Source organism: Ammospiza caudacuta, chromosome 2, assembly GCF_027887145.1.
Source record: "Ammospiza caudacuta isolate bAmmCau1 chromosome 2, bAmmCau1.pri, whole genome shotgun sequence".
NCBI classification, from domain to species: domain Eukaryota; kingdom Metazoa; phylum Chordata; class Aves; order Passeriformes; family Passerellidae; genus Ammospiza; species Ammospiza caudacuta.
This window is the reverse complement of record NC_080594.1, coordinates 121,392,492-121,650,041: the sequence shown is the minus strand read 5'-3', so window position 1 is coordinate 121,650,041 and position 257,550 is coordinate 121,392,492. Positions and strand designations below refer to the sequence as shown.

Here is a 257,550-nt window from a genome sequence, read left to right as displayed (position 1 = left end):
TAGAATCCCAGGCCAGTTTGGGTTTGGAAGGACCTTAAAGCCCACCCTGTTCCACCACCTTCCACCAGACCAGGTTGCTCCAAAGCCTCTCCGGCCTGGCCTGGAACACTTCCAGGGATATAATTCTGAAAAGGTTTAGAAGAGTCCGTGTTTTGATCTCCTCAACAGATCTTATGTTCTGCAGATTGAAGTAGTTTCATTCTCATAAGGCCAAGTGTGTCCATTCTCCTTTATCACTCTGTTTTAATGGGATTTTTGGAAAATATTGCAGCAAGCATCTCACTAACAACGCGAGGAAATGAGGGCAGAGCTGTGAGGAGAGGCAGTAACAACATTATGCTGCAATTCCGCAATGATTTCTCCAAAACAAATCACTGGGATGTCATCAAACTGGTCAAAATCCAATCTGGCAAACCATTATCAGATGATTCTGCTTCCAGAAGGGACGGGAGAAAGATGCAGGGGACTTTATAACAGTACATGGGCACTGTGATGCTGAGTGATCTCAGAGCCTGTGCTGCTCATGGAGAGCTGCTTTGGGGCTGGTGTCACAGATCAGCTCAGAGGGGCCCTTATGGCTCTGCACAGGTCTGGGACACCAGCGTGGAAATTTGCCCATGGAAAGGATTGTCCAGCCCTGGGAAATCTGAGGGTTTATCTCTGCATGGCCTGAAAAGCTGTAAACACTTCCCATGGTCCCACCCTGCAGGGAACAAAGTGTTTGGGATCTGGGATGGGGGTTTGGGGCTGGGATTTGGTTTGAGGTTTCCCTGTTTGAACTGACAGAGCATCTCAGCTCACCTCAGAGCAGCTGAGCTCCACACCAAGCCATCCCCCCTGCCCTGGCACCTTGGTCTTCACAGGCAGCCCCAAACCTGCGACACCCAGTGCAGGTCTGGCGAGACTCAAGCTGCATTTTGGGAGGTGTCAGACCTTAGCACATTTTTTGGCGTGTTTAGAGTTGCTGGGTCCCTTGCTGAGGGGTTTGGAGACTCTGGCACACAGCTTAGAACACTTGAGGGTTTGATTATGCCCTGTGGAGCAAATTACCAGCTTTGTATGAGGATTTGAAAGTCACAGAAGTTTAAATACTATAATAGTAAAATTATCACAGGGTGAAAATGTAGATTTTAGGATTTTTGGAATAGGGATTTTGGAGACAAGATGGAGGAACTTGGGAACTTGTCTAGTTTTTTTTTTTCTTTTTTTTTGGTAGTATAAAAAGACAGCACTGCCCTGAGGGTGGTCAGAGTGCTGCTGGCTGCCCTGCTGAGCAGATCTCAGCTGGGCAGAAAGAAAAATTTATAGATAAGAATTAATAAACAACCTCAAGACCAAAAACTGAAGAGCTCTGCCTCGTTCTTCGGACATACGGGCTGAAACAGAGACATCCTGCACATCTCGGGGCTGCAATAAACAGCTAAACTCCGAGAGGGAGGTTTCTCTCATCATGTGCAAAGCCCCGTATCCCTTTGTGTGTCCCATGTCAAACATGCAGGCCATGTGGCCTCACTGATGCTCTGCTGCGTTCTCAGGCTGGGGTTAATGTGTGGAACGTGCTCACCCAGAGCCAGGGCTGCTCTGGCTGCTGGTGCCTGATGCAAACAGAGGATTCTGTGTGCTCACACAGCTCAGAGCATCAGCCCATGCCCGGTTCCCAGGTACAGCACGCTCTCCCAATGAAGGTGTGACCACCCTCAGGCTCACACTGTTCGTGTTGGGTTACAAGGAGGTGCCCTGGGCCTTCACAGGATGGTGAAATCCCAAAGTACAGAAGCAGAGGAGGTCAGAAGCTGATCCTAAAACAACGAAGAGGACAAATATCTCAGTGGAATGCATCAGAGTATCCCAGATGAGACTCTGGGTCAGAGCTGGTTTCCTTAACTCCTTTAACTCCTTAGGACCCATTTTTTTCTTTTACAGAGCAGATGAGGTATGAAAGTTTTGATTTTACTGATAAGAAAGTTGTGCTGCAGAGACAATTCGTCCTTCCTGTGAATAAAATCTCTTTCATATCCATCACCACAAGCCCAGCTGAATCTCTGGTGGGGCAGTGTGGGGTCAGCTGATACCAAAGGAATGTCAGACACGGGGCTAAAATGTGAGATTGGTACAGAACACAAATGTTGGTCAGAATAAGAATGAAGTGAGGCAGTGTCACTTATTCATCATCTTCAAGCGCTTTGGGTTGGGAGGGACCCCAAATCCCACCCAGTGCCACCCCTGCCATGGCAGGGACATCTCCCACTGTCCCAGTGTCCAGCCTGGCCTTGGGCACTGCCAGGGATGCAGGGGCAGCCCCAGCTGCTCTGGGCACCCTGTGCCAGGGCCTGCCCACCCTGCCAGGGAACAATTCCTCATTGCCAATGTCCCACCCAGCCCTGCCCTCTGGCACTGGCAGCCATTCCCTGGGTGCTGTCCCTGCAGGCCTTGTCCCCAGTCCCTCTGCAGCTCTGCTGGAGCCCTTCAGGCCCTGCCAGGGGCTCTGAGCTCTCCCTGCAGCTTCTCCTCTCCAGGCTGGTTCAGAGCAGAAATTTCCCATCCATGAGAGCATCCTGCAGCTCCTGCCCGCCCTAACCCCTGTGCTGGTGCTGCTGTGAAGGGGATGTTGACACTCAGACTGTTTGCTGGACAAATGGAATTCTGGCGTGGCAAATACAGTGTGCAGGCCCAGGGCTGGGGGAATGCAGGTGGGGAAAGGCAGCGACAGCTGGGAGGCACTTGCAGAAAAATTGTCCTGTCCATTATTGCTGTGGGTGCTGCTGTGGAAAGTCAAACAGAGCAGAGCAAACAGGCCCTGCTGGGAAGGCTGGAGGTGCTGTCAATGATTAAAGGGAGGCAGAGAATGGCTGTCAGTGGGAACAGCTGGGGAGCAGCAGGGTTTGGGAGCGAGGGGAGCCCCGAGGGGGCACAGGCCATGGCTCAGCTCTGGGCCATGGCTCAGGCCTGCGCCATCCCACAGCAAGGGCAGCAGAACCAGAGACCCCAGCTCGAGAGAGTCTGGGACCCCAAAACAGGGACATGGGGCTACTGGAACCAGGCCAGAGGAGCCATGGAGATGCTCCAAGAGCTGCTCTGAGCCAGGCTGGGAGAGCTGGGGGTGCTCACCTGGGGAGGAGAAGCTGCAGGGAGAGCTCAGAGCCCCTGGCAGGGCCTGCAGGGGCTCCAGCAGAGCTGCAGAGGGACTGGGGACAAGGCCTGCAGGGACAGCACCCAGGGAATGGCTGCCAGTGCCAGAGGGCAGGGCTGGGTGGGACATTGGCAATGAGGAATTGTTCCCTGGCAGGGTGGGCAGGCCCTGGCACAGGGTGCCCAGAGCAGCTGGGGCTGCCCCTGCATCCCTGGCAGTGCCCGAGGCCAGGCTGGACACTGGGGACAGTGGGAGGTGTCCCTGCCATGGCAGGGGTGGCACTGGGTGGGATTTAGGGTCCCTCCAGCCCAAACCAGTGTGGCATTCTGTGGTTTCCCTTTCTCTTTCTCCTCCTTGCCCACTCAGCTCCTGGGATAAGGAGCAGGCTGGGCTGAGATGTCCCAGAGGAGGAGCCCAGCCCCACCAGGAAAGGGCCTTGCAGGAGCCTGCAGGCAGCACAAAGCCAGCAGGAATCTCCTTGCAGGGAGGATTATTTTACACCATTCCAGGCTGGTTAACCAGGAGGGATTGCTCTGGGATGGGCTGAGCTCCTCAGTGAGCCCTGGATACTCTGAGAGGAGCAGCCCAGCAGCCCAGGTATGAATCATGTCACTTGTCACAGACACATTTTATGAAAAATCCTTTCCTTAGGATTTTTCCTCCTGAGAAGCTGAGAGGCCTCAGGAACAAAATGCAAACAATGATTATCTGCTGCTGTGGAATGCAACAGGTGCATCTGGGATTGGTCTCATGTGGTTGTTTCTGATTAATGGCCAATCACAGTCAGCTGGCTTGGACTCTCTGTCCAAGACACAAACCTTTGTTATTCATTCTTTCTTTTTCTACTCTTAGCTAGCCTTCTGATGAAATCCTTTCTTCTATTCTTTTAGTACAGTTTTAATATAATATATATATAATAAAATAATAAATCAGCCTTCTGAAACATGAAGTCAGATCCCCCTCTCTTCCCTCATCCTGGGACCCCTGTGAACACCAGCACAGTCACTTATGCACCTCGGTGTGCCTGAGGACTGGCCATGCCCTGCAGCCCCACACATCCCAGGCTGATTGGGGCGGCCCTGCACACCCAGGGCTCCCTGGAGCTCCCTCCAGAGCAGCCTGTCCTCACTGGGAGCAGAGCCTGAGCACTTGGACGGATTTTCCTGGTGTTCCCAAAAGGTTTATGGGCTGAGCAGATGGTGTCATGGGACAGGAAATCCCACACACTCCCCTGCAGACCCTCCAAGGACACGGCAGTCACATTGCTGGGTTTGTGCCCACCAGTTCTTGTCTCCATCACTGCAGAGATGTGACTCACTCTGGCTGTGCAGTGAAAGCTGAGGAGCCCAGAGGGTCACACAGCTCTGGGAACTGACACTTTCACAGCCTGCACTGAACGGGGACGTTGCAAACAAAAACACAGCTCTGGGAACACTGTGTATTTCTGCAGAGACCAAATCCCCTCTCGGCAGTGAATTCCAGTGAAATCCTGTCCCAGCAGCCCTGTCTCTGCTGTGCCTGCAGGGAGGGCAGCTCTGCCACAGGGCCCTGCAGAGAGTGGGCATCCCAACATGGGAGAGGGGTAATGTGGATTGTCACAACCCATCCCTCGGTGGAGGGGAGCTGTGCCATGGAGAGGTGACAGGGATGGGAGGGAACGCAGGGAATTTCTGCCAGGAGGGGATATTGCCCATGAGCAGCCAGGCTGGAGAGGAAAGCAGGAGGTTGTGAAAAATGGACATTTTATTATTGGCTTTTCGCAAATATTGAAATGAATATTAGATGTGTTATGTTAGATAGTTATGCTGTATTAATTTTTTTAAGTAGTGTCTTAAATATAGTTTAGGTTATAACATAATGTTAAAATGGAAACCATGTGTGTGAGATGTCTTTTTGAGAAAGGAATGAGGTGCTTGTACCAGATAGCGGCAACAGGACACCTGAATCTTTCAGAGAAAGAGAATTTATTGCCCCATTATCAGAAGAAATGAACTTCTTCCTGCCTCGAAGGTGCTGTTAGGACTCAGAGGAAGAGGCTGACACTGCCCAGGCAGAATCCTGTGTTTGAATGGAATTTATGCATCATGGATGAGCTGTGTGAATATGCAAGAGGTTATTGCTTTTAAGGGTTAATCCTCTGTTAACGTGGGGCCTTTTTTGGGCTTATTTTGCCCAGAAAAGGTACCCAGACTGTCCATAACTTTTTGTTTCTGTTGTCTCATATTGTCCTAATCCAAATTGTCCAAATTATTATTACTCTAATTGTATTACTAATTTTATAACCATTTTATTATCATTAAACTTTTAAAATTTTAAAACCAAGTGATCGGCATTTTTCACAAGGTGACTGGCATGAGGGAATGGGCACCCTGGGCTCCAGGCTGGAGGGGATGGAAGGAGGATTCTGGCTTTGGGCACCATGCTGGCCCTGCAGCTGGGTCCCTCGGGTGGATCACTGGGGCTGTTTTCTAGCTCTGCACCAGGGGTTCAGGGCAGGGACCACCAGGAGACGGGCGCTGTAATATATGTTATAGAGTAATTCATGCTTAAGGAGAAAATGTATATTATAAAAATTGTAAAATCCAACAAGTCTCTGATCACAAGCAGCCCAAGGACAGAGAACTCCTTTGGAGATGGCATTTGTGAACAGAGGGAGATCTGATGCAGTAGAGGTCGGATCCAGGTTCACCCAGCACCAATCCTGGGCTGGACGCTGCCTCTTTGGCTGTAGCTTTTTGAGGACTGTATTTCGCGAAAATAAATGCGAAAATAAAATCTTTCACATTTTTTAATTTGGATTTTTCTGGGTGATCATTTATAACAGTGTGGGTCTCTGATCAGCTGGGAGTTAGCACTTGTTGCATAAATTTTCACATAGTCATAGATTGATTTAAATTTGTCTCAGGCTCCTCATAGAATCCCAGACTGGTTTGGGTGGGGAGGGACGTCAGAGCCCACCCAGTGCCACCCCTGCCATGGCAGGGACACCTTCACTGTCCCAGGCTGCTCCAGCCCCAGTGTCCAACCTGGCCCTGGAAACTTCCAGGTATCCAGGGGCAGCCAACACCTACTCATGAACCACTTGAGAGGATGAGGGGAATTTATAATTATTATTTGTAATTATTGCCCCAGCTGGACTTTCAGGGTCCCTTTTCATCAGCACAGAATCGACACGGAAAGGTTTGAAGTATTAGGAAAATGAATCCACAAACATCAGAGGTTTATGTCCAAAAAGGAGACAGAGGAGTCCTTTTACTTTATTCCGATAAAGGGAGGGGCCATGGGGCATTCCCCTGGGATCTCTCCAGGTTTTGGAGGACTCAGCCTCCTTTTTATCCCAATCTTCCAGCCGCATTTCCCTTTCTCTTTCCCCATTTCTGAGGTACTTGAGCGGTTCAGACTTCCCAAAACACCTGATACCAGAGATTCCCCTCTAGTGTATAAAACCCTCCCTTTTCACTTTTAATTCTTATGGAATTTAGGGGGGTTTTCCCCATTTCTGAGGTACTTGAGCGGTTCAGACTTCCCAAAACACCTGATACCAGAGATTCCCCTCTAGTGTATAAAACCCTCCCTTTTCACTTTTAATTCTTATGGAATTTAAGGTTTTTTCTTCCCCACTGATTCTTTCATCTTTCAATGTCTAATTTCATTTATCAGCAAACCTAAAGTCTATTTGTAAAAGCAAATATCTTTTTCCATTCACCACTCAGTGGAATCCTCCCCACTGTTTGTTTTCTCTTTTTTTGCATTTGGGAAAGTGGAGTGATCCAGCCCTGGTGCCTTCCTCCCCTGGCTGCCCAATGTATGGCAAGGGAGATCTTATAGATTTTATATCTGTGCATTTTATAGATTTTATATCTGTGTAGTTGCACGTGGGTCTATAGCATATTTAGAGAGAGATACAGACAGAGAGAGGGACTTCACACCAGGAAACAAGGATGGGAGCAAAATCCACAAAAGGTTTCTAAAAAAAGAGCAGAGACCAAGAAAGCAGCCACAGGATTGACAGAACCATCACAGAATCAAAGAATGGGTTGAAAGGACTTTAAAGCTCATTTCCTTCCTCCCCACCCACCATGGTTCACACCTACTGATTCATAATCAGAAATGGTATTTGGAGGGGTTTTTGATAATGTGATGAGTTTCACACACAGGTGGTGAGTGATGGGTGCAGAGCTGGACCATGGTGTGGTGCTGCCATTGTCTGGGGGGTGCCCCCAGCTCCTGCGTCACACCTTTGGCAGGGCACAGCCAGGGCTGGGGGTGTGCCAGGGCCTGCAGGGGCTCCAGCAGAGCTGCAGAGGGACTGGGGACAAGGCCTGCAGGGACAGCACCCAGGGAATGGCTGCCAGTGCCAGAGGGCAGGGCTGGGTGGGATCTTGGCAATGAGGAATTGTTCCCTGGCAGGGTGGGCAGGCCCTGGCACAGGGTGCCCAGAGCAGCTGGGGCTGCCCCTGCACCCCTGGCAGTGCCCAAGGCCAGGCTGGACACTGGGGACAGTGGGAGGTGTCCCTGCCATGGCAGGGTGGGCTGGCGGGGCTTTGAGGTTCCAAACCATTTTGTGATTCCATGATAAAACCAGGACAAAAGCAGACAGCCTCAGGCTGGGCCAGGGCAGGCTCAGCTGGGACAGCAGCAGCAATTTGCCCATGGAAAGGGAGCTCAGGCCCTGGCAGGGGCTGCCCAGGGAGCTTTGCAGTGCCCATCCCTGCAGGTGTCCCCTGGAGGTGGCACTGAGTGCTCTGGGCTGGGCACAAGGTGCCCATGGGGCACAGCTGGCACTCCATGGGCTGTTCCAGCCTTTCTGGTTCCAGAACCTGGCATTCTGTACAGGTTTGGGAAGGTCCCGGCTCCCCTTGCCCACCTCCCCATGGGCACCATCTCCATCCTGGTGCCCCCTGTGCCCACCCCCACCCTCTGTGGGTGAGCACCAAGCAGACACACAGAAGGTTCCTTACTCCAATTTCAATTTTCAAGGCAGAAGCTCCCATTGGGACCCCACGGGAAGGTTTGAGGTGGGAAGGGGTGTAGGAGCATCGAGGGTAGGACGGTAGGGATGGATGGAGATGAGAGATCTCTGCATCCAGGTCAGGAACTTGGGGGTCATTGCACAGGGCCTGGGTGCAGGGCCCCGCTGGGATTTGGGGTTCATTGCACAGGGCCTGGGTGCAGGGCCCTGCTGGGATTTGGGGTTCATTGCAAAGGGCCTGGGTGCAGGGCCCCGCTGGGATTTGGGGTTCATTGCACAGGGCCTGGGTGCAGGGCCCTGCTGGGATTTGGGGTTCATTGCAAAGGGCCTGGGTGCAGGGCCCTGCTGGGATTTGGGGTTCATTGCACAGGGCCTGGGTGCAGGGCCCCGCTGGGATTTGGGGTTTATTGCAAAGGGCCTGGGTGCAGGGCCCTGCTGGGATTTGGGGTTTATTGCACAGGGCCTGGGTGCAGGGCCCCGCTGGGATTTGGGGTTTATTGCAAAGGGCCTGGGTGCAGGGCCCTGCTGGGAGCTGCCAAACACAGCCCAGAGCAGGCCCGAGAGAAGAGAGGGGGAGAGAGGATGAGAGGGTAATTGAGTAAAAGCATAAGAGAGTAAAAGTGGTAAGAGCATAAAAGGCAAGAACTAAGAGACAAGAGGTAAGAGTAAGAGCTAGGAGCTAAGAGCGTGCGGTTCCCATTACAATACAATAAATCTTCTTCTGTGTTGAATATTCTAATTCTCACTTAACCAATCCAGTACAATATACAAATCCTATAGCATTTCCATACAGCCTATAAGAATCATTACATTACCATACTGTGTTACATTTTAAACCCTACAAACTCCTCTTTGGGCCCTTCTGCCAAGCTGTAGGGTCTGCTCTGACCCTTGGGCCTGCCTGCAAGCAGAGGGTGTTGTTCCATCAAAAGGGGATCACCTTCAGCTGGCCACACCATTGTTTTCCAGTTGTTCAGTAACTGAGGGATCTCACAGCTTGCTTTCATTTCAATCTCACTGATAGTTTCCATATTCTCAAAATCTTATGCCAGGCAATCATATTGATAAGGCTTTCCTGTTTCATCTTCCCCAGCCAAGGGGCTCCTCAGCAGTGCCAGGCTGGCTCCCAGCACACAGAACTGTGGTTTATGCTGCTCCTCCTGCAACAGCCATGCGTGGGGCTACAGTGAGGGCTGAGCAGGTTTATGGGGCTCTCAGAGCCTGCCAGGAGCTGCCCTTGGCTGGGACTGCTCCTTCCCTTGCAACACAGCCCTCAGTGACATCCAGGCAGACAGCACACAGCATCATCCACAATTTACCATGGTGTCATCTCCCTCTGGCATTCAACCACTGCCCATAATTTGGAAATTTATTTTTGGAAGAAGAAAATCAATAACACTTTGTGGAAGCAGAAAGTTCTAGCACAAACCCAATTAAGATCTTCATTTCCTGAATTAGGCATGAATTAACTCATTATCCACACAGCAAAATCATATTTGCAAACAGTAGCTCCAGATGTGTTTTGGGGTGGGTTTTGGCAATGGGGGGGTGCAGGGTGCCCAGAAAGGAGCTCTGGGCTGTCCTATGCCAGGCACAGGTGGTTCCACATAGATCAGGAACTGACCCATCACAAAATCCTGGAACCACGGAATTCTAGAGGGATTTGGCATGGGAGGGACCCTAAATCCCACCCAGTGCCACCCTTGCCATGGCAGGGACACCTCCCACTGTCCCAGGCTGCTCCAATGCCCAGCCTGGCCTTGGGCACTGCCAGGGGTGGGGAATTGTGGTGCCTTTGTGTTATATATTATATATTATATATTATATATTATATATTATATATTATATATTATATATTATATATTATATATTATATATTATATAGTATATAGTATATAGTATATAGTATATAGTATGTAGTATATAGTATATATACTATATACTGTATACTATATACTATATACTATATACTATATACTATATACTATATATGTTTATGTTATATGTTTATATTATGTATTTATTATAAAGGGCATAAAACATCAAGCAGAGCAGGTACAGCCCTGAGGGGTCTGCAGGGCCCCACCTGAGCAGGTACACCCCAAAGGAATGAGCCCACACTGGATTTGATTGTGCAGTTTATCACTTCATCTCTCAGCATCCCAAATTCCCCCATGACCCCCCATATCCAGTGCTCTGGGTAGAGGGAGGTTCCTAAACAGCTTCAAAACAACCCAATTCCATCCTTTCCTCTATGTGCAAAGCTCAGTTCCTGCACAACTAAATTGAGAACCTCCCACAGGTGTGAAAAGGGACTATTTATATACTTTATTTATGTATTATATATATATATTTAAATATGATATTTGTATTTTTTCCCTTCTCCTTGGCCGGGGTCTCTGTGCTGGAGGAAGAGCTGCTGAGGACACCTTGGGGGAAGCAAACACAGATCCCACAAGCGCTGTGACCCTCAGGGCAGCAGGGCCCACCTGGGTGAGGGGATTTCTTACCCGCTGGGCTGCCATGGCAGGAGCTGGATCAGGGATTGAGCAGTGAAATAGGCCAGGTTTGCTCTTGTGCCTTGTGAGGAACCTCCTTTTGTATCAGCACAGATTTATAAATATTCCAGCTCTGCAGCTCCGTATTCTAAGACTTGGGGGAAATAAAGGATGTAGGTATATTAAATCAGTGGAAATATTATGGATTTCATTATCTTCAGCACGTCTCAGAGCTGCTGATTTGTGTTTGATCTGTGAATCAGCTCTGCAGCAGCCCCACACATCAATAACTAATTCAGGCAACAGAAATTAGTCGGAGTCAAAGGAGGACAAACACACTGAAAAGACAGATTAAAAATAACCAGTGTTCTTCTCATGTTTTTGTTCTTGCCCATGAGCTGGAGCTGCTCTCCCTCAGGATCTCCAAATCCCCGGGGCTGGCACAGCCCTGCCAGCCCATGCAGTGCCAGCTGTGCCCCACGGGCACCTTGTGCCCAGCCCAGAGCACTCAGTGCCACCTCCAGGGCACACCTGCAGGGATGGGCACTGCAGAGCTCCCTGGGCAGCCCCTGCCAAGGCCTGAGCTCCCTTTCCATGGGCAAATTGCTGCTGCTGTCCCAGCTGAGCCTGCCCTGGCCCAGCCTGAGGCCGCTCCCTCTGCTCCTGTCCCTGTTCCCTGGAGCAGAGCCCGACCCCCCCGGCTGTGCCCTCCTGGCCGGGACTTGTGCAGAGCCACGAGGGCCCCTGAGCCTCCTTTGCTCCAGCCCCAGCCCCTTCCAGCTCCTCAGGGATTCTGCAGCCCCTTCCCAGCTTCATTCCCTGCCCTGGACACGCTCCAGCCCCTCGGTGTCCTTGTCATGAGCACTCAGAACTGGACATTTGAGGAAGGTGGGAGTTCTTCCATGCTCTGAGCCAAGCTCAAACTTTAGCCAGGTCAAGGTGGAATAGGAAAGAATCCGGCCCGAAAATCCAGAGGATCCACCCAGAGGATCCACCCACTGCCAGTACATCTGAGTGGGCTTTGGCTCTGATGGAGGTCATGAGCTGCTGCATCACCTCCAGACACCCCAGATTTAGTGAATTTGGTGGTCAAAACTCACTAAATGCGAATTTATGTGCCTGTCACACGCCTGCAACCACCACTGGCTGCCTCACTGAGGTTAATTACAGCAGTGCTAATTACCTGGCTCTTCCTGGGCCAAACCCACCTCAAACAAGCTGCAGGCACGCAGGGGTGACATCTGCCAGCCCTGGCACCTGGGCTGAGCTGCAATTCCCTGCCCCAGCTCCAGCCTGTGCCTGGTGCTTGCACACACCTGGGAACAGCAAACACCGCTGGGAGCAGGATGGAGCTGGGGAAAACCCCGAGCTCTGGGAGACACCGGCTTGGAGCAAGGAAAGAACACCGGGATGGGTGATTTGGGGGCAGTTACAGCAGGGGGGAGCCCAAACCCAGCTGGCTGCACCCTCCTGCAGGGAGCTGTGGGAAGCCAGAAGGGCCCCCTGAGCCTGAAGGAGCAGCTGCTCCAGGTGGGATGCTGGGACCTGGCACTGGACACCTCTGTGTGTGTGTGGCCCTGAGGAGATGGGATTAGATGGGATATTGGGAATTGGGAATTGTTCCCTGGGAGGGGGCTGAGGGTGCCCCTGGATCCCTGGCAGTGCCCAAGGCCAGGCTGGAGCAGCCTGGCACAGTGGGAGGTGTCCCTGCCATGGCAGGGGTGGCACTGGGTGGCTTTTAAGGTCCCTCCAGGCCAAACCAGTCTGGGATTCTGCAATAAGGAAATCAGGCTGGAGCAGCACTGTGAACCAGAAGGAGCCAGTAAAGCTGAGCCTGGCTGAGCAGCACTATTTAATAACCTGGAGGGCTTTGTTACACAGGATGGAGTGCAGAAACTGCTGCCCAGAGGATCAAGCACCTCAGAGAGGGAGGAGGGAGGGAGGAGCTGGTTTTTCCCAGGCTCAGGATTACAGGATTCAGACTTGTTTACCCTTTCCAAACAAACAATTCCAGCATGAGACGTGGTTCCTGCTGGAGTGGTCTGTGCCAGCTACCACTGGGTCACAGCTGCCAGGCTGGAAACAGAGTCCCCAGAGCAATAAACCAGCATCAAACCATCATCTGGGCAGGGATGGCACAATACTGGCTTTGCAGGGCTCGGCCTCACATGGCCAGTGACTGTGGCTGAGCCAGGCTGGAAACCTCTTGGTTTGTGTTCCTGACTGGAGCCAAGCTGGAAACCTCTTGGTTTGTGTTCCTGACTGGAGCCAGGCTGGAAACCTCTTGGTTTGTGTTCCTGACTGGAATTAGCCTAAAAAACCTCTTGGTTTGTGTGCCTGACTGGGGTCAGCCTAAAAAACCTCTTGGTTTGTGTTCCTGACTGCAGCCAGGCAGAAAAACCTCTTGGTTTGTGTCGTGGGGAGGACTCCAAGTGGCTTAGAGGGGAAATTAAGCTGTTTTGGGGTCAAGGAAGTCAAATGCCTGGAAAGCCAAGGGGGTGAGGTCCGGCCCTTTGGAATTTTCCCTAAAGCAGAGGATACAAGTGCCTGAGAAAACTGCATGCCATTCCCAAACTGCCAGCAGCCCGGTTTAACCCTTCCACGTCTGCGTTCCCTGTAAAACAGGACCAGTCACAGCATTTCCTGTTGTGCCAAGGCTGGAGGGGCTGGAGGGGACACAGCACTGGTTTTCCTCTCACACAGGGACCCCGTGGGTGGGATGCCACCCAGAGAGGGGCTCCAGCAGCTCCAGCCCTGTCGGAGCTCAGTGCATCCCTCTGTCAGTCCTGAGCAGCCAGGACCCTGCTGGGGGGCTCACAGACCCTGGCACACAGCTCAGAACACCTGGGGATTTGATTGTGACCCCTGCAGCAAGTTACCAACTTGGTATGAGGACCTGAAAGTCACACAGGTTTGAACGGTGTAATAACAAAATGATCACAGGGTGAAAATGTAGGTTTTAGGATTTTTGGTATGGGGGTTATGGGGACAAGATGGAGGAATCTGGGTGTGTCCAGCCTTTCTCCTTCTTGTTCTCCATTTCCTGCAGTGATGTTGGCACTTTGGGATTGGGTTAGAGTAGAAGTGCACTGTCTAACATGGGCGATGGGTATTGGGAATTAAGTGTAAATATGTTATACGTAGTTTGTAGTGTAAAAGGACAACACAGAGTGCCTGTGGCTGCCCTGCTGAGCAGATCTCGGCTGGGCAGAGAGAAAATTTTATAGACAAGAATTAATAAACAACCTCAGGACCGAACAGTGAAGAGTCCAGACTCGTTCTTCAGCTGCGTGAGCCGAAGCAGAGACACCCTGCACATCTGGGGCTGCAATTATCAACCAAAAACCTGAGACAGCCCCACAGGTGACAGAGCTGTTCCACCCAGGGCTGCAGGCCAGGGAAAGCCTCAGCCCCTGTGCAGGAGCTCCAGCTCTCCCAGAAAAATCCTCTGGGCAGCACAGGCAGAGGTGCAGAGGCACAGCCCATTGCCCAGGGTGGGGTCAGAGGGGACACCCAGCCCAGGACACCCAGCCCCGGACACGGTGTGGCTCCCACCTGCACAGGTGTGCGGGTGAGCAGAGTCCTGCTGAGCCCATCCTCCAGGTGCTCTGGGTCTCCCTCTCCCTCCTTGGGTTCTTATCCTGATGGAAAAGAAATGTGCTCAACCCTGAGTGTGTGATGGGATGGGATGGGATGGGATGGGATGGGATGGGATGGGATGGGATGGGATGGGATGGGATGGGATGGGATAATTGGGATGGGATGGGATTGTGGGATTAAGAGTTGGGTTTTTTTATTTAGGAATGGGGCAACTGAGAGGTGTTTTTAAAACTTTTATTCCATTTTCAGTCTCATGTGATACTGAAGGGTGAGACAATACAGATGTTAAAATTCACACCATCTCAATCAGATGCCAATTATTTCCTAATTACAAAACACTGTAAATGTTTCTTGGCCTGTCAGCTTTAGCCACACCATGCTCTAAATGTCCCAAATCCAGTTATCTAAAATTACCCCTCATGGCTCCTACTACAATGCATCTTTCATAGTTCTATTTTTCTAAAATATTTAGTCTTTTTTGTAAAGCCACATTTTGAAACTTGTTTCTAGCTCCATTTCTCTCTCAGCAATGTCTGTCCTCTTCCATGGCATTTCTAAATCAGCATTTCTTGTCTCAAGGTTTGCACACAGATGCTCACTGGGTGAGCCTTGTGCCAGGCTTGGGGAATTTTCTATAAATCCATTTTCCACATACATGGGATGGGATGGGATGGGATGGCATGGCATGGCATGGCATGGCATGGCATGGCATGGCATGGCATGGCATGGCATGGCATGGCATGGCATGGCATGGCATGGCACGGATGGCAGGGGAGGTGAGATAACTCCCACGAGTTCGGGCTGAGAGCGTTTGTGAGTTTGTGCCTTGCCAGGGCCAGCCTGCTCTGCACTGGAAAGCCTCTGGTGGACGATCCTCCAGGCGATGTCTCCAGTGAGTCTGGTGTGCCAGCAGGGTCTGGTGTGTCAGCACTGCCTGGTCTGTGCTACTTCCTGGGGAGTAAAGAGCAGCAGGAAAATGTTCAGCACAAACAAAGGTGTGGAACCTGCCCGCCACACTCAGACTCTTCTTGGCCCTCCAGAACTGTTCTCTGGAGTTTCTGTGTCCTCCAGACTTCTCCCATCTGAATAAATGCTCAGAAACTGGTGTTTTCTTCTGCCTGCCTGCCTTTGCAGGCTTCTGTCATGGGCGGATGACAGAAGGCAGAGCAGCAAAAGGGAACTTCATGGTCACATTTAATGTCCCAGAGCACTGTTTTGCTCTTCAAATTTGGAAGAATTTCCTGTGCTGGCCCCATTGAGGGCAGCCAGGGCTGGAAGCTGACCTTGCTCTCCTTGTTCTCTCCTCTTGCAGCTCATTTCAGGATGTCAGCTGAGCCCTGGCAAGCAACCAACAAAAGAATAAACTCTTCACAAGCAACAGACTAAAAGTCCCTTGGGTATCCTTGATGGCACAACCTGAAGCATTTAACTTCTTCTCCTCATAGGAACTCCTAGCCACAACACCCCCATTTATTCTGCATTTCTGACCCATTCTCCCTAGTTGGTGACCCCAGAACCCCAAATCCCCGGGGCTGGCACAGCCCTGCCAGCCCATGCAGTGCCAGCTGTGCCCACCTTGTGCCCAGCCCAGAGCACTCAGTGCCACCTCCAGGGCACACCTGCAGGGATGGGCACTGCAAAGCTCCCTGGGCAGCCCCTGCCAAGGCCCGAGCTCCCATTCCATGGAGAAAGGATGATATGCTGTTTCACACATCATCATAAATATCTGGATTCCTGGTCTGGCTCTTGTGCTGGTGCAGACTACATGATGAAGAATGGAGACTCAAACGCCAGGAGGACACTGGCTCCAGGGAGGGATATTTCAAGGAATTTCTTTCCATCTAACAAGACCCCAGCTGGAGGCATTTGATAGGCATCATCAGAAGTTTATGCCAGAAAGTTTTCACCTGACAGGATTCCAGCAATTATCCATAGGTTCTGGGAAACACAGCAGCAAGAAAGAAAAAACTATGATAATATGCTAAGAAATGTTTAAGAAGAGCCCCTTCCAGAGCCCAAAAGACTGTATAAAATGGACCCCTTCAAAATGACATTTTGGAGACCCACAGGGACTTTGGTGTGACAGATGCCAAATCCTGAGTGTCCCCGACCCCGATGACCTGGCTCAGAGTCAAAATCACTTGTGGCTTTTTCCAAATTTATACTTTGATAATGTAATAAATTTCCTTAATTATTAAATTGGAGTATTCATTTATAGCACAGGGGTGCTCATCCCTGCAAAGGCAGCCCCAGCTGCTGTCCCACAGAGAGCCCCAGGTGAGCAGGAGCAGGCAGGAGGGAGGAGAGCCCCAGGTGAGCCCCAGGTGAGCCCCAGGTGAGCAGGAACACACAGGAGGGAGGCAGGGAGAGCCCCAGGTGAACCCCAGGTGAGCAGGAGCAGGCAGGAGGGAGGCAGGGAGAGCCCCAGGTGAGCCCCAGGTGAGCAGGAACACACAGGAGGGAGGCAGGGAGAGCCCCAGGTGAGCCCCAGGTGAGCAGGAACACACAGGAGGGAGGCAGGGAGAGCCCCAGGTGAGCCCCAGGTGAGCAGGAGCAGGCAGGAGGGAGGACTGTCGGCTCTAATGAGCCCCTGCTCCGTGATGAGGGTATTTTGGGACTGGGAGCAGGAGCACACACCAGGCCCTCCTTCCCTTCCTCCTCTCCAGGTGTTTTGGAGCAGCAAGAACCCACCTGTTAGTTCAGAGATGTTCCCAGGGCCAGAAACTGGGACAATCTCAGGACTCCAGGTGCGCTTGTGTAAACACACAGATCCTGGTCCAAATGGAGAGATTTCTTCTGTCTTGTCCTCTTCAGTCCCCCTGGACCGTCCCAGGGGTTCTCCTCTCTTGCACAAGAGGCTGAGAGGGTCATGGATGGTGGCTGAGCCCTGCCCAGCTTTCCCAGGTTTCTGGGTGTGGATGGAAACTGAGCACACCCAAACCTGAGCTCCCCAAAGTTCAGGACTCTGTCCCTGCAGGGTCACAGAGCCACCGAGGGTGGGAGAGGAGCAGAGGGGTGAGGCTGGGGCTGCACCCACAGGCAGCTTTGGCACTGGCACAGGCTGCCCAGGGAAGTGGTGGAATCACCGTTCCTGGAAGGTCAAATGGTGTGTGGACATGGCACGTGTCAGTGGTGGCCTTGGCAGTGCTGGGGTAATGGCTGTGTTTGATGGCCTGAGAGGGCTTTTCCAAACCTAATGACTGTGATTAATGCAAGGGTTCTGAAGGAAATCATCAGGTACGGGGAGTTTCTTCTGCAGCAAGGCAGTCGGACAAGTCCCACCCTGCCCAGACACAGCGGGGGCAGAGCTCCACGGGGTCACCCTCAAAGTGATGGCAATGGAAGAGCTGGGTGCAGCAAAATTCATCCCTCTGACCTCCTCTGGGTGTCTTGGAGCAGCCTGGTGATGTCCCAGAGCTAGCACAAGGCAACGACCCTGCCCAGAGCAGCTGTGGCTGCCCCTGGACCCAAGGCCAGGCTGGACACTGGGGCTGGAGCAGCCTGAGACAGTGATGGGAGGTGTCCCTGCCATGGCAGGGGTGGCACTGGGTGGGCTCTGAGGTCCCTCCCATTCTGTTCTGTGATTTTATGGTGGTTCTGACAGCTTCATTTTGAGGTCTCTGGATCACCTGGTCCTGGTACTTCCCAGGAGTGTCCCTGTGGCAGCTCCTCAGCTCTGAGTGAGGAACATTTCCGTGGGCAGAAATGGAATCAGGCTTCTTCTTTGGCAGCAGCTGCTTCCTGAAGCCCGCGTTGATTGCCCTAATTTAATTCGATTCAAGTCCTTTCGTTCTCTATTGACCAAATCACCTGGTAAATTCCTGGGCTTTCCGCTGAGCTCTCCCATCAGGGTGACAATTGCAGCCCATCCCATCAGTGTCCCTGCTCCCCAGGGATCATCCTGTCACGGTGACAACTGCAGCCCATGCCATCAGTGCTCCAAGCTCCCTCCTGGGGACACTGGACAGGGATGGATGATGGATGGATGATGGATGGATGGATTAGGGATGGATGGATGGATGGATGGATGGATGGATGGATGGATGGATGATGGATGGATGGATTAGGGATGGATGAATGGATGGATGGATGGATGATGGATGGATGGATGGATGGATGGATGGATGATGAATGGATGATGGATGGATGGATGGATGGATGGATGGATGATGGATGGATGGATGGATGGATGGATGGATGGATGGATGATGGATGGATGGATGGATGGATGGATGATGGATGGATGGATGGATGGATGGATGGATGGATGGATGATGGATGGATGGATGGATGGATGGATGGATGGATGGATGATGGATGAATGGATGATGGATGGATGGATGGATGGATGGATGGATGGATGGATGGATGGGGATGGATGAATGGATGAGGATGGATGGATGAATGAAGCACCCCTGGCAGAGGGATGGGCCAGGGGACCCCCAGGACACTCCCGGGATGGTCCCTGCCTGGCCACAAAGGGCACCAAGGGACAGCGAGGCCCAATCGTGCCTCCCTCTGCAGAGGGGACGGGCAGAGAAGGGAACAGAGCTGTAAGGGAACAGAGCTGTCTTGTGCAGAGCTGGGGCTGGGAGGGAGTGAATTACCGGGAGAGTTTTTCCAGGATCAGGGAGCAGGGTCCCGAGCCGCGTCTCTGAGATGGCCATGGGGACAGTGCCCCCAGTGTGATGGCTCAGAGTGATGGAAACTCCCCCAGTGACAAGCAAGCATCCCCGGTGACAAGCCAGGCTGTGACAACGCCGGTAATTGGCCCCTGGGCAGCGGTGGGGGGGCCGAGCCACCCGGCCAGCAGCGCTCAATGCTCCTGGGACCTGAGCTGTAATTACCAGCCCGCTCGTTAGCGCTAATTGGACTCTCCCGGGAAGGGAACCTGATGGAAAAAACACAATAAACAAAGTTCAATTGCTTTTATTTTGGACTTCTTGGAAAGCACAGGGAGGGCAGTGACTCAGAGGGATGGTGGTGAGAGGAGACGACACTGCTGCCACCATCATCCATCCACCCATCATCCACCCATCACCCATCCATCCATCCATCCATCCACCCATCACCCATCCATCCATCCACCCATCCATCAATCCATCATCCATCCATCCATCATCCATCCATCCATCATCCATCCATCATCCATCCATCCATCCATCCATCCATCCATCCATCCATCCATCCATCATCCATCCATCCATCCATCATCCATCCATCCATCTATCCATCACCCATCCACCCATCCATCCCATCATACATCATCCATCCATCCGTCCATCCATCCATCCATCCATCATCCATCCATCCATCCATCCACCCATTATCCATCCATCCACCCATCATCCATCCATCCATCCATCCGTCAATCATCCATCCATCCATCCATCATCCATCCATCTATCCATCACCCATCCACCCATCCATCCCATCATACATCATCCATCCATCATCCATCCATCCATCCACCCATCATCCATCCATCCATCCATCCATCCATCCATCAATCATCCATCCATCCATCCATCCATCCATCTATCATCCATCCATCATCCATCCATCCATCCATCCATCCATCCATCCATCTATCATCCATCCATCATCCATCCATCCATCCATCCACCCATCATCCATCCATCCATCCATCCATCCATCAATCATCCATCCATCCATCATCCATCCATCCATCTATCATCCACCCATCATCCATCCATCCATCCATCCATCCATCATCCATCCATCATCCATCCATCCATCCATCCATCCATCCATCATCCATCCATCCATCCATCATACATCCATCCCTCCATCCATCCATCCATCCATCCATCCATCCATCATCCATCCATCCATCCATCATCCATCCATCCATCCATTCATCCATCCATTCATCCATCCATCATCCATCCATCCATCCATCCATCCATCCATCCATCATCCATCCATCCATCCATCATCCATCCATCCATCATCCATCCATCCATCCATCCATCATCCATCCATCCATCCATCATCCATCCATCCATCCATCATCCATCCATCCATCATCCATCCATCCATCCATCCATCCATCCATCCATCCATCATCCATCCATCATCCATCCATCCATCCATCCATCCATCCATCATCCATCCCCCTCTGCAAGGTGACTTGGGGTTATCACTCTGCTGATGAGTGACCACAGCACCCAGGAGGTCGCCCTGCCCCGCTGCTGCTGCTGCTGCTGGTGATGGTGATGATGGTGATGCTGCTACTGATGATGATGGTGGTGATGATGGTGATGGTGATGATGATGCCGCTCGCCCTGCCAGGCTCTCGGCAAGGAACACAATAAATGGACGCCACTGCCAGCCTGGTCCCTGTGCCAGGGCCAGCAGCAGCCGGGCCGGGGGCACCGGGAGCACGGCAGTGACAGTGACACCGGGCATGGCACTCAGTGTGGAGCGCAGGAGGCCCCTCCTGGCCAGAAGGCAGCACTGCCACCACTCCGCTGTCACCTCCCTGCCGCCCTCTGCCACCTGCTGTCACCTCCCCGCACTGTCACCCCCTCGCTGTCACCCCCTGCACCTCCCGGCATTGCCATCTCCTGTCACCCTGTGCCAGGCAGAGCCACTACCCTGAACTGCCCCCTGTGCCCCCTCCCATGGCAAGGAGCAGCACAGGGGCTTCAGGCTGGACTCTACATCCAGGACTTGCCTGAGGACAGCTCTGGGAACAGCCCTGAGCATGGCACTGACCTTTTCTGACCCGAGTCAGAGCCATGGAATCACAGAATGGCTTGGGAGGGACCCTAAATCCCACCCAGTGCCACCCTGCCATGGCAGGGACACCTCCCACTGTCCCCAGTGTCCAGCCTGGCCTTGGGCACTGCCAGGGGTGCAGGGGCAGCCCCAGCTGCTCTGGGCACCCTGTGCCAGGGCCTGCCCACCCTGCCAGGGAACAATTCCTCATTGCCAATGTCCCACCCAGCCCTGCCCTCTGGCACTGGCAGCCATTCCCTGGGTGCTGTCCCTGCAGGCCTTGTCCCCAGTCCCTCTGCAGCTCTGCTGGAGCCCCTGCAGGCCCTGCCAGGGGCTCTGAGCTCTCCCTGGTCAGCACCCCCAGGTGTCCCAGCCCCAGCTGATGCTCTGATCTCTCCTGGCCTTCAGTCAGGTGGTCTCACCTGTGACTCACCTGTGCCAGGTCCCTGTGCCCAGCTGGGCCTGGCTCAGGGACACTCCTGGCATGGGAACAGGCAGGGGCAGTGTCCAGGAGCCTCCTGGTGCTGTTTGGCTCCCTCTGCTCCCAGCTGCTCTCAGGCCTGGCCAGGATGAGCCCCAGGACACCCTGCCGGTGTGGCAGCTCCTCCAGAGCCTCCCAGACCCTGGTGACAACCCCAGGGAGCCCAGGACGAGAGCCAAACATGATAAATGCTGTGCTTTTCTGTCAGGAGCCAGGACATCCCTCTGTCTGTCCTGAGCAGCCCAGACCCTGCCAGGGGCTCAGAGACCCTGGCACAGAGCCCAGAATGCCCCTGTGGGTTTGATTGTGACCCGTGGAGCAAGTTACCAACCTTATGTGAAGATCAGCAGGCCATGACAGTTTAAGTACAATGACAGTGAAGTTATCACGGGGTGGAAGGGTGGATTTTGGGGTTTTTGCTATGGGGGTTATGGGGGCAAGATGGAGGGATCTGGGTGTGCCCAGCCTTTCTCCTTCTTCTTCTTGGCCTCCATCTTCTGCTGTGATGCTGGCTCTTACAGATTGGTTTAGAGTAGAAGCTCACTGTCTAACACAGGTGATAGGGATTGGGAAGGAATTGTAAATATGGTACACGTAGATTTTAGTATAAAGTTTTTAGTATAAAGACATAACACTGCCCCGGGGGAGGCAGAGTGCCTCTTGGACTGTCCTCCTGAACGGACCTCAGCTGGACAGGAGAAACTATTGTATAGATAAGGAACAATAAACAACCTCGAGAATGAGAAATGAAGAGCTCTGACTCCTTCAAGCACCAGGCTGGGGACAGAGACTTTGTGACACATCTGGGGTCACTGTGAGCAGCAGAGACCCCGACACTGCTCCCACCTGCCCGCTTGCTGAGGCTCCCTGTGTGCTCCACACGGAGCAGAGGAGGCTGTGGAGCAGCCTCAGCTTCCATGGAAACCCAGAGGGAGCTCACAGGAATGCAGATCGCTGTGATTCAGATCCCTTCCCTGGAGCGTCACGGGGCGGGAGCCGGGGGGGCCCAGCCTGCGCCGAGGTGCTGGGGCAGCAGGGACACAGACTGGGGGGAAAAGCACCGGGGCTGTGCAGGAAAAGCACACGGATTGTGCAGGAAAAGCACACGGATTGTGCAGGAAAAGCACACGGATTGTGCAGGAAAAGCACCCTTTGGTGGGGCCGACAGGGGTAACAAAGCACCGAGCCTGGCACCCAGAATGGGAGACGCTGTCAAACCCAGCATGAAGCCACAGCAGAGACCTTTGGGGCAGGGAAACCTCAGCTGAGCATCCCCGGGTGTGGCAGAGCTCTCCAGGAGCATCCAGCCAGAGCACACAGCCTCTGCTGGCTTTCCATTTCCATGTTTGCTCTCAGGGGCTCAGGCTGCAGCACTTGGAGTGCAAAGCAAAGGGACAAAGTGCCAGAGCTGGGGCTGTGAATGGAGTTTGTGACTCTCCCTGTGCAGCCCCCAGGGATCCTGCCCTGGGCTGACCATGCAGCTCCAGACATCCCCTGTCCCAAAGTGCCTCATTTGGGGCTGCTTGGCCACTCTTGGGGTCTCTGCTGCTCACAGTGACCCCAGGTGGGTCACAAAGTCTCTGTTCCCAGCCCGGCGCTCGAAGAAGGAGTCAGAGCTCTTCAATTCTCGGTCTCAAGGTTTTTCATTGTTCCTTGTCTATAAAATTCTTTCTCCTGCCCTGCCAAGGTCCATCCAGCAGGACAGTTCCAGGCACTCTGCCTGCCCTGGGCAGTGTTATCTTTTTATACTAAAAACTACCTGCACAATATCTACAATTCCTTCCCAATCCCTATCACCCGTGTTAGACAGTGAGTTTCTACTCTAAACCAACCCAAAAGTGCCACCATCACAGCAGAAGATGGAGGCCAAGAAGAAGAAGGAGAAAGGCTGGGCACACCCAGATCCCTCCATCTTGCCCCCATAACCCCCATACCAAAACCCCCAAAAATCTATTTTTCACCCCGTGATAAATTCACTATCATTCTACTTAAACTTGGCTTGTAATTCTTCATATAAAGGTTGACAATTGTTTTTTCCAAGGGCTCAGTCAAAGGCACAGGGGGGTCCTGGGCTCTGTGCCAGGGTCTCTGAGCCCCCTGGCAGGGGTTTGACTCCTCCAGGGCACCCAGAGGGGTGTCCTGGGTTCCCAAAGGCCACCACGTGCCCTCTGCATGGCCACAGACTGGCACCCGTGTCCCTCTGCCCTCGGCAGGGCGGCCCTGGTGGCTTGCCAGGGAGGGAGCCCCACTCAGCCAGGGCTGGTGCCACACTGCCCCATCCCAGTTTCCAGATTTTGTGCCAGCTCAATACTGAGAAAATGGACAGTGGGTCCAAAGCCAAGTGACAGGGCTGGTCACTCAGTCCCCAAGGGCTCTAAAGGTGATGCTGATGTCCAACCTCCCAGCCCAGACCCCTCCCTTTCTCTGCAGCAGTTTCACCTCTTCCATCCCTTAATCAGAGCATTTGCTTTGGTTTGTGTCAATTTGGAATATTTAATTATTTCCACAATATCTTTGATTGGGTTATCTCACTCGAGCCCTCCCCCTGCAGCCAGGAATTTTCCCTGGGGACTCTGGCTCTTCTGTTCTAATTATATTAATGTCATAATTAGCTCTCAGCCTGACTAACCCTGAACACCCTCCGTGTGTGATGTGTGTCTGTGCCACAAACCCCTGCCAAACCTGGATTCCTCCCAGGCCCTGCTCCTCTGTGACTCAGTTGGTAAATCACAGAATGGCAGAGGGTTTGGGCAGGGAGGGGAGCGCTGGGTGTGTCTCCAGGTGCCATCCTGATTGCTGATCACTGATTGCTGATTGCTGATTGCTGATTGCTGATTGCTGATTGTTGATTGCTGATTGCTGATTTCTGATTGCTGATTGCTGATTGATGTTTCTGATTGCTGATTGCTGTTTCTGATTGCTGATCGCTGATTTCTGCTTGCTGATTGCTGATTGCTGATTGCTGATCGCTGATCACTGATTTCTGATTGCTGATTACTGATTGCTGATTGCTGATTGCTGATCGCTGATTGCTGATTGCTGATTGCTGATCGCAGATTGCTGTTTCTGATTACTGATTGCTGATCGCTGATTTCTGATTGCTGATTGCTGCTTCTGATTGCTGATTGCTGTTGCTGATCGCTGATCACTGATTTCTGATTGCTGATTGCTGTTTCTGATTGCTGATCGCTGATTGCTGTTTCTGATTGCTGATTGCTGATCGCTGATTGCTGATTGCTGATTGCTGTTTCTGATTGCTGATTGCTGATCGCTGATTTCTAATTGCTGATTGCTGATTGCTGTTTCTGATGTCTGATTTCTGATTTCTGGTTTCTGATTGTTGATTGCTGGTTTCTGGTTTCTGGTTTCTGATTGCTGATTTCTGATTGCTGATTGCTGATCGCTGATCGCTGATTGCTGATCGCTGATTGCTGTTTCTGATGTCTGATTTCTGATGTCTGATTTCTGATTGCTGATTTCTGATTGCTGATTTCTGATTGCTGATTTCTGCAGGGGCAGGATTCAAGCCTGGCAGTTCCCCCATCCTCTCCCTGCAGCAGGGACCCAGCGAGGGGCTCTGCTCCCCCTCCTCAGACCCCTGGAGCCAAACTCTCTTCCCAAACCTTCCCAAACCATCCCAAACTCTGGGTTCCCTGGAGCCTGGGGAGCCCTTGGCTATCTCAGCTCTGAGAATGGGGACTCTGCTGCCCCTCCTCAGACCCCTGGAGTCAAACTTTGGGCTCCCTGGAGCCTGGGGAGCCCTTGGCTGCCTCTCCCAGGGGCTGAAGCACTCAGCTCCCAAAACTGCACCATTTGGAGTCAGTGGGAATTCTTCATGAAGGACTTTGCACACTCAGGCTCTGTGTGATACAGCTAAAAAAAACATGATAAGATTAGCAGGAAAATAGACTTGTATGCCATAGCAGAAACCAAAGAATGGAGGATCCTTTTTGCTGCAGGGGATAGCAGACCTTTGGAAATGGTTGTCAGAATGATTGTTGCTGCCTTCACAGCAGCCAGGATTGCAGGGATGTCCATGGGAGCAGCCCCCTGCCCACTGCCTCAGCCTCACCAACACCATTCCAAGCCTCCAGCCCTTCCTTCCTGCCAGGCTTCTGATGCCAGGCCCAAATTAACGAGCAGCTCCACGTCTCCACCCTCCACGGTGCTGCTGTGCGTGGGGACGAGGTTTGGAGGGAGGCAGGAGGGAGCAGGAGCTGCCAGATGAATATTAAACCCAAAGAGATGCTCGGCAATGTTTAATGCTTTTACTGAGCTTGACTTCTATGCTTGTGGGAAAAGAAAATTAAAAAGGAAATCCTGGGCAATGCAAGGACTCCAGGGAATTAATATCTTCCCCAGCATAAAAGCCTCATTTTTTATGGAACACAAATGAGTTCTGTGCAGACAGGGAGGTCTGGGAGCACCTTGCTCTATTTGCCAGCTGATATTTCTAAGTGTCTACAGAAAGCTGGGAGGACCGTGGAGTGATGCATTAAAAATTGCAATTTTTAAAATAGGAAAATAGCTGGGAAAGGGCCTGGGAGGGGGGGGAGAGCTCCTTGTTTGCCTGCTGCATTGCAGATGCAGAGTTAAGGATCTCCATTAGGGTTTGCTGCCATAAATTAAGAAGCATCAAACACACAGAGACAGAGAGGCAAGGAAAGAGGTCAGAGCTCTCACAGCTCCAGGTCAGGGCTCTGAGGGGATTGCTGGGCAGATCCCACAGCCTCAGTGCAGGGGTGAAACCTGGGGCCAAGGGCCAGCCAAGGGCTGCCCTCACCACGGAGCAGGAGGGGTTTCCTTTGAAATCCAAAATCCACCGTGAGAAACCCAGCCAAAAGCGGGGGGAGTCCCAAACATCGTGGGGGAAAGCGCAGAATCCAAAGGGGGAATCGCAGCGAGCATCCCTGCCCGAGGCAATGAGGAGCAGGGAACGTGCCCGGGGTCCTGAGCGCACATTGCCGGGCTGAGCCAGGGCTCCTGCCCGTGCCGGGTGTCCCTGGGGCTGCAGGGACGGGGTCCCCTCTCCCTGGCAGCCCCTGAGCAGCTCCCCCTGCCCCGGGCTCCCGCCGCGCCCCGGCTCCCTCTGCCTGCCCAGCGCCCCGAGCAGCAGAGCATCCCCGGGGCTGTGGGGGCATCCCGACAGACAGACTGACAGACAGATTGACTGACGGACAGACTGACTGACAGACTGACTGACAGACTGACGGACAGACTGACGGACAGACTGACAGACTGACAGACTGACTGACTGACTGACTGACTGACTGACAGACTGACTGACTGACAGACTGACAGACTGACTGACTGACTGACTGACAGACTGACTGACAGACTGACTGACTGACTGACAGACTGACTGACTGACTGACAGACTGACTGACAGACAGACTGACTGACTGACTGACAGACTGACTGACAGACTGACTGACTGACTGACAGACTGACTGACAGACAGACTGACTGACTGACTGACTGACAGAATGACTGACAGACTGACTGACTGACAGACAGACTGACAGACAGACAGGGTCATGCCCTGGGCAGCTTTCAGCTCTGGGATGATTTCCCCTGGAATGAGTTGGAGCTAGCAGAGAGGAGAGATGCAGCTTTGGGAGCATCAGGAGAACACAAAGGTGCCCAGAGCTGGAGAGAAAAGCCTGGAAAGGCTTGGAAAGGCTGTGCTGGGAGAGGCTGTGGGACCTGGGGGCTGCTGCCACTGAGTGGGGACAGGGGACACTGACAGCAGCTGCCCTGGGGGCGGCAGGTCCTGGTGTGACCACTCACCCACCCAGGTGTGACGAAGTTCAAGGCTCCCATGGACATGTCCCACACAGCTGGGGATGGAAGAACTCCCACCTTCCTCAAATGTCCAGTTCTGAGTGCTCATGACAAGGACACCGAGGGGCTGGAGTGTGTCCAGGGCAGGGAATGAAGCTGGGAAGGGGCTGCAGAATCCCTGAGGAGCTGGAAGGGGCTGCAGAATCCCTGAGGAGCTGGAAGGGGCTGGGGCTGGAGCAAAGGAGGCTCAGGGGCCCTCGTGGCTCTGCACAAGTCCCTGCCAGGAGGGCACAGCCGGGGGGGTCGGGCTCTGCTCCAGGGAACAGGGACAGGAGCAGAGGGAGCGGCCTCAGGCTGGGCCAGGGCAGGCTCAGCTGGGACAGCAGCAGCAATTTGCCCATGGAAAGGGAGCTCAGGCCTTGGCAGGGGCTGCCCAGGGAGCTCTGCAGTGCCCATCCCTGCAGGTGTGCCCTGGAGGTGGCACTGTGACACCCCGATGTGCCCGATGCCCTGCTCGGGCCGGGAGGCTCGGGCCGGGCTGGCTCAGGTTCGGGGAGCTCAGGGAAGGTTCGGGCAGGTTCGGGGCCATTCGGGGACGGTCGGGGCCATTCGGGGCCGTTCGGGGCCGTTCGGGACCGGGACACCCGGGGGGGGCGGGGCGCGCTCCCAACGGCCCCGCGGCGGCCGCGCCACCAGCGCCCCCCGGCGGCGCCGCGCGGAACTGCAGGAGCCGCGGAACCACCGGGAGCGGGAACTGAACCGGGACCGAGAACAGAACCGGGAGCGGGGAACAGAACCGGGAGCGGGAACAGAACCGGGACCGAGAACAGAACCGGGAGCGGGGAACAGAACCGGGAGCGGGAACAGAACCGGGAGCGGGAACAGAACCGGGAGCGGGGAACAGAACCGGGAGCGGGAACAGAACCGGGAGCGGGAACAGAACCGGGAGCGGGAACTGAACCGAGACTGGGGAACAGAACCGGGAGCGGGAACAGAACCGGGAGCGGGAACAGAACCGGGACCGGGAACAGAACCGGGAGCGGGAACAGAACCGGGAGCGGGGAACAGAACCGGGACCGGGAACAGAACCGAGACTGGGGAACAGAACCGGGAGCGGGGAACAGAACCGGGAGCGGGAACAGAACCGGGAGCGGGGAACAGAACCGGGAGCGGGAACAGAACCGGGAGCGGGAACTGAACCGGGAGCGGGAACAGAACCGGGAGCGGGGAACAGAACCGGGAGCGGGAACAGAACCGGGAGCGGGGAACAGAACCGGGAGCGGGGACAGAACCGGGAGCGGGAACTGAACCGAGACTGGGGAACAGAACCGGGAGCGGGAACAGAACCGGGAGCGGGGAACAGAACCGGGAGCGGGAACAGAACCGGGAGCGGGGACAGAACCGGGAGCGGGAACAGAACCGAGACTGGGGAACAGAACCGGGAGCGGCAACAGAACCGGGAGCGGGAACAGAATAGGGAGTGGGGAACAGAACCGGGTCCGGGGAACAGAACCGGGAGCGGGGAACAGAACCGGGAGCGGGAACAGAACCGAGACTGGGGAATAGAACCAGGAGCGGGAACAGAAGCGGGAACGGGAACAGAACCGGGAGCGGGGCTCGAGTACTGGGAACAGAACCGGGACCGGGAAACAGAACTGGGAACAGGAACAGAAGCGGGACTGGAGAACAGAACCGGGAATGGGAACAGAATCGGGACCAGGTAACAGAACCGGGACTGGGGAACAGAAATGGCACTGGGAACAGAATCAGGACCAGGGAACAGAATCGGGACTGGGAACAGAACCGGGACCAGGGTTCAAGTGCTGGGAATAGAACTGGCACCAGGAAACAGAACCAGGACCGGGGTTCGAGTGCTCGGACAGAACCAGCACCCAGGAACAGAACCGGGACCAGGGAACAGAACTGGGACCAGCACCGGGGTTCGAGTGCTGGGACAGAACTGGCACCAGCACTGGGGCTCCAGTGCTAGGAGCAGAACCAGCACCGGCACTGGGGTTTGAGTGCTGGGACAGAACCGGCCCTGGGGTGGGACCAGCTCCCCCCAACAGGACAGCCATGGCATGGAGCTGCCAGGAAAAGCAGGGTGGCATCACTGTGTAGTCATGGAGTGCTTTGGGTTTGGGGGGACCTTAAATCATCTCATTCCAGTTCCCCTGCCATGGGCAGGATCACCTCCCTGCATCCCTGTAGGGATGGGGGGCAGAACTGAAATGGTAGCAGTAAGAAGCCCATGTTTTTGATAATTTATTAATTAGAAATGAGTTGTAAGGCTCTCGGAGGGCAGTCACAGCCCCCCTAGTCAATGTACCTCACTGTCACCAGCGGGCTGGCGAAGCGGACGTGGCGGCTGCGGCGGCGGCGCTGCACGTGCCGTGCCCACCAGTCGGCCAGCAGCCCCCCGAGCGAGGAGCAGAGCTCCAGGAGGCCGCAGCCTGTGCCCCTGCCCCTCTCCTCGGGCTCCTGCTGGGCCGGGGGCACCGACAGGCACTCCCTGCCCGAAGCGGCGCTGCCGGGCCTGCCCAGCCCCAGCGAGCTGATGCTGCTCCTCGCCGAGCTGATGCTGCTCCTCGGGGCCGTGGGGCTGAGGCTCCGCGCTTCTGCCGGGGGCATGAACCATTCCACGGCTGCGGAGCTGCTGCCCTCTCCCATCTCCAGGAATATGGCATTGCCTCGTTTCCTGCCCTTGACTCTGTCCCTTTTGGCCGTGCTCTCCATGCCTGCCTTGAGGCCCTGCGGTGGCTCCTTGCCCCCCAGCAGCCCCAGCTCCACGGGCACCTCAGGCTGGGCCAGCCTGCAGCCCCTGTGCATCCTCGGCCACCAGGGCAGCTGTGCCTCCAGCCCCTTGTGCTGCTGCTCCGAGAGCGCCGGCGAGGTTTGGGAGAGCCTTGGCTGAAAGGCTTGGGGCACCCCATGGCACCATCCCTGGAGCTCCAGGTCACCAGCACAGGCTGGTGGAGAGGCTCCCCAGAGACCTGCAGGATCCCAGTGAGGGCAATCCAACCCTGCTGGGGTGGCAGAGGCTGAGGCTGCTGTGTGCCAGGACTGTGGTGCCCAGCACGGTCTGCTCCTCTGGGGCCCTTTTATAGCCTGGCAGAGTCCCTGTGTGACATCATGGGGCAGCCAGAGCCCTCTTTGTGACAGTGTGGGGCAGCCAGAGTCCCCTGTGTGACAGTGTGGGGTGGCCAGAGCCCTCTTTGTGACAGTGTGGGGCAGTCAGAGTCCCCTGTGTGACAGTGTGGGGCAGCCAGAAATCCCTGTGTGACAGTGTGGGGCAGCCAGAAATCCCTGTGTGACAGTGTGGGGCAGCCAGAGCCCTGTTTGTGACAGTGTGGGGCAGCCAGAGCCCTCTGTGTGACAGTGTGGGGCAGCCAGAAATCCCTTTTTGACACCCAGGAGCCCAGGGGAGAGCCCTCACCTCCTTGGGCACGGGGCTGTGAGAAAGAAACTCGTGAGATAATAGAAACAAATTACAAAAAAATTGACAGGCAAAATACAAACAAGAAAAAAGAACAAGTGATGTGATGGAGGTGGCTCCCCTGGGCACAGCCAGCACCAAAGGAGGAGTTTTGGATTCTCAGGGAAGCAAGGACAGAGGCAGCAGGAATGGATGGAGAGAGATGGCCTTTGGGAGAAGGGGCAGAAAGCAGGAGGTGACAAGGATGTCCTGAAGTCCTGCAGGGGGAAGACGAGAAGGGCCAAAGCCCTGCTAGAATTTAATGTGGCTACTGCTGTGATGGACACTAAAACTTACTTGTACAAACAATACCTTCGCTTTGGTTTGGTTTGCTTGCGGTAATTTTTTGTTTGGTTTTTTCACTGCTGAGAGGAAACATTGAGACAAAGAGTGAGGAACAGTCCGAGGTACCCAGGGGTCAGGCCTGGAGAGTGTGGGTTTGGGGCAGTCAGCTCCTGCCTGGGCAAGCTGCTCCCCTCCAGGCTGGGTGCCCGCCGGGCTGGGCAGGGGGCAGTGCCGGGCCAGCCACGGCTGCTTCACATGGGCACGGGCATGGAGACGGGCACGGACATGGGCACGGGCACGAACACCGACATGGGGACAGACACGTGCACGGAGTTGGGCACAGAGACAGAGACAGGTATGGACATGGGCAGGGACATGGACACGGGCACAGGCATCGACATGGACATGAACATGGGCATGGGCACAGAGATGGGCATGGTCACGGGCACTTCAGGGACATGGGCACGGGCACAGACACGGGCACGATCATGGACACGGACACGGGCACAGACACGGGCACAGACACGGGCACGGACACGGGCAGGGACACGGACACGGGCACGGACACGGGCACAGACACGGGCGCGGCATGGACACGGGCACAGACACGGGCACGGACACGGACACGGGCACGGACACGGGCACGGACACGGACACGGGCACAGACACGGGCACGGACACGGGCACGGACACGGGCGTGTTCCGTTCCCGCGGCTCTTTAGCCGGGGGCAGCGGGGCTCAGCGGCGGCGGCGGCAGCAACAGGCGGGGAGGCGGCGGCTGCACCAGGCCGCCAGGCTCTCGCCGAGCCGGGCCCGGAGCTTGCCCAGGGCCCAGCCCGGCTCCCGGCCCGCGGGCGGCGGCAGCGGCTGCGGCGGCGGCGGCGGCGTCGGGCCCCACCACGGGTCCGAGCTCAGCATGCCGAACGTCAGCCCCAGGGAGCTGCAGCTGCTGCTGCTGCTGCTGCTGCCGCTGCCCTCCGAGCCCGTCTCGGCCACCTGCACGTCCTTGGGGATGAACCAGGCCAGGGCATTGCAGCCGCTGCAGCGATTGCGCTCCGGGACGGGGCCGCTGCCGCTGCCGCTGCCGCTGCCTCGCCCCGCGGGCCCGGCTCGGTCCTGCCCGTTCGCGCCGTCCGCGCCCGCCTTGGGCTGCTCCTCTGCCGGGCCCTGCGGCGACTCCTTGCCCCCCAGCAGCCCCAGCTCCGCGGGCACCTCGGGCTGGGCCGCCCTGCAGCCCCTCTGCGCCCTCGGCCACTGGGACAGCTGCGCCTCCAGCTCCTTGCGGTGCTCCTCGAAGAGCGCCAGCGAGTCCTGGCAGCTCCGGATGAACCTCGGGAAGCGCCTCCTGCAGCTCACGGAGCCGCGCGGGGAGCTGCCGTGGGGCAGCCCCATCTGCGCTGAGCTCCGCGCCCTGCCCGCGCTGCTCTGCCCCTCCAGCCGGCCTCTGGCTGCGCTCGGATGCTCTGAGCTCCGACGGATCCTCTGCAAGAGCCACGCCTGGGTGAGACAGGAGCGGCTCCCCAGAACGCTCCACACTGTCCTGCCACGCATGGCACACCGCCATGGCTCCCCAAACCCACACGGCCCAGCCCAGCCCGGCCTGGCCCAGCCCAGCCCAGCCCGGCCCAGCCCAGCCCAGCCCGGCCCAGCCCAGCCCAGCCCGGCCCAGCCCAGCCCAGCCCAGCCCAGCCCGGCCCAGCCCAGCCCGGCCCAGCCCAGCCCAGCCCAGCCCAGCCCGGCCCAGCCCAGCCCAGCCCGGCCCAGCCCAGCCCAGCCCGGCCCAGCCCAGCTCGGCCCAGCCCAGCCCGGCCCAGCCCAGCTCAGCCCACACAGATCAGAGGCCACGCACCCATAGCCGCTCGTCCCGTAGCATGACAATGGCCAGGATGAGCTGCAGCAGCACCATGGAGATTGCCACCAGCTCCCCCATGGTGAAGACGTTGAGGACCCCCATGGTGAGGATGTTGAGGACCCCCATGGCACGGTCCCTGTCACTGTCACAGGCTGCTGGGGAGGTTCCCCAGTGACCTGCGGGGCCACTGGGGATGTGGTGGCAGAGACCCTGGTGGTGCCGGTCTGCAGTGTCACCGTGTCCCATGGTCCCTTTTATACCTCAGCCAGTGGGCCCCTTTGTGACAGTGTGAGGCAGCGAGAGCTCCTGTGTGACATCACAGGACAGGCAGAGGCCCCTGTGTGACATCTGAGTGCCACTTGACAAAGGGGACATGCCCACGTGCCAGGCTATCAAAGTGGGGCCATGGGGCCACCCAGGTGCAGGCAGGCGGTGCTGGGCAGGTGCAGCCTCATGGCAGCTCCCCATGCAGTTCCAGGAGCTCCAGAAGTGTTCCCGAGGTTCATCTGGAGCTGCTGGGACATCCCGTTTTCTCCTGCAGGACTTCAGGACATCCTTGTCACCTTCTGCTTTGCTGCCTCTTCTTCCAAAGGCCGTCCCTCTCCATTCCTGCTGCCCCTGTCCTTGTTTCTCTGAGAATCCAAAACTCCACTGGTGGTCACTGTGCCCAGGAAGAGCCTCCCCCATCACAACACCCACCAGTCCTGGAGAGTTTATCACCTTCCCTTCCCTTCCCTTCCCTTCCCTTCCCTTCCCTTCCCTTCCCTTCCCTTCCCTTCCCTTCCCTTCCCTTCCCCACCCCTGCCCTGGACACAGGGAATGGCTCCCAGTGCCAGAGGGCAGGGCTGGATGGGATCTTGGCAATGCGGAATTGCCATGGGACAGTGGCTGCCACGGGCTGGGCTGGCTGGGCACAGAGGGACCCCAGCACCAGCCTGCCCTGGCCAGGGTGGGCAGCAGCTCCAGAGGTGGGAAGCTTCTCCTTCTCGTGGGAAGCCCCCCACCCCTTTCATGGGGAGCCCCATCCCTCCCAGGGCCACCCCGTCCCAGGCAGCAGGGGCAGGACACACGTTCCACGGTTTGAGTTTGGTGCATTTCCATGATTTATTTCCAGTTTGGTGCATTTCCACGGTTTATTTCCAGTTTGGTGCATTTCCCAGGTGCAGGATGCCACGGGGGGTGTGGGTGCCCACTCTGGTGCAGTGGGACAGGGGCTGGCACCCCCCAGCCCTGCAGCAGGGGCTCCCACTCTCGGGCACCCGTTCCCCAGGGATGGAGCAGCTCCTCCCTGCAGCCATGGGGGCACCAGGGACGTTTGTGTCACCCTCATGAGACACCCGCAGCCCCCGCCGTCCCTGGGGGCCGCAGCGCTGGGCCCGCACAGCCGTCAGGCAGCGTTGCCCAGGACCAGCACGCTCATGAGGAAGACCATGAGGAAGAAGACCCACATGAAGAAGCGGTCCATCACCTTGGCCACCTTCTTCCACTCGCCGGTGCGGCGCTGGTTGGCGCGGTGGCGGCGGAAGCAGCCGGCGATGTACCCCACGTTGCTCAGCAGGGCATCGTGGTGGCACAGGCAGTGGTCCCAGGGGCAGCCCCGCACCTCCGTGCCCGCCCGCCGCTCCCCGGGGCTCTCCCCCGCCGCCCTGGCATCCCCCGGCGCTGCCCGCCCGCCCGGTGCCCGCCTGGGGCTCTTGCAGCTCTCGCCCACCTCGTAGACGCAGCAGAGGCGGGCCAGGTGGTGCAGGATGAGGCGGCGCGCCCAGGGCGGCACGGGCCGGGCCCCCGGGCCGCAGTGGTGCACGTTCATGATGAAGATGGTGAGCGCCGTGGAGGCCGTGATCATGGTCATGGTGGCGATGTAGTACTTCCCTGCGGGGGCAGCGGCGCTGGCAGGGGGCACGGGGGTCCCACAGCCCTCAGGGGGTCCCGCTGCCCCCCGTGCCCGGCCCCGAGCCCGGCCCCGGGCTCACCGATGAGCGGGACGCTCTCCGAGGGCGGCATGCTCTCGGCCACCAGCAGCTGGAACACGGTGAGGGCCAGCAGCACCGTCACCCCCAGCGACACCTTCTCCCCCGAGTCGGCGGGCAGGTAGAAGCCCAGCGGCGCCAGGAAGGAGACCATGATGCAGGGCAGGAGCAGGTTGAAGATGTAGAAGGAGGCCCGGCGGCGCAGGAGCAGGGTGTAGGTGACGTCGGGGTAGGGCTCGGAGCAGCAGCCGTAGGTGATGACATTCCTGGTGGCCGGCATGCCCAGCACCTCCCACTCCACGTTCTCCACGAAGTCCGTCAGGTCGCCGCTGTCCAGCTGGTTGCGGAGGTCGATCTGGTTCCCGTTGTAGGTCCAGGAGCCGAAGGTGAGGCGGCACTGCTGCCCGTCGAAGGGGAAGTAGGACACGTCCACCTTGCAGGAGCTCTTGGTGATGGCGGGCGAGTCCCAGGTGATGTGCCCGTCGGAGCGCAGCACCACGTTGGTCTCCATGGAGCCGCCGAAGTGCTCGTCGGCGCTGGGCAGGGAGGGGTCCCCGTGGATCCCCTCCCTGTGCCCCTTGCAGCCCCGGGCTGTCCCCTCGCTGCTGGGGTCAGTCCCAGGCACAGCTGGCTGCTGCCAGCACCCCCGGCCCCATCTCCCTGCATGTCCCCCTCCAGGACCCTCCTGCTCTCCCCGAGGATGGCAGCACCCCCAGCCATGTCCCCCTCCAGGACCCTCCTGTTCCCCCACGAGGCTGGCAGCACCCCCGCAGCCCCCAGCCCCAGGCGGGCCCCCCAGCCCCGGGAGCAGCCGGGGTACCAAGCACAACGCACTTGTTGTAGAGGATGATGTCCGGCCGCCACACGTAGCTGCTGGGGATGCGGATGCTGTCGATGCCGCCGTACTCGTCCTTGTCCCAGGTGAGGTGCGCGTCCAGCCAGGTCTGGCGGACCCACAGGTAGGAGGTGAGCACCTGGTTCCTCTCGTCCTGCCGAGGGGAGAGGGTGGGCGTGGGGGAATGGCCCCGGCGGCCGCCCCGCTCCCCTCGGCCCGCACCCAGCCCCGCGGCCTCTCCGAGTGCCCCGCGGAGCTGGGCTGGGTTCGGGGGCCCCGTGCTGGTTTTGGGGGTAACCGGGCTGTCTGCAAAGTGCTCTGAGCTGGCTCGAGGCCACCCGAGCGGGGCGGATCCGGGCTGGGTCCAGGGCTGAGCGTCGGCGCGGGGCCGAGCGGGACCCGGTGCGGGGCGCAGGGCCGGGGCCGGGGCCGTGCCCGGCGCTCACCATGTCGATGATCTGGGCCAAGGTGACCTTGAGGGTGACGTTGAGAGCCCGGTCCGTGTCCTCCACGGGGCGCAGGGCGCTGGAGTAGTTGGCGAAGAGGTCGTGGAGCAGTTTGTAGGCGAACCTTCCCGGGGCCGCCCGGCAGCCTGGGGACAGCCGGAGCGGGGCTCGGAGCGGCCGGGCTGCAGCCGGAGCCCTCCCGAGGGATCCCCGGGACCCGGCCGCGGGACCCTCCGGCAGCTGGCGGGGACGGGGAGCCCGACGGGACCCCCGGGATCCCCCGAGCGCCCAGCCCGAGCCCCCAGCCCCGGGATTCCCCGTGCGCGGGACGATGCTGCCCCAGGCACCGGGGGAGGACCGGGGGAGGGGGTCCGCGCCCCTGGAGCCCCCCCGCTCACCCGGGGCCGGCAGGAGGCCGGCGAGGCACAGGGCGAGGCACAGGCGAGCTCCGGGCTCCATCCCGCCGCAGGTGCGGGACACGGGGGGGCGGCTGACGTCAGGGCGGGGACAGGGACAGGGACAGGGACAGGGCGGGGGGACACGCACGGGCTCCGGGTGCAGCCGAGTCCCCTCGGGGATGGGTTTGGGGGCGCTGGTGGCATCCACGAGGTGCCTGTCGGTGCTGTGTCCCCAGGCGAGGACACCGCACCCGCGACACCGGGACACCGCGGAGCCGAGGGCGGCTGGTGCAGCCCCGGAGCGGAGCGACCGCCCTGCACAGCAAGGGACATCCCGCTCTCCGGGGTTGGGAAAGAGCGAGGGAAGGGAAGGGGCAGAACGTTCCCGTTAGGTGGGAGGAAATGCCGGGAGGTTGAGGAGCCAGGAGATGAAGCAGCGAGGGGCAGCGGCGCCGGGCTCGGGGGTGCCGGAGCATCCCCAGCTACAGCCCCGGGGGAATCCGCCGGCTCCGCTCCCCCGGCGCCTCCTGGCACCTTTCCCACGCCGAGCCCCGGCGGCAGATGCCGAGCGGTTTTGAGGCCGCAGGTTTTGTTTCCAGCGGTGAATTATTCATCCCAGCCCGTGCCGCCCGGGCCGGGCCGCTCAGGCCCAATTACAGTAATGGAAGGAGGCGAAGCCGCAGTGACCCGGCCCCTGCACACAGCCAGTGTCACCTGAACGTGCCACCGGCCAGGGACAGGGACAGCTCCCACTGTCCCAGGTGCTCCCAGCCCCAGTGTCCAGCCTGGCCTCGGGCACTGCCAGGGGTGCAGGGGCAGCCCCAGCTGCTCTGGGCACCCTGTGCCAGGGCCTGCCCACCCTGCCAGGGAACAATTCCTCATTGCCAAGATCCCACCCAGCCCTGCCCTCTGGCATTGGCAGCCATTCCCTGGGTGCTGTCCCTGCAGGCCTTGTCCCCAGTCCCTCTCCAGCTTTTAGAGGAACCCCTTCAGCACCAAAAGGCCACAATCTGGTTTATCTGGGTTCCCACACTCTGTCCCAGAGATGAGTGATGTTTCCTCCCAAGATTCTGAAGGAGCCTATCCTGATGACCACCGAAGGCAAGGTGGGATTGTATCAGACATTCCTGGGCTGTCCTTACCCTCCACCCACCCATCCCGGGGTGGCACAGCAAAGGACACAAGCCTCCAAACTCAAACCCAAATCCTTAAAAACCACAGGTACCCATGGGAGTACTATAAACATTTTATTTGTGGTTTTCAAAAAGACAGGAAAATAATCTAGAGCATTTATTTATATTTTTTTCGATAAAAACCTTTCGATACTCCTCATGCATGAAGACCTTCGGCACGCCCCCCGGGGCGGGTGCCGGGCGCTGGGGCAGGGCCCGGGGCGGGCATGGGGCCGTTCCCCAGCGGGCACGGCTCTGCCTCGGCCGCCCGTGCTGGGGTGAGTCGTGCCGGGCGAGGCCCGCGGGGCGCTCAGTGCGCGGCCAGGGCCAGCTCGCGCAGGTAGGCCTGCGTGAGGCCGCGCAGCTCCTCCAGCGCGTAGTCCTCGGGCATGGGCAGGCGGCCGATGTGCGGGGCCAGCAGGCGCAGGGGCACGCGCGGCTCCGCGGGCTCGGGGCCCGCCTCGGGGCCCTGCTGCAGGCTCAGCACCGCCCGCAGCACGTTGGCCACGCGCTTCGCCATGTCTGCAAGAGCGGGACACAGCGCTGCTGTCACGCATCAATCTTAGGAGAAATACCTTTGCTAGGGTTTTGCTCCAGAGAAGCTGAGAGGCCTCAGAAATGAAGTGTAAACAATGGTTATCTGCTGCTGTGGAATGCAACAGGTGCATCTGTGATTGGTCTCATGTGCTTGTTTCTAATTAATGGCCAATCGCAGTCCAGCTGTCTTGGAGTCTCTGGTCACTCACAAGATTTTATTATAATTCCTTCCTTTCCTTTGCTAGCCTTCTGATGAAATCCTTTATTCTATTCTTTTAGTATAGTGTTAGTGTATAATTTTCTTTTAATATAATATGTATCATAAAATAATAAGTCAGTCTTCTGAAACACGGAGTCAAGATTCTCATCTCTCCCCTCAGCCTGGGATCCCTGTGAACACCAGCACACCCTGCATGTGCTCCGCCCCAGAAGTGCTGCAGAGCAAACCCAGCCAGGACTTTGGGGCGGGGGCAGCTCAGGAGGGAAGGCACTGGATGTGCTGTCCTCTCCCTGTTCCCTCCCTCAGCACAGGCAGTGCAGCCACAGGGGGAGAGCAAACAGCCTGTGCCAGGGATGTTTAGGTTGGACACTGGGGAAAGATTCTTCCCCAAGAGGGCTGAGGAGGCTCAGCCTGTAGAAAAGGAGCCCAAGTAGGGACCTTCTCACGCTCAACTCCTTGGCAGGAGGGGGGAATCAGGCTCTGCTCCCAGGGAACAGGGACAGGAGCAGAGGGAACAGCCTCAGGCTGGGCCACGCAGGCTGAGGTTGGATACTGGGACAATTCCTTCCCACATAGGGCTGTGCAGCCCTGGCACAGCTGCCCAGGGAGGTGGTGGAGCCCCCATCCCTGGAGCGATTTCACAGCTGTGTGCATGTGACACTTGGGGACACAGGTCAGTGGTGGCCTTGGCAGTGCTAGGGAATGGCTGGGCTCAATCTGAAAGGTCTTTTCCAACCTAAATGGTTCTGTGAGCTGGGGATACAGCTGCTGCCCAGGTGTCCCAGGGAGCTGCAGGACAGGGTGTCAGCATACCTGACTGAGCCAGGCGGTCCTTGGCCGTGTGGCACTGCAGCTGCTCTATCCTGTTGCACAGGGACGTCACTTTGGTGTGTAACCGCTCCAGCTCGTAGGTGGACACATCCAGCTGGAAGCAAACACGGGTCAGCTCCAAGGCCAAACACACACACGCCAAAACCTGCCTCAGTTCACACCAGCACAGGCTAAGGGGAAGCCTGGACAGGAATTTGGGGGAATGGACATGGAGATTGCTGGGTTTGTCCCGTCCCTTCCACTTGTCACTGTCACACACCCACAGGGCACAGCCCACCCCTTGCTGTGACAGCAGATAGCAAAGCCTGGTTTTAGAGATGCCCCACGTTCTATTTGAAGTGCCTGCCAAAGAGAAGCACCAACCTCCCCTGTAGCCATGATATTTTCTGAAAAATCTTTTCCTTAAGATTTTTCCTCCTGAGAAGCTGGGAAGCCTCAGGAACAAAATATAAACAATAGTTATCTGTTGCAGTGGAATGCAACAGGTGCATCTGGGATTGGTCTCATGTGGTTGTTTCTATTTAATGGCCAATCACAGTCAGCTGGCTCGGACTCTCGGTCCAAGACACAAGCTTTTGTTATCATTCCATCTTTTCTATTCTTAGCTAGCCTTCCGATGAAATCCTTTCTTCTATTCTTTTATTATAGTTTTAATATATATCATAAAATAATAAATCAGCTTTCTGAACCATGGAGTCAGATCCTCATCTCTTCCCTCCTCCTAAGACCCATGAGAACACCATCACACTCCCCCTCAGCAGCCAGTGAGAGCTCCAGTGCAGCCCCCGTGGGAGCTGTGAATCCCCACCTGCTGAATCCTGTCCAGCATCTCGTTGACACGGATGTAGTCGAGGTAGACCAGCCCCGCCAGCTCCCAGTCCTGGATGAGCGCGCTGCGCTCCGGCGGCGCCAGGTCCTCCAGGAACCCCTTCAGGTACTTGTAGTCCTCGTTGATAATTGCATCTGCAGAGAACTGCGGTTAGGAACAGAGCCCATCCTGTCTCCCACAGAGCAGGGAACAGAAGGCCACTGCTGCCCTTGTCCCCAGAGGCCCCTGTGCCCCAGGAAGGTGGGGCTGTGCGGCAGGGAAAGCACTGCCCTGCTTCCCTGTTTGCCCAGGAAAAGCACCATGCCAGGTATGCAGGGAGAGCTGGTTCGGAACTGCCAGGCCCTCTGTGCTGACTCTGCTGCTCCAAACCCAGCCTGGTCCCTTCACTGGCCACCCCATGGCTTGGAAGCATGGTGTCACTGGTTTGGGTTGGGAGGGACCTTAAATATCATCCAGTCCCACCCCGTCCCACTTGTCCCCAGTCCCTCTGCAGCTCTCCTGGAGCCCCTCCAGGCCCTGCCAGGGGCTCTGAGCTCTCCCTGCAGCTTCTCCTGTCCAGGTGAGCACCCCCAGCTCTCCCAGCCTGGCTGCAGAGCAGAGGGGATCCCACTCCCACCATGCCTTTGTGTGCTGCTCTAAGTTCAGGACATAGGAGGAGCAGCAAGACCCACCTGAGGCCAAGTGCCTGACAACCAGCTTGTGGCACTGGTTCCAGTGGCCAGCCTTGAAGAGGAACAGGGCCTCCTTGTGCTTGTCTCCCTCCATCCTGGCGCGGACAGCCTTGGCCTCGTGGATCCAGTGCGGGGGCACGCACAGGCGCTGCGTCAGGAAGGTCTCCTTGGCCCAGCCCTCGGGGCCCTCGGCCAGCGCGCAGTGCCGGCCCAGCAGCTCGCGCACGGCCTTCTCACGGGCACTGCGGGCACAGGGCAGTGTCAGTGCTCCTGCCACCCACCCACGCTGCGGGCACAGGGCAGTGTCACTGCTCCTGCCACCCACCCACGCTGCGGGCACAGGGCAGTGTCACTGCTCCTGCCACCCACCCACACTGCGGGCACAGGGCAGTGTCACTGCTCCTGCCACCCACCCACGCTGCAGGCACAGGGCAGTGTCACTGCTCTGCTCCTGCCATCCACACAGGAGCAGGACACTGCGGGCACAGGGCAGCTGTCACTGCTCGTGCCCCCACACAGTGGGCATATGGGGCAGCTGTCACTGCTCCTGCCACCCGCACAGGAGCAGACACTGCAGGACAACATGGCCTTCAGGACCCTCCCACCTCACACCAGTCCGGGATTCTGGGATTTTCCCAGGTGGCATAAAGCCCTCCGAGTGCACAGCTCCATGTGGGAGAAACCACTGCAACCACAGGTCTTTAGGACTGACCCCAAGTTATTGCAAGGCCTGGAACAGTCACCCAGGGTCTGTCATTGTGTGTCCAAGCCCAGGACAGTCACCCAGGGTCACACTCACAGCCTGTCCAGCCCAGGACAGTCACACAGGGTCACTGTCCCTGTGTGTCCAGCCCAGCACAGTCACCCAGGGTCACTCAGGATGTGACCAAGCCCAGCACAGCCACCCAGGGTCACTCACTGTGTGTCAGGCTCGTGCAGCATCACGAACACGGCCCACTCCCAGAGCCCCTCGCTCTCCAGCTGGGCAGCATAGCTGGTGTTGAGCACTCCCCAGCTCTGCTGGGACAGGTGGCAGTAGTTGAGGGCCCTGAGCACCTCCCACAGGTGCCAGCTGAGGCGGAAATCCAGCGGGTCAGAGGTGACACTCCTGGGGTCCAGCAGCTGGTCAAGCTCGTAGGACCTGCAGAGGAGAGCTGGTTGTGCCCACAGAATCACATCCAGTCCCCTCCCTTCACCCACCTCCACATGTGTGATTTACATCAGTTATGGGGGTTTGGTTTTCTTTTTAAGAAGAAAATTAACAGTGTTCACTGCTAAAATCTAATGAGTCTGCACCCAGACTGTCACCCCTTTTCCTTTGTGTGTGCTCCCCTGCAGATTTCTCACTGCCTTCAATAAAGACAGCTACAGAGAAGCCTTCCTGTACTCTTCAGACACAGAAAGCAGCCAAAACCCCACAAATGTGCCCCAAAACTTAAGGTTCCCAACTCTACCATCCCCAAGTGGCACCACCTTCTGTCGGGGTACATGTGGGGCTGATTTTGGACTGCTCCAAGAGGTTCAGGCTGATTTCATCCCCCTGCTTGGTGAACTCAGGCAGTCACTGACTGATCATGACTTTTATAATACTTACTGAACTCTTACCTGTCACTGTAGAGCTTTAATAAATGGAAGCAGACGTCTCTCAGGGGCCTTCCTCCATTGTCATCTTCCTCAATGACATATCCAGAATCCTCCAGGTAAGGAGGCAGAGGACAGCAGGCATATTTTTCACACTCTGAGGTGTTCTAGGGAGATAGTTTCAACGGTAAGTTTGAAGACCATACTCTGAACAAAACTGAATTCCACAGCTCAGCAGGCTCAGGAGACTCTTTCTGCACCTGCAGGTGGAACCTCCCCAGAACTATGGACCAACATGAAAAACCTGAACCCAAAATGCTCAGGCGGGTTCATGTCTCACACTGAGCTCTTAAAAACCACTGCCTGGAGGTACAGCCAGCTCTCACACACAGCCTGGATTCCCAAAGGCTTTTGTAGCTGGAAAACCACGTGGGCCTTGGTGGAATGAGGTGGGTACATCCCAGGGAGCCTTCTCTCTGTAGCTAAGGAGGGTCTGGGCAGCCACAACAGGACAGGACACACTGAGTCAGTCAGAACAATCAGCTCAGAACTTGCACTACAGCTGGGTATTCAGAAGTGCCCAACACTGGATATTGAAGCAAACATCAGTGACACGTTTCCAGACTTGCTGCTGTGCTTAGGCTGCCTTGAGGATGGAGGGCTGAGCTGGCTTTAGTTAAATGATTAAACATGTTTTTCAGCAGAACCCTCTGTCCTGCTGCACACAGAGCTGAGAGCTCTGCAGCAAGACACAGGGCTCTGCACAATGCATGGAGCCACAGGGGGGTGGGACAGGGGCTGGGGGGCCACACAGGCGTGGGACAGGGGCTGGGGGGGCACACATGGGCTGTGGAGCACCATGGGCTGCTGGACAAGGCAGCTAAGGATTAATGACCCCAGTAGGAGAACAGGCTGCCTGGCTCAAAAGGGTTTTCCTGCTGTTGGCCACTATCCCTCTTCCTAATTTTTTCCAGTTGTCAAACAGCTAGACATAAACCTGGGAACACTCCATAAATGGGTTTTCTCCACAGAACTTGTGATGCTATAGAATCACAGAATGGTTTGGGCTGGAAAGGACCTTAAAGATCATCCAGTTCCACTCCCTACCACAGGGACACCTTCCACTGTCCCAGGCTGCTCCAAGCCCTGTCCACCCTGGCCTGGGATGCTTTTAGGGATGCAGGGGCAGCCCCAGCTGCTCTGGGCACCCTGTGCCAGGGCCTGTCCACCCTCCCAGGGAGGAATTCCTTCCCAGTATCCCACCTAACACTGCCCTCTGGCAGTGGGAAGCCATTCCCCCCATATCCTACACTCAATCCCAGGTTCAGCAATTCCTGGCTGCTCCTGGAGCCTCTGTGCAGCAGCAGCAGGCAGGAGCACCCTGAAGGGCTGCTTTAGGGCAGGAGGCAGTGACCCACCTGAAAGGCTGACTCATACATGGCCAGAGCCCTGGAGATGGAGGCCGTGGGGGGCAGCAGGTACCAGAGGTGCACGGCCACGCAGCGCTTCCAGTCCAGCAGCGAGCACACGTTGACACTGATCCTCTCGGAGAGCTGCCACACCTGGAGCCACAAAACCTGATCAGACAGCCCTGGAGCACAAACCCTGATCAGACACAGCTGGAGCACAAACCCTGATCAGACAGCCCTGGAGCACAAACCCTGCTCAGCCACAGCTGGAGCCACACACCCTGCTCAGCCACAAACCCTGCTCAGCCACACCTGGAGCACAAACCCTGCTCAGTCACACCTGGAGCACAAACCCTGCTCAGCCACACCTGGAGCCACACACCCTGCTCAGCCACAAACCCTGCTCAGACACTCCTGGAGCACAAACCCTGCTCAGCCACAAACCCTGCTCAGCCACAGCTGGAGCACAAACCCTGCTCAGTCACACCTGGAGCACAAACCCTGCTCAGCCACAAACCCTGCTCAGCCACAGCTGGAGCACAGACCCTGCTCAGACACTCCTGGAGCACAAACCCTGCTCAGACACTCCTGGAGCCACAAAACCTGATCAGTCACACCTGAGCACAAAACCCGATCAGACAGCCCTGGAACACAAACCCTGCTCAGCCACACCTGGAGCCAGCTGTGCAGCAGCAGGAGGTGGCTCAGGGAGAGGAGCCCCTCCCTGCAGTGCCCATGGCTGAGTGGCTCACCAGAGGGGGGGTAACTGGGAAGGAAAGAAAGGAGGCTGTCCTTAGTGGGGCTGTCCTTAGTGGGGTTGTCGCCAGGGGGGATGTCCTTACCAGGGCTGTGCCCAGTGGTTCTGTCCCTAGTGTGGCTGTGGGGCTGTCCCCAGCGGGGCTGTCCCCAGCGGGTCTGTCCCCAGTGTGGCTGTGGGGCTGTCCCCAGCGGGGCTGTCCCCAGTGTGGCTGTGGGGCTGTCCCCAGCGGGGCTGTCCCCAGTGGTCTGTCCCCAGTGAGGCTGTGGGGCTGTCCCCAGTGGGTCTGTCCCCAGGGGGGCTGTGGGGCTGCCCCCAGTGGGTCTGTCCCCAGCAGGGCTGTCCCCAGGGGTCTGTCCCCAGTGAGGCTGTGGGGCTGTCCCCAGCGGGGCTGTCCCCAGGGGGGCTGTGGGGCTGTCCCCAGCGGGGCTGTCCCCAGCAGGGCTGTCCCCAGGGGTCTGTCCCCAGTGAGGCTGTGGGGCTGTCCCCAGCAGGGCTGTCCCCAGGGGTCTGTCCTTACCGGCTTGCCCGCCAGCAGGGCGAAGAGGCGCAGCCGCTCCTCCTGGATGAAGCGGTCGCTGTGCAGGCGGTGCCAGTCCACCAGCTGCAGGGTCAGCAGGTCCCTCACGGGCTGGCTGCCAGCCAGCTGTGACAGCAGCAGCGCCAGGCGGTGGTCACCTGCAGGGACACCCCTCAGCTGCACACCTTAGAGCCCCCCAACAAGGCTTTGGGTGGGAGGGAGCCTAAAACTCATCCCCTTCCAGCCCCTGCCCATGGCAGGGACACCTTCCACTAGGTCAGCTGCTCCAAGCCCCATCCACTGGGGGATGGAATGGGGAGGACACAACTCCAGTATTTCTTACAAAATAAACCACTCCATAAACACCTGGTATAACAGACAGGGATAAAACCTGCCATAAGGCTCTGAAAATACATGTTTTTAACCCAAATATAAAATGTCTGAACAGAAGCTCAATTAAAAAGATCATCAAATATTCAAAGGAGTGACTATGAAAACTCCCAGATCCAAATGCACCCCAGCAGCCCTTTCTGACTGGGGGTTGTGGACAGAGCCACAGGGAAGGGGACCAGGGAATCCAGCAGCAGCCCCTACCCAATCTTCAAGGACAGGCTGGACAGGGCTTGGAGCAACCAGGGATAAAGGAAGGAGTCCCTGACCGTGGCGGGGGTGGGACTGGATGGGCTTTTAAGTCCCTTCCAGTCCAGCCCATTCCATGATTTTGTGGCCACTGACAAGGGAACATTTCACATGCAAAGCAGCCAGTGACTATGAGCTCTCTAAGTTTAATCTCTCTTTGTGCATGTCCTTTCTCCTCTACACAAAAGCTGTGATTTAGGAACCTTACAGAATCCCAGAATATCCTGAGTGGGACTGACCCCCAGGGATCCCCAGTGCCAGCCCTGCCCTGCCCAGAGCCCACCAAGCCCAGCCTGGGCATCCCTGGCGGCACTGGCCAAAGGCTTCTGGAGCTGTGGCAGCCTCGGGGCCGTGCCCATTCCCTGGGCAGTGCCCAGCAGCCCGGGGTGCTCACCTGCCTGCTGTGCCAGCCTGCAGGCCTCGCCGATCCTCTTGCCCGTGAGGCAGCTGAACACGGCCTCGACGTGGCTGCCGTGCCGGGCCAGCGCCACCTCCTCCTCGATGCGCGCGGCCGCCGTCTCCGAGAGCCACCGCGAGAAGGCGCGGCGCCGCTCCAGCGCCAGCACGTACTCGCTGGGCTCCTCCAGGCTGGCCTCCAGCTCCTTCAGCTTGCCCCAGATGGCCTCACACAACGTCCAGGCCAGGCACCAGTGCTTCACAACGCCTGTGGGGACACACACCAGTGTCAGCAGTGCGAGCACAGAACTCAGAGGGGCTCACGTGAGGGTAACTCTGGAGGGTTCCCTGTCCCCCACCCTGGAGGGGTTCACTGTCCCCACTCCAGAGGGTTCACTGTCCCCACCCTGGAGGGGTTCACTGTCCCCACTCCAGAGGGTTCACTGTCTCCCACCCTGGAGGGCTCACTGTCCCCACCCCGGAGGGTTCCCTCTCCCCACTGTGTTTGGCAGGGGCTGCCCAGGAGCTCTGCAGTGCCCATCCCTGCAGGTGTCCCCTGGAGGTGGCACTGAGTGCTCTGGGCTGGGGACAAGGTGCCCATGGGGCACAGCTGGCACTGCATGGGCTGGGAGGGCTGCGCCAGCCCAAACCATTCAGTGAGAAAGATCACTCTGTACTCACTCTCTGCCACAGTGGGATCCTCGGATGCTTTCCTGGCCCAGTCAGCATAGTCATGGATAGCAGAGACTCCAGGGTTGGGGGCCAGGAGAGGACAGGGCTCATCCATATGGACAGTGGTGTGCTTCAGCTTTATCTCCAGAGGGGTGAGATACAGCTCCTTGTCTCTGTCCAATCTCCACTGTTCCAGGCTCAACTTTTCCACGTGAACTTTGAAAGGGGATTCTGTGAGTCTGGAGAAAAAGAGGAGATAGACCCAGTAGCAAAAGTTCTGCATGTTCTCCATGCAAGTGGAGCAGCTCATCCTGCAGCTTGTCCTAATTAACCCGACAGTAAAACATGACCCAAGGCATGAAGATCCTGGTGAGAGTCTGGGATTTGGAGCCAGGCTTTGAGACCCTGAACAACCTGGGGTAGTGGAAGGTGTCCCTGGCCACAGCAGAGGGTTCGAACAGGATGGTCTTTAAGTGTCTGAACCCAAACCTTCTGTGATTTGGTAAGTAAACTGTGACTCACTGAACTCTGCAGAGGCAGCAAGCACACCTTCACCCCAGCTCATTCCTCAGCACTTCACATATGCTGGAGAACATCCAGACAAGCTTTCTGGAGCACTTCAATGGTGGGACTGGGCTATATTCCAGTCTGGTTCAGGTATGGAGACCCCTAAAGGCCCACGTGCTGCTGGATGCACAGGCAGTATGAAGGTGTCTGGGAGCTGAGAAGCTGAACTAGAACTTCCTTAGGTAGGGCAGACATCCTCAGGGGGAACCAAGAGATTGGAAGCTTTCTGGACAAGAACTTTAACCCTTCTCTTTAACCTTGTGCTGGGTAACAGTGCTATTTGTTTGATAAAAAAGAAAAACCAAATCCTCTTACTATGTTATTCCAGGATTTGACAGAGATATTTTTGTGGAGAAGGGCCATGAAGGAGATCTCCATGGCTAACCCCATCTTACATCACTCCTGCACGTCAGAAGGAACAGTGATCTGCAACCAGGATTCTGCCAGCCATGCAGAGCGAGCCTGTCCCATCCATCCTGAAGGGAAGCACTACTCACAGGCTTTGGGACCCTGAACAACCTGGGGTGGTTATTCCAGGATTTGACAGAGATATTTTTGTGGAGAAAGGCCGTGAAGGAGATCTCCATGACTAACCCCATCTTGCACCACTCCTGCATGCCAGAAGGAACAGTGGATTCTGCCAGCCATGGAGAGCAAGCCTGTCCCATCCATCCTGAAGGGAAGCACTACTCACGATTTGGGAGCCACGGGGGCGGGCAGGAATCCGTATTCCACGGGCTCCAGCTGAGCATCCTCTGTTTCACTGGAGCCGCTCAGCTGATCTCCACAATTGGCCAGCGTCCAGTTGGGGCCCCAGCCCACGCGGAAGGAGCGGCCCATGAAGAGTCCCATGTCCATCAGGAGCTTCCCCTTCCCGTAGGTGATGGATCTCTCCAGGGGGACGAGCCCGCGCTGCCTGCGCGCCCCCACGGTCTTCACCTGCACCTCGGGCACGGCCGCGGGCACCGCGAAGGCCGAGGCCAGCGGCGACCACAGGGCGGCAGAGGGGGCACTGTCCAAAGTCCTGGGGCCCTTGGCATCTGCCACGGCAGCACTCGGTGCCTGGGAAAGGACGCTGGCAAACTTGGATTGCAGCAGCCCAGCAGCTGGTGGGGAGAAGCAGCAAGAACGGTCAGTGGAAGGGCAGCCGTGTTTCAGAGGGCATTGCTGGGCTTTGAAGGGATTTCAGGAATTCCCAGAACAGCCAGTGACAAAGGCCTGGATGGTGTGATGGGAACATGGAGCCAAGTGTGAGTGTGTGCAGTGCTGAGCCCCACTGACCCTCCAGCCCTGCCCACAGGAACACAAGGGGTGCTCCCAGCAGCACAGGCCCAGCCCAAACTGGGCCATTCCCAAGGGAGTCCCTGATTTAATGTCAGAATCAGGACATCAGGACAGAAGTGGGGTTGCACACGGACCAGCAGGGCTCACACACACCTCAGGGCTGTGCCTGCCAGTCATGTGGGCTTTGAATTGACTAACAGATCTGAATTAATGGGTTTCCTCCATCAGGGAGCACCTTCCTGCTTGTTCCCAGACGTATTCCTCGTTATCCCTATGGAAAGCACCACTTAGTGGGTGCACTGGGTGCAAGGGGCAAGGTTTGGGCAGTGGGGGAATCTGGTAGGGGCTGCCCTGTGCAGGGCACAGCTGGTGCCCACCACAGCAGAGCCACCACAGGCCACCTCCAAACCACGCTGCAAAGTTGGTGCCTCTGGGAGATCTTAAAAGGGGGGAAAAATCCAGACAAGCAGGAAAAAAAAAGAAAAGAAAAAAAGAAGTTAAAAGATCAGTGCAAGCATCAGAAGAGGTGAGGAGGTGCTCCAGGCACTGGAGCATTCAGGGCAGGGCTTGTGCTGGAGCACGGAATGAGCAGAGGAGGGAGGAGTGGCAGGAAAGAACTGCTGCAGACCCCATGGTTTTGCCTGTTCATGTTAAATTCACCCTTCTTCGCACAACCTGTGGTTTCTCACCATACCTGAGTGTCTTTTCTGTCCTTGTGATTTTGAAATGGGAAGCCTTGGGGAGCAGATATCTTGGGAAGTGTCCATCTTGACAGGTTGCTTCCCAGGATAATCCAGGATCAAATCCAGGTCGTCATCATCAGCAAGCAAGGAAGCTTTCATGATCTGAGGATGTGGGAAGCCAAGCCAGAACATCAGCAATCCCTCCCACAGCTGCAGCTCACTAAGCTCATCAAAATAGCTCTTCCCACCCAAAAAACTCCTACATGCAGCACATGACCAAACACCACAGCCATGATGCAAACATTCCAAGGAACAGTGCAGGCACAGCTCAGGCTTGCTGCCTGATGGATGGGGTTAAAACTACTTGTTACATCAGCGCACAGGACTCAATGGGGATAGGATGACATCCCACAATAATCCTCATTTCTTAGATCTCAGCTCTGTCTGCTGTTTGTCAGCTTAAGGAGTAACTTCTGGTCTATTTGTCATTACAGGGAGAAGCCCAGAAGTGCTCAAGGTTCTGTCCTTCCACAAAAATTACAAAGCTGGAGAGGGACAGGAGCCAGGGAATGGCTGCCAGTGCCAGAGGGCAGGGCTGGATGGGATCTTGGCCATGAGGAATTGTTCCCTGGCAGGGTGGGCAGGCCCTGGCACAGCGTGCCCAGAGCAGCTGGGGCTGCCCCTGCACCCCTGGCAGTGCCCAAGGCCAGGCTGGACACTGGGGACAGTGGGACGTGTCCCTGCCATGGCAGGGGTGGGATGGGCTTTATGATTACTCTCAACCCAAATCTTCTGTGGTATTGTGAAATAAAAGCACCAACACCAAGCCCCAAATCAAGACCCATTACCCCAAAATGTTTTTATCTACCAAGGCAGAAGGGGACCAAGGCAGCTCTTCTGGTATCAGTCCAGCTTATCCCAGTGCCCGCAAGGCAGAGTTCTGGAAACTGAGCTCTGGCTTTAAGGTGTTCCATGTCTCCACGTGTGGGGTTTCCCCAGAACAGAGGTATGGTGTGAGCTCAGTCCCACTCCATGGGATGCCCTGATCATTGCAGGCTGGTGTGTGACCACCCTCGGGAGGCAAAAGCATCCTTGAGGAGTGCTCCCCTCATTTCCCAGCAAGGAGCAGGGCAGGACACTGACCTGCCTCCCCTGGGGACACAAAAGCATCCTTGAGGAGTGCTCCCCTCACTTCCCAGAGAGCAGGGCAGGACACTGACCTGCAGCACGTAGGGGTTGATGCCCTGGGTGGACGCGATGTGCGTGGACGCTGGCACTGCCTCCTGCTCCTCGGCCAGGGCATCCTCTGCCAAGGGCTCCTGGGCTGGCTCCTGGGTGACGTCTGCCATGTCACTGTCCAGCTCCACCAGCCTGCCCAGCTGCTCCAGCTCCAGGGGCTGCGGATACAGAGGCCAGGTCACACCCACAGAGCACAGCTCAGCCAGCACAGCCACGGCTCCCAGGAGGGCTCTGCCAAGGCTGCACACCAAGGGCAGGGATGGACACACAGAACCTTCAGGGTGTGCCATGCCAGGGAAGGAGCAGTCCCACAGCAGCGGTGCCCTCCTGGAGTTTTCCCAGTTCTGCCATTCAGTTCAGAGAACTGTTCTTCAGCAGTGGTTCTCACGTGCCCAGCGAGGGAGAGCTCTGTGTGCCCTGCCTGCCTCCCTCCCCTCCTCCCAGATCCATCCCATGTGGTACAAACTCCAGCCACAGAGCCTACATTCCACCAAGATCTGCATTTCTCATGGATACTGTAATGGGCAGGGCCTGGCACAGGGTGCCCAGAGCAGCTGGGGCTGCCCCTGCCTCCCTGGCAGTGCCCAAGGCCAGGCTGGACACTGGGGACGGTGGGAGGTGGCCCTGAGTGGGCTGTGAGGTCCCTCTAACCCAAACCCTTCCATGATTCCATGGCTAACTGCTCACATGGGCTGTACTTTTGCCCAGCTGGCTCTGTGGGACCTGAGCTCCCTTGTACTGGTTCAGCTCTAGTTTAACCATCCCGATAATTAACATTCAGCTTTGTGTCCTGTGAAAGCCTCATGCTTCCAGCTTCCCAGAAAAAACAGTACAGAGCAGTGAAGTGATGCAAAAACAGGAGCGAGGAGGCCTAGGCAGGGAGTGTCCTGGGAATCCTGCTCAGGAATTAAGGAGCACGTTCACAAGGCTGTGCTTAGCTCTGTAGAACCAGCCAGGATGGGGTGAAGGGTCTCAGCTGAGATAAAATCACCTGTGGGGGGCTGTAAGGATAGAACTGAGTGGCAGATGCAGAATCTGAGCCTGGCCCCACGTGTGGAACAGATTTACAAGTCAAAATATGGTTACAAACACACAAGTTTCACTGCTCCCTTCATTGGGCTTTAATGCAGCAAGCTCCCTTGCAATATTAATAAAGTCATTAATATTTAACTTAGTGAGGGAGGACAAAGCAAAAACCAAGTCTAGATACTAAATGCTTCTTACAGCCCAAACAACAGTATTACCAGATGTGTTCTACACCAAGTGTTTGGGACGTTTTAAGTGATGCTATGATGCTCCTTAGGGCTTTGGGAAACTGATGTTTTTCCTAATTTCAGAAATTAAAACCTAAGTCAATGTTATGCAAGTCAGAGAGGTTAATGAACCTGGAGGAGTTTTTGCTAAGTACACTGATATATTTGAATATATCAGTGATATTTCCAGTGTTCCTGAGTGTTTAAAAGCTCAGCTCTGGTCCCCCATTCTGAACATGAAGCAGGGAGGGGAGCTGAAGTGATGCTGTTGGGCAGCCACGTGTGCAGCTCAAAATGCAAATAATTAAGGAGCCATTCGAGCAGAGGGATGGATGAGTGGGTGTTAATTAGCTGTGAGAGCTGGAGCAGCAGCTGGCCACTGCTCTGGGATTCTCCATGCAGAACCCAGCAGAGGTGGCAGCCTCAGCCTGCCCCAGCAGCAGGATGCTCTGCCCGGGGAGCAGATGGCGCTTTGGAATTGCTAACAGGGATCAGGGTCCTGAGGGCTCTCTCACCTGCCCGGAGAGCTCTGACCACACAAATGGTCAGCAGAGACTCGCACTGGGTACCAGGGAGGAGTTCTGTGTTACAAGCACAGAACTGCTGAGGTGGGAAAAGCCTCTGAGCCCCCAAGTCCAACCATGCCCCAGCACTGCCAGGGCCACCACTGACTCCATCCCAAGTGCCACATCCACAGGCTGTGGAACCCCTCAGGGAAGTGACTTCACCACTGCCCTGGGCAACCTGTGCCAGGGCTGGACAGCCCTTTTCAGGAGGAAATTTTCCCAATATCCAACCTAAACCTCCCCAGGCACAACCCAAGGCCATTTCCTGCTCCACCCTCCTGTCAGGAGCTGTGCAGAGCCACAAGATCCCCCTGAGCCCCCTTTGAAGCTGAGCCCCTTCCGCAGCTCCCTCAACCCCTCCTGGGGCTCCAGCCCCTTCCCAGCTCCGTTCCCTGCCCTGGACACGCTCCAGCCCCTCCAGGGCTCTCTTTCCAGAACTGGACACTCTCTTTTGAGGTGTCACACAGTGCTCAGCACGGGGGACAATCCCTGCCCTGGGGCACCATCCCTGCCCTGGGGCTGTGCCCACACCATGGCTGTGCCATTCCAGGGGCAGGGGCCATTGGCCTCTTGCCCACCTGAGCTCCTGCTATTCCCAGTGAACTAGATCAAACAGTGCCTGTGGATCAAACATTGCTGTGTAAGATGGGCCCAGCACTGAGGATGTTTTGCAAAGGTTTAAAGCAGTCACATCCAACACAAATATGTTTACGAAGCCAGCATATAGCCAGCCTTACAAAAAGTATTATTTTAATAAAAATAGAGCACATTCTTAAAATGGAAAGCAGACAGTCTTGCACACTAATGGTGGTAAAGGCAACTGAGTGCACAGCATCACTGTCCAGGCAGGCAGCACACGGCGGTGGCATTACGGGCGTGCATTTAATAGTCACAAAAACAAGGGTTCTTCCAGAAGAGGTGCAAATCTGCCAAACTCAGACTAGAATTCAAACAAGAAACAAGGGTTGAAAGCCTCCCCGCCCCATCCTTAGTCTGCAATGTCAAGTGTCTCAAAGGAAAACAACACGCAGCCACTCAGGCAGAGCTCAGAAGAGTTTCTGTGAGGCTTCACTCTCCAGATTGCACGTTACTCCAACCACCCCCTTCCCAGGCACAGCTATTCTCCAAATTCCGTGTCATCAACCCCCTTTAGGCACTGCTCTCCTTCTACCTGAGCCGGGGGCGCTGGTTTGCCGTTCAGGGCCATCTGCTGGGGTGGCAGGTGCCCTGGGGGTGGCACAGGGGTGGTCTTTAACTTCTTGGTGTCCACTTTTAAAGGACGATCTTCCTCCTCCTCGTCAGAATCCTGCAAGCCATACTTGGAAAAGTGTGCTACCTGTGTTAAGGAGAAGGACAAACGTGTCACAGCCTGGCAGTGAAATCTCTGGAAGGCCTCAACACCAGGCAGGTGTAATTGTGCCCTATACAGGCGTCCTAACACACAACTCTTGGGACACCTGCAACAAATTCTGCCTCTATACAGAGGCTGCTGTTTTAAAATTTATCAGCTGTCGTGGACTCTGGGATGACAGTTCAGTGCTGTAGTGCTTGGGAATTGTATGATTTCATATGTGTTACTGATTACATGTATTACAAAACCACCTGCTCTAGGCAGGGCTGGGGCCATAGCTTTCACCACAGAACTGCAGACTGGTTTGGACTGGGAGAGACCTTAAAGCTTATTCATTCCATGGGCAGGGGTATGTTCCACTAGTGCAGGCTGGTCTGTTTGTTCAAGCCCCATCCATTTTGCATGTGTTATTGATTATGTGTAGTACAAAACCACCTGCTCTAGGCAGGTCTGGGGCCACAGCTTTCACCACAGAACTGCAGACTGGTTTGGAGTGGGAGAGACCTTAAAGATCACTCATTCCATGGGCAGGAGCATGTTCCACTAGTGCAGGTTGGTCTGTTGGTCCAAGCCACATCCAACCTTGAACGCTCCCAGGAACGAGGAGCTGCTTCGGTGAGGACGCTTCTCACCAGAGCCCAGGGACTCCAGACAGCTGTCCAAAGCCAGAAATGAGCCAGAAATGCCTTGATCTGGGGATGCTGAGGGCTCACCTTGAAGACCCAGGAGCCGGTCTCGGGGCGGTACTCCTTGAAGCGCGCGCCCTGCCTGCGGGACACGGCCTCCAGCCGGCCCTCGTAGTCCATCTCTGCCAGCCGCTCGGGGCTCTTGATCAGGCACCGCGACGTCTTGTCCGTGGGCCACACCCCGTCCAGGGTCACCTCAGCCCGCCTGCCAAAGGACAACGGGCTCACAACCAGGGGCTGGGAGCCTGCCCAGGGAGCAGAGCACAGCCCCACGCAGGGAAACTTGTATCGGCTCTCAAACCCAATCTGGGGCTCAGAAATCTGAAGGAACTCAATGACACTCTAAACCAAATGCACCATTTGGATTTGTCTCCTGGTTGCAGCCTGCAAGCACAGCAGACTGTAAGGGCTCTAAAATTCATCCTTACTTACCTATTTAACCCTTCCCCAATGGGAGGTTTCTTTTCATCGTCAGGGTAAACAATAACTTCTTTTCTCCGGATATGTACAATCTCATCCAGGTTTAAGTTTGTTAGATTTACTTCTCCTTCAAAGTATATCGATCCATAACCTGCACAACAACCCAAAAGGTCACAATTAAAATTGTGAAAAGGTCAATTCCATTGTGAAAAGTCACAATTAAAACTGTGAAAAGTAATATGCCAGAGAGCTCACATTCCTGCTGTGCTCCCTCTGTCCCCACCTAGCCCTGTGTGTCTCCCAGACAAAGTGACACATCCTTCCCCCTGAGAAAACTCTGGAGGAGCATTATCAACTTTGACACCAATATCAAATGGCTGGGAGAGCTGGGAATGTTCAACCTGGAGAAGGGCAGGCTCCTGCCAGGGCCTAAAGGGGCTCAGGAGAGCTGCAGAGGGACTGGGGACAAGGCCTGCAGGGACAGCACCCAGGGAATGGCTGCCAGTGCCAGAGGGCAGCGCTGGGTGGGATCTTGGCAGTGAGGAATTGTTCCCTGGCAGGGTGGGCAGGCCCCAGAGCAGCTGGGGCTGCTCCTGGATCCCTAGAAATGTCCAAGGCCAGGTTGAAAAGGGTTTGGAGCACCCTGGGATGGTGGAAGGTGTCCCTGCCCATGGAATGGGATGAGCTTTAATGACCTTTCCAAACCAAATCAATCTGTGATACTGGGATTTATTTTATCCTAAAATCCTACAAAACATTGATACCAACTGCTGCCAAAGCAAGGGCACTGGTGGCAGTCAGACTGAGGGTTGGGAACTGAGGCTCTGCAGCTTCAGGATCCCTGTCAGGGTGAAGGCCCAGGGAGGCCCAGGGAGGCTGGGGCTCTCACCCGTGCGGCCAATGGTGAAGTCTGTCACGATACATTCCTTCCTGTCGTTGGTCAGCCGGGCCAGCTCCTCCAGGGTCGGGATGGTGTAGTAGCCAGCTCGTGTCAGCACAATCCCTGCAACACAACATTCCCTGAGAACAGGGCTGGCAGCAAGGCATCAATATTGCCAGACTGTTATCCCATTTCTTTTGCCAGCCTGAACAGCTGTAAGCCTCAGAGGAACTGAGAATCAGGGCAAGCAAAGCCAACAGACACCACAACACCTTCATTCCACAGCCTCCAGAGCACATTTAAACCAAGCGCCCTGGCAGGTTCTGCCTAGGCACCTGCCAGGCAGCAGCAGGTGTGCAAACAGAAAGGGAAGAAGGAGCGCAGGGAGAAGAAAAACTGCAAATGTATCAACACCTGAAGGAAACACTCTCCCAGCTTTAGTAGCCTGGGGCCTCAGGCACTGCTGACCAAACTGCAGCTTCTTCTACATTTAACAGGCTCCAATTCTTCTTCATCTAATAATTTGTCTAATGATCTTCCTACTTCCCAAAAGCATTTTGCATCTACAAAATGTCTAGAGACATTTCTTTTGCACACATCACCTGCCGGTTTCATTACATGCCACGTAAGTGTCAGCTGGGAGTATTAACAAATCTTTTCCCTTTACCTTCTCAAGTTTAAAAAACTCTGACACACGTGATATAAAATTGGAGGATAAAATTTAAATGCCCACTGACTCAGCAGATAAAATTTCTGCACTAGGTAAGAAAAGCAGCATTTGTATTCTGGCGGAAGGAGGAGGGAAAAGAGCAAAAGCCAAGGGTGTCCAAGAGCAGCAAACCCCGCACGCAATGCTGCCCCCGGCAGCCTCACCTGCAGGATGCTGCTGGAGACCAGGCTCGATCTCCTTGTCCCACTCCTCCTGCAGGGAATCCTCCTGGAAGGAGGCGTCCTCGCTGCTGCCCTCCAGGCCGTTGCGCAGCGCCGCGCGCATGTTCAGCGCCACGATGGTGTCGTCCACGCCCGAGTGGGGCTTGTGCCCGCTGCCCTCCAGGCTCTGGGGAATGGGCTTGGCAATGGGGTTGGTGTAAAACCTGGTCACCTCGTGGGCCTCCTCCTCCTCCTCCCGCTCCCCGTCCTGCCTGTGGTTCTCCTCGGGAGGCACCGACAGGAAGAACCTGGGCAGAGGAAGGATAATGTGAATTATTTCATTCCCAGGGACTTACACCAGCATTTCTGGCCAGGCCAGGAGCTGGACTTGGTGACCCCTGTGGGTCCCTCCCTGCTCAGGACACTCTGTGATTCTATGATAAAAATTCTGCTCTTTCTACACAAAGAGCAAACAGGACCACACCAACTGCAGTGTTGGTGATTATTCCCCTTCCCTCTGCTGCTGCTTGAGTGCCACTGAGGCTCCCACTACAGCAAGGACAGTGGTGAGACTGGGACAGGCCCCACAGGCTGGGGACTAAGGCACGTGCCCTGAGCAGAGCTGAGTGGAACAGGAGCTCAGGATGGAGAGAAGCCTCAAAAGGCAGTGTAACAGCAACCCCACAGCTCCAAACCCTTTGCCCACAGGGCCAGGGTGACCTCACTCCCACAGCAGCTCCTATTTTATAGCTTTCAATAAAATCAACATGGTGGGTTGAGCAGGTTTTTTCCAGACTCTGAGTAAAAGAAAACCAAGGCAAAAATCAGAGTTCAACTGAAATATGGCCACAGGTTTTTTAGAGGAGGTTAGAATTTCTGGATTTTGGTGGGGGAGGATACAGCATTAGAGACTCCTCACTGTAATCTGTACAAAAGACATATATAGAAAAGAGAAACATGAGACACGAGGATCAGTGTAGCTCCCTTGCAATTCCCACATCACTGAGGACTGACCAGCAGAGGTTTCTCTCCCCTCAGAGTCATATTTAGCACTTCCCTCAAGGAATATCCTGGTTTCTTGCTACAGGCAAGGAAGAGAGACTCATCCACAACCTAAGTTCCTGCTCCCTGACCTGGATTTTGGGTGGGGTGACCTGGCACTGCCCACACAGCAAGAACACATGGTTAGTGCGGGAGGAAATGCATCTCCCAGCAGGTCAACTGCTTCCAATGAACAGTGAAGTGACATCCCTGGGAAGAAGGGGCTGCTGTCCAGCAGTAATTCAGGACAGGCAGAACCAGTCTGCATGTCTGAGGACAAGCCCTGCAGGGCGACTCACTCACCTGTCCCCATTCTCCGGGTACTCCGATGGCGACGCCAGGTCCTCATTCTCTCGGCTCACGGGAGAGAACAGGTTGCTGCTGTTGAGGTTCTTCAGAACCAGCTTCTTGATGCTCTTCCTAAACACAGGATACACCAAGGAAGGGAAATGTGGATCTATCCACTGCATACATGGGTACTTTGTACTTAATTCAGATGCTCCAGGGACCAGGAACCAGCTCTAAGACCTGTTCCCAGACCCAGGACATATCAAGTCTCCCATAAGAGATCCTAAAATTTTTTGGGGAATTCCATTCGAGGCTCTGGTTTATATAGAGGTGTAAAAAGCACAGGCCAGTGAAAGGCTCAAAGCCCAAGTTCAAACCACAGTGTTCCCTGTTTCCCAAACCAGCCTTTCTAGAAACACAGAAGGTTTGGCCCACAGGTGCAGGTTCATTTTACAGCAGGGTCACTTTAATCTTTTAGCCCTTTGTTTCTACTCAACTCCAAACACTTCAAAACCCCTCTTCTGTTCGACTGCCACTGACGTACCTAAAAACTGAACCCAAAGCTTTACTTGGGCAGATCCATGATTTATTTCTCACAGAAACATCTGTGGATTTGAAACAGAACTAGGGCTGGGATAAAAGCACCAGAAATCTGCCTCCATACTTAGGGCATGAGCAAACTGTTGACACTCCCAGTTCAGGAGCAGGAAGTACCTACACTGTGCAAGCTTTTCTTGTTAGAATTCCTCAGTGACTTTATAGGAGCTTTGCTCCCATCATGGACTGACCTCATTTTACAGCTTATTTGGCCTTCAGAATTAAGCTGACCCTTTTCCCCTCCTCTACAGAAAACAGTTCTAGTGAAGCCTTACAGACAACTTGTTATTGTTTTTCCAATATGAACCAGAGCACAAAATCATGAGATTCAAGGTAATACACAGGAGTTTCCAGAAGATTGTCACACAGAGACAAAAGAGCAGCTCACTTTGGCATGAAGGCTCCATTGCACAGGGAGGGCTCATCATCATCCAGCCCATCAAAGAGCTGGGACTTGGCCGAGCCCGCGGACTGCAGGGCCTTGGGCCGCACTCTGGTGGCGGGGCGGGGGGTCAGCTTGTAGTGGGTGGGGGTCGTCAGGGCCTTCTGGGCTGCTGGATTCGTTGGCTTCAGCCTCTGGAACAGAGAGAGGGACAGGTGGAAACCTCAGGCATGGGGACAGAGCTTTAGGGTGCTCCAGGCCTAAAAAGGGCCCTGAAAGGCAAAGGGGGTGGTAAGCACAAGGAAGCAATAATTGCACCCAGGTTAGGGGGCTCCCTGCACAGCCCCTGCCATGGGCAGCCTGGGTCCGTGGGCAGCCTTGGATCCATGTACAGCTCCAGCCATCAGCCAGGATCCATGGGCTCCATGGGCAGCCCCAGCCATCAGCCTGGATCCATGGGTACCCTGGATCCACGGGCAGCCCCAGCCATCAGCCTGGACCCATGGATACCCTGGATCCATGTACAGCCCCAGCCATCAACCTGGGCTCCATGGGTACCCTGGATCCATGGGCAGCCCCAGCCATCAGCCTGGGCTCCATGGGCAGCCTGGATCCATGGGCAGCCCCAGCCATCAGCCTGGACCCATGGGTACCCTGGATCCATGTACAGTCCCAGCCATCAGCCTGGACCCATGGGTACCCTGGATCCATGGGCAGCCCCAGCCATCAGCCTGGACCCATGGGTACCCTGGATCCACGGGCAGCCCCAGCCATCAACCTGGGCTCCATGGGTACCCTGGATGCATGCACAGCCCCAGCCATCAGCCTGGGCTCCATGGGCAGCCCCAGCCATCAGCCTGGGCTCCATGGGCAGCCTGGATCCATGTACAACCCCAGCCATCAGCCTGGACCCATGGGTACCCTGGATGCATGCACAGCCCCAGCCATCAGCCTGGACCCATGGGTACCCTGGATCCATGCACAGCCCCAGCCATCAGCCTGGACCCATGGGCAGCCCCAGCCATCAGCCTGGACCCATGGGTACCCTGGATCCATGTACAGCCCCAGCCATCAGCCTGGACCCATGGGCAGCCTGGATCCACGGGCAGCCCCAGCCATCAGCCTGGACCCATGGGTACCCTGGATGCATGCACAGCCCCAGCCATCAGCCTGGATCCATGGGCAGCCTGGGCTCCAGCTGCCAGGCTGGACTCACCTCCAGCCCCTGGAATCTGCTCAGGGGCAGCAGACACTCAGAACCTCCCCTACCCTCTCAAAAGCCTGGAAAGTGTTTGTTTCATCATCTCTTGAACAAAGCAACAGGGAAAGGTTTCTCAAAGACTGTCAGGGATGTCCTAAGCAAAGCACTACAATTATTTTCCAAGCATTAACAATGATCCATCTTTATTCCCACTCAGCAGCAGGGAGCCCAGGAACTCCATAGCCAAGGCTGTGATGCAGGCAAAAGGAGGAAATCATGGAATGGTTTGCGTTGGAAAGTACCTTGAAGATCATATACTTCCAACACCCCTGCCATGGACAGGGCACTTTCCACTGGATAAAATCAAGCACTTTGTGCCCTGGAGGGTAAAAAGCCACTGCACCACTGGGAGAGCACAGAGGGCAACTTCCTTGGCTGCTCAGTGTGCACTGAAGTGATGAGGACTGCACACAGGCCAAGCAATTCCAACTGTCACCCATAAAATGAGTCCAGTGCTGATGGGCACTCACCTCCTCCTTCTTCTTCGGGTCTGACATGGGGTTTCTGAAGAGTGGGGAGTCCCCAAAGGGGGAGTAGGTCAGGCTGTTGAGGTGCTGCTGGAGGACAGCTTGCTGGGCTGCAGAGGCGTTGGGGTCTGTCAGAGCTACAAAAGGAGCAGCATTGCAGTTTTAGAGCTCTGGGAACAGAACCAGGGCAGGCAGCACACAGCAGTGCCCAGAACATCTCCTTCCTCCATCACAGTGTCCAACCATATTCACTGAGGTCTCATGGGTGAAAAGCTGAGGGCACAGAGAGCTACAGAGCAGTGGCAAGAGCCTGGCTTGCCAGAACATTCAACTAATCCAGCTGGCTTCTGAAGGGGCGTGCGGGGAAAATACTTCATGCAGAATTTTGACATTACTGCTACTACAATCATACAGGTCTAGAGTCCCCTCTACAAGGGATTCTAAATCTTGTCTCTGTCTTAAAGCATTTTATTTTGATTCCTATTGAAATGCTCTAAGACTTCACCCACCCCATGAAACATTCAAGCCACTAAAAGCAGCTTAATCCTAATTCCCAGAAAATCAGGATGGATGTGGGCACTCCCAAAGAACAAAACCACTCTCAGAACAACAGCTTATTATTGTCAGGGTCTGCTGGAAGTCAGGAGGAGAGTTGGAGACAACTGGGTCTGATTTTTGTCCCAAAGCCACCGCATTCCTGTTATTAAAGGCCCTCTAGGCCTCCCCTATCTGGAAGTACTGAAAAATCCAATACTGCCCTTCCCTTACTTTTCATTGTGTACATCTATTCTTGCTGCCCTAAATTCAATTTGGGAAATTTACTAATCTTCAAGACAATGCTCTAAAATAGGTGCAATTATTGGGCATGTAAGGCAACTTGGAATTCCTTTTAAAATACACCTTTAACTAGCAAAACAAGGGTCATTAACCGTCTGCACTGTGACTGAGAACAGAAGTGGCGCCAAGGAGATGTTTTGTCATTCCAAACCCTTTGGGAAGGGAGTGCTCCTGTGTTCAGGCACATGGGCAGCAGGCTCATGGCACTCACCTACAGCAGGCTGAGGGGCCCCAAAGCCCAGGGTGGCTGTGGATGTGTTGAATCCTGGGGCTCCAAAGGCTCCTGTTCCCAGGGTTCCCCCCAGCTTTGGCTGCGTGTTCCCGAACAGGGACGTCTGTCCTGCCCCCAGAGCTGTGACAGAGAGGGCACAGTTACCACAGACTCTGACAAGTTCACAGGCACAACACAGAACTCCTTGCTGGACTGCAGGAAACACTCTCCATGCCCATGGATGCTGCAGGCAGCAGAGGCTCTGGGCACAGAGGACCTCACCAGTGATGCCCAGTTTCTGCCAGGCCACTTGGCACTGTGCTGAGGAGCTCCCCTTGGAGCTGCCCTGAGCCATCCTGGCTTGAAGCTCAAACACACCCAGCCTTTCCTAACTCAGCTACAGGCAATGCCCAGGCTGGACTGCACTGCAGCCTGAGGGCTGGAGCTGCCCAGGAATGACCTGGGAAACTGCTTACCTGTTCCAAACCCTGTTCCAAGTCCAGTGCCCAGAGTCCCAGTCGCAGGCTTATTTCCAAACAAGCTATTTCCAGCAGTGTTGGCACCAAAACCTTCAACAACAGAATGAGCAGCTCATTAGAGATGAAATTAAAAGCATGTATTTAAATAAATAAGCCTCACAGGGTCCAAGAGCCCTGCCAAAGCCAAATTTCTCACTATTTCCAGCAGTGCAGGTTAAACTGGCAATCAGCTAGAAGGGACTTCACTGGTAATAAACACATTTTAGTTATAAATATAGCATTAAAGCAGCACAGAAAAATGTGGGTCTGCCTTCTTAGGCTTTTCAGCTTGTTACAAACTTCAGAGTTTCCCAGAAAGGCAGAGCTGACATGAAGCTGCTCTAGCTGGCAATGGAGTAAAACATGCTGGGGTGGTTTGAGTGCCTGGAGGGAACAAACCTCAATCCATCCTGTTTATATCACACACCCATTTCTCTGACCCTCACCACAGAGCAGGTGGGAACTCAGATCTGCACAGTTCAAGGGCACAGCTGTAGCTGCAACAAGGCCACCCCAAATCTACCAGATGGAGCCCAAATCAGCTCAGTTCTACTGCAGATGCTGACCCCATCCCATGCTTGGTTAGTATACAAAGCCAGGATTAAACTGAAAAAGTGCAGGTGTGCACCAACCCCTTGGAATCCAGCTCCACTACTCCTATAAACTTCTACACAGGCAAGCCAAAACCACACACTGCAAAGGCTGATCTCCACCAAACAGTGCCAACACTCTGTGGGGCCATGGAGTTCCTGAGCAGCAGAACAAGAACTCAAAAGCACCTTTCATAGCCCTGGGAGGTTTGCCCAGGACTGCTCACCACAGTCCAACCCTGCTTGCCAAGGGGCTGCCCTGGTTCAGAGCACGGAGAACTACAAAGAGCCTGATTTGGAAAGGACCTAAAAGATCAGCCTTGAGTTCTTCCCCGTCTAAATGGGCAGGCTGGCACAGCAGCTAAAGGCATGGCAGGCCCCACTGCCTTTAAATAACCAACACAAAACAGCACTGCAGGACAGGGATGGCAGGGTCCAGCCCCCTCCTACTCACTCTCAGAGACACTGTTCTGTTGCTCTGAAATCCAGAATTTAAAAGGCAGGAGAGATTTCAGAGTCCCCTGACAGAAGGTGCCACTCCCTTCAGCCATCCCTACACATTCCTCCTGCTCAGTCACACCCAGCCAACATCAGCTCTCACATCAGAGCCACCAAGAACACACCAGCAGCTCCTCAGGACTTTGGTCCTTCACACCACCCAGGACAACAACAGCCACCAGCTGAACTGGAGCTGACTCAGTTCACCTTCACTGCAGTGCAGGATCCCCTGACACCTGCCCAAGCCCAGGTCTTACCCCAATTCTCCCAGTGCTGCTGTGCCAACTATGTCACAGCCTCCTAACAAACTGTGTTACTTACTGTGTCACAGCCTCCTAACAAACCCCTCTACTCCCTGAATCCTCAATTTCAAGAGTTTTCAACCAGAGAATTACAGATGGTTGAAGCTGGAAGGGTCCACCCAGCCCAGCCCTGCCCAGGCAGGGTCACTGCAGCAGTGACACAGGAACGTGCCCAGGGGGTTTGGGATGTCTCCAGAGACTCCAGCCCCTCCCTGGGCAGCTGTTTCAGGGCTCTGCCCCTCCAGGGAAGGAAGTTCTGCCTCAGGCTGGCTGCAATTGTTGTGTTTTACTTCCTGGCCATTGCTCCTTGTCCTGCCACTGGCACCACTGAGCAGAGTCTGGAACCCCTGGAGAGATGTGTGTGGATGGATGGGGTATTTGAGTGAATGGATGGGGTATTTGGGTGGATGGATAGATCCACTCTCAGCCTACCCCTCTCCAGACTGACCAGGCTCAGCTCCCACAGCCTCTCCTCACCAGAGATGCTCCAGATCCCAAATCATCTCTGTGGCCTTCCCCGGACCCTCTCCAGTAGCTCCTGGTCTTCCTTGAGCTGTGGAGCCCAGAACTGAACAGGACACTCCAGATGAGCCTCCCTGGAGCTCAGCAGAGGAGCAGGATCTCCTGCCTCACCTGCTGGGAATGCCCTTCCCAATGCTCCCCTGGCCAACCCAGGGGCCAACCCAGGGGATCCAGGGGCTCTCCTGGCCAACCCAGGCTGAAAATTCCCTTAAGGACTCACCAAAACAGTGGCATTTGACCATCTACTTCCTGAGTCAGGGAGCCCCACCAAGAGAGAGGCACAACCCAGCACCCAGCACTGTGCCAGGGCATCGTTCACCTGACAATTCCAAAACTACCGTACCCAGCATGTGCCCTCTGCAGCGTGTGGTGCACACAGCACAGATTTAAATGACTGAAACCACACTTTCCCCCGTCTCCAGACTGGAAGGGTGTGCAGGGCTCCTAAACTCAGAGCAGGTTTGTTACCGAAGAGGCCCCCGCCCGTGGTGGTACCGAACGAGGGAGCGCTGGTCGTGGTGGCTCCAAATCCAGCAGGCTTGTTCCCAAACAGGGTCTGAAAGGAAAACAACAGCAATGTGGAAACCTGGAAGCTGACACCACAGGAATTGTATCGGTGTCTGGCTGCAGGCAGGGAAGCAGAACTAAAGCCAAGCACAGCTGAGCCCCCAGCCCACCCTCCCATGAGTGGGGTTATCCCAAGCCACCTGAAAGATCCCCAAAAGCAGCTGCTAGGGTCAGACTCAAGGGGCTAAAGGGACTTTTCCAATCTCAGTGATCCTGTGATTTTTGCTCCACCAGAACCAAAATGACTGAGTATCAAAAACCAAGGTTGGTTCTGGTCCATCACAACTTACAACCCTATGCTGAGGCACTCCAGTCACTGAGAGCCTCAGTATCTCCTGCTGCTTTTATCACTCCACACATCACTTGTTAAAAAAATGGCTCTACTACACCTGTTTATCCTCCAGTTTCCAGCAAACCACCTGACTTTTGTATCTCAGACATCCTAACTCCTAAGCTGACACAACTTCTGTGCAGTCAGCACCCCAGAACAGGGCTCTGCTTGGTTTTCTCTCTTTGTTACAGAGGCACAGACATACCGAACCACCAACACCAAATCCCGTGTTGGCTTGTCCAAAAAGGCCAGTTCCCGTTCCAAATCCAGTCCCAGCATTTGTATTGGCAGCTGTCCCAAAAAGGCCTCCAGGCTGCGAGGGCTGGGTGACCCCAAAGAGACCCTACAAAAAGGAACCAGGTTAAGGTAACGCTCCCAGGCTTTTCCAAGTCCAGCACTGACAACGACAGATTCAACACACAGAACCAGGAAATAAAACAATGCTGCGTTTGCCCTCATGCTGGGGGAAGAGGACAAGTGAAGAGCATTCCAGAAGCTTTAGTCCTCCTCCAAAAAATTAGTTACTAAAAGGAAATTGAAAAACCCCAAAAATTTATGCTACAAGATTTAAAGGATATTGGAATTTCCTCATCGCTTTGAGCAAGGGAGATGGAAAAGAAACATTTCACAGGGTTTTCTATGAGAAGTCACAACAAATTCACAAAGAACACAGGATATCTGGAGCCAAAGCCTCTAGTCATACAAGTTACAACTATGTAGAATCTTTCTGTCACAAAAGCCCCCAAGTGTTGCTCATTTATCACCATAAAGCCCAAGATTGAATTCCCAAAGAAGGTTGACAATGGAATGGCACTGTCTGTGTGAAAATGATCAGAAGCACAGGAGTTGCTAGAGGGCAGCTGCTCGAGGAGGTGAGTGGGTACAGGATTTGTGAACAGCTGGCTGTTCTCCAATTGTCAGAACAAAGCTGACTGCCAGGAGGTTCCTCATTGCCCCACAGCCTCCAGAGCTCAGCACGCTGCTTCAACCCCATGGCAGTGGAATGTGAGGCACACCCCAATGCTGCGGCCCCCGTGCCCAGCAGGAGCAGCTGCAGCCCCTCTTACCATGGTGTTGGTGTTGGGCTGGCCCAGGGTGCTGGTGCCCCCGAAGGAGAAGCCGGTGTTCTGCGTGGTGGTGGCCTGGCCAAAGGGTTTGTTGAACAGGCTCGTGGTCTGGGACTGCTGCCCAAAGAGCCCCCCGGTGGTGCCCGTGCCAAAGCCGGTTGTACCTGGGACAGCAAGGGCAGTTAGAGAGCCAGCCCAGGACATCCACACACAGCAAAAAGGGTCACAGAATACCCTGAGCTGTAGGGACCCCCAGGGATCCCCCAGTGCCACCCCTGCCCTGCCCAGACCCCTCAAATCCCACCCTGGGCATCCCTGGTGGTGCCCATGTCAAAGCCGGTCATACCTGGGACACCAAGGGCAGTTACAGAGCCAACCCAGCACATCCACACCCCAGCAAAAAGGGTCACAGAATACCCTGAGCTACAGGGACCCCCACCAACCCCACCCTCGGCATCCCTGGTGGTGCCCATGCCAAAGCCGGTCGTACCTGGGACAGCAAGGGCAGTTAGAGAGCCAGCCCAGGACATCCACACACAGCAAAAAGGGTCACAGAATACCCTGAGCTGTAGGGACCCCCAGGGATCCCCCAGTGCCACCCCTGCCCTGCCCAGACCCCTCAAATCCCACCCTGGGCATCCCTGGTGGTGCCCATGTCAAAGCCGGTCATACCTGGGACACCAAGGGCAGTTACAGAGCCAACCCAGCACATCCACACCCCAGCAAAAAGGGTCACAGAATACCCTGAGCTACAGGGACCCCCACCAACCCCACCCTGGGCATCCCTGGTGGTGCCCATGCCAAAGCCGGTCGTACCTGGAACAGCAAGGGCAGTTAGAGAGCCAGCCCAGCACACCCACACCCCAGCATGCACACAGCAAAAAGGGTCACAGAATATCCTGAGCGGAAAGGGACCCCCCAGGGATCACCCAGTGCCACCCCTGCCCTGCCCAGATCCCCCAAATCCCACCCTGGGCATCCCTGGCAGTGCCAGCACCCTCTGGGCAAGAACCCGTCCCTAAAGTCCAACCTAAATCCCTCCCCTGGGCCAGCTCCAGCTGTTCCCTGGGTCCTGTCTCTGCTCATCCAACAACCACCTCCATTCCTACAGCCTGGAGGATTTGGATCTGTTTACACTCAAATTCCACAAACACAAATATCCAGTATTAGGAAAAAACTCTTCCCTTTGAGAGTGGGCAGACCCTGGCACAGGGTGCCCAGAGCAGCTGGGGCTGCCCCTGCACCCCTGGCAGTGCCCAAGGCCAGGCTGGACACTGGGGACAGTGGGAGGTGTCCCTGCCATGGCGGGCTGAGACTGGGTGAGCTTCAAGATCCCCTCCCAACCCAAATCATTCTGGAATTCTATGATCTATTTACTTTTCAATTTGCACCAAAACCTAGTAAAAATCCAACAGCTGTTTCAATTTTTCCAAGAGAAAGTAAGAAAACAGATTCTTATGGCAAGGAGCTAAACCAGTGAATGCTGGCAATACAACCAGCACAACTCTGAGCTCACAGTAGTGTTTCAGCATTCTGCATGACAGAATTCCAAATGGTTTAACAGAATATTTGCACATGCACTCACAGGAACACCAGGGCCAGGCAGTACTTACTGGTTCCAAAAGCAGTTTTATTCTGCCCATAGGAGAAGCCTGTATTGGTAGTGGAAGAGCCAAAAAGTCCTGTGGCAGTGCTGGACGTGGCAGTGGAAGAGCCAAACAAGCCAGCAGTTGCTCCTGCTCCTACAGGATTCGTGGGCCCTTTCCTATTTGCCTGGTAGTCTTCCAAACGGAGTTCCTAGAAGAAAATCCAGCTCTTTTTACCCAAGACAAGGGCAGACAAATGTCCTTACCACACTCACACAGCACCCCATCTTCACCAGGGTGAAGGCTCAAGAAAAACTGCAACACCCACATTTTTAAAAATAAGAACAATAAAAACGGGACCTGAACTTAGATCCATGTTTTTACTTCAACTTGACATCCCAGAGCCTTTTCAGATATTTTATAAATTATCTGTTTTGAAGGGTCAAACAAACCAGCCCAAATGGGAAGGCCTCAGGTTAAATCCTTGGGAATATTAGTTTATATCAAACAACTGAGCTCTGCCTGGGATCCTGCTGCTATCTCAGCAGAGCAGGGCTGTTCCCAACAGGACCTCATGTCCTTCTAACAAGATGGAATTTCAGTTCCTCCAGACCTGCATCAAACACCTAAAGCCAACTGCAATTAACGTGGCGTTGCATTAATTGTTTTACTTGACAACACCACTGGTGTGTGATGCAGATATTGCAGGTTCATTAATGAGCACAGACAATAGCTGAGGCCCAGAAAGGCCCGAGTAGGGCTGTGTGCCCCTGCACTGACCTCCAGGGACTTGCTCTCGTACTCCTTCATGGCAGTGATGCACTGGTGCTTGGTGTTGATGTTGGTGCTGACGCCGGATTTCACCATGGTGTCCGTGCCGGTCGGGGGCTGAGGGAAGGGAGGAAGGGACAGGTTAAAATCCAGCCACACCTGGGGGAACACAGCCACAACTCCCTGCAGATCCTGGGAAATCCTACACCCAGCACAGACCTGAGGCTCTGTGTGACTGCTCTGCTCGGGCAAGACCCCACCTGCAGAGCCTCCAGCCCTGGGGCCCAAGAGCAGGAGGATGTGGAGCTCCAGGAGCCAGTCCAGAGGAGCCATGGGGCTGCTCCAGGGCTGGAGCCCCTCTGCAGCCAGGCTGGGAGAGCTAGGGGTGCTCACCTGGAGAGGAGAAGCTGCAGGGAGAGCTCAAGAGCCCCTGGCAGGGCCTGAAGGGGCTCCAGGAGAGCTGCAGAGGGACTGGGGACAAGGCCTGCAGGGACAGCACCCAGGGAATGGCTGCCAGTGCCAGAGGGCAGGGCTGGGTGGGATCTTGGCCATGAGGAATTGTTCCCTGGCAGGGTGGGCAGGCCCTGGCACAGGGTGCCCAGAGCAGCTGGGGCTGCCCCTGCATCCCTGGCAGTGCCCAAGGCCAGGCTGGACACTGGGGACAGTGGGAGGTGTCCCTGCCATGGAAGGGGGGCACTTGCTAGGATTTAAGGTCCCTCCCAGCCCAAACCTTGTGTGATTGCACAGTTTTATGATTCCTTCATTATTTGTACAGCTGAGGCCTCACCCAGGTGTGTTTAATGATGATCAACAGTGGAATTAGTCACAGGACACTCAAAACAACTCCCAGCAATTCTGCTTTCAGTTTCACTTTTAAAGCAGTTTACCTCAGCCTCTGACTCAAGCCCTGGAGCTCTGCATGAATTCCAGTATCCCCCCTCTTTTTAACAGTGCTATGGAAGTACAAATCAGCAGCGCTGCAAGAGCCCAGGCAGCAGCACAGCTCTGCCCCCAAAGCCTCATTCTTACATCAGCTCAGTCAGGAAATGAAGAGGGCTGGGATCTGCACGAGCCAAGTTTTTGGGGAACAGAGTCCCTGCTGCAGCAGGCCCCAGGGAGCCCAGTTCCTCCAGGCCTCTGTGCTGGGCCCCCTCCAGGCCCAACTGCCACGGAACTTTGTAGCAGTTACTGAATCCTGTCTTAAAGGGGACTCGTCCAGAGGAGGCGGAACAGCACTCCTCGCCTTCCAGGTCCCATTCCCAGAGCCAGGCTGGCTCAGCAGAGCTGTGCTGATTCTCACCCATCCCAAGATGCCTCTAATCCTTACTGCTGCCAGCATTTGCCATGCATCACCTTGAATTGCACGGCACTTGCTGGGAAGGCTCAGCTTTAGGAGCTCCTTCACTCCTTCAGTGTTGGCTCTAAACCCAGCAAGCCTGGAATTCTACAGTGTTTGAGAAGGGATGTTTCCAAATCAGTTCAGAACACTTGCACATGAACTCATTTTTTCACTCAGTGACCAAGACATCACACAACCTACTGCAAAACTGAAAACTTCCCACAGTAAATGGGCTGGAGCAAGAAGACAGAGCAGAACTTACATTAAATTTAATAGTGGTGCCAGTTGGAGCAGCAGTGAAGCTGGTTGGGCCAAAGAGAGAGCCAGATGTGCTCCCAAAGGGGTTGGAAGTGGTGTTGGTGGTCCCAAAGAGCCCCCCACTGCTGGTGCTCGTACCAAAGTCTGAATAAAGCATAAAAAATAACAACATCAGTATTACAACAAACCCAAAGTTTAAAATTTAAACCATAATACTTTATTCAAATTAAAAACTGGTTTGAAAATGCAAAAATCTGCTGGGAAAAAGAATCTGACAGCAAAGCTGGAAGCTGATGGTGCTGCTAATGCAGTTCCCTGCTGCAGAAGTGTCCTTAACTCAGCACCCAGAAACACCAGACACACCACAGCAGTTTCCTTCTACAGCAGTCAGTTTCCTTTCTTCCAAGTAGGAAGAAAACAACACAGTAACTTTATAATAAAGAAAATCAGCAAGGCTCCTTTTCTTTTTTCAGAAGGGGCTGCAAGCAGTTGCTTTTGCTTCGTAAAATTACAGAAGAGTTTAACAGCATTCCCTGTCTTCTCCTGCCAGACAAACCCAATTGTAACTGCTCTGCCACAGGATAAAAACCTAAAACCAAAACAGCACCAAAACAGTATTCAGGATAAACAATTCCAACCAACAACGTTTGGTAATTTATTTTAAAATGCAGGGCTGGAATCACAGCTAGATTCAGGAGCACGTGGGCTCCTCCCTGGCTGCTGTGGGAAGAAAGATGTCCTTGTATCCTGCAGGAGAAACCCCCCAGCCCCACCCTGACCCTGTCCCAGCTCCCACTGCTCTCCCACCCATCAGCAGAGGGGTGCCAGTCTCACTCACTTCCAAAACCAGCTGGTTTGTTCTGTGCAAAGGCATTATTCTGGGATGAGAAGAGGCTCCCACCAGTGCTAGTGGTTCCAAAGAGGCTGTTTGATGTGCCAGTGGATGTCCCAAAGCCAAAGCCAGTGCTGGTGGAGGAGGTGGCTGGTTGGTTGAACGTGGTGGACCCAAACAACCCTCCTGCAGACAGAAACAGGCTGTTAATCCTTCACAACCTCCTCAGCTTGGGAGCTTGGACAGTTCCTGCTGTCCTGGGCTTGGGAGGGCACCTTTTAGGTATTTTTGTCGACGATTCCTCGGTTTAGGCTGCTCCCTTTCTCCCCTCCCCAGCCCCTGGGGCAGTACCTGGCTTGCTCTGCGTGCTCCCGAACAGGCTGCCCGTGTTGTTGCTGGAGCCAAAGGCCGAGGTCCCGAAGGCTCCTCCGCTGGTGGTACCAAAGCCAGCATCTGCAAGCACAGCCCCGAGAGCCCCTCAGGCTGCAGCTCCACAGACAGCCCCAGAACACACACAGCTCTTCCTTCTAGGCCTCCCCAACAACCCCACCATGGATTTGTTCCAGCCCCAAACACCCCAGTGACACCACCTTCCCCAAGCACTGCGTTTTCCACTCCTCCTTCCCACAGAAGGAATTCCCACAGCAGACACGGAGCCCTGGTTGTCTGCCCAAACTGAAAGCTTGCTTAGGGGTGAAGCCTCAGGGTGAACCCCTTCCAAGGCAGCTGGAGCACCCAGCAGCTCCCTAATTCCATCCCACGAGGGATCACCACCTCCCTGGCATTCTCTGAGCTGCACTCCAGGAAAAGACTCCTCGTTAAAGCCACCCTGGATATTTCACTTACTTTGCCCAAAAGTTGAAGTTGTCCCAAAGCCGGTGCTGCCTCCGAACGGAGTTCCAAAGGATTTGTTGAACATTTTCAGGATGTATCAGGTTTTCTTCCTAGACCTGGAAAGCAGAATTCAGGTTTGATTGAAAGCTCACCCTACGAACTCATTTTCCATCTCCCTCACTGCCGAGGGCAGCAATCCCACCAGACTCCTTCAGCACCAACCCCACGGCACTGTGTGATTCCAAACCCTGCCATAACCCCAGGAGGGTCAAGGGCACCAACATTCCAGTGACACTAAACATCAGTGTCCCTAAAATTAAGGTGTGACCTTTAATTACAGCTGGAGTTCCCGCCCATCTCGGCCTGTGTCCTGGGCTGCAGCGATCCCACAGCAATCCTGGGGCTTTCCAGGAATGATTTTCCTGTCCCACCCTCTTTGCCAGTTGCCTCAAGCCCAGCAGAGGGGAATGCACTGCACAGGGATTACAGGAACCCAGCCTCCCTCTGCTCCCACTTCCCAGCAGTTGCTGTTCCAGGGGAGTTTTGCTGGGCCCGGTTCCCTCTCCAGCCGCCACGGTTTCTTTACAGCATTCCCTGCTGCCTCTCCCAGCCTCCTCCCCCAGCTCAAACAGATACAAACTCTGCTCCAGCTCTCTGAGTTTGTCAACAAACCCAGCACAATAATCCCCACAGCTCCTCGGGCACACTGTGGGGAACTGTGGGGTGTTTTCCTGCAGCTTCACCACTGAAAGCTCCAGATTAGCCAAAAACATGCCAGATTAACAAAAAAAGCCAGTGCTACCCCAAATAATGTTCATATTGTCCCCAAAACAGTACTAGCAACGGAAAAAAAAAAAGCTAGAACTAGAAATACAAAATGCCATGTTAACCCAAAAAAAGCCATATTAGCAAAAGTTAAAAAGTCAGCATTACCCCAAAAATGCCATGCTGACCAAAAATAATGGGTGTAATGACCCATCAAAAGCCATATTAGCCAGAAGAAAACAACAATACTAACCAGAAAAAATACACATTACTAAAATAATGTCCAATAACAAACAAAAATAAATGCTAGTACTACGTCACCCCCTCCAGATTCAGCAGGAAATGAGGAATTCCCCACACTCCCAAGTACTCCGGGCAGCAGCAGCCACACACAGCACTGCAGACCATCAGCAGTGCAAGGATGGGCAACACCAGGAATACTCCCAAGGCAAACAATTCCAGTAAAGCCCAAGCTGCCCTGTCCCTGTGCCCAAGGCAAGCACAGAGGGACTGGGCACTGCTCAGCACAGCCTCCCCCAGGGAAACTGCTACATCCACGTGCCCATCCTTGAAACTGAAGTGCTTGTTTCCCTAACACCAGCAGCACTTCCTGGGAATGGCCAAATCCAGACTGGGAGCAGCCACAGGCTCCCCCCATCCCTGAGCAGCTGGACACCAAACCAGCCCAGAGCAACCAGCCCAATCCCACTGCCCTGGCAGGAGAAATAGAAGGATGATTTGTAGTGTCACCCCCAACTACTCCAACAGACACACCACACAATTCTGGAGTGTCAAGGGTCTCCACACATCCACAGGCAAATCCTTACAGGCTTCATTTGTCCCAGGAAGAGGAATTTCAGTGAAATGATCCTGTTAAAAGCCAGGAAAAGCTGCTCTGACAAACTCTCAGAGCTCCCCAAGCTGAGAGGAGCTCCTGGGAGAGGGTAACACTGCACCCTGAGCCCTCCCCACCTTCTTCCATGGGATCCCTGGGGCTGGCACAGCCCTGCCAGCCCATGCAGTGCCAGCTGTGCCCCATGGGCACCTTGTGCCCAGCCCAGAGCACTCAGTGCCACCTCCAGGGCACACCTGCAGGGATGGGCACTGCAAAGCTCCCTGGGCAGCCCCTGCCAAGGCCTGAGCTCCCTTTCCATGGGCAAACTCCTGCTGCTGTCCAAGCTGAGCCCCCTATCAGGGAGAGATGAGAGTGGAAAAGTCCACCCTGCACATCCTTTTCTCCAGGCTGACCCCCCCAAGTCCTTCTCCACCAGAATCTGCTCCATTCCTATGGAACATTTTCAGGCACCTCCCCTTGGGCCAGTGCAAGTTTCCCTTTCAGGCCAGATAAAAATCACCTGCACTTTCCTGCTGTCCGATGTTGTGACTCTCAGCCTTATCTGCAAACTCACAAGTCACTCATTTTCTGTGGCTCTTCTAAGTCACTGCTCTCACATTGTCCTGAGATCACTAAACACCAAACTCTACCTAAGAAGAAAACTAAAAAATCATATTTTAAGAGAAAATGTGTTAGGGTTGTTATGGAAAGATTTCCCCCTCCCACAGCAAGCATTTTGTTCTACCTCAAACCCAACCGTCCTCCCCTGCACCTCGAGGGCTGTGTCCAGTTCTGGGCTCCTGAGAGAAAGAGAGTCCTGGAGGGGCTGGAGCATGTCCAGGGCAGGGAATGGAGCTGGGAAGGGGCTGCAGAATCCCTGAGGAGCTGGAAGGGGCTGCAGAATCCCTGAGGAGCTGGAAGGGGCTGCAGAATCCCTGAGGAGCTGGAAGGGGCTGCAGAATCCCTGAGGAGCTGGGAAGGGGCTGCAGAATCCCTGAGGAGCTGGAAGGGGCTGCAGAATCCCTGAGGAGCTGGAAGGGGCTGCAGAATCCCTGAGGAGCTGGAAGGGGCTGGGGCTGGAGCAAAGGAGGCTCAGGGGCCCTCGTGGCTCTGCACAAGTCCCTGCCAGGAGGGCACAGCCGGGGGGGTCGGGCTCTGCTCCAGGGAACAGGGACAGGAGCAGAGGGAGCGGCCTCAGGCCGGGCCAGGGCAGGCTCAGCTGGGACAGCAGCAGCAATTTGCCCATGGAAAGGGAGCTCAGGCCTTGGCAGGGGCTGCCCAGGGAGCTTTGCAGTGCCCATCCCTGCAGGTGTGCCCTGGAGGTGGCACTGAGTGCTCTGGGCTGGGCACAAGGTGGGCACAGCTGGCACTGCATGGGCTGGCAGGGCTGTGCCAGCCCCAGGGATTTGGGGATTCAGTGAACCCAAGAGCTGGAGCAGAATTAGTAAGACTCGAGGGTTTTACACAGGATCCCCCTCCCACTCGCTGCAGCCCCAGCTGAGGAGGGACCCCACGCCCCAAAAAGCTCTAATTGAAGTTTAACTGCAACAGCAGAAAATCCCCCAGAACCACCCAAACAAACCCACATCACCAACATAACTTTAAGTCACATGTAACCAACGCAACTTTAAAGTACGACTATTTAACACGATAGCAAATAACTCCCGGCCCCGGGGAGCGCCGGGCCGTTACCCGCATCCAGAGCCGCGTATGCCCCGCGGAAAACACCCGGAATCTCCCACCGGACCCGCACCGGGACAACCAAAAGGGCCTAAAAATCCCCCAAAGCGGCCAGGTACTGCGGAGAGAGCCGCGGCACGGCTGCCGGGAAATCCCAGCCGCTCACGACCTTCCCGCCTCCCTCCGGCCCTCCCTCCGTCCCGGGGCCTCCCCGCGCCCCCCCCGCTCCGGGACCGCCCGGTCTCCCGGCACAAAAGGCCTGGCGGCGGCGCCACGGCCACGCCGGGAGGGCAGGGCGGCCGGGCCGCGTCGCTCGGCGCGGGGGGCGGGCGGGGCAGCCCCCGCAGGCCCCGGTGCTCACCGCGGGTGCCGGGAAGCGCCGCTCGGAGCGGCCGGGCCGGGTCGGGCCCGCGGTGCCGCCGCCGCCGCCTCACGGGGCCGCAGCTGCGTCACAGCCCGCGCGCGCACTCCCGGCCTCCCCCGCGCGCCGCCTCGGCCCCGCCCCGCTTCCGCCTCCCATTGGCCGCGCCCCCCCCGCTCTCTCCCCGAGCTCAACGCTGATTGGGCGAAGCTGCGCCGCGCACTGAGCGCCCATTGGTCGAGCGGGCGGCGGAGAGGGCGGGGCTCGGCGCCGCGGAAGGGTCCAGAACGGCCCGCGTCGCGGCGCCACCCTGACATCCGGGGCGTTTAGAGAGGGCGGGGCTTCTGCCGCGAGGACCAATCGTGCGTGGCGGCGCGCGGGAGCTGGGCCCCGCCTCTTAAAGGGGCCGCAGCGGGTTTTTGGGGCGGGGGAAGGAGAGGAAGAGGTGGGAGAAAGGGAGGAAGAGGAGGAGGCGGAAAAGGCGGAGGAGGCGTGGTGGGGCTGCCGGGCCGGGCCGGGCCATGGGGCAGCGCCGCGGGGGCTGAGCGGTGAGCGAGGGCATGGGGGTGCTGGGGAGGGGTCCCAGGGAGGGTCTCTGGGGCAATGTGGGGTGCCCTGAGGGGTCACTCACTGCGGAGCCTGGGGGTCTTGGGGCGGGGGGCGCCTGCGGGGACCCCGGGGGAACGGGGGGTGCCCGGAGAGGGGTCTAAGAGGGTGTGCCGTACCCGGGACAGCTCTCGGGGTGCTGCAGCCCCTCTCCTGCAGGACAGGTCCGGCCATTCAACACGCGGTACAAAAGCTTTGCCTTTTATTTGCCCTCTTTGGGCGAGACCCCCGCGCGGAAGGAGGGCAGGGGCTGCGGGGCTCCTGCCGTGGGGTCGCCGGGGTGTTCCACGGCACGGGGAGCTGTGGCTCCGAGGGACGAGCACGGTTTGGGAGGCTCCATCCGCCGCCCCGGGCTGTGGGGAGCCCTCGGGGGGTCCCGGGGAGGGGAGCCTGGGCCGGCCGGGGACCCCCTTCCACACCCGGCCCTTTGGAGCTCCCCTTTCTCTTTGCTTTTATCCTCACTAATTCTCAGTCCGTGCCCGGCAGCGCGGGTGTGGCTGAGCTCTGCGTTCATTCTGTGGCCCCTCGGTGCTTGGGGTCGGTGCCTTCCCTGGGGCTCGGTTCCCCGTTGTGGGGGGCTTTTGGTGCGGGTGCAGTGGCCGTGCTGCCCTGGGACACTGCCCAGACGGCTCGGGGATTGTCTATAAATCCGATTTGTCCAGCAGCCGAGCTGTGGGATCCATCCCAGCCTGATCCCTTGGGGCTGAGGGGATCCCTTGGGGCTGGGGACCACTGTGCCTGTCCCCGCGTTCCCGACCTGACAGCCCGGTTTTGTTGTGTGGGGCCTGTGCTGCCCTGACCCTGCAGCCGGGGGTGTGCGGAGCCATGGAATGTCCTGAGCTGCAAGGACCCCCAGGGATCCCCCAGTGCCAGCCCTGCCCTGCCCAGAGCCCACCAAGCCCAGCCTGGGCATCCCTGGCAGCGCCGGCCAAAGGCTTCTGGAGCTGTGGCAGCCTCGGGGCCGTGCCCATTCCCTGGGCAGCCTGGGCAGTGCCAGGAAGATAGGAAGAACCTTTCACAATATCCAGCCTAACCCTGCCCCGGCCCAGCTCCAGGCAGCGCTGCCCATGCAGGGCCGGGTGCGGCAGGATGAGCACGGGTTGTGGAGCCGGGGCTGAGGCAGCCGGGGCTGTGGGAGCTGGAGCCGGGGAAGCCGGGCTGTGGAGCCGGGGCTGAGGGAGCCGGGGCTGTGCTGGAGGAGCTGCGGCTCCCGGCGGGACTGACAGCGGTGGCCCGGCTGTGTCAGCGCTGCATCGAGCACAGGGAATGGTCTGGATGGATGCCACGGGACAGGGTTCACGTGCCCTTCCTGCCAGATCCCTCTGGAGGCTTGCAGAAAAGGGCCCTGCTCTGCCCTGCTCTTCCCTGCTCTGCCCTGCTCCCTGTTCTCCGTGAGTCTCGAGGTGCCTGTGTCCACACAATGGGATTTCTTTGGCTACCCATCCTGCGGGTGTGGGGTCACTCAGGGTGTGAGGGGCTGAGCCGTGTGTGTGTGTGGGGTCACTCAGGGTGTGAGGGGCTGAGCTGTGTGTGTGTGTGGGGTCACTCAGGGTGTGAGGGGCTGAGCTGTGTCTGTGGGGTCACTCAGGGTGTGAGGGGCTGAGCCGTGTGTGTGTGTGGGGTCACTCAGGGTGTGAGGGGCTGAGCCGTGTGTGTGTGTGGGGTCACTCAGGGTGTGAGGGGCTGAGCCGTGTGTGTCTGTGGGGTCACTCAGGGTGTGAGGGGCTGAGCCGTGTGTGTGTGGGGTCACTCAGGGTGTGAGGGGCTGAGCTGTGTGTGTGTGGGGTCACTCAGGGTGTGAGGGGCTGAGCCGTGTGTGTGTGTGGGGTCACTCAGGGTGTGAGGGGCTGAGCCGTGTGTGTGGGGTCACTCAGGGTGTGAGGGGCTGAGCTGTGTCTGTGGGGTCACTCAGGCTGTGAGGGGCTGAGCCGTGTGTGTGTGTGGGGTCACTCAGGGTGTGAGGGGCTGAGCCGTGTGTGTGTGTGGGGTCACTCAGGGTGTGAGGGGCTGAGCCGTGTGTGTGTGGGGTCACTCAGGGTGTGAGGGGCTGAGCTGTGTGTGTGTGGGGTCACTCAGGGTGTGAGGGGCTGAGCCGTGTGTGTGTGTGGGGTCACTCAGGGTGTGAGGGGCTGAGCCGTGTGTGTGGGGTCACTCAGGGTGTGAGGGGCTGAGCTGTGTCTGTGGGGTCACTCAGGGTGTGAGGGGCTGAGCTGTGTCTGTGGGGTCACTCAGGGTGTGAGGGGCTGAGCCGTGTGTGTGTGTGGGGTCACTCAGGGTGTGAGGGGCTGAGCCGTGTGTGTGGGGTCACTCAGGGTGTGAGGGGCTGAGCTGTGTGTGTGTGGGGTCACTCAGGGTGTGAGGGGCTGAGCCGTGTGTGTGTGTGGGGTCACAACCCTGCCTGTGACTGATCCCCACCTTGTCACCTTGCCCAGAGCAGGACAGAGCGCCCCAGTCAGACATTGGTTTGTTGATTTCCAGGTTTCCAAGATGCTGCAGGTCCCGCTGCCGCTGGATCGGGACGGGATCCTGTTCCGGCTGCGTTTCACCACGCTGGCCCTTGGCACTGTGTTCTGCCCCCTCTTTGGGTTCCTCTTCTGTGTCATCTGGTCTCTGCTCTTCAACTTCCGTGAGACGACTGCGACCCACTGTGGGGTGAGAGACTACCTGGGGGAAATCCGTGTTCCTGGGGGGTGACAGAGCTCCTGTGTCCTCCTGGACTCCGCTCCCTCCTCCTGGGCTCTTCTCTCTCCTCTCCTGGCCTCCTCTCCCTCCCTCTGGGCTCCCTTCTCCTCCTGGGTTTGTATCAACCTTCTGGATTCCTCTCTCCTCCTCTCCCTCCTTCTGGGCTCCTCTCTTGGGCTTTCCCACCAAAGTTTTCCAGAATCCAGAGCAAGCTGCATTGTTTCATTGTCCTTGTGGTGCCTCAGGACTGGCAGCAGCAGGCTTGGCTTTGTGCTGGGACTGAAGGCAGCACAGACTGGTCAGGCTGGTGTCTGGACTGGGCACGCTGGGGGTTATTGCAGTGAGGAATAAAGGTGGGGAAGCTGAAGGGAAATACATCATCCTGGGGAGGGGTTGGTGCAGAGCTGCTGCCCCAGGTCTGCTGGAGTTCAGAGGAGCCACAGGTGTCAGGCAGGGAGGGCCTGGAGCTCCATGTGGGATGGGATTGGGCTCAGGGCTTTCAGGCTGCTTGATGAGCAGCTGGACACGAGCTGCGGATGGAGAGCAGGAGACATCTCACTCCAGCAGGGGAACTTCAGCAGGGCCTGGAGTGCCAGGAAAGGGGGAATGGCTTCCCAGTGCCAGAGGGCATGGCTGGATGGGATCTTGGGAATGGCAGGATGGGCAGGCCCTGGCACAGGGTGCCCAGAGCAGCTGGGGCTGCCCCTGCATCCCTGGCAGTGCCCAAGGCCAGGCTGGACACTGGGGCTGGGAGCACCTGGGACAGTGGGAAGTGTCCCTGGACCTTAAGGTCCTTCCAACCGAAGCCATTTTGGGATTCTCTGGACAATCGGGAGAGTAAAAGTGAGAAACCTGAGCAGGTACCTGGGCAGGGCCCCCCAGCACCCCAGGACTGCCCCAGCAGGGCTGCGGGATCCACAACCCCATGGGATGGACTGGTACGCTGCCATGATACATCCCCTGGCTTTGGGGCTAGGAATTACCTCGCTGAGCATTACAGAAAGGACAGTTTCCGTGCGTGTGCCTGTCCCCACGAGCCCGTGTCCCCGCAGGTGCCCAACTACCTGCCGTCCATCAGCGCGGCCATCGGGGGCGAGACCCCGCAGCGCTACGTGTGGCGCCTGTGCATCGGCCTGCACTCGGCGCCGCGCCTGCTCGTGGCCGTGGCCTACTGGAACCACTACCAGAGCTGCCACTGCCCCCACCCCCGCTACCTGCGCCTGTGCCACGTCACCCTGCTGCTCAACCTCGTCGAGAACTTCGCCCTCCTCATCCTCACCTACGTGTCCTCCACCGAAAACTATGGTAGGTGTCACCCCCTGCCCACCCCTCTCCCTGCAGCTGGGAGAGAAAACAGTTCAAAGCCCCCAGGGAGTCCATTGGAGTTAGTGGTTATAGAGGAATGAAGGGTGCATGGCACGCAAATAGCTCTGCTTTTCCTACAATTCTTGGTTGCTGATGCTTGGTTGAAGCCCTGGGTTCAGGCTGGGGATGGAGCCTGGACCAGGCCTTGGCACCTGGTTCCACCCATGTGCCCAGGCCTGATCCAGCGCTGAGGTGGGTCAGAGCTCATCCTGCTTCCCCTCCATCCCCACAGCAGGGCTGGGCTCTGAGCTGGCTCTGCTCCAGCTGCCTTCACATACCCTCACCAGGAGTTTCTGGGCAAAATTTCATAGAGTCATAGAATGCCAGACTGGTTTGCATTGGGAAGGGACCTCAGAGCCCACCCAGTGCCACCCCTTCCATGGCAGGGACACCTCCCACTGTCCCCAGTGTCCAGCCTGGCCTTGGGCACTGCCAGGGGTGCAGGGGCAGCCCCAGCTGCTCTGGGCACCCTGTGCCAGGGCCTGCCCACCCTGCCAGGGAACAATTCCTCATGGCGAAGATCCCACCCAGCCCTGCCCTCTGGCACTGGCAGCCATTCCCTGGGTGCTGTCCCTGCAGGCCTTGTCCCCAGTTCCTTTGCAGCTCTCCTGGAGCCCCTTCAGGCCCTGCCAGGGGCTCTGAGCTCTCCCTGCAGCTTCTCCTCTCCAGGTGAGCACCCCCAGCTCTCCCAGCCTGGCTCCAGAGCAGAGCGGCTCCAGCCCTCTGATAGCTCCTGGAAACAGAATCAGAGTTGTTCAGGATAAATCCATGTATCCAGAACCTGGCCATGACAGACTGGGAAATTCTCTTCCCCCACATGGTCTCATCTCAGAAGAACACAAGTGCCAGTGCTGGTCTGCAGCTGCTGTTTCATCCTAAGATCTGGAGGAGGCACCAGGGGTTAAGTGGGAAGCACTGAAATGCAGGAGCCAGCAAGGTGGTGCTGTTGCAGTGGGAACACACCCTGTGCTGGGCTGTATCAGCAGGGCTGTAATGTGTTGGCTTTTCCTGCACAGCAGGGTGGTGAAGATGGATATTGTGTCCAGCTGTGGGCTGCAGAGGGACTGGGGACAAAGAATGGAGTGCCAGGACAAGGCGAATGGCTTCCCAGTGCCAGAGGGCAGGGCTGGGCAGGATCCTGGCAATGAGGAATTGTTCCCTGGCAGGGTGGGCAGGCCCTGGCACAGGGTGCCCAGAGCAGCTGGGGCTGCCCCTGCACCCCTGGCAGTGCCCAAGGCCAGGCTGGACACTGGGGCTGGAGCAGCCTGGGACAGTGGAGGATGTCCCTGCCATGGCAGGGAGTGGGATGAAAAGGTTTTTAAGGTCCCTCTCAACCCAAACTGTTCTGGGATTCAGGGCTGTGGTGCTTTGAGCAGAGTCCCAGGATCTCCCACAGCCTTTGGGGTGAGGGTGCTCTGTGGTGGATCCCAGTGACTGGGATGGCAGGGCAGGAACCTCCTGCTGATGGAGGTCTGTCAGTGATGGAGAGAGACAGGGAGACTGACTCTGTGATCAGAATCCAATTTTATTGTGGGATACAAACACTTATATACTATTTCAGGGAGATTAGTAATGTGTACTGCAATAGTTTGGCTAAAATCGCACGCACAAACTTATGCATATAACAGCATCTCTTGCTTGCAGAGTTTAATGGGATTTTCTTTTTCTGGTAAACCAGTCTGATTTAATCTTCTTACAATCTAGGTCTAATTTTCAAAGTTCCGTTTGCTTTTGCCAAGGCATCCTGTTATCAAATCTCTTATGTTAACCAGGTCCAAAGTGCAGCATCTGTCTTGTGTCCCCCAACATTCCAACAGAGGTCTGTGCTCTGGGACCTGTCCCTGTCCCGCTCACCCTCCTTGTCTCCTGCCAGCCTTCCCTGTCCCCATGGTGAGCACAGTGCCCCTCTCATGGCAGGGTCTGCAGCCTGACCTGCCCCAGGGGCTTCTCCAGCTTGTCCAGGCCAGGGCCCTGCCCTTGGAAATGCAGGTGCTGCTCTGAGGTTTGGCCAGCGGGGCCAGCCTGGTGCAGAGCCCTGGGAGCTGAGGCTGACCCACTTCCTGGGATCCTCACCCCAGACTAATCCCCGGCTCTGGGGAAAGTTGCAGCCCTGAGCTGCCGTGCTCAGGTTAATCATCCCTGCAGGACACCCCGGTCTGACCTCTCCCCATCCCTGCAGGGCACTGCTCTGACCTCTCCCCATCCCTGCAGGACACCCCGGTCTGACCTCTCCCCATCCCTGCAGGGCACTCTGCCCTGACCTCTCCCCATCCCTGCAGGGCACCCTGCTCTGACCTCTCCCACCTGCTGGCACCTCACTCCTCGCGTGCTTCCCTTCCCCTGGCATGGAGAGGGCAGACAGGGATGGGCATTCCTGGTGTTCACGTGATTGGGAGTTCAGCCTGAGGTTCAGCTTCTGGGGAAGGGAAGTTCTTTTCAGAGCAGCACTTGTGAAAATCTCTCACTTGAAGGTGCAGGGGTTGTGTGGGGCCTTGGGAGCAGCTCTGCCTTAGCCTTGCTCCAGCTGCTTTCCCAGCCTGATCCTGTACCTGGGCTAGTCCAGCTATGCACAAGGCAACCTCAGGCTGCACGTGAGGCTGCTGATGCTGCTAATGAGCAGTAGGTAATACAGGGGGACAGAAGATGGACTTTGGACTGACTCACTCTGTACCCCCTCCCCATTCCTCAGTTTCTCTGTCCCTAGAACAAGTGGCAATGCTGAGCTGCTCCCAAGTGTCGCTTTACAGCTGTGTGAAGCTGTGGTTCCAAAGCACAGAAACACCCTCCAGGCACTTTGGGATAAGTCTTCCAGGCACTTTTATCCCCTTCCAGGCACTTTTATCCCCTTCCAGGGGGCCCTGAGGCAGCAGGAGAAGGTTATGGAGCCGTGCTGTGCCCGTCTCCTGCCAAGACCCCACTGGAGTCCCAGCATCACCAGGGGTGCTGGGGCTCCCAGCAGAGCACAAAGCCTTCCCAAATCCTGCCCCACCTTCCCCTTGTGCTCCTGGCTTGGATTGAACAGGAAACCTGTTGTTTGTCAATCCAGCAATCCACGAAAATGCCTTCATCGTGTTCATCACGTCGGCCCTGGGCCACATGCTGCTCACCTGCATCCTCTGGAGAATGACTAAGAAACACACAGTAAGTCCCGAGGTACAGACACTTTCCTTTCTTCTCTCTGTGCTGGGAGCTGGGAGGGGGCTCTGGGGCCATGCTGGGAGCTGGGAGGGGGCTTTGGGCTGGCACTGAAGGGCTTTGGCTGTCCTTGCTTGTGAAAGTGCTAGAGGAGCCAATGGCAGCAGGTGAAATGGAAGAAGTCACCAAAATCCATTTACCAAAGCAAAACGGGAAGGAAGCTTTTTATTTCCTATTTTCTTGTTTTATCATAGAACCACAGAATGGTTTGGGTGGGAAGGGACCTTAAAGCCCACCCAGTGCCACCCCTGCCATGGGACATGGGACACCTCCCACTGTCCCAGGTGCTCCCAGCCCCAGTGTCCAGCCTGGCCTTGGGCACTGCCAGGGATGCAGGGGCAGTACCAGCTGCTCTGGGCAGGGAAGGATTTCCTCCCAGTATCTGATTAAGTTTTCATTGAGAGATCATACTGGAAACCCCTCAGCATCCCTGTGGGTTGGGATTGCTCATCCCTTCTCCATGCCTGTTTCTAAACTGAATTTGGCTTCCCTGTGCTGGGCATTGCTGGTCCTGCAAGCTGGGAGCAGTGGGCAGCAGGAGTTGTTCTCCCTTTGCTCCAGAATGACTGTGAGCAGGCTGGCTCTGGCTCCTTTCCTGGGGAAGGGTCAGGGGGTGCAGGGGCTGCCTGTGGGGGCAGCGGGTCTGGGGGAGGATCCAGACAGGGACTCCTGGCCCCATTGCCTGGGTGCAGCCTCTGTGGTGTAAGTCCTGGGCCTTCGGCAGTACATCCAGCTTGGTCCTGGATTATGGGGCAGGCATGCATGACATCCAGGTTTGTCCTGGTTTATGGGGCAGGTGGGCAGGGCATCCAAATTTGTCCTGGATTTTGGGGCAGGCGGGCAGGACATCCAGCTTGGTCCCGACCTGTGGGCACTGGCAGCCATGGGCAGGGCAGGACATCCAGGACACGTGAGGAGTGAGGTGCCAGGACCTGCTTCTGTACGCTTTCCTTCACCTATGGATCTGGACTGCCTGGAATTGTCTGTCCTTTCCCCTCAGGATACTTCTCCCCAGCTGATCCCAGTCTCGCAGCACTCATGGTCCCAGTGTTAAATGGGGAGGGGTCCTGGATTTGTGGTGCCCAGGAAGATGTCACTTTGCAGAGCAGAGCCCGTTGGGGGTGTGTGCCTGTGTCCCAGGCTGGGAGGATGCCAAGGGCTGGAGAAGCCTCTCCCAAGGGACTCTGAGCAGGACTGCAGGGCAGGTGCTGTGCCTGGGGATTGTGTCCCTGCAGGATGAGAGCTGTGGGGCTGAGCTCTGCAGTCCCAGCAGGATGAGAGCTGTGGGGCTGAGCTCTGCAGTCCTGTCAGGATGAGAGCTGTGGGGCTGAGCTCTGCAGTGCCAGCAGGATGAGAGCTGTGGGGCTGAGCTCTGCAGTCCTGTCAGGATGAGAGCTGTGGGGCTGAGCTCTGCAGTCCTGTCAGGATGAGAGCTGTGGGGCTGAGCTCTGCAGCCCTGTCAGGATGAGAGCTGTGGGGCTGAGCTCTGCAGCCCTGTCAGGATGAGAGCTGTGGGGCTGAGCTCTGCAGTGCCAGCAGGATGAGAGCTGTGGGGCTGAGCTCTGCAGCCCTGTCAGGATGAGAGCTGTGGGGCTGAGCTCTGCGGCCCTGTCAGGATGAGAGCTGTGGGGCTGAGCTCTGCAGTCCTGTCAGGATGAGAGCTGTGGGGCTGAGCTCTGCAGCCCTGTCAGGATGAGAGCTGTGGGGCTGAGCTCTGCAGCCCTGTCAGGATGAGAGCTGTGGGGCTGAGCTCTGCAGTCCCAGCAGGATGAGAGCTGTGGGGCTCAGCTCTGCAGCCCTGTCAGGATGAGAGCTGTGGGGCTGAGCTCTGCAGTCCCAGCAGGATGGGTGCTGTGGGGCTGAGCTCTGCAGTCCCAGCAGGATGAGAGCTGTGGGGCTGAGCTCTGCAGCCCTGTCAGGATGAGAGCTGTGGGGCTCAGCTCTGCAGTGCCAGCAGGATGAGAGCTGTGGGGCTGAGCTCTGCAGTCCCAGCAGGATGAGAGCTGTGGGGCTGAGCTCTGCAGCCCTGTCAGGATGAGAGCTGTGGGGCTGAGCTCTGCAGTCCCAGCAGGATGAGAGCTGTGGGGCTGAGCTCTGCAGTCCTGTCAGGATGAGAGCTGTGGGGCTGAGCTCTGCAGTCCTGTCAGGATGAGAGCTGTGGGGCTGAGCTCTGCAGTCCCAGCAGGATGAGAGCTGTGGGGCTGAGCTCTGCAGTCCTGTCAGGATGAGAGCTGTGGGGCTGAGCTCTGCAGTCCTGTCAGGATGAGAGCTGTGGGGCTGAGCTCTGCAGTCCTGTCAGGATGAGAGCTGTGGGGCTGAGCTCTGCAGTCCTGTCAGGATGAGAGCTGTGGGGCTGAGCTCTGCAGTCCTGTCAGGATGAGAGCTGTGGGGCTGAGCTCTGCAGTGCCAGCAGGATGAGAGCTGTGGGGCTGAGCTCTGCAGTCCTGTCAGGATGAGAGCTGTGGGGCTGAGCTCTGCAGTCCTGTCAGGATGAGAGCTGTGGGGCTGAGCTCTGCAGTCCCAGCAGGATGAGAGCTGTGGGGCTGAGCTCTGCAGCCCTGTCAGGATGAGAGCTGTGGGGCTGAGCTCTGCAGTGCCAGCAGGATGAGAGCTGTGGGGCTGAGCTCTGCGGCCCTGTCAGGATGAGAGCTGTGGGGCTGAGCTCTGCGGCCCTGTCAGGATGAGAGCTGTGGGGCTGAGCTCTGCAGTCCTGTCAGGATGAGAGCTGTGGGGCTGAGCTCTGCAGCCCTGTCAGGATGAGAGCTGTGGGGCTGAGCTCTGCAGCCCTGTCAGGATGAGAGCTGTGGGGCTGAGCTCTGCAGTCCCAGCAGGATGAGAGCTGTGGGGCTCAGCTCTGCAGCCCTGTCAGGATGAGAGCTGTGGGGCTGAGCTCTGCAGTCCCAGCAGGATGAGAGCTGTGGGGCTGAGCTCTGCAGCCCTGTCAGGATGAGAGCTGTGGGGCTGAGCTCTGCAGTCCCAGCAGGATGAGAGCTGTGGGGCTCAGCTCTGCAGCCCTGTCAGGATGAGAGCTGTGGGGCTGAGCTCTGCAGTCCCAGCAGGATGAGAGCTGTGGGGCTGAGCTCTGCAGTCCTGTCAGGATGAGAGCTGTGGGGCTGAGCTCTGCAGTCCCAGCAGGATGAGAGCTGTGGGGCTGAGCTCTGCAGTGCCAGCAGGATGAGAGCTGTGGGGCTGAGCTCTGCAGTCCTGTCAGGATGAGAGCTGTGGGGCTGAGCTCTGCAGCCCTGTCAGGATGAGAGCTGTGGGGCTGAGCTCTGCAGTGCCAGCAGGATGAGAGCTGTGGGGCTGAGCTCTGCAGTCCTGTCAGGATGAGAGCTGTGGGGCTGAGCTCTGCAGCCCTGTCAGGATGAGAGCTGTGGGGCTGAGCTCTGCAGTCCCGTCAGCATGAGAGCTGTGGGGCTGAGCTCTGCAGTGCCAGCAGGATGAGAGCTGTGGGGCTGAGCTCTGCAGTCCCAGCAGGATGAGAGCTGTGGGGCTGAGCTCTGCAGTCCCAGCAGGATGAGAGCTGTGGGCCCCAGATCTACAATCCCGAGCAGCTCCTGCTCTGTCACCACTGCTTATCCTGCCCTTCCGCCAATTCGGCGAGCCTGTCCCCGCTGCCTGACTCCAGAGACCTGGGAAAGAAGTTTCCAGCAGCTGTTTGGCTGCAAGTCTCCTAAGGAAAGGGACTTGTGGAGATTCTGAGATTCTCCTCTCTCCCTGGGAAGTGATCTGTTCTTCCTGCTGATATGGGAATAGAGGGAGTTCACAGTCATTCCCTGGCAGCTTTCCCACAGCTTCCTTTATTTCTGTCATATTGTTTTGGCTTGCCTTTTTTCTGGGTGAGACCTCCCAGGCCCCAGATCTCCTCCCCTGCCACGTCACCCACTGGGGCTGGTTCATCTCCCCTGCAATGGACAGGGGTGAGGCATCCCAGATCCTGGGCTCAGCTTTAGGCCCCTCCAGGCAAGAGAGCCTGTGGAGGGCTGGAGCACGTCCAGCGAGGGGAATGGAGCTGGGGAAGGGGCTGAAGGAGCTCAGCCTGGAGAAACGGAGGCTCAGGGGACCTTGTGGGTCTGCACAGCTCGTGACAGGAGGGGACAGCCGGGAGTTTGGGCTCTGCTCGCAGGGAACAGGGACAGGACAGGAGGAATCAGCCTCCAACCGTGCCAGGGGAGGTTCACATTGGATATTGTGATAATCACTTCCTCGGCAGGGCTGTCCAGCCCTGACACAGCTGCCCAGGCCAGGGGTGGAGTCCCATCCCTGGAGGTATTTCACAGCTGTGTGGGTGTGACACTCTGGGACATGGATTAATGGTGGCCTTGGCTCTGCTGGGGTGCAGTTGCACTCAGTGCTCGCAGAGGGATTTTCCAGCCTCCTTGTTTTCTGTGACTCTACCCGTGGGCTGAAGGAATCTGCACATCCATGAGGGGAAGAGCAGGGAGCGTGGTGACACCTTGGCTGAGCATGCCACCACCTGGCACAGTGCCACCACTCACTTCCTCCTCCCGTCCTGGAACACCCCTGCTGGTGGAGGGGGGCCGCCCTCGGGGTGCGTGGTCCCCCCAAAGCTGGGGGGTTCCCCGAGGAGACAGGAGGCGTCCAGGGCCAGCGCTGACCCGAGGCCACCGGGGGTGCGGTGTCCCTGTGCCAGCTGCGGTGTCCCCGCCCGCTTCGTGCGCGGCCACGGGATGGAGCTGTCGCCCAGGTCACGAGGGGGACGGGTAAGGGAGGAGGAGGAGGAAGGCGCGGCGGGGTGACACAGCTCCCAGGCCGGCTGTGTCGGGGTGAAGGTGGCACAGTGCTTGTCACACCACCAGGCGTCCCCTTTGGCTAAGGGACTCGGGTCACTGCAGCTGCCGCGTCCCCGTGTCCCGTGGTGGCCTTGGGCTGGTGCCACCAATCCCTCCCATGGATCCTGCGGGCCGAGCAGGGTCTCCTGGGATTGTCCCACTCTCTGCCTGGATTCCTCAGGCTCCAAGCCCTCTGCTCAGGGCTGGTGGCCCTGGGCAGGCTTGGCACAGCTCCTGTGACACCCGTGGTTTGCTTGGCTCGGCAGGGTGGGACACAGCAGGTGCCACTGCCACGTCCCTGCCACATACAAGGCTGTGCAGTGCTAGTGAGCTGCCCAGCCGTGCTCGTGGGGCTGTTTTAGGCCAGGGAACAGCTGATCCCTCTGTGTACATCACCTTGGGGACAGACTGGCTCGGTTGGTGTCCCTTGTGGGGCCTTTGTTCACATGTGCTGCCCCCAGCCCTGGAGCTGGCGATGGCAGGAGGGGACAGTTGAGGAATGGCTCTGGTCCCACGGTGTTCTGTCCTTCCCTCCTCCCCAGTAGAGGGTCCCAACACGGTTCAGGCTCTCCAGGGCCAAACCTGGGACCAGGACAAGCTCCGTGTAGGGAGCTGCAAGGAGAGGGGAACAGGGGGGCTGTGCCTTCCCTGCCCCACAGCTGGCACTGCTTTAGGTGGGGGTTGAGCTCCCAGGTCTGGCATGGTAGGAGGGACAGGAATTGCTCTTGCAAAAGCTTCTCGTGTCTGACGGGGCTCCTGTTGCAACTGATGTTGTGTGAGGGCAGGAAGGTGCAGAGGAACTGGTTTGTAATGGGGAAGTACAGGCGGTTTCCAGTTTCGAGGTGGCAAATGGTGAGAGAAAGGAAAATAAAGCTCTGTGGGAGGGGAGAAGAGAGAAAGCAGGGCAGAGAAAAGGAGGGGAGGGGGCAAAGCAGAGGAGAGAGATTCTGTGGAAAAGGGAAATGGAGCCTGGCAGCCTTCAGGTATTGCTGATCACTGCACCCTGTGCTTGGTGCTTGGCCGTGGCATGGCAGTGCCCACCTGGGCTGGCAGCTCTGCTGTTCCTGGCTGCCTGCTCGCCCTTAAAACCCTCCTTCCCCCAGCCCTGAGTTGCAGAGCAGGGCACTGAGGCAAAGCAGTTTCACTTCTTGTTTGCAAACACACTTTCACCACCCCCAGCTCAGGGCTGGTGTCCCAGCTCTCACCAGTGTGTGCATGAGGTGGGCACCAGGCTGGCTGGCTCAGGAGAGCTGCAGAGGGACTGGGGACAAGGCCTGCAGGGACAGCACCCGGGGAATGGCTGCCAGTGCCAGAGGGCAGGGCTGGGTGGGACATTGGCAATGAGGAATTGTTCCCTGGCAGGGTGGGCAGGCCCTGGCACAGGGTGCCCAGAGCAGCTGGGGCTGCCCCTGCACCCCTGGCAGTGCCCAAGGCCAGGCTGGACACTGGGACAGTGGGAGGTGTCCCTGCCATGGCAGGGGTGGCAGTGGGTGCTGAGCCCAGCCCAGGCTGCACCAGTGCAAGGGCACAGGAGGAGCCTGTGGGGCACAGCTCCCTGCGTCCCCTGGGCCCAGCTGAGCCCCGGAGCTGGAGCAGGGTGTGAGCTGTGGCCCTGCCCAGCAGGGCCCTGTGAGCAGCAGGGACCACAAGCACCCTGGTGACCACGCGTGGTTTCACCCCAGCTCCCTCAGCGCCCCCGGGAGCGCTGCTGCGGCTCAGAGGAGCCTCTGTGAGCAGCTGAGCTCCGTGTGGGGCCCTCTGCACACACCCGGAAACCCTCCAGGGAGCTGGGGCCGTGTGTGACACGCAGCCCTGCAGGTGCCACTTGTCCCTCAGAAAGGGATGGTGGCTCCTGGGCAGAACCAGGGCCTGGGCGCTCCCTGCAGAGTGAGCTGTTGCTGTTTGACTTAAGATCACTTTCAGCCCTGTCCCAGTCAGGAACTGGGGGCTAGGCACAGTGCTTCTGCTCTCTGGAGGCAGTGGAAGAAGCAGGAGGCTCCTGTGGTAGCTCACAGCAGCCACTCAGCCCTCAGAGCAGCATTTGTAGGGCTTGGGGCTCCTCCAGGGTGGGGGAATGAGACCCCCAGTGCCTTCTGTGGGCTGGGAGCAGCATGCAGAGTATGCCCATGGGCTGGGGGCAGAGTCCCAGAGTGTGCCCATGGGCAGAGAGCAGCATCTCAGTGTGCCCATGGGCTGGGGGCAGCATCCAGAGTGTGCCCTGGGCAGGGAGCAGCATCCCAGAGTGTGCCCATGGGCTGGGCTGGGGGCAGCATCTCAGAGTGTGCCCATGGGCTGGGAGCAGCATCCCAGAGTGTGCCCTGGGCTGGGGGCAGCATCCCAGAGTGTGCCCTGGGCTGGGGGCAGCATCCCAGAGTGTGCCCATGGGCTGGGAGCAGCATCCCAGAGTGTGCCCAGGGCTGGGCTGGGAGCAGAGTCCCAGTGTGCCCCCAGGCTCTCTGCTGCAGCCACTCTCTCCTCCCTGAGCTGTCCAGCCTCCTGCTCCTGACTCACCTTTGCCTGCTGGGGAATGTGCCTCAGCTCAGGCCCGCCAGCTGGGCACTAAATATAATTCCCTGTGCTTTTCTGAGCCAGACACACATGCAGCCACGGCGGCCTGGGCTGGCTCTGTGACACTGCTTGCCCCAGCCTGTCTTGCCAGGAGGAAGTTGGCAGCTCCAGCTGTGCCAGCCCAGCAGCCCCAGCCAGGCCACAGCAGAGCCTGGCACCAGCTCAGCTTGGAGCACCCATCCTGGGGATTTTCTAACTCCCCTTTTTCCTCACAGGCAGCCAGAGTTTGGTGGCTTCTTGCCAGGGTGCTTGGAGCTGCCAGCTCCTCTCCAGGGCTCCATCCTGGGAGTTCCTGGTGCTGTCCAGGCTGAGCAATCCCAATTCTCCCAGTCTTTCCTCACAGCAGAGGTGCTCCATCCCTCTAATCTCGGTGCCCTCCTCTGGCCACCATGTGGCTCCTTGGGGTGTCCCCGGGTGCAGGATCCCCACAGAGCTGGGGCCCTGGGAAGCAGGGACAGTGCCTGGCACTGCCTGAGCCCTGAGCAGCGAGGGCATGGGCAGCTCCTCATCCAGCAGCTCCTGGAGCTCCCACCATGCTCCCCAAAGGCCCTTTCCCTTGCTGCTGCAGCAGGGCAGGGTGGCACTCCAGCTCCCACATCCCAGCTCCCACATCCCCCATCCCAGCATCCTGCCCGTGCCCCTGCAGTGACCTTCTGAGGTGCCACCTTCCAAGCCAGCTCTGCTGAGCCTCCTGGCATGTCACCAGGTGCCCTGTGATCCCCTGGCACCGGGCTGAGCCAGCTGTGCCCTGGAATTAGGGATTAACACCTAATTATCCGTGTGATAATCCCCGGCCCAGACCAGCAGAGGGGGAGCTCAGGGGGCACCCAGAGGTGCAAGGGCACTCTGGTCACCCGGGGTGGCTCCCCCAGGGTGGCAGCGGGACCGGGCCGTTGGGCAGGATGACCTGTGATGGTGTTCACAGGGGTCTTAGGTTGAGGGAAGAGACAAGAATGTTGACTCCATGTTCAGAAGGCTTGATTTATTATATTATATTATATATATATATACATTAAAACTATACTAAAAGAATAGAAGAAAAGGTTTCATCTCAGAAGCCTAGCTAAGCTAAGAACAGAAAAGAATGAATAACAAAGGCAACTGTCTCGGACTCTCTGAGCTAGCTGGGCTGTGATTTGCTATTAATTATAAACATCTAAGATGAGCTAATCAAAGATCTACCTGTTGCATTCCACAGCAGCAGATAACCATTGCTTACATTTTGTTCTTGAAGCCTCTCAGCTTCTCGAGCAGAAAAGTCCCTAAGGAGAGGGTTTTCCTGAGGAGATGTGCGCGACAGTGAGCCGAGGCGCTCCGTGCAGGAGCGGGTCCCGGAGGCCCCGGGGCCCGGGCAGGGTGTGTGGGCGCGGCGGGGCCGTGCCGGGGCTCAGCGCAGCGCTTTGCCGCCGTGGGAGCGCGGTGGCGGCGCGGTGACAGCGCCGTTCCCAGCCGCTTTTCCGGTGTGAAACCCGGCGGCGCCGCGCCTCGGGGCTGGCTCTGCGCTCCCGGTGCCGCCGCCGCTGCTCACACCCGCGCTCGGCCGGGCTGGGCTGGGCTGCTGCTGGCCCGTGGGAGCGGCCGTGCCCGCAGGCAGGGCCAGCCCGGCCCCCGTGGGCTGGAGGTGGCGTCACCCGCGTGTCCCCGCACGGTGAGGTGCCCGTCAATCCGTCCTTCCTCGCTGGGTTTTCCTCCCTGGCACGCCTTATGGGGGTAATGGAAAGTGTGATGGGGCAATTTAAATTTTCCTTGTTATCAGCGCTCCCTCAGAATGGAATCTTTGTCTCATGTGAAGCGTCAGGCGAGGGGGAAATTCCCCTCCCACCTGCAACAGCCAGGGCTGTCTGTGGTATCCCCAGCCCCTTCTGTGGGGCTGTCCCCCCTTGCAGCCCCAATGCTCTTTGGGCTCCAGACACAGCTTGGGGTTCCCCTGCCCCCCAGGCTGCAGGATCCTTATCCATGACCCTCAGGGTGATGGGAGAAAGAGGCAGGAAATTGGAGCCAGCACCTGCTGTGCCTGCCGGGGGTCACTGCACCCCCAGCCCCAGCTTTGGGGTGCTGGGCACTGGGTTGGGAGCCTGCACAGGGGACAGGCCTGGCCTCTGGCTTGTCACAAAGGCTGAGCCCTGCGGGACAGAGCGGTGAGCTGCGAGTGTGGGGCTGCTGGCAGCGTCCCCGTGCTCTGTTCCTGCCCCATCAGAGGGGGTGCTGGGGGGCAGGATGGGGCCCCTCCAGTGCCAGGGCGTGCTGGGCGATCTCTCCAGCACAGCACCCGCCCCAGCTGCCGCCCTTCATGTGGTTTCCTCCTCCCTGCTGCTGTTGTGGGTGAGGGGATGCAGCACCCGGTGAATTCCCTGTGCCCTGGGGCCACCTGCTGCCACCCGGGCCCGGGGATCTGCCTCCGGTAGAGCCTTGGCCCATCCTCGAGGGGTCCCCTGAGCACCCCAGCACCAGGGGCACCTTATGTACTGGGACCCCATGGCTCCCTCGCACCTGTATCTCCATGTAGGTGTGAGCCCCAGGGCACAGCCCTGCCCCAGCCACCCCTGGGGCTGGCCTGGGGGGCTCTGCACGAGGGGCCAGGGTGCAGAGAGCCCCGGGGCTGTGTGGGGCCAGGGCAGAGCTTCCCTGGGATGGGCATGGCATGGCATGGCAGGGCATGGCATGGCATGGCTGCTCTGGCATCAGCCAGCCCTTGGCCTTTTCCAGGAGCGCAAGTCGTACAAGTGGAAGCAGCTGCTCTTCTTCTTCACCTTCATCACGTTCGCGTTCGCCGTGTGCGTTTACTTCCACCACAACTGGTACTGCGGCCCTGGAGGTGAGGGGGCTGCTGGGGGGCGCGTGGGGAGGGGGCTGGGTGCTCCCAGAATCACTGAATCACAGGATTGTTGAGGTTGGAAGGGGTCCCTGGCATCAGCAAGTCCCAGCTGTGCCCCATGCCCACTTTGTTCCCAGCCCAGAGCACTCAGTGCCACCTCCAGGCCTTCCTTGGGCACTTCCAGGGATGGGCACTCCAAACCTCCCTGGGCAGCTTCAATGCCTGACCAGCCCTTCTATGAAAAAATTCCTTCTGGTGTCCAAGAATTCCTCCTGATGTCTACCATCCTCCTAATGTGATGCCTTGCCTTCCAATCCCAGCCCAGGGAAGCTCCAGGTGCCCAGCCACGCTTCTTCCCTGGTGCGGCCCAAGCCCCCCAGCCCCTGCTCTGCTGTCCCAAACAGAGACAGGGCCCCAGCTCCCGGGGCCGATGCAGCTGTGGGTGCCCCTCACCTGCTGTGCTTCCTCCCCCAGTGTACACTGTCTTCGCCTTCCTGGAGTACCTGGTTGTCCTCTCCAACATGGCCTTCCACATGACTGCCTTCTGGGACTTCGGCAACAAGGAGCTGGTGGTGAGCTCCCTGCTGGAGGACAAGCACTTCTAGGCAGCCCCGTGCTGGGGCTCCTCTTCCCTGTGCTGCTGGAGGAGGGCTGCCTGTTTGCTGTGGAGCTGCTGCGAGGCTCCTGCCGAGGTCCCTGAGTGTCTGTCCCTCCTGACCTGCAGCTCTGCTCCAGGGGAGCTGGGGGCTCTCCCAGAAAGCCCTGTCCTGGCTCCCTCCAGCTCCAGGAGAACGCTCCAGGGAGAGCAGGATGCTGGTCCCAATGTTGGGGCATGGGGGTCCAGCCCTGCCCTGCCCTTTCTTGGCCTGGGGGGTCTCACAGTTCCTCCTCCAGGCTGGGGGTCTTGGGGCAAGTCCTCAGAAAGGGCTGGTGGCCTTTTGGGCTGGCTTCAGGCGCTGCTCTCTGACTGGACTGGGGCAGGTCCTGGCCCACGTGTGCCTGAGTGCCCAGGAGGGGAGCAGGAAGGTGCTGGGCCGTGCAGGGACTGCCTGGAGCAGGGTGGGAGCACACAGGGCACAGCAGGTGCTGGGAGCATCCAGGTCTCACTCCTGCCTTTCCCAGAGGCCCCCCAGCAGCACAGGCTGTGCCAGGGGTGCTGTGCCCGTTCCAACCCAATCTGAGGAGGAAGGCTGGGTGTGCTGGTGCTGGAGGGCTTTGCCCCAGCGTCCCCATGGCTTCCCCTGTGCCGTGGGGCTGGAGCTGGGACCTGCTGGGGTTCAGCAGTGCCCCCAGTGTGCAGCCCTGGCTGCCAGGGCACAGGGGACATGGCTGGATGGCAGATGGGGACTGAAAGTCTCCCCACGCTCCTCCTACAGTGCTGCTGGAAGGGGCACCTGGAGCTGTCTTGATTTTGGGGAGATCTGCACTTGCCAGGGCCTGTCCCACCCTATGGAAGGACCAGTGTGGGTCCCCCCCTGCCCTTCACCTGAGCACAGCCACCACCAAGAGTCCCCTGGGATGTCCCAGAGCTCTTCCCAGGGTGGGCAGAGCCTCGTCCAGCGGGAGCTGCAGGGCCCTGGCAGAGCTGGGGCCGGGCTGGCTTTGAGCAGGTCCTGCTGCACGTGTCCATCGTCGGTGTCCCCATCCATGGGCTCCATCCGTGTCCCTGCATGCGTGTGGCGCCTTGGCTTTGAGGTGGAAATAAAGCACTAAGTATTTTTGTGAGCTCCTGGCAACTTCCATAGCATTTCCACCTGGCCCAGCCTGGCACGGCCCTGGCACAGCCCTGGAGCAGCCAGCAGGTCCAGACCAGCACCATGGGCAGGCTGGGGGCTGGAATGGGGTGCAGGACACGGACCCTGGGCTACGGGGCTGGAGTGTGGGATGTGGACCCTGGGTGATGGAGCTGGGGTGCAAGATGTGACCCCCTGTTCTGGGGTGTGGGGTGTGGATCCCTGGAGCTGGGGCTGAGGATGCAGATCCCTGCAGGATCTGCTGTGGATTGCTGGGGTGTGGAATGTGCATCGTGGGTGCTGGGGTGTGGGGTGTGGATTTCTGGGGTGTGGAATGTGCATCCTGGGTGCTGGGTGTGGATTGCTGGGGTGTGGGCTCTGGATCCTGCTCCTGGGGCTGTGGTTGGGACGTGTCCCTGGGTGCCAGATGAAGCCTGGGAAGGCTCAGCAAGGCTGGGAACTGGTCAGGAGCCGGGCTGGAGGCGTGAGACTGAGCCCACCCCGCAGCTGGCGGCCCCACTGCTCCCCGCCCAGCTCCTGGGGCCGCTCACTTGGCCGCAGATCCTGCAGATCCTATGGATGCTGGGGGGCCAGGGCCAGCCCAGCCCCGGGGACAGAGCCTGGAGCCAGGAGGCCTGGGGCTGGCCCTGCTGGGGCTGGCCCTGCTGGGGCTGGCACTGCTGGGGCTGGCACTGCTGGGGCTGGGGCTGGGCAGGGGCAGGGGAGCTGTCGGGGCCTTGCTTCCCCCTGTCCCAGGCCATGGTGGGGCCCTGCCCTCGCTGCAGCTGCCCCAGGAGCAGCTGGGAGGGGAAGAGCCATGAGCTCATCCTGCTGTGCTGGGCCAGGGCAGGGCTGTGTCCTGCTCATAGCATCACAGGGTCCCCTCCTCATCCCAGCACCCACTGCTACACCAAACCCCACCAGGATGGCACCTTGCCAGCCTCACTGTGGGAGCAGGACGTGGCCGTGCGGATCCCCACTGTGGGACCTGGACATGGCTGTAGGGATTCACCACAATGGGAGCAGGACACGACTGTGGGGATCCCCCTGTGGAAGCAGGATGTGGCCATGGAAGTCCATCACAGTGGGAGCAGGATATGGCCATGGGGACCATCCCACAGCCAGACCAGGACAGGGCTGTTGGATGCCCACGGTGGGAGCAGGATTTGGTGCAGCAGGGACCCAGGAGCCCGTGGCTGTGCAGTGGCCCTGGGGCTGTGTCCCCTGGCCCGGGCTCCCAGGGTGGGCTCTGCTGGGCCCCAGGAGGCTGCAGGAGGCTGGGCTGGGCCGTGGCCGGAGCCCCCAGCCCCGCTGCCCACGCCCGCCCCGGCTCTGGTGCCAAGGGGAGCAGGGAACAAAGGCGGCTTGTGGCGGGCGCCGGGTCTCTGCCCTTCCTGCAGGAAGCCCCGGGGCCGGACAAGGGGCCCGTGTCCGGACATGGCCACCCGCCAGCACGTGCCGGGGGGGCGGCGAGGGGGTGGCGAGGGCGGCCGGGGATGCCACTGCTCCCTCCTGCTCCCTCGCTGCTGCCATGGGCAGCCACAGGACACAGGAACACCACGGACACCCCCGGGCACGGGAGCACAGGGCTCTGCTGCCATGGCCAGCCACAGGACACGGGAACACCCAGGACACCCCCGGGCACGGGAGCACAGGGCTCTGCCCCTCCAGAGGCAGTACTGGGGCTGGGGTGGCTGGGGGCTGTCCAGGGAGGGACCACACTCGTGCTAGTTCCTGCAATGTGCCCATCCTCAGTGTCCTCATTCCCACACAGTTCAATGGCCCCGTGGCCACCTCCTGCACTGTCCCCATTGCTGTCCATTACAATGTCCCCAAGCCCCCGGGTGGGAGCTCAGCTGGGCACAGAGATGGTGGGGTCAGGACTGACCATGGCAAGGACATCCCAAGCTTCCCTGGCAGTTCCCTCCAGAAGAGAGCCCTGGCAAGCACCATGAGCACCCTCAGCTTGGCCCTGGCATGGTGAAGGGTCCCAGCCCAGCTCAGGCCAGTGACAGCCTTGGAGTGTCTAGGGAGTGTCCCCATGCTCAGGAAAGGTGGGGGTGAGTGGGAGAGCACAGGACACGGGGGGCCTGGGCAGGATTTTATTTCAGGAGAAGCAACTCTGGGGGCAGCTGGTTACAGGTGAGTCCTGCTGCCCTGTGGAGCTCCAGCACCAGCCAGGGCAGGAGCTCTCTGCTCTGGCCACACTGGCTCTGCTCTCAGCAGGGCTGGAGGTCCCTGGTGTGGGGCTCACCCCAAACACCCCCAGGGGATGCCGGGGCAGGAAGGGGCAGTGCCGGCGAGATGCTCCGGGCTGGGCGAGTGCCAGGGCTGGCACAGAGGGGCTGGGGACCCCTGTGCCCCAGCTGGTGTAGAGGGTGGGAGTGGCAGGTCGCCGTGGGGTGCTCGGGGCTGCAGTGGGGGTGCCCACCCCGGGCATCCCCTTCTCAGGAAGCGTTGCTGTGCCAGGACCGGAGAGGCGGCACCAGAGGCGGGGCGGGAGCCCGGTGCCCCGGGGCGGGCGGCCAGTTAGTGCAAACAAGGTCTGTGTTATTAAAGCTGGAGGCTGGGCTCCCACCGAGGCTGGGGAGGCACGGCGGTGGCTGGGGGCAGGGGGCGTGGGGGGCACGGGGCAGGGCAGCATCGTCCCTCGGCAGCCCGGTCACAAGAGCACGCACGGCCGCTTGGGCTTGGCCGGGGCGGGGTTGAGCACGGCCCGCACGGCCTCGGTGAACACATCCTTGATGCCCTCCTGGTTGAGCGCCGAGCACTCCAGGTACTTGACGGCGCGGATCTGCTTGGAGAGGCTGATGCCCTGCTGGGTGGTGATGGGCGCCTGGTTCTGCTCCTTGAGCCGCTTCATGGTCTCGGGGTTGTTCCTCAGATCCTTCTTGGTGCCCACGAGGAGGATGGGCACGCTGGGGCAGTGGTGGCACACCTCGGGGTACCACTTGTGCTTGACGTTCTCGTAGGAGGGCGGGCTGGCGATGGAGAAGCAGATGATGAAGACGTTGGTCTGGGGGTAGGAAAGCGTCCGCAGGCGGTCGTACTCCTCCTGGCCGGCCGTGTCCCACAGGTTTAAGTTTATAGTCCTGCCGTCCACCGTGTTCTGGGCGCTGTAGTTGTCGAACACGGTGGGGATGTACTCCTTGGGGAAGGCGTTGGTGGTGTAGCAGATGAGCAGGCAGGTCTTGCCCACCGCCCCGTCACCCACCACCACGCACTTGATGCTCTGCATGCCGGTGCTCCTGGTGTCCCCTCAGCAGCCTGTGGGGAGAGAGCAGGCTCAGGGAGGGGACACTCCGGGGCTGGGTCAGCGTGATCTCCCTGCTCCGACACCCCGAGGATGGGGGCTGCACAAGGATCACATCCAACCTCGGTTCACCATCCAACCCAGATGAGCGTCCCAGGCAGGCAAAACCCCTGACAGAGACCCGCAATGGGGATCTGCCCACCATGACCCAGGGACACATGTGTGCCACCATGGCCAGTGTGCATGGGGACCACATCGTCCCCAGGGTGCTGCATCCATGGCATCCAGGCTATGGCAGCACCCTGTGCCATCCCATATTGTGCCATGCTGTGCTGTGCCATCCCGTACTGTGCCATCCCGTGCTGTGCCATGCTGTGCTGTGCCCCCGGCCCGGAATGGGACAGAGGGCAGCAGGGCAGGCAGCAGGGCCACACCAGGGCTGTGGCAGCCCGTGGGCTGTCACCGTTTGTCCTGCCCGCCCCAAGCAGGGCCGGCGCTGTGCTGGCGTGGCCCCGGAGCCAGCGTCCGCTTCTGCAGCTGTGTTTATCCCCAAGCCCGGCGCGCGTTTTCCTTCCTCGGGTTCCCTCTGCGATTCCCATTAAGGGCTGCATCCTGCTCCCCTTCCTGCTGCGGGCCGGCCGGAGCCCGGCGCTGCCCAGCCCTGCCCAGCCGGGGCGGGGGCGCCCCACGGTGCCCACCCTGGGCCCGCAGCCCTTTCCCGCCGGGATGCGGCCGTGGGCATGGTGCCCACCCGCGGCACGGCTGCGGGAGGATGGCAGGGAGCCCCGCTCGTGTTGCAGGGACAGGGAGCGGAGAAGCCGCAGTGCCCCGGAGCCCTGGGCTGGGGTCCCGCTGCCAGAGCCCGCTGAGCCCGCAGCGCTGGGCAGGGGAGGCCCCGAGCCCCCGGCCCGAGCCCCGGCCCGTCCCTGCCCCCTCGCACGGGGAAGTCGCTCTTCCTCTTCCCGCGCTGACACGCGGCTTCCTGCGGCCGTGCCGTGACCCCCGCCCTGCCCGGCTGTGCCCGACCCCCGGCACAGGCACGGGCGTGCCAGAGCAGCGCCGTGCCTCAGTTTCCCCCGGGCAGGCACCCCCGCATCCCCGCCGTGCGAGCGGGGGGCAGCGGGGCCCGCACGGGCGGCCCCCGTCCCCATCCCCGTCCCCATCCCCATCCCCACCCCCGCAGGAAGCCCTGCAGGTCCCCGGGGGCCTCAAACACAGCCCCGGCCTTTGGCCCCCAGTTCGGGAGCGAACACGGCCCGGAGGTTTCCTCACAGCGCTTTGCTCAGCCCGGGGCAGGCACGGGCACTGCTGGGCTGGGGGGGCACGAGGTGGGAGAGGGGACAGAGGGGTGGCAGCAGAGGGACAGGGATGGGAACGGGACCAGGATCAAAACCATGGGATCGGGATCAAGGAGACGGGACAGCGGGAGGAGGAACTGGAGCAGGAGCAGCTGGAGCAGGAGCAGGACGGTGGGGGAAGGAAGAGGATCAGAGCAATGGCAGCAGGAGCAGAGGGAGAAGGAGCAGGGCAGTGGGAGGAACAGGGTCATGGGACCAGGATCAGGACTGTGGGAGACTGAGGTGCCTCCATGGCTGCACAGGGCCACCCTCAGGGACACGCACCTTCCACAGGGGCTGTAACAGCCACCCATGTCCCTTCTGCCCCTTCTGTCCTGCAGCCACCCCATCCCTTGGCCCAGGGCTCCCAGGGCAGCCTCTGGGGTGGGACACAGCTGTCCCTGTCACCCCAAGGCCCCATTTGGTCTGTCTGACTCAGTCTGGAGCCAAAGCAGCCCTGAGCACCAGCCTGGCCCTGTGCCCATCCCACAGTGGGACACGGCACACGCTGCTGATGCTGAGCCCAAACTGACTGTGGGCACCTCGGGATGAGCTGCACCGGGCAGGAACCATCCCCATCCCCATGCCCATCCCCATGCCCATCCCCACCCCATCCCATCCCCATCCCATGCCATCCCATTCCCATCCCAGCAGAGGAAACACCTGTGCCCATGAAGGGCATCACCACTTCATGGGAAATGGTGAGGAGGAGGGAAAGGAGGAGGAAGAGGAGGAGAAGGAGAGGCTCAAGGCCAGGGGTCACTTCTCCATCACCCAGCACCCCGGGGGTGTGGAGCCCCAGTGTCCCCAGGTTTGTCACCATTACACAGCAAAGGTGGGCACACACCACGGTGCCCATGGATGGACAGGCAGCACCCAAGGGCTCACACAGGAGCGTTCTGGCTCCTGCCAGCCCTGGCACTGCCAGCACCAGGTACAAGGAGCCTGTGGCACAACGAGGGGACCCACAGGCATGGCTCACACTCACAGGGCAAATGCCTCACTGAGGGGTGGGCTTTGTGCAGGGCAGAGCCCCCACAGCAGCCCCAGGTCTGTCTGGGTGCCAAGGGGGGATGTGGGTGCCCGGGGGGCTCTGGCTCTGTCACAGCCAAGGTTTGCAGCCACAGCCAGCACATCTCAGTCCCAAGCAGCCCCCCCAGCCCCAGCCAAGCCCCCGACTCACACTCATCTTCCCAGGGAGGATGAGGAGGGACAGTGCCCTGCCCCCTGAGCCCCTGTGTCCCCCAGCACGGGACAGGAGGGTGGGCAGGAGCCCTGCCAAAGGATCCCCATTCCAGGACAGGCCCGGGGCTGCCCGGTGCCATCCTGGTGGTGCCAGGGAGGGGCTGGAGTCACCGTGTCCCTGCAGCCACACTGGGGCTCCCGAGGGCCCCGCTGCCCCGGGGCCGGGCTGGGCCGCTCCGGGGACACTGGGAGGGTGTCCTGGTGACACTGGGCGGGTGTCCGGGTGACACTGGGCGGGTGTCCTGGTGACACTGGGAGGGTGTCCTGGTGACACTGGGCGGGTGTCCGGGTGACACTGGGCGGGTGTCCTGGTGACACTGGGAGGGTGTCCTGGTGACACTGGGTGGGTGTCTGGGTGACACTGGGCGGGTGTCCGGGTGACACTGGGCGGGTGTCCTGGTGACACTGGGAGGGTGTCCTGGTGACACTGGGCGGGTGTCCGGGTGACACTGGGAGGGTGTCCTGGTGACACTGGGCGGGTGTCTGGGTGACACTGGGTGGGTGTCCTGGTGACACTGGGAGGGTGTCCTGGTGACACTGGGTGGGTGTCCGGGTGACACTGGGAGGGTGTCCTGGTGACACTGGGTGGGTGTCTGGGTGACACTGGGTGGGTCCCTCGGCCCTGCTGTGCCCCAGGCTGCTGCCAGCTCCGCTGCCGCTGCTGCCACAAGGCCAGCTCTGTTCTCCGGGAGATCCGCGGCCCGCAGCACATTTAACCCCTTCTGTGCCCCGGGGTGCCGGGGCCAAAGCGGCCTCGTGGGGCTGAGGCACCCCGAGCCCCCAGCCCCACTCCTCACTCGGGTAGCGTCTGGGGGGCTGGGGAGGCGGCAAGGGGGGCTGTGGGTGACACACAGAGGTCCCCCTCCAATCGCCACCCCCTGGCACGGGAAAAGCGACTCATCTCTTCAGCAGAAAAGGGAAGCAAAACCCTCTGCCAGCGCTCCCGGCCGGGGCAGCCCCCGGGGGTTTCCGCCGGAGAAGTGGAGCAGCCGCCCCCGTGAGCTCCGTGTCCCACGGTCCCCAAACCGCCCCGAACCCACCCTGCCCGCCCGAGGCATCTCTTCCCCGCCCCACAGCACCGGCACACCCCATGCGGGCACCGCGCAGCCCACCGTGCCCTGCCCCGGGCACCCCGCCCTGCCCCGGCTCCATCACAGCCCACCGTGCCCTGCCCCGGGTCCATCCCGGCCCCAGGGACGTGCCCAGGGAGTGCCCAGGGCTGGGGGTCACCAGCCCCTGGCACTGGGGTCACTCCTGCTCTGGGGGGGCAGGCACAGCATTGTCCCCCCCGGCCCTGCAGCCTGCTCAGCAGCAAAAAGAGGAAATTCATAAAACTGCCAAAATCTCTAAAATAAACCTGCTAAAATCTCTGAACCCCGAGCAGGGACCCCACGGGGGTCCATGGCCATGGTGGGGATGCAGGGACCCCCCCAGGAGCCCCCCAGCTCTGCCCCAGGCTCTGCCATAGCAGCTAAAAGAACTAAAATAGCTCCCATGCTGAGTCGGAGGGTTTTGATTTCCCTCATTTTCCAGCTGTCGTGACTAATTTCCTCATTTTATTTCCCTCCCAGGCTGGGTCCTGCTCTGCTCCTCACCACAGCCACGGCCGCTCCCGGCCCTTGGCCCCTGCCCCAGGAGCTGCAGCCAGAGCCAGACCCTCCAGGGGATGGGTGGATGATGGATGGATGGATGGATGGATGGATGGATGGATGGATGGATGATGGATGGATGGATGGATGGATGATGGATGGATGGATGGATGGATGGATGGATGGATGGATGGATGGATGATGGATGGATGGATGATGGATGGATGGATGATGGATGGATGGATGGATGGATGGATGGATGGATGGATGGATGGATGATGGATGGATGGATGATGGATGGATGGATGGATGGATGGATGATGGATGGATGGATGGATGGATGGATGGATGGGTGGATGGATGGATGATGGATGGATGGATGGGTGGATGGGTGGATGATGGATGGATGGATGGATGGATGGATGGATGGGTGGATGGATGGATGATGGATGGATGGATGGATGGGTGGATGGGTGGATGATGGATGGATGGATGGATGGATGATGGATGGATGGACAGATGGATGGATGGACAGATGGATGGATGGACGGATGGATGGATGGATGGATGATGGATGGATGGATGGATGGATGGATGGATGGATGATGGATGGATGATGGATGGATGGATGGATGGATGATGGATGGATGGATGGATGGATGGATGGATGATGGATGGATGGATGGATGGATGGATGATGGATGGATGATGGATGGATGGATGGATGGATGGATGGATTGATGGATGGATGGATGATGGATGGGTGGATGGATGGATGGATGATGGATGGATGGATGGATGGATGGATGATGGATGGATGGATGGATGGATGGATGATGGATGGATGGATGGATGGATGGATGATGGATGGATGGATGATGGATGGATGATGGATGGATGGATGGATGGATGATGGATGGATGGATGATGGATGGATGGATGGATGGATGGATGGATGGATTGATGGATGGATGGATGGATGGATGGATGATGGATGGATGGATGGATGGATGATGGATGGATGGATGGATGGATGGATGATGGATGGATGATGGATGGATGATGGATGGATGATGGATGGATGGATGGATGGATGGATGATGGATGGATGGATGGATGGATGGATGATGGATGGATGGATGGATGGATGGATGGATGGATGGAGGGATGGATGGAGGGATGGAGCCAGGCAGGCCAGGCCAGGCCCCATTTCCTCCAGCAGGTCCCAGAGCTGGGTGGCAGCACTGTGCTGCTCCAACACCTCTCTGGGCCATGGCCAATCCCAACCCACTTCCATGCACGAGGGCACAGCCCACATCTGCACCACGGCCAGCACTGCTCAGCACCTCCACAACTGCCCACAGACACTCCTGGGGCCTGGGCCAGCCCCCTCCCACCACAGCCCATCCCCTTGGGCCCCCTCCCACCACGCTCCCACCACAGCCTGTCCCCATAGGCCACAAATGGTACCTCAGTACCTCAGTGGCTTCTCCTTCCCCCGAGCCAAGCAGGGGAAGCCCAGCAGCCCCCAGCCCCCCGCAGGCTGCAGGGGACCCGCGGGTGTTCCCACGCTGACTGAGTGAGCCCGGGGAGACCGGGGGGACCCCATGACGGGCACCCACGGCAGGAGCCCCTGGCACGCCCTGGCTGCTGCACACGAGTGGCAGCGCCTGTGAGGGATGTGGGGGGGACACAGGGGGTCAGGGGGCAGTGCAGGGGGCAGTGCAGTGGAACAGGGCTGGAGGCATCACTGGGGTCACTGTGGGGGGCTCGGGGGTCCATGTGGGGGGTCAGGTCAGGGGGATCGGGGGGATCAGGGGGTCAGTGCAGGGCAGCGGTGCCGGGGGGAGGTCAGTGGGGTCAGTGCAGTGCTGGTCAGGGCGGGGGCTCAGCGCTCATTGCACGGGGGTCGGGGGGTCGGTGCAGGGGTGAGTCAGTGCAGGGGGGTCGGGGGTCTCGGTGCAGCGGGGTCGGTGCAGAGGGGAGAGGATGGGTCAGTGCAGGGGGGTCGGTGGGTCGGTGCAGCGGGGTCGGTGCAGGGGGGTCGGTGGGTCGGTGCAGGGGGGTCGGTGCAGGGGGTCAGGACGGGGCCGGGGTCCCGCGGGCCGTGCAGCGCCCCCCGGTGTCGCGCAGCCCCAGCAGCGCCGGGCCGGCAGCGGGAGCGGGGCGGGGGTGCGGCCGCAGCTCCGGTGGGAGCGGGGCCGGGGGTCGCGCCGAGGGGGTCGGGCCGGGCCCGTTTCTGTCCCCGCTCTGTCCCGGCTGCTGCGGGAGCCGCTCCCGCCCAAAGCCCCGCTCCTCCCGGGGCACCGCTGTCCCCCGTTATCCCCGGCTGTCCCGTTATCCGCGGGCCCCGCTATCCCTGACGGTTCCGCGGTCCCCGGCGGTTCCGTTATCCCCGGCGCTGCCCCGGTCCCCGCAGCTCCGCTATCCCAGCCCGCTCTCCCCGGCAGCTCCGTTATCCCGGCAGCTCCGTTATCCCCCGTGGTCCCGCTCCGGGCGGGTCCCGCCGCCCCCGCCCTGGCCTCGACCGGCGGCTCCTCCCGCCCCCCGCCCGGAGCCCGGCGGGGCCCCCCGGCCGCGGGACCCCCGCCCCAAAGCCCGGTGCCCCGGCCCCGCACTCACCCCGGGGCATGGCGCGGCGGCGGGCGCGGGGCCGGGCGGCAGCGGCGGCAGGACGAGGAGCAGGACGGGGAGCAGGACGGGGACGAGGAGGAGGAGGAGGAGGAGGAGGAGGAAGTCTGCGGCCGCCTCCTCCGCCGCCCCGGGCGGTCCCGCGGAGAAACTTCCCCCGCCGCGCCCGGCCCCCCGCGCCCGCCGCTTCCTTCCTCGGGCCCGGCCGGGGCAGCGCAGCCCCCGCGCTCCCGGCACCGCCCCGGGATACGGCACCGCCCCGGGGCAGGGACCCCCGGCACCGCCCCGAGCGGGGACCCCGGGCGGGTGGGGCAGGGACCCTCCTGCCTCGCCGGCTGCCTGCGCCCCCCGAGCCCCCATCCTTGAGCCCCCCACCCTTGAGCCCCCACCCTTGAGCCCCGAGCCCCTGAGCTCCCCACCCTTGAGCCCCCATCCTTGAGCCCCCATCCTTGAGGCCCCCCCGACCCCACCTCTGACCCCCCCAGCCCCACCCCTGGCACTCATCCCTGACCCCGCCTTTCATCCCCGACACCCCCTTGGCCCCCGCCGCTCACCCCGACCCCGGCGCTGGGGACAGGGCTGGGGACAGACAGGGACACACCGGGACAGCCCCTGCCAGCCCGGGGAGCGAGCCCAGCCCGGCCGGGGTCACCTGGGGGCTGGTGGTGGGGGGAGGTGACACCCCCTGCCCTCGGGGTGTGCGTGGGGAGGGGGTGACAGCACAGGGGGGTGACAGCACAGGGGTGACAGCACAGGGGTGACAGCACAGGGGTGACAGTGCAGAGGTGACAGTACAGGGTCCCGGGGCTGCTGTGGGAGTGTCCCCCCTCACCCCCGAGGCCAGAGGAGCCCGGGTGCTGTGAGGGACCCCCCAGGGGCCGGGTCCCCCAGTCTGGGGGTCCCCACAAGGGCCAGGTCCCCCCCGCAGTGCCCACAGCCCGTGGGGGTCCTGGGGCAGGAGGGGCTTGTGGGGGACACCCAGGATGGAGGGGAGGCAGCTCCTGGGGGAGAGTGGCCTGTCCCCACCCCAGTGGCCTGTCCCATCCCAGTGACCTGTCCCCATCCCAGTGACCTGTCCCCATCAGAGTGACCTGTCCCACCCCAGTGACCTGTCCCCATCAGAGTGACCTGTCCCCACACCAGTGACCTGTCCCCACCCCAGTGACCTGTCCCACCCCAGTGACCTGTCCCCATCCCAGTGACCTGTCCCCACTCCAGTGGCCTGTCCCCATCCCAGTGACCTGTCCCCATCAGAGTGGCCTGTCCCCATCCCAGTGACCTGTCCCCATCCCAGTGGCCTGTCCCCATCCCAGTGACCTGTCCCCACCCCAGTGACCTGTCCCACCCCAGTGGCCTGTCCCCATCCCATTGACCTGTCCCCATCCCAGTGGCCTGTCCCCATCCTCATCTCGGGGTCTGCAGGTGTGGCACACTGCCCACAGCCAGCATCTTCCCCAGTGCCAGCACGGGGACCAGAACCAAGGGACACTGGACATCAGCCTGGACAGAAGCCAGCCCTGTGTCCCAGCCTGGACACCCGCCATGGCTTGGGGACCCCATGTGGGGCTGGCCTGGGACCCCCAGCCCAGAGCGGGGACGTGGGCCCCTGGCTGGGAACAGCCTGCTCCGGGGACAGGGGACACACAGCGACAGGGCTGTCACCTCTCAGAGCACCCCGGCCCATGGGACAGATGTGAGGGGTGGGACAGATGTGAGATCCCCGTCCCCTCCCAGCCGCTGGCCTCAGGGCACACTGGTGGCCTCTGGGCACATTGGTGGCCTCTGGGCACATTGGTGGCCTCAGGTCACGCTGGTGGCACCGCTGGTGGCCCTGGAGGTGTCCCAGCTCTGGGAGGTGTCACAATCTCCTCAGCCCCGCTGCGAACCAGGAGCCACGTGCTGGGACCCCAAAGTGTCACTGCCCAGAGAGCTGGGGCGGGTGACATGTCGGGGTGGGTGACACGTCGGGGTGGGTGACACGTCGGGGTGGGTGACATGTTGGGGTGTGTCGTGTGTCATGGTGTGTCCCACGTTGTGATGTGTCACATGTTGCAGTGTGTCACATGGGGGTGTCACATGTTAGGTGTGTCCCCCGTCCCGGTGTGTGCCCATGTCACGGTGTGCCCCAAGTTGGTGTGTCCCCTGTCCCGGTGTGTCCTCTGTCCTGGTGTCTCTCCTGTCCCGCTGTGTCCCCTAGGCTGTCTCCCCTATCTGACTGTGTCCCCTGTCGCACCGTGTCCCCTGTCCCGCTGTGTCCCCCGTCCCGCTGTGTCCCCTGTCGCGCTGTGTCCCCTGTCGCACCGTGTCCCCCGTCCCGCTGTGTCCCCTGTCCCGCTGTGTCCCCCGTCCCGGTGTGTCCCCTGTCGCGCTGTGTCCCATGGGCTGTGTCCCCTGTCCCGGTGTGTCCCCCGTCCCGCTGTGTCCCCTGTCGCACCGTGTCCCCCGTCCCGCTGTGTCCCCTGTCCCGGTGTGTCCCCCGTCCCGGTGTGTCCCCTGTCGCGCTGTGTCCCATGGGCTGTCTCCCCTATGGAGGAGTGTTCCCTGTCGCGCTGTGTCCCCTGTCGCACCGTGTCCCCCGTCCCGCTGTGTCCCCTGTCCCGGTGTGTCCCCCGTCCCGGTGTGTCCCCTGTCGCGCTGTGTCCCATGGGCTGTCTCCCCTATGGAGGAGTGTTCCCTGTCGCGCTGTGTCCCCTGTCGCACCGTGTCCCCTGTCGCGCTGTGTCCCCTGTCCCGGTGTGTCCCCTGTCCCGGTGTGTCCCCCGTCCCGCTGTGTCCCCTATCGCACCGTGTCCCCTATCCCGGTGTGTCCCCCGTCCCGCTGTGTCCCCTATCGCACCGTGTCCCCTATCGCGCCGTGTCCCCCGTCCCGGTGCGTCCCGCTCCCCCAGTCCCGCCATTCCCCTCTCCGCCCACCAGAGGTCGCTGCGCGCCGGCGCCGTGCGCGCGCGGGCGGGAGGGGGGCGTGTCCACGTGCCCGCCTCGTCGGCTCCGCCCCCTGGTGGGTGTGACCCGGCGGCGCTTGGCCACGCCCCCTGACAGCGCGCGCGCGGCGGCGCCAGGGCCCGGTGCGTAAGGCGGCGCGCGGGGGGGCGGACGAGACCACCGTGGCGGCGGGCGGGGGGGGTGCGGGGCTGTCCCGGCACAGACAGAGCGAGGTTTTCCGGGAGGTGCCGCTGACAGGAGGCGGCGGAGGGACGGAACGGGCCGGGGAGGCGCTAGCGGAGGTGGCGGGAAGAGGGGTTATCCCGGCAGAGCGGAGAGGGGCCGGCAGGGTTACCCCGGGAAGAGACCACCGAGGGTGGGGGGACTGGGGCTGTCCCGGGAGAGACCACTGAGGCGGGGGGGGAGGCTGTCCTGGGAGAGACCACTGCGGGGCGAGGGGGGCAGAGGGTTCCGGTAGCCGGTGCGCGGCCGCAGCTGGCGGCGGTGCCGGGATTGCCGGTATAACCGGGACACCCCGCGGGCCCCCAGCCGGTGCCGATGCCGAGGAGCAGCTGACGGCGGCGGGGACGCGGAAATGGAGCCGTGGCCGGGCCGGGCCGTGCGGGCGCTGTGCGGCCTCTTCCTCCTCCTCCTCCTCGTCCTGCAGCATCCCGGGCGCGCCGAGCGGGCCCCCGGCTCCCACCTGGATGACTCGGCCATCGCAGGTGAGTCCCGGCCGGGCCCTGCGGTGCCCTGCCCGCCCCGCCGGGCTCGGGCGCTGCCCGGGGAAGGCCGTGCCAGGCCCCCCCGCACTCCCTTTTGGGGCCATTCCTCCGCCTTTCGGGCAAGAGCTGCGGTGATCACCGCTTCTGGACCCCGCAAGGACCGAAATAACCCCGGGGTGTTCCTGCGGCGGGCCCCGGCTGTTTGGGTCAAAAGTTTGAAATTTCAACTCATTTACAGTATTGCGCTCTTCTTCGTTAAATGGCATCGACTGGGAGCGGTTGGCGGGATTTAGGATAATTAGCGTTATTTACTCGTTCGCCCCGCGGTAACGAGAGCGGTGCCGGGAGCTGGGGAGCCGAGGGTTCCTCATGGGCTGCTCGGGGCCGTTCCCGCTGTGGGAGCCCAGCGGTGCAGGAGCAGCAGTCTCACCTGAGGAGCACGGGCAGCACAGCCCCGGCGCTCTGCTCGCCCCGTTCCCATCCCCTCCGCCCCGAGAGCCGGGCGGGCAGCGGGAGCCGAGCCCCGCACGCTGCGGGACTGCCCCGGAGCCGGCTCCGTGGGCTCCGTGTCCTTGTGGCGGTGCCCGAGGTCAGCCGGAGCGGTGAGTCCGGGCCGGGCCCAGCCCCGGGCGGCTCCGGGCAGCGGCAGTGCCGAGCCCCGCTGCCGGGACCCGCGGGTGCAGCCCGGCCCGGGCAGGCCTGCCTGGGGGCGGCTCGGGGGATGTGGGCGCGGGGAAGGGGCTGGGGCCGTGTTCGGATGCTGCTGTTTGATGGAAGGCGCCGCAGCGGAGCCCTGGGAAGGGCTCGGCTCTGAGCCTGGGGCTGCTCGGGGGCAAGGAGCGGGGCAAGGAGCCGGCCCTGGAGCGGGGGAGCAGCAGAGCCAAGGGCAGCTCGGGGTGGGAGCCCGGGCACCTCGGCGGCTCCATCCCGGCCCAGGATGGGATCCATCACTGGCTGTCCCCGGGACGAGGGCTTCTCATCCCCTCTGGCCGTGCCCCTGAACCCTCGGGCCCGTTCGCATCCAGTGGGCTCCACTAAGGAAACTGGATCTCCGCAGTCCTTGTGAAGCAAGGTTTGTGCCTCCAAGGAATTTCCAGCGCGGTTATTTTTGGAGGCCCTGCAGAAGTGTGGCAGCCTGGGTGATTCAGCTGCTGGCTGTGCTCTTGGCGAGCGGAGGCAGCCCCGGCACGGGCGGCAGCGCTGCCCCCGCCGCGGCTGCTCCGGCGCTCCGGGTCACGCTGGGCCGTGGTTCGGCTCCGAACTCCCCTGGGGCTCCTGCCTGGCTGGGCTGGAGCCCCAGAGTGCAGGAATGGGGCCAGGGAGGGATCGGTGTCCCCCGCTCCGTGTCCCGTGCCCCGGGACGGCTCCGTGCCCTCTGCTGCCGCGGGTCCCCGAGGTCTCTTGGCCGCTGCGTTCGGAGCTCTCTGAGCTGTGGTGGCTCCCAGCAGGGAATGTCCCCAGCCCGCACAGGACACGCTTTCCCCGCTGCTTTCCCTGGAAGCAGAAGGTGTTGGCTGCTCGGTGGGAGGCGGAGGTGAGTGCTGGACGTTTTTGAAAGTGAAAGTGCTCGGCTTTGACACCTTTGCTCCAACGTGCAAAGGTTTCTCTTTTTTTTTTTTTTTTTTTTTTAATTCTTTATTAGGATGGCAGGATTTTAACGTTAAAATGTCAGCACCGGGGAAGTTTCTCAGGCGGTGCAGGGAAGTGCTTGCAGAGAGCAGGAGCCTGAGCTGCAGCACTGCTTGGGCTGCTGGGGTTGCTCTGCACGCTCAGGGGATGGATGCATCAGCAGGTTTTAGACAGGATTATGAAAATCCCGATTCATAGCATGGGAGATATTTTAAGCAAGAGTTTGAAAGGGGTGGGTTTATCCATGCTGGAAGATAAGAGTTGGTGACTGAACCCCGGGGAAAACCAGATTTTCTCCTGGCTTTGATTCCCTCAGAAGCGAATTGAGGCCTTAATCTCTGATCTGTAATCCTTTCCTGCCGGGATCGCGCTGAGGTTTGGTTCCACTCGGCCGCACAGGAGCCCTGTAAGGAGGTGTGGGGCTTTGGAGCCCCTGGCCCTGCCCGAGCCCGGTCGGGGCTCCTGCCGCTGTCACAGGATGTGTGACGGCCCCGCGGCATTGTTTGCACCGGCCCTGGTTATTTTTAGCCCGAATTTGTCAGGCTGCAGCCCGGCCTCGGACCTTTTCACACCCCCTAAAAGGGGGCACACCAGGCTCCTCGGGGACAAACTGGACTTCCAGGAATTTTCCCCCCTCTTTCTGCTCATTTGCTGAACTCTGGTTATTGCCCAGATCATGCAGGTTTTGGTGCTTTTTCTGGCCCTTATCAGAACATCCTCCGGGGGATGTGGTCAGTGTTTTACATGAGTTTTATGTGGGCCGTCAAAAATGTGACCCGTTGTTTGGGTCAAATGTCTTTAACTTCATCTCAAATGTCTTAAACTTCATCTCATTTAAAATACTAGTCTTGCTCAGCGGGCTCTTCCTCCTTAAATCACATCACCTGGAACCAGTGTGTGGGATTTAGGGTTGTTTTTATTTTAATTGCTTGCCCTCTGTGCATCCCAGCACAGGTGGGCACTCCCAGGTGTGTTTGTAGGAGATCCAAGGAAAGCTGGCTGTGGAGGATTGGGGGTTTGGGTGGCTGGGGCTCGTGCCTGGCTCCCTCAATGGGGCAGTTTCTCTTGCAGATCCAGGGGGACCCAGATCCCCCTGCAGTAATATGGAAGTGGTGCCAGTCTGCATTGCCCTGAGCCTTATTTCATTGTGCAGGGAATTCCCTCCTGGGGTCTGGCATCTACAGGGATCTGGGGCCTCCTGGGGTCCCTGTTCTGGCATCCTTGAGGCAAGTCAGGGATCGTGGTGTGGATTTTCCCTCTTTCCTGCAGCATCTCAGAGGTGGGCTCTGAGTTCTGTGTTGGGTGGAGGCATTTTTGGGTGACGCCTCAGAGGGTGGCAAGGGCTGGGCTCTGGTGCAGGGCTGGCACAGGTTTGGTGGCTTTTCCTCTCTCCACAGCAGCTCCTCTTTCTCATCCTTGCTCCATCTCCTGCCCTGTCTCCTGCTTCACTGATTCCTTCACACAGCCCTTCTTGAGTCATCTTTGCTCTTATCTCAGTGCTTTAAAGAACAAGTTGAAACCACATCCTTATCGTGTCAGTGCCCAAGGCTGGAGGGCTGTGCCCAGGGCTGTTCTGTGTTTGCCTGGAGCTGCCCTTGAACCCTGGGAGCATCCTGTGGGACAAAGTCAGGGTGAGGAAGGGGGGCTGCAGCCACAGGCTGGTGACTGTTAGTGATTCCAGAGGGGACAGTGTGAATTTCTGTGTAAGGAGGCTGTGCCCAAGCCCTGTCTGTCCTTGCCATCCCAGGGATTCATTGGAAGTGAATCCTTCACTGCAAAACCTCTGCCTTGGGAAGTGCTGGGTTTGGGCTTCAAAGCAGCAGGAGGGATTTTGTGCTGTGAGCAGGAGGAGGCCTCAGTGGAGCCGTGGGGAGCTCAGGGATGGCTCATCCTGCAGGGTGGGACAGGCTGGGTCTCTGTCCTTCCACACACCTGGGGGAGTTCATGGGACACAGTGACCCACGGTGCCCTCCTTGCTTTGATAAAATGCCTTGTAAGGGAGATTCTGCTGTTAAATTCATTCCTTCCAGGGGTTCCCTGAGTATTAGTTGCACCTGTGAGCAGCAGCTTTGGGTTGGGTGAGGGAGAGGAAGCAGTTGTGGGAATACCTGGAGGCTCTGCCAGGGAAAAGTCCATGTTCTTCCCTGGCTCAGCTGGAAGCACAGCCTCGGCTTCCTTCGGGAATGGAACTCATCTCGAGGAATTGCCATTCTGAGAGCTGGAAAAATCGTGTTTTGGCAGCAAAGGGGCCTCATGTGGAGAAGGAGGAGGAGCAGGGCTGGCTGGGCAGCGCTGGGGCTGCTGGGGAGCTCCTGGCTCCCTCCAGCTCATTCCCTTCCCTGCTTGGCCCAGGAACTTGGAGTAATGCTGAGCTGGATCAGAGAGAGGCTCTTAATTTAATTTCTTGTTAGATTTATTTATTTGCTGCCTTGGAAAGCAGCTGTCTCCATGTCTGCTATGCCCCTGGGGTGGTCCCTTTCTGCGGGACGGTGCAGGGGGAGCTGCTGGGGCTCTGCTGGGGCTGCAGCTCCTGCTCCAAACCGGGCTTTGGCTTGGCCTTTCCCACGGTGGGGCAGGGATACACCCTCCCACGTGGATGTCCAAGGCAGCAATCCCTCAGTCCTTTCCATCCTTTGCTCTCAGGAGGGCATGGAGCACCCAGTGTGTGAGGAAGGAGCCTCCTGGCATCCCTTGTGCTGCAGCTGCAGGCTCTGGGATGCTCTGGTGGGCCTGGAGCAGAGCCTCATCCCAAGAGGAGTGAGAAGGGAAGCACTTTGTGTTTCTGTGGCCTGCTCAGCTGGTGTGTGGCCCGTGGGCTGCCTGGGTGTGTTGGTACACCACAGTTCCCTGTGGGAGCTCTCTCCTCCCTGGGACAGGGGCTGGAGGGATGGGTGAGTGTCTGGGGACAGCCCAGGGGAGCTGAGGCGCCCTCCAGGGAGCTGTGGTTCATGATCTGCCTGCATTTGGGGAGGGAGGGCAGCCAAAAGCCCATCCTGGTATTTAGGGGCTGCCCAGGGAGCTTTGCAGCGCCCATCCCTGCCGGTGTCCCCTGGAGGTGGCACTGTGTCGTAGGAAGGGGACCAGGACACCAGATGGTTCATCACAGGTCCAACAGGTCCAGTTTATTGAAGAAAGCATCAAACACTTATACAGCAAATAATAAGCTTATGAATATTCTGTAAGCCAAACAATCTGTTGGTTAAACTATACCATGAACTCTTCCTCATTCCTTAAGGGTTACATCTCTCTTTTCTCATGTCTCTTTCACTATTTGTTATTATACTACAGCTAGGCCCAAGGACACGCTATCTAGCAGGTGCAGAACTTGGAATTAGCCACGGTTTTGTATTTTTCTAGTCTCTAGCAGCTAAATTCCCAACAGCACTGAGTGCTCTGGGCTGAGGACAAGGTGCCTATGGGGCACAGCTGGCACTGCATGGGCTGGCAGGGCTGTGCCAGCCCCAGGGATTTGGGGATTTCTTAGTAAAATATCCCCTTCTGTGAGCTGATGGCTGAACAGCAGCACTTCCCTGGGGTTATCCCTGTCCTGCTGCTTGTCCCACTTGGAGGCTGTGCTGGCAGTGCCTCATGTCCCTGGTGCTTCCAAGCCCGGCGGCAGTGCCAGCCCTGGCCACCCTTCGGTGCTGGACTGTGCCCAGCCTGGCATCCTGCTCCTCAGAGCCCTAATTGCACAAACTGATTAGTGTTGAAAAGGCTGTTTCCTCCATTAATTAGCTTTGCTTTGATTCCAGAGAGGAGAAATAAACTCCTGGCAGGCAGGAGAGTGTGACTGACACAAAGTACCACGGAAGAGTTGTGGCTCTCCCTGGGCAGCTCGGGGTTGCCTCTGGGAAGGCCCTTTGGGACCAGGCTGGTTCCTGTTCTGGCCGGCCTGTGTGCAGCCCTGCTGTGGGTAACTGCAGGGGCAGGAACGTTCTGGAAACAGGAGCTGGGACCTTCACTGTCCTTGGGTGAGGGTCTGGGGATCCCCCTGCCCCCGGCTGGAGAAGGAGATTCCATCAGCCCTCCTTGTGTCAGTCAGGTCCCACTGGGGAGAAATCCTTCCCTGGCAGGGTGGGCAGGCCCTGGCACAGGGTGCCCAGAGCAGCTGGGGCTGCCCCTGCATCCCTGGCAGTGCCCAAGGCCAGGCTGGACACTGGGGACAGTGGGAGGTGTCCCTGCCGTGGGATGGGGTGGACTTTAGGGGCCTCTGAGCCCAGTCCAGTGTGGGATGCTGTGAATAATGGGGCTTTTGGCCTCTTTTCTGCCTTCTCCCTGTTGCCAGCTGCAGCCTGGGACCTGCTGCTTCTCCCTCCTGCTCTCCAGACTCTTTGCTGCTGGAATTTGGGGATGTTTCCTGTGGAGGCATCACTGTCCTGCTGAGTCTGCTCTGCTCCCATGGCTGATCCACGCTGGGCTCTCTGGAGCACTTTAATTTTCCCTCACCTTCATTTCCCCAGCCCCTGCAGCCATGCCTGATTAATTTTGTGGCACCTCCCGAGCTCCGGTTCGGTTTTAGGAGCTGGTGCTGGCAGGGACAAGGACTCTTTAATTAAAGCCATTGCTCTGTCATTCCTGCAGCACATGGGAGCCTTGGGGAGCTCCTGCCTCACGCTGTGCCAGGGCCTGCCCACCCTGCCAGGGAACAATTCCTCATGGCCAAGATCCCACCCAGCCCTGCCCTCTGGCACTGGCAGCCATTCCCTGGGTGCTGTCCCTGCAGGCCTTGTCCCCAGTCCCTCTCCAGCTCTGCTGGAGCCCTTCAGGCTCTGCCAGGGGCTCTGAGCTCTCTGCAATAATCCTAGTAATACAATTAATGGCAAGGAGTGATGGTGGGACTGTGCCCAGGAGCTTGTCCTGGCCCAAGTGCCCAGCCCTGCAGTGGATGGAAAGCCTTGAGAGGAGCATGAGAAGTCACAGGGGAGCCATGCCTGGTTGTGTCCCAGACTGTCCCTGCCTGCTTGTTTTCCCTCTGTGAAATAGTACCGGGGTGCTTGTTTGTTTGGATTATGGACCTATTTTTAAGTAACCTATTTTTTCCACTTTGGAAAATGCATTAACTCACTGTGTGGCACGGACATCTGTGGGGTCTGACTTTGGGAACCACCAAGTGCTCCTTGCAAGTCTCTCACCACCACCCTGAGGGGGAGAGGGGCTGCCTCTGGCACATCTATATATTATTTTGTATATATGTTTTTATCCCCACCTTGCTGAGGTTTGCCACAAGAGACACTTGCAGGATGCACAGAGGCAGCTCCTTGGAAGTGCTCTTTATCCCACCAAGGAGCTCTGCCTGTTCTCAGTGCCACCACCCCTTCCTCTCCTCTGGCCTTTGGGACTTGCTGATCCCAGCAGCTCTCACACCGTGGAAGCAGCAGCAGTGCAGTTGGAAACGGGGATGTTTGGTAACACACACACACATTTTGCAGGAAAAGACACTATTTTTGTAGCCCAGTGTTTGTTTTTCCCTGAAGGATGGAGTTTAAGGTCAGTTTAATTCTTCTCTACAGGTTTGGAGCTCCGGTGCCGTAAATTCGGCTGCTCTGGGAGGATAAAAACGCAATAAACAGGAGAACTTGAGGAATGTTCCTCTCTGAGTTACAAAGGAACAGCTTGCTGGTTGGAACAGCCTGCCCCTTCCTAGGCAAGGCAGGCTTTGGATTGCAGGAAAGGGAGGAATAATTCAGGATTAAAGCTGCTAAGCAATGCATGTGTTTAGATCTGTAAGAGTGCCAGGACATAATTAATGGGTGAGTAAGCCAAAGGGAAAAAAAGTTATTTTTTTAACTGGATAGAGATAGATGGAGGATAGAAACGAATTTCTGGGGGGACAGCAATAATTCTGGAAGTATTCTGCTCCAAGCAGCTGCTGTTGTTCAGGGTGCCTGTATGGGTTTGTTCAGGAGTTTGGCAGCTGGAAGGCAAAAATCCAGGTTTGGCACCTTGAGCTGGCCTGAAGGCCTTGTGCTTGTCACAGAGCAGCTCCAGGACTGCAGGTGAGATGAGGAGAGCTCCAGGCCAGAAGGGTTATTCCCTTTTAATCCCTGTGTGATGCCTTTCCCACCTGCTGGGGCTGAGCTCAGAGGATGCTGCTGAGGGACCCGATCCCATCTCAGGCAGGGCAGATCCCTCTGGAGCTTCCCAGCTTCCTGCTCTGGTTGGCATTTCTGGAGCTGGATGCAAGTCCAGGGATGACGTGTTCGTGGGGACATGGCTGATGGAAGGTGTGAGCACCTCGGAGTGCTTGGGAAGGTGGCAGCGGTTTGGTGTTCTGGGGTTTCACAGTGGGCTGGGCTGTAAACTGCAGAATCCAGGAGATCTTGCCCAAACCTGGGGAAGGATCAGGAAGGACGCTCTTGTCCATGCCATGCTTTTATCTGTGTGGTGTGTGCATCCAGGAGGCTCTGCCTGGGGGCTCACGTTGGTTTGTCTCTAGCCAGGACCGAGGCACAAACTCAGCCCAGCTGCTGATGCTGCCAGGGGATGTGGGTTGTGCCAGGCTCTGCCAGAGCAGCCCCAGCTCTGCTGTGTCCTGATAGCCAGGGTCTCAGAGTTTTTAGCTTCCCAGCTGCCTCCTGGAGCCCAGGCTGGCTCTGTCCCCAGAGGAGTGAGTGCATCTTGCAGGGCTGGCAGGATGAAGAGGGGCCTCAGCTTCCTCAGGGAGTGCCACTCCTGCAGCCTGGCCTGCTGAGGGTCAGTGAACTCAGCTGTGTCCTGGAGGGCCTCTGGGTGAAAGAGGGCATGCTGCAGAAATGTGGGGCTGGCAGGTGTGGGAGCTGAGGTGGAATGCTGCTGGTTTTGTGGGAATGGTGATGGCAGCACACCTGGCACAGGGATCTCTTGGAGAGGCAGTGATGGGGGCTGTCCTCATCCCACCGTGGGTGCTGTCCCTGTGCCACCCCAAGGCTGTCCCCATCCCACCCCATCCCTGCCCTCCTGGCCTCTGCTCCTGCTGCTCTCAGAGCTGTCTCATGGACCACACTGTTTCCTGGAGATTTGCACACTGGGTTTTGGAGATAAACAAGTTTTCCTGTTCATTTCATTTGCTGTATCATTAACACAAAAACAGGGTGGAAGGGGATATTCGGGGGCCATTCAGTGCTGTTCTCCCACACTGCAGGATGATTCCTAGAGAAGTTTTCCCGACAGCAATTGGTGTGATAAGTGGGGTTGCTGGTAATTTTTTCTCCCATCTTTTATTTTTCCTCTTGGGAAAGGAGAAAAAAATGTTTGATGCTTTAAAGGGTGAGGCTCAGCCCTTGGAGTTTGTCACATCCTTAGGGGGGATGTCTGGCATTGCTGTGCCATCCTGCAGATGGATATCTTCAGAGGTGTGCTGGATGGGGCACTGCCCTCCCCAGGGCTGGCCTGGGGGCATGCTCCAGTGGCACTGACCCCTCTGGAGCTCCCTGGGCTGGGGACAGGGCAGGGGACAGGACACAGCTCAGGACATGGGACAGGACAGAGCTCCCTGGGCAGGGGACAGGACAAAGGCTCAGGACAGGACAGAGCTCCCTGGGCAGGGGACAGGGCAGGGGACAGGACAGAGCTCTGGGCAGGGGGCAGGAAAAAGGCTCTGGACAGGACAGAGCTCCCTGGGCAGGGGACAGGGCAGGGGACAGGACAGAGCTCAGGGCAGGGGGCAGGACAAAGGCTCAGGACAGGACAGAGCTCGCTCACTGCTGGCCAGAGCCTCCTGCTGTGGAGAGCTTGTCCAGCTGGTTTGTTTTTCATCCCGGGGCTATTTTCAGTGCTCAGCCTAACAAGGTGAAATGGCTGAGATGCTTCCCTGTCCCTGGGACTCTGCTGGGAGGAGGTGTCCTGCTATCCCAGTATCCTGCTGTCCCACTATGCCAGCTCCCCAGTATTATTAGGTGTTCGCTGTGCTGGCAGCACTCAGGGCTTTGGAGGAGCTGTCTGGGCTCTGCACAGGCACCCAGAGCACAGGGAGCCCCAGGTCCCAGCAGTGTGATGGCCCTGGTGCCCTCCTGAGGCTGGGAGCATGGCAGGATCCAGGACAAAGCCAAGCTCTAGGTGGGAGAAGCAGCAGGAAAGCCAAGGATCAGCCCAGGCCTGCAGGGGTGTGGGATGTGCTGCTCTTGGGTCCTCCAGGAGCACTGGAACTGGGGTAGAGGTTGCCTGAGATGTGGGAAAAGGGGACATTTCACCCCAGCTCATCCTTACTCCCACTGACAATGTGTAGTGGGTTCATTCTCATGATTCCCCTGGGGTTGGGAGAAACTCCAGCTGCTGTTCACTCAGGGAGCAGGAATTGTTCAACCAGACCCAAGTCTTGCTCTGTGGTTCCAGCTCAGGTGGCTTCTTCAGCATCTGCCAACCACTTGTGCTGGGAATGTCACTTCAGCTCCTTGGAGTTCCTCATGGGCTCTGGGTGTGTAAGCTCGTGGTGCTGTGGGGTGTGGAAGCCCCAGGATTCCTGTTCCTGAGGCAGGAGTGATGTGCAGAGATGTCACTGCTGTGCAGCAGTCACCTGGCCAAGCAGGGACCTGAGACCCTCCCCAAGGGCAGCGTGGTGGCACATCCAGCATTCCCAGGAAGGCTTCACTGACACCTGCCCTGGCCCTGGGAGGAAATCCAGCACCTTCTGTCCCAGAGAAACAAGAGAATTTGTGTTGGAAAGGAGGAGCAAAAAGGCTTTATTGTTCACTAGAGTCATTGTGCGAGCATTGGTAGAAATACTCGAGCAGGCTTTGGTGCACAAGGTGAGAAAGGGCTGGGTTTATTGGGGACTATCCTGGAATTACTGAGGTTGGGAAAGCCCTTGCAGAGCTCAGCTAAGCCATGTCCCCAAGTGCCACATCCACAGCGCTGTTAGATCCCTCCAGGGATGTGATTCCACCCCTGCCCTGGCAGCCTGGGCCACTTGGAATTTGTTTGGACAAGAACTTTCACGGAAGCTGCAGGGAAGTTCCCTGTTTGCAGCAGAGGAGGAAGGAAAGAAAGCTCGTGGCTCCTTTTCCCCTTTACACAGCTGCAGGAAAGAATATTTTCTGCCTGGAGGGTATGGAGTGTTTTTTCCCTGAATTAATGAGGTATTAAAGAAGATCCAGGAGTCTGGGCTCATCCTCCTGAGTCACCTGAGTGTTTGTGTTAGGATTTGGCAGGGAGCTTCCCTGGTAGCCAGAGTTATCCCTTTGGTAAACACAATCCTTCAGCGTGGCTGTGGCTGGTGCTGGATGCTGAGTCAGCCCAGCCCAGCAGGAATAACCCAGAATTTCACACTCTGGCAGGATTTCTGCAGCCCAACATCCCCAAGTGTTGCTGCTCAGACCCCAGGGCTGCTGCTCCTCTGCTCCTGGAAGGGCTGCAAGGAATCAGCCCTGAGTAATGAGTTTAAGGAGTCGGATTGGGGTGAATGCAGAGCCCTCTGCAGATGGTTTGGTTTGCCGGTCCCTCCTTGGCTCTGGGAGGGGACAGGGCTTAGCAGGGATTTCTCTGTGGCCTAACGATGGCTAAACTTAGTCCTGTGTGCTCTGGCTGGGCACGGAAGTGCTGCAGAGGTGACACTTCTGCTCTTGGGAAAGAAATACCAGCAGTACAGCCAGTGCCTGTGTCCTGGGCTGCTACTGGGCAGGAGAGCTGATAGAGAGAAACTCGGCTTCCTTTTTTGGCTTTTGGGGACTTTTTTCAGATCAGCTGATGTAGCCTGAGAAGATAGAAGACTTACATGAAAAAATAACATTTATTTTTCCTTACAAATGCTTTTCCCCCCTCCAAGTGAAGTGCCCAAAACTCTGGGCAAATAAAGCTTCCAGCCAGGTGATCTGGGAGTGGGGTTGGCTGGGATGGGCTCTGCTCTCCTCCAGTCCCAAAACCCCTTCCCTGGGCTGACCCCACAGCAGAGCTGCTCCCGTTTGGGGGTTCCTGCATAGGAGGGACCTGGAGCTGCTGGAGAGAGCCCAGAGGAGCCCCAGAGCTGCTCCAGGGCTGGAGCCTCTGGAGCCAGGCTGGGAGAGCTGGGGGTGCTCACCTGGAGAGGGGAAGCTCCAGGGAGAGCTCAGAGCCAGGGAATGGCTGCCAGTGCCAGAGGGCAGGGCTGGGTGGGATCCTGGCAATGAGGAATTGTTCCCTGGCAGGGTGGGCAGGCCCTGGCACAGGGTGCCCAGAGCAGCTGGGGCTGCCCCTGCATCCCTGGCAGTGCCCAAGGCCAGGCTGGACACTGGGGCTTGGAGCCATGGAAAGTGTCCCTGCCATGGCAGGGGTGGCACTGGATGGATTTCAGTGTCTCTTTGAAGAAGAGACGAGGTGTAGGTTTTTTAAGAATTTAACTTTTAAGCTGTTCATGACAATAATAATGTTCTGCTAAGTGTTGTTGTTTTTTTGGTTGGGTTTTTTTCAGTAATGAAGTTATTTTATTTTTAATTTGCACATGGAAAGCTGCTGTATTCTCAAGTTTGGTGGTTGATGTCATGCAGAAAGTCTTGGTCCCTCCCACTGTGTTTGGGAACAAGAATATTTTCAAATAAGTCAAGGCCACTTTCTGTGATTTGAAGCACATCTCTGAGGCAGCCTCAGCTCGCTGGAAGCTGTGCTGGTCTGTAATTAACTCTGCTAAACAAAGTGTTCTGTGCCCATGGCAGCCACAGACACTGTGCTGTGTTCCCAGGGTGGTCCCATACCCTCCCCAGCTGCACTTTGGGGCAGTTTGAGCTGTCTGTTCTGTGCTCTGTGTGTTCTGCTGAGGGGCTGCTCTGGGTGACAGAGCTGTCACTGCCAGGGCACTGCTCCCACGGGGAATATTCCAGTGCAGCTGCCCAGCCTCGGGATTGGAACAAGGAGAGGGATCCCAGAGCCCCGTCCATGCAGAGTGGGATCCCAGAGCCCTGTCTGTGCAAGAGAGGGATCCCAGAGCCCTGTGCATGCAGGAGTGGGATCCCAGAGCCCTGTCCATGCAGGAGTAGGATCCCAGAGCCCTGTCCATGCAGGAGTGGGATCCCAGAGCCCTGTCCATGCAGGAGTGGGATCCCAGAGCCCTGTGCATGCAGGAGAGGGATCCCGGAGCCCTGTCCATGCAAGAGAGAGGGATCCCAAAGCTCTGTGCATGCAGGAATGGGATCCCAGAGCCCTGTCCATGCAGGAGAGGGATCCCAGAGCCCTGTCCATGGCTCTGAGCCCCCTCAGCTCTGGGTTATGCTTTCTGAGGCAGGGCCGGGGCCATGAGGGGAGGGAGAACCGCGCTGCTCCCAGAGAAGACCTGCAGCTCTGCTGGGCACGGCTCCCATGCACAGAGCTCCCACCTTCTGCCCCTGTGTGCCTGCAGGATTTATGGAGCGCTGAGGAAGGCGCCTGAGGAATTTATTTGTTTGCCCTTGGAATGCTGCTCCGAGCACTGCCTGTGCCTCGGGTCCCTGCAGGCCGGCGGCTCTGGGACGGGCCCTCACAGCAGCCTGTGCCTGTGCCGTTCCCTGCGCGGTGATTTATCCCCTCCCTGAAGCTCCGGGGGGCATTTCCTTGGCGAGGCACTGCCTGTGGGAAGGCTCTGTTTGTTCAGCCCCGGTGCTGTGGGGGCAGAGCCTGCCCTGCTGGCCCAGCTGCTGCTGGGGCGCTCTGCATGGCGCGTTCCCCCTCAGCGCTGGCTGTGGGGAAAACAACAGCATGGTGGGGTCTGGGTGGGCTGTGGGGAAAACAACAGCATGGTGGGGTCTGGGTGGGCTGTGGGGAAAACAACAGCATGGTGGGGTCGGGGTGGGCTGTGGGGAAAACAACAGCATGGTGGGGTCTGGGTGGGCTGTGGGGAAAACAACAGCATGGTGGGGTCGGGGTGGGCTGTGGGGGAAGCAGCAGCACGGTGGGGTCTGGGCATGGAGTGAGCTGTGGGACAGGGAGAAAAGAAGCTCCTGCAGTGCACGTCCCTGCGGCCTCAGGGGCAGTAAAAGGTGTGTGTGCAGGTATGTGGTATAAGGGATGGAGCGCAGGGATGGATCAGGAATTCTTGGGAATGAGGAATTATTCCCTGGCAGGGTGGGCAGGCCCTGCACCCCTGGCAGTGCCCAAGGCCAGGCTGGACACTGGGGACAGTGGGAGGTGTCCCTGCCATGGCAGCGGTGGCACTGGGTGGGATTTAAGGTCCCTCCCAACCCAAACCAGTCTGGCATTCCATGGCTGGGCTATCACAGTCTGACTCCCAGTGACTGGGCTTTGGAAAATGCCCCTTTCCAGTCTCAGCTTCCCCTAAAACCAACTCCTCTCTGCACAGGGCTCAGAACAAGGACACATTCCAAACCCTGCAGTGCCTCTCCAGCTATCTGGGGAAAGCCACAGCTAAACAATGGTTTAGGAATGGTGGGGAAAAGGTGAGCTGCCCTTCTGGGGGAACCCCAGATCTGCTCAAATTTAAGGAGTTTCTGGACATTCTACACCTGTTCCCAGGTGACTCTGGACAGTCTCAGGGAGGGTTGAGCTGGGTTTAGCACAGGCAAAGGAGGAGCAGCTGTGAAGTGGCACTGGAGCTGGGCTCAGGGAAGGTTTGGGGGTTTCCTTCCTTGGGTTTTTGCTTACACAACATCAGTTTAAAGTGCTAAACTGCAGCAGGGGTTACATCATGCCAGACCTCTTCCCTGTGTGCTAAGGGTGAAGAGCATGTTGTTCGAGTTCCCAGCTTGGCTTTTGAAGCCTCTTCATTACTGCAAAGGGCCTGGAGGATTTTGGAAAGTCCAGGTTTAAGGTAGGAGCATCTGAGGTTTGGGATCACTCTGAAATCCCTGCTGTTCCTGAAGCACAAGTGCCCATGTGTCTCCTGGTCCTCAGGGAAGCCAGGTGTGGGAGCTGCCTGTCCATGTGGGATTTTCAGACCAAGGGTGAGGTTTCAGGAGCTGCTGAGCTAATGGAATCAGCACTTGTCATCTCTGGAAAGCATTCCCTCCATCCCTCCTTCCCTCTTCCCCTACTCCCATCTCTCCTTCCCCCTTGAGCACAAGAGGATTGGCCTCAGGCTGGGCCAGGGCAGGCTCAGCTGGGACAGCAGCAGCAATTTGCCCATGGAAAGGGAGCTCAGGCCTTGGCAGGGGCTGCCCAGGGAGCTTTGCCGTGCCCATCCCTGCAGGTGTGCCCTGGAGGTGGCACTGAGTGCTCTGGGCTGGGCACAAGGTGGGCACAGCTGGCACTGCATGGGCTGGCAGGGCTGTGCCAGCACCAGGGATTTGGGGATTCCCTTCTGGTTTTGGCAGCTCCTGCTCTCAACCCCCAGGTTTTATGACCTAGAAGTGACACCTCGTGTTTTGTGTCACCTTTTGCTGCCCCAGCACTGTCAGGACCCTGCTGGGATGAGAAGCCTCAGGGTCCCAGTGCTGCTCTTGGTCTGTATCTGTTCTAGAAAGTTCCTCTTTCCCTGATCACCCTCAGAAAACAGCCACTTCAGGAGGTGTTTTTTATCCAAGGGGTGAATCTCCCCACTGCCTCCTCCAAAAGTAGCATTTCCATCTTCCAATATAGCAAAGCATAAAATTCACAATTTAATCCTGATTCCACAGTGACTCATTTCAAGACTTTCTTTTTAAATTGTTTTTTTAGTAACAACCTTTTCAGTGAGGCAGCTCCAGGCAGGCAGGGCTCATTCACTGCTGGCACGGTGCCACTCAGAGCTGGGGGGGTTCTCATTTCCCCACTGGATTCAAAACCAGCAGTCTCACTTTGGGGCAGAAGTCTAGAATTGAGGAACACCTGCCTTGTAGCAGCACGTTTGGGATCAGTGCTGTTTGCCCATCCCATCCATGGGGGATTTTTTTCTACCTGAGGGAGTGGCTGGGGCTGGGCCTGGAGGGATTTAGGTTGGATTTTAGGGCAAGGTTCTTGCCCAGAGGGTGCTGGCACTGCCCAGGCTGCCCAGGGAATGGGCACGGCCCCGAGGCTGCCACAGCTCCAGGAGCCTTTGGCCGGCGCTGCCAGGGATGCCCAGGCTGGGCTTGGTGGGCTCTGGGCAGGGTAGGGCTGGCACTGGGGGGTCCCTGGGGGTCCCTGCAGCTCAGGACATTCTGGGATTCTCTCATTCTTGTGGTCCTGATGTAACCCAAAGTGCTTGTGTCTGGCTGGCAAGGAAGGGAAAATCCTTTCAAACTGCTGCTTTCCTAATGTGAATGATCTTTCCCTGCTAGAACAGGGATTTATATTTATTTGTGCTGCTGGTGCTGCCCCTAAATTGCTGCTTTTCACACTCTGCCACCCCGTGTGCTGCTCGTGTCCCCTGGCAGTGACTGGGCATGGGGAAAGGAAGTACCTGGGGTTTGGGGTGATTTTTTGTAGTGACTCTCAGCGGAAAAAAGATGAGTGGTGTTTTGTGGGAAGAGTCTTCCTCCTCCCCATGTGTGAGTGGAGGTCAGGGTTCCCCTTGGGGAGCAGTGTGGCCACTCTGCTGCAGCCTGTCCTGCAGAGAGATGTCCCTTTCTTCCCCATGTACCTCTAACCCCTTGTCCTGCCATGTCGCTGAGCTTGTCCCATGTGGGATCTGGTGGCATTCCATTGCTGAGGTGCTGCACAGGCTGTGCCTGGCACATCCAGGATCTTGTTCTTCTGGGATTTTCCCACTGTGGCCATTTGTGCCTGGAACCGAGCAGGTCTGTGAACACCAAGTATAACATAACTTGGCTTTTTTGTGGACTTGTGTTATTCACAACCTCCTTCCTCCCTCCTCCTCCTCCTTTCCTCTGCCTTCTTCCCATGCCTTTGGCTTTCTCCTCCTCTGTGTGCCAGGATCCACACCTGCCTTGGGCCCCCCTTTGCTTCTGTCCTGATCCTTGTGGGAAGGGAATTATGCAGGAGAGTGGCTTTGCTGGAGTTTGGAGAAGTAGAGGATAACGGGATCACTGGGAAGGGTTTTTATTCCCAAAGAAGTTAAGGTGATGGCTGCAGGCTGTTGTTGAGGTTGGATAATTGAGGTTAGGGATTTCCTGTGGGATGAGCTGCAGCAATCTGGGGACAGGCAGCACCTTGCCCTCTTGGAATCTTGTTCTTCAATGGAAGGGAAGGGCTTTGCTGGGAAAGGCACGAGCTGGCTGCAGCAGTGTGGGTGGCTTGGGAGCAGCTCATTCCTTCTGGCTGGAGGAAAAGCAGATTGTGCAGCGTGTAACATGGCCAAGGCAGGGGCTGTTGTCACCTTGTGTCCTGCTCTGCAGGGCTCCTGTGAACAAGGGAATCATCAGTTCTTGGTGAGGCACCTGAGGGATAAATAAGGCTGGAATTGGGAGAAGCTGTCCTTGTACGGCAGCGTGGGAATGGCGCTGCTGCCCTTGGATTGATTATACAGAGTGTGTCTGGGAAGGGAGCAGGGCAGTCCTTGGGGCCTGGGCTGCTGGGGAGGAGGAGGAAGAGGCCAGGAAATGCAGGGAAGAGCCCTCCTGAAGGTCCACATTGCTCCTGGGGCCCTGGGCTCCCTCAGCCATCCTGTGAGGCTGTGACGGTGAGGCAGAACTGGGCTGTGAGCCTGGATTTGGGGTCAGCTCTGAGCTCTCCATCCTGGGCCTCCTGCTTGGGATGGACATGGAGCTGTGGGACCAACTCCAGAGGAGGCCACAGAGGAGGTCCAAGAGCTGGAGCCAGGTTGGGAGAGCTGGGGGTGCTCACCTGGGGAGGAGAAGCTGCAGGGAGAGCTCAGAGCCCCTGGCAGGGCCTGAAGGGCTCCAGCAGAGCTGCAGAGGGACTGGGGACAAGGCCTGCAGGGACAGCACCCAGGGAATGGCTGCCAGTGCCAGAGGGCAGGGCTGGGTGGGACTTTGGCAATGAGGAATTGTTCCCTGGCAGGGTGGGCAGGCCCTGGCACAGGGTGCCCAGAGCAGCTGGGGCTGCCTCTGCATCCCTGGCAGTGCCCAAGGCCAGGCTGGACACTGGGGACAATGGGAGGTGTCCTTGCCATGGCAGGGGTGGCACTGGGTGGGCTGTGAGGTCTCTCCCAGCATGAGCCTTTCTGCCATTCTGTGGTTTCTCAGTAAATCCTGACAGCAAGAGAGCAATTCTGTACTTCTGTTACCTTGTCAGAGCTACCACAGTTTTTGTTTCTGTGTCTGGAGCTCTTCCTGCTCCAGGTGTTCTTGGCCCAGGGCTGTCCCTGGAATGCTGGCCTTGGGCAGGCAGTGCTGCAGGAATGGATCTCCTGGCTCAGGGGTGGCAGGATGGAACAGCAGCAATGGTGGTGTGGGTTTTTCTTTGATTTCTAAGCTTTCTTTGGCATCTTCAGTTTTTCAGGGAGGGATGACTCACTCATCCATTATGTGGTTTCCTGACTTTCAGATTTCTCTTTCACTCCATGATTATGGCTTTGGATCCCAGCATGCAGCAGCTGGCGCTCGGTGCTGTGGGCTGGGGCTGCCTGGAGCGGTGACTCACGGCTGGCACGGGGCTCAGGGGGACTTGGATTCCTTCCCACCCCTCATTGGGAGCCTGTCAGAGTACCCTGAACAGCAGCTCTGGCTGCCCCTGGATCCCTGCAAGTGTCCAAGGCCACCTTGGATGGGGCCTGGAGCAGCCTGGGACAGTGGAAGGTGTCCTTGCCCATGGCAGGAGATGAGACTCGATGATCGTTGAGGTTCTTCCCAACCCAAACTGTTTTGGGATTTTGTGAAAATCACTGGAGAGCTGGTGAGGGCCATGGGATAATCCTGTCTCTTTGCAGAGTGGGAATGTTGGTCCTGGGTCCCCAAGAACTGGAGCAGGTGCCTCAGGATTGTGGAATCCCATTAATTCCTCTGGTGCCTAGCACTGCCAGGGCTCTGCAGAGCATTCCCAACACATGCAATCACAGAATCCTACAGTGGTTTGAGCTGGAAGGAACCACAAAGCTCATCTGCTGCCACCCCCTGCCATGGGCAGGACACCTTACAGTATCCCAGGTTGCTCCAAACCCCATCCTTGGGCACTTGCAGGGATCCAGGGGCAGCCACAGCTGGGCCATCATCTGGGCCAAGGCCTCACCACTCTGACAGGGGAAAACCTTCCCCAGTCTCCAATCCAAGTCTCCTCTCTTAGTGTAAAACCATTTTGCCATGTCCTGTTAGAGTCTGCCCATGTAAAAAGGCCCTCTCCCATCAGTTTTGGATGGCCCTGGCTGTGGCTGCAGTTCAAATGATTCAGTTTTGTTCCACACAGTGGGGCAGGAATGTGTCAGCACTCAGATTACTTGGTTTATGGCTATGAAGTAACCCAATCTCCAGTTATTTCAGCTCCTTAGAACTTCCCTGCCCACGGGATATTTTGGCTTCTGCTGCTCCTCAGAGAAGGCCCTGACGTGGTATTTGGAGCTGCCCGTGGGCAGAGCCGCTGTGCCTGACAGGGTGGTACCAGAACCACCTCTGTTATCTTGTTCAGCCAAGGAGAAATGTCCCCCAGGCTGGGCTGAGGAAAGCACACTGAGATCCCTGCGGAAGGAAATGGGTGAAGCTGGCACTGGGAGGCCGGAGCACCCAGGCCAGGGTGCCCAGATCTGCTCTGGGGAGGTTTGGGAGCCACAGTGAGGGTGAAGTCATTCTCTGCTGGACACAGGGGGTGTTCCCAGATAGAGGGGATGGTGTGCTGGGACAGCATGGGCAGGAGGAGGGGTGGGCACTGCCAGGACAGGCTGGGAATGGGATGGGGATTGGGATGGCATGGGGCCATGTGTTCCCACTCCAACAGAAAACAGCTTTGTTTGTTGGGGGTCATGTGTGATTTGGGGCTGTGTGTTGTTTTAATGGGGTGGAAAGAGTGAAGCACTTGGTGAAAAGTAGGGTGACAGGGTTCTGGTGGGGGGACTGGGTGGAAGCCAGGAATGAAAGGGCTGTGCTGCTGCTGCAGCAGGGAGGGGAAGGAGGAGGATGTCTGGAAGCAATGGGCTGACATTAAATCAATGAATTGGTGCACGGAGAGGATGAAAAAGGCTGATTGCACTCGGTGGTGAGAGAATTGATGGTAGTAAATAAATGCTGAGCGTGTGCCAAGGAGAGGAGCCCATTTGGGGAAGAAATTTTAAGGTTTTAATTGAGTGTAAGTTCATGACTGTACAATAACCTCCCTTTGCTGCTTAATTCCTTCCTGTGGCTGTGTTCAGCTGTGGTGGTGCAGGAGGGCTCCACATCACACAGGGCTTCCTCCTGCATGTGTGTGACCCTGTGTGGCTTTGTCATGCTGATCCTGAGACAGGGGCACTCCCAGCACAGACAGCTTTGGCCCCAGGAGCTGGGTACAGCCTGGTTCCCTGGGCACTGTTATTAAATGGTTTGTGAGCATTCAGGGTTGGCCCTTCCAGCAGAGACACCCGAGGGTGTTGGTACTTCTTTGAAAGTCTCTCGGAGATCAAACAGCCCAACCTCTGCTTGGATTTACATTTTTTCTAGACTGTTTAATCTGACTTGGGTACAAGGATTTGGTTTTTTGCATTGTGCAAGGAGCTCCCTTAGAGGAAAAAAGTCTCCTTGAACTCCTGCTGAAACTTCCAGTCATTGAAGGTTGGAGCAACCTGAGGCTGGCTGAGTGGCACTGGATGGGCTTTACGGTCCCTCCCAACTCCAACCAGTGTGGGATTCCATGGAAAGCTGGCTGAGTGCAGTGAGTCCCTGCTGAGCTGCTCCAGACCCTGCTGTCCCAAGGGTGAAGGGAACCCAGGAGCAGGAGCACGGTGATAGTTCCCTGTTGAGCAGATACTTGAATGCTCTCCTTGGTCTGCGCTGAGCAAACTCCCCTCAGCTCCCAGGTCCTACATCCCAAAACTGCTGGGAGAGTCACTCTAGGAGTTTCCACACTAGAAGGGAGGTGGGAACATGGATGAGGTCCCTGCTGGTCATGGAACAGGCTGGTTTGGGTTGGGAGGGACCTCACAGCCCACCCAGTGCCACCCTGCCATGGCAGGGACACCTCCCACTGTCCCCAGTGTCCAGCCTGGCCTTGGGCACTGCCAGGGATGCAGGGGCAGCCCCAGCTGCTCTGGGCACCCTGTGCCAGCCCTGCCCACCCTGCCAGGGAGCAATTCCTCATGGCCAAGAATTCCTGATCCAGCCCTGCCCTCTGGGTCGCTGCCTGCCCAGAGCAGGACTCTGTGCCCTGGCTCTGCACCTCCCAGGGAAGGAGTCTGCCAGGGAAAGTAGGTCAGAAGGAGCAGGAGAACGAGCATGTGCTAAAATCCCGATTCTCTTTGGTAAATCCCCTTTTTTTTTTTTTTTGACAGAAAGGATTTATATGTGAATTTCACGTGTGCCTGTGGCCGAGTGTGGTCTGACAGTTGTCTCTGTAGTAAACAAGCTGTCAAGTGTCAGCTTGAAGTATAAAACCCCTCTGAGGACTTTCCTGACAGTGGGAATGGCTGGATGCTCTCGTAGCTCCATCAGGCTCTGATGTTTGGGAACCAGAGCTGCAAACCCAGGATTATTGCTGTGCCCTTTGAGCCTTGCTCTGTGTGCTGCTGCTCTGAGCCTTGCAAGATGTCAGGGCTTCCAGGGTTCCCCTTGCTATTCCTTACCCCCCCAGAGGGAATGGAAATCTCTGGATGCATCCCTCACAGATTAGTGCCTTCGTTAAAATTCCTGAAGTTGTCCTTGGCATTTTTTACTTGAAACCCAGAGTTCCAGGGGAGAAACCCTGAGCACGGAAGTTCAACTGAGCCCTTGTTTACACGGGTGAAATATGTAAACAGTTCTTTTTCCCCAAATATAGGGCTTTTTTCCTTGGCTGCCCTCCCGGTGTTTATAAAAGCCAGTTATGTAAATGACAATTGTAATAATTAAGCTGCTGTTCAGTGCTGTCCCCAGGGCTGCTGCTGCTGCAGAGCTTGGAGCTGCGGGGGTCTGGGACATTATTGGAGATAATGGGACCTCAAAGAAGGAAATCAAGGGAAATTAAACAAACAAAATCCTCGTTAGAGAGACTCTCCCATGAGAAAGGGAAGGTCTGGAATGAAGTGATGTTACAGGGGAGTTCTGAAGATCGTCCCCTCCAGCCCTGCCAAGACAGAGCTGCCCAGAGCTGCTGGTCCAGGGCCATGTCTATGTCCTGTTGAGTTTTGGGTGGCTAATGGCTGGAGCCCCCAAAACAAGAGTAACAAAACAAGTCTGGGTGACTTGTGCCAGCCAGGACCACCATAAGGCACATCTTTGTCATCTGTTACAAAAGCACCCCAAACTGCCTTCCATGGTAGGTGAAAGTGGCTTCAAATTGCACCGGGGAGGTTCAGGGTGGGTATTGGGAAGAATTCCTTAATGGAAGATGTTCCATTCCAGCCGTGGCACAGGTGCAGCCACATCCCTGGATGGATTTCACAGGTGTGGTGGCACTTGGGGACATGGTCAGTGGTGGCCTTGGCAGTGCTGGGGAACACCTGGACTCGATGGTGTCCAAAGGCCTTTTCCAAGCTCGATGGCTCGGTGAAATTCCAGCTCTGCTTTAGCACTTTGGCCTCAGGGTCCTTTGATGACCTGGGTCGGGGCACCTTTGGACTGGCAGCAGGACCCCTGAGTAGAGGCTGCAGAGAGCCTTTGGTGGGGACAGCGAGCCCAGAGGGGCAGGAGGGATGGAAGAGGGGCAGGAGGGATGGAAGAGGGGTAGGGTGAGGGATGTCAGGCTGGCAGGAGGGGATGAGAGGGGCAACAGGAGATGGAAGGGCCAGCAGGAGGGCTGTGAGGCCGGCCCGTGTTGATGTGGCCCGGTTAATGGCCCATCAAGGACACCCCTTGGGAGGGACAAGGGACTCTTTGTTCTGCCCGGCGGGGCAGATGCAGCCTGTGAGTCGATGATGGGACAGAAGAGCAGCCTGGAGCCACCGAACAGCGGGATGGAGACGGAAGGTTCCCCGTGACTCAGAGGGGCGGGGTGGGAGTGGAGCTGATGGTGCTGCTCCTCAGGAGTCACTGCCCTGCTGAGGACCAGGCAGGATCAGCAGGTGTCTCTTGGGGAAGCTGCTGGACCAAAAGTCAGGGCTGGACGTTCCGGAGAGGCTTTGTTTACTTAAAGCCAATTTCGCTCTCATTTTGAGGCTTTTGTTCGCTGAAGGTGTGTTGGAATAGCCTCATTGCAGTATTCCAGGCCTGCTTGGAGCAGCCTGGGGCAGTGGAAGGTGTGGATGAGCTTTAAAGGTCCCTTCCCAAACAGAGGACGATTCTGTGCTATGATCTTCAGGCTTAATCTTTCATCAGTCACAGGCAAAGTGGCTGGTGCTGGTCTTTGTTCCTTCATTTGAGTATTCTTGCCCGTGGAGATAACAGGGAGAGGAAGGGAGATAACAGGGAGGGGAATGAAGAGCCCAGAGTGGCTGCTGAAAGGTTGGGACCGTTCTGTTGTCACTTCAGGGTTGTCTGCTGATTAAATCACTTGTGCCCCATATTCAGGCTCCTTTTGGTCTTGATGAAAGCACCAGATTCCTCTCGGGTTTGGTTTGATTGCTGTTGATGGTGCAGTTGATTATCGGCACCTGGCAGCTCTTGAAAGCCTTGTTTTGTTGCTCTTGCTGCTGCTCTCAGTCAATCTTCATTCCTGGCATTTGTGCTGCAAATACCCGGGGGTTGTCCTTGGGGTGGCACGACATCAGGGCAGGATCCCATCAATCCTTGACTCCCCCAATCCTTCAGCCCTTCAGGTCTCTCCCTGGTTTAACCCTTGGACAGACGTGAGCCAAGGCTCAGGAGTCCCGTGGTCAGGAGGGGGTTAATATGAATAAACCCACTTTTACAATAACACGACCTTCCCTTCCTATAATCCAAACTTTGCTACGGCGTTGCCACGTTCTCCCTTGCAACAACAAGCACAGGCTCGGAACAAGATAACCATGTCATATTTTGGGAGATATCGTTTAGCCTGGCTTCATTTTTCCTTCTGGAGTCATGTCCCAGGGCAGCATAAACACAGAGACCATCTCGTGTCCCTGCTCACTGCCTCGGAGATAACGGGAGCAGCCAGCACAGAAAGGCCCAGCCAAAGCTCTGAGCCACCAGAGAGCTCTGGCAGGGGAGGAGAGGAGCCCCAGATCTCCCCAAATCAGCCCCAGGGCATGCAGTGTTCTTCCGAGGTCCATGTGGTTCTGGTGTCCCTTCAGGAGTGGCCTGGGGCAGCAGAGAGCCCTGGGGAAGGGTCCCAGTTCACAGCACTGCTGGCACCCTTGGCCACATGGGCAGACCTGAGTTAGCAGGGAGTGAACTCCCCGAGGTTTGGGAGCAGCAGGGCACCAGCCCTGCCTCTGCAGGAGGCTGCATCATTGTCCAGGCCCCCTTGTCAGTGGGAAGCCATTGCCTTGTTCCCAGTCCCTCTCCAGCTCTCCTGGAGCCCCTTTAGGCCCTGGCAGGGGCTCTCAGGTATTTCCTCTCCAGGTGAGCACCCCCAGCTCTCCCAGCCCCTGCCGCACCTTGCACTTGGCCCTGCTGAACTCCATGGCCTTGGCATGGTCCCAGCTCTCCAGCCTGCCCAGGTCCCTGAGGATTGCCCATACCTGGGTCTCTGTCACCACCTGGCAGTGCCATGGAAGGGCTGGATCAGCCCTGTTTGGTGCTTGCATGGACTCGGGCACGCAGCAAAACATCAAGTATTAGTCTTAGAAAGTAGAAAATGATGTGAAAAACAGCCAGAAGAGCCCGTTCCATAATCAGGAAGTGGGAAGGGTTTTAATTGCCGTATTTTATAAACACGCAACTCTTCCTCCCCAAACGCCCTGACTGCTCTTGGTGCCAACACCAACAGCCTCCAAGGGAGAGCTGGAGCTGGGGCTGTGGGCAGGAGCCAGCCCCTGCTGGGAGAGTGGCGGGTTGGGGTGAGAGGGCTGCCCTGCCCTGCCCTGTCCTGCTGGGGCTGTGGGCAGGGGGCAGCCCCTGCTGGGAGAGCTGCCCTGGTGGGAGTGTGGAGGGCTGGGGTGAGAGGAACACCTGCCCTGCCCTGCCCTGCTCTGCTGGAGCCAGGCTCCATGCCCGGCCAGCTGCAGGGACCCACCAGGGGATTGCTGCTCCCTGAGGGGTGTCAGTGCTGCTGCCTCAGGGTGATTGGCGCTCCCTGAGGGGGTCGGTGCTGCTCCCTGAGGGGTCGGTGCTGCTCCCTGAGGGGTCGGTGCTGCTCCCTGAGGGGTCGGTGCTGCTCCCTGAGGGGTCGGTGCTGCTGCCTCAGGGGGGTCGGTGCTGCCGCCTGAGGGAGTTGGTGCTGCTCCCTGAGGGGGTCGGTGCTGCTCCCTCAGGGGGTCGGTGCTGCCGCCTGAGGGGGTCGGTGCTGCCGCCTGAGGGGTCGGTGCTGCTCCCTGAGGGGTCGGTGCTGGAGTCGGTGCTGCCGCCTGAGGGGGTCGGTGCTGCTCCCTGAGGGGGTCGGTGCTGCTGCCTCGGGGGTTGGTGCTGCCGCCTGAGGGGTCGGTGCTGCTGCCTCAGGAGGTCGGTGCTGCTCCCTGAGGGGTCGGTGCTGCTCCCTGAGGGGGTCGGTGCTGCTGCCTCAGGAGGTCGGTGCTGCTCCCTGAGGGGGTCGGTGCTGCCTCAGGGGCTGGTTCTGCTGCCTGACGTGCTGCTGTGTCCCCACAGAGTTCTGCCGCATCGACAAGGCCCTGTGCCACGATGAGGATGAGCAGCTGAGCTTCGAGGCCGTGCGCAACATCCACAAGCAGATGGACGACGACGCCAACGGCAATGTGGACGTGGAGGAGAGCGACGAGGTTGGTGCAGGGCTAAGCTGTGCCCGGCAGGGCCTTGAGCAGCTGGAACAGGGGTTACATGGAGTTATGGGCAACAAAGAGGGTATTTATTGAAGGGACTTCAAAGGCCACACCCTGGCAGGACCGCAGCCACAGTCCTGGCTCTGCCTGGGTGGCTCCAAGGTGGAAGCAAAAGAGCTTGGTCATGAGATGTCACATTTTTATAAGTTTTAGTCCATTTGCATACAGGAGCTAACTGTCCAACTAATAGTTTCAAATGATGAAGTTTCATCCTCCTTGCTCGCTTGCCCACCCTCATCTTTTCATGTTGTTTGTGCTTTGGGCCTGAAGTTTGAAGAGATTGTCCTTGAGTCTCCAGCTGGAATAGGATGGTTTTGTCTTCACCTCCCAGTGAAAAGATCGTAGTAACACTTGAAAGAAAGCTAAAAGCTGCACACCAAAACAGAACTGAGAAACCTAAAACCCAAGGTATCACCAGCGCCTTGTCCAGCCCAGTGCTGGGACTGCTCTCACAGTGAGGCTGCTGTGGCCAGGGCTGCACTTGGGCTTGGTGCCTCCTCCTCAGCACAGAGGAAGCCACGTGTCACCTTGAGATGATCCAAGGGGTGTCTCAGCACTGTCACCAGTGCTGGCTGGGGCTTCTCCTCCCTCCTGGGGCTTTGTAGCCCCTTCATTGTTGTCAGAGCAGCTGTGGGTGTCCTATCCCTAAAAATGTCCAAGGCCAGGTTGGATGAGGCTTGGAGCAACCTGGGATAGTGGAAGGTGTCCCTGCCCGTGGCAGGGGATGAAATTAAATGAGCTTTAATGTCCCTCCCAACCCAAACCACTCCATGATTTTATGTTTACTGCATTCTTGCAGCAGCCAACTAAAGCAGTTTCAGTCCTTGTGTGCTCACTGCTAAAAAAGGAGCAGCTTTTTGTTGTGTTAGCCTTAGAGATTTTAGCTGATAAAAGATTGAAGAGAAGGAAAGTTGTTGTTCTTTGTTTACACAAGCACCGATGGAAATCAGAGTCTGCAGGAAAAGGGAAAGCTCTTTGTTTGCAGTGTTGCCTCAGTTGTGGTGGGTGCTCGTTGGAGGTGAGGAATTCTGTCTTGTAGGGAGGACTGGCAGCTAAACAGGAAAGGCAGAGTGTTGGAAGCAGAAAGAAGCACGTGGGTGCAGGGATGTGCTGCCACTCAGGGGTAGCTCTGCGGTCCCAGGTGACAGAACCCCAGACTGCTTTGGGCTGGAAGAGACCTTAAATCCCCCCAGTGCCACCCCTGCCATGGCAGGGACACCTCCCACTGCCCCAGGCTGCTCTAGCCCCAGCGCCCAGTCCTGCCAGGGATCCAGGGGCAGCCCCAGCTGCTCTTGCAAGCCCAGCCATCCCAGTGTCCCTCTGGAGCAGTGGCAGTCCCCAGGGACACAGCACAGGCCCCTGGTGCCAGCAGCTGCTGGTTTTGGGTGGCTGTTCCCAGCTTGCAGGGCTGTTCCCTCTGCCTCAATCCCACTTGACTGTGAGCAATGAAAACAATTGAAAGGCTTCCAGTTGCATTTCCTCCACCTCTTGAGGTGTTTCCCTGGAGGCGGCTCCCTGCACTGAGTGGCTCAGCCTCTCCCAGGGACCGGGGCAGCCTCGGGCAGCCCAGCTCAGCCCAAGTGTGCTGTTCCCTGGCATTAAATTAGGAATAAGCCTCATGTCCTTAGGGCTGGGCTGAGCTGGCAGTTTTATGTCTCTGAGCAAATCTTGCCCCTGCTCTCACTGGAATCATTGGGAGTTCCTGGTATAAAACCCTGCTGGGAACGTGTGCTCAGAGCCTTGGCACAGGGACACTGCCAGGATGGGAGGATTCAGTGGGATTTTCCAGGAGGGTGCAGAATCACTGCCTTGGTGCTCCTACAGGCACTCTCCAAACCCCTCTGAGCTGCACCTGAGCAGGGCTGAGCCCTGCGGGGCTGCTCCTGCTCCCACACCTCTGCTCTGCTCCTAGCAGGGAACAGGCCTGGAAAAGGGTCTGGAGCACCAGGAGAGGCTGAGAGAGGGCTGAGGCTGGAGCAGAGGAGGCTCAGGGGCCCTTGTGGCTCTGCACAAGTCCCTGCCAGGAGGGCACAGCCGGGGGGGTCGGGCTCTGCTCCCAGGGAACAGGGACAGGAGCAGAGGGAACGGCCTTAGTTGAACCAGGGGAAGTTCAGCTTGGACATTAGGAAAATTCCTCCTGGAAAGGGCTGTCCAGCCTGAGTGGGGCACAGGGGCACAATCCCCGTCCCTTTCCTGCTGCCCACACTGTGGGATCAGCCCAGGGCACAGGGATTTCAGGTCCCAGTGCTCATGGCCAGGGCCTGTGGAGTTTCTCCCACCAATCCCCAGCTCCTTCTCCCAGGGCTGCTCCCAGTCCATTCCCCTCAGGCTGTGTTTGTGCTGGCATTGCCCCCAGCCAGAGCACTCAGGTTGTTGCATTTACAGTTGGACTCCATGATTTTGGAAGTCTTTTCTAACCTCAGTGGTTCCCTGTCCCTGGATTCCATCCATGCAGCTGTTGCTTTACCTCTGCTAAGCTTTTATTGAAGTTGCATTAAGTTCACCTGTCAATGAGCTCTGGAGCCTCTCAGTGAGGTATTGCAGGAATTTCCCTCTCTGAGCTGGCTCTGCTGTGTTCTCCCTGTCAAGGTTATCACTGTCCCCCACATGGATCCTGCAGTCAGGTTTGACTCTGGGCTGTGGGGGGACAGCTGCTGGGGGATTATTGGGAAGAATGCAGGAGGCTCAAATTTAAACCTTTTACGGGGTTCATGGGCTTCCAGGATGGTCTGGTTGGGAGGGACTTTAAGCCTCATCCAGCCCCACCACCTGCCATGGGCAGAGACACCTTCCATTATCCCAGGTTGCTCTAAGCCTGGTCTAGCCTGGATTGGAACACTTCCAGGGATGGGCATTTTCCTGATTGGCTGAGAACTTGATATTTTCATTTATTGTTTTGGCCCCTGCCCTTTGGGGTTCAGTGATGGGAGTGTTTTGTTGGGACTGAAACCCCTGCCTGGGCAGAAGGGGACACACAGACAGCACAGGTATTTTTAAAATAAATGATGGGTGGGGTTGTGTCCCACAGCTTCACGCTGTCCATACATCATCCTTGCAGTTTCAATGAAGTTTCAGATGACATCAATGGCCTCAATTAAAGTGAAAGAACTGCCCCTCGTGGGGAAATCTTCTAATTAGAGATCTATTCCTGTCTGCACGCTCACAGCAAAGGCAGCTCTGGCTCTTTGGGCTGTGGCTGCCCGGTGCCAGGGCTCTGGGATGCTGCCAGCCTGGTTTCCTCAGGAAACAAGGTTTGTGTTGCTGCCCAGCCTTTCCCTGGCTCCTCCCAGAGCCAGGTCCTGCTGCCTGGGCTCGCTGGCTGGGGAAGGCCTTGGAGGCAGGAGCTTTCTGTCCCTGTGGGGCAGCTGCTGGGCTTGGGGAGCACAGGCAGCTGCCAGCACGTGGCTGGGTCTGGCCCTTAGCTGGGCTCAGCAGGAGCTGGTGCTCGGGAGAGAGGGTGGCACACATCCAGGGGTGTGGGAGGAATGGGAAGCCTTGAAAAATCACTCCAGTAGCTACAGTTTCTGCAGATAAAAAAACCACAGAACAGAGTTCAAGGGGAGGTTGGACAAGGCTCTCAGGCACAAGGTGGGGTTGTTGGGGCTGTGCAGAGCCAGGACTTGGACTTGATCCCTTTGGGTCCCTCCCAACTCAGGAGATTCTGTGATTCTATGGAAAATAAACCCTCCAGAAAATCCCATTTAGTGGATCTGCTAATTTCTGAGTATGCCTTCAGCCAGCATGTTTGTTCCCAGTCCCTCTGCAGCTCTCCTGGAGCCCCTTCAGGCCCTGCCAGGGGCTCTGAGCTCTCCCTGCAGCTTCTCCTCTCCAGGTGAGCCCCCCCAGCTCTCCCAGCCTGGCTCCAGAGGGGCTCCAGCCCCGGAGTAGCTCTGTGGCTCCTCTGGGCTCTCTCCAGCAGCTGCAGGTCCTCCTGCTGTTGGATGCCCCAGAGCACCAAGATCAGCATTCCCAGGCTGTCTTCCCACTGTGATCCCAGCTCCTCATGGGGTTTGGAGCAGTGGTTCTGGTCCTGCTGCTTTTGGCTGGTTTGACCAGGGTTTGCTTTTCCCTGCACTTGGTGGGGAGACTCAGGTTTGACTGAGTTTCCTTGTGGATTCACAGCCTGGCTGAGGCTGGGGCGGTCTGGATGGGATCCTGGAGATGGTCTGTGGGACCTTGGCAATGGTCTGGCCCACCCTCTGTGCAGGGCTCAGAGCTTTGGGTGTCTCCAGGCCCAGGATCAGTGGGAACTTTAACACTTGGAAGTGCTGCTTGTCAGTGGTTTGCAAGGTCAGTGCTCTGCACAGTGCTTCGTGTGCCTGGGGTTTGGAGTACCTGGGATAGTGGAAGGTGCTCCTGTCCATGCCAGGGGTGGGACTGGGTGGACTTTAGGGTCCTTCCCAACCCAAACTAGTCTGGGACTCCATGATTTTGTCTTTTCCCCAGCAGCTACTGGTGGCAAATGTGCTTTATGGTCTGTCTGGGCTTTGGTGGGCTCAGCCCAGCTCCCCCAGCCCCAGTCTGCATCCTCTCCCTGCTCATTTATCAGGACATCCCCCAGCCCAGCTGCGTCCCCTGCGCCGAGTCCTTGGGTTTGTTCTGGCCCCCGTGAGCCCAAGGGAAGCTGAGGGATCACCTTTCCTTTCTGTGCACCCGAGCTAAATATACAGAGCAGCAGCTGACTGTGCTGTGGTGGGAGCTGGGGCTGGAGCAGGGCCGGTGACATTGGTGACATCAGTGACATTGGTGACATTGCCATGTTCCCACTCGGTCACGGCGGCACCCACGGGGACAGGGCTTGGCACAGCTGGAGCCCCGAGGCTCAACCCCTGCAGAGACAGACATTTTCCCAAATTCTCTCATTTTCCACATTTCTCCAAATTGTCCTGTTCTCCACATTTCCCCAAATTCTCCAGTTTCCATATTTCTTCACATTCTCCCACTTTTCCACATTTCCCCACATTCTCCCATTCTCCCCATTTCCCCAATTCTCCAGTTTCCCCATTTCCCCATATTCTCCCATTTTCCACATTTCCCCAAATTGTCCAGTTTTCACATTTCCCCAGTTATCCAGTTTCCCATTCCCCACATTTCCCCACATTTTCCATTTTCCTGTGTTCTGGGGGGCAGGAATTGCCCTGGCAGCCTTTGGGCAGCAGGGCAGAGCCCCAGGCTGGAGCTGCCTCCCTGGCTTTGCAGGGAGCCTGGGATCCAAAGCTGCCCAGATCTCCTTTCTGCCCTGTATGATGTAAAAACACCATCTATGGCTCTAAGGTGTTTTTTGGGTGTGGGTATCATCCTGTAGCACGTGGAAGAGCCCAGGGATGAAGCTGTCTGTGTGGGGATCATGTCCTGGGGAGTGGGAATGTGGAATTATCCTTGAACTTGGTTCCACCTGTTGGGCACTGGAGTGTGAGTGGTTCTCTGTCTGCTGGTGGATTTTACAGCCTGGTTTGGGTTGGGAGTGATCTCACAGTCCATCCAGTGCCACCCCTGCCATGGCAGGGACACTGTCCCCAATGTCCAACCTGGCCCTGGGTGTCCAACCTGGCCCTGGGCACTGCCAGGGATGCAGGGCAGCCCCAGCTGCTCTGGGCCCCCACTGAGCTGGGATACATAGATTTATTTCTATTTTTCAGTGGAACTGCCTCCCCTCCTGCCCATGGCATTTGTTCCAGCTTGTATTTGAAGGTGCAGGTCTAATCCAGTAATAATTCTTGGGTTCTTACTCCAGTGACATAAAGCTGGCTCCATTGTACCTCTTAGGTGAATTTTTGGTGTTACTATAATTCAAAGAAATGTCTGGAATCCCAAGACCAAAGGTTTTAGTTAATTGTCCCTTCTCCATTATGAATGAATTTAATGTATTTGCTTTCTAAATATTTCGTAGCTGGTTTTCCCAGGAACAGAGATATTCAGGGGTACAGCAGGGAATATACTTGTATCTGTATAAAAGATAGATATATGTATCTAGTATATCCATTATGTTTATGGGGTTTTTTGAATTTAGATTTGCTATGACTTTCCCATCAAAACTATTACTCTTCAGAATTTTTTTATGCTCCTCATGTCCCTGAAAGATGAACCAAAGCTTAATCTTGCTGTTAATTCCTCTCCTAGTTCTTGAGGGAAGACTTGAATTACCATGACCCAGCAGTCAAGCACAGCACTTTCCATGGAGAGGACAAGCTCATCAGTGTGGAGGACCTCTGGAAGGCCTGGAAAACATCAGAAGGTAAAAAAGGGCAAAAAGCCAAGAAATCCTTTCCCAAGAGTGCCAGACAGTTTGGATTTCAGATGCCCTGGGCAGGGTGTGCATCTCAGGACGATTGTGCTGCTTTTCCTCCCTTGTACCAGGCCTTGTGCCCTTCCAGCTCCCTTTTTGAGGTGTGGATTTCAAGGATTTCCTCAGGATTGATCCTTCCAAACTGTTCCTGCTGCACCTGAGTGTGGCCACCAAAGGATCAGTTCTTGTTTTGTTCCTCTGCCCTGGAAATGTGTGTAAAATACAGCCAAATTCAGGTTCTTCACATACCCAGTTCCAGACGGAATTGTAATGGAGTGATTTATCCTAAATATTCAGTAGATATCCTAAATATTCAGTAGAGCTGCTTGGGAGCTTTTCTGCAGGTTGTGTTTTCCTTAAAAGAAATGTTTTTAACCTGAAAAGCTCCTTCACAGTGAAAAGAAGGGACAGTAAAATCCAGGAAGTGTCATAAGTACAGTCCATGTGGAAATAACTTTTAGCTGTTCCAAAATGCTATTATTTATCCCAGCACCCAGGGAGGTGGTGGGAGTTCAGCCTCTGCTGAGAAACTTTCTGAAATCCTGGGAATCTTGGAACAAACTTTAAGATTGGCAAGTGCTTCCCCAGTGCGTTCACACAGAATTCCACAGAAATCATTAATCCAGTTTTTTTAATTCTCCTCATCTCTAAAAGAGGAGTTCTGTCTATGTCCATTCCTTGAAATACTGGATGTTAATCTTCTAATCAGTTCACCAGCCACAGAAATTTCAGTTTCTCATTTGTGTCCTGTTGGTGTTTGACTTTTCTTCCTTAAATTCCTGTGGTGGGATGTGCTCTGTGTTTCAGAGCTGTGGGTGCAGCTGCAGGGAGTGCAGCAGCCCCTCCCATTCCCAGGAGCACTGAGTGAGGTGCAGCATCTGCAGCAGGGATTGGAAACACAGTGGAGAGGAGAAGCTGCAGGGAGAGCTCAGAGCCCCTGGCAGGGCCTGCAGGGGCTCCAGCAGAGCTGCAGAGGGACTGGGGACAAGGCCTGCAGGGACAGCACCCAGGGAATGGCTGCCAGTGCCAGAGGGCAGGGCTGGGTGGGACATTGGCAATGAGGAATTGTTCCCTGGCAGGGTGGGCAGGCCCTGGCACAGGGTGCCCAGAGCAGCTGGGGCTGCCCCTGCACCCCTGGCAGTGCCCAAGGCCAGGCTGGACACTGGGGACCATGGGAGGTGTCCCTGCCATGGCAGGGGTGGCACTGGGTGGGATTTAGGGTCCCTCCAGCCCAAACCTTTCCCTGTTTCTGTGATATCCGTGTGACAATTCCAGAGCTGTGTATCCCAGACCAGACTCTCCCATGGAGCTGGACAGGGATGTGTTGACAGTTCTTGTCCACATCACTCTAGGAGTGGCACAGTTGCCCAGGACAGGGAGGGAAACACATCCTGGGGGGATGTCACAGCCCTATGGATGTGGCACTTGGGACCATGGCCAGGGGTGGCCTTGGCAGTGCTGAGGGTGGTTGGACTCTGGGCTCAGAGGGATTTTCCAGCCAAAAGGGTGCTGTGATTCCATGACTGAGTCCCTGTGCCTCTTGTATGCCAGGAGTGTCTCCTGTAAGAAATATTTATCCCATTACAGGCTGTTTACACATGGCTTTGCCTGGAGTGTGTTTTGCTGTCAGCTGGGAAAGGGTAGAAATCATTAAGGGACAGAGGAGAACATCCCTTGATACTCAGCAGGCCCCTAATTGCTGAGCTGCCCTGGCTCTGTCCCTGCCCCTGGCACGCCCAGGGCCTGGCAGGGCTGCCATGGCACTGTGGGTGTCCAGTGCTGCACTCAGCTCCTGCTCTTGTTTTCCCTTTCATCATCTTTAGATGTGGCTGATAGAATGAGTGACTGGTTTCTGAAGGGTGTCCTGATGTCATGGAATCACAGAGAGTTTGGGATGGGAGTGACTCAGATCCCAGCCGGTGCCACCCCTGCCAGGCAGGGAGCCTTCCACTGTGCCAGGCTGCTCCCAGCCCCAGTGTCCAGCCTGGCCTTGGCACTGCCAGGGAAATGTGAAGCCTGATTTTGGAGTTTGAGCTGAAATCATGAATCAGGCTTGTAGGAAAGGTCTGCTCCCTCCTGGGGGTGTGAAAAGCAGCTGTGAAGGGCACTGACATCTCACCCAAGTGATGGGGTGGCTGGGCCTGTGTCATTTCTTTTCAGGGCGTTGCTTTTCCTTCCTTCCATTGCTGCTGTTCCTGGGCACATGTGGAAAGTAAAAAGATATTTCTGCCCCTGAGTTATGGCAGAAGATAAAGGCTGTGATGCCCTTACGAGGTGCTGGGTCTGAGGGATGGCACCTGGGTGAGCCTGGCTCTGCCAAAGCTGTGGAAGTGATGCCAGATCAGCCCCTGGGTGAGGAGGCAGGACAGGATCCTGCTCATCTGTGCCTGTGCTTCTCAGGGATTCTTCCCCAAAGAAACATGGCTGCACATGGAAGTGAGAGGAGCCAGGGGCTCTGGAGGATGGGGATGTGGCCTCCTGGAAGTGAGAGGAGCCAGGGGCTCTGGAGGAACACAGGGCAGCAGTGCTGCTGCCTGGGGATGTGGCCTCATGGAAGTGAGAGGAGCTCAGGGCTGGCAGTGCTGCTGCCTGGGGATGTGGCCTCACTCCCTGTGGCAAGTGCTGGTGATGTCACCATGCAGGCCTGTGGCTTCTCCCATCCTCCCATTGTTGGCATCCTGCTGGTGCCCACAGCCACAGGTGTCACTCCATGTGTGGGACAGTGACCGTCACTGTAGGGAGGGTTGGTGGCCGCGTCTGTGCCACCCTCCACTTGGGTCACTGTGCCAGCGTCCGTGGGGATGGCACCTTCCTTTGGAGCCTTGCTATCCTTGCTTGGTGCTGGGCTCTGCCTCTGCTCCCTCAGCTTCATCAGCTTCATCATCTCTCTCAGCTTCATCCACTCAGTTAGCTCTGAGCTCACTTGTCTCTCCCAGATCCCTCATCTCTCTCATCTCTGTCATCCTCTGAGCTCCATCTCTCAGCTCTGTGAGCTCTCTCAGCTTCCTCATCTTCATCTTTCTCCTCTTCATCAGTTCAATCAGCTCTCTGAGCTTGCTCATCTCTCTCAGCTCCCCCATCTGTCACAGCTCCATCTCCCTAATCTCTCCCAGATCTCTCATCTCATTTCTCTGAGCTCCATCTCCCTCCTCTCTCTCGGCTCCTCCATGTCCCCCAGTTTCCTCATCTCTGCCAGATCTCTCATCTCATTTCTCTGAGCTCCAGCTTCCTCATCTCTCCCAGATCACCCATCCCTCCTCTCCCTCACCCCTCAGCTCCCCATGGGAGGCACTGGGCTACCTGGAGCTTGAGCAGATGTTTCTGTGCTCGTGTGCCCAGTCAGGGTTGCATTGTAGCAGAGCCAGACAGCCCTGCCAGGGCCAGGGGATGATAAATTCAAGTGCAATAAAGTCCCTTCTGTCCAATAAACACATCTGCTGTGTCCCAGGCCAGGTTGGACATGGCACTGGGACAGTGGAAGGGTCCCTGCCATGGCAGGGGTGGCACTAGGTGGGATTTAAGGTCCCTTCCAGCCCAAACCAGTCTGGGATTCTGGGATTGTATTTGCCTTCAGAGCCTTGCTGTAAGTGCAGCACAACAAAGCAGCAAAGGCAGGAGCTTGATTTCCTAAGGTTTCCTCACTTATGGCTCCATAAATAATGCACAGATGCCTGGGGAGGAGGTTAGGGAGCAGAGTTCACCTGGTTCACTTGGGCTGCAGCACCTGCTCCACCTCCTCCCACAGATCCTTTCTCAAGCTGCTTCCGATGGGTGTTTTTTCCAGCACAGTTCCGTGAGCTTTTCTTAGTCAAAGCTCAGGGAATCCCAGAATCACAGAGGTCCCAGTTTGGGTTGGGAGGGACCTCACAGCCACCCAGTGCCACCCCAGCCATGGCAGGGACACCTCCCACTGTCCCAGGCTGCTCCAGCCCCAGTGTCCAGCCTGGCCTTGGGCACTGCCAGGGATGCAGGGGCAGCCCCAGCTCCTGTGGGCACCCTGTGCCAGGGCCTGGAGCAGGGAGTGAGGCTTTGGGAGCTGACCCCAGAATTCTGGGCCTTTGGGCACGTGCTGAGGATGAGCTTTCCCTGTTGGAGTGTGGAGGCATCAGGATCCCCTGGCTGATGGAAAGCCCAGTGATGCCAGCTTTGGGTCACCTGCCAGTGCTTTGGGGGTTGGCTCTGCCAGGGTGCCCAGCCCGAGCCCTGCTGGTGCCATGGCACGAGGTGGGGCCTCCTCTGCTCCTCTATCTGATGGCCTCATTACATGTGGTAATTTTGGGAACTGGGAGCACAGGGGCAAAGCAGCCCTGGGAAAGGTGTGTTGTGACAGAGAAAGCTCCAGGCAGCTCCCCCCATGCCATGAGGGGTCTGTGGGGGCTCAGGGGCAGCAGAACCTCAGGAGCTCCTGAGTCTGGCCCAAAATGGTCCCTTGAGGGGGAGGCTGAGGTCCTGCAGGACTACCTGGATTGTCCCAGTGCCAGAGGGCAGGGCTGGGTGGGATCTTGGCAATGAGGAATTGTTCCCTGGCAGGGTGGGCAGGCCCTGGCACAGGGTGCCCAGAGCAGCTGGGGCTGCCCCTGCATCCCTGGCAGTGTCCAAGGCCAGGCTGGACACTGGGGACAGTGGGAGGTGTCCCTGCCATGGCAGGGGTGGCACTGGGTGGGCTCTGAGGTCCCTGCCAGCCCCAGGCTGTGGCTCCCTGGTGCCCATGCCCCCCATGAGCTGTGCTGTTGTGCTCTCTGCAGTGTACAACTGGACGGTGGACGAGGTGGTGCAGTGGCTCATCTCCTACGTGGAGCTGCCCCAGTATGAGGAGACCTTCCGCAAGCTGCAGCTCAGCGGCCACGCCATGCCCAGGTCAGTGCCATGGCCAGGTCAGTGCCAGGTGCAGGTCAGTTGTGCTCTCCCTGGCAGGGTGGGCAGGCCCTGGCACAGGGTGCCCAAAGCAGCTGGGGCTGCTCCTGCATCCCTGGCAGTGCCCAAGGCCAGGCTGGACACTGGGGTTGGAGCAGCCTGGGACAGTGGGAGGTGTCCCTGCCAGGGCAGGAGTGGCACTGGGTGGGATTTAAAATCCCTCCCAAACCATTCCATGATTCCATGGAAGAGTAGCACTGGCTGTGATTCAACATAAACAGGTTTGAAAAATGTCAGTGCAGCTTTTTTGGATAAAGGTTCCTGTTGCTGGAAAAGGGCCTTTTCAGCTGACTGGGAAGGAGGGATGAACTGGGAATAAAATGAGGATGGTTTTGAGGCAGCACAGTGAGTGTCCACATCCCTTCCAAGGGAGAACTGTGGTTTGTGGTCTGTGACACAGGATGTAAAGCCAATGAAGATTTGGTTAAAAAACACTTAATAGTGATTGGTAGGACACCAAAAGATGGGTTTTGATGGGATGTCAGTTCCTCATGCTGTCAGGTAAGGAATTAGGCCTGGCCCTGGTTTTTCCTGCTCTCTCCCAGTCCTAGAAATGCTGCTGCAAATTGTCTGGTTAGAGACAACAGCAGTGAGGGATCTGCCCTGGTAGCAGGGAGGTCCAGGCCCTGCTGTGCATCTCCCTGATGCCTGCTGGCCCTGGTGGCTGCACCCACAGCAGTTTTTGTCCCCTGTTGTGCAGGCTGGCAGTGAACAACGCCACCATGATGGGCACGGTGCTGAAGATGACTGACCGCAGCCACCGGCAGAAGCTGCAGCTCAAGGCTCTGGACACGGTGCTCTTTGGGCCTCCTCTGTGTGAGTACCCAACCCCACCTGCCAGCCCTGGGAACCACCCCCAGGGCCACCAGAGCCACTTCTGGGTGACACAGAGTGCTCAGCACAGCCTCACCAGGGGAGTCATCCCAGCACAGATACCCTGGAGCAGGAATGGTTGGTCCTGGCTTTGTGGGAGCAGCTCTGTAGCCTGGAGCATCCTGAGCTGGCATTCCCAGTCTCAGCTGGGATCTCCCAGTATGCTGCTGGGATCTCCTGTGTCCACAGGGTAAAACCTGCTGCCCCTCTGTATAGTGCTGGATGCAGCAATCCTGCCTGCTCCCAGGGCAGCTGCTGCCATGTCCTGGAGCTCTGTCAGCATCTCCTGGGCTTTCCTGGGGCTCCACTGTCCTGTCCTGAGGCTCTGCTGGTGACTCAGGCTGTGAACCTGCCCGCCTCTGGAGGAGGGAAGGGACAGCAGGCTGGATGGGAAGTTTAGGGTGGTGCTGGGAGGCCCGGGGCTCCTTTGATGCCTTATCAGGATCTCAAGCTCTCTGATGTGTGTCTCCACGCCCCAGGTGCTCCCTCTGGCTCCTGTCTGCTCCCTATTGAAGGTGCTTTTGTCTCTCTGCTCCTCTGGGCTTTGGGTGCAGAGGGATGGAACCTCCTCTTTCCTGCTGCCCATGCTGGGGAATTTTGGGGTCCCAGTGCTCATGGCTGGGGCATGTGTGGCCTCTCCCACCCCAGCACCCCCAAGTCCTTCTGCCCAGGGCTGCTCTCCAGCCATTCCCACCCAATCCTGGGAAGCTGCCTGAGCAGTGTGAGCCACCATGTGAGGCTTGGCAGAGCCACAGGGAGCAAATCACCAGCCTGGCTTGCACAATCAGCCATTTTTGCTCACAGTTATTGACAAGCCTCTTTTTGCACAGGCACAGTTTGGTGTTTATTTATTGCCTGTGGTAAATGTGAAGCTTTTTGATGCCTGGGTGGCTCCAGCCCAGCAACTCCTGTGCTGGAGGCAGAACTTTTGCAGAGTTGTTGTGCTGTGTAAAGGGCAGAGTGAATGGCTTGTACTGGCTGGGAATTAATGGCTGTTGCCACGCTGGAGCTGTTTGTTCTGCCCTGCAGCTCCCTGGCCCTGCGGCCTGGCCCTCCCTGGGCACAGAGATCAAAGTGTGCAGGGAGCCGTGGGGCTGCTCACACCCTCTCAGCTCCTGCTGGGAGCTCTCCAGGCCAGCCTGGGCTGCTGGGAGGTGTCCCTGCTCACAGCACCTCGCAGGAGGTGGAGTGGGATGAGCTTTCAGCTCCCTCCCAACCCAAACCATTCCAAGGTTCTATATACAGGGTGTGTTAGAAGTGGAAATACACTTTAAATCTGCAGCTGAAGGAGAGATTGATCCCTTTTCAGAAGGCAAAATTGGCTGGTTTCTGGTCACCTGAATGGCTTTGTCTCCACTCAAGGGGAGAGGTTGTTTATCTAAACCAATTCCTGCAGGAATGGATTGCACAACACTTTCAGGAGCCAGCAGCAAGTGGCAGCTTGGGCAGTGCTCAGTGACCTTCCAAGCTGCAGAAGCTGCTTTACACCTCCTTCCCATGGTCAGAGGAGGTGGCTCTGGAGGGGAGCTGGGCTCTGGGGGTCTCTGAGCTGCTGGCAGTGGGATGTGGTGCACAGGTGCACAGTTCAAGGGTTTGTCTCCTCCCTTGAAGCTCTGTTCACCACAGGTGTAAAAGCTTTGATAAAAGCAGCCTCAGTTGGAGCCCCAGGCCTCCTGCAGGCTCCTAAATCCAGACATGCTGCCCATGGGGATCACAGCAGGTGGATTCATTGTGCTGTTCCTGCTGCTGGGGGAAGCTTTCCCAGCCCAGGGCTCCAGGGGTGGAGGTCTGGCTCGTGGCAGAGGTTCCAGCCAGATTCCATGGCCAGTTTCCATGTGGATCTGCAGGCTCCTGCCATCCCTCCAGGTCTGGTTCCTGCTGCCAGGCTCCAGCCCTGCCATCTCCTCCAGCAAACAGGTCTGACTACTTCAGCTCTGTAATTAATCCAAGTGCAAGGGAGCGTGGTGCAATTATAATCTAAGCAACATGAGATGATTCCTTCTGTGTCTGTCCCTTTGGGGTCCTGTTCCTGTGGTTCAGGAATTGATCTGGCACAAAATAGCACAACTTCAGGTGAAACATGGAATCCCAGACTGCTTTGGGTAGGGAGGGACCCTAAATCCCACCCAGTGCCACCCTACCATGGCAGGGACACCTCCCACTGTGCCCAGTGTCCAGCCTGGCCTTGGGCACTGCCAGGGATGCAGGGGCAGCCCCAGCTGCTCTGGGCACCCTGTGCCAGGGCCTGCCCACCCTGCCAGGGAACAATTCCTCATGGCCAAGATCCCACCCAGCCCTGCCCTCTGGCACTGGCAGCCATTCCCTGGGTGCTGTCCCTGCAGGCCTTGTCCCCAGTCCCTCTGCAGCTCTGCTGGAGCCCCTGCAGGCCCTGCCAGGGGCTCTGAGCTCTCCCTGCAGCTTCTCCTCTCCAGGTGAGCACCCCCAGCTCTCCCAGCCTGGCTGCAGCCCCTCTGGGCTCTCTCCAGCAGCTCCAGCTGCTCCTGCTGCTGGTGTCCCAGGGCTGGAGGCTCTGCAGGTGCAGCTTTGCAGCTTTTGGGACAGAACTTTCTGTAATTTGATCTCTTTCCCTGCTGCTCCTGTGCCTGGGCCGCAGACTGGGGCCACCCTCAGATTGTTCCTGTGTAGTGGATTGTGATTTAAATCCCCTGGCTTTGTCCCTGGCCCTCAGCAGGGCTGGCACAGCCTGTCCTGCACCCGTGTGGCCGTGGCTGCTCCCAGCAGCAGGCAGGCCTGGGCTCACCCTACACCTGCACAGGCTGCAGGAACAGCCACGTGCACCGTGGAAAACAGGCTTCTCCACCTTCCCCATTGCCTTCTTTTTGGAAAGGAGGGAGAGCAGGCACAGTTTTATCACAGACTGATTGTTGTGCTCAGCTGCAGGACTTGATGTCCTGCTAGGCCTGCAGCTCTGCCTGGGCTTGGTGTTTGAAATAAGTAAAATGATTGAACAAGGGGGGAAGGTCTGGAGCTGCAGGAGGGTTGGATGGGATTAGATAGCAGAAAAAAGCATCTACAATGAAGGTGAGAAAATGGAGATGCTCCCAGGGTTACAGCCCCTCTGCTCTGGGGTGCCAGGCCGAGGGGGAATGGCTGCCAGTGCCAGAGGGCAGGGCTGGGTGGGATCCTGGCAATGAGGAATTGTTCCCTGGCAGGGTGGGCAGGCCCTGGCACAGGGTGCCCAGAGCAGCTGGGGCTGCCCCTGCACCCCTGGCAGTGCCCAAGGCCAGGCTGGACACTGGGGACCATGGGAGGTGTCCCTGCCATGGCAGGGGTGGCACTGGGTGGGATTTAGGGTCCCTCCAGCCCAAACCATCCTGGTATTTCATGCTCTACATTTCCGTCCAAGCTGAGTTTTCCTCAGAGTTTCCTCATGCCCATGTCTGTCACTATAGGACACGAAATAACACGATGTGCACACACTGCTGTTCTCAAGGCAAAAAATGGACGTTTATTTTCTGACTCCACCATTTATAGATTTCTAAAAGTGACAGTGGATTGGAAGGTGACAGTGCCACCTCTCCAATGACACTGGACAAACCAACAGTCCATCAAATTTCTTTTCCTCTATAAAAGAATTCAAAACCATAAGTTATTTACGTAGACTGTGTGAGAAGGTTCGTTACAAGAATGTAAACATTAGAAGGCTTAGAAAAACTTAAAAAATCAGGGAGACGTGTCTTTGGCCTGGGCTGGTGCAGAGGAAGGATGTGTGCAGTGCTGCTGTGCTGGAGCTGAGCCCAGCTGGCACCAGGGGCAGGACGGGGACCAGCTGGGGTGGGGCTGGCAGGGCATGGCCCCAGGGGGGCAGGCAAGCAGGGCTGTGCGAGGGTGGAACACGCAGCACTCCCCAGATGGGAGCTGCAGGCATTGCCAGCATCTGCTCCCTCGGAAGAGGATGTTGTGCTGATCCATCCGGAGGGGAGCGGGGCCAGCGCTCACCTTGTTTAGTTCTGACGCCTGGAGTTACCCGGGGTGCTTGCGGGGACTGATGGATCACAGGTGCTGCTTGCCTGGCTCCTGGGCCTTGGGGAGGGCTCCTGTCCCTCTCCCTGTGAGGGGAAGCCTCTCCATCGTGGGCAGGGAGCAGCAGCCCTGTCCCCACGTGTCCATCCAGGTCAGTCCGTGCTGTGCTCTGCCTTCCCAATTTGAGTTTCCACCTCCCAGGTCCCCTCCTGTCCCCCCAGCTCTGCCAGTGGGACAGATGTGGTTTAGCTGGGGAGGGGCTTCAGCTCCTGTCTAACCCACCCCTGCCATGGCAGGGACACCTCCACAGCCTCCCTGTGCCAAGGCCTGCCCCCTCAGTACAGATATTTTTTCCCTGGATCTGGTGTGAATTGCCTGTTGTTTGTTCAAAACCAGTGGATACTGATCATTAAGTCCCAGCTCTCTGGACTGAGCTGCTCTTTCATTTGTGGCTTTTCTACCACACACTTGGTTGAGTTACAGGAAAAAAATCTGCTTGACTCATCTTTTGGGCTTTGTTTAGCACTCGAGCCCCCACTTAATTACTTTCATCCTCTCACATGCATCAACACCTTTTTTTGAATTTACTATTGAATAAGGGAATTTCCACGCTGAGTTGTGATTCTGATGGAAAGCTTGGCAGCTTGACAGTTGGACACTTGAGCTGCCCCAGCTCTGTGATCTCAGCAGTATTTTTCCAAGTGTTTATTTTGTTCTTAGTTACCTGTGCTGCCCTGTGAGATCACAGCCATTCTGGAGGGGTTCCTCTGTGCAGTTTCCCCTCTATCACTTATTGCCAGGCTAATTGGAGCTGGAAGATTTGCAATTTCACCTTTTTTGTTGTTGTTGCTGTCTCTAAATTGAATAAGTGTTGTCAAGCTTCTGGTTTCCCTGTGAAATATTGACCCAGCTCAACTTTCCCCTCAGTGAATCCTGTGCCACAATTCCTTATAGGACTGCCCTGAGTTCTCCTGTCCTGCTCTGGTGCAGCAAAGCCCTTTGGAGCTCTCCCAGTGGTCCTTTGGCCCCAGCAGTGTCTCTGGTCTCTTGCAGTGTTTTTCCAAGTGTTTATTTTGTCCTTAGTTACCTGTGCTGCCCTGTGAGATCACAGCCATTCTGGTGGGGAGTTGCTCTGTGCAGTTTCCCCTGTACCACTTACTGCCAGGCAAATTGGAGCTGGAAGATTTGGAATTTATCTTTTTTGTTGCTGTTGCTGTCTCCGAATTGAATAAATATTGTCAAGCTTCTGTTTTTCTCCTGAAACACTGAAACAGCTCAACTTTTCCCTCGGTGAATCCTGTGCCACAATTCCTTATAGGACTGCCCTGAGTTCTGCTGTCCCACCCTGGCTCTTTGGAGCCCTTTGGAGCTCTCCAGCGCTCCTTTGGCCCCAGCAGTGTCTCTGGTCTCTTGCAGTGACTCGTCACAACCACCTCAAGGACTTCATGCTGGTGGTGTCCATCGTCATCGGCGTGGGCGGCTGCTGGTTTGCCTACATCCAGAACCGCTACTCCAAGGAGCACATGAAGAAGATGATGAAGGACCTGGAGGGTCTCCACAGGGCTGAGCAGTCTCTCCATGACCTGCAGGAGAGGTAGGTTCCCATTGTCCATCCAGCTGGAGCACTCAGCTCTTCCTGCACGCTTCTGTTCCTTCATGTTTCAGGAAATGCTGGGTTTGAGCTGTCTTTAGCTGTTTTTAGCTGTCCTGGTGCCTCACACCAGAGTCAGCCCCTTCCTGAGGGACTGGCAAAGCTGCCAGCAGCCTCTGCAGCTCAGATGGGGCCTGCCTCCTGCAGGGACTCCTGGACCAGGCTGTTCTTTCCTAGTCACAGAACCAGGGAATGCTTTGGGTTCCAAGGGGCCTTAGAGCTTGTCCAGTGCCATTCCTGCCATGCAGTCCAGCTCTTGTGCAATTTGTTATCCAAGCTTGTTTCAACTTGGCTTTTGATGGGGAAAAAGTGTGTGGGAGCAATCAGGGATTTACACATCCCCTCTTGAATTCTTGGAGCTGTGTGGGGAAGCAATACCTGAGTCGATGGGTGTTGCTTGGAAAGTGAAAAAAATACATCATTTTGGAGTATTAAACAGGAATACCTGGGCTCTTGGCATATGGATCAAAGCCTGCAGCCTCAGGAATGGGGTCTCTGCTCACAGGAATCACTGCAGTGGTTCCAATGGAGCTACTGATGAGGGAACAGGCTCCAAGAGAGCCTCTGGACATAGGGATCTTATGGGACAGGGAAGAGCCTTCAGCCCTGGTGGTGACAAACCCGTGGGGTGCTCTGGTAATGGAATATTTTAAGGGCAGATTTAGCAAATAACAGAGCAGGATGGTGTGGGCCTTGAGCTATTTTCTGTGAGGTTTCAGTGGAATTTGGGAGGATAAACATTAACTAGGCTGCCCTGTGAGCTGATGGCTGCATTTCCAGTGCCTTCTGTGAACATGAGTTTGATGCCAGGCCAGTCACGGGGTGTGAGGAGTGCCCTGTGCAGGCACCAGGGTCCTGAGGGTGTCAGACTGCCCTGCAGACCTGCATCCAGTCAGCTTTTGGGAATCTGTGCTGTGCAGCCCCACTGTAATGGCCTAGGAGCCCATTAGAGCCTGCAGGGGTTCACCCTGCCCCTGAGTGTTGCTGGAAGGGCTCCTGTCCCCACTGAGGTGGCACCAGCTGGTGTCCCTGAGGAGAGAGCTCCCAGGTGATGGCGCCACACTGGGCACGTTCCCCTGGCACAAACCCACTCCCCTCTGTGGTTCCAGCCCACAGCTGGTTCTACACAGTCTCGTGGAGTTTTATGTTACAGCTTGGAAGCGCTCCCAAAGAAGGTTTGATTGATTTTTCCTGCATCTGGAAGGAGACAGGAATCCCTTCTCTGTGTCCATCTCTGCAGCAGCGCTGTCCAGGGCTGGGTGTCACCTCTGAGCTCCAAACTGGGAATGACACTGTGAGGAACGACCTTGGGCCCTGCTGCTGAGGGCACAGCCACGTAAACAAGTGGATGGATGTTCCTGGGAAGTTCAACTAATGCTCTAAAGCCCCTCAGGAAGAAACACAAAACCTCTGGGACTCGGCACAGCCTTGAGCCAGAGCAGCTCAGCAGGGCTTGTCCTCCACAGAGGGCACTGAGCAGGAGATCAGGGGCTGGGAGGAGATCTGGGGGCTTGAGAGGCCTCTTGAGGAGAAGTGTCCCTTCTGTTCCTCATCCTTGCCCAGAGGGGTCCAGCTGGGATCTTCAGCTGCCCCAGGAGCAGTGAAAACTCCAAACAGCCCCAGTGCTCCAGGACTTGTGGAGCAGTTGTGCTGCAGTTCTGCTCAGGGACTTCACTTTCAGAGCTTGAAGGGCCCTGCTGTGCTGGCTGGGTGAGGCTCAGTGCTGAGCAGCCCTCTGGAAGGCACGGGGTGCCTCTCCAGTGCCAGTGCTGCTGGAATGTGCTGAGCAGCTCAGACATGCTCCTGAGGAGCTGGGAACGTTCCTACCAAACCCCAGCTTTTATTCATCTCCAGAGCACCTTGGAGAACACCATGCAGCAGTGACACTTCCAGGCCATTAAGTGACTCATCAACATCATCAAGTTTTGGCACACCCTGCTGAAAGGAGTGGGCATGTCTGTTTTGGAGATGTGTGGATTGTATGGAAGCTCCTGGAATGTGAGCCCCCTGCTTGCCCAGAGCAGCTGGGGCTGCCCCTGCATCCCTGGCAGTGCCCAAGGGCAGGCTGGACACTGGGGAGCAGCCTGGCACAGTGGGAGGGGTCCCTGCCATGGCAGGGGTGGTCTCACTGCTGTTCCTGGTGCTGGGGGAGGTCTCTTCTGTTCCAGCCTGCAGGAGTGGGAGCCTCAGGCACTGCCCCAAGCCAGCTGCAGCAGCTGGGCCCTGGTGCCTGTGCATGGCCTGTCCTTGTGTGCTGCCCCTGCCCTGCTTAGCTAAAAATGACCATAACGACCCCTCAACTGTGCCCCCAAATCCCCATGGCCAGGCATGAGGGGGACACGTCACCAGTGCACTTGTGTGAGTGGACATTGGATGTGGGGCATGGCAGGACCCAGCAGGGCGTGTGGGCTGTCCTGGTGACTGCAGGGCTGTGCCAGCCTGTGCCAGCAGGGTGTGTGGGGTGTCCTGGTGACTGCAGGGCTGTGCCAGCCTGTGCCAGCAGGGCGTGTGGGCTGTCCTGGTGACTGCAGGGCTGTGCCAGCCTGTGCCAGCAGGGCGTGTGGGCTGTCCTGGTGACTGCAGGGCTGTGCCAGCCTGTGCCAGCAGGGTGTGTGGGGTGTCCTGGTGACTGCAGGGCTGTGCCAGCCTGTGCCAGCAGGGCGTGTGGGCTGTCCTGGTGACTGCAGGGCTGTGCCATCAAGGCATGTGGGCTGTCCTGGTGACTGCAGGGCTGTGCCAGCCTGTGCCAGCAGGGCCTGTCCCAGCTGGTGTCAGACACGTGTTCTCAGCTCTGCAGCAGCTCTTTGTCACTGTCATCTTCACTTTGGGACAGCTCCGTGTCTCTGTTGAATTCCCCTTGGTAATGGTCTTGGCCAATGGTGTCTGTCCCTTGGGGCAGCTCCTGGTCTCTGTTCAATGCCCCTCGTGACAGCCCCAGGTGGGTGCAGTCTCCCCAGGACAGGTGACACTCTGATCCTCTCTGAGGGTCGCTGGCCCAGCTGGTGCCCTGCCAGCCTCACAGCCCTGCAGGGAGCCTCAGCACAGGCCAGCTCCTCATGGAAGATCCCACTGATCCATGGGGATCCAGGGTTTCATTGCTGCCATCTATTCCTGCTGATTCAGTCTGTCCTGAGGAGGAATAAGAATGTCCAGGCAGGATTAGGCCATGTCTGAATTTGCAGGATTTTGTGGGAGGAACGTGGATCCATCCCACCTGATGTGCTCTGGCAGATCTTCCCCTGCTTTGCTTTATCAAAGTCTTCGCTTGGGTGAAAATACCAAAAATTGAGCTTAATTTGAGACTCATTAGAGGAAATCTGGGTGTGCTGTGGAAAATGAAGAAAATGCATCCTGAGCATTTGATAAACGAATCAAACTGAGACCAAGCAGTTGACAATTTCCTTTCTTCCCAGCCACAGTGAACTGTCTCCCTGCCATCCCCGTGGCCAGAGCAGGGCACAGAGCTGGTTTTGGTGAGCAGAGCAGTGCTGGCTCTAGTGGACAGAGTAGAGCAGAGCTGGATCTGGTGGGCACAGCAGAGGGCTGGCTCTGGAGAGCAGAACAGAGCGGGGCTGGTTTTGGTGTGCAGAGCACAGGACTGGTTCTGGTGAGCAGGGCAGGGCTATACCTGGAGGGCAGAGCAGAGCACAGGGCTGGCTTTGGTGAGCAGAGTAGGGCTGGCTCTGGTGGACAGAGCAGAGCTGGATCTGGTGGGCAGAGCACAGGACTGGTTCTGGAAGGCAGAGCAGAGCCCAGGGCTGGCTCTGGAGGGCAGAGCACAGAACTGGTTTTGGTGGGCAGAGCAGAGCAGGGATGACTCTGGTGGGCAGAGCAGAGCTGGCTCTGGAGAGCAGCCCTGGTCCTGGTCCTGCAGGGTCTGGGCAGCTGGCCCAGCCCAGCCCTGTCCCTCTGTGCCTGTTGCAGGCTGCAGAAGGCGCAGGAGGAGCACCGTTCTGTGGAGGTGGAGAAGGTGCACCTGGAGAAGAAGCTGCAGGACGAGATCAGCATTGCCAAGCAGGAGGCGCACCGGCTGCGGGAGCTGCGCGAGGGCACCGAGAACGAGCTCAGCCGGCAGAAATACGCTGAGCAGGAGCTGGAGCAGGTGAGCCTCACCTGGGCAGGCACCTGCACACGCCTGCCACTGAGGGCAGTGCTGCTGCATCCCTTGGGGAGTCACAGAAACACAGAATGCTGCCTTGGGAGGGGTCTCACAGCCACCCAGTGCCACCCCTGCCATGGCAGGGACACCTCCCACTGCCCCAGGCTGCTCCAGCCCCAGTGTCCAGCCTGGCCTGGGCACTGCCAGGGATCCAGGGCAGCCCCAGCTGCTCTGCTCTCACCTGAGCAGGGCACAATCCCCATCCCTTTCCTGCTGCCCACCCTGTGGGATCAGCCCAGGGCACAGGGGCACAATCCCCGTCCCTTTCCTGCTGCCCACACTGTGGGATCAGCCCAGGGCACAGGGATTTCAGGTCCCAGTGCTCATGGCCAGGGCCTGTGGAGCTTCTCCCACCAATCCCCAGCTCCTTCTCCCAGGGCTGCTCCCAGTCCATTCCCCTCAGGCTGTGTTTGTGCTGGCATTGCCCCCAGCCAGCTGCAGGCCTTGCCCTTGGTCCTGCTGAGCTGCACGAGGCTGGCACGGTCCCAGCTCTCCATCCTGCCCAGGTGCCTCTGGATGGCCCATCCCTTCCCTGCAGGGTGTGCCCACAGCACCAGCTCCGTGTCACTGCCAGGCTGGGGCTGCCCTGCATCCCTGTCACCATCAAAGACATTTCCAGTACCAGTCCTGGCTCCTGAGGGACTCCAGTCCTCACTGCTCTCCAACTCCCTGAATCCAGTGATGCTGCTGCTCGTCTGCCTTTGCTTTCCCACTCTCCTTTGTGGTGGAAAAGCCCCAAGCCTCTTTTCCATGGTGTCCATTACACGTCCCAGTCACTGCTGTGGTGCTGGACAGGGCAGGTGCTGGCACCTTGTAACATCCCAGCAGGAGCAGAGGCGTTGGACTTGCCCTGGAGCTGCAGCCTCTGGCATTTCTGACCCTCCCCAGCCCATGCAGTCTCTGTGTATCTGTGTTCATGGATTTAGGACAGCTTTAGAATGAGTTCAGTTATGCTTTCCATGTTTTCTCATGGATCAGAGGGTGTGTAAGGGTTGGAACAGCCCTCTGAGACCATCCAGTCCAGCCCTTCCCCAGCACTGCCAAGGCCACCACTGACCATGTCCCCAGTTGCCACATCCTGTTAAATCCCTCCATGGATGTGACTCCAGCATTGCCCTGGGCAGCTGTGCCAGGCCTGGACAACCCTTTCCATGAGGAAATTTACCCAGTATCCAACCTTAACCTCCCCAAACCTACAAGGAAGCCCAAACCCACAATCCCAGCAGCTGATTCCTGTCTCACCTGAGGGACAGTTCTCACCTTGCTGCAAGGTACAGATCAGTTTAAACTGAGTCTGGAGCCAGACCTGCAGGAGCCACGCAGGTTCCTTGGGTGTTGCAAGGCCGTGTGTGTGTGTGTGTGTGTGTGTGTGTGTGTGTATCCTCCCAGCTGTGTCCAGGATTTTTTGCCACCATGGAGGGCGGGGAGGAAACCAAGGCAGGAATCCTCCCCTGGCAAGGCAGGACCAATTGTCCTGGGAGCCCTGGGGCAGTGCAGGGGGACAGACAGCAAATTCCCTTCCTGCCTGGGGCTGCAGCAGCCCTGAGCCCCTCGGGAGTGCCCTTATCCATCCTCCTGTGGCCATGCAGCCTCTCCTGGGGCCTGGGGTGTCCCTGCTGGCACAGACAGACCCTGGGCAGTGTGTTTGGGCACAGTGGGCTGGGCGCCCTGGGCCCAGCTGTGGAGCAGCCCAGCTCTCACCCTGCCCTTGCCCTGCGTTCCCATCAAGGAGCCCAGGAGCTGATGTGACCTGAGAGCTGCCCAGGCCGGAGGCAGGTGAGTACTGCAGTGTCCCACAGCACTGTGTGACCGTAACCCCAGCACTGCCCCCACTGCCCAGGACACCTGTGACATTAACCTGTCACCCCCTGACCCCACAGCACAGCCCCTGCTCGCAGGGAGAGTTAACACAGACCTGCTCTGCACCAGGGTTCTGATCACCCAGGCCATGCTGCAGGGTTGGGATGGTCCTGCTGGAGTTGGGTGTATGGGATGGACAGTGTCCTGTTCCCAGGATCTTCATCCCTCCCACCCTCCCTCCCTCCTCACTGGGGCACCCTCCACAGACCCCAGTGGGGCCATAGAGAGCACTGAGGGAATTGTGGAACAGAATCCCACACTGGTTTGGGCTGGAGAGACCTTAAATCGCATCCCATCCCACCCCTGCCATGGCAGGGACACCTCCCACTGTCCCAGTGTCCAGCCTGGCCTCGGGCACTGCCAGGGGTGCAGGGGCAGCCCCAGTTGCTCTGGGCACCCTGTGCCAGGGCCTGCCCACCCTGCCAGGGAACAATTCCTCATGGCCAAGATCCCACCCAGCCCTGCCCTCTGGCACTGGCAGCCATTCCCTGGGTGCTGTCCCTGCAGGCCTTGTCCCCAGTCCCTCTGCAGCTCTGCTGGAGCCCCTGCAGGCCCTGCCAGGGGCTCTGAGCTCTCCCTGCAGCTTCTCCTCTCCAGGTGAGCACCCCCAGCTCTCCCAGCCTGGCTCCAGAGGGGCTCCAGCCCTGGAGCAGCCCCATGGCTCCTCTGGACTGGCTCCTGGAGCTCCACATCCTCCTGCTCTTGGGCCCCAAGGCTGCAGGCTCTGTAGGTGGGGTCTCACCAGGGCTGAGTATAACTTTTATAAAAAAATCCTTATAAATTTGTGTTCTTAGTGATCCAAATTGGGTCTTAAAGGTCTTCCCAGGAGAATGGAGGCACACACAAAATAACTCCTGTTTGCACAGATTCCCTGCAAAACCACAAGGGTTTGTGTTGTGGACACTCATTTTAGCCACTGGTCCTTGCCTGTTCCACAGCACTTCCCTTTCCCACCATTCCCTAAAACCTTGTTCCTGTGAGTGTTATGAGCACTCCTCTACCCGTAACAACCAGTGACAGATTTCCTACCCATGTTTCCTCTGTATTCCCAAATCCCAGATGCCTGTGGGTGATGGTCAGAGTTCTGCTGAGGTGGGAGCAGCACCTGACTGGTGCTGCTGGTGCCCAATGGGAAAAGCCAGGGGCTGGGATTGAATTTGGGACTCTGGGATTGATTTAGGCAGTTTTATACTGAACAGCCCTAAACCACACAGGTACAAGTGGTATCACAAGTGGTACTAGTGTTTGACCTGTGGTGTGTGGTGCCTCGGGGCTGCTCCTGGATGGATGCTCCTTCTGGGTAAAATACAGAATTTCAGAGATCTGCCTGGACCCAGGGGCTCTTGGCTCCCTAAACCCCCAGGCTGGGCTGGGTGGAACGTGCCTGAGTTAAAGAAGAGCACATCCAGGGAAAAGCTCCAAGAGTGAGCAATGCTGCACAAAACCGCTGCTCTGCATCCGCCCACCGCTGCCAGGCACGGCCGTGCCCGTGGGCTGGGAGCTGCAGGAGCAGGGCAGTGCTGGGGTGGCAGGCAGAGCTGCTGTGCTGGGTGCAGCCACAGAGCTCCCCTGAGCCCCAGGGTGCTGTGGTGGCACAGTGCCCATCCCTGCAGTGTGCCCTGTGGTTGTGGTGCCATCCTGCTGCTGCTCCAGGCTGGCACACCTTCCCTTCCTGCAGGGCTTGCCAGGCTGTGAGAGCCTCTCCACAGGGTGGGCACTGCAGCACACCAGTTCATTCCTGGGGGTCTGCACCACTAAAGCTTTTCTGTGAGGCTGCAGTGTGCTCAGCTGGCTTCTCAGCCAGTCCCTTCTAATCCTCATCTCTGTGGACTGTCAGGGTGTGCAGGAGCCTGGGCTGGGGATGAAGGAGACACCCCAGGAGTGGCTGATCCAGCCAGGCTGTTTCTTTTCCTGACCAGCAGCACATGTTTTGTGTCTAAATATTTTGCTCACTTTGTGCAGTGTGGAAATTGTCTCCTGACGAGCTCCCTGGGCTTGGCTGGGAGCTGTGCTGAGACAGGGATTGCCTGTCAGGGGCTCTGCCTCCGCAGGGGGAGTTACAGACAGGCAGCAAGCTCTGCAGAGCTTCTAGAGGCTGCAGAAACCTCCAGAGCATCCCCTCTGCGAGCTTAATTCCCTTTTAACCACCTCATGCACTGTGCCACGGGCTTCAGAAGGGTTTCCTGTGGCTCCTGGTGACATGCAGGGGTCGAGAGGGAGCTCAGCATGGTCCTGGCTGAGAACTTCTGGGGAAAGAACTCAGTTGTAGGGTGGCAGGAATGGTTCCTGGGCGGTTCTGGAGGTTCTGCTGCTCGGAGCACAGTGCTGGCTGGGAGTTTCTGGGGAAGGGCCTCAGCTTAGGGTGGCAGGAATGGTCTGTGGGAGGCTCTGGTGCAGCCTGCCATGTGGGGGGCTCCTCTCCCACAGCCCCCAGGATGCCACCACTCCTCCAGAGAGGTTTCCTGTGGCTCCTGGTGACGTGGAGGGCTTGAGAGGGAGCTCAGCATGGTCCTGGCTGGGAGTTTCTGGGGAAGGAGCTCAGCTCAGGGTGGCAGGAATGGTCTGTGGGAGGTTCTGGTACTCAGAGCATAGTGCTGGCTGGGAGTTTCTGGGGAAGGAGCTCAGCTCAGGGTGGCAGGAATGGTCTGTGGGAGGTTCTGGTGCTTGGAGCAGCAGCCTGCCATGTGGGTGGCTCCTCCCTTGCAGCCCCCAGGATGCCACCGTTCCTCCAGAGGGGTTTCCTGCTGCCAGGCCTGGTGCAGCAGCCTGGGCAGGGGGTGGCAGCAGAGGGGATGAGCTGTGGGATGACCATGTCCCCACAGCCGTTCCATTTGTCCCGGTGCCTCTCCCCAGGTGCGGATGGCGCTGAAGAACGCGGAGAAGGAGCTGGAGTCCCACTGCAGCTGGGCTGCCCCCGAGGCCCTGCAGAAGTGGCTGCAGCTGACCCACGAGGTGGAGGTGCAGTACTACAACATCAAGAAGCAGAACGCAGAGAAGCAGCTGCTGGTGGCCAAGGAAGGGGTGAGAGCTGGAGCAGCCTCATGCTGGGTCCTGGGCAGGTCTGGGGGTGAACCTGCAGAGATGGTTCCTCTGCATCTTCTTGGCTTTGTGGCATCGTGGAGTCCCAGAGTGGCTTGGGTTAGGAAGGACCTCAAAGTTCATCTCATTCTGTGGGCAGGGACACCTTTGATTTTATCCCAGGCTGCTCCAAGCTCCGTGTCCAGCCTGGCCTTGGACACTGCCAGAGATCCAGGGGCAGCTCCAGCTGCTCTGGGAGTTCTATTCCAGGGCCTGCCCACCCTGCCGGGGAACAATTCCTCATTGCCAAAATCCCATCCAGCCCTGCCTTCCCTCAGCTCAAGGGCAGTTTCTCTCTTCATGCCTTAAATTTATGTCTGTAAAAGTGCAGCACAAGAGAGGTGTAAGCAGGGGCTGAGCAGGATGAGGATGGTGCTCCTGAGCCATGGGCTCTCAGGGTGGGCAGATCCCACCCTGGGCACTGCTGGAGCCTGGAGCCCTGGGAATCTGAGGCAGGGGTTCCTGGGGTGAGCAGGAGGCTTTGAGCACTGTCCTGCTCAGGGTGATGAGCATGCACAGGCAGTGGAACCCCAGGTCCTGAATCATCGCTGCATTCCTGGTCTGGGATTTGTGTGCCAGCCCTGAGGGATGAGCCCAGGGAGCTGTTGTGACTCGTCCCCATCCCCATGGACATATGGAGCTGAGCTGGCAGGAGGGAAATCTGTCTGCCTTCATCTGCTTTGATTGGGAACATTTTAACATTCCAACAGTTTTCCTTTGGCTGTGTCACTTCTTGCACCCGCGTCCTTGGCTCTCCTAAGTGCCAGGTTCATGCACTGGGAGTGGAAGAGCTGTGGGAGGAGACTTTAATTTCTGATACAATGGCGCAAACTCAGCCTCAAACGAGAAATCCTCCTCGGCCCACGCCCTGGGTGTGTTTGGTGGTTACCCAGGGGAGGGATGAGCCAGTGTGTGAGCCCTTCACTGGGTGAGGTACTGCCTCATGGAATCATGGAATGGTTTGGGTTGGAGAAACCCTGGGACACCTTCATGTCCACCTACTCCCTGAGCAGTGCCAAGGCCACCACTGCCCCATGTCCCCAGGTGCCACATGCACAGGGCTGTGAAATCCCTCCAGGGATGCGGCCTCCAACTGTGCCCTGAAAGTTCAGCCTTTCAGTTCAGTTCACAGAATCACAGAAATTCTAGGTTGGAAGAGACCTTTAAGATCATCGAGTCCAACCCATGTTCTAACACCTCAACTAGATCATGGCACCAAGTGCCACATCCAGTCTTTTTTTAAACTCTTCGAGGGATGGTGCCTCTACCACCTCCCTGGGTAGATGATTCCAGTATTTGACCACTCTTTCTGTAAAATACTTCCTCCTTAATTCTAGCCTGTATCTCCCTTGGCGCAGCTTGAGACTGTGTCCTCTTGTTCTGTCCGTTGTTGCCCGGAGAAAGAGACTGACCCGCAGCTCACCAAACACCCTTCAGGAAGTTGAAGAGAGTGATAAGGTCACCCCTGAGTCTCCTTTTCTCTGATTTTTGGGAAGCTGGGAGAAGGGAGCATGAAATCCCCAACCTGCTACTTGCTGCTGGGGAATTCCTCACCCCAGTGCCAGGGAGAGCAGCATTCCTCAGTAACAACACCATTTCCACTATTCCTACATGTGCAGGCAGCTGCAGGGACTGTTCCTGTCTCAGCCCATCCAGGATGTCCATGGCCTGGAGGAAACTTCAGGTTGTCTTCTTCCTGTGACCTTTCTCTGTTGATATTCCAGGCTGAAAAGATCAAAAAGAAGCGAAACACCCTTTTTGGGACGTTCCATGTCGCTCACAGTTCCTCTCTGGATGATGTGGATCATAAAATCCTAACTGCAAAGTGAGTGTCTGCTCAGCACCTCCCTCTTCACCCCTCCCGTGTCCTAGGCAGGAGTGACCTCACCTCTGCAGGGGCTTTGGGGCTCATTTTCTGTTGTCCTCAGTGACCTGGGGTTGGACTTGCTCCTCTTCATCAATAACCCGATTTTACCTGTGACAAATGGGATCACAGTGACATGGAGCAATTAAAAGTCCTGCCAAAACGAGGTTCCAGGAGGCTGCAGGATGCTTAAGGGATTGTCATGGAATGGCTTGAGCTGGGAGGGGACCCCAAATCCCACCCAGTGCCCCCCTGCCATGGCAGGGACACCTCCCACTGTCCCCAGTGTCCAGCCTGGCCTTGGGCACTGCCAGGGGTGCAGGGGCAGCCCCAGCTGCTCTGGGCACCCTGTGCCAGGGCCTGCCCGCCCTGCCAGGGAACAATTCCTCATGGCCAAGATCCCACCCAGCCCTGCCCTCTGGCACTGGCAGCCATTCCCCCTTGTTGTTATCCCTGGGTGCTTCAGCTGCTGCTGCATTTTTTAATTGCTGTATTCCTGGAATTGGCATGAAAAGTGTCTCACATGTCAGGATGCACAGCTGACCCCAATATCTCCCCTTCCTCTTTAAACTATGAAGACTTTTTTAATAGTTCTCTTAATTATTTGTTGAATGTATTGGAGTAAATAAGGTACTATGATTAGTAGTACAACTATAGTACAACTAGTAGTACAACTGTAATAGTTGTACAATAGTACAGCTATTATAGTTGTACTACTAGTTGTATAATAGTACAACTATTATGATGACTAAAATCTATAAATTCATTTAAGTTTTTTTTTTTTACTTATGATGTTAAATTTTATTTATTAAATCAGCTATTTAACTTTTATTATCAACTTTAATTTTTGATACATTTTTGTTGGGATGTTTTTGTAAATAGATTTTCAGTGATTAGATAAATTTTTAATATATATTTATATATACATTATATATAAATATATATACATTTTATATATTTTTATATATATCTTATATCTATTATATTGCATTACATTATAGGTTGGACTTGATGATCTTAGAGGTCTCTTCCAACCTCATTATTCTTACATTATTTTATATATATCTATAAATATATAATATAAATATATATTTATACAATTATACATAATTTTATTTATAAATTTTAAAAACTAAAAATAAATTTTTTTAGATTTTTTTTTAATCTTCACATCTATGTGTTAACAAAAGAAAATTCAGTTGTGGCCTTGTTTTGTACAAAATCCAAGTGCACCCCAGGCAGTGCAGGGCTGTGTCCCCAGGCACTGCCTGCATTGTCCCTGTCCCTGTGTCCCCAAGCAGTGCAGGGGCTGTGTCCCCAGGCCCTGCCTGCATTATCCCTGTGTCCCCAGACAAGCACTGAGCTCCCCAGGCAGTGCAGGGCTGTGTCCCCATGCCCACCTGCATTGTTCCCGTGTCCCTGTGTCCCCAGGCAGTGCAGGGCTGTGTCCCCATGCCCTCCCTGCATTGTTCCCGTGTCCCTGTGTCCCCAGGCAGTGCAGGGCTGTGTCCCCAGTGCCCTCCTGCATTGTCCCCGTGTCCCTGTGTCCCCAGACAGTGCAGGATCAGTGTCCCCAGGCAGTGCAGGCCTGTGTCCCCATGCCCACCTGCATTGTTCCCGTGTCCCTGTGTCCCCAGGCAGTGCAGGGCTGTGTCCCCATGCCCTCCCTGCATTGTTCCCGTGTCCCTGTGTCCCCAGGCAGTGCAGGGCTGTGTCCCCAGTGCCCTCCTGCATTGTCCCCGTGTCCCTGTGTCCCCAGACAGTGCAGGATCAGTGTCCCCAGGCAGTGCAGGCCTGTGTCCCCATGCCCACCTGCATTGTTCCCGTGTCCCTGTGTCCCCAGGCAGTGCAGGGCTGTGTCCCCATGCCCTCCCTGCATTGTCCTCGTGTCCCTGTGTCCCCAGGCAGTGCAGGGCTGTGTCCCCAGGCAGTGCAGGGTCAGTGTCCCCAGGCAGTGCAGGGCTGTGTCCCCAGGCAGTGCAGGCCTGTGTCCCCATGCCCACCTGCATTGTTCCCATGTCCCTGTGTCCCCAGGCAGTGCAGGGCTGTGTCCCCAGGCAGTGCAGGGCTGTGTCCCCAGTGCCCACCTGCATTGTCCCCGTGTCCCTGTGTCCCCAGGCAGTGCAGGGCTGTGTCCCCAGGCAGTGCAGGGCTGTGTCCCCATGCCCTCCCTGCATTGTCCCCGTGTCCCCAGGCAGTGCAGGGCTGTGTCCCCAGGCAGTGCAGGGCTGTGTCCCCATGCCCTCCTGCACTGTCCCCGTGTCCCTGTCCCCACAGACAGGCGCTGAGCGAGGTGACGGCGGCGCTGCGGGAGCGGCTGCACCGCTGGCAGCAGATCGAGCTGCTCTGCGGCTTCCAGATCGTCAACAACCCCGGCATCCCCTCGCTGGCCTCGGCCCTCAACATCGACCCGGGCTGGATGGGCACGCCCCGGCCCAACCCCTCCCACTTCATCATCACCGACGACGTGGATGACCTGGACGAGGAGCTGGTGTCACCCATGTCCATGCAATGTACGGCAGCCCTGGGAACGGATGGGGGCCCTGGGAATGGGGCAGTGGGGGCTTCTTGGGAATGGGGACTCTGGGGGCTCCCTGGGAATGGGGCAGTGGGGGCGTCTTGGGAATGGGGGAGCTCCTTGGGAACGGGGGCTCTGAGCGCTCCCTTGGGAATGGGGGAGCTCCCTGGTAAGGGGGCTCTGAGGGCTCCCTTGGCAATGGGGCTCTGGGGGCTCCCTGGGAACAGGGGCTGTGTGTGCAGGGGTTGGGGCTGTGGCACAGAGCAGACCTGGATCTGTAGTTCACCTGTATCAGGAGGGGTTAATTGATCCAAGCTGGGGTTTCCATGCCCAAAGGCCACAGTTAGTCCATCAGGGTCAGAACATCCCTAACAGGCCAGGCCCCACTGCTGGGGTTGTTTGGAGCCTGGTGATTCCAGCATGACTGGTAATTTAGGAATTGTTAATCATCATTTCAGTCTATCTGTGCTTTTCTGTCAGCTCAGTGATTTAAGCATTTACCAAAAACCCCAACCAAAGCCATGGGTAGACATGGCAGTGGGACAGGAAAGGGGATTATGCCCGTGTCCCCTTGGCCTGAGCACGTGTTTGGGATTGAAAGGACTCAAAGGTGCCCCTCCTGGGGCCCAGCTGGACCTGCATCCTGCAGCATTCCAGGTGGGAGCAGCCCTCCTCCAGGCTCAGGGAGCTGTTAAACACTCCCTGGAGCCCAGGCTGCCCCAGATCCCAGCTCTGTGCAGGCCTTGGCTCAGCCAGGGGCACCTCCTGGCCCTCTTTGTTGGTGACAGAGAGCACCACTCCCAGGGTGGCTGTCCCGCTCTGCCAAGCCCAGACCCCACAGAGGGAGGGTGAGCATGAATCACCCTGTGCCTGTGAGCCCCCAGCTGCTGGAATTAGTGTCACAGGGCTGGGTGACACTGTCACCTTCTCTGCAGCAGCTGGGAGCCAGCCCTGGCTGCTGTTCCTGCCTGCAGCTGGCCCAGGTCCTGCCTTGCTTCTCACAAAAGGCATTTTCCATATAATTTCTCCTTGGGTAGAGCAGGGACAGGGCCTGGGGGCACAGGAGCAGCACCTGGCAGGGCACAGCACCTTGATCCAGGCACTGTCATGGAATCATGGAATCACAGAGTGGATTGGCTTGGAAGGATCTTAAAGCCCACCCAGTGCCACCCCTGCCATGGCAGGGACACCTCCCACTGTCCCCAGTGTCCAGCCTGGCCTTGGGCACTGCCAGGGATGCAGGGGCAGCCCCAGCTGCTCTGGGCCACTCTGGACAATTTAATCCAAGCCAGGGCTGCTTGGAGCAGCAGGAGGGTGTCAGGGCTGGCACTGTGTGCTGCAGGGGGTGCCCTCTGTGCCAGGCCCACGTCCCCTCAGCCTGGGGGAGCTCAGGCCAGGCCCAGGGGAGGCAGAGCTTGGAGGCTTTGGGTAGGGCAAGAGGAAGAGGGGTACCTGTGTGTTCCCAGGAATGGGGCAGGAATGGGGGTACCTGTGTGTTCCCAGGAATGGGGGTACCTGTGTGTTCCCAGGGCTCTGCAGACACGGGGGCTGCAGCCACAGTTTGTGGGATCAGCTGTGCTTGGGGCCATTAAAGCTGCAGGGAATGGAGGCATCCTGCTCCTTTTCATTACCAGTCACCCTCAGAATCAGGACATCTCTGATAAAGCTCTGGCCCAGCCCCAGCTGGGCACTGGTGGCAGGGATGCTTGGACTGGCCCAGGTGTGAGCCTCCAGCCCCAATTTCAGCTTCTTGGCACTTGAGATGCCTCGAGTGAGACATTTCCAGGGAGCACTTCAGTTCCATCATGCCAGAGGTGGGCAGAGAGCCTGCCCAGCCTCGTGCCCACCTGTGTGCCCAGCTGCTCACCTGCCTGCCCCCTCCTTCCTGCAGGTGACACACCTGTGGCAGGCACTGGGCACTCCAGTTGCCAAAGCAAGGCAGCCTTTCGCTGTAGGATTTCCTTGCTTTGTGTGCAATCCCTGCCTCAGCAGAGCAGTGTTTCTGCTGCCCAGGTGTGGTGTGAGGACCCGTGGTGCTTCTCCCAGTAAATCCCATCTCTCTCTCTCCTGTTCCCCCTGGCTGCCCCCCAGATGCAGCCTGGCTTTTCGGGCGCAGGTTCAGCGACCGCTCCTCGCTGTCCTCGGAGGATCAGTCCCTCTGGAAATACCCTGGTTTGGTTCTCTTCAGTTTTATTCTCCTTTTTTTATTCTGCCCTCTGGCCTTTTTCTGGACTAAAATACATCCACCAATTTTCCATCTTTCTGGCACGGGAACTAATGAATGTATCTGTCCTCACTGAGCCACCGCCACCTGCACTAACCCTGGGAAGAGTCCGGTGGGATGAAGAAGAATCTCAGCTGCAGCTCCCACGTGCTGCTGGGAGCAGTTGGGGAATCTGGGCGTTGGACTCACTCCATTTTACCCCTGAGGAGGAGATGAAGGAGCCAGTGAGGCCAGGAGGAGGTGACAGCATTCCCTGTTCCAATCCCTAAATAAACTGAGCAGGGACACTCTTAGGGAATCCTGAACCTGGGGATGGCACACAGCTTCCAGGCCTTGGCTTCCTTTGGAAACCTCCCCTTCAGAGGGAGACAGAGCACGTGAATGTGCCAGCCTCGAGCAGGGAGGGCTTTTCCTTGGGATGCTGGGCAGGGAATTTGGAGAATGTTGGTAAAACGGGTGCCTGGAGGGAAGTGGTGGGTCTGGGAAGTGAGGTCCCAGCCCCTGCTCCAGAGCTCATTGCAGGGTAAGTCTTGGAGAAGGAGAGCATGAAGGTGGGAAGATTGCATTCCTCATTGGGAAATGAGGGGTGGAACACCAGGAAAAAATGGGGAATCCTTCAGGAAAAAAGCTTGGCCCAAGGGGAAAATAAAGGTAGCAGAAACCCATCACCCCAGCGAGCTACTCTGCAGTCAGATCCCTGTGATTCCTCCACAATGAGATTCCCAAATTGGAATTGCAGCTCTGGAGCTGAATTTAAAAAATCTTGCAATAGAATAGATGGTGTAAAATTCCAAGTTCATGGATGGGCACTGTAGGGAGCAAGGAGCAGTGGGAATGACTGGGATTCAGCTTGCAGCTGTGGAAACAGCCAAGTTGCCAGAATTATTCCTTCTTATTCTTCCTTCCACTGGAAATATGTCCCTGTGGATCTTTTCAGTCCTGCCAGAGGAGCCCTGTGTGTCCAGCTGGGATTTTCCAGAGCAGGGATTGCTGGTTCTTCCATTCCCAAAGGAGCTCTCCTCCTCCTCCCTTTCTGAGCTTTCCTGTCTCTGCATCTTTTTAACCCATTTGTACATTAATTTCTCATGCACATAAGAAATCCTGAGCAATCCTGAACACCTTATCTCCTGCCAGAGGAGATTATCTTGTGTGGAATGGGGATGGAATAAAGCCAGCTGGGGATGGGGTGCAGCCCTCCATGGTGGAGGGGAGCATTCCCAAGGCTCCAGGCAGGTGAAGGGGCCTCCCCTGGCTCTGGGGGTGGCCCTGGGGCAGGTGTGGGGCACAGGCAGCTGCTCAGGGGGTGCTGGGCTCCAGTTCCAGCCAGGTGTGACCACAGGGCTGGAGAGATCCCAGGGAGCTTTGCAGGCAGTTCAGGGACTGGTGCTGGAGCTCCAAAGGACATTCCCATGTGGTTCCCCAAACCAAGGGGAATTGGCAACCACAGGAGAATATTTCTCAGGTTGAGGGGGTCCCTGATCAGTCACAGTGGTCATGGAACAGGCTAGGAGCTCTGGGGCCAGAGTCGTCAGTTCAGGCACAGGGGAATCAGGCATGAATCCCGGAAAATCCGGGTTGGGAGTGACCCTAAATCCATCCAGTGCCACCCCTGCCATGGCAAGGACCACTCCCACTGTCCCCAGTGTCCAGCCTGGCCTTGGGCACTGCCAGGGATGCAGGGGCAGCCCCAGCTGCTCTGGGCACCCTGTGCCAGGGCCTGCCCACCCTGCCAGGGAACAATTCCTCATTGCCAAGATCCTCAACCCCAATATTTTCAACCAACCAGGGAACTGCCCCTGGATCCCTGGCAGTGCCCAAGGCCAGACTGGACACTGGGACAGTGGGAGGTGTCCCTGCCATGGCAGGGCTGGGAAGAGGTTATCTTTAAGGCCCCTCCCAACCCAATCCCTGAATGATTCCATGCTGCCAGGGCTCTGCTCCTGGTGCTGCCCGTGCACAGTGAACTGAGCAGAACTGAGCTCTGTGAGTGGAGCTTCAGGTGCCAACACTGACCTGCTCACCTGGGGCTCCTGCTTTGGGCTGTGCAGTCCCAGCCAGGCAGCAGGACTGGAGCCATGAGGGCTGTCAGGGTGAATGGCCCTGGAAGTGCCCTGTTCTTGACTCTCCAGGAGCCGGCTGGTGGCTCCAGGTGGGATGAATCACACAGAGCCGCTCTCTGCGTCAGGCAAGATGCTCAGATAAGGTGTTCAGAGGCACCTACATCAGCAATGCTGGAGTTCTCCATGGGCTGGGCATTAATCCAGCATGTTCAGCACCAGCTTAAAGCTGCTTCTGCATTAAACAGGCCTTAACTGCTGGCACGAGGTGCGACAGTGCTGGTGGCACGGGGACAGTGGGATGGTGCTGCTGGGATGGTGTCAGTGGGACTGGGATGGTGGGATGGTGTCAGTGGGGTGGTGCTGCTGCGGTTGGTGCCAGTGGGGTGGTGCTAATGGGGTGGTGCTGCTCTCATTGTGCCAGCGGGCCAGTGCCAGACCTGGTGGAGCTCCATAGGCTGGGCTGGGCTGTGCCCTCGCTCAGTCCTGGCGGAGCTCCACAGGTTGGGCTGGGCTATACCCTCGCTCTCTCCTGGCGGAGCTCCGTGGGCCGTGCCCTTGCTCTGTCCTAGCGGAACTCAACAGGCTGTGCCCTTGCTCTCTCCTGGTGGAGCTCCACAGGCTGGGCTGGGCTATACCCTTGCCCTCCTGTGGAGCTCCACAGGCGGTGCCCCCGCCCTCTCCTGGCAGAGCTCCGCGGGCCGTGCCCTCCCCTCACTGTCCCCCCGTGTCGTTGCAGCTCCGGCCTTGCCCAGCACAGTCCGGCAGCGCCTGGTGGAGCCGCAGCACGGCCACGGATCGCAGAGGTTGGTAGAGAGTCTCGTGCCGGGGCAGCCCGAGGCGGGCCCCGTGGCCCCGCTGCGCGCGGGCCGAGTGTCCCTGCGCCGAATGCACAGCCTCACCTCCGGACAGTCCTTCGGCTCCGACCCGCCCGGCTCCAGCCCATCGCCTGCCTCCACCTCCTCCACCTCCTGCTCCTCATCCGCCACCACCGCACCTGCTCCTGCTTGCCATGTCCACCCTATCTATTACCATCACACCACCTCTTATTTCCTCCAGATGGATTCCATCCCCGATCTGCCCCCTCCTGATGTCACCTCTGGAGTTCGCTGTCGCACTGGGAGCTTTGGGTATATTGCTGTTTCTTTTCTAGCTGCCTCCTGCCTGCCGTGCCTCGGAGCTGATGCTTGCTGGGGTGCTCTTTCTCTCGCCTTCCTCCTGCCCTTTTCTTTTGGGCCTCTGTTCCATGATTTGTCCACTCTTGTTCCTCCTGCTGCTCTCCCGAGCCGCTGGAGCCTCTCAGGAGGATTCCGTGGGCCATCCCCACACCCAGGAGCTCAGAGGGGGCGTTCCCGAGGTGCTCTGCTGCTGTTTTACTGCAGCTGAGCAAGTGAGAATTCCCAGGTGCTCAGTGTTCCCTGAACAAGGGGGTGTGAGGAGGTAACAGCTCATCACCAAACCTGACCTGATTTGAAGCCTGGACCTCCCTGGGGTCCTCACAAGTGAATTGCAAAGGGAACCTGGTGGGTGGGGACCACCAGGTAGCAGCTGGAGAAGTCTAGGATGTTTTCAGAGGTGCTAGAGTGGCAGTTCAGGAATGTGTTCTGGAGTGACTCCCCCTCGGGTCTGTAGGGATGACGGGGTGTTTTGGCCAGGGAATGTCTGAGGAGGGAGCTGGAGCTGCTCCTGTTGGCTTTAGCTTGGTCCCTTTCAGTTGGCTCTTTGGTACCTCCTCAGGACTGGTTATCCTCTGTCCCTCAATGCCAGAGCTGTCCCAGTTCATGGTGCTGGTGACGGGGAGCAGCAGGAATCCTGCCTGGTGCTCCAAGCCCCTGACAGGAATGCTGTGTGTCCCAAGCACAGGGTCAGGCTCCTGGGGTGGCATTCACCCCAGTGACATCCCACACATCCTGGTCCCACAGGATCAGGGGTGTTGTGGCCCTGTGGGATCCCCCCGGGGCACTGGGGTGTGTGCCCGTGGCCTCAGCTGTGCCAGGCACTGGATGCAGGCAGTGGGGAGGCTGTGATGGGCCAGGGAATCCTGTCCCTGCCAGGTCATTCCATCTCTGTTCCATGCTTTCTCCATGGCAAAGTTAAAACCAGTCTGCTGACCCTCAGTACTGGGAGCAGACTGCTGGGAGAAGGCTGCAAGTCCCTGGGTGAGGCAGAGGAGAGGGGAAATGTCCTTCCACCATCATTTCTCCAGGCAGGCAAACATTCCCAGTCACCACATCTTCACCCATCCCAGCACAATGTCCCATTATCCCCTTACCTGTGGGTCCCCTGCCCTCAAGTGCTGGGATCTCTCCTGGCCTTGTTCACAGTCTCTGGTTTGGATGTTCCACCCCCTCCCTGCCCTGTGTCTCCAAGCTGAGCAGCCCCAGGCACATTCTGGAGTCTGGAATACCGAGAGGGAAATTGCTGCACCTGATCCACAATGGAGAATTAAAGAGCAGCATCTCAGTTAATTCAGTAATGGTTGGTTGGGGATGATGAGAAGCAGTGTAATTAATTAACTCCTACCAGTGGGAGCTCAATTGCAGCTGTCCCAGTTGGACTGGTAAGAGCTGGGAATGCTGCTGGTCCCTGCTTCCATTGCCTTCCTAACTCTGCAGGAGGGAGGGCTCACCTGGCAGCCTGGGGCTCATGTCCTGTGTCCAAAACAGCTGTTTAAATGTGATTTATTTCCACTGAGGCCCATGGCACGTGGAATTCCTGCCCAGGACACAGCCTGAGTCCCTGCAGACCCCCTGAGAGTGGCAGAGGGAAACAGGATCCAGTGTGAGGACCCCAGGAAGGGCAGGGGACGGTGCCAGAGGAGGGAATAAGTGGGGCCTGCCCTAGTCAGAGCCCAGCTGGTCACCACTGGGTGCCAGCAGGACTGTCCTGTCCCTGCTCCATGGCAAAGCCCAGCCGGTGATGCTGGAGAGGGGATGGAGTCAGAACCTCCCAGCTGGGACTTGCTCCAGCTGCACCTCAGCAGGCAGCTCCCCCACCTCATCATCCCTGCTCAGGCCAGCAGCAGGAATGAGGAGCTGGGTGCCCAGGGATGTGGGTTTGTGGTGTGCTGATAACTGTTTTATCCAGCTGCATCACTAGCAGAGCCTGCTTTGATGCACCCCTAAAGCGCCGCTGCCAGGCCGATGGATTGCTGCCCCTCCTTGACACCCCTGCTCCCGGAGGCCTTTCCTTACATCCCTCAGCCTCCTGGGGAGCTCAGAAAGGCCTTCAGGGAGCCACTGCAAGGAGCAGAGCCCCAGAGAGTCCTGGCTCCCTTGGTAGGAGGAAAGTGCCACCCCGGGGCTGCCGGAGCTCTTTAGCCTCTCGCACGCCCAGCAGAGCGCAGGCTGGGCAGAGCTCGCAGGAGAATCCTCTCTGAGCAGCGAGGCTGGGGATCGCTGTCTCCGGAGTCCTGCTGGGGCTATCCTGGCAGGGAGCCTCTCCCTCAACTCCTCACTCTCTGCTTCTCTTTTGCAATTGGCTGCAGAGGATCCGGCGCCAATAAGGTCAGAGCGGTTCCGGGCCCGAGGCGGCTGCGGGATCGGGGGGTCCCCGGGGGGAGAGGGGCTGGAGGGGCTGCGTGTGCACAGGGGTTTCTGCTGCCAGTGCCTGCCTCAGGTGCACGGAACCCCCGGAGGTGCGAGCGTGGCACCAAATGCCCAGGCCCTCCTCCAGCCGGGAAGGGAGGCGGCAGCCAAAGCTCAGGGAAGGGAGAGATCAGGAACCCAGGGAAATGAGTAATTCACAGCTCAAGCAGGGTGGAAGGGAGGAAGCTGCTCTTGGGTGTGTGTTGAGGCTGTGCCAAGCTCAGCCCCACAGCAAATTTGGGACTTTGCCTTAAGAAAAGCCTTGGTCCCTGGTGCCCCACGCATGCAACCCAGCAGCTGAGGATGCTCTCAGAGCCAGACACAGGAGGATGGGGCAGCCAGGGCTCAGAGCCTTGGTCCCTGGTGCCACACACACGGAGTCCGGCAGCTGAGGGTGCTCTCAGAGCCAGACACAGAGGGATGGGGCAGCCGGGGCTCTGTGGCTGCTGCAGCACACCCAGGGCAGCTCCTGGGCCATGCTGGGCTGCACCCCAGCAGGAACACCCAGAGAAATCCCTCATGGGCTGCAGGGCTGGGGGAAAATAGGTGTTTGTTCTCCATCCTCCTGCTGCTCCTCCTCCACCCCCAGGCTTCCTGTACTCCAGGCTTTCCTTTTCCATGCTTTGCTCTCTGCTTCTTTTGTCCACCATCCCCATCTCCTCACCCTCCCTCCCTCCCTCCCGGCTCGGGTGGATCCTGGTGGGGTGGGAGGGAGCCAGGAGGAAGCAGATCCATCCTGCCTCAGGCAGGGTCGCTCAGGAGGTGCTGGGGTGCCTGGATCCATGGAAAAGAGCAGGGAGCACTGCTGGCATGGAGGAAAGCTCAGGATCCCAGGTAATTCCCTGTCCAGTTACTGCTCTGTGGTTTCCAGGAGGGATGAGCTGTCAGGGGCTCCTGCTGCTCCACAAAAACACCTCCTCTGATCCCTGCCTGGGATCCCATCAAAGGCCACTGTCCTGAGATAGCTTTTCCTCTTGAAAGTGTGCTGGAACAGTTCAGGAGCATAATCCTCATGGAAATCAGTGGGATATAGGCCAGGCCTTGCTGAGCCTCATCTGGGATGATGGCAGTATCCTGGGAATGCTCTTTCCTCCCTGTTGTCCTGGCATGGACTCAGGAGTGTCCACTCCTCTTGCTGTGAGTGTGATCCCAGGAATCCTGTCGCTGCTGTTGTGCACTTCCTTGTGGGAACCACCAGGAAAAGGCTCATTTCGGGCTGAAGAAAATCCCAGAAGTTCCTGGCTGCTGGTGTTCAGCTCCCAAAATCAGCCCGTGGGTACCCCAGCAGGAGGGCCCTGTGCCTGTGCCAGGTGTCCCTTGGATTGTCCCTGCTGTGGTGGCTGTGTCCTGTGTGCCAGGATGTCCCCAGAGCCTGGCACAGCAGGGTGGGCACTGCTGCTGCTCTGGTGGGTGCTGCTGTCACCAGCTGCTCCCTGTGTCCTTCAGGAATATTGTCCTGACTTATAGCTGGAGGAATTGTGTAGAGCAGAGCAGGAATATTTGGGAATTGTGTGCTCTTGGGCATCAGCTCCTTCAGCCCCCCTGGATGAGCCCAGAGGGCTGAGCTGGGGCTCCCAGGAGGTGGAACCCATGTGGTGCACCCATTCCAGGGTGAGGATCCCAGAGAACAGCCAGCCCAGGATGGGGGACACGGGCCCTGTGCTGCAGCCAGAGCGGCCCCTGGAGGGGACACGGTGGCCCTGGTGTCACCGAGGCCCTGCCCACTCCTGCAGTGTGGGACCAGCTGTCCTGGGATCAGGTTCCCACTCTGCTCTCCAGACAGAAGAGCCTCGTGGAGCAGAGCATGGCTCTCCATCTGCTGTTGTCCTTTGCTGCACCCGCTGCCAGCGCTGCTTTGGTCCCTGCTGCGCTGAAACCTGCAGGAGAGGGAGCAGCTCCACGGAGCCCAGCAGGGAGCACTCACCCTCTTCACACAGCCTTGGAGTCTCCTCAGTTGAAAGGAAATCCATTTTCTCCTGTATTTGCTGCCCTCTTGCTGTTAGAAAGGATTTCTACCACAGACCCTGTCCCGGATCTCTCCCTCCCTGTGGGACTGTGGCAGCCAGAAGGGACAGGCTGGATTTCTGGATTTCCTGGAGAAGAGGATTCCCTGGTGGAGCTGGGGCACTGCCTGTGAAGGGAGCGGGTGTTCCTGTGCCCCCATCCCCAGTCAGGGCACACAGGGCCCCTCAGGGCTCTCCCACCCCCTCAGTGGGTCCAGAGTGGGCCCTGCATTCCTGCCAGGATCCCATCCTGCCTGGCCCTGAGCCTGCCTCTGCCCAGCACGATTCCTGTGCCAGGTTCTGCCCCACAGCCTGGCTCCTTCTCCAGCCCTGCTGGGACCCAGCACCGGCCACTCCTGGCCTTGGGCTGGTGCCAGCCCCTGCAGCCAAAGGCTGCTTTGTTCTCCTGGAAAGGGGCACCTTCCAGGGCTTTATGAAGCTCACAGCTGGAACTGGGTGTTCTCAGCAAGGGCTCAGCATGTGCAGGTGAGGGCTTCTGCCACCTTCCCTGGGAGAGGAGTGTCCAGGCAGGAGTTCCAGCAGGAATTCCCCTTTGCAGGTGTGGTACGCCACGAGTAGAAACATTTGGGACGGGCAGGAGATTCCCGAATTCCCTGAAGGGGCTGGAGGCTGCCATGGCAGTGACACCCTGTCTGCAGGCACTGACAGCATCCTCCAGTGTCCCAGCCCAGGGCTGTGGGTGTGTCCCCGTTTTGGGGGTCAGCTCCAACACCCCAAGTCATGCCCCACTGTTCATGGCTGCTGCTGCTCCCCAGTTACCCCAGTCATCCCAGTTACCCCAGTCGTCCCAGTTGTCCCAGTTACTGCAGTTCCCCCAGTGACAGCCGTGGGCCATCGCCTGTGACAGTGACCTCCTGCAGTATTCCCTGGTGGCCCAGGGAGCTGGGTGGCCCCACACGTGTGATGATGTCCCCCGGAGGGCTCCAGCTGCCCGCTCAGAACCCCTGGGATGCCACACCACTGGAGTGTTCCCTTCTCCCAGCAGCTCACCCGGGATGTGGCTCAGACACTGGCCAGGCTGGGCTCCAGCAAGGACAAGGACAATGCCAGCCGTGCCCAGGGCTCTTCGCTGCTGGGCAGGAGGAGAGCTGAGGTGTCTGCACAGCTGTGCTCCCCCAGCAGATCCAGGGCTGAGTGCCAGCCACCCACAGGATCCCCTTTTCCTCTCTGCGTTCCCTGGAGCTGCTGAAGGAGGGCCGGGCTGTATTCCGTGGGTTCTGTTAAAGGAATGCTCTTGTTCCAGCACGAGGAGAAGGTTCTGGGCCTGTCCCAGCACAGACAGGACTCCAGCATGGGCCAGCACTTGGTGGAGAGCATGAGGAGGCCAGGACTGGAGCCAGTGCCGGGAAACGTCATCAGGGACAGGGATCCAGGGCAGGAACAGAGATCCAGGGAATGGACACTGGGATCCAGGGACAGGGATCCAGGGCATGGACAGGGATCCACAGCAGGGACAGAGATGCAGGGCAGCCCCAGCCTGGCAGTGACACGGAGCTGGTGCTGTGGGCACACCCTGCAGGGAAGGGATGGGCCATCCAGAGGCACCTGGGCAGGATGGAGAGTTGGGACCGTGCCAGCCTCGTGCAGCTCAGCAGGACCAAGGGCAAGGCCTGCAGCTGGCTGGGGGCAATGCCAGCACAAACACAGCCTGAGGGGAATGGACTGGGAGCAGCCCTGGGAGAAGGAGCTGGGGATGGGTGGGAGAAGCTCCACAGGCCCTGGCCATGAGCACTGGGACCTGAAATCCCTGTGCCCTGGGCTGATCCCACAGTGTGGGCAGCAGGAAAGGGACGGGGATTGTGCCCCTGTGCCCTGGGCTGATCCCACAGGGTGGGCAGCAGGAAAGGGATGGGGATTGTGCCCCTGTGTCCCTCAGGTGATTTCCCAGCTGCAGAGCTGCCCCAGCGCAGGGAGGAGCTGGAGCTGCTGCAGAGCCCAGAGGAGGCTCCAGGATGAGCAGAGGGATGGAGCAGCTCTGCTGGCAGGAAAGGCTGGCACAGCTGGCATTGCTCACCTGCACAGGAGAAGCTTTGGGCTGAGCTCAGGGTGGCCTTGCAGGGCCTGGAGGAGCCCCAGGAAAGCTGGAGAGAGACAATTGCCAGGGGATGCAGGGACAGCACCCAGGGAATGGCTGCCAGTGCCAGAGGGCAGGGCTGGGTGGGTCTTGGGAATGAGGAATTGTTCCCTGGCAGGGTGGGCAGGCCCTGGCACAGGGTGCCCAGAGCAGCTGGGGCTGCCCCTGCATCCCTGGCAGTGCCCAAGGCCAGGCTGGACACTGGGACAGTGGGAGGTGTCCCTGCCATGGCAGGGGTGGCACTGGATGATCCTCCTGGTTCCTTCTCACCCAAACCAGTCTGAGATTCCTGAACATCGCTGCAGTTCTCCCTGCATGTCTCCAGCTCTGTTGAGGAGGTTTTCCCTCGTCTTGCTGGACTCTTTGGCTGCCTCCAGGCTGATGGTGATGCTACTGTAGGAGATGATCTGGGGGCTCTGTGCAGTGCCAGGCAGGTTTGGTGACCCATGTGCAGGGGTCTGTGCCAGGAACAGAGATCAGGGGAGCTCCAGGGTGAGGGACAGGTCAGCACCTCCCACCTCTTCCCACCCCCTCTCGCTTCTCTTCCTCTGCTCCTTTCCTTTCCATTGCCTCCCATTCCGCTGCTCCCTCCTGTGCGTGGGCAGGGCTGGGGTCCCTCACCCATCCCCTGCCCAGGGGGCAGCTCTGCCCGTGCCCTGGGGTCCGTGGGCAGCACTGGAGCCCCTGGTTGGGCTGTCTGGGCACGCTGGCACCTGCACAGGGGCCCTGGGGAGGGGGCCAGCAGCATCCAGCCGGGAGGAGCGAGCTGTGACTTGTCATTTCCCTCGTGCTCCTGCCTCCCACTCTGCAGAGGGGCTCCGGAGCCCCGTGGGCCGTCACCGGTAGGCACAGGCTGGGCACAAACCTCGTGCAGCGGCGGGGCTGGGCATGGCTTCGTGTGGGCATGGCCAAGCTCCAATTCCTCCCGCCGGGATTGGAGCTTGGCACCGGCTGAGCCGGGCATGGGGCACGGGCGGGGGCTCGGGGGGCGCGGGCACACACGGATGGGGCAATGGCTGAGGGACCCGCGGGGAATCTGGGGGGACACCGGGCCTGGGGGGAGCTGGGATCCATGGGGAGGATGGATCCCATCACAGACTGGGGTATCCCCTGGGATGCATGGGGAGGGATGGATCCCATCCCAGACTGAGGGATCCCCCTGTATCCATGGGGAGGATGGATCCCATCACAGACTGAGGGATCCCCCTGTATCCATGGGGAGGATGGATCCCATCACAGACTGGGGTATCCCCTGGGATGCATGGGGAGGGATGGATCCCATCCCAGACTGAGGGATCCCCAGAGATCCTTGGGGAGGATGGATTCTATCCTAGAATGAGGGATCCATAGGGAGGGGTGGATCCCATCCCACACAGAGGGATCCCCTGGGATCCCTGGGAAGGATTGAGCCTCCATCCCTGTTCCATGGCCTCGCTCCCTCGAGCTGCTCGAGGTGATGCCCCACCCGGGGATCTCCAACCCTGGGCACACAGAGGGGCCGAGCTGGGCCGGGTGGGCAGGGGTTCAGGGGCTGAGTGCCAGCCCCTCTGGGCCGGGCAGGGGCTCAGGGGCTCAGTGCCAGCCCCTCTGGGCCGGGCAGGGGTTCAGGGGCTCAGTGCCAGCCCCTCGGGGTCACTGGGTGCCCTCAGCCGCTGCTGCCATCCGTGTGTGCCGGGCCGGGCCGGGCCGGGCGGGCACTGACCGCTCTCTCCCGCGCTCTCCACCGCAGAGATTTAACTCGCTGCGACTCCGACTCCTCCATCCCGCACCTGAGCGACCACCAGCGTATCCCCAGCTCGGCGCCCAAGCTGCTGGCTGCCCGGCCCACGCTGCTGACCAGGTCCATGGAGGAGGCTGTCCCCGCGGCCCCGGGCCCCGGCGCGCCCACGCCCAACGGCGGCAGCCGGCACGGGGAGCCCTCCGCCCTGGCGGCCTTGCAGGAGCGGCTGCCCGAGAGCCCCATGGCGATGAAGAAGATGATGACGGTGAACCACGGCATGGAGAAGTCCTCCAGCCTGGGGGAGATCAGCCACCACCCGACGGGCGGCAAGCCCAGCCACTCGGATTCGTCCCGGTCGCACAGCCCCAGCTCCACCGACCCCGACACCCCCTCCCCCATCTCTGACTGCCGGCCCAGCGGCGCCAGGAACACCCGCATCCCGCAGCTGGCCGCCAAGAAGAGCCCGGGGGACGAGGACAGCAGCCTGACGGGCGACGAGGTTGACCTCGGCCAGAGCAAGAAAAAGTTCCCCCTAAAGATCTTCAAGAAGCCCAAGAAGTAGGGGGGGAGCCCCCCGGACGCGTCCCGCCGGGCCCGGGGCCGGCCGTGCACCGGGAACGCAGCGCGGCCCCGGCTCCCTCCGCTCCCCGAGTCACCCCGGCGCCGGCACGGGAGGAGCTATTTAAACTTATTTATTTCCTCATCTCCGAGACGAGAAGCGCGACGCCGCCGGCTCCCCGCGAGAAGAGCCGCCCCTGCCCTCCCTCCGACCGCTGCGGTCCCGGCTTTGCTGTGCATGGCTTCCAGTTACTCCTGCTCTGCTCAGCCACGCGGCCTTTGGGTTTGGTTTCAATGTGGTTTTATTTTTTTTTTTAATTTTATTTTTTATTATTGTTATTGTTTTCCTGCCTCCTCCGACTTTTGCCCAGGCTGAGGGCGGGCCGGGGCCGCTCGGCGCTGCCCCCGGGGTGACTCCGCTCGCAGCGGTTCTCTCTCCCTCGTTGCTCCGAGTCACTTTCCCAGCCTGGCTGCGCCCCTGGCAAGGGGATCCCGTCCCGAGCAGCTCTCGCTGCGCAGGAGCAGGGGAGGACTCTGCCCTTGCCGCCGGTACTTGTGTGCTCCCGGTGCCGCCGGGGGCCGCGGGGACGGGGCTCTCCCCACACTGCCCTGCCCGGTGCCCGGGGAGGTCTGGACACGGGGCAGGGACACGCCTGGCCCAGCTGTGCTTCCCTCGTGCCCTGCACTGCTCCGAACCCACCGTGCCCGGGACCTGATGGGGACGCTGGTGACAGGGACAGGGAGGGAACCACCCGGACAGTGAGGGAAGGGCCCTGGTGACAGGGGCAGTGAGGGATGGACCCTGGGGACAGGGGCAGTGAGGGAAGGCTGTCCCGAGGGATGCGGGTGCAGAGCCAGGTCCAGACGCCACAGCCACATGGAAAGGAGAAGGCTCCCGGGAGCAGGGCCTGTCCCGTGTCCCCTGTCGTGGCTGGGCAGGGCCAGAGGGAGGGACCAGGACACAGCAGAGCTGTCCAGGGCAGGGGCCAGGCTGTGCCTGGGGGGCAGCACCATGACAGAGTCCTGCCCTGGAGCAGGCCGGGCGCTGAGGGCTCTGTGCTCCCCGAGGGACGCGGGAGGCTCACACAGGCAGTGTCCCCCTTGCCCTGACACACCGGGGTGTCCCTGGCTGTGCCAGCCCTGCCCCGGCGCTCAGTCCAGCCTGAGCCGCTCCCAGGGGCTCTCCCATTCTCCCTCGGCACATTGGGGGTCACACCCTGCTGCTCACAGCGCCCAGCACAGCCCCGGCCACTGCGGGGTCCCCACTGAGGGCAGCAGCTGCGGCTGAGCCCATTCCCTGCGAGGGCCGAGCCTGTCCCGAGGGGTGAGCCCTGCCCCATCCCCAGGGCTGAGCACCTCGGGGTGAGCCCTGGGCCCTGCCCCACCCTGAGGGATGAGCCCTGCCCCATCCTTGGGCCCTGCTCCATCCCCAGGGCTGAGCACCTCGGGGTGAGCTCTGCCCCATCCCTGGGCCCTACCCCATCCCTTGCTCCCCTCTCCCAACTCCTCCAGGAGCACCCCCCAGCCCCGGGGCTGCCAGGGGAACCCCCAAGCCCCCTCCCACCCCATTCGAGGGGGCTCCCTGGCACCACAGGACTCCCCAGCCCGGGGTCCCTGTCCTCAGCCCCCTCTCCGTCCCCAAACCACCATCCCACACGTGCTTGGGGTGGGCGGGGGCTGCTCCTGCCGAGGCAGAGGAGGATGCACGATGGGGGGAGGAGGAAGAAGAGGCCGAGAGCCCCCGGGGCCTTGCTTTATGCCAGAGTAATATATTTGTGTCTTGACAATTCAGGAAGGGCTACAAAGGTGTTATATGTTCCGTAGGCGGGAGTTAAACGATTTCACTGTTGTTTTGGGATAATGAAAAATTCCTCTCAATGACTTTAAGTGCCTGCATTTCCCTGGGGATGGGGGAAACGCTCTCGGCCCCACAACAGGGGCTGCTGCCTGGGCATCCCGATTCCATGGGCACCCTGATCCGTGGGCACCACAATCTGTGGGCAAACCGATTTATGGGTACTCTGATCTGTGGGCACCCTGATGTATGGGTACCCCAATCTGTGGGCACCCTGATTTATTGGCTCCCTGATCTGTGGGCACCCTGATTTGTGGGCACCTCAGTTTTTGGGCACCCTGATGTATGGGTACCCCAATTTGTGGGCACCCTGCATTCATGGGCAGGGCCCCTGGGAGCAGGGCCAGGGGGGTCGGGGCCAGAGCTGCTTGTGGTGGCAGAGACCTGTGGATGCTTCTGGAGAAGGGGTTGGGGATCCACCAAACGGCAACTGTTAACACATCTGCCAACTCTTGATTTAAGGTGGTTTTTGTTTTTTGTTTTTTGTCATTTCATAAAACTTTTCAATCCAATAAAGCATGTAGTCTATTTTACGAGCCCATGGCTGCTGCTTTTTTCTTGCAGCCCTTGCCAGGCTTCCAGCGCAGTGGGGTTGGGACTCTGTGCCTGCTGGGGATGTGCTCCTGGCCAGGTCAGTGGGGACAGAGGGACACCCTGGCTGCCCCCTGCGCCAGGGCCCTGCCGTTGTCCTCTGCCGTGGGAATTGGATCCACGGGCACAGTGGATCCACCCCGGGGACATCCTGGCACTGTCACTGCCATGGGGACACTGCTGACAGCTGGGACAGGGACAGCCACCCCCAATCTGCTTCAGGAGATGGGACAGCTCCGTGGGCAGCGGGTCACAGAATCCCAGAATGACCAGGCTGGGAGAGACCTCCAAGACCATCGAGTGCAGCCCAGCCCCAACTGAACCCTGGCCCCCAGTGCCACATCCAGGCTTTGTTAAACACACCCAGGCATGGGGACTCCACCACCTCCCCGGGCAGCCATTCCAGAACTTTCTCACCCTTGCTGCAAAAACCTTTTCCCTGCTCTCCACCCTGTATTTCCCCTGGTGCAGCTCGAGGCTGTGTGCTCTGGGTGTGTCAGTGCTGCTGCAGCAAGAGCCCAGCCCCAGGTGAGCACAGGCACCTTTCAGGAGCTGTGCAGAGTGATGGGGGCAGCCCTGAGTCTCCTTTTCTGCAGGCCGAGCACCCCCAGCTCCCTCAGGGCTTCCCCACAGGGTTTGTGTTCCCTCTCCAGCCTCCTTGGCCCCTCTGGATGTGCTCAGTGTCCCAGTGTCCTTCTCAAACTGAGGGCCCAGAGCTGGGTCCTGCTCCCAGGGTGCCCCAGAGTCACCTCTGAGGGGCAGGACGTGCCCGGGACAAACAGTGAAACACACACTGGCATCTGTGGGTGGCATCAGCTGGGCTGGGGGATGGCGATGGCACAGGGACAGCAGCCGCAGAAATGCCACAGGATGAAGGCACAGGGGCAGCAGTTATCCCATCGGATGGCACAAGGGCGTCCCTCCCACAGGACACTGGCATCCTGGTGCTCATTAGCGCTCATTAACACTCATTAGGGCCTGCTGCCTCCACGCGGGCATCCAGGAGATCAGCACAGCCAGGAAGGGCTCAGCACACCCAGACAGGGCTCAGCACACCCAGACAGGGCCCAGCACACCCAGACAGGGCTCAGCACACCCAGACAGGGCCCAGCACACCCAGACAGGGCTCAGCACACCCAGACAGGGTTCAGGACACTCAGGAAGGGCTCAGCACACCCAGACAGGGCCCAGCACACCCAGACAGGGCCCAGCACACCCAGACAGGGTTCAGCACACCCGGGCAGGGCTCAGCACACCCAGACAGGGCCCAGCACACCCAGACAGGGCTCAGCACACCCAGACAGGGCCCAGCACACCCAGACAGGGCTCAGCACACCCAGACAGGGCCCAGCACACCCAGACAGGGCTCAGCACACCCAGACAGGGCTCAGCACACCCAGACAGGGCCCAGCACACCCAGACAGGGCTCAGCACACCCAGACAGGGTTCAGGACACTCAGGAAGGGCTCAGCACACCCAGACAGGGCCCAGCACACCCAGACAGGGCTCAGCACACCCGGCAGGGCCCAGCACACCCAGACAGGGCTCAGCACACCCAGACAGGGTTCAGGACACTCAGGAAGGGCTCAGCACACCCAGACAGGGCTCAGCACACCCAGACAGGGCTCAGCACACCCAGACAGGGTTCAAGACACTCAGGAAGGGCTCAGCACACCCAGACAGGGCTCAGCACACCCAGACAGGGCCCAGCACACCCAGACAGGGCTCAGCACACCCAGACAGGGCTCAGCACACCCAGACAGGGCCCAGCACACCCAGACAGGGCTCAGCACACCCGGCAGGGCCCAGCACACCTCTGGGGCTGTGGCACCAGCGTGTCCCTGCCCTGCCCGTGGTGCTGGCACTGGCTCTGTCCCCAGCCCTCCTGGCAGGGAGTTTGGGCAGGGATAACGTCTCCATTTCGCTGTGGGAGCAGGGCCCAGGGCGCCTGGCAGGGCTGGCAGCAGGTGAGGCGTGGCAGGGCTCAGAGGTGGCTCCGGTTCCTGCCCGGGGCCCTCCCGAGGGAGCTGTCCTGGGGCAGCACCCAGGCTTTCCTTTCCTCTGCAGCCACCTCAGAAATGAACCTGCTGCTCCACCCCCTCCTGCTCTCAGAGCAGGGGAGCAAAACTCAGAGAAGAACATGGGGACAAACATCTGTGAGTGCAGCTTGGGCTCCAGCCAGCCCAAAATGCAATTTGGGATTATTTTCCTTCTGCAGGCCCTTTTCTGGTAAAACAGAGGCACCAGCCCAGCTCCATTGCCATTTCCTGGTCAGTTCTGAACATTCTGTGTCCCATCTTTGAGGGGGGCACTCTCTGAGCAGGACCAGGCTCACCTGGTGCATTGGGCACTTCCCACCCACCCTGGGGGCTGAGGAACCCCTGGTGGTTCTGGCTTGGAATCTGAACTTGGAATCTGAACCAATGCCCTCACCTTGGAAGGGACAGAGCCCCATCCACAAGCAATAAAAAATGGAATTTCCAGCCTCTTTGAGCCCTGGGATGCCCCTCAGGATCGGCCTCAGCCCAAGGGTTGATGGTTCATTGTCCCGTCATGGAGCAAATCCCAGCATTTCTGGTGTGCTGCCACATTTGGCTGTGGCTCCTGCTCCTCCCAGCGTGGGGAAGGGTCACCCCACAGGCTGCAACCACAGCCAGGAGGTGTTCCCTGCCCCAGTGCCATAGGGACACTCAGAGTGGGACTGGGGGGGAACTGGTGCTGTTTGGGTTTGGGTTCTGCACAGGCACCTCAGCAGGGCTTTGGTACTGCTGCCCTGAGCCCTCATGGGACCTGCAGATCCATGGAATGGTTTGCGTTGGGAGGGACCCTAAATCCCACCCAGTGCCACCCTACCATGGCAGGGACACCTCCCACTGTCCCCAGTGTCCAGCCTGGCCTTGGGCACTGCCAGGGGTGCAGGGGCAGCCCCAGCTGCTCTGGGCACCCTGTGCCAGGGCCTGCCCACCCTGCCAGGGAACAATTCCTCATGGCCAAGATCCCACCCAGCCCTGCCCTCTGGCACTGGCAGCCATTCCCTGGGTGCTGTCCCTGCAGGCCTTGTCCCCAGTCCCTCTGCAGCTCTGCTGGAGCCCCTGCAGGCCCTGCCAGGGGCTCTGAGCTCTCCCTGCAGCTTCTCCTCTCCAGGCTGGGCATTCCCAGCTCTCCCAGCCTGGCTGCAGCCCCTCTGGGCTCTCTCCAGCAGCTCCTGCTGCTCCTGCTGCTGGTGTCCCAGGGCTGGAGGCTCTGCAGGTGCAGCTTTGCAGCTTTTGGGACAGAACTTTCTGTAATTTAATCTCTTTCCCTGCTGCTCCTGTGCCCCGGGCCCGTTCCACAGCAGAGCCTCAGATTGCTCCTGTGCAGTTGTTCCTTGGACACCCCCAGGGGCAGGGACCCCACTAGCTCCCTGGGCAGTGGGACTCAAAGTTTATTCACACGTTTCACGCCTGGGCCTTGATTCAGGATAATTAAATTTAACATAATTACTGTGTTGGCGTTTCAGTTCGAGGTTTTTGTCCCTCGGCGGGCTCTGTCTTTGGCGCCCTCAGTCCCGTGCTGTCCCTCCGGCTCCTCCCCGGCGAAGGGGGGGGAGCGCTGGGGCCGCCATCTTTGAAGCGGGCAGGATGCGCGTTGTTCCCCGACGCAGCGGCGATTCCCGGGGGGAAAGCGGGGACACTGTCGGGATGAGGGCCGGGATCGGTGTCTGCCCGCGGCCACGGGCAGCGCCGAGAGCCGGGCGGTGCGAGAAGGGGCCAGGCAGGGAACCGCGCCCGCAGGCAAGATGGCGGCGGCCGCCTCAGCGGGGCGGGGCGCGCGCGGCGGGCGCGGGAAGCGGCGGGCGCGGAGGCACCGAGAGGGGCTGAGGGGGACATCGAGAGGGACTGAGGGGAACCCGCCGCCACCATGCACGTCGTGAAGCGGGGTGAGCGCCTCCCCCGCCCCGGGGGTGCCGGGGGGCCCATGAGGGGGAGCCCCGCTGCCCTGGGGGTATCGAGTGTCGGGGATGGGGGGCTCTGTCCTGCCCAGGGCACCCAGGGTATGGGCACAGGACCCCTCGGTTTTAGAGGTCCCTCGGAGCACCTGAAGGGGAATTCCTGCCCCTTTCTGGGATTCCCTCTGCTTTGGGGGTCCCTTGCGTGGCACCCAAGGTAAGCAGATGGGGATCCCCCATTTTGGAATGGTCCCTCATGGCATGTGAGGGGCGGGCTCCCCTCAGCTTTGGGGGGGATGGCACATGGTGTGACCCCTTTGGCTTTGTGGGTCCCCCTCATGGCACCACAGAGAGCAGAGAGGGTGCCCGCCCTGTCCTCCATGGGAGGATGGATCCCCTCAGCTCTGATGGCCCCCGCTGGGAGGAGATGGGCTCCCCTCGGCTTTGGGGGAGCTCAGAGTGAGGGAGCTCCCCCCTGACACCCATAGTGAGGGGTGAGACCTCTCCTTTGGCTTGGGTGCAATGGCAGGAGCTTTGGGTTGGTCTCCCCATCTTTTGGTCCCGGGGGTCCCCAGGCTGAGGTGGGGGGTGACCCTCAGTTGGGTCCCCACCCTGGGAGTTGGGTTGGTGCAGTTTTAGGTCGGGATTCTTGGGGTGGAGGGGGAGCCTCCCCTTTCATTGTACCCACCCAAGCACCCCACCCTACTCCCTGGTGATTCCCACACCGAATTCCCCCACGGGAGGGGCTGGGCAGGGGCGTTCTGTACTGGACTGGTTCTTACTGGAGGGGCGGCCCTGGGGTGCTCTGTGCTGGCTGTTTTTTACTGGGGCTGCCCTGGGGTGCTCTGTGCTGAACTGGTTCTTACTGGGGCTGCCCTGGGGTGCTCTGTGCTGGCTGGTTCTTACTGGGGCTGCCCTGGGGTGCTCTGTGCTGGCTGTTTTTTACTGGGGCTGCACTGGGGTGCTCTGTTCTGAACTGGTTCTTACTGGAGGGGCTGCCCTGGGGTGCTCTGTGCTGGCTGTTTTTTACTGGGGCTGCCCTGGGGTGCTCTGTGCTGAACTGGTTCTTACTGGGGCTGCCTTGGGGTGCTCTGGGCCGAACTGGTTCTTACTGGGGCTGCCCTGGGGTGCTCTGTGCTGGCTGTTTTTTACTGGGGCTGCCCTGGGGTGCTCTGTTCTGAACTGGTTCTTACTGGGGCTGCCCTGGGGTGCTCTGTGCTGGCTGGTTCTTACTGGGGCTGCCCTGGGGTCCTCTGTGCTGGCTGTTTTTTACTGGGGCTGCCCTGGGGTGCTCTGTGCTGGCTGGTTCTTACTGGGGCTGCCCTGGGGTGCTCTGTGCTGGCTGTTTTTTACTGGGGCTGCCCTGGGGTGCTCTGTGCTGGCTGGTTCTTACTGGGGCTGCCCTGGGGTGCTCTGTGCTGGCTGTTTTTTACTGGGGCTGCCCTGGGGTGCTCTGTGCTGAACTGGTTCTTACTGGGGCTGCCCTGGGGTGCTCTGTGCTGGCTGTTTTTTACTGGGGCTGCCCTGGGGTGCTCTGTGCTGAACTGGTTCTTACTGGGGCTGCCCTGGGGTGCTCTGTGCTGGCTGTTTTTTACTGGGGCTGCCCTGGGGTGCTCTGTGCTGGCTGGTTGTTACTGGCGCAGCACTGGTGAGCCTGGGCGGGGCTGTTCTGTTCTGAACTTGTTCTTACTGGGACTGCACTGTGATGGGGCGGGGGCTGTTCTGTGCTCTGCTGGTTCTTACTGGGGCTGCTCTGAGCTGGCTCTCACTGGGCTGCCCCGTGTGTGTGTGTGTGTGTCGCAGACGGGCGCCAGGAGCGGGTCATGTTTGACAAGATCACCTCGCGCATCCAGAAGCTCTGCTACGGCCTCAACGCCGACTTCGTGGATCCCGTGAGTGCCATCCCCTGCCTGACCCCTCCTCTCCTGGGCAGGAGTTCCTGGGGTGTCCCAGGTTGGGTTTGGGATTCCTGGGGGTCCTCTCCCGCTCAGGATGTTCTGTGATTCCCTGAACTCTTGGCAGGCACATCCAGAATGGGTTTGTTGGAATTTTTGTGCTCTGAGGTATTTTGCTTCCCAACTGCAGAGACTGTGGAGGGGAAAATCCCCTTTCCCTGCCATAGATCCCTTTCCCACCTTGGAGAAGCCATTGAGCCCCTGGTAGTTAAAAAAACGAGTTGTTTTGTTCCAGTTCTGATATTTTGGATTTGGTAAGTTGCTGCCAGGGTCAGCCTGCAAAGCTGGAGCAATGCCACATGGAAATAGCTCTGGATCCCCTCCTGGTCAAGCAGCAGGACAGAATTCCCTGCCATTGCCACATCCCTGCTTGGTTTTCTGAGCTGATTTGGGGTGGGCATTGATCCCACTCATGGAGGCTTCTCCTTCCAAAGCCTGTGGCCAGGATGACTCCCCATTGGATCCACTGGGTCTGTGAGATTTTTATGAGGTTCCAGACCCAGTCTGGCCATTTGGAGTCACCAGTTAAGGCTCTTCCATCTCCCAGCTTCTCATGAGCCATTCTCCTGTCTGAAATTCCAGTTGCCATTGGTCCTGTACCCAAAACTCTTTGGGATGGACGGCAGAGGAGGACACTGGTGACTTGGTGACCACAGCATGAAATGCCCTGAATTGCCCCCAGTGACTGGGAGTTGATGCTGAGGACAGAAGTGAAATTCCAAGTCCTCCTGCCTCCTTGTGCCCCTGAATTCTTATTTATTCTGCAGTCGTGTGTGACCTGTTTCCCTGGAGCTTAGTTTCTCCTTTGGCACTTGGACCTGCTTGTGCCAGAAGCTTCGCAGGCCAGCAGTGCCCCTCCCAAACCCTGTGCTAATGCTCCCTGTGAGGCTGTAAATCCCATGAGTTGTGCAAAAGTAGCAGCAGTTCAGTAGAGACTGGTCAATCCTATTGCCAGGAAACCCTCCTGACAGAGTCCCAGCAGGGTTTGGGTTGGAATGAAGTTTTAAAGCCACCCAGCGCCCCCCCTGCCATGGTAGGGACACCTCCCACTGTCCCCAGTGTCCAGCCTGGCCTTGGGCACTGCCAGGGGTGCAGGGGCAGCCCCAGCTGCTCTGGGCACCCTGTGCCAGGGCCTGCCCACCCTGCCAGGGAACAATTCCTCATTGCCAGGATCCCACCCAGCCCTGCCCTCTGGCACTGGCAGCCATTCCCTGGGTGCTGTCCCTGCAGGCCTTGTCCCCAGTCCTTGTCCAGGAGCATTCCCAGTCTGTCCCAGTTTGCTCCATTCCCAGTCTGTCCCAGTTTGCTCCATTCCCAGTCCCCATCCCAGTTTGCTCCATTCCCAGTCCCCATCCCAGTTTGCTCCATTCCCAGTCCCCATCCCAGTTTGCTCCATTCCCAGTCCCTGTCCCAGTTTGCTCCATTCCCAGTCTCTGTCCCAGTTTGCTCCATTCCCAGTCTGTCCCAGTTTGCTCCATTCCCAGTCTGTCCCAGTTTGCTCCATTCCCAGTCTGTCCCAGTTTGCTCCATTCCCAGTCCCTGTCCCAGTTTGCTCCATTCCCAGTCCCTGTCCCAGTTTGCTCCATTCCCAGTCTGTCCCAGTTTGCTCCATTCCCAGTCCCTGTCCCAGTTTGCTCCATTCCCAGTCTCTGTCCCAGTTTGCTCCATTCCCAGTCCCCATCCCAGTTTGCTCCATTCCCAGTCCCCATCCCAGTTTGCTCCATTCCCAGTCCCTGTCCCAGTTTGCTCCATTCCCAGTCCCCATCCCAGTTTGCTCCATTCCCAGTCTGTCCCAGTTTGCTCCATTCCCAGTCCCCATCCCAGTTTGCTCCATTCCCAGTCCCCATCCCAGTTTGCTCCATTCCCAGTCTCTGTCCCAGTTTGCTCCATTCCCAGTCCCCATCCCAGTTTGCTCCATTCCCAGTCTGTCCCAGTTTGCTCCATTCCCAGTCTGTCCCAGTTTGCTCCATTCCCAGTCTGTCCCAGTTTGCTCCATTCCCAGTCTCTGTCCCAGTTTGCTCCATTCCCAGTCCCCATCCCAGTTTGCTCCATTCCCAGTCTGTCCCAGTTTGCTCCATTCCCAGTCTGTCCCAGTTTGCTCCATTCCCAGTCCCTATCCCAGTTTGCTCCATTCCCAGTCCCTATCCCAGTTTGCTCCATTCCCAGTCTGTCCCAGTTTGCTCCATTCCCAGTCTGTCCCAGTTTGCTCCATTCCCAGTCCCCATCCCAGTTTGCTCCATTCCCAGTCTGTCCCAGTTTGCTCCATTCCCAGTCCTCATCCCAGTTTGCTCCATTCCCAGTCTGTCCCAGTTTGCTCCATTCCCAGTCTGTCCCAGTTTGCTCCATTCCCAGTCCTCATCCCAGTTTGCTCCATTCCCAGTCTGTCCCAGTTTGCTCCATTCCCAGTCCCTGTCCCAGTTTGCTCCATTCCCAGTCCCTGTCCCAGTTTGCTCCATTCCCAGTCTGCCCCAGTTTGCTCCATTCCCAGTCTGTCCCAGTTTGCTCTCCCCGCCCAGCTCGCGGTGCTGGCTCCCTCTGTTCCAGGGGGCTCCCTGAGCTCGGCCTCTCCCTCCTGCAGGCTCAGATCACCATGAAGGTGATCCAGGGGCTCTACAGCGGGGTCACCACGGTGGAGCTGGACACTCTGGCCGCAGAGACCGCCGCCACGCTGACCACCAAGCACCCCGACTACGCCATCCTGGCCGCCCGCATCGCCGTCTCCAACCTGCACAAGGAGACCAAGAAAGTCTTCAGTGGTGGGTGAATGCCTCCAGCTGCTGGGGGGAGACACAGACAGACCGGTTTGGAGCACAGAAATCGGGAAATCTCTCCAGTGGGAGCTCCTGAGCACCCAGGCTGGCTGAAAATGCCGTGGGGATGAAACCCACGAGTTTCCCAAGGCAAACAGAATTGCCTGGTTTGTGAAAAGCAGTTGTAGAAATGGCATGGTGAAGAACGTGATGGATTGAGATCAGGTTCTAGCCACCTTCCTCCCTATTTGTTACTTTTCACAGTGGGGTTTTGACAGAATATGTTGTGGAAGAAGGGGATTGTTCAGGTCGGCATTGCTGAGCAGCAGAAGAGCAGCCGTGTGTTTGAAGGGCTGGAGGGATTATTCCCAAGGGCTTTCCTGCCTTGCCTGCCCCTGAATCCCAGTGCCAGGTACTGCAGGGACAGGCCTGGACATGCCCTGCTCACATCCCTTTCCCTGCAGATGTGATGGAGGATCTCTACACCTACATCAACCCCCACAATGGGAAGCACTCCCCTATGATCTCCAAAGAGACTCTGGACATAGTTCTGGCCAACAAAGATGTAAGTACTGGGGTTCTTTTCACTTCTGAACCACTGCACTGAATTTTGAAAACTTTAATCACTTGCTTTTCTTATTTTTTAAGCAAGCCATGTTTGTTTTAGGGTAAGAAGCCAACACAGAAACCGGTGCAGGGCATGAGTGGAGAGTGTAAGAGGGGATATAGGAGTTTTCTTCCTCTGTGGATGTTTTTATAGTAAAATTTGTTTTCTTGGATGTTCCCACTGCCATGATCAGCTGAAGTAATTAATTTGAGAAGAAGTACCTTGCGCTGCAGCAAAGTGAGGCAGCACAGGAGGGAGAGAAAAGATTTGGGTTCGGTTTCCAGGTCATTCCAGGTCTGTGTTCTGACTGGGAAGTTCCTTTTGTCCTTTGGTTCTGTGTTTTGTTTCTTGTTGTCCAATTAGATTTCAGTAAATTCGGCCAAAACCTGAGTGAGAAAAGTTGTTGAAGCTGTGCTTTTGTTGTTTTGGGGGAAGTGCTGTTCCTGCTTCATTCCTGTGCTCTGGTGCCCCTCACACAGCAGAGCTTTGGGGCCAGGAATGCCAACAGGTACAAATAACATTGTTACACCTTGTCAAAATCAATTTTGTTATTTCCTGCCAGCGCCTGAACTCCGCCATCATCTACGACAGAGACTTCTCCTACAACTACTTTGGCTTTAAGGTAAAGAGCACGTTGCTCCTGGCTCTGCTGGGAAGGGTGGGATCATTGTGGAATCATCTGGACCGGGCAAAGGGGGGCACAGGAGGGGGTGGCACACCAGTGGGGCTGTGAAGATGTCCAGTGGGATGAGTCATGGAGTTTCCTTGCTGCTGGAATATTTTAACTGTTGGGCTGGCTTTCACAGCAGATCCCAGTCAGTGTTGTTGGATGCCATTCCTAAAGGAAATACTCTAATCCTCAATTAGCCAGAGAAGGGATTTTTGCTGTTCCCATTGTTCAGTGGAGCAGTTCTCTCAGGGTGTCATCCCACGCATTTATCCTCCCTGTGCTGCTGGGACATCTCCCCACAGCACCCCAGGGGCTGCTCTGCTGCCCCACACCCAGCTCAGCTGTGCTGCTGTGCTTTGGCTCTGCCTCAGGTTTAGGGTTCTGAGCAGGGAGCTCCTGTGGCTCCGGGACAGTGTGGGACCTCCTGCTGTGCTCCACACTCTGTAATCCAAAGCAGTGTTGGAATCTTCCCATGGAATTGTGCCTTTTCAGTCATTAATCACCTCATTAAGCTGATAAAGAGAGGAGCAGCAGAGTGCAGGGCTGGTGAAGTGTGGGATGAGGGGTGTGGAGATGGTTGAGTTTGGAGTTGACAGGGTTTTTAAAAAAATTCAAATCTGCCTGTTTGCTAAAATCCATCCTCTCTTTTAAAGACTCTGGAACGCTCCTACTTGCTGAAAATCAACTCCAAAGGTAAGGGCTGTTCCTAGTGCTGAGCACTTCTTAAAAATTTGAGTTAATTTAAATTAAATTAAAGCTAAGTTTAGGTACTGTGCAGCCAGTGATGCAGGCCCTTAGCTTGGATATCCTGGGACACCAGACGGGCCAGAGATTAATTATAATATCATAAAGCTGAAACATAATTGGATTCTGGAGTGCATATTTGATTGAATTTAACTGTCAGTACAGGTGGGGGGTTTTCCCTCCTCCATGAGAGCAGCTGAGCATTGGAGCAGATTGTTCCTTGAGTTTTCCAAAGCCTGATGGGATGCAGTCCTGAATAAACAGATCTGGTGCTGTCTGAGCAGGAGTTGGGCTGGAGAACTCAAGTTCCTTCCGAGGCCAATGACTCTGTGATTCCATGAAAACTCTGGCTCAGGTGTCCCGCTGCAGCGTTTGGAGCTTGCTGCTGTGACCCTGTGACTGTCACATGGAGTCTTGTTCCTCCCTCGCCTTCTGGTTTGCTTGGTGGCTGAGGGGCTGGGCATGCCCCAGCCACCTGCCTTGGCATCCCAAAATCCCTGTGCCCTGGGCACACTCCAGTGTGGGCAGCAGGAAAAGGGGGATTGTGTCCCTGTGCCCCATAGGTATTTCCCAGCTGCAGAGCTGCCCCAGCCAGGGAGGAGCTGGAGCTGCTGCAGAGCCCAGAGGAGGCTCCAGGATGAGCAGAGGGATGGAGCAGCTCTGCTGGCAGGAAAGGCTGGCACAGCTGGCATTGTTCACCTGCACAGGAGAAGCTTTGGGCTGAGCTCAGGGTGGCCTTGCAGGGCCTGGAGGAGCCCCAGGAAAGCTGGAGAGAGACAATTGCCAGGGGATGCAGGGACAGCACACAGGGAATGGCTTTAAGCTGAAGGAAGGCAGGGTTAAATGGGATCTTGGCAATGAGGAATTGTTCCCTGGCAGGGTGGGCAGGCCCTGGCACAGGGTGCCCAGAGCAGCTGGGGCTGCCCCTGCACCCCTGGCAGTGCCCAAGGCCAGGCTGGACACTGGGGACAGTGGGAGGTGTCCCTGCCATGGCAGGGGGGCACTGGGTGGGTGTGAGGTCTCTCCCAAGGCAGCCCTGGCATTCCTGGCTGTGTCCCTGCAGTTGCTGAGCGTCCCCAGCACATGCTGATGAGGGTGGCCGTGGGCATCCACAAGGGCGACATCGAGGCGGCCATCGAGACCTACAACCTGCTGTCGGAGCGCTGGTTCACCCACGCCTCGCCCACGCTCTTCAACGCGGGCACCAACCGCCCCCAGCTGTCCAGGTGCTCTGCTCTGCTCTGCTCTGCTCTGCCTGCCCCCTGGCCACAGGGAGCCCCTGGGGATCACATCTGCTCAAGAGAGGTGCTAGCACAGCCTCTGAAATGAGCAGCTGAGTTCCTGCGTGTGTTCTGTGATGTTTTCAGGAGCTGCTGTCAAGGTTTAGCTGTCCTTGGAGAAAAACACCCAGGTTTCTGTGAGCTCTAGAGATATTGGAAACCTTTGCATGGCTGTGTTATATTGGAACGTTCTTGATGTGCATAGTCTGCTGTAGGTTACCAAATGAATCCTGGTAATTTTCTAAAAATTAGTTTCTAAAAATTTAGTTTCCTAAAAGCATATCTGATACATTTTTTGATATCATATATATCAGGAAAATGATTATATTTTTATAAAGGTTTGTGTCAATGTATTGGGAAAAGGTTCTTCCCCAGAGGGTGCTGGGCACTGCCCAGGCTCCCCAGGCAATGGGCATGGCCCCAAGGCTGCCAGGGATGCCCAGGGTGGGATTGTGCAGGACCATAAATTGGACTCTGGTCCTTGTGGGTCCCTTCCAGCTCAGGCTATTCCACGATTCCTTGATTAAAGATGTTTGGTAGCAGAGGTATCAGCAGTACAAGTACTGCTCACGGTGTTTTCTGTTTTGTCCTTTATTCCACGCTTGTGGGATTGCTTTGTGGAGCGTGCTAAAGGCCCCGTGTTTGCCCTGGTTTTTGCAGCCTGTTGAAACACTTCTGACTTTTGCTTCCCACCTCTGTGTGCTGAAACCATTTGTGTCCTTCAGCTGCTTCCTGCTGTGCATGAAGGATGACAGCATCGAAGGCATCTACGACACCCTGAAGCAGTGTGCCCTCATCTCCAAGTCTGCTGGGGGCATTGGCCTTGCCGTGAGCTGCATCCGTGCTACAGGCAGCTACATTGCTGGGGTGAGTGCCTGGCCCTCTCTGAGTCACCCCAGGGACAGGGACAGCACAGGGACACTGCTGCTGCTCCCAGGAGATGCCAAACCACTGCTGCCTCTCTCTTACTTCACTGAGCCTCCCTCAGTTGTCCCTTGGCCTAAGGCAGGAAGGTTGGCTTTCCCTGGTGTTTTGGCTTCCTCATAGAAACCTTTCCAGAAAGAGGATCTTACTCCAGTGTTTGGTCAGACAATTCCATGTTTGTCTGTTAGCAGCCTAGGAATATGCCCAGACACTTGTGCACCAGCCCTTTGCCTTTCTGTGTCTCTGACTGCCCCAGACGTTTGGGGTTTCTTGTCACAGTGTGTGTAAACCCTGCAAGCCTTTAGGTGACATAATGTAGGACAAAGAAATTAGGAGGGACATTTTATTAACTCTGGGACACGTGGCTGATATATACGTATTTGTTATAAAACGTGTGGGGAAGGGACTAGAAATAATTGGTGGTGCTCAGTGTAAGAGCTCTGCAGCCTGAGGAAGGACCCACAGGAGGTGCAGGGCAGCCCCTGCAGGGAGTTTGGCTGATGGTTTTCCTGTGCCTCTGCAGACAAACGGGAATTCCAACGGGCTCGTTCCCATGCTGAGGGTGTACAACAACACCGCCCGCTACGTGGATCAAGGTGGAAACAAGGTACCTTAAACGAGGTCCAGCAGGGAGCCTGGGGTAGTGGGAGAGCTTCCACACTGCAGGGGCTGTCCCATGACCATCAGGGAGCTGATGGGGTGGCTGTGGGTGACACATCATAAATGTGTTCTATAAATCATAACAGGGCGTTCTTCCCCTTGTGCTGGTGTCTGGTGCTGCCCCCCAGTTCCCATCTGGTTTGGGGTGTTGTGGACACTCAGGAGCAGGGCAGGAGGTTTCTTTCCAAGGGCAGTTTGTTCTGACCCAGATTGTGTTCCAGAGACCTGGGGCTTTTGCCATCTACCTGGAGCCGTGGCACTTGGACATCTTTGAGTTCCTGGACTTGAAGAAGAACACAGGGAAAGAAGAGCAGCGAGCCAGGGATCTGTTCTTTGCTCTCTGGATCCCTGATCTCTTCATGAAGCGAGTGGAAACCAACCAGGTGAGAACTTGGCTGGCACAGAAAAGGTCTGGTAGTGGAGGAGCAGGTGAGCAGCCCTGAAGGAGCTCAGCAAAGGCTGCAGAGCTGCTTTGCTCCTTGTTCCTTCCAGGACCTTCCTGGAGGAGCTGCTGCACCTTGTTTGAGAACTTGGCTGTGCTGGTGGAGAATGGAACTGGGCAGCTGCAACTCAATGTTTTGCTTCAGGCCTTAATCTCACAGCCCATGACTTGTCCTTGGATTTTTGGGCTCTGGGGTTTCCTTGAGGCATCAGCATTTTCTCAGTAAATTGTTCTTATGCCTGCTTGTATTTCAGAGAATCCCAGACTGGTTTGGTTTGGGAGGGACCTTAAAACTCATCCAGTGCCACACTCTGCTGTGGGCAGGGACATCTTCCACTGTGCCAGATTGCTCCAAACCCTATCCAGCCAGGCCTTGGACACTTCCAGGGGTGGGGTAGCCACAGCTTTAATTAACAGGGTGCCTAAAGATTTCCTCTGAATATTTTTCCCCCATACAGGACTGGTCCTTAATGTGCCCAAATGAGTGTCCTGGCCTGGATGATGTCTGGGGAGAGGAATTTGAGAAGCTCTATGAGAGGTAAGAAGAAGGAGCAGACCTGTAAGTGGTGCCATCCTCTCCCAGAGCTGCCTGTGTCCTGTGGGATCTGGGGCCGTGGCACAGGTTTGTGGCAAGGGCTCAGAGGTGCCCACTGGGCTCACTGTCAGATGGATAAAAGTGTGAGGATGGGGCTGTGTCCTTCACACTGTGACCTGTCAGGGTGGAGCTGTGTGTGAATGACCATTTCAGCCTGTTAGGAGGACAGTGCCCTGTTAGAGGGACATCCTGGAGCGATCCCCACTCAGGGCACTCCGTGGCTTTGTGTGGCTGCTGTGGTGAAAGATTGGCTCCCATAAACAAGGGCAGTGCTGCTGCCCTGCTGTGAGGGCTCCCAGGGAGGAGGTCCCGAGGAGCTCAGAGCCTCTCCCTGGTGTTTGGGGCTGGGGGCTGACGGGGCTCCCTCCCCGTGTGCCGCAGCTACGAGCGGCAGGGCCGCGTGCGCAGGGTGGTGAAGGCCCAGCAGCTCTGGTACGCCATCATCGAGTCCCAGACCGAGACTGGCACCCCCTACATGCTCTACAAGGACTCCTGCAACAGGAAGAGCAACCAGCAGAACCTGGGCACCATCAAGTGCAGCAACCTGTGCACCGAGATCGTGGAGTACACCAGCAAGGACGAGGTGGGTGCAGAGCGGGAGCTCGGGGTGCTGGGCAGGCTGGGAGAGCTCCTGGGGCAGCTCTGCCTGGGAGTGCTCCTGTGACAGCTCTCTGGGATATGTCTGATGTTGCTTAGGAAGGGAGCAGGCAGCTGAGAAACTCCTGACCTGATGAGTACTCACAGCCCTTCCACTGACTGTGGGTTCCCTTCCCACTCCCATGGAGGATTTGGGATGACACGAGACACCCTTCAAAGGGAAAGTGACAGGGAACAAATCAGGCTTAAAAATTCCTTCCAACCCAGGTCCCTCTGGGATTCTGTGTAAGGATGGTTTCCAGGCAGTAGGACTGACCAGGGCGGGATTTTTTTGGTCTTACCAATTTCCACTGAGCCTTCCTGAATTGTGGTTACCTTTTGCACAAGTTCTGACGTGCCAAAGGACCAAGGGGTGCACTTTCCCAGCCTGGCAGGTTCCCTGGCAGGTTGTTGCCATAGGTTTGGGGCAGAGCTGTGTGTTCTGGGCCCATTCCCAGTGATCCCCTGTCTCTGCCCACAGGTGGCCGTGTGTAACCTGGCCTCCATCGCCCTGAACATGTACGTGACCCCTGAGCACACCTACGACTTCAAGAAGCTGGCTGAGGTCACCAAGGTCATAGTCAGAAACCTCAACAAAATCATTGACATCAACTACTACCCTGTGCCAGAGGTGAGTAGGGCTGAATCCTGCCCAGGGCAATCCCAGAGCAGTCTGGGACACCGGGAGTCACAGAGGAACTCCATAGACCTGTTGGGAGCTCCGTGAACCGCTTGTTCCCAGGTGGGACCTGTCAGTGCCTGCCTGAGCTTCAGCCCAGAGCAGCTCTGTGGTGGAGCAGTTGTAGGAGAGCTTCCCACTCTGCTTCTGCCATTGGAGTTTTTGCATGTGTGGGGATTTCCGTGAGGCACAGACCAGCACTAGGGACAAAGAGGGAAGCAGAACAGAGAGAAGGATCCTGGAAAGATCCTGAGAAAGTATACCTCATTTTGGCTGGTTTTAGAGCTCCCTGACAGGAGAGGGCAGCCAGGTGGGGGTGAGACTCTGCCCACAGAAAGTGAGGAAAAGGACATGAGGAAATGGCCTTGACCTGTGCCAGGGGAGTTAGGAAAGATTTCTTAATGGAAAGGGCTGTCCAGCCCTGGCACGGAATGCCCAGGGCAGTGGTAAGTCCTCGTCTCTGGAGGGGATTTAATATCCACATGGATGTGGCACTTGGGGACATGGTCAATGGTGGCCTTAGCTCTGCTGGGGAACAGTTGGACTTGGTAGGCTCCAAGGGGTTTTCCAACCTCAGCGATCCTGTCATTCTGCCCTATTAAATGTCTTCATTTATCAGAAAATGCTGAGTGTTCTCTTCGAAAACCTGGCTCCCTTTCCTGGGTTAAGCAATCCCAGTCTGTGCTAAGGTGTGACAAACTCAGTCAGGGCTCAGCAAGCCGTGGCAGGATGGAAGGAGTGCTGATGCAGAGCTCATGGCACGCTGCAGCAGGAGGCTTTGCTCCCTGGGGCCCTTCCCAGCTCTGCTGGAGGTGGTGACGTGTGTGTGCCGGAGGTGACTGTGCTGTGACGTGTCCTGTGCTGGAGGTGACATTGTGTGTGCTGGAGTTGACATGTCCTGTGCTGGAGGTGGTGGTGTGTCCATGCTGTGATGTGTCCATACTGGAGGTGACATGCCCTGTGCTGGAGGTGAAGTGTGCCCTGTGCTGGAGGTGACATGTCCTGTGCTGGAGGTGGTGGTGTGTCCATGCTGGAGGTGACGTGTGTGTGCTGTGATGTGTCCATACTGGAGGTGACATGCCCTGTGCTAGAGGTGAAGTGTGCCCTGTGCCGGAGGTGACATGTCCTGTGCTGGAGGTGCTGTGTCTGTGCTGTGCTGTGTCTGTGCTGGAGGTGACATGCCCTGTGCTGGAGGTGATGTGACCATGCCGGAGGTGACATGCCCTGTCCTGGAGGTGATGTGACCATGCCGGAGGTGACATGCCCTGTGCTGGAGGTGCTGTGTCTGTGCTGTGCTGTGTCTGTGCTGGAGGTGACATGCCCTGTGCTGGAGGTGATGTGTCTGTGCCGGAGGTGACATGCCCCGTCCTGTAGGTGACATGTGTTTGTCCCGCAGGCGGAGCGCTCCAACCGGCGGCACCGGCCCATTGGCATCGGCGTGCAGGGCCTGGCTGACGCCTTCATCCTGATGCGGTTCCCCTTTGAGAGCGCCGAGGCTCAGCGCCTCAACCAGCACATCTTTGAGACCATCTACTACGGGGCCCTGGAGGCCAGCTGTGAGCTGGCCAGGGAGCAGGGCCCCTACGACACCTACCAGGGCTCGCCGGTCAGCAAGGGGGTGAGTGCCAGGGATGGGGAGCTGGGAGCTGATCCTGTGCCTGGGCTGCTGCAGAGACCTGCAGGGACCTGGTGCACGGGCAGCAGGATCTGAGTCAGCAGTGCCCTGCAACAGGAGGAACATCCCTGTCCCGGGGACACCATCACTGCCCAGAGGGAAGGGATTGTCCCACTCTGCTCTGGGCTGGAGCAGCCTCACCCCCAGTGCTGGGGCAGCTCTGGGTGTGTCAGTGAGAGACCAGAAGCTGTTGGAGAGGGCCCGGAGCAGGGACACGGGGCTGGGGCTGGGGCAGGGTCAGGAGGGCCCCGAGGTGCCCTGGGCAGCCCAGGCTGGAGCAGCCTGAGCTCAGAGCTCCCCGGGGCTGCAGCTCCTCCCGAGGGGCAGCGCAGGGACAGCTCCGAGCTCTGCTCTGGGACAGGGACAGCACCAGGGAGCGCCTGGGGCCGGGCCGGGCCAGCTCAGGCTGCACAGCAGGGAAAGGCTCTTGCCCAGAGGGTGCTGGCACTGCCCAGGCTGCCCAGGGAATGGGCACGGCCCCGAGGCTGCCACAGCTCCAGGAGCCTTTGGCCGGCGCTGCCAGGGATGCCCAGGCTGGGCTTGGTGGGCTCTGGGCAGGCACTGGGGGGCCCCTGGGGGTCCCTCGAGCTCAGGATATTCTGGGATTCTGTGATTTGAAAAGACAAGCAGACTCAGCCTGTGCTGGCTGTGCCCTGGAGCAGTCACAAGATGGAGAGTTTGTTAGGTCATACCAGAGCTTCACTGAGATCTAATGGGAGAGAAGAGTTAAGAGGAATGACAGGTCCATTTCCAATGGGCTTTATGAAACATGGAGAAAAGAGTGCCCTCTCTAACTTGGACCAAACTGTGTTCCTCAGATCCTTCAGTATGACATGTGGAATGTCACCCCCTCTGACCTCTGGGACTGGAAGGCTCTGAAGGAGAAGATTGCCAAGTGAGTAACCCTGCACGGTTTGTAGCAGATGTCAGATAAAATCCAGACTGGGTTGGGTGGGAAGGACCTCAAAGCCCATCCAGTGCCACCCCCTGCCGTGGGCATGGACACCTTCACTGTCCCAGGCTGCTCCCAGCCCCATCCAGCCTGGCTTTGGATATGGATTTGATGTGTTCTGTCTACTGAGAGCTGAAGGCAGGGCCCAAGTGTGCAAACAGCCCCATGTGTTCCCCCCACCCAGCAGATCTTTCCTTTGAGCTGTTTTTTGGGTGGCTTTCTTTCCTTTTTGTCTTTCCAAAACCGAGGAGCCCACCCTCACTGCTCTACTTTAGCTGAGCCCTAATTCCGTTTTGGATGCATCCAGCAGGAGGATTTGTGTCCCCATGGAACAAACATAGTGAGGAGAGAGCCATGAGCTGGCCCTGGGGCTCTTCCCTGCTGCCAGGGAAAAGCTGAGACTTGAACATCCTGAGGACAGGAATCCCTGAAGTGTGAAGTGCCTCTCATGGACTGATTCTGGCTGTTTGGCTCTCATTTTTAAACGTGGTAAATCTGTCCCCTGTCCTGTGTGTGGAGAGGTTTCAGCCTCTTCATGGGCTGCTGGTTCAGCTCTGCCTCAGGGCTGGGGATGGTGCAGTGCCTGGCAGATTGTCTTCCCTGCACCCCACCCATGACTGGATCATTTGGGGAAGCCTCTGGTGAGGGATGAGAACAGCAAAGCCCCCAATTCCACTTGCACTTGACCTCCAGTGCCAGCTCAGCGGTGCTTCCCTGTTCCCTGTGGGCGATGTGAGGCTTGGCAGGTTATCCCAGATTGATTTCCCTGCTGTTCTGGCCCTTCCCCGTCCCTCGTCCCTTGGCTGCAGGTCCCTGACGTGTCCTGTTGTCCCCAGGTACGGTGTCAGGAACAGCCTCCTCATTTCCCCCATGCCCACGGCCTCCACTGCCCAGATCCTGGGCAACAACGAGTCCATCGAGCCCTACACCAGCAACATCTACACACGCAGGGTGCTCTCGGGGGAGTTCCAGGTGAGCTCTGGGCCCCAGCTCTGCTCTTGCCTGACGTTTTATGGCTGGGGAAGGCAAGGGGAGCCTCACACCTGGGGCTCGGTTCAGCCTGGTGTTTGTGCCCAAGGGGACCTGGAGCACTGGGTGCTGAAGCATCCAGCTCTGTGTGTCCCACAGTCACCAGGGAATAAGAGAAATGATGAACAAGTGCTGCTTTTGTCTGGGAAAAGCCTTTGTGGGGCCTCAGGGTGGGCTGCAGGAATAACTGCTGAGGGGGTGGGGATGTCATGGGAGGGATATAGGAAGAGAAGCTGAGACCATGGTCCTGAGAATGAGCTGTGAAGCACTCAAGGGTCTGAAGGGGCCATGGAAGAGCTCCACAGGCTCAGAGGGGTCTGTCAGGCAGGAAAGGGAGTGAAACAGGTTGGGTTCTGGAGGCTGGAGTTAGCAAAGCCCCCTGTGGGGACAAAGGGAGGCTGTCCCTGTTTGGGAGGTGTGTCCATCCCCTCTGGGGTGTCTCAGTGCTCTCCATTCCTCCTGGCTGCAGGATCACCCCTGACAGGAGTGGGAGCTGGAACAGGAGGATCATTGCCCTGCCTCCCTGTGGGGCTGGGGGACAGGGACCCCAGTCCCAGCAGGAAGAGGGGGCTGTGTTTTCTTCCCAGTACTCAGCCTGCCCTTGTTCTGTTCTCTCCCCTCCTGACATCAGTCTTGGATGTTCACGCTCTTTAGGAGCTCAGATTGTGGCCAGTGCCTCTGTAACTGAGAGGCTGAGATCTCTCCTTTTCCCATCTTTTGGAGTTCCTCATGCAGGGCAGTTCCATGCAGCCCCCTTCTCATTTGCCATGTCCAGCAGAATCCCAGAATGGTTTGGAGGGACCTTAGAGATCATGTAGCTCCAGTCCTGCCATGGCAGGGACACCTTCCACCACCCCAGGGTACCCCCAGCCCGTCCAGCCTGGCCTGGAGCACTCCCAGGGGTGAGGGTCTGTCAGGAATGTGCAGGATCTTGTTCAGCCATTTAAAAACCTTTGGCCTCTGCCCCTGCCAGGTTGTGAATCCCCACCTGCTGAAGGATCTCACGGAGAGGGGCCTGTGGAACGAGGAGATGAAGAACCAGATCATCGCCCACAACGGCTCCATCCAGGTACAGGGGCAGCATTGCTGCAGGCACCTCCTGCTCCCTCTGGATTCCCACTCAGCAGGAAGAGACAAAGGGCTGGTTTCATAGCAGGGAGTATCATGGAATGTCCTGAGCTGCAGGGACCCCCAGGGACCCCCCAGTGCCAGCCCTGCCCTGCCCAGAGCCCACCAAGCCCAGCCTGGGCATCCCTGGCAGCGCCGGCCAAAGGCTCCTGGAGCTGTGGCAGCCTCGGGGCCGTGCCCATTCCCTGGGCAGTGCCAGCACCCTCTGGGCAAGGACCTTTCCTGATCTCCACGTGTAACTGCTGAGGGGGAGCTGAGGGGGTTTGCAGGTGGGCTTGGTGCTCACAGACCCAGGATGCCCAGAGGAGGCCACCAAGTTATCAGAGGGATGGAGCACCTCTCCTGCAAGGAAGGGCTGAGGGAATTGGGATTGTTCAGCTGGAGAAGGCTCCAGGGTGATCTATTTCTGGCCTTGCAGGGCCTAAAGGAGCTAACAGGAAACATGGAGAGAGACAGTTTACAAGGGATGGAGGGACAGGACACAGGAAATGGCTCTCAGTGCCAGAGGATGAGGGACTGTGTTTTTTGGGAATTTGGCAATGAGGAATTGTTCCCTGGCAGGGTGGGCAGGCCCTGGCACAGGGTGCCCAGAGCAGCTGGGGCTGCCTCTGCATCCCTGGCAGTGCCCAAGGCCAGGCTGGACACTGAGGACAGTGGGAGGTGTCCCTGCCATGGCAGGGGTGGGATGAGGTGAACTTTAAGGTCCCCTCCAGACCCAAACCAGTCTGGGATTCTGTGTTTGGACTCAGGGATAGAGCTCAGCTGTACAGGCCTCAGTTCCAGTCAGGATTGCTGGAGCCCAGCAGTCAGTGAAGAATTCCCTTTTATAAATGAGGATAACTGGGCAGTCAGTGCTTCCCACCCTGCCAAACTCCTCCTGTTCTTCCAGAACATCCCTGAGATCCCCGATGACCTGAAGCAGCTCTACAAGACCGTGTGGGAGATCTCCCAAAAAACCATCCTGAAGATGGCTGCAGACAGAGGGGCCTTCATCGACCAGAGCCAGTCCCTGAACATCCACATTGCTGAGCCCAACTACGGGAAGCTCACCAGCATGCACTTCTATGGCTGGAAACAGGTACAGCTGGCTCCTTCCCCAAAACAGGGGTTCTTGGGGCTTCTTCCCCATAAACAGGGATTACTGGGGCTCCTTGCCCATAAACAGGGCATCGACTGGGATTATTGGGGCTCATTCCCCAAAATGGGGCATCAGCTGGGGCTGGGGGCTTGTTCCCAAAACCAGGGGCGTTACCTGGGATTAAGGCTTGTTCCCAACAAATAGGGGCAGTGTTTGGGATTGGAGGGCCTGTTCCCAAAAAACAAAAGCTGTACCTGGGACTAGGGGAAGTTGTTCCCAACAAATGGGGCCTGGTGAGTTTGGCACACAGGGACTGGTAAGTTCTGGCACAGCAAGTTGGTCTCAGTGATTTTGGGAAGGGCAAATGGCTGTTTCCTTCCAAGAATCCTGTTTTGCCCTGGAGTGTCCCCAGAGCTGGGGGTGCCTGCACTGGAGTGTCCCCAGAGCTGGGGGTGCTGCACTGGAGTGTCCCCAGGGCTGGGGGGCCCTCTCTGGAGTGTCCCCAGAGCTGGGGGTGCTGCACTGGAGTGTCCCCAGAGCTGGGGATCCCTCTCTGGAGCGTCCCCAGAGCTGGGGGTCCCTCTCCGGAGTGTCCCCAGGGCTGGGGGTGCCTGCACTGGAGTGTCCCCAGGGCTGGGGATCCCTCTCTGGAGTGTCCCCAGGGCTGGGGGTGCCTGCACTGGAGTGTCCCCAGAGCTGGGGATCCCTCTCTGGAGTGTCCCCAGGGCTGGGGATCCCTCTCTGGAGTGTCCCCAGAGCTGGGGGTCCCTCTCTGGAGTGTCCCCAGGGCTGGGGGTGCTGCTCTGGAGCATCCCCAGAGCTGGGGGTCCCTCTCTGGAGTGTCCCCAGAGCTGGGGGTGCCTGTTCTAGAGTGTCCCCAGAGCTGGGGGTGCTGCTCTGGAGCGTCCCCAGGGCTGGGGGTCCCTGTCCTGTCCCCAGCCCTGAGCTCCCCTGTCCCCAGGGCCTGAAGACTGGCATGTACTACCTGAGGACGAAGCCAGCTGCCAACCCCATCCAGTTCACCCTGAACAAGGAGAAGCTGCGCGAGCGGGAGAAGGCGTCCAGGGAGGAGGAGGAGAAGGAGAGGAACAAGGCAGCCATGGTGTGCTCCCTGGAGAACAGGGAGGAGTGCCTCATGTGTGGCTCCTAAGGGCCCACCCTTAGGGGATCCGGCACAGCCCCTGCCCCTGGCTGGAGCTGCTGGGACAGGAGCATCAGGAGGAACGTGAGGATGCTGGGGCTGGGCTGGGCTGGGAGGGGTGGTGTGGCTTCCCCATGCACAGGGATGGAGTGAGCATAGCTTTAGTAGCTGGGCTTCCCAGCCATTTCAGTGTTCTGTGTGGCCTTCCATGGAGCCCTGCAGGTGGGACTGGGGACAGGGAGGTGCTGGTGCCACTCACAGGTCTGTCCTGGGCGCTCCAGACTGTGCCTTGCAGTCACCAAAGACTGCTCCAGGTGTGCCAGAGGGGCAGCACACCTGGCTGGTCCCTTTTCCTTGGCTGGGAGCCCCCAGGGTGGGTGTGTTCAGTGTCTGCCAGGGCACAGGGACAGCTGCTGGCACACCTGCAGCGTCCCCACCCTGCCAGAGCCTCTGTCCCACTGCTGCTCCCTCTCCTTGTCCCTCCTCTGCCTTTCCAGAGCGCCCTTGGAAGGAGCAGATGGGTGGAAGGGGTGCTGCTTCCTGGGCTCTTCTCCCTCACCTGGCCAGACAGCCTGGCACTGCCTGAGTGTCCTCCAGTGGGGCCAGGAGAGGCAGAGCTGCTGTCCTGCATTTTATTCTGCATTAAATTCACTAATTTGATCGAATTGCTTGGCAGTTTCCCGGCAGGGGAGCCAGTGCTGTCCTTGGCCACAGGTCAGGTGCCATTCTGTGAGGGCCACATGCCATTGCTGAAGGTCACCTGCCATCTCTTTTCAGGGAGCTCCATTCCTCAGGTAGTTGTTAGATTTTTTAAACCTCTCACCAATTTACTGCTCCTGCACTCCCTTCCTGCTCGAACTCCGTGGGGCTTCAGGCAGTTCTGCAGTATTTATTGAACTCATGGACCTCACCCACCCCGAGTCCCAGCTCAATAAAACACGGAATGTCCAAGGAGTGGCTGCTGCTGTTGGGAATGCTCCTGGTGGGGATGGACACCGAGCATCTGTGCTGTGCTCACAGGTTCCTGCTGCTGCTCCTGGGCTGCTTTCCACAGGGGCACGGACACATTGTCCCTCTGTCCTTCTGTCCCTCTGTCCGTCTGCACGGCTCCTGGCAGGAGGGACAGCTGGGAGCTGGGCTCTGCTCACAGAGAACGGGACAGGAGCAGAGGGAACGGCCCCAGGCTGGGCCTGCTTCTGTCCCGAGCTCACCAGCCCCGGTGCTGGTGCTGCTTCTGTCCCGAGCTCACCAGCCCCGGTGCTGCTTCTGTCCCGAGCTCACCAGCCCCGGTGCTGGTGCTGCTTCTGTCCCGAGCTCACCAGCCCCGGTGCTGGTTCTGTCCCGAGCTCACCAACCCCGGTGCTGGTTCTGTCCCGAGCTCACCAGCCCCGGTGCTGGTTCTGTCCCGAGCTCACCAGCCCCGGTCCCAGTTCTGTTCCCAGCACTCGAGCCCCGGTCCCGGTTCTGTTCCCGCTTCCGATTCTGTTCCCCAGTCCCGGTTCTGTTCCCGCTCCCGGTTCTGTTCCCCAGTCCCGGTTCTGTTCCCACTTCCAATTCTGTTCCCCAGTCCCGGTTCTGTTCCCCAGTCTCGGTTCAGTTCCCGCTCCCGGTTCTGTTCCCGCTCCCGGTTCTGTTCCCGCTCCCGGTTCTGTTCCCCAGTCTCGGTTCTGTTCCCCGCTCCCGGTTCTGTTCCCCGCTCCCGGTTCAGTTCCCGCTCTCGGTTCTGTTCCCGCTCCCGGTTCTGTTCCCCGCTCCCGGTTCTGTTCCCGCTCCCGGTTCTGTTCCCCGCTCCCGGTTCTGTTCCCGCTCCCGGTTCTGTTCCCGCTCCCGGTTCTGTTCCCCGCTCCCGGTTCTGTTCCCGCTCCCGGTTCTGTCCCCGCTCCCGGTTCTGTTCCCCAGTCTCGGTTCTGTTCCCGCTCCCGGTTCTGTTCTCGCTCCCGGTTCTGTTCCCGCTCCCGGTTCTGTTCCCCAGTCTCGGTTCTGTTCCCGCTCCCGGTTCTGTTCCCGCTCCCGGTTCTGTTCCCCAGTCTCGGTTCTGTTCCCCAGTCTCGGTTCTGTTCCCGGTCCCGGTTCAGTTCCCGCTCCCGGTTCTGTTCCCCAGTCTCGGTTCTGTTCCCGGTCCCGGTTCTGTTCCCGCTCCCGGTTCTGTTCCCGCTCCCGGTTCAGTTCCCGCTCCCGGTTCTGTTCCCCAGTCCCGGTTCTGTTCCCCGCTCCCGGTTCTGTTCCCGCTCCCGGTTCTGTTGCCGCTCCCGGTTCTGTTCCCCAGTCTCGGTTCTGTTCCCCAGTCTCGGTTCTGTTCCCCGCTCCCGGTTCTGTTCCCCAGTCCCGGTTCTGTTCCCGCTCCCGGTTCAGTTCCCGCTCCCGGTGGTTCCGCGGCTCCTGCAGTTCCGCGCGGCGCCGCCGGGGGGCGCTGGTGGCGCGGCCGCCGCGGGGCCGTTGGGAGCGCGCCCCGCCCCCCCCGGGTGTCCCGGTCCCGAACGGCCCCGAACGGCCCCGAATGGCCCCGACCGTCCCCGAATGGCCCCGAACCTGCCCGAACCTTCCCTGAGCTCCCCGAACCTGAGCCAGCCCGGCCCGAGCCTCCCGGCCCGAGCAGGGCTGGCCGTGGCTCAGTCCCCGTTCCTCCCGCGGGCTCTGCAGTTGGGGTCGCCCCTGTCCCGCCCCAAAGCTCCCGGGGAGCTCCGGCAGCGCTGCCCGGCCCAGCCCCGCTTCCCTGGCCTTCCCTGGCCGGGCAGGGACAGCCGGGCAACACGGAGGTGGTTCGGGTTTTCCTCGTGTTGGAATTTCCCTTCAGCCCCCGCTGGGTCCCCGGGATGCTCCGGTGGCCCCCGGGGCACGGCTCTGCCACCGCAAACCGGAGGGGACGGGCCCGGGGCAGCTGCTGGGCTGCCAGGGCAGATCCTCGTGGGAGCTGCTTGGAGTGGGGGAATGGGGAATGGGATGGGAGATGGGAATGGAGGAATGGGACGGGAAATTGGAATGGAGGAATGGGATGGGGAACGGGACAGGAATGGGGGAGTGGGATGGGAAATGGGAATGGAATGGGGCGGGAGACAGGACAGGAATAGGAATGAGGGAATGGGATGGGAAGTGGGACAGGAATGGGGGAATAGGACGGGAGACAGGAGCACTGGGTGGGCAGCTCAGGACAGGGCAAATGGGACAGGGGCACTGGGGAAATAGCACTGGACTGTGGGGACAGGACAGGGACACTGGAGGGACAGGACAGGACAGGGAGGAATGGGACAGGGTACTGGGGAAATAGGACAGGGAGAAGGAGACAGGGGCACTGAGGGGACAGCTCAGGACAGGGCAAATGGGACAGGGGCACTGGGGGAACATCCCTGCAGGTGTGCCCTGGAGGTGGCACTGAGTGCTCTGGGCTGGGCACAAGGTGGGCACAGCTGGCACTGCATGGGCTGGCAGGGCTGTGCCAGCACCAGGGCTTTGGGGATTCTGGGATCTGTGTCTGGTCCTTTGGAATAACTAGTGTAAGTGTAATTGTTTTTCTGGATGTGACCATTTTTAGGCACTTGGAGGAACAAACTCGGGTTTATTTCAGTTTATCGGATCCCAAATGTTCCTCCAGCAGCAATTCCCAACCAAAGAACAAACCCACCCACAAATCCACCTGCCACAAGAAGTGAGGAGCTGAAATAGAGACTGAGAAGGGAAAATCTCTCAGTTTCAGGGAGCAGGTGGATCCTCAGAGAGCAGGAATGTTCCCAGCTGGAAGGGGCTCACCTCTGTGTGCCATTCCTGTGAGTCAGAGGGAACAGTTCTGGAGAAAATCCCTTCTGCAGAATGGATAAAGCACAGAAAATGAATACAAACATTGTACAAACATGGGGGTTATTCATAGGGTCTGTCAGGAGGAAAATCACTCAAAAGCCCTGGGAAAACTCAGGACTGAACATGATCCTGACTTTGCTGCAGCTCCTGCACTGCTGTGCAGACACACACGGAGCCTGTGCTGCTGCAGTGCCCTGTCAGCCCTTGGGACCCCATCCAGCCTGGGTCAGCTCAGCTGCTCATGTCGGCACAACTTCTCCATTTCATTCCAGCAGATTCCTTGGATGCCTTTCTGAAGATGTTTTTCCTTTCTAAAATGAAATCTCATCTATTCGCTATTGGCTTGTCAGGGGTAAATCCCAATCCAGTAGTAGGGATTGGCTCAAAACCAGTGAATTGTAAGGATTTGGGAAGAAATGGGTGACATTTGAGTCAGGATGATTTTCACATTTGTTATTCTTTCAAATGATTCCCTGGGAATTCCATCCAGCCCATGCAGTGCCAGCTGTGCCCACCTTGTGCCCAGCCCAGAGCACTCAGTGCCACCTCCAGGGCACACCTGCAGGGATGGGCACTGCAAAGCTCCCTGGGCAGCCCCTGCCAAGGCCTGAGCTGCCTTTCCATGGGCAAATTGCTGCTGCTGTCCCAGCTGAGCCTGCCCTGGCCCAGCCTGAGGCCGCTCCCTCTGCTCCTGTCCCTGTTCCCTGGAGCAGAGCCCGACCCCCCCGGCTGTGCCCTCCTGGCAGGGACTTGTGCAGAGCCACGAGGGCCCCTGAGCCTCCTTTGCTCCAGCCCCAGCCCCTTCCAGCTCCTCAGGGATTCTGCAGCCCCTTCCCAGCTCCTCAGGGATTCTGCAGCCCCTTCCAGCTCCTCAGGGATTCTGCAGCCCCTTCCAGCTCCTCAGGGATTCTGCAGCCCCTTCCAGCTCCTCAGGGATTCTGCAGCCCCTTCCAGCTCCTCAGGGATTCTGCAGCCCCTTCCCTGCCCTGGACACTCCTGCACACAAGAGCTGTCCCGGTGCTTCCAGCCACTCCCAAAGTGAGAGTTACCACGAAGCCCCGCGGTTATCCGCAGTGCTGCCCTGAGAAATGAACATTTGGAGAGGTGCCAGGCTCTGAGCTCCCATGTTTATGATCACACCACGCAGGCGATGCTTCCTTTCACCAAGGGGGGACAATGAGAAGCAAATGACAAAAGCATTTGATTTTATGTGTGTGGTCTTCATCAAATTAGCAAAAAAAAAAAAAAAAAAAGGCTGGGCGGGCAGGGAGAGTTTGCAGGAGCATTAAAGAAATGGATTTTTAAAGGACCTTGAAAGGGGCTCGTGAATGGGGGAGCCCCCGGTTGGTTTGCAGTGAGGAGCAGCTGTTCCAGCTCTGGTAACCAGCCCTGAACCTCTGGGGATCCCTGCCGGGGCTGCTGGCTGTGCAGACAGCACCTCTGCAGAGTCCCAAGGGGGGAAGTGTCCCCACACGCTGCTGTTTACGTGTGGAAATCCGTGACAGCATCCGGCCCTGCCCTCCCAGGGCTTTGAGTTTGCCTTTCTTTTCCATGGAAAGTGGCTGGGATTGGCACGTGCAATGATTCCAGCCTCTCCTCTTGCCCTGGGCTGGCAGCGAGCTGGCACTGAGGCTGCTCACTGCTGCTTTCATGGTGCTCCCTAAAGTTTTTTGCAGGAGTGAAGAAGGTGAATACTGATGGATAATTAGAAAAAAAACATGCTAAAGGTGCTCTCTGTGCAAGGTCCTGCACAGCATTTCACTCTTAACGAACTAGGGCTTCTCTTTGTCACAATTAAACCCAATTAGTTCCCTTATTCCACATGCAGAAAATGCCTAATGAACGTAGGGAGTGGCTCAGGTGCTGTAAACACAAATGAAAGGTCAGGGTAGAGCGGCTTCTGGTTGTGAAATGCTGCTTTAAAAGGAGTGATGTTCCCACTGATCTTTTCCTGGTCCTTCTGGAGATCAAATTCCCGAAGCAGCAGCAGCCACTCAGACCTCCCAGTGGTGCAGATGAGTGTCAACCCCACCACTCACTAAAGAAAAATAAAATTAAACCACATTGTCTTTTCCATGGGCTGCAGCCAAAAGCTCTTGAGCAGCTCTCCAGAAAAGAAGATGACAGAGGAGAGGAGGATTTTTCCAGATTCCAAGTACATGGAATATTTCCCTGTTATCCCCTTTTGTCATCTCATTAGGAGCACCAAAGGCTTCCCCCTTTGCGGCTCTCCATTTGCATTTATAATAACGCGTTGCCATGGCAAAATCTGATCATCTTGGACTTCGTGGGTGCGATCACATCCTCCCAGGAGCACCAGGAGGGGGAAAGCCCGACCAGCCCGGGTGTTCCGGGGGTGTTCCAGCTCCGCTTTGGGGCTGGTTCAGCTCCAGGACATTCCAGGAGCAGCGTGGGGCTGGAGCCTCCTCCCGGTGGGACAAGGGCAGGCTGGCCGTGTCACACGAGCAGGGACGTGTCACACGAGTCAGGGACGTGTCACACGAGCCAGGGCTGTGTCACACGAGCAGGGACGTGTCACACGAGTCAGGGATGTGTCACACGAGTCAGGGCTGTGTCACACGAGCAGGGACGTGTCACACGAGTCAGGGCTGTGTCACACGAGTCAGGGCTGTGTCACACGAGCAGGGACGTGTCACACGAGTCAGGGACGTGTCACACGAGGCAGGGCTGTGTCACACGAGCCAGGGCTGTGTCACACGAGCAGGGATGTGTCACACGAGCAGGGCTGTGTCACACGAGTCAGGGCTGTGTCACACGAGCAGGGACGTGTCACACGGGGCAGAGATGTGTCACACGAGCCAGGGCTATGTCACACGAGCAGGGACGTGTCACACGAGCCAGGGCTGTGTCACACGAGCCAGGGCTGTGTCACACGAGTCAGGGATGTATCACACGAGGCAGGGCTGTGTCACACGAGCAGGGACGTGTCACACGAGCAGGGACGTGTCACACGAGGCAGGGCTGTGTCACACGAGCCAGGGCTGTGTCACACGAGTCAGGGATGTGTCACACGAGCCAGGGCTGTGTCACACGAGCCAGGGATGTGTCACACGAGCAGGGACGTGTCACACGGGGCAGAGATGTGTCACACGAGCAGGGACGTGTCACACGAGCAGGGACGTGTCACACGAGTCAGGGCTGTGTCACGCGAGTCAGGGATGTGTCACACGAGCAGGGACGTGTCACACGAGCCAGGGCTGTGTCACACGAGTCAGGGATGTGTCACACGAGCAGGGACGTGTCACACGAGTCAGGGCTGTGTCACACGAGTCAGGGATGTGTCACACGAGTCAGGGATGTGTCACACGAGCAGGGCTGTGTCACACGAGTCAGGGCTGTTTCACACGAGTCAGGGCTGTGTCACACGAGCAGGGACGTGTCACACGAGCAGGGACGTGTCACACGAGCAGGGATGTGTCACACGAGCAGGGATGTGTCACACGGGGCAGAGATGTGTCACACGAGCAGGGACGTGTCACACGAGGCAGGGCTGTGTCACACGAGTCAGGGACGTGTCACACGAGCAGGGCTGTGTCACACGAGCAGGGACGTTTCACACGAGCCAGGGCTGTGTCACACGAGCAGGGACGTGTCACACGAGCAGGGATGTGTCACACGAGCAGGGATGTGTCACACGGGGCAGAGATGTGTCACACGAGCAGGGACGTTTCACACGAGCCAGGGCTGTGTCACACGAGCAGGGACGTGTCACACGAGTCAGGGCTGTGTCACACGAGTCAGGGATGTGTCACACGGGGCAGAGATGTGTCACACGAGCAGGGACGTGTCACACGAGTCAGGGCTGTGTCACACGAGCCAGGGCTGTGTCACACGAGCCAGGGACGTGTCACACGAGCCAGGGACGTGTCACACGAGGCAGGGCACAGGAAGCTGCCGGAGCTGCCTTTTGTGCCCAGCCCGTGCTATGAGATGTGGGATTAGGGAGGGAACAGCCCCCTCCTGCTCCCGGGCCCATTCAAGAGCAGCTTGTTCCCAAATTTTGTGGCAAGGGGGCTTCTCCTGAGGGCCCCGCTGACAGCACAGAGGGCTCAGGGCTTCATTAGAACCAGGTGATGGGAAGGACCCGGCGGTGGCACTGCCCACGTGGCATCATGGCAGGAGAGCAGTGTCCCCACTGTCACCGAGTTCCTCTGCACTGGGATTTGTCAGGTGGGACCGACACCTGCAAATCCTGCTGGAGAAGGTCAGGTGGGACCGACACCTGCAGCTGGGTCCCTTCCTTGTGCTGGGGAAGGTGATGAGATCCCTCCCCAGCCAGCCCTGCAGGGATCAGCCCCAGGGAACCCCCGAGGGTCCCCCAAATCCCTCTGTTCCTCCTCATCCATCCTCAGGGTGTCCAATCCAGCCCTCAGGGATCGTCCCCTCCTCACTCCAGGACACAAGGAAAGGCTGTCCCTGCATCCCTGGCAGTGCCCAAGGCCAGGTTGGACACTGGGGACAGTGGGAGGTGTCCCTGCCATGGCAGGGGTGGCACTGGGTGGCATTTAGGGTCACTCCCAACCCAAACCTTTCCCTGATAAGCAGGGACAGGGATCACAGTGATGAGCTGACACTGGCGAACTCGAATCCCAGGAGCAGGGACAGAGGCAGGGGCAGCCCCGTCCCCGTCCCCATCCTCATCCTCATCCTCATCCTCATCCTCATCCTCATCCTCATCCTCATCCTCATCCCCGTCCCCTCCACCTGCAGCAGCGCCGGGACGCGGCCGCTGGAAGCGCCACCCAAGGCCGGTGATTAACGGGATTAATTCGGGACGCACGTGACTCATTAGCCATCAATTAGGGGGCTCATCCGCACACGGCTGATTAGGGACCATCAGTGCCTCAAATTAAGCACGAAAAAGATGTTTTTGACGCAACCATATGGTTGTGCTTCAGAAGCAGTTAGAGCACAAATGGAGCGCATTGACGGCTCCTAACTGGCGATGAATGAGGGCAGAGTGGCCCAAATTTGTTTAGAGAGTTCCCCCTCCACTTTTGCTGCGGTTTTTAATGTGATCTAATGAATAAGCAGAGTCAGCTTTAATTGCCGACTCGCTCTCCGATGAGAAAGAGCTCCCAAAAGCTCCTTTTCCTCCTCCCATCCCGCTGGAAAAGGGAGATGATTTTTACCCCGGACCGCAGGTGAGGCCGCGCCTCTCCCTTTCCTTCACCCCGGCTGCAGTTCCCGATTTCTCCGTCCAAGCAGGAGGGGGATTTTGCACCACTGTCCAAGGAAAAGGAGGCGTTGTGGCTCTGGGGGGTTTGGAGGTGACAGAGGTGACAGGAGGGGATGTGTGGGGTGGGCACCTGCAGTGGGGTCCTGGCCAAGGGAGGAGATGGATGGGAAGCCTCTGGGAGGGATTAGGATTGTGTGGTGGGACAGTGACAGTGGGACAGTGACAATGTCCTGCAGCTCCGCAGACCCCAAATCCCCGGGGCTGGCACAGCCCTGCCAGCCCATGCAGTGCCAGCTGTGCCCACCTTGTGCCCAGCCCAGAGCACTCAGTGCCACCTCCAGGGCACACCTGCAGGGATGGGCACTGCAGAGCTCCCTGGGCAGCCCCTGCCAAGGCCTGAGCTCCCTTTCCATGGGCAAATTGCTGCTGCTGTCCAGGCTGAGGGCCCAGAGAGGGAGCTGCAGCGGCCCAGGAGAGCCCAGAGCGCCCCCACAGGAACGTTTGGGATTTGGGGCACCCTCAGGGCCAGCTGCAGACACAGGGGGATCCCAGCTCTGCTCTGCAGGTGCTGGGCAGGCCCCAATGCCCAGCACAGCCAAGGGGGGAACAAATGGAAGACATGAGGCTCCTGCCCAGCTTTAGCACCAGCCTTCAAATTATCCCTAATGACACTGCCTTCTTTGGGGGGTGGTTTGTTATTTTCAGTGAAATCACAGAAACAGGGAAAGGGTTGGGTTGGGAGTGACCCCAAATCCCACCCAGTGCCAGCCCTGCCATGGCAGGGACACCTCCCACTGTCCCCAGTGCCCAGCCTGGCCTTGGGCACTGCCAGGGGTGCAGGGGCAGCCCCAGCTGCTCTGGGCACCCTGTGCCAGGCCCTGCCCACCCTGCCAGGGAACAATTCCTCACTGCCAGGATCCCACCCAGCCCTGCCCTCTGGCACTGGCAGCCATTCCCTGGGTGCTGTCCCTGCAGGCCTTGTCCCCAGTCCCTCTGCAGCTCTGCTGGAGCCCCTGCAGGCCCTGCCAGGGGCTCTGAGCTCTCCCTGCAGCTTCTCCTGCCCAGGTGAGCACTGCAGCTGCAATGCTGCCATGAGGCTTTTCCTGAGCAAACACTGCAGCTGCCACGGGGAGACTTTGCTGCATTCCCAAATTAATGTCCCTGCTTACACCAGGACACAAGCTGGACTGCAGGCTGAATTCCGAAGTTCCATTTAATCAAAGCAGATACTTGTGCTCTGGCACTTAAAATAAGTAAAAACCAGTCAATAATGACTAGTCTGGTGTTCATTAGGGCACAGAAACATTGGTACTGTGTTATTTTTCCATTGCTACCTCCGAGCCTTTCATATGGAGGCTGGATTGATTATCCCTATCTGTCAGAAGCATCCAGCTCTGGCATGATTGACCTTACACCGTTAATTGCACAATTATCTTTCAACTCTGCAATGAAGTGCTGCTCATTCTTATGTTTTGAATTTTAAAAATCCTACTGTTGAACTCCTGTGCACAGACCTTTAGCTGCAGTGAATAAAATTCCCTGTTTCCCTTCTTCCTCACACTAATAAACATTCCCTGGGCTGTGTTGTCTTTCTGTTTTCAGTGGGAACAGGGCTCCAGCCTGGTTTAGCAGCACAGAAACATCCCAGGTATAGGAGCTGCTGCCTGGGACTCTTGGAGAGCTCCAAACCAGAAGGTAAATTCACATCAAGAGGGTTTGAATGCTTTAAATTAAGAGGTGAAAAGCTCAACAGCACTGGCATGGAGAATTGTTCCAAAATGTTGTGGTGACCAAGGCAGGGATTGTCCCCTGTGTGGGGACCCCTCGAGGGCTGTGCCCCGTTCTGGGTCCTGCAGGAGAGCCCTGGAGGGGCTGGGATCCCAACCCGGCTCAGGTGGGGCCGGAGCTCACAAGTTATTTCAGACACGTCCCGGGATTATCCTTGTTTGTTACTTCCAAACCATATTCAGCTGCTATTTTGGGGCTTTGTGCAATGATGGTCATTATGTGATATTGCAGCCGGCTATTATTCCTGCTCTGGCTTTAATAAATGCCTGGCAGATTTAATAAAACTGATCCAGATTTAAAGTGTCCCTCCGGTGATAAATCACCTGGTGAAAATTTCCCAGCCCGCTCCTGCTCTGGGATTTCTGCTCAGTTCAATCCATGAAGTGAAACAAGTCACCCTGCCTCGCGAAAATCAAGCTGTTTCCACCGAGTTTGTGCTTAGCTGCTGAACAAAGGAGCTCCTAAATCGAAATAATTACAGCTAATGATTAATGCAATTAAAAACCTAAAAAAATATTGCAAACAGTTTTGATCAGCAGGTATTAAAAATCATGGAAATGAATGCTGCAAATCCCCGGGCTTTGGGAATTAACTCAATCGGGATGTTTGAGGGGAGAAGCAGCTCTGCCAAGGGTGTTCTCTGCCAGTAGAGGTGATTCCTTCCCCTGCCCTTTTTCCTTGGGAAGGAACCTGCCCTAAACCAGGGGTTTTGGTGCTTTTCCCCCCTTTCATCCAGCGGAGGTGATTCCTTCCCTTGCTCCTTTTCCTTGGGAAGGAACCTGCCCTAAACCAGGGGTTTTGGTGATTTTCCCCCTTCATCCAGAGGAGGTGATTCCTTCTCCTGCCCCTTTTCCTTGGGAAGGAAACTTCTCCTGCCCCAAACCGAGATTTTTGGTGCTTTTCCCCCTTTCAGCCAGCGGAGGTAATTCCTTCCCTTGCTCCTTTTCCTTGAGAAGGAAATTGCCCTAAACCAGGGGTTTTGGTGCTTTTCCCCCTTCATCCAGCGGAGATGATTCCTTCTTCCCCTGCCCCTTTTCCTTGGGAAGGAATCTGCCCTAAACCAGGGGTTTTGGTGCTTTTCCCCCTTCAGCAAACAACAATTCCCCAGGCTTTGGGAATTAACTCAATCGGGTGTTTTAGGGGAGAAGCAGCTCTGCCAAGGGTGTTCTTTGCCAGCAGAGGTGATTCCTTCCCCTGCCCCTTTTCCTTGGGAAGGAACCTGCCCCAAACCGGGTTTTTGGTGCTTTTCCCCCCTCAGCAAACATCCCGGAGCCGCTTTGTCCTCACAAACGTGTCCAGCTAAGGCAGCCCCATGCCATAATTCCCTAAATCCCGCGGCACAGCAGTAACCGTTTGTGTGCCAGGCTGTCCCCGCCGCTGCCCCTTTGTCCCCGTCCCGGCCGGGCCCGGCCGCCGCTGTATAATGACCAGACTGTTTCATTAGGAGCACAATCCCCTCGGCAGAGCCAGCCCAAACAACTTGTGGGAGCGTTTGCGAGCGGAATGGCCCCGGGGGGGCCGCGGGCACACAATGGGCACACAATGGGCACACAATGGGCAGCGCCGGCAGCGCCCGGCCGGCCGCGCATGCAGAGCGCGGATTAGGGGGTCCCAACGCGGGTCAAGTGTCTCGAGGGGAGCCGATAAACACCCCAAACCTGACAACAGCTTCTCCTTTCTTCCCGCCCCGCTCCTCGAGTGCCCGAGCAAATCTCCTGAATGGCCCGGGCCGCTTTGCTCGGGGCTCTTTTCTCCTTTTCTCCTTGCCGAGGACACTTCGCATTGCCGGGCGCCGCTTCAGGCGCTCTCCGGAATAAATTTGCTCCGAGTCCCGCACAAAAACCACCCCTGGCTTCCCCCCCCGCCTCCTTCCTTCCTTCCTGCGGCCTTTGTCTCAAGGTGTGTGAACAAGGGGCGAAAAGCTGGGCTGAGAAAAGCGAGACCCAGTCCCCCCGAGGATTAAGTCGAGCACTTTGAAGGTTGGCTGAATGACTGACTTTTCATCCTTAAAAAAGAGGTGGTTTTAGGGGGAAAAAAAAAAGTTGTTGGGTTTTTCCCCCCTTGGTTCTACTTCTAAATAAGTATAATAAATATGTTTTTCCCCAGCAGTGCCCGTTGCTGGGCTGGGAGGCTGCTGGAGGATTCTCTGAGGGAGGGATTTGCTGACAGAAAGCACCTGGAGCACCTTCAGCTGCCCTGCTCTGCTCCCACCCAGGACAGAGGCAAGGAAGGGCATGAAATGGTCCCAAAACATCAGAAACCGGAGCCAGAATGTGTCACAGGAAGGGCTCTGCTGCCCAGGGGTTGGGGGTGCTGGGACAGCAGGAATTCTGCAGCTCTCCTGCTCTGGTGGGCACTGGGGAGCTGGAATATTGCTGGAATGACATGGTCTATGTGCTCCTTCCAATCCTGGCTGTTCCGTGGTTCTGTGGTCGCTCAGCTGGGATGAGAAGGCTGGGGACAGCAGAGGGGACAGCAGAGGGGACAGCAGAGGTGGCAGCAGCCTCCTCCCTGCACCGCTGCTCCTCTCACCCCTTTGCCCTCCCGGAGGCCCAGGCATGGATGATGCCCGGATCAGGATGATGCCAGGCATGGATGATCCCCGGCTCTGGGATAAGCCAGGGGTCAGTCCCAGTTTCAGGTGACAGTCCCCCAGTGGGACAGGTGGAAAGGGACAGAGGTTGTGGGGAACACTCCAGGTGGGAAGCACAGGTCCCAGAGCGCCCAGGTGGATCCCAGCTCCCTGCTCTGCTTCCAGGGCTGGGCCTGAAGCCCTGAGGGGTTTTTATCTTCGTCCTCCTTGTTCCCATGGCTGGCAACTTTGCCAGGCTGGGCCTGGGTCCTTCCTGCAGAGACCCCGAGGTGGGAATGGAGCTGGGACCCCCAAAGTTCCTGCACTGCTCAGCCAAAACTCTCTGAGAGTGACCTGACCTTGGTTTGTGTCTCTTTGCAGGTGACAAAGACACAGACACCTCCCAAATGTGGGCAGAGACCGGCACAGCAAACTGTCCCTGCATGAGGGGACGTGGCACTGAGTGCTCTGGGCTGGGGACAAGGTGCCCATGGGGCACAGCTGGCACTGCATGGGCTGGCAGGGCTGTGCCAGCCCCAGGGATTTGGGGATTCAGTGAATGTGCTCTGGGTCTGTGCCCCACACCTGGGGGTGCTGGGGGTGTTTGGGGTGCTGTGGGTGCTGTGATCTGCTGCCCTGGAGCTGCCCTGGAGCTGCCCCAGCAGCTCCTGCAGGGCTCCCCTGCCCCAGGATCTCAGCCTTGCTCCCTGGAATGTTTCCAGCTCCCTGTGTGAGGTTCTGCTCAGCAGCTTCCTTTTGAGATTGTGAGAGTCCAGACTGGTTTGGGTTGGGAGGGACCTTAAATCCCACCCAGTGCCACCCTGCCATGGCAGGGACACCTCCCACTGTGCCCAGTGTCCAGCCTGGCCTTGGGCACTGCCAGGGGTGCAGGGCAGCCCCAGGTGCCCAGAGCAGCTCTGTGCTGTGCTGTCCTTCCAACACAAACCATTCCATGGATTCACCCCCTGCCTCTCTCAGAGGTTTGGGGTGCCCTTGGGGCTGCAGATGGAGCAGGGCGCCAGGGAAGACTGGCACTGCTGCGGTGAGGATCCATTCACAGCCAGAATTGGGGACTTGCTCTTTTCAGTGTGCCCAGGGACAAAGGGAAGTGGGACCCCCAGTGAGCAGGGGCTGCCCAGGGCCTGGTGCACAACCCACAGCTTTATCAGAAGCTTCCAGAGTGAGATGCAGCTTCCACTCCTCATTATTGAATTAATTGTTTTCCCAAGGAGGGGATTAGGAGCAGGCTGGGTCTCACCCTGACTCCTCAAATTGTAAATCCTGTGAGGAGCAGCTGAGTGAGCTGGGAAGGGGCTGCAGAATCCCTGAGGAGCTGGAAGGGGCTGCAGAATCCCTGAGGAGCTGGAAGGGGCTGCAGAATCCCTGAGGAGCTGGAAGGGGCTGGGGCTGGAGCAAAGGAGGCTCAGGGGCCCTTGTGGCTCTGCACAAGTCCCTGTGGAAAGTGATAATTGAGACTTAAGGAACGGAAAAAGAGAGGCAAAAATTCATGGGGACAGGGATGAGGGAACAGGAATTGTGAGGAGGATGGGAAGAATCCAGGTTCAGTGGAAGAACCATGGGCAGGGAATTGGTTTGGGTGGAAGGATTTGGGCTCCTCTGGGATCTCAGCCCATGGAAAGGGAGCTCAGGCCTTGGCAGGGGCTGCCCAGGGAGCTCTGCAGTGCCCATCTCTGCAGGTGTGCCCTGGAGGTGGCACTGAGTGCTCTGGGCTGGGCACAAGGTGGGCACAGCTGGCACTGCATGGGCTGGCAGGGCTGTGCCAGCCCCAGGGATTTGGGATTTTGTTTTGGACCCACCAAACCCCCTGGGGGAAGCACGATGGGGCCCTGATGCCCATCAGGAGCTGCCCTGGCTCCGGAGCTGCTGCAGCAGGGCCAGGGGAGGGTTCCTGGGCCAGGGGATGTTCCTGAACCAGGGGAGGGTTCCTGGGCCAGGGGATGTTCCTGAACCAGGGGAGAGTTCCTGAACCAGGGGAGGGTTCCTGGGCCAGGGGATGTTCCTGAACCAGGGGAGGGTTCCTGGGCCAGGGGAGGGTTCCTGAACCAGGGGATGTTCCTGGGCCAGGGCACTCCGTGGCTCTGGGTGGCCTCACCTTCCCCTCTCCATCCCAGCAGAGCCATTAGGAGAGCTCAGCCTTTGATGGGAATGTGAGCTGCACACAGGTCAGAGCTCATAATGAGATAAACTTTCACTTGAAACTAATTCTTGAGCTTATTATGCTGTAATAGCTTCGGGGAAATCACTTTCCGCGGACATATTGCGGTCTCCGAGGTGCAGCTAAGCCAAAGAGGTGATTTTCCTCTTTATTTCCAAATGCAGCAGCTTTAAAGGACGCTTTCATGGATTAGGAAAACATGTTTTGGGTAAATTGTGCTACCCACGTCGAGGCTGCAGGCAATTAAATCCTGCCATTGAAATTACCAATTATTAGATTATATATGGATTTTTTAAAGCAGTGAGCTCCTGTGGCAAGGGGCTGCACGAAGAAAACGGAGGAATGTGCAAAGAATTGTTAAATAACCGATAAATAGGCTTAAGTTCTTTAAACTGGCAGCACCAGTAGCTTAAGCAGTATGGTTTGGATCATCTAAATTTCCAAATACCTGGAGTATATTTGTAAACATGGCAATCTAACATTTCGCCGAGCAGCACATTCACATTCCAATTAGCATAAATGAGTATTTAACAGCTGATTGCACAGCGTGAATGATAGGGACTAATTGTCAGAGCAGGAGGGGCGGGAGAGAGACGATGGTCCCGAAGGGAAGGGCTGGGTTTGGGGTCGGGCAGGGTTTGGGGTCGGGCAGGGTCTGGGATGGGGCAGGGTCTGGGATGGGGCAGGGTTTGGGGTCGGGCAGGGTTTGGGATGGGGCAGGGTTTGGGGTCGGGCAGGGTCTGGGATGGGGCAGGGTCTGGGATGGGGCAGGGTTTGGGATGGGGCAGGGTTTGGGATGGGGCAGGGTTTGGGGTCGGGCAGGGTCTGGGATCGGGCAGGGTCTGGGATGGGGCAGGGTCTGGGATGGGGCAGGGTTTGGGATGGGGCAGGGTTTGGGGTCGGGCAGGGTTTGGGGTCGGGCAGGGTCTGGGATGGGGCAGGGTCTGGGATGGGGCAGGGTCTGGGATGGGGCAGGGTCTGGGATGGGGCAGGGTCTGGGATGGGGCAGGGTTTGGGATGGGGCAGGGTTTGGGATGGGGCAGGGTTTGGGATGGCTGCGTGCCTCGGGGAGGGGATGTGGGAGCGAGCTCGGGCTCCTGCATTCCCCTGCATTCCCCTGTGCATCCCCTGTGCATCCCCCCTTGCATCTCCCTGCATCTCCCTGCAGCCTCCTCTGCATCCCCTTCTGCCTCCCCTCCTGCATTCCCTGAATGCCCTCCTGCATCCCCTCCTGTGGTATTTTTGGGGTCCCCCATAGCAGGAAGGAAATGATGAATCTGACTCCATGTTCTCAGAAGTCTCATTTATTATTTTATGATCTATATTAAATTATAGAATCCTATACTAAACTATGCTAAAGAATGCAGAAAGGATACAGACAGAAGGCTTAACAAGATCCTAACTAAAAGCTTGTGACTCCGTCCAGAGCCTGACACAGCCTGACTATGATTGGTCATTAAGTCAAAACAATTCACACAATTGTTGGATGAACAATCTCCAGCCACATTCTCAAGCAGCAAAACACAGGAGAAGCAAACGAGATAAGTGTTGTTTTCCTTTTTCTCTGAGGCTTCTCAGCTTCCCAGGAAAAGACTCCTGGCCAAAGGGATTTTCAGAGAACACGATGGGGACACCCTCCTGCATGCCCTGAGCATCCCCTCCTGCTGGAGGATTGCTTGGGCTGCACTCAGCGTTAGTCCGGGCTCAGTTCAGGGACTGAGCTCAGTGTTAGTCCGGGCTCAGTTCAGGCTGTGCTCAGCGTTAGTCCGGGCTCAGTTCAGGCTGCACTCAGTGTTAGTCCGGGCTCAGTTCAGGGACTGAGCTCAGTGTTAGTCCGGGCTCAGTTTGGGCTGTGCTCAGCGTTAGTTCAGGCTCAGTTCTGGCTGTGCTCAGTGTTAGTTCAGGCTCAGTTCAGGCTGTGCTCAGCGTTAGTCCAGGCTCAGTTCAGGCTGTGCTCAGCGTTAGTTCAGGCTCAGTTCAGGCTGCACTCAGTGTTAGTCCGGGCTCAGTTCAGGGACTGAGCTCAGCGTTAGTCTGGGCTCAGTTTGGGCTGTGCTCAGCGTTAGTCTGGGCTCAGTTTGGGCTGTGCTCAGCGTTAGTCCGGGCTCTGTTTGGGCTGTGCTCAGCGTTAGTCCAGGCTCAGTTCAGGCTGTGCTCAGCGTTAGTTCAGGCTCAGTTCAGGCTGTGCTCAGCGTTAGTCCAGGCTCAGTTCAGGCTGTGCTCAGCGTTAGTTCAGGCTCAGTTCAGGCTGTGCTCAGCGTTAGTCCAGGCTCAGTTCTGGCTGTGCTCAGCGTTAGTCCCAGCTCAGTTCAGGCTGTGCTCAGCGTTAGTCCAGGCTCAGTTCAGGCTGTGCTCAGCGTTAGTTCAGGCTCAGTTCTGGCTGTGCTCAGTGTTAGTTCAGGCTCAGTTCAGGCTGTGCTCAGCGTTAGTTCAGGCTCAGTTCAGGCTGTGCTCAGCGTTAGTCCCAGCTCAGTTCTGGCTGTGCTCAGTGTTAGTCCGGGCTCTGTTTGGGCTGTGCTCAGCATTAGTTCAGGCTCAGTTCTGACTGTGCTCAGTGTTAGTCCCAGCTCAGTTCAGGCTGTGCTCAGCGTTAGTCCAGGCTCTGTTTGGGCTGTGCTCAGCGTTAGTCCGGGCTCAGTTCAGGCTGTGCTCAGCGTTAGTTCAGGCTCAGTTCAGGCTGTGCTCAGCGTTAGTTCAGGCTCAGTTCAGGCTGTGCTCAGCGTTAGTCCAGGCTCAGTTCAGGCTGTGCTCAGCGTTAGTTCAGGCTCAGTTCAGGCTGTGCTCAGCGTTAGTCCAGGCTCAGTTCAGGCTGTGCTCAGCGTTAGTCCCAGCTCAGTTCAGGCTGTGCTCAGCGTTAGTCCAGGCTCAGTTCAGGCTGTGCTCAGCGTTAGTCCAGGCTCAGTTCAGGCTGTGCTCAGCGTTAGTTCAGGCTCAGTTCTGGCTGTGCTCAGTGTTAGTTCAGGCTCAGTTCAGGCTGTGCTCAGCGTTAGTTCAGGCTCAGTTCAGGCTGTGCTCAGCGTTAGTTCAGGCTCAGTTCAGGCTGTGCTCAGCGTTAGTCCCAGCTCAGTTCTGGCTGTGCTCAGTGTTAGTCCGGGCTCTGTTTGGGCTGTGCTCAGCATTAGTTCAGGCTCAGTTCTGACTGTGCTCAGTGTTAGTCCCAGCTCAGTTCAGGCTGTGCTCAGCGTTAGTCCGGGCTCTGTTTGGGCTGTGCTCAGTGTTCGTTCAGGCTCAGTTCAGGCTGTGCTCAGTGTTAGTCCCAGCTCAGTTCAGGTTTGCTCAGCATTAGGCCAGGCTCAGTTTGGGCTGTGCTCTGGGGCTCAGGGAGTGGCTGGGCCAGGCCAGGCATCCCAGCATTAGTCCCAGCTTCACCCCCGGGCTGTTTTGTGGAATTGCATAAAAAAGTCCCCATTGTGGGCACGGGTTGTTGGGTGTTGGGTTAAAAGCAAAAATAATTGAGGTTTCACTTCTTAATTGGACAGTTTATCCTTCAAAGGCCTTGTAGGGAGAGAGAGACAGGGCTCCATTTTTAGTTTGTCAGAGTGAAGTGCTGCAGAACTCAGGGTTTGTGAGACTGTGACAGAGATAAGAACTGATAAACATCTGAGTCCAACAAGAAATACCCTCTCACACATTTAATCTTCACCCTGGCTGAAAAGAGCAAAGAATCCACAGGAAAAGCTCCCTGGGAGCCCTTGGTCACCACTGCCCCTCTCAGGGCTGCTCCCAACTTTTCCACCCCTGGTTCCTGCAGGGATTCCCTGGCAGGAGGGGCTGGGGGCAGCAGCAGGAGGGGCTGGGGGCAGCAGCCCCTCACCTCGCTCTGCCCGTGCCCACCTGGCAGGAGCAGCTGTGTTACCTGCACAGGTGCCGTCAGAGTGCTCGTGCATTTTGGGGCCGTTTTGGTTCCTCTTGGGTGCAGCCCTGGCTGGGCTCTGGTGCTGCCCAAGGTGCATCCATGGAGGAGATAGTTTTAATAAATCCCTGCTTTATTCTGGAGCTCTGCTCTGGGTCAGCCTCAGAGGGCACCACGATGAAACCCCCCTGTCCCCACTGTCCCTCTGTCCTACAGCCCCCAGGAAGGGGAGGGGATGTGACACTGGCTCCTGTGGAGGTGACAGCACCCAGAGCTGCTCCCTGGGACAGGAGCTTTGTCCTTGGGGCTGCCATGGCCAGGCCCATCCTCAGGGATGAGCAGGAGCACTGAGCTACCACCATTGGTAATTTTGGGTCACCTCCCCAGTGATGGATCTGGGCAGTCCAGTAGGGCAGAGGAAGAGGAGGAAGGAGGGATCTCAAATCCCACCCAGTGCCACCCCTGCCATGGCAGGGACACCTCCCACTGTCCCCAGTGTCCAGCCTGGCCTTGGGCACTGCCAGGGATGCAGGGGCAGCCCCAGCTGCTCTGGGCACCCTGTGCCAGGGCCTGCCCACCCTGCCAGGGAACAATTCCTCATTGCCAAGATCCCACCCAGCCCTGCCCTCTGGCACTGGCAGCCATTCCCTGGGTGCTGTCCCTGCAGGCCTTGTCCCCAGTCCCTCTGCAGCTCTGCTGGAGCCCCTGCAGGCCCTGCCAGGGGCTGTGACCAAAGGGTGGCTGCAGGGAGGGAACAAGAGGGTCCCAAACCCGAGCTGTGGGGACAATGAATCTCCCAGCTGTGGCACTGAACAGCAGCCACGGGCAAAGTGGGCACTGGGACATCACAGATTGCTGCCACTCCCTTTCTTCCAAATGACACCCAAACATAGTGCAGCCTGTCTGCTCCTGCTCCCTGGGCACAGGAACTGCAAAAACAACACCAGGCTGAGCATTTCCTGAGAGCACCTCTGAGCAGGACCTGGTGCTGTGGGGCTGGGAGCAGGACAGGGCTCCAGGCCATCTGCCCTGGCTGCTCCTGCCATCTGCTGTCCCCGTGTCCCCCAGAGCAGGAGCAGCCCTGCCCATGGCTGCAGGAGCATCTCCTCATTGCTGCAGGAGCATCCCCAGCCCTGCCCATGGCTGCAGGAGCATCTCCAGCCCCCTCATTGCTGCAGGAGCATCCCCAGCCCTGCCCATGGCTGCAGGAGCATCTCCTCATTGCTGCAGGAGCATCCCCAGCCCTGCCCATGGCTGCAGGAGCATCTCCTCATTGCTGCAGGAGCATCCCCAGCCCTGCCCATGGCTGCAGGAGCATCTCCTCATTGCTGCAGGAGCATCCCCAGCCCTGCCCATGGCTGCAGGAGCATCTCCAGCCCCCTCATTGCTGCAGGAGCATCCCCAGCCCTGCCCATGGCTGCAGGAGCATCTCCTCATTGCTGCAGGAGCATCCCCAGCCCTGCCCATGGCTGCATGAGCGTCCCCAGCCCCCTCATTGCTGCAGGAGCATCCCCAGCCCTGCCCCTTCCAGGGTCACTGGGCTCCATTCCCAGCCAGAGCCACATGGTGACCCAGGCAGGGTTCAGAGCAGGGTTCAGAGCAGGGTTCAGAGCAGGGAGCAGCCCTGGCCTGACCTCAGCATGGCCCAGGCTGCCCTGCAGCACAGGAGGGCACAGGGCTCCCCTCTGGGATGAGCTCTGTGTGCCCACAGGGGCTGTCCCTGTGCAGAGCAGCTGCTGCTGGGAGGGCTCCTGTGGGACAGCAGATTCCTGTCCCCATCACATTCCCTGAAAAATCCTCTTTGCCCGGGGTTCTTCTCCTGGGAAGCTGAGAGGCCTCAGAGAAGAATGAGAACCATAATTATCTGATTGCTTCTCCTTGTTTTGCTGCTTTGGGATGTGGTCTGGAGATTGTTTATCCAACAGGTGGGTGTTTGATTGGTTTCATGTGAATTGTTTTGACTTAATGATCAGTCACTGTCCAGCTGTGTCAGGACTCTGGAAGCAATCATGAGTTTCACTGGCATTCTTGGTAACCTTCTGTCTGTGTCCTTTCTCTGTTCTTTAGTATAATATAATATAATATAATATAATATAATATAATATAATATAATATAATATAATATAATATAATATAATATAATATAATATAATATAATATAATATAATATATACATAAAATAATAAATTAGCCTTCTAAGAACATGGACTCAGATTCTCAATTCCTCCTTTGTCCTGGGGGCCCTGAAAATGCCACAAATTCCCATGGAGATGACTGGGAATGAGGGATCTGCTCACCTCAGGCAGCAGGACAGGGCTCAGGGAGGCACAGAGGGATCAGGAATGCCCCTGGGATGTGAGGTCCCCTCAGGGGACAGTGCTGGGAAGGATGCAAGTTTGACAAGAAAGTCTCATGGATGCTTGGCAGAAAGATTTTTGAATGTAGAGTCTGAAGATGAATAGAGTTGGAAGCAAGTTTTGATATAGAGGAAAAGAATTGCTGAGCCAGGCTCACTGGATAACCAAGGAGGCAAAGGGTGTGTGAGTTAGAAGGGTTTTTATGGCTTAGAGCAAAGGATAAACCCACCCCAAACAAGAAGATGTTTCTACCAAGCAGAAAGAGAGCACAGGCAGACAAGGCAGCAAAACTGCAAGCAGAAAAAAGGTGTCAGAATTTTCCACTGCAAGAAAACTGAAAACCAACTTCTAGCTTAAACTGTAACATACTAACTTTGAGTGACTGGAGAACAGTAACATGAATATGGTAATTACAGTAGTTATGATAAACTGTAGGTAAAAATTAAGGTATAGTTTGGTTCTGCTGTGTTAAGATGCTCAGCAAAGAAAAGTATATAATGCACTGGAACCAAAAGAAAAGTATATAATGCAATGTAACCTAAACCAAAGGGTCTCCAGGGCTGCCTGCAGCTGGAGCTGACAGCTGTGGGCACAGCTCTGTCACACACAACCCTGGGCTGCTGTAACACCTTGGATACAATAAACTGCATTTTGTACACAATTAACTGCATTTTGGGTACAATAAACTGCATTTTGTACACAATAAACTGCATTTTGGATACAATAAACTGCAGGAAAGAGGTGCCACATCCCCATTTCCTACAAGTCCCTCAGGACTGAATTTTTCAAACCAACAGAAATTACTCTTTTGCTGACAGTGAGAGTGATGAATTTAATAGTTCCAGTTGAATTCCTGCCTGTGCAGGGCTGATGCCTCCAGCCAGGCTCTGGGGTGGGCAGGATCCACATCACACATTTTGGGCAGCAGGGCCAGGGAGGAGGAGGCAGATCCTGGTGTGGGGTAAGGCAGGTTTGGGCTCAGGGTCCCAAGCTGCTGATAGAGCTCTCCTGCTCTCCTGGCAGGAACAGTTTGGATCAGGAGGGAGGTTTTTCCCTCTTCTGCAGCAGCTCCAGGTCCTGCCCAGCTGCTGGAGGCTGGGAGTGTCGCTGCCTTTTTTGGGATAAATAGGCCTGGAACTCGGTTTTTCCCCTAAGTTCATTCATACCTTCATTCCTCTTCCACTGTCCTGATGCCTCAGGTGGGACACGGTGGCTCCCTGGGACGTCCCCAGCAGGGAAGGATGGCTTGGGCACATCCCAGCCCCCTGAAATGGTAAAAATAGGTTAGAAACTGCTGCAAAATAGTGGATAGATCGTTAAGCACAGTACTGTTAGTTTGGTTTTTATATTGTAAAAGGAGTTAAAGGGTAGTTACAAGAAATCTGGTACTCAAGGTACCATCACACACCTCAGTAAAGTGCACCACGAGCCAGCCTGGACAGAGCTGTAATGGTCAGTCAAGGCCTAAAACCTTCATGCAAATGAAGGGTCCAAACAGAAACCAATCCAGAGGGACAAAAAACAGGATAAAGGGGGGCTTCTGACCCACTGAATTTGTGATGCTCCTCCTGGGACATCTGGGACATCACTGCAGGCCCCGCAGCATCCTCGAGGGAATGCTCCTGCCCGGTTTGGGCCCCCTGGCTTTGGGCCTTTCTTTTATTGTAATAAATGCTGAAATCACTTCAGTATGAGGACCTGCTCTCGGGTTTAACATGTACTGTTAGTTTGGTTACTGTAAAAGATGTGAAAAGGGTAGTAAAAAGAAATCAGGTACTCAAGGCACCATAACACACCTCAGTAAAGTGCACCACAGCCAGCTTGGACAGAGCTGTAATGGCCAATCAATCGTCTTAAACCTTCACGCAAATGAAGGATCCAAACAGAAACCAATCCAGAGGGACAAAAAAGAGGATAAAAAGGGGCTTCTGACCCAGGGAAGGTGTGCTGCTCCATCTGGGACATCGGGGCCATTGCTACAGGCCTTGCAGCCTCCTTGAGGGAACACTCCTGCTCAGCCCATGCATCCTGGCTTTGGGCCTTTCTTTTATTATAATAAATGCTGAAATCACTCTAGCACCAGGAGCCTGCTCTCGGTTTTAACACAAACTGTTATTTTGGTTACTGTAAAAGGGGTTAAAAGGGCAGTTATAAGAAATGCAGTACTCAAGGTACCATCACACACCTCAGTAAAGCGCACCAGGAGCCAGCCTGGACAGAGCTGTAATGGGTCAATCAATTAAATCACCTTAAACCTTCATGCAAATGAAGCATCCAAACAGAAACCAATCCAGAGGGACTAAAAAACAGGATAAAAAGGGGCTCCTGGCCCACTGAATCCATGGATCTCCCCTGGGACATCGGTGCCATCGCTACAGGCCTTGCAGCATCCGCTCCTGCTTGGCCCAGGCCTCCTTGTTTTGGGCCTTTCTTTTATTATAACAAATGAACTCACTTTTGTACCAGGACCCTGCTCTCGTTTTTAACATGAACTGTTAGTTTGGCTGTTATATTGTAAAAGAGTTTAAAAGGGCAGTTATAAGAAATCCAGTACTCCAGGTACCATCACACACCTCAGTAAAGTGCACCACGAGCCAGCCTGGACAGAGCTGTAATGGCCAACCAAGGCCTAAAACCTTCATGAAAATGAAGGGTCCAAACAGAAACCAATCCAGAGGGACAAAAAACAGGATAAAAGGGGCTCCTGACCCAGGGAATCCATGCTGCTCCCCTGGTACATCACTACAGGCCTTGCACATCCCTGAGGGAATGCTCCTGCTCAGCCTGGGTCGCCTGGCTTTGGGTCTTTCTTTTATTATAATAAATGCTGAAATCACTCTAGTACCAGGAGCCTGCTCTCATTTTTACCAGTGCCCAGCAGAAAATTGCTCCTCAGGGTTTCCCCTGCTCTGCTCCCTCTGGCTCCTGGAAGCACCAGCTGAGCCTATGTGAAAAATGCCACTTTTTTTTTTTTAATTTTAAAAGTTTATTAGTAATAAAATGGTTATAAAATAGGAATATAATTAGAGTAATAACAATTTGGACAATTTGGATTAGGACAATATGAGACCATAAAAACAAAGAGTTACAGACAGTCCAGCTACCTCTTTCTCGGCAAAATAAGCCCAAAAAAGGACCCACGTTAACAGAGGATTAACCCTTAAAAACAATAACCTGTTGCATATTCATACAGCTCATCCATGATGCATAAATTCCATTCAAACACAGGATTCTGGCTGGGCAGTGTCAGCTCCTTCCTCTGAATCCTGACGGCGTCTCCAGGGCTGAGTGAGGCAGGAAGAAGTTCAATGCTCCTGATGATGGAGCAATAAATTCTCTTTCTCTGAAAGATTCAGGTGTCCTGTGGCTGCTGTCTGGTGTGAGTCCTTTCCTTAAAAAGTATCTTACATAGTATGGTTTCTACTTTAACATTTTGTTATAACCTAAAACTATATTTAACACGCTACTTAAAGAGAATTGGCACAGCATAACTTTCTAGCACAACGCATGTAACATTCATTTTAAAATTTGCCAAAAGCCAATGATAAAAGAGGCATTTTTCACAAGCCCCACCAGCTCGAACCTTCCCTCCTGCAAGAACAGCCCCAGCACCCTAACCCCCGGCCCCGGGGCTGGGTTTACAGCTAGGCCGGGCTTAGGGAAGCCCCATCTGGGTGTGGGATCTCCGCAAAGCCGAGCTCAGCGCTGGCAGAAGGTCGGGAAAAACCCACCCAACAGCAACCAGCAGAAACAAGCAAAAACAAGTGTTTTTATTAAACTTGCATGCACTTAAGGCACCCCTTTGAACCTTTAGAGCCCAGCCCAGCGTTCAGCGGGGATGAATGTCCTCATCTGGCTTTAAAAGGTGGGGACAATGTCGTGCACTTAAATCCCTTCACTGGAAAATTTCGTGCCTTTCACTTGTTTAGCCACAGTGGAGAAAAGCCCAGTCACAAAACTTTCCTGTGGGCTTAAGGAGATTTCTCCTTTGAAGCAGCCCCAACAATAATACTGTAATAGAAGTAAAGCCCGCTCCTCTTACCCCGAGCAGATTTTCCCCTGCACAAACGTGCTGCCATCGGTGACAAAGTGGCTCTGCCTAAGCAGGGCTGCTCCCCCCAGCCCACCCCATCCCACCCCCGGCCACTTTGTGTTGAACTTTTCCGAGCCAGCCATAAATACAGAGATACCAAAGAGTTAATTTGCGTTTTTAAACCTCCTTCCCAATATCCTCTCTCATTCCTGCATAAAATCCCCATGTCCAGACATCAAATCAGTAAACCCTGTTGCCTGTCAGCGAGGACAATGTCAGGCCATTAGTATGTTAATAAGTCCGGAGGGTGACAGGTGGCCTAGTAGACAGCTCAATTAAGCTGCTCATTAAACACACGCTAACGAACAGCCAAGGCAGGGCCTGAACAGCACCATTCTGTAATGACATGATGTCAGAGCGAACAAATGAGGAAAAATAACAAAAACATTACAGCAGTGACAGACGCCACTAATAGGGACCCCTTGCACTACATCAGCCCTCAAATCAATGAGCAACAGGGATCAAAAAACTCGACCCAACATTCTCAGGGGACTGAATGCAGCGAGATTTTTTTGGTTGGGTTTTTTTCCTCTCTCTTTTTTTTTTTTTTCCTCCCCTCTCTCCCCCTCGACTAAAATTATCACCAAATATCAGGAATTAATAACGGGCGGGAGGGACGGCCATGAAGGGGCAGAGTTTGCTTCCTGTGGGTTTTAACCATAAAAATGTGAGCACTGCGGAAGGTGAGGCCCGAGTGAAAATCATTCTTTAATGGGCTCATAATTTCAATTTGATTGGCATTTTTTTGCCTTTATCCTGCCTTTGCCCCCCCTTTTCCTGGAGGTTCCATGATCTGCTGTACCTGCTCGGCCTCCTCGTTCACCACAGGTCACCCCACCAGTTAAGAACTTTGAAAGTGCAGATTTGTCGCTATTATTTTGAAAAAGGGGACTTCCAGCAGCTGCTGGAGAAGAAATCCTATCGTTTTCAAGTCGGGAGCTTCCCGGGTAATAAATTCAAGCATCCGCCGGGTGCTGAAATGACATTTGAGCTCGGCTTTGCTGAACTAATAGGCTGGCTGGCCATTATAGGGTCATGACCTGAGCTCTCAGCCCGCTGCAGAGCTGTGTTAAGTTAACAACTGACACCTCGCTGCCTTTCCTTACAGGTCCAACTGGAGATTCCCGCTAATAACCGGGATAATCGAGTCATCCGTGCCGCGGGGCTGGGGCTGCCAGGCTGGCGAGAGGGAAAGGGAGCGGGGGAAAAGAAACACAACCAGAAGAAACACAACTGAAAGAAACACAACCCAAAGAAACACAACTGAAAGAAACACAACCCAAAGAAACACAACTGAAAGATGCTTTGGAGTCGCTGCCTTTCCTTAAAGGTCCAACTGGAGATTCCTGCTAATAACCGGGATAATCGAGTCCTGCCACGCGGCAGGGTTGGGGCTGCCAGGCTGGGGAGAGGGAAAGGGGAACAGGAGGGAAAGAAACAACCTAAAAGAAACACAACTGAAAGAAACACAACCCAAAGAAACACAACTGAAAGATGCTTTGGAGTCGCTGCCTTTCCTTAAAGGTCCAACTGGAGATTCCTGCTAATAACCGGGATAATCGACTCCCCTGCACCGTGGGGCTGGGGCTGCCAGGCTGGCGAGAGGGAAAAGGAACAGGAGGGAAAGAAACAATCTAAAAGAAACACAACTCAAAGAAACACAACCCAAAGGTGCTTTGCGGGCTGCTCCTGTACAAGCAAAGCTGCCAGAATATTTTGGGACCCCCTAAAGCGCTCCCCCAGTTTAACTCACTGGTTTAACTGGTCACACTCAGCCCCCCGTGTGCCGAGGGGCAGCGGCACCATCCCCACACTGCTCCCCCTCGTACCTGCCTGTGCAGAGTGGGTGCCAAGGGCTGTTGCAGCAGTAATTGATTTTTTCCAGCCCTTTTGGCCTCCCACAAACAAGGCCCCGAGCGCTGGAAAATGAGAATTAAAGGGTGCGAGTGCGGTGGGTGTTGCTGGGCTGGATCCAGCTGTGCCCCAGACAATGATGCGAGGCAGACATCAGATGTCAGATTAGTGTGCAGTGACAAAACAGCCCGGCTTGCCCCAATATGGTGACAAAAAATGAGCACGGCTGAGGGCGAGCTCAAAGGGCCCAACGGCGGCGGCACCGCGCGCGCCAGATTTCCCCAGCTCTGTCAAACTGCTCCAGCTCCAGCCTGCAGGGCTGCGACCAGGCTGCTGTCAAAAATGGGTACTTTTTGATGGGCTTTCGGCAAATGTTAAAATTAATATTATGTGTGTTGTGTTAGAAAGTGATGCTATGCCAATTCTCTTAAGTAGTGTGTTAAATCTAGTTTTAGGTTATAACAAAATGTTAAAATAGAAACTATGCTATGTAAGATACTTTTTTAAAGAAAGGACTCTCACTGAGATAGCAGCCACAGGACACCTGAATCTTTCAGAGAAAGAGAATTTATTGCCCCATTATCAGAAGAAACGAACTTCTTCCCGCCTCACTCAGCCCTGGAGATGCCGTCAGGATTCAGAGGAAGGAGCTGACACTGCCCAGCCAGAATCCTGTGTTTGAATGGAATTTATGCATCATGGATGAGCTGTATGAATATGCAACAGGTTATTGTTTTTAAGGGTTAATCCTCTGTTAACGTGGGTCCTTTTTTGGGTTTATTTTGCTGAGAAAAGGTAGCTGGACTGTCTGTAACTCTTTGTTTTTATGGTCTCATATTGTCCTAATCCAAATTGTCCAAATTATTATTGCTGTAATGATATTGCCATTTTTATAACCATTTTATTACTATTAAACTTTTAACATTTTAAAAACAAGTGATTGGCGTTTTTCACACTGGGAACTTGTGCCCAGGGCAGCTGGCACAGGCCAGGGGCTGGGGGAATGTTCAGAGCTCAGACGGGTGCCAGGGCAGTGAGGGATGAGCTGCCCTGTCTCTCTCTACAAGGCCTTTGAAGGATAAACTGTCCAATTGAGAAATGACACCTCAATTATTGTCACTTTTAACCCAATACCCAACCACCCGTGCCCACAACGGGGACTTTTTATTTAATGACACAAAACCACCCAAACCCATGGAGAAGAAGGGGAAGAAGAAGGAGAAAAAGAAGGTGGAGAAGAAGGAGAAGAAGAAGGTGAAGAAGAAGGAGCAGCCTCCACTCCAGAACCTCCATATTGCTTTCTCTCCATTCCTGTATTCTAAACCCTTAAACTCTGAGTTTCCCACCCTGTGATATCACACACTTCCATTCAAAGGGTGGGTGACCCCAAAGTGCTCTGTGGGGTTATGGGGAGCCTTCCCCTCTCCCCTGTGCCCTCTGTGCTGCCTCTGGAGGGCAAGGGGCTGATGGCCCCTGGGCTGTGCCAGCCCCAGGGACAAATGGATTGTCCCCTGTGCTGGGCACTGGGTGGCACCTCAAGGGCTGTGCCCAGTTCTGCTCCTGCAGGTAATATATATATATATAATATATATAATTATATATCTATATCTATATATCTATATATCTATATATATTACCAGTATATGTTAATATAGAGTGTATATTATATATATATTACCAAAATACGCTTAAGAAAACTTAAAGATAACATTACTGACACTGAATAAAAAAAAAAATAAAATTAATAAAATGGAATGAATGGAATAAAAATTGAATAAAACATGAAATCTTTAGTAAGAATTAGACCTGACCCTGAATAAACATAAGAACAATCAACCTCAAGAGAAATCAGTCCTAGCAGAAACATGCTTTTAATTAACTCAATGGAATAATGAAGCATAGCATTAGAATGAAAATAACATCATGATAAATTTACTGGAGGAACTAAAAAGGGCAAAAAAACATTTTATGGTGTTAGGAGATCTGATTTTGCCTGGGGCTGCAGCTTCAGTCCCAAAAAGAGTAAAACCAGTGAATTGAGGAGAACAAATTGGGAGGATGGGACCGCATAACCTGGAGCTGTAATTGTAATTAACCCCAATATGGAAATGGACCAAAACTCATAAAAGTGTGAAAACTCGTGACCCAGGGTCCATCTCGGCTGGAGCCCCAGCCAGGCCCTTGTGCTGCCCAAGGCGCATCCTTTAAAGGCCTTTTAATAAATCCCTGCTTTATTCCTGTAACTCTGTCCAGCCTCTGTCCCAGGTCTGCCTCTCTAGGCACCAAATGTGTCAGGCACAGCTTTCCTGGAGAAAATGAAATAAAAAATTAAATTCTCCCATTTAGACTTGGATGGAGCAGTGCTGTGGTGTAGGTGTGAGGGTGCCCAGGATGAGGTGAGAGATGAGAATTTGACTCCAAGTTCTCAGCAGGCTATTATATTAATTATGTTATGTTATGTTGTTATATTGTATTGTATTGTATTGTATTGTATGATATGATATGATATGATATGATATGATATGATATGATATTATATTATATTATATTATATTATATTATATTATATTATATTATATTATATTATATTATATTATATTATATTATATTATATTATATTATATTATATTATATTATATTACCGTACCATACCATACCATACCATACCATGCCATACAGAAATGCTACACTAAAACTATACTAAAGAAAGAGAAAGGATACATCAGAAGGCTGGACAAGAATGAATAATAAAAACCTGTGACTGACCAGAGTCTGACCCAGCTGGGCTGGGATTGGTCATTAATTAAAAAGAATTCCCATGGAACCAATCAAGGATGCACCTGTTGGTGAGCAACCTCCAGACCACATTCCAAGTGAATGTGACAAACAATCAGATAATTGTTGTTTACAAGTAAAAATCTTATTTAAAAAAGCCTTATAATATCATAACCTACTAATTCAACTCAGCACAGATAACAGCTAATCTATTTGTTACCATGGAAAAAAAATATAAAAACAAAAATCAGTTAACACAACAATTTGTTCGTGTATGAAAAATCACTTTACACCTGAACCCCAAGAAATTGTTCCCATAAGAATCAATAAAGAAGGTATGTAAACAGGCCAAGAATAAGGAGATTTAATAGACATGAAAAATGGCATTTACTAAGCAATAAATCAAGTAAGGAGAAAACTACTAGACATTTAAACACGAAGTATGTAAAAACCTGTGTGAAAATGAATTATGTAAATAACAAATAGACTTTCTACATAAAAAAATGAAGTCACATCTACTTATTAATCCAGCACAGGAGGAGCAGGCTGAGGACAAGCCCAGGGCCCTGTGGGTGGCACCTGCAGCCTCCAGTTTGGCTTTAATGAAGAATTGTGGCTTAATGAGTTGCCACTCAATCCTACGGGGGAAAAAAAGAAATCCTAAAAAATCCAGGTGCACAAGTAGGGGGAACACAAACAAAACTGCAGAAGTTGGAAAACTACCTGCAGGGCCAAAACCCCATAAATTCAATGCTTGAAGTGACCTGAAATTGGGATAAAGGGCAAGGCCAGAGCCCTGCCATCCTCTGGAGGAATTATTGCAATTATTGGGTTTGGCACAGGGGAACTGCACTGCTGAAATCCCTGCTCTGGTTCTGCATTCTAAACCTGAATTTGGGGGGAAGAGACAAAAATGAGCCCGATTTAAGGCAAAAATGAGCCTGATTTAAGGCAAAAATGAGCCCGATTTAAGGCAAAAATGAGCCTGATTTAAGGCAAAAATGAGCCTGATATAAGGCAAAAATCAGCCTGATTTAAGCCTGGCTTAAAGCAGCTGCAGGGCACGAGGTGAGCCTGACTTTGGCCTGGGCCAAGCTGGGGTTTCTGTTTCTGAATTTTAAATTCAAACCCATGAGAAAAGAGGCAAAAATGAGCCAGGTTTGGGGCAGTTGGAAGGAGCTGCAGGTCATGGTGTGAGTCCTCATGGAGGGGGTGGGAATAGGGGGTGAAATTCACTGGTAAAATTCACTGGTGAAATAAACTGGGGAAATTAACTGGTAAAATTAACTGATAATATTAACTGGTAGAATTAAATGGCAAAATTAACTGGTGAAATTACCTGGTAAAATGAACTGGTGAAAATGAACTGGTGAAAATTAACTAGTAAAATAAACTGGTAAAATTAACTGGTGGAAATAAACTGGTGAAATTACCCGGTAAAATTAATTGATGAAATTAACTGGTGAAGCAAACTGGTTTGTCTTACTCGGGCCACTGATTTTTTTTTGTCAATTTTTGGAAATGTTGTCAGAATGGTGAAATTTAGGTGAAAATATCAAATGTAGCAATGTTAGCCCAAGTTCTGCAACCACCACCCGAAGAGGAGGCCCCTGGGTGTGGTGGTGAAATTTCTCAAGACCAAATTGACACATTTTGACCTTCTGGCATTGAAGAATTTCAATTAAAAATTAAATTTTATTTTGTTTTGAAAAGATATCATTTCTCCACGGGATCAAATATTTAATTATATTATTTAAGATGCGTGTAATTCTGTTATTTAAGATATATTTAATATATTTAATTTTCTAGTCAGTAAACTAGAAAGGTTTTATTCAGCTTCTTAGAGGGATTAATCCTTAAAATCCTTTTGTGGAGAAGCAGGGAGATATTTTTAAAAAATATTACCAGGATTTCTAAACCACTTTATTTTCTTTTCAGTCAAAATGTACCAAACAGACACAGGAGGAGAATTTTTTTCCTTATTTTTCAGGCTGCCAGTGTTTAACAGGGACAGCTGAAAGCCACCGATGTGCACAGGATGTGTCAGAATATCTTTGGTGCCGGGCAGGAAGAATTGTTATTTATCCAGAGGTTTCTCTGCTCAGATAAATTTGTGTTTATTTTTTGAAAGGAGAACTGTATTCACTTGTTCCTATACGACACGAAATAACACGACGTGGACACGCTGTTCTTTTCAAGGTAAAAGGGACTTTTTAATTTTTGATTTTAACATTTATAGATTTCTAAAAGTGACAGTGGGGTGGAGGGTGAAAGTGCCACCTCTCCAATGACACTGGACAAACCAACAGTCCATCAAATTCCCTTCTTCCATAAAAGAACGCAAAACAATAAGTTATTTACATAAAGTGTGTGAGAAAGTTCATTACAAGAATGTCAACATCAGAAGGCTTGGAAAAACTTAAAAAAACAGGGTGACATTCACTGAAATCCTATTGGATGAAACCTTTATTTTAAAATCCTAAAGGGAGGGAAAATTCAAATTCAGTTTCAGACTTGAAGGGGTGGATTTGGATTTGTGTGACACAGAAGTTACTGAAGGATCCGTGGGACACAGAAAAGTCAATAAAGGATTTGTGGGACACAGAAAAGTCACTGAAGGGATCAGTTGGACACAGAAATCACTGAGGGATCTGTGGGACACAGAAGTCACTGCAGGATTTGTGAGACACAAAAAAGTCGCTGAAAGATTTTTGGGACACAGAAGCCTCTAAAGGATTTGTGGGACACAGAAGTCACTGAGGGATCCATGGGTCACAGAAAAGTCACCGGAGAATCCGCGGGACACAGAATTCAGGGAAGGATCTGCGGGACACACAAATCACGGAGGGATCTGTGGGACACAGAAGTCACTGAGGGATTTTTGGGACACAGAAAAGTCACTGAGGGATCTGTGGGACACAGAAATGTCACTAAAGGATCTGTGGGACAAAGAAGTCACTGAGGGATCTGTGTGACACTGAAGGATTTGCGGGACACAGAAGTCTTTAAAGGATCTGTGGGACATAAAAGTCAGTGGAAGATTTGTGTGACATGGAAGTCACTGCAGGATTTGTGGGACCCAGAAAAGTCACTGAGGGATCTGTGAGACCCAGAAAAGTCACTGAGGGATCTGTGAGACCCAGAAAAGTCACTGAGGGATCTGTGGGACCCAGAAATGTCCCTAGAGGACCTGTGGGACCCAGCAGCTGCTAAAGGATCTGTGTGACACCGAAGGATCTGTGGGACACAGAAAAGTCCCTAAAGGAGCTGTGGGACACAGAAATGTCCCTAGAGGACCTGTGGGACCCAGCAGCTGCTAAAGGATCTGTGTGACACTGAAGGATCTGTGGGACACAGAAAAGTCACTGAGGGATCTGTGAGACACAGAAAAGTCCCTAAAGGATCTGTGGGACCCAGAAAAGTCCCTAGAGGACCTGTGGGACCCAGCAGCCGCTAAAGGATCAGTGTGATACCGAAGGATCTGTGGGACACAGAAAAGTCCCTAGAGGACCTGTGGGACCCAGAAATGTCCCTAGAGGACGTGTGGGACCCAGCAGCCGCTAAAGGATCTGTGTGACACTGAAGGATCTGTGGGACCCAGAAGTCACTGAAGGATCTGTGGGACCCAGAAATGTCCCTAGAGGACCTGTGGGACCCAGAAATGTCCCTAGAGGACCTGTGGGACCCAGAAATGTCCCTGGAGGACCTGTGGGACCCAGCAGCCGCTAAAGGCGCTCTCAGCCCCGCTGAGCCCCGGAGCAATTCCCGGCTCCGCTGTCCCTTCCCGGGCGCGGAGGATGCGCCGCACACCCGGGAGCGGAGCGCAGCTGACCCGGCAGCCTCTGAAGCTGCAGCCCTTTGTGTTTATACTTTTGAAATATCTCCATTGTCATGCAAATGCCGATTTTCAATCCAAAAAAAAAAAAAAAAAAAAGAAAAAAAGAAAAAAAAAAAAAATCTCTCTTTCTGCCTGTGCGAAGTGTTGCAGGAAGTGAGCTTAACTCCAAATGCTCCCATTGAGGGCCCGCGTTTCTCTCCCCCCTTGTTCTCTGTCAAGCACTGGAAACGGCCGCTAGCAAATGAGCCGCTTTTCTATTTATCCACGCCTTGACACTTCCAGCCTGAAGTGTCACAAACGCCCGAATTTTAAAAGTACCTTTAACTCACCGTCGGGCACGTTTGAGGGGAGCGTTCGTGGGCAGAGGGGGAGAGGAAACTTCAGTCCCTTTATTCTCCTTTTAAAACTGAAATCCCCTCTCCGAGTCCCATCAAAGGCTTCCTCATTAGCGGATATTCATGGAAATCGTATCTCGAGAGGAGGAATAAGTGAATGAAATGCATAAATTCAGGGCTGATATTGCAGGCTTTCAGGGAGGTGGGGGGTTTTTATGTTTATTGTCCCAATTCTGCGGGGTTTTGCCCCAGATTTGAGCGGAGTTTGGGGCGGCGCGGGCGCTGCGCTGCCTGACAATTTTGATGCCTTTCATGTGGATCGGGTTAAAAGTGTTTTTACTGTATCCCTCTGGATGCAGTTCTGAAGAAACATTTCTCCTGCCAAAATACACACACAGGCTGGGATTAAAAGGGCTGAAACCTACCACCAAGTTCTTACCGCCCTCCCACCATCATTAGACTAAATCCGCCGTCATTCCAGATTCATTTTTCCCTTATTCATCTGTCCAACTAATTCCTGCTGCATTCACCGGGCTTACATCTTAATCTTTTCTGTTACATAGAGAATACATAATGAAAAGCTGCATTTTCTGGGTACATGCACACATTTGGAGCGGATGAACCATATGTGAAGTGACATACAATGCTGAATGGGGGCTGAATGGTGTCCAGTGCTAAAAACAGTGCAAGTCCAGGAACAAAAAGCAGGAGAACAAGAGCCCTGTGCTGGGCTTGCCTCGCTCGAACACCAGGGGATTCGCCGCTAAAACATGGGTATAATTTCACTGTTTTCACTCACACAAGCTGTGGGAAAGGAGTCACCATCTGATGTTTGATTGTGCTGGATATGTTTTTGGCAGTAGCCTTGTAGCCCGCATTGAAGGGAGAAAAAGGGGGGAAAAAGAATGGAGCTGCATTTGCCGGCTTGGATCTGGCGTCTGGCGGGAGGCAGGGCTGGAGCAGCCACCTGAGAGCGCTGCCCTTTCCCCCTCTCCCCTTTTCTTTTCCCCTTTCATTTCCCTTTTCCCCCTTTCCCCTTTTCTTCCCCCCTTTTCCCTTCCCCCTCTTTCCCCTTTTCCCTTTCCCCCTTTTCTCTTTCCCTTTTCCCCCTTTCCCCCTTTCCTCTTTTCCCTTTTTGCCCTTTTTCCCTTTTCCCACTTTTCCCTTTTCTTTCCCCTTTTCTTTCCCCTTTTCCCCTTTCATTTCCCTTTTTCCCCTTCCCCCCTTTCTCCTTTCCTCTTTTTCCTGTCTCACCCTTTCCTCCTTTCTTTCCCCCTTTCCCTTCTCTCTTTCCCCCTTTCCTTTCTCTCTTTCCCCCTTTCCTTTCCCCTTTTCTTCCCCCATTCCCCCTTTCCTTTCCTACTTTCTCCTTTTTTGCTCTTTCCCGTTTTTGCTCTTTCCCCTTTCCTTTCCCCCCTCCCCTCTCCTCCTTTCCCCTTTCCTTTCCCTCCCTTTCCTCCCTCTTTTCTTTCCCTTTTCCCCTTCCCACTTTCCCCTTTCCTTTCCCTTCTCTTCCCCCGGACTGTCTGTAAGGGGAAAAAGAGAAAGGGGAAAAGGGAGGAAGGGAAGGAAAGGGAAGGAAAGGAAAGGGAAGGGAAGGGAAAGGAAAGGAAAGGAAAGGAAAGGAAAGGAAAGGAAAGGAAAGGAAAGGAAAGGAAAGGAAAGGAAAGGAAAGGAAAGGAAAGGAAAGGAAAGGAAAGGAAAGGAAAGGAAAGGAAAGGAAAGGAAAGGAAATTTCAAGGAAAGGAAATTTCAAGGAAAGGAAAGGAAAGGAAATTTCAAGGAAAGGAAATTTCAAGGAAAGGAAAGGAAAGGAAATTTCAAGGAAAGGAAATTTCAAGGAAAGGAAAATTTCAAGGAAAGGAAATTTCAAGGAAAGGAAAGGAAATTTCAAGGAAAGGAAATTTCAAGGAAGGAAAGGAAATTTCAAGGAAAGGAAATTTCAAGGAAAGGAAAGGAAATTTCAAGGAAAGGAAAGGAAATTTCAAGGAAAGGAAAGGAAATTTCAAGGAAAGGAAATTTCAAGGAAAGGAAATTTCAAGGAAAGGAAATTTCAAGGAAAGGAAATTTCAAGGAAAGGAAATTTCAAGGAAAGGAAATTTCAAGGAAAGGAAATTTCAAGGAAAGGAAATTTCAAGGAAAGGAAATTTCAAGGAAAGGAAATTTCAAGGAAAGGAAATTTCAAGGAAAGGAAATTTCAAGGAAAGGAAATTTCAAGGAAAGGAAATTTCAAGGAAAGGAAATTTCAAGGAAAGGAAATTTCAAGGAAAGGAAATTTCAAGGAAAGGAAATTTCAAGGAAAGGAAATTTCAAGGAAAGGAAATTTCAAGGAAAGGAAATTTCAAGGAAAGGAAATTTCAAGGAAAGGAAATTTCAAGGAAAGGAAATTTCAAGGAAAGGAAAGGAAAGGAAAGGAAAGGAAAGGAAAGGAAAGGAAAGGAAAGGAAAGGAAAGGAAAGGAAAGGAAAGGAAAGGAAAGGAAAGGAAAGGAAAGGAAAGGAAAGGAAAGGAAAGGAAAGGAAAGGAAAGGAAAGGAAAGGAAAGGAAAGGAAAGGAAAGGAAAGGAAAGGAAAGGAAAGGAAAGGAAAGGAAAGGAAAGGAAAGGAAAGGAAAGGTCCTGCAGCTGCCCCTGCTCCCAGCGCTCCGCAGCCCTTCAAGGGGCTTAAACCCGGCCTCAAGGAGAGAGGGGCATCTGCTTAAACCCTCTCAACTTCAGACCGGCTTAGCTGAACGCTGCCGAGCTGGGGACGCCCTCAAAGGCTCAGCCTAAGCAGAAGAGGCTCCAGCAGCTGTTGGGCTGGGCTGGGGTCCCGGGTGATCTGATCTGATCCCCCCTTCCGAGCTGACGGCAGCCCCGGCCCCGGCCTTCCTGCCCTGGCTGGGGGCTCAGGGAGAGCCAGCCCGGAGCAGCATTCCCGGGGCAGCATCCCTGGGGCAGCACTCCCGGGGCAGCACTCCCGGGACAGCATCCCTGGGGCAGCACTCCCGGGGCAGCATTCCCGGGACAGCATCCCTGGGGCAGCACTCCCGGGGCAGCATTCCCGGGACAGCACTCCCGGGGCAGCACTCCCGGGGCAGCACTCCCGGGACAGCACTCCCGGGACAGCACTCCCGGGGCAGCACTCCCGGGGCAGCATCCCTGGGGCAGCACTCCCGGGGCAGCATCCCTGGGGCAGCACTCCCGGGGCAGCACTCCCGGGGCAGCACTCCCGGGACAGCACTCCCGGGGCAGCACTCCCGGGACAGCACTCCCGGGGCAGCATTCCCACAGCAGCATCCCTGGCACAGCATTCCCGGGACAGCACTCCCGGGGCAGCATCCCTGGCACAGCATTCCCGGGACAGCATTCCCGGGACAGCATTCCCGGGACAGCATCCCTGGGGCAGCATTCCCGGGGCTCTGGGCCGGGCTGAGCTCCTGCTGTGCTTTGGGACAGTGGCATTCCCATCCCTGCAGGCTCAGGCCACCCCTCAGGTGAAGGACCAGTCCTGGTGAGGGGGCTCGGACAGAGGTGCTGGCTCCCAGCTTTCCCTCCTGTTAGAAATGGCATCGTTTGAGAACCTCAGAATCCCAGAATTACAGGACCCCAAAACCCCAGAATCCCAGAACCCCAAAACCCCAGAATCCCAGAATTCCAGAACCCCCAAACCCCAGAATCTCAGAATCCCAGAACCACAGAACCCCAAAACCGAGAACCTCAGAACCCCAAAATTCCAGAATCCCAGAATGATTTGGGCTGGAAGGGACTTTAAAGCTCACCCAGCTCCAATCCCCTCCACTACCCCAGGTTCATCAGAGCAAGAACATTGGGATGGTTCCCAAGGAGCTGCCAGAGCAGGAACATCAGCAGGTGCTCTGTTCTTCTCCAGAGGGACCTGAGGAGGGCTTGGAGCTCTCCTGCCCGGAGCAGAGCATCCCAAAGTGCCAGGGACTCACCTGGGAAGGGGAAGAGCCGTGGGTGGGACAGGTGGGACAGGAGGGATGGGTGGGAAAGGTGGGACAGGTGGGGAAGGTGGGACAATGGGACAGGTGGGAAATGTGGGACAGGTGGGATGAGTGGGACAGGTGGGACAAATGGGAAGGGTGGGACAGGTGGGGAAGGTGGGAACCACCGCTTCTTGCCCGGCCAGAGCAGCTCTGCCGAGGAGGAGGCGGAGGAAGAGGAAGAGGAGAAGCAGGTCTGGCCGCAGAGGAGCCGGGCTTTTCCCGGAGCTCCTCCGTGCGTGCAGGGATTTCTCCAGCAGGTGGAGATCTCAAAGCAGGGTTGTGCGCCCGAGGAAACGCTTCCCAAAACAAAGCCCAAACGGACAAATCCCGGCAATCCAAAGTTTATAAAGAAAGTGGCTGGCAGGAAAACCCCGGGGAAGGTGTCGCTCTTCCAGCTGCTGCCTGAGCTTCCCTTCCCGGAGAGCCATCCATACCTTTGCCAGACGAGAAATACATCGTGTGGAGGAATTAATCTTCTTTTTCCCGGTTTTTTTCCTGCTTCCATAGGGTGTAGTGGGCTAATGGAAGCATATAATTACCGTGTTAGTATTAGGGAGCAATATAGGCGCAATAAATTAGGGCTGCTTTGCAATTAGAACGATGAACACAGCTGTGGAGACAAATGGCATATGTGCTAATTAAATAATTTGTCACTTGACTGTTAAGCAAACAATACGGGCTCTTTCCATCTCAAACTCGGTCCCTGGCTGCGGGATGGGCCATTAACGGCCCGCAGGGAAGAGATTGTGCTGCCTGCCCGGGCTGAGGGGGCAGAAACGAGCCCAGCCTTGGGAATGATGCCGGGGTTCAGCTGGAGAGATGGAACGGATCCCTCAGTCAGCGCAGGGTGAGGGGAGGGAGCTCTGGATGTCACCGAGCCCCTGCCCAGGCAGGGTCACTGCAGCAGCGACACAGGAACGTGCCCAGGGGGTTTGGGATGTCTCCAGAGACTCCAGCCCCTCCCTGGGCAGCTGTTTCAGGGCTCTGCCCCTCCAGGGAAGGAAGTTCTGCCTCAGGCTGGCTGCAATTGTTGTGTTTTAGTCCCTGGCCATTGCTGCTCATCCTGCCACTGGCACCACTGAGCAGAGTCTGGCACCATCCTGACACCCCAATGGATGGATGGACGGATGGATGGACGGATGGATGGATGATGGATGGATGGATGGATGGATGGATGGATGGATGGATGGATGATGGATGGATGGATGATGGATGGACGGATGGATGGACGGATGGATGGATGATGGATGGATGGATGGATGGATGGATGGATGGATGGATGATGGATGGATGGATGATGGATGATGGATGGATGGATGATGGATGGATGGATGGATGGATGGATGGATGGATGATGGATGGATGGACGGATGGATGATGGATGGATGGATGGATGGATGGATGGATGGATGATGGATGGATGGATGGACGGATGGATGGATGGATGATGGATGGATGGATGATGGATGGATGGATGATGGATGGATGGATGGATGGAGGGATGGATGATGGATGGATGGATGATGGATGGATGGATAGCCAGGACACAGCTTTGACCCACCTGGCCAAGGAAATCCAAATAACCCTCACCTGTGTCCAATTCACAAATCACTTTGGGTGAACAATCTCCATAACTCATTTCACATGTGCCAAACCACAGGAGCAGTGAATCAAGATAAAATTTTCTCTTCTTCTCTGAGCTTTTCACTGCCTTTCCAGGAAAATCCTGGGAGAGAATTGCGTCTCTGTCTGTGACATTCAGAGAAGTGAATGCCACAACCAGGCTCAGCTCCCACAGCCTCTCCTCACCAGAGATGCTCCAGATCCCAAATCATCTCTGTGGCCTTCCCCGGACCCTCTCCAGTAGCTCCTGGTCTTCCTTGAGCTGTGGAGCCCAGAACTGAACAGGACACTCCAGATGAGCCTCCCTGGAGCTCAGCAGAGGAGCAGGATCTCCTGCCTCACCTGCTGGGAATGCCCTTCCCAATGCTCCCCTGGATCCACGGGCTCTCCTGGCCAACCCAGGACACTCTCCTGGCCCAGTTTATCCACCAAGAATCCCAGATCCTGGAAATAATCCTGTTAATGCACACACGTAGGATACAATCGTATTTTAAAATACTAAAATACTTTAGTAAGATAATTAAAATATTTCAATAAATTAAATTATTTTTAAATAATTGGGATAATTAAAATTAAATTAATTTAATATAATTAAAATAATTTTTAAATTACTAAAATAATTGAAATTATTATTTTTAATAATAAAATAATTAAACCAACATTATGAATAATTTGATAAATCAACATTTAAGAAACTTTAAAAATCAACATTAAATACATATTAAAATAATTTCATAAATAATTTAATAAATCAACATTAAAATAATTTAATAAATCACCATTAAATACTTATTAAAACAATTAAATCAATAAATACTTGACGATCAAAGTGACAAAAAAACAAGGCAACAAACCCAAAAAGCCCCAGGGGTTGAGTACTGGCACCTTCCTCCTTTCAAGGAGAAATTCCTCCACTGTGGAGATTTTGAGCTCTGCAATTTGGTTTGTTTTAATGGTTTACTGTAAATGCACCAGGTTGGGTCCAGGTCCACTGGGAAAAGGAAGCCAAAATCAAGATTGAGAGAAGAAACAAGGGGGATACCAAGGTAGCAGGAGAGCCAAATGCCCAAATTCAGAAAACCAGTCATGTTTAAAGACTTTTACAGGGGAAAAATTATATAGAATTATTACAGAATTCCAATAATTACATAAACATCTGTTCCACAATAATCCATTGGTACCCTCTGGCAGCTGAAAGGAAATTGTTCTGTCAGAAGGTCCAACACTCAGAGTTCCAGGTATAAAAGCTTTCAAGTTCATCAAGTTTTTCCAATTTGTTTGTTCCCCAGCTGATGGCAGGAGCTGGGCGAGCCCTTGGGTTTCCAACAATAAAAAAGTGTTGGGGTTGTTGGGGTGTCTGTGCAGGGCTGGGTTGGGCTGGATGATCCATGGGGTGCTTCCAGCAGAGCACATTCCCTGATCCGCGGTGAATGCTGAGCTGGGCTCCTGCTGCCTCCTCTGGGGGAGAAAATGGGGAAAGCAGAACGAAAGAGGAACCCCCAGCTGCAGGGAGTTTAAACACTGATCCTGAGGCACAGCATCACAGCTGTGCCACGGGGAAATGATGCCTCAGGTTTGGCTCTTGTATTTCTCAGCTTTAGTGTGTGGGGCTGGGTTCACATTCAGGGATGCTGAGCTCTGTGCACAGAGCAGGGACACAAAACAATTCCTGCTCCAGCTGGGCACCAAGGACAAATGATCCAAATCTCAGCCCAGGAGCACAAACCCCGTGGGCTGGAGAGAGGAAAACAAGCAGGGTGGGACTGCAGGGCTAAAGCTGCAATGGGACAATGAACTGCAAGGTGCAAATGGAGCAGAGCTGATCCCAGGGACAGAGCCCGTGCCCGGCCGTGCATTTTGGGGCCATTTTGGTTCATCTTGGGCTCATTTTGGGGCCATTTTGGTTCCTCTTGGGTGTAGCCCTGGCTGGGCTCTGGTGCTGCCCAAGGTGCATCCATGGAGGAGATGCTGTGAATGAATCCCTGCTTTGTTCTGGAGCTCTGCCCAGCCTCTGCTCTGGGGCAGCCTGCACAGGGCATCACCATCGCAGGGAAAAGAGGGAATCAGGGGCACTTCCAGATGCACTCAGTGGATAATTGGCCCCTGTGCTGTTGGCATTGCTGGGATTTGATCCTCCCAGAGCCCCAGGGCACCCTGGCACCAGGCAGGGCCTGGGGAGCTGCAGGGTGATGCCCGTGGGGACAGCTCTGGGGAGCAGGGCTGCGACAGCAGCAGGAGCAGCAGCGCAGGCTGAGCTGCCAGCTTTAGGGATTGGCAGCTCTGGGGCCCTGCAGGTCACTCCAAACAGGGCAAGGATTTCCCGGGGCCGATGTTAACACTTTCTGCGTCAGTGCCCACAGCTGGTCACCTTTTAATGGTGTTAATTATCAGTTAATTCTCATCTGTGATCACCAAACCGTGTCTGTAACAGCCCAGCCCCTCTGCCTCCTGCAGCCACTTCAGGCAGGTGGGGAAATCACCTGGAACTGTTCAGTGAAAGCCTGGAGGTGGCACTGAGTGCTCTGGGCTGGGGACAAGGTGCCCACGGGGCACAGCTGGCACTGCATGGGCTGGCAGGGCTGTGCCAGCCCCAGGGATTTGGGATTTTTTGTGTGTGGGGCTGTGAAAAGTCCTGGCTGCACCCCATGGAGATGCTCATGGGCTGAAGTCCCTCAGGGGGGACACTGGAATGAAAGTGGTGGAATTCCAGAGAACCTCCAAATCCCCGGGGCTGGCACAGCCCTGCCAGCCCATGCAGTGCCAGCTGTGCCCACCTTGTGCCCAGCCCAGAGCACTCAGTGCCACCTCCAGGGCACACCTGCAGGGATGGGCAGTGCAGAGCTCCCTGGGCAGCCCCTGCCAAGGCCTGAGCTCCCTTTCCATGGGCAAATTGCTGCTGCTGTCCCAGCTGAGCCTGCCCTGGCCCAGCCTGAGGCCGCTCCCTCTGCTCCTGTCCCTGTTCCCTGGAGCAGAGCCCGACCCCCCCGGCTGTGCCCTCCTGGCAGGGACTTGTGCAGAGCCACGAGGGCCCCTGAGCCTCCTTTGCTCCAGCCCCAGCCCCTTCCAGCTCCTCAGGGATTCTGCAGCCCCTTCCAGCTCCTCAGGGATTCTGCAGCCCCTTCCAGCTCCCTCAGGGATTCTGCAGCCCCTTCCAGCTCCTCAGGGATTCTCCAGCCCCTTCCAGCTCCTCAGGGATTCTGCAGCCCCTTCCCAGCTCCTCAGGGATTCTGCAGCTCCCTCAGCCTCCCGAGGGGCTGATTCCAGCAGAAATGAGCACTTCCATCGGGATGTGGAGGAAACACACCCCAGCTCTGCCCTGTCCCCTCTCGTCCCCATCTCCTCCCGGTCACATCCTGGCTGTGGGGGCATCTGGGGCAGAATTCCTGCTGCCCCGCACAAACCCGCTGTCCCCGCTGCTCCCGCTGGGATCCCCGGGCCCATTCAGAGCCGGGCTGGGGACAACAAGAGCCCCGCGACCATCTGGGGACAGCCGGGGCCGGCCGAGCCCAGCCGGGCCGGCAGAAGGGCCGAGGCAGGGGGAACGCAGCCCTTAGAAAGACATTTTCTGATGATTATTTTGGGAAACCTTCTGGTAATCCCCAGTCAATCTGCATGCTAATAGAGGTCATTTACCAAAGCGGAGTACCGGGGGAAGCTTTGCATAATAACGACGCGAGTTTGATTTGATACTAAAACTTTTCAACTGTTCCATCAAAGGCAGGGCTGAGTTTCTGCGGGGAGGAAAAAAAAAAAATGGCATTGAATGGCAGGAGTGAATCTGGGCACAGTTAAAGGGAGCTCTTTTTGATCAATTAGACCTCTCTGTGATGTCATCTTTATTACTTATTCTAATGAGATGGGGGTTGTAAAAAGGATTGGGGAGTGAAATCCATTGATAATCTCCTTAGCACCGGGGATAATATCCGGGGTTTCTCCCCCACATCGAGAGCTCTAAGCTGCTCTAATATACTTTAAGACGTCTCAGTATCTCCCTATTCTCGAGGAAGATGATTTTTCTCTCCCCGACGGGTGTAGGGCTGCTCGCTGTCTGAATCACTCGCGGAGAGATTTCCAGCTGCACTTGTTTTTATTCAGCGCTGGTTTTTGTGCACAAAAGGCCGGGTTTAACCCCAGCTCGGCGCTGTCTGCTGCAAATCCCCTCCTGCCGGACCTCGGGGCTGCGCCGAGGCACTCCGGCACCTCAAACAGGCAGGCACAAACACGGGATCTGCTGCGATAATAACAGAATAAATCCCATTGCCTTCCCCAGGGAGCTCTGCTGGAGCATCCGCACAGCGCTGGGCTCCAAATTGTGCTCAGGGCTCTAAAAGGGCTCAGTGGGGTGAAAACATCACCGAAAGGAGGAAATTCACGGCTCTGGGATCTTTGTGCTCGGATCCTCCCCAGTGCCAGCGGCAGAGAGGAACCCGCGGGTCCCAAACCCCATGGAAAACGCCGAGGAAAAGGATCCGGGCTGGCGTGGAATAAATAAAGGGAAATTCAAACTGCTTACAGGCTCTGGGTGGGCTTGACAGAGATAGGGACAAAGAGGGGGGAAAAGGGAAGGAAGGAAGGAAGGAAGGAAGGAAGGAAGGAAGGAAGGAAGGAAGGAAGGAAGGAAGGAAGGAAGGAAGGAAGGAAGGAAGGAAGGAAGGAAGGAAGGAAGGAAGGAAGGAAGGAAGGAAGGAAGGAAGGAAGGAAGGAAGGAAGGAAGGAAGGAAGGAAGGAAGGAAGGAAGGAAGGAAGGAAGGAAGGAAGGAAGGAAGGAAGGAAGGAAGGAAGGAAGGAAGGAAGGAAGGAAGGAAGGAAGGAGAATAAAGATTCTAAAAAGAAGATGGAGAAGGAGAGAAGGAAAGAGAGGCAGAAAAAAAGAGTGGAAAAAGTAAGAGAGAAAGCAAGAGAAAAAATTTAAAAAGAGAGAAATAGGGAAGGGAAGGGGCCTCGAGGACCAAGGATGAGGAGAGAGCAGCCTGGGCTAAAGCAGAGGGATTTGGGGAGGAGCTGCAGAGGGAGTTCCTGTGGTTTGTCTGGAGGACAAGGACAAACATCCATGCGGACAGAGCCAGAGGGTCCCTGCCAGGAGGAGCCAAAAGCTGCGCCTTGTTTGTGGTGGGAAATCTTTAGGAATTCCCATTCCCAGGGCGTGTCCTGAGGCTGCTCCTGCCCGCAGCCCCCCGGCCCAGCTGGGGACACTCGCTGCTGTCCCCTGGCCCCGGTGCTGTCACAGCCCGGCCGGGAGGTGACTCTGCTGTGTCCCCTGGCCAGGCCCTGTCCCACGGGGCTGTCACAGACATCTTTTTATGGAAAACCCTTTCCTTAGGGTTTTTCCTCCTGAGAAGCTGGGAGGCCTCAGGAACAAAATGCAAACAATGATTATCTGCTGCTGTGGAATGCAACAGGTGCATCTGGGATTGGTCTCATGTGGTTGTTTCTAATTAATGGCCAATCACAGTCAGCTGGCTCGGACAGAGAGACAAGACACAAGCTTTTGTTATCATTTTTTCCTATTCTATTCTTAGCTTCTGATGAAACATTTTCTTCTATTGTTTTAGTAAAGTTTTAATGTAGTATATATCATAAAATAATAAATCAGCCTTCTGAAACATGGAGTCAGATCCCCGTCTCTTCCCTCATCCCGGGACCCCGGTGAACACCAGCACACCCGGGGCAGTTCCCACATCTCCTGTGGGCATCGCCTCGGGAGCTGCTGCTGCTGCTGCTCCGTCCCTGCGGTCCCCTCCTGTCCCTTCCTGTCTCTGCTGTCCCCCTGCCCCTGTGGGGACCGGCAGGGGTGAGGGACATCAGCCCTGGGTGACACAGCAGGGCCAGCCCCCCCTGCAGATCCCCAGGGCATCCCCCCGTGTGGGGGGACAGCAATGCTGTGGCGTCACCTTGATTTTTTAAGCGTTTCCAAGCCTTCTGATGTTGACATTCTTGTAACGAACTTTCTCGCACACTTTACGTAAATAACTTATTGTTTGCATGTTTTCTAGGGGAAAAGAAGTTCAACGGACTGTTGGTTTGTCCAGTGTCATTGGAGAGGTGGCACTGTCACCTTCCAATCCACTGTCACTTTTAGAAATCTACAAATGTTAGAGTCAGAAAATAAACTTCCCTTTTTTCTTCACCTTGAGAGCAGCAGTGGAGGAGGGATTGGCATCCCTGGCACTGCCCCTCTCAGGGGCAGCTCATGGAGGAGGAGTTGGCATCCCTGGCACTGCGCCCCTGGACAGCCCGTGCCAGCCGTGTGCCAGCGCTGGTGGCCGGGCGGTGCCAGGGCAGGGCTCAGCTGTGCCTGTGGCCGTGCCCGCGGGCACGGCTCTGCCCCATCTGCCCTGACAATGCTGCCACAGTCCCCGGCAGCCCGTGCGAGGACAACAAAGTGCCAATTAACGGGGAGCTGTCAGATGCTGCCAGCGCTCACGGGCCCAGGCGGGGACACAACTGTCACCGTGGTGGGCAGGGGGACAAGGCAAGGGCTCTCAATCGGTTTAGGGGCTTAAAAGCAGTGGCTCACCAACAGACAGCCATTGATTTTATGGTTGGGCAATAAGTGCCGCATTGTTTGGGGGTGTCAATGCCACTCTGTTCCCTGACAGTGGCCTTGTCCCCTCACAAATGATTTCTATCGAATGAAGAAGATAAACCCGAGAGGGAGCGTTCCTGGGGATGGGCTGGCAGCTCCAGGAGAAAACCTGATTTCCAGACAATGAGCCAAGCCCTGGGCCTTCCCCTCACTGGGTCCTGGTTTAACCTGGGGCCCATAGGGGCTGCAGGGGAGAGCACAAAACCTCTGATATTCCCTGTGTTCTCTGGGCTGACACGGCCAGGACGCAATTCCAGCCGTGGGAATGGGCTCCCAAAGCTGTAAAACAGGAGAAGGAGTGAAAGGAGTGATTTCCACTCACTGAGAAGGAACCCCAAGCCCATTTTCATGTGGCTCAGCTCCCTGCTGCTGCTCCAGGGCTGCTTTGGGGAACCAGGGCCTGGTGCTGCCCTTTGGCAATTTGGCTGACAGCTCTGCCAGGAGCCCCGTTGCACCCGGGATGAGGAATTCCAGGGAAGCCAGGTCCATTTCTGCCGTTCCATCCCAGACAAATGGGCTCAGAGCAGTCCATCTCTCCAATAAATCAGGGGTGGTGTCCCTGCAGGTGGGACACGGTGGCTCCCTGAGGTGTCCCCAGCAGGGAAGGAGGGCTTGGGCACATCCCCAGCCCCCTGGAATGGCAAAAATAGGTTAGAAACTGCTGTAAAATAGTGGATAGATGGCTAAGCATGTACTGTTAGTTGGGTCATTATATTGTACGAGGGGTTAAAAGGGCAATTATAGGAAATAAGGTACTCCAGGTACCATAACACACCTCAGTAAAGTGCACCACGAGCCAGCCTGGACAGAGCTGTAATGGCCAATCAAGGCCTAAAACCCTCATCCAAATGAAGGGTGCAAACAGAAACCAATCCAGAGGGACAAAAAACAGGATAAAAGGGGCTCCTGACCCAGGGAATCCGTGCTGCTCCATCTGGGGCATCGCTACAGGCCTTGCACATCCCTGAGGGAGCGCTCCTGCTCGGCCCGGACCTCCTGGCTCTGGGCCTTTCTTTTATTATAATAAATGCTGAAATCACTTCAACACTGGGACTCTGCTCTTGTTTTTATCAGAAACACCACAGAGAGGAGCAGCCCTCCCTCCTGGAGAGGCTGGGACAGCACCCGGGGCTCTGTGTGCCCTGCCCTGAGCTGCCCTGTGCCCTTGGGCATGGCAATCCCCAGCCGTGCCCTGGCTGTGCCCTGACTGTGCCCTGGCTGTGCCCTGGCTGTGCCCTGGCTGTGCCCTGGCTGTGTTTTTGGCCATTCCCTGGCCGTGCCCTGGCTGTGCCCTGGCCGTGCCCTGGCTGTGCTTTTGGCCATTCCCTGGCTGTGCCCTGGCCGTGCCCTGGCCGTGCCCTGGTTGTGCCCTGGCTGTGCCCTGGCCGTGCCCTGGCTGTGCCCTGGCTGTGCCCTGGCTGTGTTTTTGGCCATTCCCTGGCTGTGCCCTGGCTGTGCCCTGGCCGTGCCCTGGCTGTGCCCTGGCTGTGCCCTGGCTGTGCTTTTGGCCATTCCCTGGCCGTGCCCTGGCCGTGCCCTGGCCGTACCCTGCCTGCCCAGAGCCACCCTGCCCGGGCACCGCCGCCGCCGTTGGGCACCCCAGGTCTGTGGGCTCCGTTCCGTGGCAGCCCCGTCTCTCCGGCATTGCCGAAGCCAACACGTTCCCCACCTCTGCCCGCTCCCCTCCCGCTGCCGGGGACCCTGGTGGCTCCTTTCAATGGCTGTTTTCTTTCTGCCCAAGACAGCCCCGCTTCTCTGCGGGGAGAAAGGCCCCGTTTGTGGGGCGCAGCTGCATCTCAAAGGTACATTGTTGGCCAGTTATGAATTTGCATGCCTTTACTAATGTGTGGAAACAGGAGAATTCTTTTGCTTTTTTAATCGAAATTGATGTTATTCCTCTGCCAGTGGTACCCGAGGAACTGTTTTGTTCCATTTCCTCTCCTTTCATGCAGCCCTATTTATGTTTCGATCTGGTTTGCTGCCACCAAGAATCATTGTCACTGCCACCAGTGGCTCGGGCCGGCCAAGTCCAGCAGCTGTGTGTTTAATGCCTCCCCTCACTAAGGTTTATTTCCTTGACAACATGAGCTTGTTTGAAGCAACTTTCCTCCCTTTAAGAAGAAAGAAAGAAAGAAAAAGTCCCTTTCCAGTGTTGCTTTTTATTTTTTTCCTATTTTCCTCCTTTTTTTTCCCCCCCGTTTTGTTTCTTTTTTTTTTTTTTTTTTTTTTTTTTTTTTTTTTTTTTTTTCTCTTTCCCTTTTAGCTGGCAGACAGGAGTGGGACTCTGGGCTGTGAATCCCGGGGCTACCCCCGGTTATTGCTGGCTGGTCCCCACTTCCCCTCGTCCCGGCTCCTCATTCCCCTGCCCATCCCCAATGGAATACCTAGGTGGCCAAACGGGACCCGCTGACCTCTATATCCTGTTCCTTTCTCCGCGCTTTGCTGCCAGTTTCCTGGATAAAAGGCGAGAGTGAGAGATAATTAACAAAAAACATGGCCCTCGGACAATGAAACAACTGGCCTTGGCCAGCCAGAAATTTATCCTGGTTTTCTAGGTGAACTTTCTCCCATCAATCTTTCCTTTAACCTCCGTGTTAGTGGAAGCAATAGGAACACCCCCTCCCCTCCCCCGAGCAAATGCTTTCTTTTGAGGGGGAACAAAACCCGGGATCGGCGAGGGCCGAGGTAAAATCTGGGTGGTATCGCGCGGCCGCACAAAGCCCGCACTGTTCGCCGGGCCGGGGCCGCTGTTTTACAGCAGGGGAGGGGAGAGCCTCAACGGGCCCATGATGCGGAACAATCGCCGCGATTCAGGCCGACAAACCCGTCCTCTGCTCCGCCGGGCCGGCCGCAAAGAGCGGCGCTGCGGCACCGAGGGGATGCGGCCCCGGGCGGGCGGCGCGGAGGGAAAACCCTCGGCGGGATGGGGATGCCCGGGGGTTTGTACCCGGGTTTTATCCCTCGAGATTCCATCCCCCGGGATTTCAGAGTGCTGCTGGGGGATGCCCGGGGGTTTGTACCCGGGTTTTATCCCTCGAGATTCCATCCCCCGGGATTTCAGAGTGCTGCTGGGGCATGCCCGGGGGTTTGTACCCGGGTTTTATCCCTCGAAATTCCATCCCCCGGGATTTCAGAGTGCTGCTGGGGCATGCCCGGGGGTTTGTACCCGGGTTTTATCCCTCGAAATTCCATCCCCCGGGATTTCAGAGTGCTGCTGGGGGATGCCCGGGGTTTGTACCCGGATTTCAGAGTGCTTCTGGGGGATGCCCGGGGGTTTGTACCCGAGAATCCTCGGCGGGATGGGGATGCCCGGGGGTTTGTACCCGGGTTTTATCCCTCGAGATTCCATCCCCCGGGATTTCAGAGTGCTGCTGGAGCATGCCCGGGGGTTTATACCCGAGAATCCTCAGCTGCCGATGGGGATGCCCGGGAGTTTGTACCCCGGGATTTCATCCCCTGCCTTTCAGAGCGTTTCTGAGGGATACCCGGAATTTTATCCCTGGGATTTCATCCCCTGGTTTTCAGAGCGCTTCTGGGGAATGCCCAGGGTTTTATACCCCCAGGATTTCATCCTCCGGCTTCCAAAGCCCTTCTGGGGGATGCCTGGGGTTTCATCCCCGGGGTTTCATCCCCGGATTTCAGAGCCTTCTGGGGGATACCCGGGGCTTTATCCCCTGCGATTTCATCCCTTGGGATTTCAGAGCGCTTCTGGGGGATACCCAGGGTTTAATTCTCTGGGATTTCATCCCTTGGGATTTCAGAGCGTTTCTGGGGGATACCCAGGGTTTAATTCCCTGGGATTTCAGAGCGCTTCTGGGGGATACCCGGGATTTTATCCCCCACCTTTTATAGCGCTTCTGGGGGATGCCCACGGTTTTAACCCCCGGGATTTTATCCCCCAGGATTTTATCCCCAGGATTTTATCCCCCACCTTTCAGAGCGCTTCTGGAGGATGCTCGGAGTTTTACCCCCCAGGATTTCATCGCCAGCTTTCAGAGCTCTTCTGAGGGATACCCGGGATTTCATCCCCTGGGATTTTATCCCAGGGTTTTATCCCCCGCCTTCCAAAGTGTTTCTGGGGGATACGCGGGATTTCGTCCCTCTGCATTTCAGGGCGCTTCTGGGGGTTCTATCCCCAGCCTTGGGGTGTCCGTGTGGCTCCGGGGCCGGAGGAAGGGTCGGGAATGCTTTGTCCGAGGGCAGCTCCGGCAGCTCCGGCTCCCAAACCCAGCAGTGGCACAAAAAAAAAAAAAAGAAAAAAAAAAAAAAATGGGCGGTGGGCTTGGGAGCAGGCGGACAATGCGGCCCCACTTCAGGTCCCCTCGAGAGGGTATTATGGGCAGGGAAAATATTTGTGCTCTGAAGATGACACTCTCCATTTGTTAATGGCTCTCACCCGGCGCTGATAATCGCACCCCGCGCTCTCCTGTCAGTTGTCTGCCGCTTCCCAATTAATGGCGCTTGCTGGGGAAAAGCATCCCTTCCTCTGCGGCCGAGACAATCCCATTGTGAGCACCTACTCGAGGAGAGGGAAAGGTGAATACGAGGGCATGGCGCATTGTAAATTCCCGCTACAACACCAGCTCAAAGAGCACCCCTCCCATAAATTAAGGAGGCTTTCCTCCCGTTGGGAGAGGCACGGTCAGGCTCCAGGGGGAGAATTTGGGGCGGAAATTCAGCGTCACTTTTTTGTCCAGCCCTATCACCACTTGCAAAAAACCCCAAACCAAAAAACCCACCAAAAAAAAAAAAAAAAAAACCCCACAAAAAAACCAACCCAAACCCAAAATATAATTTCCTTTCCTTTAAAAAAGCTGGGCCAGTTGTAAATTTTGTGCACTGGCATGAGAGCCCAGCCAGAAGCATTAACGGGCTGAGACAACAGCAAAAAACAACTCCATGGTGTATTAAATACTAAAAGCTTCCAGAAGTGGCTTTATAAAAAAACTTTGTGTTTTGCTATGCAGGGATTGGTAAAAAGATGAGTTATTTCCTGACAAGATGCAACCAGGACACTTTCATTTTTCAAGGACAAAAAAAAAAAAACCCCAAAAAACCCCAAAATCAAAATTAAAAAAAAAAACAAACACAAAACACAAAACCCATAAAAAACTCCAAAACCAACAACAACAACAACAACAAACACCCCAGAACAAACAAACAAACAAACAAACAAACAACTGCACAAAAATTCTCTTTTTACCCGGATTTAAAGCTGAGCGTCCTTGGTACAAATCCCTCCTGGTGAATGCACAATATTCCCAATATACACAACATCCCAAATACACACAATATTCCCAATATACACAACATTCCCAATGTACACAATATTCCCAGTGTACACAATAGTCCCAATATACACAGTATTCCCAATATACACAATATTTCCAATATATACAATATTCCCAATGTACACGATATTTCCAATATACAAAAAATTCCCAATATACAGAATACTCCCAATATACACAACATTCCCAATATACACAGTATTCCCAATATTCCCAGTATTCCCAAAATACACAGTGTTCCCAATGTACACAGTATCCCCAATACACACAATATTCCCAATACACACAATATTCCCAATATACACAATATTCCCAATATTCCCAAACTAAATACAAAGCCAGGACAGGGACATCCCCTTGAGAAGCCAACCCCTTTATTTTCCATTATTGCTCAGACCTACTTTCCATTTACTTTCTGTTTATTTCCCATTTACTTACACAGGCTCCAGCCCTTTAACAAAACTTCTGGGAGGTTTTGCTTGGTCTTTACCTGGGTCACCCAAGCCAGAGGAACTTTTGGGAAGCCCATCCCTCCTTTGGCTCTGCAGCCTTGAAAATCCTCCTTTGGCATGAACTCCCTGCCAAACTGGTGCCTGAGGGTGTGAGCTCCTTCTCAGGAATAAACACAAGCACAGAGGGTCCCAGATTTCCTCCCTGAGGTGGGAATGGAGCTGAATTTCCACCCTAAAGTTGGAAAGGAGCTGA

General features: G+C 56.7%; 6 protein-coding genes across 10 annotated transcripts; 3 read left to right on the top strand and 3 right to left on the bottom strand.

Moving 5' to 3' along the window:
- Nucleotides 1-34,208: 34,208 nt before the first annotated feature.
- CHRNA10 (cholinergic receptor nicotinic alpha 10 subunit) lies at nt 34,209-36,531 on the bottom strand. The gene is made up of 5 exons (XM_058800347.1): nt 36,471-36,531; nt 36,073-36,218; nt 35,626-35,780; nt 34,795-35,327; nt 34,209-34,693 (listed from the first exon to the last, which is right to left on the bottom strand). Exons 1-5 carry the CDS (start codon nt 36,529-36,531, stop codon nt 34,209-34,211), a joined length of 1,380 nt encoding a protein of 459 aa, XP_058656330.1.
- A 1,207-nt stretch (nt 36,532-37,738) lies between these two features.
- NUP98 (nucleoporin 98 and 96 precursor) lies at nt 37,739-75,361 on the bottom strand. Of its 2 annotated transcripts, XM_058800655.1 has the most exons (33): nt 75,244-75,361; nt 71,615-71,718; nt 71,120-71,221; nt 70,775-70,954; nt 69,941-70,080; nt 68,349-68,456; nt 67,596-67,779; nt 65,983-66,146; nt 65,121-65,258; nt 64,486-64,573; nt 62,064-62,156; nt 61,588-61,728; nt 60,543-60,676; nt 58,818-59,005; nt 57,848-57,964; nt 56,507-56,811; nt 55,643-55,756; nt 54,766-54,904; nt 54,361-54,538; nt 53,468-53,632; nt 50,459-50,635; nt 49,250-49,400; nt 47,966-48,377; nt 46,714-46,943; nt 46,031-46,300; nt 44,998-45,155; nt 43,730-43,873; nt 42,336-42,478; nt 41,650-41,871; nt 40,731-40,972; nt 40,039-40,193; nt 39,213-39,324; nt 37,740-38,164 (listed from the first exon to the last, which is right to left on the bottom strand). In XM_058800655.1, the coding sequence occupies exons 2-33, from the start codon at nt 71,685-71,687 to the stop codon at nt 37,953-37,955; spliced, it is 5,379 nt and encodes a 1,792-aa protein (XP_058656638.1). In that variant the 5' UTR covers nt 71,688-71,718; nt 75,244-75,361; the 3' UTR covers nt 37,740-37,952. The 2 variants fall into 2 exon arrangements, with proteins under 2 accessions (XP_058656639.1, XP_058656638.1); XM_058800656.1 differs by lacking the exon at nt 71,120-71,221 and having other exon boundaries at nt 37,739-38,164; nt 75,244-75,358.
- Nucleotides 75,362-75,763: 402 nt separating this feature from the next.
- Nucleotides 75,764-94,923, top strand: PGAP2 (post-GPI attachment to proteins 2). 2 transcript variants are annotated; one of them, XM_058800660.1, is made up of 6 exons: nt 75,764-75,791; nt 78,328-78,501; nt 79,584-79,836; nt 82,943-83,049; nt 93,159-93,267; nt 93,742-94,923. In XM_058800660.1, the coding sequence occupies exons 2-6, from the start codon at nt 78,337-78,339 to the stop codon at nt 93,870-93,872; spliced, it is 765 nt and encodes a 254-aa protein (XP_058656643.1). In that variant the 5' UTR covers nt 75,764-75,791; nt 78,328-78,336; the 3' UTR covers nt 93,873-94,923. The 2 variants fall into 2 exon arrangements, with proteins under 2 accessions (XP_058656643.1, XP_058656644.1); XM_058800661.1 differs by lacking the exon at nt 75,764-75,791 and adding an exon at nt 77,178-77,240.
- A 2,185-nt stretch (nt 94,924-97,108) lies between these two features.
- On the bottom strand, nt 97,109-105,116 carry RHOG (ras homolog family member G). 2 transcript variants are annotated; one of them, XM_058800662.1, is made up of 2 exons: nt 105,047-105,116; nt 97,109-98,267 (listed from the first exon to the last, which is right to left on the bottom strand). In XM_058800662.1, exon 2 carries the CDS (start codon nt 98,236-98,238, stop codon nt 97,663-97,665), a length of 576 nt encoding a protein of 191 aa, XP_058656645.1. In that variant the 5' UTR covers nt 98,239-98,267; nt 105,047-105,116; the 3' UTR covers nt 97,109-97,662. The 2 variants fall into 2 exon arrangements, with proteins under 2 accessions (XP_058656645.1, XP_058656646.1); XM_058800663.1 differs by lacking the exon at nt 105,047-105,116 and adding an exon at nt 98,717-98,782.
- Nucleotides 105,117-108,197: 3,081 nt separating this feature from the next.
- STIM1 (stromal interaction molecule 1) lies at nt 108,198-181,761 on the top strand. Of its 2 annotated transcripts, XM_058824824.1 has the most exons (14): nt 108,198-108,279; nt 108,527-108,702; nt 133,785-133,915; nt 140,096-140,210; nt 145,007-145,118; nt 145,876-145,991; nt 151,449-151,626; nt 155,608-155,785; nt 160,556-160,723; nt 162,505-162,605; nt 164,922-165,157; nt 167,254-167,334; nt 170,183-170,249; nt 178,858-181,761. In XM_058824824.1, exons 2-14 carry the CDS (start codon nt 108,573-108,575, stop codon nt 179,408-179,410), a joined length of 2,166 nt encoding a protein of 721 aa, XP_058680807.1. In that variant the 5' UTR covers nt 108,198-108,279; nt 108,527-108,572; the 3' UTR covers nt 179,411-181,761. The 2 variants fall into 2 exon arrangements, with proteins under 2 accessions (XP_058680807.1, XP_058680809.1); XM_058824826.1 differs by lacking the exons at nt 108,198-108,279; nt 167,254-167,334 and having other exon boundaries at nt 108,455-108,702.
- A 3,961-nt stretch (nt 181,762-185,722) lies between these two features.
- Nucleotides 185,723-205,646, top strand: RRM1 (ribonucleotide reductase catalytic subunit M1). Its single transcript, XM_058825002.1, has 19 exons — nt 185,723-185,771; nt 187,584-187,672; nt 190,314-190,491; nt 190,950-191,050; nt 191,655-191,714; nt 192,416-192,455; nt 193,570-193,732; nt 194,512-194,653; nt 195,234-195,317; nt 195,592-195,753; nt 196,271-196,350; nt 196,789-196,990; nt 197,525-197,674; nt 199,119-199,340; nt 200,216-200,292; nt 201,186-201,321; nt 202,352-202,447; nt 203,396-203,584; nt 204,546-205,646. Exons 1-19 carry the CDS (start codon nt 185,753-185,755, stop codon nt 204,732-204,734), a joined length of 2,379 nt encoding a protein of 792 aa, XP_058680985.1. The 5' UTR covers nt 185,723-185,752; the 3' UTR covers nt 204,735-205,646.
- Nucleotides 205,647-257,550: the final 51,904 nt, after the last annotated feature.

What these genes read in the sequence shown, in the direction of transcription:
- CHRNA10 (XM_058800347.1), bottom strand. Translation starts at nt 36,531, where the DNA reads ATGGAGCCCGGAGCTCGCCTGTGCCTCGCCCTGTGCCTCGCCGGCCTC. An exon ending in CGGCCTCCTGCCGGCCCCGG is followed by an intron (nt 36,219 to 36,470) that starts GTGAGCGGGGGG and finishes GGCTGTCCCCAG; the next exon opens with GCTGCCGGGCGGCCCCGGGA. An exon ending in GACATCATCCTCTACAACAA is followed by an intron (nt 35,328 to 35,625) that starts GTGCGTTGTGCT and finishes CTCCCTGCCCAG; the next exon opens with CGCCGACGAGCACTTCGGCG.
- NUP98 (XM_058800655.1), bottom strand. Translation starts at nt 71,687, where the DNA reads ATGTTCAACAAATCCTTTGGAACTCCGTTCGGAGGCAGCACCGGCTTT. An exon ending in GATTTGGTGTTGGTGGTTCG is followed by an intron (nt 64,574 to 65,120) that starts GTATGTCTGTGC and finishes TTTTCCTTTCAG; the next exon opens with ACCCTGTTTGGGAACAAGCC. An exon ending in TACCCGGAGAATGGGGACAG is followed by an intron (nt 56,812 to 57,847) that starts GTGAGTGAGTCG and finishes TCCTCTGCCCAG; the next exon opens with GTTCTTCCTGTCGGTGCCTC.
- PGAP2 (XM_058800660.1), top strand. Translation starts at nt 78,337, where the DNA reads ATGCTGCAGGTCCCGCTGCCGCTGGATCGGGACGGGATCCTGTTCCGG. An exon ending in CGACTGCGACCCACTGTGGG is followed by an intron (nt 78,502 to 79,583) that starts GTGAGAGACTAC and finishes GTGTCCCCGCAG; the next exon opens with GTGCCCAACTACCTGCCGTC. An exon ending in CTGGTACTGCGGCCCTGGAG is followed by an intron (nt 93,268 to 93,741) that starts GTGAGGGGGCTG and finishes TTCCTCCCCCAG; the next exon opens with TGTACACTGTCTTCGCCTTC.
- RHOG (XM_058800662.1), bottom strand. Translation starts at nt 98,238, where the DNA reads ATGCAGAGCATCAAGTGCGTGGTGGTGGGTGACGGGGCGGTGGGCAAG.
- STIM1 (XM_058824824.1), top strand. Translation starts at nt 108,573, where the DNA reads ATGGAGCCGTGGCCGGGCCGGGCCGTGCGGGCGCTGTGCGGCCTCTTC. An exon ending in GGATGACTCGGCCATCGCAG is followed by an intron (nt 108,703 to 133,784) that starts GTGAGTCCCGGC and finishes GTGTCCCCACAG; the next exon opens with AGTTCTGCCGCATCGACAAG. An exon ending in TGCTGGTGGCCAAGGAAGGG is followed by an intron (nt 160,724 to 162,504) that starts GTGAGAGCTGGA and finishes TTGATATTCCAG; the next exon opens with GCTGAAAAGATCAAAAAGAA.
- RRM1 (XM_058825002.1), top strand. An exon ending in AGCGAGTGGAAACCAACCAG is followed by an intron (nt 195,754 to 196,270) that starts GTGAGAACTTGG and finishes TCCCCCATACAG; the next exon opens with GACTGGTCCTTAATGTGCCC. An exon ending in ACTACTACCCTGTGCCAGAG is followed by an intron (nt 197,675 to 199,118) that starts GTGAGTAGGGCT and finishes TTTGTCCCGCAG; the next exon opens with GCGGAGCGCTCCAACCGGCG.